At 47.4% G+C, this 288,358-nt stretch overlaps 1 protein-coding gene across 2 annotated transcripts; it reads left to right on the plus strand.

Moving 5' to 3' along the window:
• The first annotated feature begins 65,210 nt into the window (after nt 1-65,210).
• Nucleotides 65,211-217,905, plus strand: LOC140133891 (protein Wnt-9a-like). Of its 2 annotated transcripts, XM_072154572.1 has the most exons (5): nt 65,211-65,433; nt 131,634-131,759; nt 198,234-198,493; nt 211,968-212,230; nt 217,098-217,905. In XM_072154572.1, exons 1-5 carry the CDS (start codon nt 65,360-65,362, stop codon nt 217,569-217,571), a joined length of 1,197 nt encoding a protein of 398 aa, XP_072010673.1. In that variant the 5' UTR covers nt 65,211-65,359; the 3' UTR covers nt 217,572-217,905. The 2 variants fall into 2 exon arrangements, with proteins under 2 accessions (XP_072010673.1, XP_072010674.1); XM_072154573.1 differs by lacking the exon at nt 131,634-131,759 and having other exon boundaries at nt 217,098-217,897.
• The last annotated feature ends 70,453 nt before the right edge of the window (nt 217,906-288,358 follow it).

A 288,358-nucleotide genomic window follows, 5' to 3' on the forward strand; every position in this document is an offset into this window, starting at 1 on the left:
ATAGATAGATCGAAGATAGATAGGAGATAGATAGATAGATAGATAGATATGAGATAGATAGATAGATAGATAGATAGATAGATAGGAGATAGATAGATAGATAGGAGATAGATAGATAGATAGGAGATAGATAGATAGATAGATAGATAGATAGGAGATAGATAGATAGATAGATAGATAGATAGATAGATAGATATGAGATAGATAGATAGATAGATAGATAGATAGATAGATAGGAGATAGATAGATAGATAGGAGAGAGATAGATAGTTAGATAGATAGGAGATAGATAGAGATAGATAGATAGGAGATAGATAGATAGGACATAGATACACCCAACCTAGTGGGCGGAGCCTTTAATTTAAATGCCCGGCATTTCACAGCCTGGCTGATAGCTGCAACAATGCTGTGGGGGGGAAACGCTATCGGTGTGTAGCTAAATAGGGACACACCGACAAGAATTAACCTTAGCACCTCTGAGGACGCATCTAATCTAACAAATGATGCAGAAACGCATTAGGTGTTAGGAAGGGCATACTGCTCTAACCCTTTATGGTGCACTAAAAGAGTTGGCACTCATAAAAAAGGATCGTAGGGCACCTTGCTCGTTCCCTGAGGGCTGACAAAATACATCAGTACCTCGAATTCAGTCAAGCGGGACTAGATCATACTGGTTCCGCCTAGACTTGATCCCCAATTCAATAGCCCGTTAGCCGGGGAGTACCTCTATACTGACCACCCCGTCTATGGACCCTTTACACAAGTCCTTATTACTGGCCAATGCCTAAATGATCTGGATCCCACATCCGGAAGGGACTAGACTGTGAATACATATTTTTAAACTGATAACTTAATAAAACTTTGCTATTTTAAACGTTTCTAATTAGGCAGGCTTTTAGTTATTAGATAGGACATAGATAGGAGATAGATAGATAGCTAGATAGTAGATAGATAGATAGATAGATAGATAGATAGTAGATAGATAGATAGATAGATAGGAGATAGATAGATAGATAGGAGATAGATAGATAGGAGATAGATAGATAGATAGGAGATAGATAGATAGATAGATAGGAGATAGATAGGAGATAGATAGGAGATAGGAGATAGATAGATAGATAGATAGATAGATAGATAGGAGATAGATAGTAGATAGATAGATAGATAGATAGGAGATAGATAGATAGATAGGAGATAGATAGATAGGAGATAGATAGATAGATAGGAGATAGATAGATAGATAGGAGATAGATAGATAGATAGATAGATAGATAGATAGGAGATAGATAGATAGATAGATAGATAGATAGATAGATAGATAGGAGATAGATAGGAGATAGATAGATAGGAGATAGATAGATAGATAGATAGATAGATAGATAGATAGATAGGAGATAGATAGATAGATAGATAGATAGATAGATAGATAGGAGATAGATAGATAGATAGATAGATAGATAGATAGATAGGAGATAGATAGGAGATAGATAGGAGATAGATAGGAGATAGATAGGAGATAGAAAGATAGGAGATAGATAGATAGATAGATAGATAGGAGATAGATAGATAGATAGATAGGAGATAGATAGATAGGAGATAGATAGATAGATAGATAGATAGGAGATAGATAGATAGGAGATAGATAGATAGGAGATAGATAGGAGATAGATAGATAGATAGATAGATAGATAGATAGATAGATAGATAGATAGATAGATAGATAGGAGATAGATAGATAGGAGATAGATAGATAGGAGATAGATAGATAGATAGATAGGAGATAGATAGATAGATAGATAGATAGATAGGAGATAGATAGATAGATAGATAGATAGATAGAAGATAGATAGATAGATAGATAGATAGGAGATAGATAGATAGATAGATAGATAGATAGGAGATAGATAGATAGATAGATAGATAGGAGATAGATAGATAGATAGATAGATAGATAGGAGATAGATAGATAGATAGGAGATAGATAGATAGATAGATAGATAGATAGATAGATAGATAGATAGGACATAGATAGGAGATAGATAGATAGATAGATAGGAGATAGATAGATAGATAGATAGATAGGAGATAGATAGATAGATAGATAGATAGATAGGAGATAGATAGGAGATAGATAGATAGGAGATAGATAGATAGATAGATAGATAGATAGGAGATAGATAGATAGATAGATAGATAGATAGATAGATAGATAGATAGATAGGAGATAGATAGATAGAAGATAGATAGATAGATAGGAGATAGATAGATAGATAGATAGATAGATAGATAGATAGGAGATAGATAGATAGATAGATAGGAGATAGATAGATAGATAGATAGATAGATAGATAGATAGATAGATAGGAGATAGATAGGAGATAGATAGATAGGAGATAGATAGATAGATAGATAGATAGATAGATAGATAGGAGATAGATAGATAGATAGATAGATAGATAGATAGGAGATAGATAGATAGATAGATAGATAGATAGATAGATAGATAGATAGGAGATAGATAGGAGATAGATAGGAGATAGATAGGAGATAGATAGGAGATAGATAGGAGATAGAAAGATAGGAGATAGATAGATAGATAGATAGATAGATAGGAGATAGATAGATAGATAGATAGATATGAGATAGATAGATAGATGATAGATAGGAGATAGATAGATAGGAGATAGATAGATAGATAGATAGATAGATAGATAGATAGGAGATAGATAGATAGATAGATAGGAGATAGATAGGAGATAGATAGATAGATAGATAGATAGGAGATAGATAGATAGGAGATAGATAGATAGATAGATAGGAGATAGATAGATAGATAGATAGATAGCTAGATAGATAGATAGGAGATAGATAGATAGATAGATAGATAGATAGATAGATAGATAGGAGATAGATAGATAGATAGATAGATAGATAGATAGATAGATAGGAGATAGATAGATAGATAGATAGATAGAAGATAGATAGATAGATAGATAGATAGATAGATAGATAGATAGGAGATAGATAGATAGATAGATAGATAGGAGATAGATAGATAGATAGGAGATAGATAGATAGATAGATAGATAGGAGATAGATAGATAGATAGGAGATAGATAGATAGATAGATAGATAGATAGATAGGACATAGATAGGAGATAGATAGATAGATAGATAGATAGGAGATAGATAGATAGATAGATAGATAGATAGGAGATAGATAGATAGATAGATAGATAGATAGGAGATAGATAGGAGATAGATAGATAGATAGATAGATAGATAGATAGATAGGAGATAGATAGATAGATAGATAGATAGATAGATAGATAGGAGATAGATAGATAGATAGATAGATAGATAGGAGATAGATAGGAGATAGATAGGAGATAGATAGGAGATAGATAGGAGATAGATAGGAGATAGATAGGAGATAGAAAGATAGGAGATAGATAGATAGATAGATAGATAGATAGGAGATAGATAGATAGATAGATAGATAGATAGATATGAGATAGATAGATAGATGATAGATAGGAGATAGATAGATAGGAGATAGATAGATAGATAGATAGATAGATAGATAGATAGATAGGAGATAGATAGATAGGAGATAGATAGATAGGAGATAGATAGGAGATAGATAGATAGATAGATAGATAGATAGATAGATAGATAGATAGATAGATAGATAGGAGATAGATAGATAGGAGATAGATAGATAGGAGATAGATAGATAGATAGATAGATAGATAGATAGATAGGAGATAGATAGATAGATAGATAGATAGATAGGAGATAGATAGATAGATAGATAGATAGATAGGAGATAGATAGATAGATAGGAGATAGATAGATAGATAGATAGGAGATAGATAGATAGATAGGAGATAGATAGATAGATAGATAGATAGATAGATAGATAGATAGATAGATGATAGATAGGAGATAGATAGAGAGATAGATAGATAGATAGATAGATAGATAGATAGATAGATAGATAGGAGATAGATAGATAGGAGATAGATAGGAGATAGATAGATAGATAGATAGATAGAAAGGAGATAGATAGATAGGAGATAGATAGATAGATAGGAGATAGATAGGAGATAGATAGATAGATAGATAGGAGATAGATAGATAGATAGATAGATAGATAGATAGATAGGAGATAGATAGATAGATAGATAGATAGGAGATAGATAGGAGATAGATAGATAGGAGATAGATAGGAGATAGATAGATAGATAGATAGATAGATAGATAGATAGATAGATAGATAGATAGGAGATAGGAGATAGATAGATAGGAGATAGATAGATAGATAGATAGATAGATAGATAGATAGATAGATAGATAGGAGATAGATAGGAGATAGATAGGAGATAGATAGGAGATAGATAGGAGATAGATAGGAGATAGAAAGATAGGAGATAGATAGATAGATAGATAGATAGATAGGAGATAGATAGATAGATAGATAGATATGAGATAGATAGATAGATGATAGATAGGAGATAGATAGATAGGAGATAGATAGATAGATAGATAGATAGATAGATAGATAGGAGATAGATAGATAGATAGATAGGAGATAGATAGGAGATAGATAGATAGATAGATAGATAGGAGATAGATAGATAGGAGATAGATAGATAGATAGATAGGAGATAGATAGATAGATAGATAGATAGCTAGATAGATAGATAGGAGATAGATAGATAGATAGATAGATAGATAGATAGGAGATAGATAGATAGATAGATAGATAGATAGATAGATAGGAGATAGATAGATAGATAGATAGATAGAAGATAGATAGATAGATAGATAGATAGATAGATAGATAGATAGATAGATAGGAGATAGATAGATAGATAGATAGATAGGAGATAGATAGATAGATAGGAGATAGATAGATAGATAGATAGATAGGAGATAGATAGATAGATAGGAGATAGATAGATAGATAGATAGATAGATAGATAGATAGGACATAGATAGGAGATAGATAGATAGATAGATAGATAGGAGATAGATAGATAGATAGATAGATAGATAGATAGGAGATAGATAGATAGATAGATAGATAGGAGATAGATAGGAGATAGATAGATAGATAGATAGATAGATAGATAGATAGGAGATAGATAGATAGATAGATAGATAGATAGATAGATAGGAGATAGATAGATAGATAGATAGATAGGAGATAGATAGGAGATAGATAGGAGATAGATAGGAGATAGATAGGAGATAGATAGGAGATAGATAGGAGATAGAAAGATAGGAGATAGATAGATAGATAGATAGATAGATAGGAGATAGATAGATAGATAGATAGATAGATAGATATGAGATAGATAGATAGATGATAGATAGGAGATAGATAGATAGGAGATAGATAGATAGATAGATAGATAGATAGATAGATAGATAGATAGATAGGAGATAGATAGATAGGAGATAGATAGATAGGAGATAGATAGGAGATAGATAGATAGATAGATAGATAGATAGATAGATAGATAGATAGATAGATAGGAGATAGATAGATAGGAGATAGATAGATAGGAGATAGATAGATAGATAGATAGATAGATAGATAGATAGATAGATAGGAGATAGATAGATAGATAGATAGATAGATAGGAGATAGATAGATAGATAGATAGATAGATAGGAGATAGATAGATAGATAGGAGATAGATAGATAGATAGATAGGAGATAGATAGATAGATAGGAGATAGATAGATAGATAGATAGATAGATAGATAGATAGATAGATAGATAGATGATAGATAGGAGATAGATAGAGAGATAGATAGATAGATAGATAGATAGATAGATAGATAGATAGATAGGAGATAGATAGATAGGAGATAGATAGGAGATAGATAGATAGATAGATAGATAGAAAGGAGATAGATAGATAGGAGATAGATAGATAGATAGGAGATAGATAGGAGATAGATAGATAGATAGATAGGAGATAGATAGATAGATAGATAGATAGATAGATAGATAGATAGGAGATAGATAGATAGATAGATAGATAGGAGATAGATAGGAGATAGATAGATAGGAGATAGATAGGAGATAGATAGATAGATAGATAGATAGATAGATAGATAGATAGATAGATAGATAGATAGGAGATAGGAGATAGATAGATAGGAGATAGATAGATAGATAGATAGATAGATAGATAGATAGATAGATAGATAGATAGGAGATAGATAGATAGGAGATAGGAGATAGATAGATAGGAGATAGATAGATAGGAGATAGATAGGAGATAGATAGATAGATAGATAGATAGATAGGAGATAGATAGATAGATAGATAGATAGATAGATAGATAGATAGATAGATAGGAGATAGATAGGAGATAGATAGATAGATAGATAGATAGGAGATAGATAGGAGATAGGAGATAGATAGATAGGAGATAGATAGATAGGAGATAGATAGATAGATGGGGGGGGCATGAGTTGCCGGATAAATCTCCCTGTAGGGGACGCTGTTGTGAGACGGAAGATGTTCCGCAGTTTCCATTGCGTGTCCGTCTTGGTGATTTCTTTGGGAGTCCTGTTTTATTTAGGAATGTGGAGCGATGTCCTGCAGTGACGTGAGGGCCTCCGGTGTAAATCTGGGTGATGAATATTCGGCAGACGCGGCGCTCGCTGTCGCCTGGATGCTATTTACCAAGCGGTGATAATAAACAGCCCCTGCCCCCCCCCCCCCCCCGTCCATTATACAGGAATCAGCTGCCGCCTCTCACGTTCCTTCATGGAATCTTTCCTGAGGAGAGAGCGGAGGATGAGGGGGAGAGAAGAGCGAATCATCTCATGTAACCGATAACCCCCCATCTGTGCCCTCGTGTATAGATAGTGCTGCCTCCCTGTCTCTCCCTATATGATGTAGGTACAGATAGTGCTGCCTCCCTGTCTCTCCCTATATGATGTAGGTACAGATAGTGCTGCCTCCCTGTCTCTCCCTATATGATGTAGGTACAGATAGTGCTGCCTCCCTGTCTCTCCCTATATGATGTAGGTACAGATAGTGCTGCCTCCCTGTCTCTCCCTATATGATGTAGGTACAGATAGTGCTGCCTCCCTGTCTCTCCCTATATGATGTAGCTACAGATAGTGCTGCCTCCCTGTCTCTCCCTATATGATGTAGGTACAGAGAGTGCTGCCTCCCTGTCTCTCCCTATATGATGTAGGTATAGATAGTGCTGCCTCCCTGTCTCTCCCTATATGATGTAGGTACAGATAGTGCTGCCTCACTGTCTCTCCCTATATGATGTAGCTACAGATAGTGCTGCCTCCATGACTCTCCCTATATGATGTAGGTACAGATAGTGCTGCCTCCCTGTCTCTCCCTATATGATATAGGTACAGATAGTGCTGCCTCCATGACTCTCCCTATATGATGTAGGTACAGATAATGCTGCCTCCCTGACTCTCCCTATATGATGTAGGTACAGATAGTGCTGCCTCCCTGTCTCTCCCTATATGATGTAGCTACATATAGTGCTGCCTCCCTGACTCTCCCTATATGATGTAGGTACAGATAGTGCTGCCTCCCTGTCTCTCCCTATATGATGTAGGTACAGATAGTGCTGCCTCCCTGTCTCTCCCTATATGATGTAGGTACAGACAGTGCTGCCTCCCTGACTCTCCCTATATGATGTAGGTACAGATAGTGCTGCCTCCCTGTCTCTCCCTATATGATGTAGCTACATATAGTGCTGCCTCCCTGTCTCTCCCTATATGATGTAGGTACAGATAGTGCTGCCTCCATGACTCTCCCTATATGATGTAGCTACAGATAGTGCTGCCTCCCTGACTCTTCCTATATGATGTAGGTAGAGATAGTGCTGCCTCCCTGTCTCTCCCTATATGATGTAGGTACAGATAGTGCTGCCTCCCTGACTCTTCCTATATGATGTAGGTACAGATAGTGCTGCGTCCCTGTCTCTCCCTATATGATGTAGGTATAGATAGTGCTGCCTCCCTGTCTCTCCCTATATGATGTAGGTACAGATAGTGCTGCCTCCCTGTCTCTCCCTATATGATGTAGGTACAGATAGTGCTGCCTCCCTGTCTCTCCCTATATGATGTAGGTACAGATAGTGCTGCCTCCCTGTCTCTCCCTATATGATGTAGGTACAGATAGTGCTGCCTCCCTGTCTCTCCCTATATGATGTAGCTACAGATAGTGCTGCCTCCCTGTCTCTCCCTATATGATGTAGGTACAGAGAGTGCTGCCTCCCTGTCTCTCCCTATATGATGTAGGTATAGATAGTGCTGCCTCCCTGTCTCTCCCTATATGATGTAGGTACAGATAGTGCTGCCTCACTGTCTCTCCCTATATGATGTAGCTACAGATAGTGCTGCCTCCATGACTCTCCCTATATGATGTAGGTACAGATAGTGCTGCCTCCCTGTCTCTCCCTATATGATATAGGTACAGATAGTGCTGCCTCCATGACTCTCCCTATATGATGTAGGTACAGATAATGCTGCCTCCCTGACTCTCCCTATATGATGTAGGTACAGATAGTGCTGCCTCCCTGTCTCTCCCTATATGATGTAGCTACATATAGTGCTGCCTCCCTGACTCTCCCTATATGATGTAGGTACAGATAGTGCTGCCTCCCTGTCTCTCCCTATATGATGTAGGTACAGATAGTGCTGCCTCCCTGTCTCTCCCTATATGATGTAGGTACAGACAGTGCTGCCTCCCTGACTCTCCCTATATGATGTAGGTACAGATAGTGCTGCCTCCCTGTCTCTCCCTATATGATGTAGCTACATATAGTGCTGCCTCCCTGTCTCTCCCTATATGATGTAGGTACAGATAGTGCTGCCTCCATGACTCTCCCTATATGATGTAGCTACAGATAGTGCTGCCTCCCTGACTCTTCCTATATGATGTAGGTAGAGATAGTGCTGCCTCCCTGTCTCTCCCTATATGATGTAGGTACAGATAGTGCTGCCTCCCTGACTCTTCCTATATGATGTAGGTACAGATAGTGCTGCGTCCCTGTCTCTCCCTATATGATGTAGGTATAGATAGTGCTGCCTCCCTGTCTCTCCCTATATGATGTAGGTACAGATAGTGCTGCCTCCCTGTCTCTCCCTATATGATGTAGGTACAGATAGTGCTGCCTCCCTGTCTCTCCCTATATGATGTAGCTACAGATAGTGCTGGCTCCCTGTCTCTCCCTATATGATGTAGGTATAGATAGTGCTGCCTCCCTGTCTCTCCCTATATGATGTAGCTACAGATAGTGCTGCCTCCATGACTCTCCCTATATGATGTAGGTACAGATAGTGCTGCCTCCCTGTCTCTCCCTATATGATGTAGGTACAGACAGTGCTGCCTCCCTGACTCTCCCTATATGATGTAGGTACAGATAGTGCTGCCTCCCTGTCTCTCCCTATATGATGTAGCTACATATAGTGCTGCCTCCCTGTCTCTCCCTATATGATGTAGGTATAGATAGTGCTGCCTCCCTGTCTCTCCCTATATGATGTAGGTATAGATAGTGCTGCCTCCCTGTCTCTCCCTATATGATGTAGGTACAGATAGTGCTGACTCCCTGACTCTCCCTATATGATGTAGGTACAGATAGTGCTGCCTCCCTGTCTCTTCCTATATGATGTAGGTACAGATAGTGCTGCCTCCCTGTCTCTCCCTATATGATGTAGGTATAGATAGTGCTGCCTCCCTGTCTCTCCCTATATGATGTAGGTACAGATAGTGCTGACTCCCTGTCTCTCCCTATATGATGTAGGTACAGATAGTGCTGCCTCCCTGTCTCTCCCCATATGATGTAGGTACATATAGTGCTGCCTCCCTGTCTCTCCCTATATGATGTAGCTACATATAGTGCTGCCTCCCTGACTCTCCCTATATGATGTAGGTACAGATAGTGCTGCCTCCCTGTCTCTCCCTATATGATGTAGCTACATATAGTGCTGCCTCCCTGTCTCTCCCTATATGATGTAGGTATAGATAGTGCTGCCTCCCTGTCTCTCCCTATATGATGTAGGTACAGATAGTGCTGACTCCCTGTCTCTCCCTATATGATGTAGGTACAGATAGTGCTGCCTCCCTGTCTCTCCCTATATGATGTAGGTACAGATAGTGCTGCCTCCCTGTCTCTCCCTATATGATGTAGCTACAGATAGTGCTGGCTCCCTGTCTCTCCCTATATGATGTAGGTATAGATAGTGCTGCCTCCCTGTCTCTCCCTATATGATGTAGCTACAGATAGTGCTGCCTCCATGACTCTCCCTTTATGATGTAGGTACAGATAGTGCTGCCTCCCTGTCTCTCCCTATATGATGTAGGTACATATAGTGCTGCCTCCCTGTCTCTCCCTATATGATGTAGCTACATATAGTGCTGCCTCCCTGACTCTCCCTATATGATGTAGGTACAGATAGTGCTGCCTCCCTGTCTCTTCCTATATGATGTAGGTACAGATAGTGCTGCCTCCCTGTCTCTCCCTATATGATGTAGGTATAGATAGTGCTGCCTCCCTGTCTCTCCCTATATGATGTAGGTACAGATAGTGCTGACTCCCTGTCTCTCCCTATATGATGTAGGTACAGATAGTGCTGCCTCCCTGTCTCTCCCTATATGATGTAGGTACAGATAGTGCTGCCTCCCTGTCTCTCCCTATATGATGTACCTACAGATAGTGCTGGCTCCCTGTCTCTCCCTATATGATGTAGGTATAGATAGTGCTGCCTCCCTGTCTCTCCCTATATGATGTAGCTACAGATAGTGCTGCCTCCATGACTCTCCCTATATGATGTAGGTACAGATAGTGCTGGCTCCCTGTCTCTCCCTATATGATGTAGGTACATATAGTGCTGCCTCCCTGTCTCTACCTATATGATGTAGCTACATATAGTGCTGCCTCCCTGACTCTCCCTATATGATGTAGGTACAGATAGTGCTGCCTCCCTGTCTCTCCCTATATGATGTAGGTACAGATAGTGCTGCCTCCCTGTCTCTCCCTATATGATGTAGGTACAGATAGTGCTGCCTCCCTGTCTCTCCCTATATGATGTAGGTACAGATAGTGCTGCCTCCCTGTCTCTCCCTATATGATGTAGGTACAGATAGTGCTGCCTCCCTGACTCTCCCTATATGATGTAGGTACAGATAGTGCTGCCTCCCTGTCTCTCCCTATATGATGTAGGTACAGATAGTGCTGCCTCCATGACTCTCCCTATATGATGTAGGTACAGATAGGGCTGCCTCCCTGACTCTTCCTATATGATGTAGGTACAGATAGTGCTGCCTCCCTGTCTCTCCCTATATGATGTAGGTACAGATAGTGCTGCCTCCCTGACTCTTCCTATATGATGTAGGTACAGATAGTGCTGCGTCCCTGTCTCTCTCTATATGATGTAGGTATAGATAGTGCTGCCTCCCTGTCTCTCCCTATATGATGTAGGTACAGATAGTGCTGCCTCCCTGTCTCTCCCTATATGATGTAGGTACAGATAGTGCTGCCTCCCTGTCTCTCCCTATATGAGGTAGCTACAGATAGTGCTGCCTCCCTGTCTCTCCCTATATGATGTAGGTATAAATAGTGCTGCCTCCCTGTCTCTCCCTATATGATGTAGGTATAGATAGTGCTGCCTCCCTGTCTCTCCCTATATGATGTAGGTACAGATAGTGCTGCCTCCCTGTCTCTTCCTATATGATGTAGGTACAGATAGTGCTGCCTCCCTGTCTCTCCCTATATGATGTAGGTACAGATAGTGCTGCCTCCCTGTCTCTCCCTATATGATGTAGGTACAGATAGTGCTGCCTCCCTGTCTCTCCCTATATGATGCAGCTACAGATAGTGCTGCCTCCCTGTCTCTCCCTATATGATGTAGCTACAGATAGTGCTGCCTCCCTGTCTCTCCCTATATGATGTAGGTACAGATAGTGCTGCCTCCCTGTCTCTTCCTATATGATGTAGGTACAGATAGTGCTGCCTCCCTGTCTCTCCCTATATGATGTAGATACAGATAGTGCTGCCTCCCTGTCTCTCCCTATATGATGTAGGTACAGATAGTGCTGCCTCCCTGTCTCTCCCTATATGATGTAGGTACAGATAGTGCTGCCTCCATGACTCTCCCTATATGATGTAGGTACAGATAGTGCTGCCTCCTTGTCTCTCCCAATATGATGCAGGTACAGATAGTGCTGCCTCCCTGTCTCTCCCTATATGATGTAGCTACAGATAGTGCTGCCTCCCTGTCTCTCCCGATATAATGAAGCTACAGATAGTGCTGCCTCCATGACTCTCCCTATATGATGTAGGTACAGATAGTGCTGCCTCCCTGTCTCTCCCTATATGATGTAGGTACAGATAGTGCTGCCTCCCTGTCTCTCCCTATATGATGTAGCTACAGATAGTGCTGCCTCCCTGTCTCTCCCTATATGATATAGGTACAGATAGTGCTGCCTCCATGACTCTCCCTATATGATGTAGGTACAGATAGTGCTGCCTCCCTGTCTCTCCCTATATGATGTAGGTAAAGATAGTGCTGCCTCCCTGTCTCTCCCTATATGATGTAGCTACAGATAGTGCTGCCTCCCTGTCTCTCCCTATATGATGTAGGTACAGATAGTGCTGCCTCCATGACTCTCCCTATATGATGTAGGTACAGATAGTGCTGCCTCCCTGTCTCTCCCTATATGATGTAGGTACAGAGAGTGCTGCCTCCCTGTCTCTCCCTATATGATGTAAGTACAGATAGTGCTGCCTCCATGACTCTCCCTATATGATGTAGGTACAGATAGTGCTGCCTCCCTGACTCTCCCTATATGATGTAGCTACAGATAGTGCTGGCTCCCTGTCTCTCCCTATATGATGTAGCTACAGATAGTGCTGCCTCCATGACTCTCCCTATATGATGTAGGTACAGATAGTGCTGCCTCCTTGTCTCTCCCTATATGATGCAGGTACAGATAGTGCTACCTCCCTGTCTCTCCCTATATGATATAGGTACAGATAGTGCTGCCTCCCTGTCTCTCCCTATATGATGTAGCTACAGATAGTGCTGCCTCCCAGTCTCTCCCTATATGATGTAGGTATAGATAGTGCTGCCTCCCTGTCTCTCCCTATATGATGTAGGTACAGATAGTGCTGCCTCCCTGTCTCTTCCTATATGATGTAGGTACAGATAGTGCTGCCTCCCTGTCTCTCCCTATATGATGTAGGTACAGATAGTGCTGCCTCTCTGTCTCTCCCTATATGATATAGGTACAGATAATGCTGCCTCCCTGTCTCTCCCTATATGATGTAGGTACAGATAGTGCTGCCTCCATGACTCTCCCTATATGATGTAGGTACAGATAGTGCTGCCTCCTTGTCTCTCCCAATATGATGCAGGTACAGATAGTGCTCCCTCCCTGTCTCTCCCTATATGATGTAGCTACAGATAGTGCTGCCTCCCTGTCTCTCCCTATATGATATAGGTACAGATAGTGCTGCCTCCATGACTCTCCCTATATGATGTAGGTACAGATAGTGCTGCCTCCCTGTCTCTCCCTATATGATGTAGGTAAAGATAGTGCTGCCTCCCTGTCTCTCCCTATATGATGTAGCTACAGATAGTGCTGCCTCCCTGTCTCTCCCTATATGATGTAGGTACAGATAGTGCTGCCTCCATGACTCTCCCTATATGATGTAGGTACAGATAGTGCTGGCTCCCTGTCTCTCCCTATATGATGTAGGTACAGATAGTGCTGCCTCCCTGTCTCTCCCTATATGATGTAGGTACAGATAGTGCTGCCTCCCTGTCTCTCCCTATATGATGTAGGTACAGATAGTGCTGCCTCCCTGTCTCTTCCTATATGATGTAGGTACAGAAAGTGCTGCCTCCCTGTCTCTCCCTATATGATGTAGGTAAAGATAGTGCTGCCTCCCTGTCTCTCCCTATATGATTTAGCTACAGATAGTGCTGCCTCCCTGTCTCTCCGTATATGATGTAGGTACAGATAGTGCTGCCTCCATGACTCTCCCTATATGATGTAGGTACAGATATTGCTGCCTCCCTGTCTCTCCCTATATGATGTAGGTACAGAGAGTGCTGCCTCCCTGTCTCTCCCTATATGATGTAGGTACAGATAGTGCTGCCTCCCTGTCTCTCCCTATATGATGTAGGTACAGATAGTGCTGCCTCCCTGCCTCTCCCTATATGATGTAGCTACAAATAGTGCTGGCTCCCTGTCTCTCCCTATATGATGTAGGTACAGATAGTGCTGCCTCCCTGTCTCTCCCTATATGATGTAGGTACAGAGAGTGCTGCCTCCCTGTCTCTCCCTATATGATGTAGGTACAGATAGTGCTGCCTCCCTGTCTCTCCCTATATGATGTAGGTACAGATAGTGCTGCCTCCCTGACTCTCCCTATATGATGTAGCTACAAATAGTGCTGGCTCCCTGTCTCTCCCTATATGATGTAGGTACAGATAGTGCTGCCTCCCTGTCTCTCCCTATATGATGTAGGTAGAGATAGTGCTGCCTCCCTGTCTCTTCCTATATGATGTAGGTACAGATAGTGCTGCCTCCCTGTCTCTCCCTGTATGATGTAGGTACATATAGTGCTGCCTCCCCGTCTCTCCCTATATGATGTAGGTACGGATAGTGCTGCCTCCCTGTCTCTCCCTATATGATGTAGGTACAGATTGTGCTGCCTCCATGACTCTCCGTATATGATGTAGGTACAGATAGTGCTGCCTCCTTGTTTCTCCCAATATGATGTAGGTACAGATAGTGCTGCCTCCCTGTCTCTCCCTATATGATGTAGCTACATATAGTGCTGCCTCCCTGTCTCTCCCTATATGATGTAGGTATAGATAGTGCTGCCTCCCTGTCTCTCCCTATATGATGTAGGTACAGATAGTGCTGACTCCCTGTCTCTCCCTATATGATGTAGGTACAGATAGTGCTGCCTCCCTGTCTCTCCCTATATGATGTAGGTACAGATAGTGCTGCCTCCCTGTCTCTCCCTATATGATGTAGCTACAGATAGTGCTGGCTCCCTGTCTCTCCCTATATGATGTAGGTATAGATAGTGCTGCCTCCCTGTCTCTCCCTATATGATGTAGGTATAGATAGTGCTGCCTCCCTGTCTCTCCCTATATGATGTAGGTACAGATAGTGCTGACTCCCTGTCTCTCCCTATATGATGTAGGTACAGATAGTGCTGCCTCCCTGTCTCTCCCTATATGATGTAGGTACAGATAGTGCTGCCTCCCTGTCTCTCCCTATATGATGTAGCTACAGATAGTGCTGGCTCCCTGTCTCTCCCTATATGATGTAGGTATAGATAGTGCTGCCTCCCTGTCTCTCCCTATATGATGTAGCTACAGATAGTGCTGCCTCCATGACTCTCCCTATATGATGTAGGTACAGATAGTGCTGGCTCCCTGTCTCTCCCTATATGATGTAGGTACATATAGTGCTGCCTCCCTGTCTCTCCCTATATGATGTAGCTACATATAGTGCTGCCTCCCTGACTCTCCCTATATGATGTAGGTACAGATAGTGCTGCCTCCCTGTCTCTCCCTATATGATGTAGGTACAGATAGTGCTGCCTCCCTGTCTCTCCCTATATGATGTAGGTACAGATAGTGCTGCCTCCCTGTCTCTCCCTATATGATGTAGGTACAGATAGTGCTGCCTCCCTGTCTCTCCCTATATGATGTAGGTACAGATAGTGCTGCCTCCCTGACTCTCCCTATATGATGTAGGTACAGATAGTGCTGCCTCCCTGTCTCTCCCTTTATGATGTAGGTACAGATAGTGCTGCCTCCATGACTCTCCCTATATGATGTAGGTACAGATAGGGCTGCCTCCCTGACTCTTCCTATATGATGTAGGTACAGATAGTGCTGCCTCCCTGTCTCTCCCTATATGATGTAGGTACAGATAGTGCTGCCTCCCTGACTCTTCCTATATGATGTAGGTACAGATAGTGCTGCGTCCCTGTCTCTCCCTATATGATGTAGGTATAGATAGTGCTGCCTCCCTGTCTCTCCCTATATGATGTAGGTACAGATAGTGCTGCCTCCCTGTCTCTCCCTATATGATGTAGGTACAGATAGTGCTGCCTCCCTGTCTCTCCCTATATGAGGTAGCTACAGATAGTGCTGCCTTCCTGTCTCTCCCTATATGATGTAGGTTTAGATAGTGCTGCCTCCCTGTCTCTCCCTATATGATGTAGGTATAGATAGTGCTGCCTCCCTGTCTCTCCCTATATGATGTAGGTACAGATAGTGCTGCCTCCCTGTCTCTTCCTATATGATGTAGGTACAGATAGTGCTGCCTCCCTGTCTCTTCCTATATGATGTAGGTACAGATAGTGCTGCATCCCTGTCTCTCCCTATATGATGTAGGTACAGATAGTGCTGCCTCCCTGTCTCTCCCTATATGATGCAGCTACAGATAGTGCTGCCTCCCTGTCTCTCCCTATATGATGTAGCTACAGATAGTGCTGCCTCCCTGTCTCTCCCTATATGATGTAGGTACAGATAGTGCTGCCTCCCTGTCTCTTCCTATATGATGTAGGTACAGATAGTGCTGCCTCCCTGTCTCTCCCTATATGATGTAGATACAGATAGTGCTGCCTCCCTGTCTCTCCCTATATGACGTAGGTACAGATAGTGCTGCCTCCCTGTCTCTCCCTATATGATGTAGGTACAGATAGTGCTGCCTCCATGACTCTCCCTATATGATGTAGGTACAGATAGTGCTGCCTCCTTGTCTCTCCCAATATGATGCAGGTACAGATAGTGCTGCCTCCCTGTCTCTCCCTATATGATGTAGCTACAGATAGTGCTGCCTCCCTGTCTCTCCCGATATAATGAAGCTACAGATAGTGCTGCCTCCATGACTCTCCCTATATGATGTAGGTACAGATAGTGCTGCCTCCCTGTCTCTCCCTATATGATGTAGGTACAGATAGTGCTGCCTCCATGTCTCTCCCAATATGATGTAGGTACAGATAGTGCTGCCTCCCTGTCTCTCCCTATATGATATAGGTACAGATAGTGCTGCCTCCATGACTCTCCCTATATGATGTAGGTACAGATAGTGCTGCCTCCCTGTCTCTCCCTATATGATGTAGGTAAAGATAGTGCTGCCTCCCTGTCTCTCCCTATATGATGTAGCTACAGATAGTGCTGCCTCCCTGTCTCTCCCTATATGATGTAGGTACAGATAGTGCTGCCTCCATGACTCTCCCTATATGATGTAGGTACAGATAGTGCTGCCTCCCTGTCTCTCCCTATATGATGTAGGTACAGAGAGTGCTGCCTCCCTGTCTCTCCCTATATGATGTAGGTACAGATAGTGCTGCCTCCATGACTCTCCCTATATGATGAAGGTACAGATAGTGCTGCCTCCTTGTCTCTCCCAATATGATGCAGGTACAGATAGTGCTGCCTCCCTGTCTCTCCCTATATGATGTAGCTACAGATAGTGCTGCCTCCCTGTCTCTCCCGATATAATGAAGCTACAGATAGTGCTTCCTCCATGACTCTCCCTATATGATGTAGGTACAGATAATGCTGCCTCCCTGTCTCTCCCTATATGATGTAGGTACAGATAGTGCTGCCTCCCTGTCTCTCCCTATATGATGTAGGTACAGATAGTGCTGCCTCCCTGTCTCTCCCTATATGATATAGGTACAGATAGTGCTGCCTCCATGACTCTCCCTATATGATGTAGGTACAGATAGTGCTGCCTCCCTGTCTCTCCCTATATGATGTAGGTAAAGATAGTGCTGCCTCCCTGTCTCTCCCTATATGATGTAGCTACAGATAGTGCTGCCTCCCTGTCTCTCCCTATATGATGTAGGTACAGATAGTGCTGCCTCCATGACTCTCCCTATATGATGTAGGTACAGATAGTGCTGCCTCCCTGTCTCTCCCTATATGATGTAGGTACAGAGAGTGCTGCCTCCCTGTCTCTCCCTATATGATGTAAGTACAGATAGTGCTGCCTCCATGACTCTCCCTATATGATGCAGGTACAGATAGTGCTACCTCCCTGTCTCTCCCTATATGATATAGGTACAGATAGTGCTGCCTCCCTGTCTCTCCCTATATGATGTAGCTACAGATAGTGCTGCCTCCCTGTCTCTCCCTATATGATGTAGGTATAGATAGTGCTGCCTCCCTGTCTCTCCCTATATGATGTAGGTACAGATAGTGCTGCCTCCCTGTCCCTTCCTATATGATGTAGGTACAGATAGTGCTGCCTCCCTGTCTCTCCCTATATGATGTAGGTACAGATAGTGCTGCCTCTCTGTCTCTCCCTATATGATATAGGTACAGATAATGCTGCCTCCCTGTCTCTCCCTATATGATGTAGGTACAGATAGTGCTGCCTCCATGACTCTCCCTATATGATGTAGGTACAGATAGTGCTGCCTCCTTGTCTCTCCCAATATGATGCAGGTACAGATAGTGCTCCCTCCCTGTCTCTCCCTATATGATGTAGCTACAGATAGTGCTGCCTCCCTGTCTCTCCCTATATGATATAGGTACAGATAGTGCTGCCTCCATGACTCTCCCTATATGATGTAGGTACAGATAGTGCTGCCTCCCTGTCTCTCCCTATATGATGTAGGTAAAGATAGTGCTGCCTCCCTGTCTCTCCCTATATGATGTAGCTACAGATAGTGCTGCCTCCCTGTCTCTCCCTATATGATGTAGGTACAGATAGTGCTGCCTCCATGACTCTCCCTATATGATGTAGGTACAGATAGTGCTGGCTCCCTGTCTCTCCCTATATGATGTAGGTACAGATAGTGCTGCCTCCCTGTCTCTCCCTATATGATGTAGGTACAGATAGTGCTGCCTCCCTGTCTCTCCCTATATGATGTAGGTACAGATAGTGCTGCCTCCCTGTCTCTTCCTATATGATGTAGGTACAGAAAGTGCTGCCTCCCTGTCTCTCCCTATATGATGTAGGTAAAGATAGTGCTGCCTCCCTGTCTCTCCCTATATGATTTAGCTACAGATAGTGCTGCCTCCCTGTCTCTCCCTATATGATGTAGGTACAGATAGTGCTGCCTCCCTGTCTCTTCCTATATGATGTAGGTACAGATAGTGCTGCCTCCATGACTCTCCCTATATGATGTAGGTACAGATAGTGCTGCCTCCCTGTCTCTCCCTATATGATGTAGGTACAGAGAGTGCTGCCTCCCTGTCTCTCCCTATATGATGTAGGTACAGATAGTGCTGCCTCCCTGTCTCTCCCTATATGATGTAGGTACAGATAGTGCTGCCTCCCTGACTCTCCCTATATGATGTAGCTACAAATAGTGCTGGCTCCCTGTCTCTCCCTATATGATGTAGGTACAGATAGTGCTGCCTCCCTGTCTCTCCCTATATGATGTAGGTACAGATAGTGCTGCCTCCCTGTCTCTTCCTATATGATGTAGGTACAGATAGTTCTGCCTCCCTGTCTCTCCCTGTATGATGTAGGTACATATAGTGCTGCCTCCCCGTCTCTCCCTATATGATGTAGGTACAGATAGTGCTGCCTCCCTGTCTCTCCCTATATGATGTAGGTACAGATTGTGCTGCCTCCATGACTCTCCGTATATGATGTAGGTACAGATAGTGCTGCCTCCTTGTTTCTCCCAATATGATGCAGGTACAGATAGTGCTGCCTCCCTGTCTCTCCCTATATGATGTAGCTACATATAGTGCTGCCTCCCTGTCTCTCCCTATATGATGTAGGTACAGATAGTGCTGCCTCCATGACTCTCCCTATATGATGTAGGTACAGATAGTGCTGCCTCCCTGTCTCTCCCTATATGATGTAGGTACAGATAGTGCTGCCTCCCTGTCTCTCCCTATATGATGTAGGTACAGATAGTGCTGCCTCCCTGTCTCTCCCTATATGATGTAGCTACATATAGTGCTGCCTCCCTGTCTCTCCCTATATGATGTAGGTACAGATAGTGCTGCCTCCCTGTCTCTCCCTATATGATGTAGGTACAGATAGTGCTGCCTCCCTGTCTCTCCCTATATGATGTAGGTACAGATAGTGCTGCCTCCCTGTCTCTCCCTATATGATGTAGGTACAGATAGTGCTGCCTCCCTGTCTCTCCCTATATGATGTAGCTACAGATAGTGCTGGCTCCCTGTCTCTCCCTATATGATGTAGGTATAGATAGTGCTGCCTCCCTGTCTCTCCCTATATGATGTAGGTATAGATAGTGCTGCCTCCCTGTCTCTCCCTATATGATGTAGGTACAGATAGTGCTGACTCCCTGTCTCTCCCTATATGATGTAGGTACAGATAGTGCTGCCTCCCTGTCTCTCCCTATATGATGTAGGTACAGATAGTGCTGCCTCCCTGTCTCTCCCTATATGATGTAGCTACAGATAGTGCTGGCTCCCTGTCTCTCCCTATATGATGTAGGTATAGATAGTGCTGCCTCCCTGTCTCTCCCTATATGATGTAGCTACAGATAGTGCTGCCTCCATGACTCTCCCTATATGATGTAGGTACAGATAGTGCTGGCTCCCTGTCTCTCCCTATATGATGTAGGTACATATAGTGCTGCCTCCCTGTCTCTCCCTATATGATGTAGCTACAGATAGTGCTGCCTCCCTGACTCTCCCTATATGATGTAGGTACAGATAGTGCTGCCTCCCTGTCTCTCCCTATATGATGTAGGTACAGATAGTGCTGCCTCCCTGTCTCTCCCTATATGATGTAGGTACAGATAGTGCTGCCTCCCTGTCTCTCCCTATATGATGTAGGTACAGATAGTGCTGCCTCCCTGTCTCTCCCTATATGATGTAGGTACAGATAGTGCTGCCTCCCTGACTCTCCCTATATGATGTAGGTACAGATAGTGCTGCCTCCCTGTCTCTCCCTTTATGATGTAGGTACAGATAGTGCTGCCTCCATGACTCTCCCTATATGATGTAGGTACAGATAGGGCTGCCTCCCTGACTCTTCCTATATGATGTAGGTACAGATAGTGCTGCCTCCCTGTCTCTCCCTATATGATGTAGGTACAGATAGTGCTGCCTCCCTGACTCTTCCTATATGATGTAGGTACAGATAGTGCTGCGTCCCTGTCTCTCCCTATATGATGTAGGTATAGATAGTGCTGCCTCCCTGTCTCTCCCTATATGATGTAGGTACAGATAGTGCTGCCTCCCTGTCTCTCCCTATATGATGTAGGTACAGATAGTGCTGCCTCCCTGTCTCTCCCTATATGAGGTAGCTACAGATAGTGCTGCCTCCCTGTCTCTCCCTATATGATGTAGGTATAGATAGTGCTGCCTCCCTGTCTCTCCCTATATGATGTAGGTATAGATAGTGCTGCCTCCCTGTCTCTCCCTATATGATGTAGGTACAGATAGTGCTGCCTCCCTGTCTCTTCCTATATGATGTAGGTACAGATAGTGCTGCCTCCCTGTCTCTTCGTATATGATGTAGGTACAGATAGTGCTGCCTCCCTGTCTCTCCCTATATGATGTAGGTACAGATAGTGCTGCCTCCCTGTCTCTCCCTATATGATGCAGCTACAGATAGTGCTGCCTCCCTGTCTCTCCCTATATGATGTAGCTACAGATAGTGCTGCCTCCCTGTCTCTCCCTATATGATGTAGGTACAGATAGTGCTGCCTCCCTGTCTCTTCCTATATGATGTAGGTACAGATAGTGCTGCCTCCCTGTCTCTCCCTATATGATGTAGATACAGATAGTGCTGCCTCCCTGTCTCTCCCTATATGATGTAGGTACAGATAGTGCTGCCTCCCTGTCTCTCCCTATATGATGTAGGTACAGATAGTGCTGCCTCCATGACTCTCCCTATATGATGTAGGTACAGATAGTGCTGCCTCCTTGTCTCTCCCAATATGATGCAGGTACAGATAGTGCTGCCTCCCTGTCTCTCCCTATATGATGTAGCTACAGATAGTGCTGCCTCCCTGTCTCTCCCGATATAATGAAGCTACAGATAGTGCTGCCTCCATGACTCTCCCTATATGATGTAGGTACAGATAGTGCTGCCTCCCTGTCTCTCCCTATATGATGTAGGTACAGATAGTGCTGCCTCCATGTCTCTCCCTATATGATGTAGGTACAGATAGTGCTGCCTCCCTGTCTCTCCCTATATGATATAGGTACAGATAGTGCTGCCTCCATGACTCTCCCTATATGATGTAGGTACAGATAGTGCTGCCTCCCTGTCTCTCCCTATATGATGTAGGTACAGATAGTGCTGCCTCCCTGTCTCTCCCTATATGATGTAGCTACAGATAGTGCTGCCTCCCTGTCTCTCCCTATATGATGTAGGTACAGATAGTGCTGCCTCCATGACTCTCCTTATATGATGTAGGTACAGATAGTGCTGCCTCCCTGTCTCTCCCTATATGATGTAGGTACAGAGAGTGCTGCCTCCCTGTCTCTCCCTATATGATGTAAGTACAGATAGTGCTGCCTCCATGACTCTCCCTATATGATGCAGGTACAGATAGTGCTACCTCCCTGTCTCTCCCTATATGATATAGGTACAGATAGTGCTGCCTCCCTGTCTCTCCCTATATGATGTAGCTACAGATAGTGCTGCCTCCCTGTCTCTCCCTATATGATGTAGGTATAGATAGTGCTGCCTCCCTGTCTCTCCCTATATGATGTAGGTACAGATAGTGCTGCCTCCCTGTCCCTTCCTATATGATGTAGGTACCGATAGTGCTGCCTCCCTGTCTCTCCCTATATGATGTAGGTACAGATAGTGCTGCCTCTCTGTCTCTCCCTATATGATATAGGTACAGATAATGCTGCCTCCCTGTCTCTCCCTATATGATGTAGGTACAGATAGTGCTGCCTCCATGACTCTCCCTATATGATGTAGGTACAGATAGTGCTGCCTCCTTGTCTCTCCCAATATGATGCAGGTACAGATAGTGCTCCCTCCCTGTCTCTCCCTATATGATGTAGCTACAGATAGTGCTGCCTCCCTGTCTCTCCCTATATGATATAGGTACAGATAGTGCTGCCTCCATGACTCTCCCTATATGATGTAGGTACAGATAGTGCTGGCTCCCTGTCTCTCCCTATATGATGTAGGTACAGATAGTGCTGCCTCCCTGTCTCTCCCTATATGATGTAGGTACAGATAGTGCTGCCTCCCTGTCTCTCCCTATATGATGTAGGTACAGATAGTGCTGCCTCCCTGTCTCTTCCTATATGATGTAGGTACAGAAAGTGCTGCCTCCCTGTCTCTCCCTATATGATGTAGGTAAAGATAGTGCTGCCTCCCTGTCTCTCCCTATATGATTTAGCTACAGATAGTGCTGCCTCCCTGTCTCTCCGTATATGATGTAGGTACAGATAGTGCTGCCTCCATGACTCTCCCTATATGATGTAGGTACAGATAGTGCTGCCTCCCTGTCTCTCCCTATATGATGTAGGTACAGAGAGTGCTGCCTCCCTGTCTCTCCCTATATGATGTAGGTACAGATAGTGCTGCCTCCCTGTCTCTCCCTATATGATGTAGGTACAGATAGTGCTGCCTCCCTGACTCTCCCTATATGATGTAGCTACAAATAGTGCTGGCTCCCTGTCTCTCCCTATATGATGTAGGTACAGATAGTGCTGCCTCCCTGTCTCTCCCTATATGATGTAGGTACAGATAGTGCTGCCTCCCTGTCTCTTCCTATATGATGTAGGTACAGATAGTTCTGCCTCCCTGTCTCTCCCTGTATGATGTAGGTACATATAGTGCTGCCTCCCCGTCTCTCCCTATATGATGTAGGTACAGATAGTGCTGCCTCCCTGTCTCTCCCTATATGATGTAGGTACAGATTGTGCTGCCTCCATGACTCTCCGTATATGATGTAGGTACAGATAGTGCTGCCTCCTTGTTTCTCCCAATATGATGCAGGTACAGATAGTGCTGCCTCCCTGTCTCTCCCTATATGATGTAGCTACATATAGTGCTGCCTCCCTGTCTCTCCCTATATGATGTAGGTACAGATAGTGCTGCCTCCATGACTCTCCCTATATGATGTAGGTACAGATAGTGCTGCCTCCCTGTCTCTCCCTATATGATGTAGGTACAGATAGTGCTGCCTCCCTGTCTCTCCCTATATGATGTAGGTACAGATAGTGCTGCCTCCCTGTCTCTCCCTATATGATGTAGCTACATATAGTGCTGCCTCCCTGTCTCTCCCTATATGATGTAGGTACAGATAGTGCTGCCTCCCTGTCTCTCCCTATATGATGTAGGTACAGATAGTGCTGCCTCCCTGTCTCTCCCTATATGATGTAGGTACAGATAGTGCTGCCTCCCTGTCTCTCCCTATATGATGTAGGTACAGATAGTGCTGCCTCCCTGTCTCTCCCTATATGATGTAGCTACAGATAGTGCTGGCTCCCTGTCTCTCCCTATATGATGTAGGTATAGATAGTGCTGCCTCCCTGTCTCTCCCTATATGATGTAGGTATAGATAGTGCTGCCTCCCTGTCTCTCCCTATATGATGTAGGTACAGATAGTGCTGACTCCCTGTCTCTCCCTATATGATGTAGGTACAGATAGTGCTGCCTCCCTGTCTCTCCCTATATGATGTAGGTACAGATAGTGCTGCCTCCCTGTCTCTCCCTATATGATGTAGCTACAGATAGTGCTGGCTCCCTGTCTCTCCCTATATGATGTAGGTATAGATAGTGCTGCCTCCCTGTCTCTCCCTATATGATGTAGCTACAGATAGTGCTGCCTCCATGACTCTCCCTATATGATGTAGGTACAGATAGTGCTGGCTCCCTGTCTCTCCCTATATGATGTAGGTACATATAGTGCTGCCTCCCTGTCTCTCCCTATATGATGTAGCTACATATAGTGCTGCCTCCCTGACTCTCCCTATATGATGTAGGTACAGATAGTGCTGCCTCCCTGTCTCTCCCTATATGATGTAGGTACAGATAGTGCTGCCTCCCTGTCTCTCCCTATATGATGTAGGTACAGATAGTGCTGCCTCCCTGTCTCTCCCTATATGATGTAGGTACAGATAGTGCTGCCTCCCTGTCTCTCCCTATATGATGTAGGTACAGATAGTGCTGCCTCCCTGACTCTCCCTATATGATGTAGGTACAGATAGTGCTGCCTCCCTGTCTCTCCCTTTATGATGTAGGTACAGATAGTGCTGCCTCCATGACTCTCCCTATATGATGTAGGTACAGATAGGGCTGCCTCCCTGACTCTTCCTATATGATGTAGGTACAGATAGTGCTGCCTCCCTGTCTCTCCCTATATGATGTAGGTACAGATAGTGCTGCCTCCCTGACTCTTCCTATATGATGTAGGTACAGATAGTGCTGCGTCCCTGTCTCTCCCTATATGATGTAGGTATAGATAGTGCTGCCTCCCTGTCTCTCCCTATATGATGTAGGTACAGATAGTGCTGCCTCCCTGTCTCTCCCTATATGATGTAGGTACAGATAGTGCTGCCTCCCTGTCTCTCCCTATATGAGGTAGCTACAGATAGTGCTGCCTCCCTGTCTCTCCCTATATGATGTAGGTATAGATAGTGCTGCCTCCCTGTCTCTCCCTATATGATGTAGGTATAGATAGTGCTGCCTCCCTGTCTCTCCCTATATGATGTAGGTACAGATAGTGCTGCCTCCCTGTCTCTTCCTATATGATGTAGGTACAGATAGTGCTGCCTCCCTGTCTCTTCGTATATGATGTAGGTACAGATAGTGCTGCCTCCCTGTCTCTCCCTATATGATGTAGGTACAGATAGTGCTGCCTCCCTGTCTCTCCCTATATGATGCAGCTACAGATAGTGCTGCCTCCCTGTCTCTCCCTATATGATGTAGCTACAGATAGTGCTGCCTCCCTGTCTCTCCCTATATGATGTAGGTACAGATAGTGCTGCCTCCCTGTCTCTTCCTATATGATGTAGGTACAGATAGTGCTGCCTCCCTGTCTCTCCCTATATGATGTAGATACAGATAGTGCTGCCTCCCTGTCTCTCCCTATATGATGTAGGTACAGATAGTGCTGCCTCCCTGTCTCTCCCTATATGATGTAGGTACAGATAGTGCTGCCTCCATGACTCTCCCTATATGATGTAGGTACAGATAGTGCTGCCTCCTTGTCTCTCCCAATATGATGCAGGTACAGATAGTGCTGCCTCCCTGTCTCTCCCTATATGATGTAGCTACAGATAGTGCTGCCTCCCTGTCTCTCCCGATATAATGAAGCTACAGATAGTGCTGCCTCCATGACTCTCCCTATATGATGTAGGTACAGATAGTGCTGCCTCCCTGTCTCTCCCTATATGATGTAGGTACAGATAGTGCTGCCTCCCTGTCTCTCCCTATATGATGTAGGTAAAGATAGTGCTGCCTCCCTGTCTCTCCCTATATGATGTAGGTACAGATAGTGCTGCCTCCATGACTCTCCCTATATGATGTAGGTACAGATAGTGCTGCCTCCCTGTCTCTCCCTATATGATGTAGGTACAGAGAGTGCTGCCTCCCTGTCTCTCCCTATATGATGTAAGTACAGATAGTGCTGCCTCCATGACTCTCCCTATATGATGTAGGTACAGATAGTGCTGCCTCCCTGACTCTCCCTATATGATGTAGGTACAGATAGTGCTGCCTCCCTGTCTCTCCCTATATGATGTAGGTACAGATAGTGCTGCCTCCCTGTCTCTTCCTATATGATGTAGGTACAGAAAGTGCTGCCTCCCTGTCTCTCCCTATATGATGTAGGTAAAGATAGTGCTGCCTCCCTGTCTCTCCCTATATGATTTAGCTACAGATAGTGCTGCCTCCCTGTCTCTCCGTATATGATGTAGGTACAGATAGTGCTGCCTCCATGACTCTCCCTATATGATGTAGGTACAGATAGTGCTGCCTCCCTGTCTCTCCCTATATGATGTAGGTACAGAGAGTGCTGCCTCCCTGTCTCTCCCTATATGATGTAGGTACAGATAGTGCTGCCTCCCTGTCTCTCCCTATATGATGTAGGTACAGATAGTGCTGCCTCCCTGACTCTCCCTATATGATGTAGCTACAAATAGTGCTGGCTCCCTGTCTCTCCCTATATGATGTAGGTACAGATAGTGCTGCCTCCCTGTCTCTCCCTATATGATGTAGGTACAGATAGTGCTGCCTCCCTGTCTCTTCCTATATGATGTAGGTACAGATAGTTCTGCCTCCCTGTCTCTCCCTGTATGATGTAGGTACATATAGTGCTGCCTCCCCGTCTCTCCCTATATGATGTAGGTACAGATAGTGCTGCCTCCCTGTCTCTCCCTATATGATGTAGGTACAGATTGTGCTGCCTCCATGACTCTCCGTATATGATGTAGGTACAGATAGTGCTGCCTCCTTGTTTCTCCCAATATGATGCAGGTACAGATAGTGCTGCCTCCCTGTCTCTCCCTATATGATGTAGCTACATATAGTGCTGCCTCCCTGTCTCTCCCTATATGATGTAGGTACAGATAGTGCTGCCTCCATGACTCTCCCTATATGATGTAGGTACAGATAGTGCTGCCTCCCTGTCTCTCCCTATATGATGTAGGTACAGATAGTGCTGCCTCCCTGTCTCTCCCTATATGATGTAGGTACAGATAGTGCTGCCTCCCTGTCTCTCCCTATATGATGTAGCTACATATAGTGCTGCCTCCCTGTCTCTCCCTATATGATGTAGGTACAGATAGTGCTGCCTCCCTGTCTCTCCCTATATGATGTAGGTACAGATAGTGCTGCCTCCCTGTCTCTCCCTATATGATGTAGGTACAGATAGTGCTGCCTCCCTGTCTCTCCCTATATGATGTAGGTACAGATAGTGCTGCCTCCCTGTCTCTCCCTATATGATGTAGCTACAGATAGTGCTGGCTCCCTGTCTCTCCCTATATGATGTAGGTATAGATAGTGCTGCCTCCCTGTCTCTCCCTATATGATGTAGGTATAGATAGTGCTGCCTCCCTGTCTCTCCCTATATGATGTAGGTACAGATAGTGCTGACTCCCTGTCTCTCCCTATATGATGTAGGTACAGATAGTGCTGCCTCCCTGTCTCTCCCTATATGATGTAGGTACAGATAGTGCTGCCTCCCTGTCTCTCCCTATATGATGTAGCTACAGATAGTGCTGGCTCCCTGTCTCTCCCTATATGATGTAGGTATAGATAGTGCTGCCTCCCTGTCTCTCCCTATATGATGTAGCTACAGATAGTGCTGCCTCCATGACTCTCCCTATATGATGTAGGTACAGATAGTGCTGGCTCCCTGTCTCTCCCTATATGATGTAGGTACATATAGTGCTGCCTCCCTGTCTCTCCCTATATGATGTAGCTACATATAGTGCTGCCTCCCTGACTCTCCCTATATGATGTAGGTACAGATAGTGCTGCCTCCCTGTCTCTCCCTATATGATGTAGGTACAGATAGTGCTGCCTCCCTGTCTCTCCCTATATGATGTAGGTACAGATAGTGCTGCCTCCCTGTCTCTCCCTATATGATGTAGGTACAGATAGTGCTGCCTCCCTGTCTCTCCCTATATGATGTAGGTACAGATAGTGCTGCCTCCCTGACTCTCCCTATATGATGTAGGTACAGATAGTGCTGCCTCCCTGTCTCTCCCTTTATGATGTAGGTACAGATAGTGCTGCCTCCATGACTCTCCCTATATGATGTAGGTACAGATAGGGCTGCCTCCCTGACTCTTCCTATATGATGTAGGTACAGATAGTGCTGCCTCCCTGTCTCTCCCTATATGATGTAGGTACAGAAAGTGCTGCCTCCCTGACTCTTCCTATATGATGTAGGTACAGATAGTGCTGCGTCCCTGTCTCTCCCTATATGATGTAGGTATAGATAGTGCTGCCTCCCTGTCTCTCCCTATATGATGTAGGTACAGATAGTGCTGCCTCCCTGTCTCTCCCTATATGATGTAGGTACAGATAGTGCTGCCTCCCTGTCTCTCCCTATATGAGGTAGCTACAGATAGTGCTGCCTCCCTGTCTCTCCCTATATGATGTAGGTATAGATAGTGCTGCCTCCCTGTCTCTCCCTATATGATGTAGGTATAGATAGTGCTGCCTCCCTGTCTCTCCCTATATGATGTAGGTACAGATAGTGCTGCCTCCCTGTCTCTTCCTATATGATGTAGGTACAGATAGTGCTGCCTCCCTGTCTCTTCGTATATGATGTAGGTACAGATAGTGCTGCCTCCCTGTCTCTCCCTATATGATGTAGGTACAGATAGTGCTGCCTCCCTGTCTCTCCCTATATGATGCAGCTACAGATAGTGCTGCCTCCCTGTCTCTCCCTATATGATGTAGCTACAGATAGTGCTGCCTCCCTGTCTCTCCCTATATGATGTAGGTACAGATAGTGCTGCCTCCCTGTCTCTTCCTATATGATGTAGGTACAGATAGTGCTGCCTCCCTGTCTCTCCCTATATGATGTAGATACAGATAGTGCTGCCTCCCTGTCTCTCCCTATATGATGTAGGTACAGATAGTGCTGCCTCCCTGTCTCTCCCTATATGATGTAGGTACAGATAGTGCTGCCTCCATGACTCTCCCTATATGATGTAGGTACAGATAGTGCTGCCTCCTTGTCTCTCCCAATATGATGCAGGTACAGATAGTGCTGCCTCCCTGTCTCTCCCTATATGATGTAGCTACAGATAGTGCTGCCTCCCTGTCTCTCCCGATATAATAAAGCTACAGATAGTGCTGCCTCCATGACTCTCCCTATATGATGTAGGTACAGATAGTGCTGCCTCCCTGTCTCTCCCTATATGATGTAGGTACAGATAGTGCTGCCTCCATGTCTCTCCCTATATGATGTAGGTACAGATAGTGCTGCCTCCCTGTCTCTCCCTATATGATATAGGTACAGATAGTGCTGCCTCCATGACTCTCCCTATATGATGTAGGTACAGATAGTGCTGCCTCCCTGTCTCTCCCTATATGATGTAGGTAAAGATAGTGCTGCCTCCCTGTCTCTCCCTATATGATGTAGCTACAGATAGTGCTGCCTCCCTGTCTCTCCCTATATGATGTAGGTACAGATAGTGCTGCCTCCATGACTCTCCCTATATGATGTAGGTACAGATAGTGCTGCCTCCCTGTCTCTCCCTATATGATGTAGGTACAGAGAGTGCTGCCTCCCTGTCTCTCCCTATATGATGTAAGTACAGATAGTGCTGCCTCCATGACTCTCCCTATATGATGTAGGTACAGATAGTGCTGCCTCCCTGACTCTCCCTATATGATGTAGCTACAGATAGTGCTGGCTCCCTGTCTCTCCCTATATGATGTAGCTACAGATAGTGCTGCCTCCATGACTCTCCCTATATGATGTAGTTACAGATAGTGCTGCCTCCTTGTCTCTCCCTATATGATGCAGGTACAGATAGTGCTACCTCCCTGTCTCTCCCTATATGATATAGGTACAGATAGTGCTGCCTCCCTGTCTCTCCCTATATGATGTAGCTACAGATAGTGCTGCCTCCCTGTCTCTCCCTATATGATGTAGGTATAGATAGTGCTGCCTCCCTGTCTCTCCCTATATGATGTAGGTACAGATAGTGCTGCCTCCCTGTCTCTTCCTATATGATGTAGGTACAGATAGTGCTGCCTCCCTGTCTCTCCCTATATGATGTAGGTACAGATAGTGCTGCCTCTCTGTCTCTCCCTATATGATATAGGTACAGATAATGCTGCCTCCCTGTCTCTCCCTATATGATGTAGGTACAGATAGTGCTGCCTCCATGACTCTCCCTATATGATGTAGGTACAGATAGTGCTGCCTCCCTGTCTCTCCCTATATGATGTAGGTACAGATAGTGCTGCCTCCCTGTCTCTCCCTATATGATGTAGGTACAGATAGTGCTGCCTCCCTGTCTCTTCCTATATGATGTAGGTACAGAAAGTGCTGCCTCCCTGTCTCTCCCTATATGATGTAGGTAAAGATAGTGCTGCCTCCCTGTCTCTCCCTATATGATTTAGCTACAGATAGTGCTGCCTCCCTGTCTCTCCGTATATGATGTAGGTACAGATAGTGCTGCCTCCATGACTCTCCCTATATGATGGAGGTACAGATAGTGCTGCCTCCCTGTCTCTCCCTATATGATGTAGGTACAGAGAGTGCTGCCTCCCTGTCTCTCCCTATATGATGTAGGTACAGATAGTGCTGCCTCCCTGTCTCTCCCTATATGATGTAGGTACAGATAGTGCTGCCTCCCTGACTCTCCCTATATGATGTAGCTACAAATAGTGCTGGCTCCCTGTCTCTCCCTATATGATGTAGGTACAGATAGTGCTGCCTCCCTGTCTCTCCCTATATGATGTAGGTACAGATAGTGCTGCCTCCCTGTCTCTTCCTATATGATGTAGGTACAGATAGTTCTGCCTCCCTGTCTCTCCCTGTATGATGTAGGTACATATAGTGCTGCCTCCCCGTCTCTCCCTATATGATGTAGGTACAGATAGTGCTGCCTCCCTGTCTCTCCCTATATGATGTAGGTACAGATTGTGCTGCCTCCATGACTCTCCGTATATGATGTAGGTACAGATAGTGCTGCCTCCTTGTTTCTCCCAATATGATGCAGGTACAGATAGTGCTGCCTCCCTGTCTCTCCCTATATGATGTAGCTACATATAGTGCTGCCTCCCTGTCTCTCCCTATATGATGTAGGTACAGATAGTGCTGCCTCCATGACTCTCCCTATATGATGTAGGTACAGATAGTGCTGCCTCCCTGTCTCTCCCTATATGATGTAGGTACAGATAGTGCTGCCTCCCTGTCTCTCCCTATATGATGTAGGTACAGATAGTGCTGCCTCCCTGTCTCTCCCTATATGATGTAGCTACATATAGTGCTGCCTCCCTGTCTCTCCCTATATGATGTAGGTACAGATAGTGCTGCCTCCCTGTCTCTCCCTATATGATGTAGGTACAGATAGTGCTGCCTCCCTGTCTCTCCCTATATGATGTAGGTACAGATAGTGCTGCCTCCCTGTCTCTCCCTATATGATGTAGGTACAGATAGTGCTGCCTCCCTGTCTCTCCCTATATGATGTAGCTACAGATAGTGCTGGCTCCCTGTCTCTCCCTATATGATGTAGGTATAGATAGTGCTGCCTCCCTGTCTCTCCCTATATGATGTAGGTATAGATAGTGCTGCCTCCCTGTCTCTCCCTATATGATGAAGGTACAGATAGTGCTGACTCCCTGTCTCTCCCTATATGATGTAGGTACAGATAGTGCTGCCTCCCTGTCTCTCCCTATATGATGTAGGTACAGATAGTGCTGCCTCCCTGTCTCTCCCTATATGATGTAGCTACAGATAGTGCTGGCTCCCTGTCTCTCCCTATATGATGTAGGTATAGATAGTGCTGCCTCCCTGTCTCTCCCTATATGATGTAGCTACAGATAGTGCTGCCTCCATGACTCTCCCTATATGATGTAGGTACAGATAGTGCTGGCTCCCTGTCTCTCCCTATATGATGTAGGTACATATAGTGCTGCCTCCCTGTCTCTCCCTATATGATGTAGCTACAGATAGTGCTGCCTCCATGACTCTCCCTATATGATGTAGGTACAGATAGTGCTGCCTCCCTGTCTCTCCCTATATGATGTAGGTACAGATAGTGCTGCCTCCCTGTCTCTCCCTATATGATGTAGGTACAGATAGTGCTGCCTCCCTGTCTCTCCCTATATGATGTAGGTACAGATAGTGCTGCCTCCCTGTCTCTCCCTATATGATGTAGGTACAGATAGTGCTGCCTCCCTGACTCTCCCTATATGATGTAGGTACAGATAGTGCTGCCTCCCTGTCTCTCCCTTTATGATGTAGGTACAGATAGTGCTGCCTCCATGACTCTCCCTATATGATGTAGGTACAGATAGGGCTGCCTCCCTGACTCTTCCTATATGATGTAGGTACAGATAGTGCTGCCTCCCTGTCTCTCCCTATATGATGTAGGTACAGATAGTGCTGCCTCCCTGACTCTTCCTATATGATGTAGGTACAGATAGTGCTGCGTCCCTGTCTCTCCCTATATGATGTAGGTATAGATAGTGCTGCCTCCCTGTCTCTCCCTATATGATGTAGGTACAGATAGTGCTGCCTCCCTGTCTCTCCCTATATGATGTAGGTACAGATAGTGCTGCCTCCCTGTCTCTCCCTATATGAGGTAGCTACAGATAGTGCTGCCTCCCTGTCTCTCCCTATATGATGTAGGTATAGATAGTGCTGCCTCCCTGTCTCTCCCTATATGATGTAGGTATAGATAGTGCTGCCTCCCTGTCTCTCCCTATATGATGTAGGTACAGATAGTGCTGCCTCCCTGTCTCTCCCTATATGATGTAGGTACAGATAGTGCTGCCTCCCTGTCTCTCCCTATATGATGTAGCTACAGATAGTGCTGGCTCCCTGTCTCTCCCTATATGATGTAGGTATAGATAGTGCTGCCTCCCTGTCTCTCCCTATATGATGTAGCTACAGATAGTGCTGCCTCCATGACTCTCCCTATATGATGTAGGTACAGATAGTGCTGGCTCCCTGTCTCTCCCTATATGATGTAGGTACATATAGTGCTGCCTCCCTGTCTCTCCCTATATGATGTAGCTACATATAGTGCTGCCTCCCTGACTCTCCCTATATGATGTAGGTACAGATAGTGCTGCCTCCCTGTCTCTCCCTATATGATGTAGGTACAGATAGTGCTGCCTCCCTGTCTCTCCCTATATGATGTAGGTACAGATAGTGCTGCCTCCCTGTCTCTCCCTATATGATGTAGGTACAGATAGTGCTGCCTCCCTGTCTCTCCCTATATGATGTAGGTACAGATAGTGCTGCCTCCCTGACTCTCCCTATATGATGTAGGTACAGATAGTGCTGCCTCCCTGTCTCTCCCTTTATGATGTAGGTACAGATAGTGCTGCCTCCATGACTCTCCCTATATGATGTAGGTACAGATAGGGCTGCCTCCCTGACTCTTCCTATATGATGTAGGTACAGATAGTGCTGCCTCCCTGTCTCTCCCTATATGATGTAGGTACAGAAAGTGCTGCCTCCCTGACTCTTCCTATATGATGTAGGTACAGATAGTGCTGCGTCCCTGTCTCTCCCTATATGATGTAGGTATAGATAGTGCTGCCTCCCTGTCTCTCCCTATATGATGTAGGTACAGATAGTGCTGCCTCCCTGTCTCTCCCTATATGATGTAGGTACAGATAGTGCTGCCTCCCTGTCTCTCCCTATATGAGGTAGCTACAGATAGTGCTGCCTCCCTGTCTCTCCCTATATGATGTAGGTATAGATAGTGCTGCCTCCCTGTCTCTCCCTATATGATGTAGGTATAGATAGTGCTGCCTCCCTGTCTCTCCCTATATGATGTAGGTACAGATAGTGCTGCCTCCCTGTCTCTTCCTATATGATGTAGGTACAGATAGTGCTGCCTCCCTGTCTCTTCGTATATGATGTAGGTACAGATAGTGCTGCCTCCCTGTCTCTCCCTATATGATGTAGGTACAGATAGTGCTGCCTCCCTGTCTCTCCCTATATGATGCAGCTACAGATAGTGCTGCCTCCCTGTCTCTCCCTATATGATGTAGCTACAGATAGTGCTGCCTCCCTGTCTCTCCCTATATGATGTAGGTACAGATAGTGCTGCCTCCCTGTCTCTTCCTATATGATGTAGGTACAGATAGTGCTGCCTCCCTGTCTCTCCCTATATGATGTAGATACAGATAGTGCTGCCTCCCTGTCTCTCCCTATATGATGTAGGTACAGATAGTGCTGCCTCCCTGTCTCTCCCTATATGATGTAGGTACAGATAGTGCTGCCTCCATGACTCTCCCTATATGATGTAGGTACAGATAGTGCTGCCTCCTTGTCTCTCCCAATATGATGCAGGTACAGATAGTGCTGCCTCCCTGTCTCTCCCTATATGATGTAGCTACAGATAGTGCTGCCTCCCTGTCTCTCCCGATATAATAAAGCTACAGATAGTGCTGCCTCCATGACTCTCCCTATATGATGTAGGTACAGATAGTGCTGCCTCCCTGTCTCTCCCTATATGATGTAGGTACAGATAGTGCTGCCTCCATGTCTCTCCCTATATGATGTAGGTACAGATAGTGCTGCCTCCCTGTCTCTCCCTATATGATATAGGTACAGATAGTGCTGCCTCCATGACTCTCCCTATATGATGTAGGTACAGATAGTGCTGCCTCCCTGTCTCTCCCTATATGATGTAGGTAAAGATAGTGCTGCCTCCCTGTCTCTCCCTATATGATGTAGCTACAGATAGTGCTGCCTCCCTGTCTCTCCCTATATGATGTAGGTACAGATAGTGCTGCCTCCATGACTCTCCCTATATGATGTAGGTACAGATAGTGCTGCCTCCCTGTCTCTCCCTATATGATGTAGGTACAGAGAGTGCTGCCTCCCTGTCTCTCCCTATATGATGTAAGTACAGATAGTGCTGCCTCCATGACTCTCCCTATATGATGTAGGTACAGATAGTGCTGCCTCCCTGACTCTCCCTATATGATGTAGCTACAGATAGTGCTGGCTCCCTGTCTCTCCCTATATGATGTAGCTACAGATAGTGCTGCCTCCATGACTCTCCCTATATGATGTAGTTACAGATAGTGCTGCCTCCTTGTCTCTCCCTATATGATGCAGGTACAGATAGTGCTACCTCCCTGTCTCTCCCTATATGATATAGGTACAGATAGTGCTGCCTCCCTGTCTCTCCCTATATGATGTAGCTACAGATAGTGCTGCCTCCCTGTCTCTCCCTATATGATGTAGGTATAGATAGTGCTGCCTCCCTGTCTCTCCCTATATGATGTAGGTACAGATAGTGCTGCCTCCCTGTCTCTTCCTATATGATGTAGGTACAGATAGTGCTGCCTCCCTGTCTCTCCCTATATGATGTAGGTACAGATAGTGCTGCCTCTCTGTCTCTCCCTATATGATATAGGTACAGATAATGCTGCCTCCCTGTCTCTCCCTATATGATGTAGGTACAGATAGTGCTGCCTCCATGACTCTCCCTATATGATGTAGGTACAGATAGTGCTGCCTCCCTGTCTCTCCCTATATGATGTAGGTACAGATAGTGCTGCCTCCCTGTCTCTCCCTATATGATGTAGGTACAGATAGTGCTGCCTCCCTGTCTCTTCCTATATGATGTAGGTACAGAAAGTGCTGCCTCCCTGTCTCTCCCTATATGATGTAGGTAAAGATAGTGCTGCCTCCCTGTCTCTCCCTATATGATTTAGCTACAGATAGTGCTGCCTCCCTGTCTCTCCGTATATGATGTAGGTACAGATAGTGCTGCCTCCATGACTCTCCCTATATGATGTAGGTACAGATAGTGCTGCCTCCCTGTCTCTCCCTATATGATGTAGGTACAGAGAGTGCTGCCTCCCTGTCTCTCCCTATATGATGTAGGTACAGATAGTGCTGCCTCCCTGTCTCTCCCTATATGATGTAGGTACAGATAGTGCTGCCTCCCTGACTCTCCCTATATGATGTAGCTACAAATAGTGCTGGCTCCCTGTCTCTCCCTATATGATGTAGGTACAGATAGTGCTGCCTCCCTGTCTCTCCCTATATGATGTAGGTACAGATAGTGCTGCCTCCCTGTCTCTTCCTATATGATGTAGGTACAGATAGTTCTGCCTCCCTGTCTCTCCCTGTATGATGTAGGTACATATAGTGCTGCCTCCCCGTCTCTCCCTATATGATGTAGGTACAGATAGTGCTGCCTCCCTGTCTCTCCCTATATGATGTAGGTACAGATTGTGCTGCCTCCATGACTCTCCGTATATGATGTAGGTACAGATAGTGCTGCCTCCTTGTTTCTCCCAATATGATGCAGGTACAGATAGTGCTGCCTCCCTGTCTCTCCCTATATGATGTAGCTACATATAGTGCTGCCTCCCTGTCTCTCCCTATATGATGTAGGTACAGATAGTGCTGCCTCCATGACTCTCCCTATATGATGTAGGTACAGATAGTGCTGCCTCCCTGTCTCTCCCTATATGATGTAGGTACAGATAGTGCTGCCTCCCTGTCTCTCCCTATATGATGTAGGTACAGATAGTGCTGCCTCCCTGTCTCTCCCTATATGATGTAGCTACATATAGTGCTGCCTCCCTGTCTCTCCCTATATGATGTAGGTACAGATAGTGCTGCCTCCCTGTCTCTCCCTATATGATGTAGGTACAGATAGTGCTGCCTCCCTGTCTCTCCCTATATGATGTAGGTACAGATAGTGCTGCCTCCCTGTCTCTCCCTATATGATGTAGGTACAGATAGTGCTGCCTCCCTGTCTCTCCCTATATGATGTAGCTACAGATAGTGCTGGCTCCCTGTCTCTCCCTATATGATGTAGGTATAGATAGTGCTGCCTCCCTGTCTCTCCCTATATGATGTAGGTATAGATAGTGCTGCCTCCCTGTCTCTCCCTATATGATGTAGGTACAGATAGTGCTGACTCCCTGTCTCTCCCTATATGATGTAGGTACAGATAGTGCTGCCTCCCTGTCTCTCCCTATATGATGTAGGTACAGATAGTGCTGCCTCCCTGTCTCTCCCTATATGATGTAGCTACAGATAGTGCTGGCTCCCTGTCTCTCCCTATATGATGTAGGTATAGATAGTGCTGCCTCCCTGTCTCTCCCTATATGATGTAGCTACAGATAGTGCTGCCTCCATGACTCTCCCTATATGATGTAGGTACAGATAGTGCTGGCTCCCTGTCTCTCCCTATATGATGTAGGTACATATAGTGCTGCCTCCCTGTCTCTCCCTATATGATGTAGCTACAGATAGTGCTGCCTCCATGACTCTCCCTATATGATGTAGGTACAGATAGTGCTGCCTCCCTGTCTCTCCCTATATGATGTAGGTACAGATAGTGCTGCCTCCCTGTCTCTCCCTATATGATGTAGGTACAGATAGTGCTGCCTCCCTGTCTCTCCCTATATGATGTAGGTACAGATAGTGCTGCCTCCCTGTCTCTCCCTATATGATGTAGGTACAGATAGTGCTGCCTCCCTGACTCTCCCTATATGATGTAGGTACAGATAGTGCTGCCTCCCTGTCTCTCCCTTTATGATGTAGGTACAGATAGTGCTGCCTCCATGACTCTCCCTATATGATGTAGGTACAGATAGGGCTGCCTCCCTGACTCTTCCTATATGATGTAGGTACAGATAGTGCTGCCTCCCTGTCTCTCCCTATATGATGTAGGTACAGATAGTGCTGCCTCCCTGACTCTTCCTATATGATGTAGGTACAGATAGTGCTGCGTCCCTGTCTCTCCCTATATGATGTAGGTATAGATAGTGCTGCCTCCCTGTCTCTCCCTATATGATGTAGGTACAGATAGTGCTGCCTCCCTGTCTCTCCCTATATGATGTAGGTACAGATAGTGCTGCCTCCCTGTCTCTCCCTATATGAGGTAGCTACAGATAGTGCTGCCTCCCTGTCTCTCCCTATATGATGTAGGTATAGATAGTGCTGCCTCCCTGTCTCTCCCTATATGATGTAGGTATAGATAGTGCTGCCTCCCTGTCTCTCCCTATATGATGTAGGTACAGATAGTGCTGCCTCCCTGTCTCTTCCTATATGATGTAGGTACAGATAGTGCTGCCTCCCTGTCTCTTCGTATATGATGTAGGTACAGATAGTGCTGCCTCCCTGTCTCTCCCTATATGATGTAGGTACAGATAGTGCTGCCTCCCTGTCTCTCCCTATATGATGCAGCTACAGATAGTGCTGCCTCCCTGTCTCTCCCTATATGATGTAGCTACAGATAGTGCTGCCTCCCTGTCTCTCCCTATATGATGTAGGTACAGATAGTGCTGCCTCCCTGTCTCTTCCTATATGATGTAGGTACAGATAGTGCTGCCTCCCTGTCTCTCCCTATATGATGTAGATACAGATAGTGCTGCCTCCCTGTCTCTCCCTATATGATGTAGGTACAGATAGTGCTGCCTCCCTGTCTCTCCCTATATGATGTAGGTACAGATAGTGCTGCCTCCATGACTCTCCCTATATGATGTAGGTACAGATAGTGCTGCCTCCTTGTCTCTCCCAATATGATGCAGGTACAGATAGTGCTGCCTCCCTGTCTCTCCCTATATGATGTAGCTACAGATAGTGCTGCCTCCCTGTCTCTCCCGATATAATGAAGCTACAGATAGTGCTGCCTCCATGACTCTCCCTATATGATGTAGGTACAGATAGTGCTGCCTCCCTGTCTCTCCCTATATGATGTAGGTACAGATAGTGCTGCCTCCATGTCTCTCCCTATATGATGTAGGTACAGATAGTGCTGCCTCCCTGTCTCTCCCTATATGATATAGGTACAGATAGTGCTGCCTCCATGACTCTCCCTATATGATGTAGGTACAGATAGTGCTGCCTCCCTGTCTCTCCCTATATGATGTAGGTAAAGATAGTGCTGCCTCCCTGTCTCTCCCTATATGATGTAGCTACAGATAGTGCTGCCTCCCTGTCTCTCCCTATATGATGTAGGTACAGATAGTGCTGCCTCCATGACTCTCCCTATATGATGTAGGTACAGATAGTGCTGCCTCCCTGTCTCTCCCTATATGATGTAGGTACAGAGAGTGCTGCCTCCCTGTCTCTCCCTATATGATGTAAGTACAGATAGTGCTGCCTCCATGACTCTCCCTATATGATGTAGGTACAGATAGTGCTGCCTCCCTGACTCTCCCTATATGATGTAGCTACAGATAGTGCTGGCTCCCTGTCTCTCCCTATATGATGTAGCTACAGATAGTGCTGCCTCCATGACTCTCCCTATATGATGTAGTTACAGATAGTGCTGCCTCCTTGTCTCTCCCTATATGATGCAGGTACAGATAGTGCTACCTCCCTGTCTCTCCCTATATGATATAGGTACAGATAGTGCTGCCTCCCTGTCTCTCCCTATATGATGTAGCTACAGATAGTGCTGCCTCCCTGTCTCTCCCTATATGATGTAGGTATAGATAGTGCTGCCTCCCTGTCTCTCCCTATATGATGTAGGTACAGATAGTGCTGCCTCCCTGTCTCTTCCTATATGATGTAGGTACAGATAGTGCTGCCTCCCTGTCTCTCCCTATATGATGTAGGTACAGATAGTGCTGCCTCTCTGTCTCTCCCTATATGATATAGGTACAGATAATGCTGCCTCCCTGTCTCTCCCTATATGATGTAGGTACAGATAGTGCTGCCTCCATGACTCTCCCTATATGATGTAGGTACAGATAGTGCTGCCTCCTTGTCTCTCCCAATATGATGCAGGTACAGATAGTGCTCCCTCCCTGTCTCTCCCTATATGATGTAGCTACAGATAGTGCTGCCTCCCTGTCTCTCCCTATATGATATAGGTACAGATAGTGCTGCCTCCATGACTCTCCCTATATGATGTAGGTACAGATAGTGCTGCCTCCCTGTCTCTCCCTATATGATGTAGGTAAAGATAGTGCTGCCTCCCTGTCTCTCCCTATATGATGTAGCTACAGATAGTGCTGCCTCCCTGTCTCTCCCTATATGATGTAGGCACAGATAGTGCTGCCTCCATGACTCTCCCTATATGATGTAGGTACAGATAGTGCTGGCTCCCTGTCTCTCCCTATATGATGTAGGTACAGATAGTGCTGCCTCCCTGTCTCTCCCTATATGATGTAGGTACAGATAGTGCTGCCTCCCTGTCTCTCCCTATATGATGTAGGTACAGATAGTGCTGCCTCCCTGTCTCTTCCTATATGATGTAGGTACAGAAAGTGCTGCCTCCCTGTCTCTCCCTATATGATGTAGGTAAAGATAGTGCTGCCTCCCTGTCTCTCCCTATATGATTTAGCTACAGATAGTGCTGCCTCCCTGTCTCTCCGTATATGATGTAGGTACAGATAGTGCTGCCTCCATGACTCTCCCTATATGATGTAGGTACAGATAGTGCTGCCTCCCTGTCTCTCCCTATATGATGTAGGTACAGAGAGTGCTGCCTCCCTGTCTCTCCCTATATGATGTAGGTACAGATAGTGCTGCCTCCCTGTCTCTCCCTATATGATGTAGGTACAGATAGTGCTGCCTCCCTGACTCTCCCTATATGATGTAGGTACAGATAGTGCTGCCTCCCTGTCTCTCCCTGTATGATGTAGGTACATATAGTGCTGCCTCCCCGTCTCTCCCTATATGATGTAGGTACAGATAGTGCTGCCTCCCTGTCTCTCCCTATATGATGTAGGTACAGATTGTGCTGCCTCCATGACTCTCCGTATATGATGTAGGTACAGATAGTGCTGCCTCCTTGTTTCTCCCAATATGATGCAGGTACAGATAGTGCTGCCTCCCTGTCTCTCCCTATATGATGTAGCTACATATAGTGCTGCCTCCCTGTCTCTCCCTATATGATGTAGGTACAGATAGTGCTGCCTCCCTGTCTCTCCCTATATGATGTAGGTAGAGATAGTGTTGCCTCCCTGTCTCTTCCTATATGATGTAGGTACAGATAGTGCTGCCTCCCTGTCTCTCCCTGTATGATGTAGGTACATATAGTGCTGCCTCCCCGTCTCTCCCTATATGATGTAGGTACAGATAGTGCTGCCTCCCTGTCTCTCCCTATATGATGTAGGTACAGATTGTGCTGCCTCCATGACTCTCCGTATATGATGTAGGTACAGATAGTGCTGCCTGCTTGTTTCTCCCAATATGATGCAGGTACAGATAGTGCTGCCTCCCTGTCTCTCCCTATATGATGTAGCTACATATAGTGCTGCCTCCCTGTCTCTCCCTATATGATGTAGGTACAGATAGTGCTGCCTCCATGACTCTCCCTATATGATGTAGGTACAGATAGTGCTGCCTCCCTGTCTCTCCCTATATGATGTAGGTACAGATAGTGCTGCCTCCCTGTCTCTCCCTATATGATGTAGGTACAGAGAGTGCTGCCTCCCTGTCTCTCCCTATATGATGTAGCTACATATAGTGCTGCCTCCCTGTCTCTCCCTATATGATGTAGGTATAGATAGTGCTGCCTCCCTGTCTCTCCCTATATGATGTAGGTACAGATAGTGCTGACTCCCTGTCTCTCCCTATATGATGTAGGTACAGATAGTGCTGCCTCCCTGTCTCTCCCTATATGATGTAGGTACAGATAGTGCTGCCTCCCTGTCTCTCCCTATATGATGTAGCTACAGATAGTGCTGCCTCCATGACTCTCCCTATATGATGTAGGTACAGATAGTGCTGCCTCCCTGTCTCTCCCTATATGATGTAGGTACATATAGTGCTGCCTCCCTGTCTCTCCCTATATGATGTAGCTACATATAGTGCTGCCTCCCTGACTCTCCCTATATGATGTAGGTACAGATAGTGCTGCCTCCCTGACTCTTCCTATATGATGTAGATACAGATAGTGCTGCCTCCCTGTCTCTCCCTATATGATGTAGGTACAGATAGTGCTGCCTCCCTGTCTCTCCCTATATGATGTAGGTACAGATAGTGCTGCCTCCATGACTCTCCCTATATGATGTAGGTACAGATAGTGCTGCCTCCTTGTCTCTCCCAATATGATGCAGGTACAGATAGTGCTGCCTCCCTGTCTCTCCCTATATGATGTAGCTACAGATAGTGCTGCCTCCCTGTCTCTCCCGATATAATGAAGCTACAGATAGTGCTGCCTCCATGACTCTCCCTATATGATGTAGGTACAGATAGTGCTGCCTCCCTGTCTCTCTCTATATGATGTAGGTACAGATAGTGCTGCCTCCATGTCTCTCCCTATATGATGTAGGTACAGAAAGTGCTGCCTCCCTGTCTCTCCCTATATGATATAGGTACAGATAGTGCTGCCTCCATGACTCTCCCTATATGATGTAGGTACAGATAGTGCTGCCTCCCTGTCTCTCCCTATATGATGTAGGTAAAGATAGTGCTGCCTCCCTGTCTCTCCCTATATGATGTAGCTACAGATAGTGCTGCCTCCCTGTCTCTCCCTTTATGATGTAGGTACAGATAGTGCTGCCTCCATGACTCTCCCTATATGATGTAGGTACAGATAGTGCTGCCTCCCTGTCTCTCCCTATATGATGTAGGTACAGAGAGTGCTGCCTCCCTGTCTCTCCCTATATGATGTAAGTACAGATAGTGCTGCCTCCATGACTCTCCCTATATGATGTAGGTACAGATAGTGCTGCCTCCCTGACTCTCCCTATATGATGTAGCTACAGATAGTGCTGGCTCCCTGTCTCTCCCTATATGATGTAGCTACAAATAGTGCTGCCTCCATGACTCTCCCTATATGATGTAGGTACAGATAGTGCTGCCTCCTTGTCTCTCCCTATATGATGCAGGTACAGGTAGTGCTGCCTCCCTGTCTCTCCCTATATGATATAGGTACAGATAGTGCTGCCTCCCTGTCTCTCCCTATATGATGTAGCTACAGATAGTGCTGCCTCCCTGTCTCTCCCTATATGATGTAGGTATAGATAGTGCTGCCTCCCTGTCTCTTCCTATATGATGTAGGTACAGATAGTGCTGCCTCCCTGTCTCTCCCTATATGATGTAGGTACAGATAGTGCTGCCTCTCTGTCTCTCCCTATATGATATAGGTACAGATAATGCTGCCTCCCTGTCTCTCCCTATATGATGTAGGTACAGATAGTGCTGCCTCCATGACTCTCCCTATATGATGTAGGTACAGATAGTGCTGCCTCCTTGTCTCTCCCAATATGATGCAGGTACAGATAGTGCTCCATCCCTGTCTCTCCCTATATGATGTAGCTACAGATAGTGCTGCCTCCCTGTCTCTCCCTATATGATATAGGTACAGATAGTGCTGCCTCCATGACTCTCCCTATATGATGTAGGTACAGATAGTGCTGCCTCCCTGTCTCTCCCTATATGATGTAGGTACAGATAGTGCTGCCTCCCTGACTCTCCCTATATGATGTAGCTACAAATAGTGCTGGCTCCCTGTCTCTCCCTATATGATGTAGGTACAGATAGTGCTGCCTCCCTGTCTCTCCCTATATGATGTAGGTACAGATAGTGCTGCCTCCCTGTCTCTTCCTATATGATGTAGGTACAGATAGTGCTGCCTCCCTGTCTCTCCCTGTATGATGTAGGTACATATAGTGCTGCCTCCCCGTCTCTCCCTATATAATGTAGGTACAGATAGTGCTGCCTCCCTGTCTCTCCCTATATGATGTAGGTACAGATTGTGCTGCCTCCATGACTCTCCGTATATGATGTAGGTACAGATAGTGCTGCCTCCTTGTTTCTCCCAATATGATGCAGGTACAGATAGTGCTGCCTCCCTGTCTCTCCCTATATGATGTAGCTACATATAGTGCTGCCTCCCTGTCTCTCCCTATATGATGTAGCTACAGATAGTGCTGCCTCCATGTCTCTCCCTATATGATGTAGGTACAGATAGTGCTGCCTCCATGACTCTCCCTATATGATGTAGGTACAGATAGTGCTGCCTCCCTGTCTCTCCCTATATGATGTAGGTACAGATAGTGCTGCCTCCCTGTCTCTCCCTATATGATGTAGGTACAGATAGTGCTGCCTCCCTGTCTCTCCCTATATGATTTAGGTACAGATAGTGCTGCCTCCCTGTCTCTCCCTATATGATGTAGCTACAGATAGTGCTGCCTCCCTGTCTCCCCCTATATGATGTAGGTACAGATAGTGCTGCCTCCCTGTCTCTCCCTATATGATGTAGGTACAGATAGTGCTGCCTCCATGATTCTCCCTATATGATGTAGGTACAGATAGTGCTGCCTCATTGTCTCTCCCTATATGATGTAGGTACAGATAGTGCTGCCTCCCTGTCTCTCCCTATATGATGTAGCTACAGATAGTGCTGCCTCCATGACTCTCCCTATATGATGTAGGTACAGATAAAGCTGCCTCCTTGTCTCTCCCAATATGATGCAGGTACAGATAGTGCTCCCTCCCTGTCTCTCCCTATATGATGTAGATACAGATAGTGCTGCCTCCCTGTCTCTCCCTATATGATATAGGTACAGATAGTGCTGCCTCCATGACTCTCCCTATATGATGTAGGTACAGATAGTGCTGCCTCCCTGTCTCTCCCTATATGATGTAGGTAAAGATAGTGCTGCCTCCCTGTCTCTCCCTATATGATGTAGCTACAGATAGTGCTGCCTCCCTGTCTCTCCCTATATGATGTAGGTACAGATAGTGCTGCCTCCATGACTCTCCCTATATGATGTAGGTACAGATAGTGCTGCCTCCCTGTCTCTCCCTATATGATGTAGGTACAGAGAGTGCTGCCTCCCTGTCTCTCCCTATATGATGTAAGTACAGATAGTGCTGCCTCCATGACTCTCCCTATATGATGTAGGTACAGATAGTGCTGCCTCCCTGACTCTCCCTATATGATGTAGCTACAGATAGTGCTGGCTCCCTGTCTCTCCCTATATGATGTAGCTACAAATAGTGCTGCCTCCATGACTCTCCCTATATGATGTAGGTACAGATAGTGCTGCCTCCTTGTCTCTCCCTATATGATGCAGGTACAGGTAGTGCTGCCTCCCTGTCTCTCCCTATATGATATAGGTACAGATAGTGCTGCCTCCCTGTCTCTCCCTATATGATGTAGCTACAGATAGTGCTGCCTCCCTGTCTCTCCCTATATGATGTAGGTATAGATAGTGCTGCCTCCCTGTCTCTTCCTATATGATGTAGGTACAGATAGTGCTGCCTCCCTGTCTCTCCCTATATGATGTAGGTACAGATAGTGCTGCCTCTCTGTCTCTCCCTATATGATATAGGTACAGATAATGCTGCCTCCCTGTCTCTCCCTATATGATGTAGGTACAGATAGTGCTGCCTCCATGACTCTCCCTATATGATGTAGGTACAGATAGTGCTGCCTCCTTGTCTCTCCCAATATGATGCAGGTACAGATAGTGCTCCATCCCTGTCTCTCCCTATATGATGTAGCTACAGATAGTGCTGCCTCCCTGTCTCTCCCTATATGATATAGGTACAGATAGTGCTGCCTCCATGACTCTCCCTATATGATGTAGGTACAGATAGTGCTGCCTCCCTGTCTCTCCCTATATGATGTAGGTACAGATAGTGCTGCCTCCCTGACTCTCCCTATATGATGTAGCTACAAATAGTGCTGGCTCCCTGTCTCTCCCTATATGATGTAGGTACAGATAGTGCTGCCTCCCTGTCTCTCCCTATATGATGTAGGTACAGATAGTGCTGCCTCCCTGTCTCTTCCTATATGATGTAGGTACAGATAGTGCTGCCTCCCTGTCTCTCCCTGTATGATGTAGGTACATATAGTGCTGCCTCCCCGTCTCTCCCTATATAATGTAGGTACAGATAGTGCTGCCTCCCTGTCTCTCCCTATATGATGTAGGTACAGATTGTGCTGCCTCCATGACTCTCCGTATATGATGTAGGTACAGATAGTGCTGCCTCCTTGTTTCTCCCAATATGATGCAGGTACAGATAGTGCTGCCTCCCTGTCTCTCCCTATATGATGTAGCTACATATAGTGCTGCCTCCCTGTCTCTCCCTATATGATGTAGCTACAGATAGTGCTGCCTCCATGACTCTCCCTATATGATGTAGGTACAGATAGTGCTGCCTCCATGACTCTCCCTATATGATGTAGGTACAGATAGTGCTGCCTCCCTGTCTCTCCCTATATGATGTAGGTACAGATAGTGCTGCCTCCCTGTCTCTCCCTATATGATGTAGGTACAGATAGTGCTGCCTCCCTGTCTCTCCCTATATGATTTAGGTACAGATAGTGCTGCCTCCCTGTCTCTCCCTATATGATGTAGCTACAGATAGTGCTGCCTCCCTGTCTCCCCCTATATGATGTAGGTACAGATAGTGCTGCCTCCCTGTCTCTCCCTATATGATGTAGGTACAGATAGTGCTGCCTCCATGATTCTCCCTATATGATGTAGGTACAGATAGTGCTGCCTCATTGTCTCTCCCTATATGATGTAGGTACAGATAGTGCTGCCTCCCTGTCTCTCCCTATATGATGTAGCTACAGATAGTGCTGCCTCCATGACTCTCCCTATATGATGTAGGTACAGATAAAGCTGCCTCCTTGTCTCTCCCAATATGATGCAGGTACAGATAGTGCTCCCTCCCTGTCTCTCCCTATATGATGTAGATACAGATAGTGCTGCCTCCCTGTCTCTCCCTATATGATATAGGTACAGATAGTGCTGCCTCCATGACTCTCCCTATATGATGTAGGTACAGATAGTGCTGCCTCCCTGTCTCTCCCTATATGATGTAGGTAAAGATAGTGCTGCCTCCCTGTCTCTCCCTATATGATGTAGCTACAGATAGTGCTGCCTCCCTGTCTCTCCCTATTTGATGTAGGTACAGATAGTGCTGCCTCCATGACTCTCCCTATATGATGTAGGTACAGATAGTGCTGGCTCCCTGTCTCTCCCTATATGATGTAGGTACAGATAGTGCTGCCTCCCTGTCTTTCCCTATATGATGTAGGTACAGATAGTGCTGCCTCCCTGTCTCTCCCTATATGATGTAGGTACAGATAGTGCTGCCTCCCTGTCTCTTCCTATATGATGTAGGTACAGAAAGTGCTGCCTCCCTGTCTCTCCCTATATGATGTAGGTAAAGATAGTGCTGCCTCCCTGTCTCTCCCTATATGATGTAGCTACAGATAGTGCTGCCTCCCTGTCTCTCCGTATATGATGTAGGTACAGATAGTGCTGCCTCCATGACTCTCCCTACATGATGTAGGTACAGATAGTGCTGCCTCCCTGTCTCTCCCTATATGATGTAGGTACAGAGAGTGCTGCCTCCCTGTCTCTCCCTATATGATGTAGGTACAGATAGTGCTGCCTCCCTGTCTCTCCCTATATGATGTAGGTACAGATAGTGCTGCCTCCCTGACTCTCCCTATATGATGTAGCTACAAATAGTGCTGGCTCCCTGTCTCTCCCTATATGATGTAGGTACAGATAGTGCTGCCTCCCTGTCTCTCCCTATATGATGTAGGTACAGATAGTGCTGCCTCCCTGTCTCTTCCTATATGATGTAGGTACAGATAGTGCTGCCTCCCTGTCTCTCCCTGTATGATGTAGGTACATATAGTGCTGCCTCCCCGTCTCTCCCTATATGATGTAGGTACAGATAGTGCTGCCTCCCTGTCTCTCCCTATATGATGTAGGTACAGATTGTGCTGCCTCCATGACTCTCCGTATATGATGTAGGTACAGATAGTGCTGCCTCCTTGTTTCTCCCAATATGATGCAGGTACAGATAGTGCTGCCTCCCTGTCTCTCCCTATATGATGTAGCTACATATAGTGCTGCCTCCCTGTCTCTCCCTATATGATGTAGGTACAGATAGTGCTGCCTCCATGACTCTCCCTATATGATGTAGGTACAGATAGTGCTGCCTCCCTGACTCTCCCTATATGATGTAGGTACAGATAGTGCTGCCTCCCTGTCTCTCCCTATATGATGTAGGTACAGATAGTGCTGCCTCCCTGTCTCTCCCTATATGATGTAGGTACAGATAGTGCTGCCTCCCTGTCTCTCCCTATATGATTTAGGTACAGATAGAGCTGCCTCCCTGTCTCTCCATATATGATGTAGCTACAGATAGTGCTGCCTCCCTGTCTCTCCCTATATGATGTAGGTACAGATAGTGCTGCCTCCCTGTCTCTCCCTATATGATGTAGGTACAGATAGTGCTGCCACCATGACTCTCCCTATATGATGTAGGTACAGATAGTGCTGCCTCATTGTCTCTCCCTATATGATGTAGGTACAGATAGTGCTGCCTCCCTGTCTCTCCCTATATGATGTAGCTACAGATAGTGCTGCCTCCATGACTCTCCCTATATGATGTAGGTACAGATAGTGCTGCCTCCTTGTCTCTCCCAATATTATGCAGGTACAGATAGTGCTCCCTCCCTGTCTCTCCCTATATGATGTAGCTACAGATAGTGCTGCCTCCCTGTCTCTCCCTATATGATATAGGTACAGATAGTGCTGCCTCCATGACTCTCCCTATATGATGTAGGTACAGATAGTGCTGCCTCCCTGTCTCTCCCTATATGATGTAGGTAAAGATAGTGCTGCCTCCCTGTCTCTCCCTATATGATGTAGCTACAGATAGTGCTGCCTCCCTGTCTCTCCCTATATGATGTAGGTACAGATAGTGCTGCCTCCATGACTCTCCCTATATGATGTAGGTACAGATAGTGCTGGCTCCCTGTCTCTCCCTATATGATGTAGGTACAGATAGTGCTGCCTCCCTGTCTCTCCCTATATGATGTAGGTACAGATAGTGCTGCCTCCCTGTCTCTCCCTATATGATGTAGGTACAGTTAGTGCTGCCTCCCTGTCTCTTCCTATTTGATGTAGGTACAGAAAGTGCTGCCTCCCTGTCTCTCCCTATATGATGTAGGTAAAGATAGTGCTGCCTCCCTGTCTCTCCCTATATGATGTAGCTACAGATAGTGCTGCCTCCCTGTCTCTCCGTATATGATGTAGGTACATATAGTGCTGCCTCCATGACTCTCCCTATATGATGTAGGTACAGATAGTGCTGCCTCCCTGTCTCTCCCTATATTATGTAGGTACAGAGAGTGCTGCCTCCCTGTCTCTCCCTATATGATGTAGGTACAGATAGTGCTGCCTCCCTGTCTCTCCCTATATGATGTAGGTACAGATAGTGCTGCCTCCCTGACTCTGCCTATATGATGTAGCTACAAATAGTGCTGGCTCCCTGTCTCTCCCTATATGATGTAGGTACAGATAGTGCTGCCTCCCTGTCTCTCCCTATATGATGTAGGTACAGATAGTGCTGCCTCCCTGTCTCTTCCTATATGATGTAGGTACATATAGTGCTGCCTCCCCGTCTCTCCCTATATGATGTAGGTACAGATAGTGCTGCCTCCCTGTCTCTCCCTATATGATGTAGGTACAGATTGTGCTGCCTCCATGACTCTCCGTATATGATGTAGGTACAGATAGTGCTGCCTCCTTGTTTCTCCCAATATGATGCAGGTACAGATAGTGCTGCCTCCCTGTCTCTCCCTATATGATGTAGGTACAGATAGTGCTGCCTCCCTGTCTCTCCCTATATGATTTAGGTACAGATAGTGCTGCCTCCCTGTCTCTCCCTATATGATGTAGCTACAGATAGTGCTGCCTCCCTGTCTCTCCCTATATGATGTAGGTACAGATAGTGCTGCCTCCCTGTCTCTCCCTATATGATGTAGGTACAGATAAAGCTGCCTCCATGACTCTCCCTATATGATGTAGGTACAGATAGTGCTGCCTCATTGTCTCTCCCTATATGATGTAGGTACAGATAGTGCTGCCTCCCTGTCTCTCCCTATATGATGTAGCTACAGATAGTGCTGCCTCCCTTTCTTTCCCTATTTGATGTAGGTACAGATAGTGCTGCCTCCCTGTCTCTCCCTATATGATGTAGGTACAGTTAGTGCTGCCTCCCTTTCTTTCCCTATTTGATGTAGGTACAGATAGTGCTGCCTCCCTGTCTCTCCCTATATGATGTAGGTACAGATAGTGCTGTTCCTTTCTCTCCCTATAAATGATGTAGATACAGATAGTGCTACCTCCCTGTCTCTCCCTAAATGATGTCGCTACAGCTCATGCTGCCTCCCTGTCTCTCCCTATATGATGTAGGTACAGATAGTACTGTCTCCCTGTCTCTCCCTATTTGATACAGGTATAGATAATGCTGCCTCTCTGTCTCTTCCTAAATTATGTAGGTACAGATAGTGCTGCCTCCCTGTCTCTCCCTATATAATGTAGGTACATATAGTGCTGCCTCTCTTTCTCCTTCTATATGATGCAGGTACAGATAGTGCTGCCTCCCTGACTCTCCCTATATAATGCAGGTACAGATAGTGCTGCCTCCCTTTCTCTCCCTATATCATGCAGCTACAGATAGTGCTGCCTCCCTGTCTCTCCCTATATGATGTAGGTACAGATAGTGCTGCTTCCCTGTCTCTCCCTATGTGATGCAGGTGTAGATACTGCTGCCTTCCTGTCTCTCCCTATATGATGTAGATACAGATAGTGCTGCCTCTCTTTCTCCTTCTATATGATGCAGGTACAGATAGTGCTGCCTCTCTTTCTCCTTCTATATGATGCAGGTACAGATAGTGCTGCCTCCCTGTCTTTTCCTATATGATGTAGCTACATATAGTGCTGCCTCTCTTTCTCTCCCTATATGATGCAGGTACAGATAGTGCTGCCTCCCTTTCTCTCCCTATATGATGTAGCTACAGAGAGTGCTGCCTCCCTGTCTCTCCCTATATGATGTAGGTAAAGATAGTGCTGCTTCCCTGTCTCTCCCTATGTGATGCAGGTGTAGATAGTGCTGCCTTCCTGTCTCTCCCTATATGATGTAGTTACAGATAGTGCTGCCTGTCTTTCTCCTTCTATATGATATAGGTACAGATAGTGCTGCCTCTCTTTCTCCTTCTATATGATGTAGTTACAGATAGTGCTGCCTCCCTTTCTCCTTCTATATGATGCAGGTACAGATAGTGCTGCCTCCCTTTCTCTCTCTACTTAGGGTGTAGTTAAAGAGGGGCACATGTATCATAAGTCCGGCTTTGTCCGTCTATTTTGGGACTTCTACATGTGGTGTTTGGTCTGCAGTGAATTTGCAAAAAGTTACAAAAGTTGGTATCAGTTCTGAGCTATTGCCTTGTCAGGGGCAAAACAGTCAGAAATGACCACAAGTTAAGACCAAGGAAAAGTCTCAATAAGGATATATTAATGAAAGGTACTAAATATAAAAGAAGTAGGTACAGATAGTGCTGCCTCCTGGTCTCTCTCTATAAATGATTTAGGTGCAAATATTGCTTACTCCCCCCCCCCCTCTCTATGAATGAATTAGGTAGAGAAAGTGTTGCCTCACAGTCTCTGCTATCATTATAATGGTATTATTCAGTATCAGAATGGTGATAGTATCAATATGGTGTCATTATTCATAGCAGTACAGGACAATTAATAAGTATCAATAAGTTGGTATTATTCTGTTTCATTATAGGGGTTTTATTTAGTGTCAGAATGTGGGTATTATTCAGTATCAGTAGGAGAGTATTATTCTGTATCAGTATGGAGGTATTATTCAGTATCAGTATGGGGGTATTATTCTGTATCAGTATGGAGGTATTATTCAGTATCCGTATGGGGGTATTATTCAGTATCAGTATGGGGGTATTATTCAGTATCAGAATGGGGATATTATTTAGTATCAGTATGGGGGTATTATTCTGTATCAGTATGGGGGTATTATTCTGTATCAGTATGGAGGTATTATTCTGTATCAGTATGTGGGTATTATTCTGTATCAGTATTGGGGTATTATTTAGAATCAGTATGTGGGTATTATTCTGTATCGGTATGGAGGTATTATTCAGTATCAGTATGGAGGTATTATTCTGTATCAGTATGGGGGTATTATTTAGTATCAGAATGGGGGTATTATTCTGTGTCAGTATGGGGGTATTATTCTGTATCAGTATGGGGGTATTATTCTGTATCAGTATGGGGGTATTATTTAGTATCAGTATGGGGGTAAAATTCTGTATCAGTATGGAGTTATTATTCAGTATCAGTATGGGGGTATTATTCAGTATCAGTATGGGGGTATTATTCACTATCAGTATGGGGGTATTATTTAGTATCAGTATGGGGGTATTATTCAGTATCAGAATAGGGATATTATTTACTATCAGTATGGGGGTATTATTCTGTATCAGTAAGGGGGTATTATTCTGTATCAGTATGGGGGTATTATGCAGTGTAAGTATGGAGGTATTATTCTGTATCAGAATGGGGGTATTATTCTGTATCAGTATGGGGGTATTATTTAGTATTAGTATGGGGGTATTATTTAGTATCAGTATGGGGGTATTATTCTGTATCAGTATGGAGTTATTATTCAGTATCAGTATGGGGGTATTATACAGTATCAGTATGGGGGTATTATACAGTATCAGTATGGGGGTATTATTCTGTATCAGAATGGAGTTATTATTCTGTATCAGTATGGAGTTATTATTTAGTATCAGTATGGGGGTATTATTCAGTATCAGAATGGGGGTATTATTCAGTATCAGAATGGGGGTATTATTCAGTATCAGAATGGGGGTATTATTTAGTATCAGAATGGGGGTATTATTCAGTATAAGTATGGGGGTATTATTTAGTATCAGTATGGGGGTATTATTCAGTATCAGAATGGGGGTATTATTCAGTATCAGAATGGGGGTATTATTCAGTATAAGTATGGGGGTATTATTTAGTATCAGTATGGGGGTATTATTCAGTATCAGTATGGAGGTATTATTCTGTATCAGTATGGGGGTATTATTCAGTATCAGTATGGAGGGATTATTCTGTATCAGTATGAGGGTATTATTCTGTATCAGTATGGAGGTATTATTCAGTAGCAGAATGGGGGAATTTTTTAGTATCAGTATGGAGGTATTATTCTGTATCAGTAAGGGGGTATTATTAAGTAGCAGTATGACGGTATTATTCTGTATCAGTATAGGGGTATTATTCTGCATCAGTATGGGGGTATTATTCTGTATCAGAATGGGGGTATTATTCTATATCAGAATGGGGGTATTATTTATTATCAGTATGGGGGTATTATTCTGTATCAGTATGGGGGTATTATTCAGTGTCAGCATGGGGGTATTATTCTGTATCAGTATGAGGGTATTATTATGTATCAGTATGGGGGTATTATTTAGAATCAGTATGTGGGTATTATTCTGTATCGGTATGGGGGTAATATTCAGTATCAGAATGGGGGTATTATTTAGTATCAGTATGGGGGTATTATTCAGTATCAGAATGGGTGTATTATTTAGTATCAGTATAGGGGTATTATTCGGTATCAGTATGGGGGTATTATGCAGTGTCAGTATGGAGGTATTATTCTGTATCAGAATGGGGGTATTATTCTGTATCAGTATTGGGGTATTATTCTGCATAAGAATGGGGCTATTATTTAGTATCAGTATGGGGGTATTACTCTTTATCAGTATGGAGTTATTATTCAGTATCAGTATGGGGGTATTATACAGTATCAGTATGGGGCTATTATTCTGTATCAGTATGGAGGTATTATTCAGTATCAGTATGGAGGTATTATTCTGTATCAGTATGGGGGTATTATTTAGTATCAGGATGGGGGTATTATTCAGTATTAGAATGGGGGTATTATTCTGTATCAGTATCGGGGTATTATTCTGTATCAGTATGAGGGTATTATTCTGTATCAGTATGGAGGTATTATTCAGTATCAGAATGGGGGAATTTTTTAGTATCAGTATGGAGGTATTATTCTGTATCAGTAAGGGGGTATTATTAAGTAGCAGTATGAGGGTATTATTCTGTATCAGTATGGGGGTATTATACATTCTCAGTATGGGGGTATTATTCTGTATCAGTATGGGGGTATTATTCTGCATCAGTATGGGGGTATTATTTAGTATCAGTATGGGGGTATTATTTAGTATCAGAATGGGGGTATTATTTAGTATCAGTATGGGGGTATTTTTCTGCATCAGAATGGGGGTATTATTCTGTATCAGTATGGGGGTATTATTAATTATCAGAATGGGGGTATTATTAAGTATCAGAATGGGGGTATTATTTAGTATCAGAATGGGGGTATTATTCTGTATCAGTATGGGGGTATTTTTCTGTATCAGTATGGGGGTATTATTCAGTATCAGTATGGAGGTATTATTATTTATCAGAATGGGGGTATTATTAAGTATCAGTATGGGGGTATTATTCAGTATGAGTATGGGGGTATTATTCTGCATCAGAATGTGGGTATTATTCTGTATCAGTATGGGGGTATTATTCTGCATCAGAATGGGGGCATTATTTAGTATCAGTATGGGGGTATTATACATTCTTAGTATGGGGGTATTATTCTGTATCAATATGGGGGTATTATTTAGAATCAGTATGTGGGTATTATTCTGTATCGGTATGGGGGTATTATTCAGTATCAGAATGGGGGTATTATTTAGTATCAGTATGGGGGTATTATTCAGTATCAGAATGGGGGTATGATTAAGTATCGGTATAGGGGTATTATTCTGTATCAGTATGGAGGTATTATACAGTGTCAGTATGGAGGTATTATTCTGTATCAGTATGGGGGTATTATTCTGTATCAGTATGGGGGTATTATTCTGTATCAGTATGGGGGTATTATTCAGTATTAGAATGGGGGTATTATTTAGTATCAGTATGGGGGTATTATTCTTTATCAGTATGGAGTTATTATTCAGTATCCGTATAGGGGTATTATACAGTATCAGTATGGGGGTATTATTCTGTATCAGTATGGAGGTATTATTCTGTATCAGTAAGGGGGTATTATTAAGTAACAGTATGAAGGTATTATTCTGTATCAGTATGGGGGTATTATTTTGTATCAGTATGGGGGGTATTATTCAGTATCAGAATGGGGGTATTATTCTGTATCAGTATGGGGGTATTATTCAGTATCAGAATGGGGGTATTATTTAGTATCAGTATGGGGGTATTATTCAGTATCAGAACTGGGGTATGATTTAGTATCAGTATAGGGGTATTATTCTGTATCAGTATGGGGGTATTATTCTGCATAAGAATGGGGGTATTATTTAGTATCAGTATGGGGGTATTATTTTTTATCAGTATGGAGTTATTATTCAGTATCAGTATGGGGGTATTATACAGTATCAGTATGGGGGTATTATTCTGTATCAGTATGGAGGTATTATTCTGTATCAGTAAGGGGGTATTATTAAGTAGCAGTATGAGGGTATTATTCTGAATCAGTATAGGGGTATTATTCTTTATCAGTATGGGGGCATTATTCTGCATCAGTATAGGGGTATTATATTGTATCATTATGGGGTATTATTTTGTATCAGTATGAGGGTATTATTTAGTATCAGTATGGGGGTATTATTAAGTATCAGAATGGGGGTATTATTTAGTATCAGTATGGGGGTATTTATCTGCATCAGAATGGGGGTATTATTCTGTATCAGTATGGGGGTATTATTCTGTATCAGTAAGGGGGTATTATTCTATATCAATATGGGTGTATTATTTAGTATCAGTATGGGGGTATTATTCTGTATCAGAATAGAGGTATCATTCTATATCAGTATGGGGTATTATTTAGTATCAGTATGGGGGTATTATTCTGTATCAGAATGGGGGTATTATTCTATATCAGTATGGGGGTATTATTTAGTATCAGTATGGGGGTATTTTCTGTATCAGTATGGGGGTATTATTCAGTGTCAGTATGGGGGTATTATTCTGTATCAGTATGAGGGTATTATTATATATCAGTATGGGGGTATTATTAAGTATCAGTATGGGGGTATTATTAAGTATCAGTATGGGGGTATTATTATGTATCAGAATGGGGGTATTATTTAGTATCAGTATGGAGGTATTATTCAGTCTCAGTATGGGGGTATTATTCTGTATCAGTATGGGGGTATGATTCAGTATCAGTATGGAGGTATTATTATGTATCAGAATGGGGGTATTATTAAGTATCAGTATGGGGGTATTATTCTGTATCAGAATAGAGGTATCATTCTATATCAGTATAGGGTATTATTTAGTATCAGTATGGGGGTATTATTCTGTATCAGAATGGGGGTATTATTCTATATCAGTATGGGGGTATTATTTAGTATCAGTATGGGGGTATTTTCTGTATCAGTATGGGGGTATTATTATGTATCAGTATGGGGGTATTATTAAGTATCAGTACGGGGGTATTATTATGTATCAGAATGGGGGTATTATTTAGTATCAGTATGGAGGTATTATTCAGTCTCAGTATGGGGGTATTATTCTGTATCAGTATGGGGGTATTATTCAGTATCAGTATGGAGGTATTATTATGTATCAGAATGGGGGTATTATTAAGTATCAGTATGGGGGTATTATTCAGTATGAGTATGTGGGTATTATTCTGTATAAGTATGGGGGTATTATTCTGTACCAGTATGGGGGTATTATTCTGTATCAGTATGGGGGTATTATTCTGTACCAGTATGGGGGTATTATTCTGTATCAGTATGGGGGTATTATTCTGCATCAGAATGGGGGCATTATTTAGTATCAGTATGGGGGTATTATTCTGTATCAGTATGGGGGTATTATTCAGTATCAGTATGGAGGTATTATTCTGTATCAGTATGGGGGGATTATTTAATATCAGAATGGTGGTATTCAATATTATCAATATAGTGGTATTTTTCAGTATTTTTAGGTATCATTCTGTAAGAAACAGAATGCAGATTATTCAGATTCAGAATGGTAGTATTAAATAGCATCAATATAGTGTACATATAGTATTAGTATTTATACACTGACCCCCACATCCCCCATAACACTGACCTCCACAGCCCCCCATAACACTGACCCCCACATCCCCCATAACACTGACCCCCACATCCCCCATAACACTGACCTCCACATCCCCCCCATAACACTGACCTCCACATCCCCCATAACACTGACCTCCACATCCCCCATAACACTGACCCCCACATCCCCCATAACACTGACCTCCACATCCCCCATAACACTGACCTCCACATCCCCCATAACACTGACCTCCACATCCCCCTATAACACTGACCTCCACATCCCCCCATAACACTGACCCCCACATCCCCCCATAACACTGACCCCCACATTCCCCCATAACACTGACCCCCACATCCCCCCATAACACTGACCCCCACATCCCCCCATAACACTGACCTCCACATCCCCCATAACACTAACCCCCACATCCCCCCATAACACTGACCCCCACATCCCCCCATAACACTGACCCCCACATCCCCCCATAACACTGACCCCCACATCCCCCCATAACACTGACCTCCACATCCCCCCATAACACTGACCTCCACATCCCCCATAACACTGACCCCCACATTCCCCCATAACACTGACCTCCACATCCCCCCATAACACTGACCTCCACATCCCCCATAACACTGACCTCCACATCCCCCATAACACTGACCCCCACATCCCCCCCATAACACTGACCCCCACATCCCCCCATAACACTGACCTCCACATCCCCCATAACACTGACCTCCACATCCCCCCATAACACTGACCCCCACATCCCCCATAACACTGACCCCCACATCCCCCCATAACACTGACCCCCACATCCCCCCATAACACTGACCCCCACATCCCCCCATAACACTGACCCCCACATCCCCCATAACACTGACCTCCACATCCCCCCATAACACTGACCCCCACATCCCCCCATAACACTGACCCCCACATCCCCCATAACACTGACCTCCACATCCCCCCATAACACTGACCTCCACATCCCCCCATAACACTGACCCCCACATCCCCCATAACACTGACCCCCACATCCCCCCATAACACTGACCCCCACATCCCCCCATAACACTGACCCCCACATCCCCCCATAACACTGACCCCCACATCCCCCCATAACACTGACCCCCACATCCCCCCATAACACTGACCCCCACATCCCCCATAACACTGACCCCCACATCCCCCATAACCATTCCTGGTGGTCAGTCTGCTCTGCAGTGTGTTCTGTACAAACACTAGATGGCAGCACTTGTAAATATGATCTCTATGTAAATAAGATATTTCAGGCAGTATAGAGGACTAATCCCACCGCTCTGCACATCCCACCGCTCTGCACATCCCACCGCTCTGCACATCCCACCGCTCTGCACATCCCACCGCTCCGCTGCCCCGCACATCCCACCGCTCTGCTGCCCTGCACATCCCACCGCTCTGCACATCCCACCGCTCTGCTGCCCCGCACATCCCACCGCTCTGCACATCCCACCGCTCTGCACATCCCACCGCTCTGCACATCCCACCGCTCTGCACATCCCACCGCTCTGCACATCCCACCGCTCTGCTGCCCCGCACATCCCACCGCTCTGCTGCCCTGCACATCCCACCGCTCTGCTGCCCCGCACATCCCACCGCTCTGCTGCCCTGCACATCCCACCGCTCTGCTGCCCTGCACATCCCACCGCTCTGCAGCCCCGCACATCCCACCGCTCTGCACATCCCACCGCTCTGCTGCCCTGCACATCCCACCGCTCTGCAGCCCCGCACATCCCACCGCTCTGCACATCCCACCGCTCTGCAGCCCCGCACATCCCACCGCTCTGCACATCCCACCGCTCTGCAGCCCCGCACATCCCACCGCTCTGCTGCCCTGCACATCCCACCGCTCTGCACATCCCACCGCTCTGCTGCCCCGCACATCCCACCGCTCTGCACATCCCACCGCTCTGCAGCCCCGCACATCCCACCGCTCTGCACATCCCACCGCTCTGCAGCCCCGCACATCCCACCGCTCTGCTGCCCTGCACATCCCACCGCTCTGCTGCCCTGCACATCCCACCGCTCTGCACATCCCACCGCTCTGCTGCCCTGCACATCCCACCGCTCTGCACATCCCACCGCTCTGCTGCCCTGCACATCCCACCGCTCTGCACATCCCACCGCTCTGCACATCCCACCGCTCTGCACATCCCACCGCTCTGCTGCCCTGCACATCCCACCGCTCTGCACATCCCACCGCTCTGCTGCTAGAGATCATTGCTTCTATGTGAGAGAACATAAGACTGAAACCAACCTGAGAATTGCATTCAGCACCCGGAGCTGTCCCCAGGGTGCGCCATAGACTGGAGAGGGACAGACGACGGATGGATACAGACAGACAGATTCTTACTTGCATTTTATTTACATTGAAGTCTATGGAAAAATCCTCAGCAATGTGATTCCCTCAGCCGAAAGGGATGGAAAAGAAGAAGAGAAAAAAACTAACGCAAAAAAATCTGCATGAAAAACGCACATATTGGATGCAGATTTTGCACATGAAAATACACAATGGGGCAGATTTACTTACCCGTCACGCGATCCCCGCTGTGCGTTGTCCGATGAGGATTCGGATTTTCCGCGATTCACATAGCTCGTGCGCCCGATATCCTGCATGTGTCGCTTCCCCGCTCAGGTCCCTGGAGTTCACCTTCTTCTTCCTGGTGCATGTAAGTGTATTGTCCGTGTATAATGTGCTGTGCGGGGAGTCACTGAGATCCTGCGCCTGATATCCTGCATGTGTCACATCCCCGCTCAGGTCCCTGGAGTTCACCTTCTTCTTCCTGGTGCATGTAAGTGCATTGTCCGTGTATAATGCACTGTGCAGGGAGTCACTAAGATCCTGCACCCGATATCCTGCATGTGTCACTTCCCCTCTCAGGTCCCCGGAGTTCACCTTCTTCTTCCTGGTGCATGTAAGTGCATTGTCTGTGTATAATGCGCTGTGCGGGGAGTCACTAAGATCCTGCACCCGATATCCTGCATGTGTCGCTTCCCCGCTCAGGTCCCCGGAGTTCAACTTTTTCTTCCTGGTGCATGTAAGTGCATTGTCCGTGTATAATGCGCTGTGCGGGGAGTCACTAAGATCCTGCGCCCGATATCCTGCATGTGTCACTTCCCCGCTCAGGTCCCCGGAGTTCACCTTCTTCTTCCTGGTGCATGTAAGTGCATTGTCTGTGTATAATGCGCTGTGCGGGGAGCCACTAAGATCCTGCGCCCGATATCCTGCATGTGTCACTTCCCCGCTCAGGTCCCTGGAGTTCACCTTTTTCTTCCTGGTGCATGTAAGTGCATTGTCCGTGTATAATGCGCTGTGCGGGGAGTCACTAAGATCCTGCGCCCGATATCCTGCATGTGTCACTTCCCCGCTCAGGTCCCCGGAGTTCACCTTCTTCTTCCTGGTGCATGTAAGTGCATTGTCTGTGTATAATGCGCTGTGCGGGGAGCCACTAAGATCCTGCGCCCGATATCCTGCATGTGTCGCTTCCCCGCTCAGGTCCCCGGAGTTCACCTTCTTCTTCCTGGTGCATGTAAGTGCATTGTCCGTGTATAATGCGCTGTGCGGGGAGTCACTAAGATCCTGCCCCGATATCCTGCATGTGTCGCTTCCCCGCTCAGGTCCCCGGAGTTCACCTTCTTCTTCCTGGTGCATGTAAGTGCATTGTCCGTGTATAATGCGCTGTGCGGGGAGTCACTAAGATCCTGCCCCGATATCCTGCATGTGTCGCTTCCCCGCTCAGGTCCCCGGAGTTCACCTTCTTCTTCCCGGTGCATGTGAGCGCTGATCTTGCGACACAATTTGGATTTTAAATTCTGAGGTTTGTTTGAATCAGTCGGGTTGTCCAACGGCCGCGGCCCCCGCTTTGTGTCGCATGAAAGCCGATCGCGTGCGCCAAAATCAGGGCAAAATGGTAAAAAGACCCTTAGTAAATGACCCCCAATGTGTGCAGCGCCGAACACACAGGGAGATTTAAAAAATATATAATTTTTACATATTTTGAATCCAAAAAAAGAAGAAGGTCGATTTATCACTTGGTTTTTTTTGGTTATCTGAAAAGGAGATATTTTATAACTTTTTAAAAAATGTCCCATATTATAAATTAAAACACACAACTAATAAATCGAATGTGCCTAAAATTCATGCGCCCCTGAGAAGTCACCTAGCAAAGAGTACTACAGACCGGCCCCGTACCTGGAGACACTACAGACCGGCCCCGTACCCGGAGACACTACAGACCGGCCCCGTACCCAGAGACACTACAGACCGGCCCCGTACCTGGAGACACTACAGACCGGCCCTGTACCTGGAGACACTACAGACCGGCCCCGTACCTGGAGACACTACAGACCGGCCCCGTACCCGGAGACACTACAGACCGGCCCCGTACCTGGAGACACTACAGACCGGCCCCGTACCCGGAGACACTACAGACCGGCCCCGTACCCAGAGACACTACAGACCGGCCCCGTACCCAGAGACACTACAGACCGGCCCCGTACCTGGAGACACTACAGACCGGCCCCGTACCCGGAGACACTACAGACCGGCCCCGTACCCGGAGACACTACAGACCGGCCCCGTACCCGGAGACACTACAGACCGGCCCCGTACCCGGAGACACTACAGACCGGCCCCGTACCCGGAGACACTACAGACCGGCCCCGTACCCGGAGACACTACAGACCGGCCCCGTACCTGGAGACACTACAGACCGGCCCCGTACCCGGAGACACTACAGACCGGCCCCGTACCCGGAGACACTACAGACCGGCCCCGTACCCGGAGACACTACAGACCGGCCCCGTACCCGGAGACACTACAGACCGGCCCCGTACCCGGAGACACTACAGACCGGCCCCGTACCCGGAGACACTACAGACCGGCCCCGTACCCGGAGACACTACAGACCGGCCCCGTACCTGGAGACACTACAGACCGGCCCCGTACCCGGAGACACTACAGACCGGCCCTGTACCTGGAGACACTACAGACCGGCCCCGTACCTGGAGACACTACAGACCGGCCCCGTACCTGGAGACACTACAGACCGGCCCCGTACCTGGAGACACTACAGACCGGCCCCGTACCTGGAGACACTACAGACCGGCCCCGGAGACACTACAGACCGGCCCCGTACCTGGAGACACTACAGACCGGCCCCGTACCTGGAGACACTACAGACCGGCCCCGGAGACACTACAGACCGGCCCCGTACCTGGAGACACTACAGACCGGCCCCGTACCCAGAGAGACTACAGACCGGCCCCGTACCCAGAGACACTACAGACCGGCCCCGTACCCGGAGAGACTACAGACCGGCCCCGTACCTGGAGACACTACAGACCGGCCCCGTACCTGGAGACACTACAGACCGGCCCCGTACCCGGAGAGACTACAGACCGGCCCCGTACCCGGAGACACTACAGACCGGCCCCGTACCCGGAGAGACTACAGACCGGCCCCGTACCCGGAGACACTACAGACCGGCCCCGTACCCGGAGACACTACAGACCGGCCCCGTACCTGGAGACACTACAGACCGGCCCCGTACCTGGAGACACTACAGACCGGCCCCGTACCTGGAGACACTACAGACCGGCCCCGTACCCGGAGAGACTACAGACCGGCCCCGTACCTGGAGACACTACAGACCGGCCCCGTACCCGGAGACACTACAGACCGGCCCCGTACCCGGAGACACTACAGACCGGCCCCGTACCCGGAGACACTACAGACCGGCCCCGTACCCGGAGACACTACAGACCGGCCCTGTACCTGGAGACACTACAGACCGGCCCCGTACCTGGAGACACTACAGACCAGCCCTGTACCTGGAGACACTACAGACCGGCCCCGTACCTGGAGAGACTACAGACCGGCCCCGTACCTGGAGACACTACAGACTGGCCCCTGTACCTGGAGACACCTCAGACCGGATCCGTACCTGGAGACACTATAAACCGGCCCCGTACCTGGAGACACTACAGACCGGCCCCGTACCTGGAGACACTACAGACCGGCCCCGTACCTGGAGACACTACAGACCGGCCCCGTACCTGGAGACACTACAGACCGGCCCCGTACCTGGAGACACTACAGACCGGCCCCGTACCTGGAGACACTACAGACCGGCCCCGTACCTGGAGACACTACAGACCGGCCCCGTACCTGGAGACACTACAGACCGGCCCCGTACCCGGAGAGACTACAGACCGGCCCCGTACCTGGAGACCCTACAGACCGGCCCCGTACCCGGAGAGACTACAGACCGGCCCCGTACCTGGAGAGACTGCGTCCACAATCTGCAATGGAGTCCGGGTGGCTCAGGCAGACGTGTCCAGGGAGAGCAGGCGGTGCCAGGAGCAGAAGGCCACCGAGGAAAGCAGGGGTTAATACTGACTAAAAGTCGCAAGTGTGGAGGATAACAGAGAAGCCTCCAGCGCAGGAGCTAATGGCCACATTTATACAGCCCCTGCGCCAGTTTTGCACTAGAAAGAACATGTAAACTGCTTGTACGTGGATTTATAAAGTGTCTGCACCAGTTTTGTGTTGCCGCTGCTCTGTTTCTGAAAAATGTGCACCTAAGGCTGCTTTCACACTAACCTGCTGTGCCGGGACCCGGGGGTGTAGCACAGGTAAGGCTGGAGAGGCGTTCACCCCTCCCTTCTCCATAGGCAGCAGTGCCGCACATGTCGAGGTGCAGGCAGCACAGGGGTTAATGTGTGGAGGTGCAGGCAGCACAGGGGTTAATGCATAAAGGTGCAAGCAATGCAGGGATTAATGCCTGGAGATGGAGGTGGTGAAGGGGTTAATGCTTGTAGGTACAGGTAGAGTATGGTTTAATGTGTGGAGGAGGGACAACGCAAGGGTTAATGTGTGGAATTGCAGGGGTTAACGTGTGGATTTGTAGGCAACACTTGGATGTGCTTGCAGGCAGGGTTTAATGTGTAGGCAGCGCAGGGGTTAATGCTTGGAGGTGCAGGCAGCACAGAAGTTAATGTGTAGGCAGCGCAGGGGTTAATGCTTGGAGGTGCAGGCAGCACAGAAGTTAATGTGTAGGCAGCGCAGGGGTTAATGTGTAAAGGTGCAGGCAGCACAGGGGTTAATATGTGGAGGTGCAGCAGTGCATAGGTTAATGTGCAGGCAGCACAGGGGTTAATGGGTGGATTTGCAGGCATCGCACCAGTTAATGTGCAGGCAGCGCAGCCAGGGTTAGTGTGAGGAGGTGCAGGCAGCGCAGGGGTTAATGTGAGGAGGTGCAGGCAGCGCAGGGGTTAATGTGAGGAGGTGCAGGCAGCGCAGGGGTTAATATGAGGAGGTGCAGGCAGCGCAGGGGTTAATGTGTAGAGGTGCAGGCAGGGGTTAATGTGAGGAGGTGCAGACAGCGCAGGGTTGACGCATGGAGGTTTAGGCAGCAAGGGGTTAATGTGTAGGTAGCTCAGGGGTTAATGTTTGGAGGTGCAGGCAGCGCAGGGGTTAATGTGCAGGCACGTGTGTGTGGAGGAGGCCGAGCTCTGGGTCGGGGCCGGGCTGACTGTGGGTCGGGTCGGGTCGGGGCTGGGCTGACTGTGGGTCGGGGCCGGCTGTGGGACGGGTCGGGGCTGGGCTGACTGTGGGTCGGGTCGGGCTCAGCTGTGCCGCTCTGCTGTGCGGGGCTTAGTGTCGGCTCCTCCTCGCTCCGAGTCTATAAAAGCCGCAGATTCTCTCGCGGAGCAGAAACTCCACCACAATCCACACAGCGCGATGGTCAGCGCCAGAGCCGCAGCAAGATGCTGGATGGACAGGTCTTCCTGGGATGGCTGTCACTTGTAGTGCTCCTCGGCCCAGCTGCCGCTTACTTCGGGTAGGTGACCCCGGAGCCCCGGACCATGGATTTATATACCTGCTGCCGAGGATACAGGGATACAGTGTATCTAAGACCTGCACCGGGATCTGCACCTGGTATCTAAGCTGATGGCATTGGGATCTGTATGGAGAGGTACAGTGTATCTAAGCTGATGGCATCGGAATCTATACAGAGAGGTACCGTGTATCTAAGCTGATTGCATTGGAATCTATACAGAGAGGTACCGTGTATCTAAGCTGATTGCATTGGAATCTATACAGAGAGGTACCGTGTATCTAAGCTGATTGCATTGGAATCTATACAGAGAGGTACCGTGTATCTGAGCTGATTGCATTGGAATCTATACAGAGAGGTACCGTGTATCTAAGCTGATTGCATTGGAATCTATACAGAGAGGTACCGTGTATCTAAGCTGCTAACATTGGAATCTATACAGAGAGGTACCGTGTATCTGAGCTGATTGCATTGGAATCTATACAGAGAGGTACAGTGTATCTAAGCTGCTAACATTGGAATCTATACAGAGAGGTACCGTGTATCTGAGCTGATGGCATTGGAATCTATACAGAGAGGTACAGTGTATCTAAGCTGCTAACATTGGAATCTATACAGAGAGGTACCGTGTATCTGAGCTGATTGCATTGGAATCTATACAGAGAGGTACCGTGTATCTGAGCTGATTGCATTGGAATCTATACAGAGAGGTACCGTGTATCTAAGCTGATTGCATTGGAATCTATACAGAGAGGTACCGTGTATCTAAGCTGCTAACATTGGAATCTGTACAGAGGTACTATGTATCCAAGCTGATGGCCTCAAAATCTCTACAAAGGTAGAGTGTATCTAAGCTGCTTACATCCAAATCATTATAGAGAGGTAGTGTATCTAAGCTTATGGCATTGGGATCTGTATAGAGATGTACAGTGTATCTAAGCTGATGGCATTGGGTTTTCTATGGAGAGGTACAGTGTATCTAAACTGATGGCATTGGGATCTGTACAGAGAGTACAGTGTATCTAAGCTGATGGCATAAGGATCTCTATGGAGAGGTACAGTGTATCTAAGTTGATGGCATTACGATCTGTACAGAGAGCTACAGTGTATCTAAACTGATGGCATTGGGATCTGTACAGAGAGTACAGTGTATCTAAGCTGATGGCATAAGGATCTCTATGGAGAGGTACAGTGTATCTAAGTTGATGGCATTACGATCTGTACAGAGAGTACAGTGTATCTAAGCTGATGGCATTACGATCTGTACAGAGAGTACAGTGTATCTAAGCTGATGGCATTAGGATCTGTACAGCGAGGTACAGTGTATCCAAGCTGATGGCATTGGGATCTCTATGGAGAGGTACAGTGTATCCAAGCTGATGGCATTGGGATCTGTACAGAGAGGTACAGTGTATCTAAGCTGATGGCATTGGGATCTGTATAGAGAGGTACAGTGTATCCAAGCTGATGGCATTGGGATCTCTATGGAGAGGTACAGTGTATCTAAGCTGATGGCATTGGGATCTGTACAGAGAGGTACAGTGTATCTAAGCTGATGGTATTGGGATCTGTACAGAGATGTACAGTGTATCTAAGCTGATGGCATTGGGATCTCTATGGAGAGGTACGTGTATCTAAGCTGAGGGCATTGGGATCTGTACAGAGAGGTACAGTGTATCTAAGCTGATGACATTGGGATCTGTACATAGAGGTACAGTGTATCTAAGCTGATGGTATTGGGATCTGTACATAGAGGTACAGTGTATCTAAGCTGATGGTATTGGGATCTGTACATAGAGGTACAGTGTATCTAAGCTGATGGCATTGGGATCTGTACAGAGAGGTACAGTGTATCTAAGCTGATGGCATTGGGATCTGTACAGAGAGGTACAGTGTATCTAAGCTGATGGCATTGGGATCTGTACAGAGAGGTACAGTGTATCTAAGCTGATGGCATTGGGATCTGTACAGAGAGGTACAGTGTATCTAAGCTGATGGCATTGGGATCTGTACAGAGAGGTACAGTGTATCTAAGCTGATTGCAGGCGGAATGACACATCCTACACATCGGCTCCTGTCACATTATTCTGGCAAAGCTCCGGTACTTTGTTCTTGGCAAAGGAGAGGGGGGGCTCTGTACATTATACTGGGGAGGGGGGGGGGGGGCTCTGTACATTATACTGGGGAGGAGGGGGGCTCTGTACATTATACTGGGGAGGGGGGGCTCTGTACATTATACTGGGGAGGAGGGGGGGGCTCTGTACATTATACTGGGGAGGGGGGGGGGCTCTGTACATTATACTGGGGAGGAGGGGGGCTCTGTACATTATACTGGGGAGGAGGGGCTCTGTACATTATACTGGGGAGGGGGGGGGCTCTGTACATTATACTGGGGAGGAGGGGGGCTCTGTACATTATACTGGGGAGGAGGGGGGCTCTGTACATTATACTGGGGGGGGAGGGGGGGGGGCTCTGTACATTATACTGGGGGGGAGGGGGGGGCTCTGTACATTATACTGGGGAGGGGGGGGGGGCTCTGTACATTATACTGGGGAGGAGGGGGGGGGCTCTGTACATTATACTGGGGAGGGGGGGCTCTGTACATTATACTGGGGAGGAGGTGGGGGGCTCTGTACATTATACTGGGGAGGAGGCTCTGTACATTATACTGGGGAGGGGGAGGAGGCTCTGTACATTATACTGGGGAGGGGGGGGAGCTCTGTACATTATAGTGGGGAGGGGGGGGAGCTCTGTACATTATACTGGGGAGGGGGGGGGCTCTGTACATTATACTGGGGAGGGGGGGGGGGCTCTGTACATTATACTGGGGAGGGGGGGGGCTCTGTACATTATACTGGGGAGGGGGGGGGCTCTGTACATTATACTGGGGAGGGGGGGGCTCTGTACATTATACTGGGGAGGAGGGGGGGCTCTGTACATTATACTGGGGAGGAGGGGGGGGCTCTGTACATTATACTGGGGAGGAGGGGGGGGGCTCTGTACATTATACTGGGGAGGAGGGGGGGCTCTGTACATTATACTGGGGAGGGGGGGCTCTGTACATTATACTGGGGAGGGGGGGGCTCTGTACACTATACTGGGGAGGAGGGGGGCTCTGTACATTATACTGGGGAGGGGGGGGGGATCTGTACATTATACTGGGGAGGGGGGGATCTGTACATTATACTGGGGAGGGGGGGGGCTCTGTACATTATACTGGGGGGGGGATCTGTACATTATACTGGGGAGGGGGGATCTGTACATTATACTGGGGAGGAGGGGCTCTGTACATTATACTGGGGAGGGGGGGCTCTGTACATTATACTGGGGAGGGGGGCTCTGTACATTATACTGGGGAGGGGGAGCTCTGTACATTATACTGGGGAGGAGGGGCTCTGTACATTATACTGGGGAGGGGGGGCTCTGTACATTATACTAGGGAGGGGGGGCTCTGTACATTATACTGGGGAGGAGGGGCTCTGTACATTATACTGGGGAGGGGGGGGCTCTGTACATTATACTGGGGAGGGGGGGCTCTGTACATTATACTGGGGAGGGGGGGGGGCTCTGTACATTGTACTGGGGAGGGGGGGGGGCTCTGTACATTGTACTGGGGAGGGGGGGGGGCTCTGTACATTGTACTGGGGAGGGGGGGGGGGCTCTGTATTAGGTTGTTTTCCCCATCCAGTGTATCCTACCCATGCTGACATCAAATTGTGAAGAGACCTTATTTTCTAAATGTCAGTGTTTGGGTCCCTGATGCTTCCCCCCTATTTGCTGCAAATGGTGCTGCCTGAGGCGAGAGGCTCAACTCCCCTCATGGCTGATGCACTGCTGTGTGGAACATTGTTTCAATGATGGGATATTATTAGCTGCACTGGTGATGCTGAGCTGTTGCAGAAAAAAATGGATCTGTCTTAGTCCATATGGTTGTATTTTCAGGTCTCTCTGGTGACATATTAGTTACATTGTATCTGTAGTGTCTCCTCTGGATACATTGTATCTGTAGTGTCTCCTCTGGTTACATTGTATCTGTAGTGTCACCTCTGGTTACATTGTATCTGTAGTGTCTCCTCTGGTTACATTGTATCTGTAGTGTCTCCTCTGGATACATTGTATCTGTAGTGTCTCCTCTGGTTACATTGTATCTGTAGTGTCTCCTCTGGTTACATTGTATCTGTAGTGTCTCCTCTGGTTACATTGTATCTGTAGTGTCTCCTCTGGATACATTGTATCTGTAGTGTCTCCTCTGGTTACATTGTATCTGTAGTGTCTCCTCTGGTTACATTGTATCTGTAGTGTCACCTCTGGTTACATTGTATCTGTAGTGTCACCTCTGGATACATCGTATCTGTAGTGTCTCCTCTGGTTACATTGTATCTGTAGTGTCTCCTCTGGTTACATTGTATCTGTAGTGTCTCCTCTGGTTACATTGTATCTGTAGTGTCACCTCTGGTTACATTGTATCTGTAGTGTCTCCTCTGGTTACATTGTATCTGTAGTGTCTCCTCTGGTTACATTGTATCTGTAGTGTCTCCTCTGGATACATTGTATCTGTAGTGTCTCCTCTGGTTACATTGTATCTGTAGTGTCACCTCTGGTTACATTGTATCTGTAGTGTCACCTCTGGATACATTGTATCTGTAGTGTCTCCTCTGGTTACATCGTATCTGTAGTGTCTCCTCTGGTTACATCGTATCTGTAGTGTCTCCTCTGGTTACATTGTATCTGTAGTGTCACCTCTGGATACATTGTATCTGTAGTGTCTCCTCTGGTTACATTGTATCTGTAGTGTCTCCTCTGGATACATTGTATCTGTAGTGTCTCCTCTGGATACATTGTATCTGTAGTGTCTCCTCTGGTTACATTGTATCTGTAGTGTCACCTCTGGATACATTGTATCTGTAGTGTCTCCTCTGGTTACATTGTATCTGTAGTGTCTCCTCTGGATACATTGTATCTGTAGTGTCTCCTCTGGTTACATTGTATCTGTAGTGTCACCTCTGGATACATCGTATCTGTAGTGTCACCTCTGGATACATCGTATCTGTAGTGTCACCTCTGGATACATCGTATCTGTAGTGTCACCTCTGGATACATCGTATCTGTAGTGTCACCTCTGGTTACATTGTATCTGTAGTGTCTCCTCTGGATACATTGTATCTGTAGTGTCTCCTCTGGATACATTGTATCTGTAGTGTCTCCTCTGGATACATTGTATCTGTAGTGTCTCCTCTGGATACATTGTATCTGTAGTGTTACCTCTGGTTACATTGTATCTGTAGTGTCTCCTCTGGTTACATCGTATCTGTAGTGTCTCCTCTGGTTACATCGTATCTGTAGTGTCTCCTCTGGTTACATCGTATCTGTAGTGTCTCCTCTGGTTACATCGTATCTGTAGTGTCTCCTCTGGTTACATTGTATCTGTAGTGTCTCCTCTGGTTACATCGTATCTGTAGTGTCTCCTCTGGTTACATTGTATCTGTAGTGTCTCCTCTGGTTACATTGTATCTGTAGTGTCTCCTCTGGTTACATCGCATCTGTAGTGTCTCCTCTGGTTACAATAGGGCAGATTTACTTACCCGGTCCATTCGCGATCCAGCGGCGCGCTTTCTGCGGTGGATTCGGGACCGGCCAAGATTCACTAATGTAGTTCCTCCGACGTCCACCAGGTGGCGATGCTGCGCTGAAGTCAGCTGAAATGCACTCAAGTACACCGGCCTATTACTGGTGAAGGTAAGTGCAAGCTCCGCGACACTTTTTGTTTTTTTATATGCAGTGGTTTTTCTGAATCCGTCAGGTTTTTGTTCGGCCACGCCCCCCGATCTCCGTCAGCCAGCGCCGATGCGGCAAAATCCGATTGCGTGCGCCAAAATCCCTGGGCAATTCAGGGGAAATCTGCGCAAATCGTAAATATTCGGGTAACACATCGGAAAACTGCGAATTGGGCCCTTAGTAAATGACCCCCATTGTATCTATAGTGTCTCCTCTGGATACATTGAGGCACATTTACTTACCCATCACTGGAGTTCACCAAAAGTGCATTGTCCGTGTATAATGTGCTGTGCGGGGAGTCACTAAGATCATGCGCCCGATATCCTGCATGTGTCACTTCCCCGCTCAGGTCCCCGGAGTTCACCTTCTTCTTCCTGGTGCATGTAAGTGCATTGTCCGTGTATAATGCGCTGTGCGGGGAGTCACTAAGATTGTGAGCCTGATATCCTGCATGTGTCGCTTCCCCGCTCAGGTCCCAGGAGTTCACCTTCTTCTTCCTGGTGCATGTAAGTGCATTGTCCGTGTATAATGCGCTGTGCGGGGAGTCACCAAGATCCTGCGCCCGATATCCTGCATGTGTTGCTTCCCCGCTCAGGTCCCTGGAGTTCACCTTCTTCTTCCTGGTGCATGTAAGTGCATTGTCCGTGTATAATGCGCTGTGCGGGGAGTCACTAAGATCCTGCACCCGATATCCTGCATGTGTCGCTTCCCCGCTCAGGTCCCCGGAGTTCACCTTCTTCTTCCTGGTGCATGTAAGTGCATTGTCCGTGTATAATGCGCTGTGCGGGGAGTCACTAAGATCCTGCACCCGATATCCTGCATGTGTCACTTTCCCCGCTCAGGTCCCCGGAGTTCACCTTCTTCTTCCTGGTGCATGTAAGTGCATTGTCCGTGTATAATGCGCTGTGCGGGGAGTCACTAAGATCCTGCGCCCCGATATCCTGCATGTGTCACTTCCCCGCTCAGGTCCCTGGAGTTCACCTTCTTCTTCCTGGTACATGTAAGTGCATTGTCCGTGTATAATGCTCTGTGCGGGGAGTCACTAAGATCCTGCACCTAATATCCTGCATGTGTCTCTTCCCCGCTCAGGTCCCTGGAGTTCACCTTCTTCTTCCTGGTGCATGTAAGTGCATTGTCCGTGTATAATGCGCTGTGCGGGGAGTCACTAAGATCCTGCGCCCGATATCCTGCATGTGTCGCTTCCCCACTCAGGTCCATGGAGTTCACCTTCTTCTTCCTGGTGCATGTAAGTGCATTGTCCGTGTGAAATGCGCTGTGCGGGGAGTCACTAGATCCTGCACCCGATATCCTGCATGTGTCACTTCCCCGCTCAGGTCCCCGGAGTTCAACTTCTTCTTCCTGGTGCATGTAAGTGCATTGTCCGTGTATAATGTGCTGTGCGGGGAGTCACTAAGATCCTGCACCCGATATCCTGCATGTGTCACTTCCCCGCTCAGGTCCCCGGAGTTCAACTTCTTCTTCCTGGTGCATGTAAGTGCATTGTCCGTGTATAATGTGCTGTGCGGGGAGTCACTAAGATCGTGCACCCGATATCCTGCATGTGTCGCTTCCCCGCTCAGGTCCCTGGAGTTCACCTTCTTGTTCCTGGTGCATGTAAGTGCTTTGTCCGTGTATAATGCGCTGTGCGGGGAGTCACTAAGATCCTGCCCCCGATATCCTGCATGTGTCACTTCCCCGCTCAGGTCCCCGGAGTTCAACTTCTTCTTCCTGGTGCATGTAAGTGCATTGTCCGTGTATAATGCGCTGTGCGGGGAGTCACTAAGATGCTGCGTCCGATATCCTGCATGTGTCACTTCCCCGCTCAGGTCCCTGGAGTTCACCTTCTTCTTCCTGGTGCATGTAAGTGGTTGGCTTGTGACACAATTTTGAATGTTAAATCCCGCGCTTAGTCTAAATCCGTAGGTTCGTCCAATGCCCCCCCCCACACACATTTCTGTCGCATGAAAGCCAGCACCCATGTGCCAAAATCCAATTGTGTGTGACACAATCCCTTTCTAAATGCTGCGCAGATGGGAAATCCAACAATAGTGCAGTCTGCGGACCCTTAGTAAATGAGCCCCATTGTGTCTGCAGTACGGCCTCTGGTTACATTGTATCTTACACAGTTCCATTGTTTATACGGTTGAAAAAATACACATGTCCATCAAGTTCAGCCAAGAAAGGGAAGGGATTTATGGGAAACAATTCTATATGACATCGATGTTACTTACCTGTAGTGACTGCTCCGGATACGTTGGCTTTATAGTGGGGAGTGGTCGTGCTGATGGGTTGTGTGTATCCAGCGAGGAGGGAGAGGAGGATGATGGAGAGTTGCACTGACCTGCGGGATTGTTGTGCTGCTTGGAATCTGTTGATGATGAAAATGGCAACCGGCTACAACGATGGGACTGATACAGTGGGGCACATTTAGTAAGAACGTAGAAACTGCAGTAAAAGTGCCCCGCCTCTGTGTAATGCCCCGCCCCTGTGTAATGCCCCGCCTCTGTGTAATGCCCCTCCCCTGTGTAATGCCCCTCCCCTGTGTAATGCCCCGCCCCCTGTGTAATGCCCCGCCCCCTGTGTAATGCCCCGCCCCCTGTGTAATGCCCCGCCCCCTGTGTAATGCCCGCCCCCTGTGTAATGCCCCACCCCTTGTGTAATGCCCCGCCCCGTGATTCATTAAGATCGTGCTCCAGAAATCATGAATCTGCCTCTTCCCCGCACCGGCTTTTATGTGGTGCACCTTTAACATAGGCCGTGATACAGACTTCATAATAAATTTGGCGCTTGGTCCGACTGAGCGCCGGAACGCCACCTAATTTGTGTCACATATTGCCTGGTGCAGCTGCGTCACAAAAGGGTCACATGCAACACAATATCGGAGTGGACACTTATTAAGTATCTGTACAATCCATTTACACCTAAAAGACTGTGCATAGAATAGCAGAAAACTGGCGCATGAGCCCCTATGTCCCAGATACATGAGACCTGGAGCCCCTCCTCACTAATGTGCGGGTGCGGCAGATAACCCCCTCGGGCTCTAAGATAATAGCCCCTATGTCCCAGATACACGAGAACTGTAGTCAGGGATGATGGGAGTGATGCATTATGAGCTCCTGGGGTCAGGGATGATGGGAGTGATACATTATGAGCTCCTGGGGTCAGGGATGATGGGAGTGATGCATTGTGAGCTCCTGGGGTCAGGGATGATGGGAGTGATGCATTGTGAGCTCCTGGGGTCAGGGATGATGGGAGTGATACATTGTGAGCTCCTGGGGTCAGGGATGATAGGAGTGATGCATTGTGAGCTCCTGGGGTCAGGGATGATGGAGTGATACATTGTGAGCTCCTGGGGTCAGGGATGATGGGAGTGATGCATTATGAGCTCCTGGGGTCAGGGATGATGGGAGTGATACATTATGAGCTCCTGGGGTCAGGGATGATGGGAGTGATGCATTGTGAGCTCCTGGGGTCAGGGATGATGGGAGTGATGCATTGTGAGCTCCTGGGGTCAGGGATGATGGGAGTGATACATTGTGAGCTCCTGGGGTCAGGGATGATAGGAGTGATGCATTGTGAGCTCCTGGGGTCAGGGATGATGGGAGTGATACATTGTGAGCTCCTGGGGTCAGGGATGATGGGAGTGATACATTGTGAGCTCCTGGGGTCAGGGATGATAGGAGTGATGCATTGTGAGCTCCTGGGGTCAGGGATGATGGGAGTGATACATTGTCCTCCGCTCTTGCGCTGTGGCGGTGCCTTGGCATTGTTCCGGCAGTTCTGCCGCTCTGCCAGCAGGGGGTTCCATTAACCCATGAAAGGTTGTGGTGCAGGGAGCAGGTGTATCCTGTGCTGTCCCAGGGAGCGCGGCCCGGAGCACTTACCTGCCCCTAATCTAATGCTGAGACACACACCTGAGGACCTGCAGAATACTGCTCTGCTGCTTCATAGTATCTATCTATCTATCTCCTATCTATCTCCTATCTATCTCCTATCTATCTCCTATCTATCTATCTCCTATCTATCTCCTATCTATCTCCTATCTATCTCTATCTATCTATCTCCTATCTATCTATCTTCCTATCTATCTATCTCCTATCTATCTATCTCCTATCTATCTATCTCCTATCTATCTATCTCCTATCTATCTATCTATCTATCTATCTATCTATCTCCTATCTATCTATCTCCTATCTATCTATCTCCTATCTATCTATCTCCTATCTATCTATCTCCTATCTATCTCCTATCTATCTCCTATCTATCTTCTATCTATCTTCTATCTATCTCCTATCTATCTTCTCTCTATCTATCTATCTATCTATCTATCTATCTATCTATCTATCTCCTATCTATCTCCTATCTATCTCCTATCTATCTCCTATCTATCTATCTATCTATCTCCTATCTATCTATCTCCTATCTATCTATCTCCTATCTATCTCCTATCTATCTCCTATCTATCTCCTATCTATCTCCTATCTATCTCCTATCTATCTCCTATCTATCTCCTATCTATCTATCTATCTATCTATCTCCTATCTATCTATCTATCTATCTCCTATCTATCTCCTATCTATCTCCTATCTATCTCCTATCTATCTCCTATCTATCTATCTATCTCCTATCTATCTATCTCCTATCTATCTATCTCCTATCTATCTCCTATCTATCTCCTATCTATCTATCTATCTATCTATCTATCTATCTATCTATCTATCTCCTATCTATCTATCTCCTATCTATCTCCTATCTATCTCCTATCTATCTCCTATCTATCTATCTCCTATCTATCTATCTCCTATCTATCTATCTCCTATCTATCTATCTCCTATCTATCTATCTCCTATCTATCTATCTATCTATCTATCTATCTATCTCCTATCTATCTATCTCCTATCTATCTATCTCCTATCTATCTATCTCCTATCTATCTATCTCCTATCTATCTCCTATCTATCTCCTATCTATCTTCTATCTATCTTCTATCTATCTCCTATCTATCTCCTATCTATCTATCTCCTATCTATCTATCTCCTATCTATCTATCTCCTATCTATCTATCTCCTATCTATCTATCTCCTATCTATCTATCTCCTATCTATCTCCTATCTATCTCCTATCTATCTTCTATCTATCTATCTATCTATCTATCTATCTATCTATCTATCTATCTCCTATCTATCTCCTATCTATCTCCTATCTATCTCCTATCTATCTCCTATCTATCTCCTATCTATCTATCTCCTATCTATCTATCTCCTATCTATCTCCTATCTATCTCCTATCTATCTCCTATCTATCTCCTATCTATCTCCTATCTATCTCCTATCTATCTCCTATCTATCTCCTATCTATCTATCTATCTATCTATCTATCTATCTATCTCCTATCTATCTATCTATCTATCTCCTATCTATCTCTATCTATCTCCTATCTATCTCTATCTATCTCCTATCTATCTCCTATCTATCTCCTATCTATCTCCTATCTATCTCCTATCTATCTATCTATCTCCTATCTATCTATCTCCTATCTATCTATCTCCTATCTATCTCCTATCTATCTCCTATCTATCTATCTATCTATCTATCTATCTATCTATCTATCTATCTATCTCCTATCTATCTATCTATCTATCTATCTATCTCCTATCTATCTATCTATCTATCTCCTATCTATCTCCTATCTATCTCCTATCTATCTCCTATCTATCTATCTATCTATCTCTATCTATCTCCTATCTATCTCCTATCTATCTCCTATCTATCTCCTATCTATCTCCTATCTATCTCCTATCTATCTCCTATCTATCCTATCTATCTCCTATCTATCTATCTATCTATCTCCTATCTATCTATCTATCTATCTCCTATCTATCTATCTATCTCCTATCTATCTATCTATCTATCTATCTATCTATCTATTTCCTATCTATCTATCTATCTCCTATCTATCTCCTATCTATCTCCTATCTATCTCCTATCTATCTATCTATCTATCTATCTCCTATCTATCTATCTATCTATCTCCTATCTATCTATCTATCTATCTCCTATCTATCTATCTCCTATCTATCTATCTATCTCCTATCTATCTCCTATCTATCTCCTATCTATCTCCTATCTATCTCCTATCTATCTCCTATCTATCTCCTATCTATCTCCTATCTATCTCCTATCTATCTATCTATCTATCTATCTCCTATCTATCTATCTATCTCCTATCTATCTATCTATCTATCTATCTATCTATCTATCTCCTATCTATCTATCTCCTATCTATCTATCTCCTATCTATCTATCTCCTATCTATCTATCTCCTATCTATCTCCTATCTATCTCCTATCTATCTCCTATCTATCTCCTATCTATCTCCTATCTATCTCCTATCTATCTCCTATCTATCTCCTATCTATCTATCTATCTATCTATCTTCTATCTATCTATCTATCTATCTATCTATCTATCTATCTATCTATCTATCTATCTCCTATCTATCTATCTATCTATCTCCTATATATCTATCTATCTATCTATCTATCTATCTATCTATCTATCTATCTATCTCCTATCTATCTATCTATCTCCTATCTATCTATCTATCTATCTCCTATCTATCTATCTCTATCTATCTATCTCTATCTATCTATCTATCATCTATCTCCTATCTATCTATCTCCTACTATCTATCTCCTATCTATCTCCTATCTATCTCCTATCTATCTCCTATCTATCTCCTATCTATCTCCTATCTATCTCCTATCTATCTCCTATCTATCTCCTTCTATCTCCTATCTATCTATCTATCTATCTATCTCCTATCTATCTATCTATCTATCTCCTATCTATCTCCTATCTATCTCCTATCTATCTCCTATCTATCTCCTATCTATCTCCTATCTATCTCCTATCTATCTCCTATCTATCTCCTATCTATCTCCTATCTATCTATCTATCTATCTATCTATCTATCTATCTCCTATCTATCTATCTATCTATCTATCTATCTCCTATCTATCTATCTATCTATCTATCTATCTATCTATCTATCTCCTATCTATCTATCTATCTCCTATCTATCTATCTCCTATCTATCTATCTCCTATCTATCTATCTATCTATCTATCTATCTCCTATCTATCTCCTATCTATCTCCTATCTATCTCCTATCTATCTCCTATCTATCTCCTATCTATCTCCTATCTATCTCCTATCTATCTCCTATCTATCTCCTATCTATCTCCTATCTATCTCCTATCTATCTCCTATCTATCTCCTATCTATCTCCTATCTATCTCCTATCTATCTCCTATCTATCTCCTATCTATCTCCTATCTATCTCCTATCTATCTCCTATCTATCTCCTATCTATCTATCTATCTCCTATCTATCTCCTATCTATCTCCTATCTATCTCCTATCTATCTCCTATCTATCTCCTATCTATCTCCTATCTATCTATCTATCTATCTATCTATCTATCTCCTATCTATCTCCTATCTATCTATCTATCTCCTATCTATCTATCTATCTCCTATCTATCTATCTATCTCCTATCTATCTATCTATCTATCTCATATGTAACTAACATAAGAAAATCCAGAGCAGTACAGTAGATTATGGCCGGTGCACAGCTGTGGGTCCAATAATATGTTCAAGAATAGACATTTAGAGTCGCCGCACCTTTTTAACACAATCTGGACTGCTGCCTATTCTTGAACATATCTATGTCGGTTTCTCTCTCTATGTCGGTGTCTCTCTCTATGTCGGTGTCTCTCTCTATGTCGGTGTCTCCCTCTCTGTCTCGGTGTCTCTCTCTCTGTCTCGGTGTCTCTCTCTCTGTCTCGGTGTCTCTCTCTCTGTCTCGGTGTCTCCCTCTCTGTCTCGGTGTCTCCCTCTCTGTCTCGGTGTCTCCCTCTCTGTCTCGGTGTCTCCCTCTCTGTCTCGGTGTCTCCCTCTCTGTCTCGGTGTCTCTCTCTCTGTCTCGGTGTCTCCCTCTCTGTCTCGGTGTCTCCCTCTCTGTCTCGGTGTCTCCCTCTCTGTCTCGGTGTCTCCCTCTCTGTCTCGGTGTCTCCCTCTCTGTCTCGGTGTCTCCCTCTCTGTCTCGGTGTCTCCCTCTCTGTCTCGGTGTCTCCCTCTCTGTCTCGGTGTCTCTCTCTCTGTCTCGGTGTCTCTCTCTCTGTCTCGGTGTCTCTCTCTCTGTCTCGGTGTCTCTCTCTCTGTCTCGGTGTCTCTCTCTCTGTCTCGGTGTCTCCCTCTCTGTCTCGGTGTCTCCCTCTCTGTCTCGGTGTCTCCCTCTCTGTCTCGGTGTCTCCCTCTCTGTCTCGGTGTCTCCCTCTCTGTCTCGGTGTCTCCCTCTCTGTCTCGGTGTCTCTCTCTCTGTCTCGGTGTCTCCCTCTCTGTCTCGGTGTCTCCCTCTCTGTCTCGGTGTCTCCCTCTCTGTCTCGGTGTCTCCCTCTCTGTCTCGGTGTCTCTCGCAGTCTGTCTTGTTCTGGGTGGGGTTCCCCTGGTCGGGGGGGGGGGGGGGGATTTGTTCCCCTTTGCGTGCTTTCTGTGGTCATGTGCTTTGAGTTTGGGAGGTTTCTGGGGATTCCCTGGAGGTCTCTGGTTTCTGTGACGCTTGGAAGAGCGCTGGTGTTCTGCGTTGTCCGCGCGCTCCGGCTGTGACCCCGTGAATGTGCAGAGCGGCTCCGCCGCCTCCCGGAGTCGCATCTGGTTTTGCTTTATAGGACATGGAAGTTATTTCAATTTGTCATCATTCCCTTTTGTGAACATTAAAGATGCGACCTCATAAAGGGGGCGGAGCCTGGAAAGACGCATGCTATGTCCCAGAATCCTCAGCGGCTGCAGAGAGGAGACTGCACATAGTACAGACTGCACAGGAGGAGGACACTGCACATAGTACAGACTGCACAGGAGGGAGGACACTGCACATAGTACAGACTGCACAGGAGGGAGGACACTGCACATAGTACAGACTGCACAGGAGGAGGACACTGCACATAGTACAGACTGCACAGGAGGGAGGACACTGCACATAGTACAGACTGCACAGGAGGGAGGACACTGCACATAGTACAGACTGCACAGGAGGGAGGACACTGCACATAGTACAGACTGCACAGGAGAGAGGACACTGCACATAGTACAGACTGCACAGGAGGGAGGAGACTGTACATAGTACAGACTGCACAGGAGGGAGGAGACTGCACATAGTACAGACTGCACAGGAGGGAGGACACTGCACATAGTACAGACTGCACAGGAGGAGGACACTGCACATAGTACAGACTGCACAGGAGGGAGGAGACTGCACATAGTACAGACTGCACAGGAGGGAGGACACTGCACATAGTACAGACTGCACAGGAGGGAGGAGACTGCACATAGTACAGACTGCACAGGAGGGAGGACACTGCACATAGTACAGACTGCACAGGAGGGAGGACACTGCACATAGTAAAGACTGCACAGGAGGGAGGACACTGCACATAGTACAGACTGCACAGGAGGGAGGAGACTGCACATAGTACAGACTGCACAGGAGGGAGGACACTGCACATAGTACAGACTGCACAGGAGGGAGGAGACTGCACATAGTACAGACTGCACAGGAGGGAGGACACTGCACATAGTAAAGACTGCACAGGAGGGAGGACACTGCACATAGTACAGACTGCACAGGAGGGAGGACACTGCACATAGTAAAGACTGCACAGGAGGGAGGACACTGCACATAGTACAGACTGCACAGGAGGAGGGAGGACACTGCACATAGTACAGACTGCACAGGAGGAGGGAGGACACTGCACATAGTACAGACTGCACAGGAGGGAAGACACTGCACATAGTACAGACTGCACAGGAGAGAGGACACTGCACATAGTACAGACTGCACAGGAGGAGGGTGGAGACTGCACATAGTACAGACTGCACAGGAGGAGGGTGGAGACTGCACATAGTACAGACTGCACAGGAGGGAGGACACTGCACATAGTACAGACTGCACAGGAGGGAGGACACTGCACATAGTACAGACTGCACAGGAGGGAGGACACTGCACAGACTACACAGGAGGAGGAGACTGCACATAGTACAGACTGCACAGGAGGGAGGACACTGCACATAGTACAGACTGCACAGGAGGGAGGACACTGCACATAGTACAGACTGCACAGGAGGGAGGACACTGCACATAGTACAGACTGCACAGGAGGAGGACACTGCACATAGTACAGACTGCACAGGAGGGAGGACACTGCACTTAGTACAGACTGCACAGGAGGGAGGACACTGCACATAGTACAGACTGCACCGGAGGGAGGACACTGCACACAGTACAGACTGTACAGGAGGAGAACACTGCACATAGTACAGACTGTACAGGAGGAGGACACTGCACATAGTACAGACTGCACAGGAGGAGAGAGGACACTGCACATAGTACACACTGCACAGGAGGGAGGAGACTGCACATAGTACAGACTGCACAGGAGGAGGACACTGCACATAGTACAGACTGCACAGGAGGGAGGACACTGCACATAGTACAGACTGCACAGGAGGGAGGACACTGCACAGACTACACAGGAGGAGGAGACTGCACATAGTACAGACTGCACAGGAGGGAGGAGACTGCACATAGAACAGACTGCACAGGAGGGAGGAGACTGCACATAGAACAGACTGCACAGGAGGGAGGAGACTGCACATAGTACAGACTGCACAGGAGGGAGGACACTGCACATAGTACAGACTGCACAGGAGGGAGGACACTGCACATAGTACAGACTGCACAGGAGGGAGGACACTGCACATAGTACAGACTGCACAGGAGGGAGGACACTGCACATAGTACAGACTGCACAGGAGGGAGGACACTGCACAGACTACACAGGAGGAGGAGACTGCACATAGTACAGACTGCACAGGAGGGAGGACACTGCACATAGTACAGACTGCACAGGAGGGAGGACACTGCACATAGTACAGACTGCACAGGAGGGAGGACACTGCACATAGTACAGACTGCACAGGAGAGAGGACACTGCACATAGTACAGACTGCACAGGAGAGAGGACACTACACATAGTACAGACTGCACAGGAGGGAGGACACTGCACATAGTACAGACTGCACAGGAGGGAGGACACTGCACTTAGTACAGACTGCACAGGAGGGAGGGCGCTGCGCATAGTACAGACTGCACAGGAGGGAGGAGACTGCACATAGTACAGACTGCACAGGAGGGAGGAGACTACACATAGTACAGACTGCACAGGAGGGAGGAGACTGCACATAGTACAGACTGCACAGGAGGAGGACACTGCACATAGTACAGACTGCACAGGAGGGAGGAGACTGCACATAGTACAGACTGCACAGGAGGGAGGAGACTGCACATAGTACAGACTGCACAGGAGGAGGACACTGCACATAGTACAGACTGCACAGGAGAGAGGGCACTGCAAATAGTACAGACTGCACAGGAGGGAGGACACTGCACAGACTACACAGGAGGAGGAGACTGCACATAGTACAGACTGCACAGTAGGAGGAGACTGCACATAGTACAGACTGCACAGGAGGGAGGGCGCTGTGCATAGTACAGACTACACAGGAGGGAGGAGACTGCACATAGTACAGACTGCACAGGAGGGAGGAGACTGCACATAGTACAGACTGCACAGCAGGGAGGAGACTACACATAGTACAGACTGCACAGGAGGGAGGAGACTGCACATAGTACAGACTGCACAGGAGGGAGGACACTGCACATAGTACAGACTGCACAGGAGGGAGGACACTGCACATAGGACAGACTGCACAAGATGGAGGATACTGCACATAGTACAGACTGCACAGGAGGGAGGACACTGCACATAGTACAGACTGCACAGGAGGGAGGACACTGCACATAGTACAGACTTCACAGGAGGGAGGACACTGCACAGACTACACAGGAGGAGGAGACTGCACATAGTACAGACTGCACAGGAGGGAGGACACTGCACATAGTACAGACTGCACAGGAGGGAGGACACTGCACATAGTACAGACTGCACAGGAGGGAGGAGAGTGCACATAGTACAGACTGCACAGGAGAGAGGACACTGCACATAGTACAGACTGCACAGGAGGGAGGAGACTGTACATAGTACAGACTGCACAGGAGGGAGGAGACTGCACATAGTACAGACTGCACAGGAGGGAGGACACTGCACATAGTACAGACTGCACAGGAGGGAGGACACTGCACATAGTACAGACTGCACAGGAGGAGGACACTGCACATAGTACAGACTGCACAGGAGGGAGGAGACTGCACATAGTACAGACTGCACAGGAGGGAGGACACTGCACATAGTACAGACTGCACAGGAGGGAGGAGACTGCACATAGTACAGACTGCACAGGAGGGAGGACACTGCACATAGTAAAGACTGCACAGGAGGGAGGACACTGCACATAGTACAGACTGCACAGGAGGAGGACACTGCACATAGTACAGACTGCACAGGAGGGAGGAGACTGCACATAGTACAGACTGCACAGGAGGGAGGACACTGCACATAGTGGAGACTGCACATAGTACAGACTGCACAGGAGGGAGGACACTGCACATAGTAAAGACTGCACAGGAGGGAGGACACTGCACATAGTACAGACTGCACAGGAGGGAGGAGACTGCACATAGTACAGACTGCACAGGAGGGAGGACACTGCACATAGTACAGACTGCACAGGAGGGAGGAGACTGCACATAGTACAGACTGCACAGGAGGGAGGACACTGCACATAGTACAGACTGCACAGGAGGGAGGACACTGCACATAGGACAGACTGCACAAGATGGAGGATACTGCACATAGTACAGACTGCACAGGAGGGAGGACACTGCACATAGTACAGACTGCACAGGAGGGAGGACACTGCACATAGTACAGACTTCACAGGAGGGAGGACACTGCACAGACTACACAGGAGGAGGAGACTGCACATAGTACAGACTGCACAGGAGGGAGGACACTGCACATAGTACAGACTGCACAGGAGGGAGGACACTGCACATAGTACAGACTGCACAGGAGGGAGGACACTGCACTTAGTACAGACTGCACAGGAGAGAGGACACTGCACAGGAGAGAGGACACTGCACATAGTACAGACTGCACGGGAGAGAGGACACTACACATAGTACAGACTGCACAGGAGAGAGGACACTGCACATAGTACAGACTGCACAGGAGGAGGAGACTGCACAGGAGGGAGGACACTGCACAAAGTACAGACTGCACAGGAGGGAGGACACTGCACATAGTACAGACTGCACAGGAGGGAGGACACTGCACATAGTACAGACTGCACAGGAGGGAGGACACTGCACATAGTACAGACTGCACAGGAGGGAGGACACTGCACATAGTACAGACTGCACAGGAGGGAGGACACTGCACATAGTACAGACTGCACAGGAGGGAGGACACTGCACATAGTACAGACTGCACAGGATGGAGGACACTGCACATAGTACAGACTGCACAGGAGAGAGGAGACTGCACATAGTACAGACTGCACAGGAGCTAGGACACTGCACATACTACAGACTGCACAGGAGGGAGGACACTGCACAGGAGGGAGGACACTGCACAGGAGGGAGGACACTGCACAGGAGGGAGGACACTGCACAGGAGGGAGGACACTGCACAGGAGGGAGGACACTGCACATAGTACAGACTGCACAGGAGGGAGGACACTGCACATAGTACAGACTGCACAGGAGGGAGGACACTGCACAAAGTACAGACTGCACAGGAGGGAGGACACTGCACATAGTACAGACTGCACAGGAGGGAGGACACTGCACATAGTACAGACTGCACAGGAGGGAGGACACTGCACATAGTACAGACTGCACAGGATGGAGGACACTGCACATAGTACAGACTGCACAGGAGAGAGGACACTGCACATAGTACAGACTGCACAGGAGGTAGGACACTGCACATAGTACAGACTGCACAGGAGGTAGGACACTGCACATAGTACAGACTGCACAGGAGGGAGGACACTGCACAGGAGGGAGGACACTGCACAGGAGGGAGGACACTGCACAGGAAGGAGGACACTGCACAGGAGGGAGGACACTGCACAGGAGGGAGGACACTGCACATAGTACAGACTGCACAGGAGGGAGGACACTGCACATAGTACAGACTGCACAGGAGGGAGGACACTGCACATAGTACAGACTGCACAGGAGGGAGGACACTGCACATAGTACAGACTGCACAGGATGGAGGACACTGCACATAGTACAGACTGCACAGGAGAGAGGACACTGCACATAGTACAGACTGCACAGGAGGTAGGACACTGCACATAGTACAGACTGCACAGGAGGTAGGACACTGCACATAGTACAGACTGCACAGGAGGGAGGACACTGCACAGGAGGGAGGACACTGCACAGGAAGGAGGACACTGCACAGGAGGGAGGACACTGCACAGGAGGGAGGACACTGCACAGGAGGGAGGACACTGCACAGGAGGGAGGACACTGCACAGGAGGGAGGACACTGCACAGGAGGGAGGACACTGCACATAGTACAGACTGCACAGGAGGGAGGACACTGCACATAGTACAGACTGCACAGGAGGGAGGACACTGCACATAGTACAGACTGCACAGGAGGGAGGACACTGCACATAGTACAGACTGCACAGGAGGGAGGACACTGCACATAGTACAGACTGCACAGGAGGGAGGAGACTGCACATAGTACAGACTGCACAGGAGGGAGGAGACTGCACATAGTACAGACTGCACAGGAGGGAGGACACTGCACATAGTACAGACTGCACAGGTGGGAGGACACTGCACATAGTACAGACTGCACAGGAGAGAGGACACTGCACATAGTACAGACTGCACAGGAGAGAGGACACTGCACATAGTACAGACTGCACAGGAGGGATGACACTGCACATAGTACAGACTGCACAGGAGGGAGGACACTGCACATAGTACAGACTGCACAGGTGGGAGGACACTGCACATAGTACAGACTGCACAGGAGAGAGGACACTGCACATAGTACAGACTGCACAGGAGAGAGGACACTGCACATAGTACAGACTGCACAGGAAGGATGACACTGCACATAGTACAGACTGCACAGGAGGGATGACACTGCACATAGTACAGACTGCACAGGAGGGAGGACACTGCACATAGTACAGACTGCACAGGAGGGAGGACACTGCACATAGTACAGACTGCACAGGAGGGAGGACACTGCACATAGTACAGACTGCACAGGAGGGAGGACACTGCACATAGTACAGACTGCACAGGAGGGAGGAGACTGCACATAGTACAGACTGCACAGGAGGGAGGAGACTGCACATAGTACAGACTGCACAGGAGGGAGGACACTGCACATAGTACAGACTGCACAGGTGGGAGGACACTGCACATAGTACAGACTGCACAGGAGAGAGGACACTGCACATAGTACAGACTGCACAGGAGAGAGGACACTGCACATAGTACAGACTGCACAGGAGGGATGACACTGCACATAGTACAGACTGCACAGGAGGGAGGACACTGCACATAGTACAGACTGCACAGGTGGGAGGACACTGCACATAGTACAGACTGCACAGGAGAGAGGACACTGCACATAGTACAGACTGCACAGGAGAGAGGACACTGCACATAGTACAGACTGCACAGGAGGGATGACACTGCACATAGTACAGACTGCACAGGAGGGAGGACACTGCACATAGTACAGACTGCACAGGAGAGAGGACACTGCACATAGTACAGACTGCACAAGAGGGAGGGCGCTGCACATAGTACAGACTGCACAGGAGGGAGGACGCTGCACATAGTACAGACTGCACAGGAGGGAGGAGACTGCACATAGTACAGACTGCACAGGAGGGAGGAGACTGCACATAGTACAGACTGCACAGGAGGGAGGACACTGCACATAGTACAGACTGCACAGGTGGGAGGACACTGCACATAGTACAGACTGCACAGGAGAGAGGACACTGCACATAGTACAGACTGCACAGGAGAGAGGACACTGCACATAGTACAGACTGCACAGGAGGGATGACACTGCACATAGTACAGACTGCACAGGAGGGAGGACACTGCACATAGTACAGACTGCACAGGTGGGAGGACACTGCACATAGTACAGACTGCACAGGAGAGAGGACACTGCACATAGTACAGACTGCACAGGAGAGAGGACACTGCACATAGTACAGACTGCACAGGAGGGATGACACTGCACATAGTACAGACTGCACAGGAGGGAGGACACTGCACATAGTACAGACTGCACAGGAGAGAGGACACTGCACATAGTACAGACTGCACAAGAGGGAGGGCGCTGCACATAGTACAGACTGCACAGGAGGGAGGACGCTGCACATAGTACAGACTGCACAGGAGGGAGGAGACTGCACATAGTACAGACTGCACAGGAGGGAGGAAACTGCACATAGTACAGACTGCACAGGAGGGAGGACACTGCACTTAGTACAGACTGCACAGGAGGGAGGACACTGCACTTAGTACAGACTGCACAGGTGGGAGGACACTGCACAGGAGAGAGGACACTGCACATCGTACAGACTGCACAGGAGAGAGGGCACTGCACGTAGTACAGACTGCACAGGAGGGAGGACACTGCACATAGTACAGACTGCACAGGAGGGAGGACACTGCACATAGTACAGACTGCACAGGAGGGAGGACACTGCACATAGTACAGACTGCACAGGAGGGAGGACACTGCACATAGTACAGACTGCACAGGAGGGAGGACACTGCACAGGAGAGAGGACGCTGCACATAGTACAGACTGCACAGGAGGGAGGGCGCTGCACATAGTACAGACTGCACAGGAGGGAGGGCGCTGCACATAGTACAGACTGCACAGGAGGCAGGGCGCTGCACATAGTACAGACTGCACAGGAGGGAGGGCGCTGCACATAGTACAGACTGCACAGGAGGGAGGGCGCTGCACATAGTACAGACTGAACAGGAGGGAGGACACTGCACAGGAGAGAGGACACTGCACATAGTACAGACTGCACAGGAGGGAGGACGCTGCACATAGTACAGACTGCACAGGAAGGAGGACGCTGCACATAGTACAGACTGCACAGGAGGGAGGAGACTGCACATAGTACAGACTGCACAGGAGGGAGGACACTGCACATAGTACAGACTGCACAGGAGGGAGGACACTGCACATAGTACAGACTGCACAGGAGAGCGGACACTGCACATTGTACAGACTGCACAGGAGGGAGGAGTCTGCACAGGAGAGAGGACACTGCACACAATACAGACTGCACAGGAGAGAGGACACTGCACACAGTACAGACTGCACAGGAGGGAGGAGACTGCACATAGTACAGACTGCACAGGAGGGAGGACACTGCACATAGTACAGACTGCACAGGAGGGAGGACACTGCACATAGTACAGACTGCACAGGAGGGAGGACACTGCACATAGTACAGACTGCACAGGAGGGAGGACACTGCACATAGTACAGACTGCACAGGAGGGAGGAGACTGCACATAGTACAGACTGCACAGGAGGGAGGACACTGCACATAGTACAGACTGCACAGGAGGGAGAACACTGTACAGGGGGGATACAATCTATTACTCTCTGTTATCAGCCATTACATCCCGGGGAGAGGAGACTGTACAGGGGGGATACAATCTATTACTCTCTGTTATCAGCCATTACATCCCGGAGAGAGGAGACTGTACAGGGGGGATACAATCTATTACTCTCTGTTATCAGCCATTACATCCCGGAGAGAGGAGACTGTACAGGGGGGATACAATCTATTACTCTCTGTTATCAGCCATTACATCCCGGGGAGAGGAGACTGTACAGGGGGATACAATCTATTACTCTCTGTTATCAGCCATTACATCCCGGAGAGAGGAGACTGTACAGGGGGGATACAATCTATTACTCTCTGTTATCAGCCATTACATCCCGGGGAGAGGAGACTGTACAGGGGGATACAATCTATTACTCTCTGTTATCAGCCATTACATCCCGGGGAGAGGAGACTGTACACGGGAGGGGATGCAATCTATTACTCTCTGTTATCAGCCATTACATCCCGGGGAGAGGAGACTGTACAGGGGGGGATACAATCTATTACTCTCTGTTATCAGCCATTACATCCCGGAGAGAGGAGACTGTACAGGGGGGATACAATCTATTACTCTCTGTTATCAGCCATTACATCCCGGGGAGAGGAGACTGTACAGGGGGATACAATCTATTACTCTCTGTTATCAGCCATTACATCCCGGGGAGAGGAGACTGTACAGGGGGGGATACAATCTATTACTCTCTGTTATCAGCCATTACATCCCGGGGAGAGGAGACTGTACAGGGGGGGGATACAATCTATTACTCTCTGTTATCAGCCATTACATCCCGGGGAGAGGAGACTGTACAGGGGGGATACAATCTATTACTCTCTGTTATCAGCCCTCTCTGTAGCTGTGGAGGTCCTGGTGGTCACTAGGTTGTTAATGATTGCTTGGGCTGTGAGAGCCTGGAGGGGATGAATGGAGGTGGCAGCGCCTCCTGGTGTTAATCATTAATCGGCGCATGCTTTATCAGCGAATAATCCCTGGCGCGCTGTGGCTCATTCAGTGTCAGATAATTAAAGGGGTCACCAGGTGAAGATAAGAACGGGGTCAGACATCCAAATGCAAACGACTATCCTGTTCCCACAAGAGAGTCACATGACACTGGTGCATTGTACCATATGCCCAAAAGTATGTGCCCCCTGTAAATCACATGACACTGGCGCTACTATCACTCCCATCAGATCGGCCCTAATTAGAACCTAAATATTTGATCAGGACAAACATTTTACTGGCTCCGCGTCTATCGCCTTCTGTACACAGCAAGGAGGAGCGGCCGCAGCTCGATGGCGTTACAATGTGCCAGTCTGGGACCAACATCCGGGAGCATCCTCTATGTAGTGGCACAGCCGCTACAATGAGCAAAACTGTCTGAGAGCAAAACCGTTGTAGTTATTGTGTCCCATCCGTAGTGGAGCCCCCCACCAGTGTCCCATCCGTAGTGGAGCCCCCCACCAGTGTCCCATCCGTAGTGGAGCCCCCCACCAGTGTCCCATCCGTAGTGGAGCCCCCCACCAGTGTCCCATCCGTAGTGGAGCCCCCCCCTGTGTCCCATCCGTAGTGGAGCCCCCCCCTGTGTCCCATCCGTAGTGGAGCCCCCCCCTGTGTCCCATCCGTAGTGGAGCCCCCCACCAGTGTCCCATCCGTAGTGGAGCCCCCCACCAGTGTCCCATCCGTAGTGGAGCCCACCACCAGTGTCCCATCCGTAGTGGAGCCCCCCCCTGTGTCCCATCCGTAGTGGAGCCCCCCCCTGTGTCCCATCCGTAGTGGAGCCCCCCCCTGTGTCCCATCCGTAGAGGAGCCCCCCCTCTGTCCCATCAGTAGTGGAGCCCCCCCTGTGTCCCATCCGTAGTGGAGCCCCCCCCCTGTGTCCCATCCGTAGTGGAGCCCCCCCCCCCCTTGTGTCCCATCAGTAGTGGAGCCCCCCCCTGTGTCCCATCCGTAGTGGAGCCCCCCCCCTGTGTCCCATCCGTAGTGGAGCCCCCCCTGTGTCCCATCCGTAGAGGAGCCCCCCCTCTGTCCCATCCGTAGTGGAGCCCCCCCCCTGTGTCCCATCCGTAGTGGAGCCCCCCCCTGTGTCCCATCCGTAGTGGAGCCCCCCCCCTGTGTCCCATCCGTAGTGGAGCCCCCCCCCCCTGTGTCCCATCCGTAGTGGAGCCCCCCCCCCCTGTGTCCCATCCGTAGTGGAGCCCCCCCCCCCCTTGTGTCCCATCAGTAGTGGAGCCCCCCCCCCCTTGTGTCCCATCCGTAGTGGAGCCCCCCCCCCCCTGTGTCCCATCCGTAGTGGAGCCCCCCCTGTGTCCCATCCGTAGAGGAGCCCCCCTCTGTCCCATCAGTAGTGGAGCCCCCCCTCTGTCCCATCAGTAGTGGAGCCCCCCCCTGTGTCCCATCCGTAGTGGAGCCCCCCCCCTGTGTCCCATCCATAGAGGAGCCCCCCCCCCTGTGTCCCATCAGTAGAGGAGCCCCCCCCCCCTGTGTCCCATCAGTAGAGGAGCCCCCCCCCTGTGTCCCATCAGTAGAGGAGCCCCCCCCCCTGTGTCCCATCAGTAGAGGAGCCCCCCCCCCTGTGTCCCATCAGTAGAGGAGCCCCCCCCCCTGTGTCCCATCAGTAGAGGAGCCCCCCCCCTGTGTCCCATCAGTAGAGGAGCCCCCCCCCTGTGTCCCATCAGTAGAGGAGCCCCCCCCCCTGTGTCCCATCAGTAGAGGAGCCCCCCCCCCTGTGTCCCATCAGTAGAGGAGCCCCCCCCCTGTGTCCCATCAGTAGAGGAGCCCCCCCCCTGTGTCCCATCCGTAGTGGAGCCCCCCCCCCTTGTGTCCCATCCGTAGAGGAGCCCCCCCCCCTGTGTCCCATCAGTAGAGGAGCCCCCCCCCCCCTGTGTCCCATCAGTAGAGGAGCCCCCCCCCCCTGTGTGCCATCAGTAGAGGAGCCCCCCCCCCCTGTGTCCCATCAGTAGAGGAGCCCCCCCCCTGTGTCCCATCAGTAGAGGAGCCCCCCCCCTGTGTCCCATCAGTAGAGGAGCCCCCCCCCCCTGTGTCCCATCAGTAGAGGAGCCCCCCCCCCCCCTGTGTCCATTCAGTAGAGGAGCCCCCCCCTGTGTCCATTCAGTAGAGGAGCCCCTCCCCCCCCTGTGTCCCATCAGTAGTGGAGCCCCCCCCCCCTGTGTCCCATCAGTAGTGGAGCCCCCCCCCCTGTGTCCCATCAGTAGTGGAGCCCCCCCCCGTGTCCCATCAGTAGAGGAGCCCCCCCCCCCCCGTGTCCCATCAGTAGAGGAGCCCCCCCCCTGTGTCCCATCAGTAGAGGAGCCCCCCCCCCCTGTGTCCATTCAGTAGAGGAGCCCCCCCCCTGTGTCCCATCAGTAGAGGAGCCCCCCCCCTGTGTCCCATCAGTAGAGGAGCCCCCCCCCCCCTGTGTCCCATCAGTAGAGGAGCCCCCCCACCCTGTGTCCCATCAGTAGAGGAGCCCCCCCAGTGTCCCATCAGTAGAGGAGCCCCCCCCCTGTGTCCCATCAGTAGAGGAGCCCCCCCCCCTGTGTCCCATCAGTAGAGGAGCCCCCCCAGTGCCCCATCAGTAGAGGAGCCCCCCCCCCGTGTCCCATCAGTAGAGGAGCCCCCCCTGTGTCCCATCAGTAGAGGAGCCCCCCCCCCCTGTGTCCCATCAGTAGAGGAGCCCCCCCCCCCCTGTGTCCCATCAGTAGAGGAGCCCCCCCCCTGTGTCCCATCAGTAGAGGAGCCCCCCCCCTGTGTCCCATCAGTAGAGGAGCCCCCCCCCCTGTGTCCCATCAGTAGAGGAGCCCCCCCTGTGTCCCATCAGTAGAGGAGCCCCCCCCCTGTGTCCCATCAGTAGAGGAGGCCCCCCCCCCCTGTGTCCCATCAGTAGAGGAGCCCCCCCTGTGTCCCATCAGTAGAGGAGCCCCCCCCCTGTGTCCCATCAGTAGAGGAGCCCCCCCCCCTGTGTCCCATCAGTAGAGGAGCCCCCCCCCCTGTGTCCCATCAGTAGAGGAGCCCCCCCCCCTGTGTCCCATCAGTAGAGGAGCCCCCCCCCCTGTGTCCCATCAGTAGAGGAGCCCCCCCCTGTGTCCCATCAGTAGAGGAGCCCCCCCCCCCTGTGTCCCATCAGTAGAGGAGCCCCCCCCCTGTGTCCCATCAGTAGAGGAGCCCCCCCCCCTGTGTCCCATCAGTAGAGGAGCCCCCCCCCCTGTGTCCCATCAGTAGAGGAGCCCCCCCCCCTGTGTCCCATCAGTAGAGGAGCCCCCCCCCCTGTGTCCCATCAGTAGAGGAGCCCCCCCCCTGTGTCCCATCAGTAGAGGAGCCCCCCCCCCCTGTGTCCCATCAGTAGAGGAGCCCCCCCTGTGTCCCATCAGTAGAGGAGCCCCCCCCCTGTGTCCCATCAGTAGAGGAGCCCCCCCCCCTGTGTCCCATCAGTAGAGGAGCCCCCCCTGTGTCCCATCAGTAGAGGAGCCCCCCCCCTGTGTCCCATCAGTAGAGGAGCCCCCCCCCCTGTGTCCCATCAGTAGAGGAGCCCCCCCCCCTGTGTCCCATCAGTAGAGGAGCCCCCCCCCCTGTGTCCCATCAGTAGAGGAGCCCCCCCCCCTGTGTCCCATCAGTAGAGGAGCCCCCCCCCTGTGTCCCATCAGTAGAGGAGCCCCCCCCCCCTGTGTCCCATCAGTAGAGGAGCCCCCCCTGTGTCCCATCAGTAGAGGAGCCCCCCCCCCTGTGTCCCATCAGTAGAGGAGCCCCCCCCCCTGTGTCCCATCAGTAGAGGAGCCCCCCCCCCTGTGTCCCATCAGTAGAGGAGCCCCCCCCCCCTGTGTCCCATCAGTAGAGGAGCCCCCCCCCCCTGTGTCCCATCAGTAGAGGAGCCCCCCCCCCCTGTGTCCCATCAGTAGAGGAGCCCCCCCCCCCCTGTGTCCCATCAGTAGAGGAGCCCCCCCCAGTGTCCCATGGTCCCTGATGTTTGTGTAACCTCTGGGCGCAGTCCCAGGACACGGCCGCCTCTGACGGCTTCTGCTGTAGGGGAAGTCTGATGATGTCAGTGGTGGCGGCTGCCAGCGCAGATGGCCGGAGGCCTGACCCCACCGCCGCAGGAGGAGCCCCCCCGTGTCACTCCGCAGGAAACGCAGCTGCAACTCTGAACATTGAAAAAATAAAAGAATAGTTTATGTTCCCGGCAATAATATAGTAACCGGACCCTGACAGATTCTTGTGACCTCCCTCCTGCCCCCCATAGAGGTAAAGCAGGAATGTACATGAGGAGGGGCCCCGGGCTCCTCTGTGTCCCCGGACCTGGATGTGCGGTTACATGTGCGGCTGGAGGTCGTCGTTCTCAGTCCTGGCCATAAGATATGAGAATGATACAAATGTTAATTGTTACAAAGTCTCCGGCATCAGGTTTTATAATGGTAATGTGCATATTCTCCAGAATGTTATAAAGAGGGATCAGCTTATCAGCAATTCATTACAGAGTCAGTATGTGCCTAGAAAATGAACTTTTTCCCCCAAAACACATTTCCCCTCATTGCAGGCGCCTTAGGCGGAGCAGCGGCCATGGTGTCAGTGATGTCCCCAGTAACACAGGTGCGGGGGCTGATGGGGACAGGGCTGGGGACAATGTGTCATGTGTAAGTAACAATCACCACTGGGCAGTATAATAGGAGCAGGTAACATGGTGTCAGTGATGTCCCCAGTAACACAGGTGCGGGGGCTGATGGGGACAGGGCTGGGGACAATGTGTCATGTGTAAGTAACAATCACCACTGGGCAGTATAATAGGAGCAGGTAACATGGTGTCAGTGGTGTCCCCAGTAACACAGGTGCAGGGGCTGATGGGGACAGGGCTGGGGACAATGTGTCATGTGTAAGTAACAATCACCACTGGGCAGTATAATAGGAGCAGGTAACATGGTGTCAGTGATGTCTCCAGTAACACAGGTGCGGGGGCTGATGGGGACAGGGCTGGGGACAATGTGTCATGTGTAAGTAACAATCACCACTGGGCAGTATAATAGGAGCAGGTAACATGGTGTCAGTGATGTCTCCAGTAACACAGGTGCGGGGGCTGATGGGGACAGGGCTGGGGACAATGTGTCATGTGTAAGTAACAATCACCACTGGGCAGTATAATAGGAGCAGGTAACATGGTGTCAGTGATGTCTCCAGTAACACAGGTGCGGGGGCTGATGGGGACAGGGCTGGGGACAATGTGTCATGTGTAAGTAACAATCACCACTGGGCAGTATAATAGGAGCAGGTAACATGGTGTCAGTGATGTCTCCAGTAACACAGGTGCGGGGGCTGATGGGGACAGGGCTGGGGACAATGTGTCATGTGTAAGTAACAATCACCACTGGGCGGTATAATAGGAGCAGGTAACATGGTGTCAGTGATGTCCCCAGTAACACAGGTGCGGGGGCTGATGGGGACAGGGCTGGGGACAATGTGTCATGTGTAAGTAACAATCACCACTGGGCAGTATAATAGGAGCAGGTAACATGGTGTCAGTGATGTCTCCAGTAACACAGGTGCGGGGGCTGATGGGGACAGGACTGGGGACAATGTGTCATGTGTAAGTAACAATCACCACTGGGCAGTATAATAGGAGCAGGTAACATGGTGTCAGTGATGTCTCCAGTAACACAGGTGCGGGGGCTGATGGGGACAGGGCTGGGGACAATGTGTCATGTGTAAGTAACAATCACCACTGGGCAGTATAATAGGAGCAGGTAACATGGTGTCAGTGATGTCCCCAGTAACACAGGTGCGGGGGCTGATGGGGACAGGGCTGGGGACAATGTGTCATGTGTAACTAACAATCACCACTGGGCAGTATAATAGGAGCAGGTAACATGGTGTCAGTGATGTCCCCAGTAACACAGGTGCGGGGGCTGATGGGGACAGGGCTGGGGACAATGTGTCATGTGTAAGTAACAATCACCACTGGGCAGTATAATAGGAGCAGGTAACATGGTGTCAGTGATGTCTCCAGTAACACAGGTGCGGGGGCTGATGGGGACAGGGCTGGGGACAATGTGTCATGTGTAAGTAACAATCACCACTGGGCAGTATAATAGGAGCAGGTAACATGGTGTCAGTGATGTCTCCAGTAACACAGGTGCGGGGGCTGATGAGGACAGGGCTGGGGACAATGTGTCATGTGTAAGTAACAATCACCACTGGGCAGTATAATAGGAGCAGGTAACATGGTGTCAGTGATGTCTCCAGTAACACAGGTGCGGGGGCTGATGGGGACAGGGCTGGGGACAATGTGTCATGTGTAAGTAACAATCACCACTGGGCAGTATAATAGGAGCAGGTAACATGGTGTCAGTGATGTCCCCAGTAACACAGGTGCGGGGGCTGATGGGGACAGGGCTGGGGACAATGTGTCATGTGTAAGTAACAATCACCACTGGGCAGTATAATAGGAGCAGGTAACATGGTGTCAGTGATGTCCCCAGTAACACAGGTGCAGGGGCTGATGGGGACAGGGCTGGGGGACAATCTGTCAGGATTAAGTAACAATCACACCCCTGGACACTTTACAAGGAGGCTGGTGCTTGGCATCATTGTTTCTCTTCTGTTACCCATGGTTATCTCTAAAGAAACACGTGCAGTCATCATTGCTCTGCACAAAACTGTCCACAGGGAAGAGTATCGCAGCCAGAAAGATTGCACCTCAGTCACCAATCTATCGCATCATCAAGGAATCCAAGGAGAGAGGCTCCATTGTTACCAAAAAGGCTCCAGGAGCCAAAGAAGGAGCAGCAAGCGCCAGGAGCGTCTCTTACAAGTGTCTCAGCTTGGGGATGGGGCTCCCAGCATCGCAGAGCTCAGGAGTGGCAGCAGCAGGTGTGAGGCATCTGCACGCACTGTGACACTGCGGAGACTCCTGGAGCAAGGCCTGGTGTCCAGGAGGGCAGCACAGAAGCCGCTTCTCTCCAGAAACCATCAGGGACAGACGGATATTCTGCAGGAGGTGCAGGGAGTGGACGCTGAGGACTGTGGGGGGTCATTGTCTCTGATGAATCCCCTTTCCGATTGTTGGGAGAAGACAAGGTGAGCGATGCCCCCAGTCCTGTCTCCTGCACCTGTAAAGCTCCTGCAGCCATTCATGTGTGTGTGTGGGGGGCTTCTCAGCCAAGGGAATCGCCTAAAAACACCTCCATGAATAAAGAATGGAGCAGAATGTCCTCCAGGAGCCGCTTCTCCCAACCCTCCAGGAGCAGATGGTGATGAGCAGAGCCTCCTCCAGCATGATGGAGCACCGGCCATAAAGGGGAGAACTAAATGGTGCAGGGGACAGAACATAGAGATTCTGGGTCCATGGCCCGGGAACAGAACACAGAGATTCTGGTCCATGGCTCCGGGAACAGAACACAGAGATTCTGGGTCCATGGCTCCGGGAACAGAACACAGAGATTCTGGGTCCATGGCTCCGGGAACAGAACACAGAGATTCTGGGTCCATGGCCCGGGAACAGAACACAGAGATTCTGGGTCCATGGCCCGGGAACAGAACACAGAGATTCTGGGTCCATGGCCCGGGAACAGAACACAGAGATTCTGGGTCCATGGCCCGGGAACAGAACACAGAGATTCTGGGTCCATGGCCCGGGAACAGAACACAGAGATTCTGGGTCCATGGCCCGGAAACAGAACACAGAGATTCTGGGTCCATGGCTCCGGGAACAGAACACAGAGATTCTGGGTCCATGGCTCCGGGAACAGAACACAGAGATTCTGGGTCCATGGCTCGGGAACAGAACACAGAGATTCTGGGTCCATGGCCCGGGAACAGAACACAGAGATTCTGGGTCCATGTGCAACATCCCCCACCGGGGCCTAGCCTTTGAGGTGAGGCCTGGAGACAGCCGGGGCCCGCGGTACCGGAGTGGCTGGCGGTTGCGGCCTAAGCAGGCTATTGTCACGGTGCTTGGTACGGGGGAACCGGAGGGCTGTCCTACAGCCTGGCAGGTCTCCAGCAGGGTGGTGTTGGCAAGAAATGATGAGGGAGAGACTGCTATAGCGGATCTCCCTGGGGCAACCCCTTAATGTCCCGAGTGTGAGTCTCTGTGTGATGGACAGGGTGCCGGTGATGAAGGCAGCCGTATTAGCAGGGACCAGACGGAGACAGAAGTTGAAGAAAACAACTTACAGTTCTTTATTTGAACCGGCAGGAACCGCAGCAACGTGCCTTTAACAGGTAGATGGAGTGCTGAGATGCTTTTGGAGGGAGCCTCAGGAGATAGTTCACCAGCCTGGATGCAGAGGGCAGGCTGGGAGGCAGCTGTGTCCTGGTAGGAAGCTTCAGCTTGTCCTGTAGGGCTTCAGGTATCACCTTTAAAGGTAAGATGATACCTCTTTCCTCACTATACTAACTCTAGTCTTATACTCCACTCTTCAGAGGCAGGGGCTAGGCTCTTCCTGCTCTGGTATGGGCTAGACAGAGATTGCTCACTCACTCACTGATCTCTAGGATTCTCCTACACTAGAATCTCTTGAGAGACTTCTCTCAGATCTGAGACCTCCTAGAATTCCTCCAGAACATTCCTGGCCAGGGTTTTTATTACTTCCCCTTGGTCAGGTGGTGGCTGCTCCTCCAATCACATCTCAGCTTACAGAGCACAGGATGTAACACAGATCATTGGATAATAGCATCTTGCATCATACAAAATACTTAACTTCTGCCTTGCCAGGCAGGATTCACCACTGCAATATCCCCTATGTCCTATAAGGACCATGTAGTGTGATGTGATTACATGCAGGTGGGACGTATTCGCAAACACTCCCTCGCCATTGCATCGGCGAGGGTGTTGCATACCCCGGGGGCAATTGAAAGAGCCGCCCTCGGCTTGACTATAGATGTTTTGAGGGGGCAGAGGTGGCTAAGGGTACTTCTGGGAAGTGCAGGCTATGTGAGGTGTAGGGACAAACCGCCCATGGTCCTGGAGACAGGCACCTGGGTTGGTGTCGGACTAAGACAAAACATGTAGCTGTATGACAGTTGGTCGCTGACGCCATTAAACCGAACTGTACAGTAGGAAAGGTGTGGTGTCATGTCCTGTAATCCACTCCTTGCACCAAGGCCTGTATATTTGTTATATCAACGCTTCTTCCCTGGCGGCAATTATATAGTGTGTATATCTGCATTGCGTTAGCATATGCGACACAAGTACCTCCTGACTGGCATCCTTACCCATGTATGGGTGGCATCCAGGTGCTAACTCTGTAACACCCCCGGTTCCCTAAGGACCCGCAGTTTACGGACTACCCCCATGTGCAAACCTCGGTTTGAGGGATCAGGTAGCGGTCAGTGTTTTACAAAAAAGACGGTCCGACACAGCCACACTACAACCTGAAAAGCCTATGAAAGGGTTAATGCAAACTACTGGCATATATGACAGTGTGCAAACATTTGGTAAAATCACATTGGCTTAGGAGCCCAATGGGTACACATCTTGAAACGTTACAAACGTTACAGAGGCAGATAGGCTACTCAGGGTAGCAAGATAGTAAATGTCTCTTTTCCTGCAAAGGAAAGGCATGGAAGTGCAAGCAGAATGTCCGTACCTAAAAAGGAAGGCATTAAGTGCAAAATGACAATAAATTACATGGCAACTTTTCCTTGGAGTTGGCAAAAGTCTCACAGAAGGTCTTTCATGACAAAGTCCATCTTCTGGGAACAGCCCTTGATGTGGGGAAAAGTGCAATAAAAAAGCAAAGGGTCTCCTCTATGTGTAGAGGGACAGAGTCCTTTGGAAAGAATCTCTGCTGTGGCAGAGGAAGGGGTGCTATCATAGCACAGGACAATAATCAGTTCAAGGTATGTCTCTTGACTGAGATAAATAGGGATGAGAGTCTCAGGAAAGTCTCTGGCTCTTTAGGGAAAATGGAGATAAATACACATATATACACATGGTACAGTACCTGAAGTGGGCTACAGCCCTTCAGGGGTTACTCTGCATCGCTGGGTTCAGCAGAGACAGGATCCAGCTCCAGCAGGGAATCCTGTGCATCCTCAGCGGGAGCAGGCTGGGGACACCCGGTGGCAGTTGTAGGTACTGCAGGCTCAACAGCATCCTCCGGACATGCAGGGGGAGGAGCGCTGTCGCCCGGGATGTCGGCTGTTCCAGCCGGGGGCTCAACTGAGCCAGGGACCACGGAGGGGTCCAGAAGAAAATAAACAGGGACCTGCGGCAGCGCCGCAGCTCCTTCCAGCTCCGGTTCTTCTGGGGCCGGGTCATCACCCCATTGGTAACCGGCAAGCAGAGAAGTGGGCCTCGTTGGAACCTCCGGACAAGGTTCACTAGCCGGGATGTCATCTCCCACAGAAGAGCCGCGGGACCTGGCAATGCTCCCGGCAGGGGAGACGGTGGGGGTGGCGCCCTGGATCATGCCTGGCCCATGGATGGCAATGGGACCCGTACTCACGATTACCGTGGATGGGGCATTCACGTGGGTCACCGCCCGGGGACTCGCAGCCGAGGAAGAAGAAGTGTTCGGGGACTCCGGCCACTCGTCGTCCTCATACAGCTCGTCGTACGATGGGTAGCGGTCCTCATCGGAGTCCTGGATCCGGATCACACCAGCCGCCCATGGTCCTCGGGGCCCCTCCTGCAGGGAGAACTCGATGCACTCTCCTGGCTTCAGATTGTGCAGCCTCTCTGGCAAGTCAGGCCTCTTGACAGACCGGCGGGGAATAAATACCTCCCGTCCGGTGTAGTCCTGGGTGGTGAAGCCATAGCCACGTTGCTTATCGAAGAACCGGACCATGCCGGTGGTGCGGTTCTTTTCCACCCAAGCTCCAGCTGTAGACTGGCCGGCCATATACCGTTGGGCCTCCTTCTCTCGGCGTTGCTGTTCCGAGACAGCGTCTCGGAGTCGCCGGTGGACGGCCTCACCTCGGCCTTGAGGCTGCGGAGGTGCCGGTGCTGGGGCTCGTGGCTCCGGTGCAGGCTCGGATCTCCTTGGGCGACAGGTAGGTGCCGGAGGATCAGGAACCGTCACAGCGGGGCTGGCAGGCCGCACAGCGGGAACGGTAGGCCTCGGAGCAGGTGGAGCGGCCGCAATAGGCCCAGGCGTTGGCTCAACAGGAGTCGGGGCCTCCCCACGTGGCGCCTCCACGTGGGTCCGCGGTACCAGCATGGTAGCCGGTAGAGGCACGAGGAACCGCCCGGGTGGTACCTGGTGCTGCGTCACCGTTTGAAAATACGTCCTGGTGACGAAGGCCCGAGTCAGTCCTCGGTGCAGCCGGTGTCCAGCGGAGGGTCTCCGGACCGGCTGGGCAGAGACCACGACCATAGTCTCCAGTATTTCGAAGAACTCCGGCTGCTCCACAGGGGGGAATGGCGGAGGACCCCACATGGTGCTGACCTCACTCTCCAAGATCAGCACGAGTTCTGGCGCTTCTCTGAGGCGGGGCAGGAAGTCCGCCTCGAGCCAGTGGGAGGAGTCCAAGTCCTTCCCGCCAAGAGCTGTGGCGGGCTCTAATTTTTCCTGCGCCACAGGAGGCGGGGTTCGCGCCATTCGCGCGTGGGCGGAGTTTAGGGAGTCATCTGGGTTTCCCGCCAGTGAAGGTTTTGGCGGGCTTGAATTATTTGCTGCGCCACAGTTTCTGAGGTAAAAATCTTCAGGCGCGGCAGCGCCGGATGTAGCAGAGCTGGTACAGTTCTTGCAGGGATTAACCTCTTGAGTGCTGGAGCGGTGCTCGACAGCACGTGGCAGCATTAACACAGTTCAATCCAGAAACACACAATTACTTGGGCCTAAACCCGGATGGCAGCAGGGTTAGGCAGCACAGTCTTTTCAATAAAGGAAAGTCTTTAATGCCGGAATAAGGCACAGAAGTATCAATCCTGTTCGTGACGCCACTTGCAACATCCCCCACCGGGGCCTAGCCTTTTCTCGGGGCCTGGAGTCAGCCGGGGCCCGCAGTACCGGAGTGGCTGGCGGTTGCGGTCTAGGCACGCTAGTGTCACGGTGCTTGGTATGGGGGGAACCGGAGGGCTGTCCTACAGCCTGGCAGGTCTCCAGCAGGGTGGTGTTGGCAAGAAATGATGAGGGAGAGGCTGCTATAGCGGATCTCCCTGGGGGCAACCCCTTAATGTCCCGAGTGTGAGTCTCTGTGTGATGGACAGGGTGCCGGTGATGAAGGCAGCCGTATTAGCAGGGACCAGACGGAGACAGAAGTTGAAGAAAACAACTTACAGTTCTTTATTTGAACCGGCAGGAACCGCAGCAACGTGCCTTTAACAGGTAGATGGAGTGCTGAGATGCTTTTGGAGGGAGCCTCAGGAGATAGTTCACCAGCCTGGATGCAGAGGGCAGGCTGGGAGGCAGCTGTGTCCTGGTAGGAAGCTTCAGCTTGTCCTGTAGGGCTTCAGGTATCACCTTTAAAGGTAAGATGATACCCCTTTTCCTCACTACACTAACTCTAGTCTGATGCTGCACTCTTCAGAGGCAGGGGCTAGGCTCTTCCTGCTCTGGTATGGGCTAGACAGAGATTGCTCACTCACTCACTGATCTCTAGGATTCTCCTACACTGGAATCTCTTGAGAGACTTCTCTCAGATCTGAGACCTCCTAGAATTCCTCCAGAACATTCCTGGCCAGGGGGTTTTATTACTTCCCCTTGGTCAGGTGGTGGCTGCTCCTCCAATCACATCTCAGCTTACAGAGCACAGGATGTAACACAGATCATTGGATAACAGCATCTTGCATCATACAAAATACTTAAACTCTGCCTTGCCAGGCAGGATTCACCACTGCAATACCCCTATGTCCTATAAGGACCATGTTGTGTAATGTGGATACATGCAGGTGGGACGTATTCGCAAACACTCCCTCGCCATTGCATGGCTCCGGGAACAGAACACAGAGATTCTGGGTCCATGGCCCGGAGACTCCCCGGATCTTATCCCATTGAGAACTTGTGGTCAATCATCAGGAGACGGGGGACAAACAAACACCAACACATTGTGACAGAATGCAGCAGTGATTGTGCAGGAATGGAGGGCGATCAGTCAGGATCTGGTGCAGGAGGTGAGTGAGAGCTGCCAGGGAGAATTGCAGAGGTCCTGGAGAAGAAGAAGAGGTCCTGCAGATACTGACTGGCTGCAGTAACTCCTCCCACCTGACAATAAAAGCTTCTGCTCCCCATAATATGATTGCACTTGTATCTCTGTATGTGATAAACATCTGACAGACCAGAGGGACACATCATGTGACAGGAGGAGATTTGTGTCATTCTCAGGACTTATGGCCAGGACTGTATATGTGCAGGTCCCGGGATCTCTGCTGTTGAACTTGGGTATCAGGTAATCGGGTAACTCTGCAATGCCATCTATTTATGGTACCATACTATCTGTGTGCTGTGTGCAGAGTCTCCAGTGTATCCTATGAGATGTGACATCACACTGCCTGTCTATACTATCTGTGTGCTGTGTGCAGGGTCTCCAGTGTATCCTATGAGATGTGACATCACACTGCCTGTCTATACTATCTGTGTGCTGTGTGCAGGGTCTCCAGTGTATCCTATGAGATGTAACATCACACTGCCTGTCTATACTATCTGTGTGTGCTATGTGCAGAGTCTCCAGTGTATCCTATGAGATGTGACATCACACTGCCTGTCTATACTATCTGTGTGCTGTGTGCAGGGTCTCCAGTGTATCCTATGAGATGTGACATCACACTGCCTGTCTATACTATCTGTGTGCTGTGTGCAGAGTCTCCAGTGTATCCTATGAGATGTAACATCACACTGCCTGTCTATACTATGTGTGTGCTGTGTGCAGGGTCTCCAGTGTATCCTATGAGATGTAACATCACACTGCCTGTCTATACTATCTGTGTGCTGTGTGCAGAGTCTCCAGTGTATCCTATGAGATGTAACATCACACTGCCTGTCTATACTATCTGTGTGCTGTGTGCAGGGCCTCCAGTGTATCCTATGAGATGTGACATCACACTGCCTGTATATACTATCTGTGTGCTGTGTGCAGGGTCTCCAGTGTATCCTATGAGATGTGACATCACACTGCATGTATATACTATCTGTGTGCTGTGTGCAGAGTCTCCAGTGTATCCTATGAGATGTAACATCACACTGCCTGTCTATACTATCTGTGTGCTGTGTGCAGGGTCTCCAGTGTATCCTATGAGATGTGACATCACACTGCATGTATATACTATCTGTGTGTGCTGTGTGTAGAGCCTCCAGTGTATCCTATGAGATGTGACATCACTCTGCCTGTCTATACTATCTGTGTGCTGTGTGCAGGGTCTCCAGTGTATCCTATGAGATGTGACATCACACTGCCTGTCTATACTATCTGTGTGTGCTGTGTGCAGAGTCTCCAGTGTATCCTATGAGATGTGACATCACACTGCCTGTCTATAATATCTGTGTGCTGTGTGCAGGGTCTCCAGTGTATCCTATGAGATGTGACATCACACTGCCTGTCTATACTATCTGTGTGCTGTGTACAGAGTCTCCAGTGTATCCTATGAGATGTGACATCACACTGCCTGTCTATACTATCTGTGTGTGCTGTGTGCAGGGTCTCCAGTGTATCCTATGAGATGTGACATCACACTGCCTGTCTATACTATCTGTGTGCTGTGTGCAGAGTCTCCAGTGTATCCTATGAGATGTGACATCACACTGCCTGTCTATACTATCTGTGTGTGCTGTGTGCAGAGTCTCCAGTGTATCCTATGAGATGTGACATCACACTGCCTGTCTATACTATCTGTGTGTGCTGTGTGCAGGGTCTCCAGTGTATCCTATGAGATGTGACATCACACTGCCTGTCTATACTATCTGTGTGTGCAGAGTCTCCAGTGTATCCTATGAGATGTGACATCACACTGCCTGTCTATACTATCTGTGTGCAGGGTCTCCAGTGTATCCTATGAGATGTGACATCACACTGCCTGTCTATACTATCTGTGTGCTGTGTGCAGAGTCTCCAGTGTATCCTATGAGATGTGACATCACACTGCCTGTCTATACTATCTGTGTGCAGGGTCTCCAGTGTATCCTATGAGATGTGACATCACACTGCCTGTCTATACTATCTGTGTGCTGTGTGCAGAGTCTCCAGTGTATCCTATGAGATGTGACATCACACTGCCTGTCTATACTATCTGTGTGTGCAGAGTCTCCAGTGTATCCTATGAGATGTGACATCACACTGCCTGTCTATACTATCTGTGTGCAGGGTCTCCAGTGTATCCTATGAGATGTGACATCACACTGCCTGTCTATACTATCTGTGTGCTGTGTGCAGAGTCTCCAGTGTATCCTATGAGATGTGACATCACACTGCCTGTCTATACTATCTGTGTGCAGGGTCTCCAGTGTATCCTATGAGATGTGACATCACACTGCCTGTCTATACTATCTGTGTGCTGTGTGCAGGGTCTCCAGTGTATCCTATGAGATGTGACATCACACTGCCTGTCTATACTATCTGTGTGCTGTGTGCAGGGTCTCCAGTGTATCCTATGAGATGTGACATCACACTGCCTGTATATACTATCTGTGTGCTGTGTGCAGAGTCTCCAGTGTATCCTATGAGATGTGACATCACACTGCCTGTCTATACTATCTGTGTGCTGTGTGCAGGGTCTCCAGTGTATCCTATGAGATGTGACATCACACTGCCTGTCTATACTATCTGTGTGCTGTGTGCAGAGTCTCCAGTGTATCCTATGAGATGTAACATCACACTGCCTGTCTATACTATCTGTGTGCAGGGTCTCCAGTGTATCCTATGAGATGTGACATCACACTGCCTGTCTATACTATCTGTGTGCTGTGTGCAGAGCCTCCAGTGTATCCTATGAGATGTAACATCACACTGCCTGTCTATACTATCTGTGTGTGCTGTGTGCAGGGTCTCCAGTGTATCCTATGAGATGTGACATCACACTGCCTGTCTATACTATCTGTGTGTGCTGTGTGCAGAGTCTCCAGTGTATCCTATGAGATGTGACATCACACTGCCTGTCTATACTATCTGTGTGCTGTGTGCAGAGTCTCCAGTGTATCCTATGAGATGTGACATCACACTGCCTGTATATACTATCTGTGTGTGCTGTGTGCAGGGTCTCCAGTGTATCCTATGAGATGTGACATCACACTGCCTGTATATACTATCTGTGTGTGCTGTGTGCAGAGTCTCCAGTGTATCCTATGAGATGTGACATCACACTGCCTGTATATACTATCTGTGTGCTGTGTGCAGGGTCTCCAGTGTATCCTATGAGATGTAACATCACACTGCCTGTCTATACTATCTGTGTGCTGTGTGCAGGGTCTCCAGTGTATCCTATGAGATGTAACATCACACTGCCTGTCTATACTATCTGTGTGCTGTGTGCAGAGTCTCCAGTGTATCCTATGAGATGTGACATCACACTGCCTGTATATACTATCTGTGTGTGCTGTGTGCAGAGTCTCCAGTGTATCCTATGAGATGTGACATCACACTGCCTGTCTATACTATCTGTGTGCTGTGTGCAGGGTCTCCAGTGTATCCTATGAGATGTGACATCACACTGCCTGTATATACTATCTGTGTGTGCTGTGTGCAGGGTCTCCAGTGTATCCTATGAGATGTGACATCACACTGCCTGTCTATACTATCTGTGTGCTGTGTGCAGAGTCTCCAGTGTATCCTATGAGATGTAACATCACACTGCCTGTATATACTATCTGTGTGATGTGTGCATTCTCCAGTGTATCCTATGAGATGTGACATCACACTGCCTGTCTATACTATCTGTGTGTGCTGTGTGCAGAGTCTCCAGTGTATCCTATGAGATGTGACATCACACTGCCTGTCTATACTATCTGTGTGCTGTGTGCAGGGTCTCCAGTGTATCCTATGAGATGTAACATCACACTGCCTGTCTATACTATCTGTGTGTGCTGTGTGCAGGGTCTCCAGTGTATCCTATGAGATGTGACATCACACTGCCTGTCTATACTATCTGTGTGCTGTGTGCAGAGTCTCCAGTGTATCCTATGAGATGTGACATCACACTGCCTGTATATACTATCTGTGTGCTGTGTGCAGAGTCTTCAGTGTATCCTATGAGATGTGACATCACACTGCCTGTCTATACTATCTGTGTGCTGTGTGCAGAGTCTCCAGTGTATCCTATGAGATGTAACATCACACTGCCTGTCTATACTATCTGTGTGCTGTGTGCAGAGTCTCCAGTGTATACTATGAGATGTGACATCACACTGCCTGTCTATACTATCTGTGTGCTGTGTGCAGGGTCTCCAGTGTATCCTATGAGATGTAACATCACACTGCCTGTCTATACTATCTGTGTGCTGTGTGCAGAGTCTCCAGTGTATCCTATGAGATGTGACATCACACTGCCTGTCTATACTATCTGTGTGCTGTGTGCAGAGTCTCCAGTGTATCCTATGAGATGTGACATCACACTGCCTGTCTATACTATCTGTGTGCTGTGTGCAGGGTCTCCAGTGTATCCTATGAGATGTGACATCACAATGCCTGTATATACTATCTGTGTGTGCTGTGTGCAGAGCCTCCAGTGTATACTATGAGATGTGACATCACACTGCCTGTCTATACTATCTGTGTGCTGTGTGCAGGGTCTCCAGTGTATCCTATGAGATGTAACATCACACTGCCTGTCTATACTATCTGTGTGCTGTGTGCAGGGTCTCCAGTGTATCCTATGAGATGTGACATCACAATGCCTGTATATACTATCTGTGTGTGCTGTGTGCAGAGCCTCCAGTGTATCCTATGAGATGTAACATCACACTGCCTGTCTATACTATCTGTGTGCTGTGTGCAGAGTCTCCAGTGTATCCTATGAGATGTGACATCACACTGCCTGTCTATACTATCTGTGTGTGCTGTGTGCAGGGTCTCCAGTGTATCCTATGAGATGTGACATCACACTGCCTGTATATACTATCTGTGTGCTGTGTGCAGAGCCTCCAGTGTATCCTATGAGATAAGACATCACAAGGCACAATCCCTGGGGAAAAGAATCATTTTCCTTCTCCTCTTCTCCGGGAAAGGTAGAAAATACTTAAAGCAATAACATGTAGGTGGGTAGATGGTGGAAAGCGGGCAACACAGGGGCTGTATTCTCCCATGCAGCAAGGTTTTGGCGTATCCTTAGAGCCTTTATCAAGCCTTGCTTTCTACTATCTTACATAAGATTTCAGGCATCGTAGAGGCGGCTCCTGAGCTTCACCCTTGTTCATACCTTGCATCAGCAGCGCCAGGCACAAGCAGCTCCGCCCACATGCCCCGGCCTCTTCCTGCGTGGAGTTCCTTCCGCTGTCTGGTCACAAGTGCAGGGGAGGGGCTACACACTGTGCATGGAGGAGTAAAGGAAAGTGTAGGGGCAGCTGTACAATCACCCATCCAGTATAATCTCTAGCCTTTGTATGTGATGTAAACCGCATATAGTGCTTGCAGAGATATAATTATGTATGCAGTATATAGTGACTGCAGGGATATATTTGTGTGCAGTATATAGTGACTGCAGGGATATAGTTATGTGTACAGTGTATAGTGACTGCAGGGATATATATATGTGTGTACTGTATATAGTGACTGCTGGGATATAGTTATGTGTACAGTATATAGTGACTGCAGGAATATAATTATGTATGCAGTATATAGTGACTGCAGGGATATATTTATGTATGCAGTATATAGTGACTGCAGGGATATATTTATGTGTACAGTATATAGTGACTGCAGGGATATATTTATGTGTACAGTATATAGTGACTGCAGGGATATATTTATGTGTGCAGTATATAGTGACTGCAGGGATATAGTTATGTGTACAGTATATAGTGACTGCAGGGATATATTTATGTGTACAGTATATAGTGACTGCAGGGATATATTTATGTGTACAGTATATAGTGACTGCAGGGATATATTTATGTATACAGTATTTAATGACTACAAGGATATATTTCTGTGTACAGTATATAGTGCTTGCAGGGATAGATTTCTGTGTACAGTATATAGTGACTGCAGGGATATAATTATGTATGCAGTATATAGTGACTGCAGGGATATAGTTATGTGTACAGTGTATAGTGACTGCAGGAATATATGTGTACAGTATAAAGTGACTGCAGGGATATATTTATGTGTACAGTATATAGTGACTGCAGGGATATATTTATGTGTACAGTGTATAGTGACTGCAGAGATATAGTTATGTGTACAGTATATAGTGACTGCAGGGATATATATATGTGTACAGTATATAGTGACTGCAGGGATATATTTATGTATACAGTATTTAATGACTGCAGGGATATATTTCTGTGTACAGTATATAGTGCTTGCAGGGATAGATTTCTGTGTACAGTATATAGTGCTTGCAGGGATAGATTTCTGTGTACAGTATATAGTGACTGCAGGGATATAATTATGTATGCAGTATATAGTGACTGCAGGGATATAGTTATGTGTACAGTGTATAGTGACTGCAGGAATATATTTATGTATACAGTATTTAATGACTGCAGGGATATATTTATGTGTACAGTATAAAGTGACTGCAGGGATATATTTATGTATACAGTATTTAATGACTGCAGGGATATAATTATGTATGCAGTATATAGTGACTGCAGGGATATAGTTATGTGTACAGTGTATAGTGACTGCAGGAATATATTTATGTGTACAATATAAAGTAACTGCAGGGATATATTTGTGTACAGTATATAGTGACTGCAGGGATATATTTATGTGTACAGTGTATAGTGACTGCAGGGATATAGTTATGTGTAAAGTATATAGTGACTGCAGGGATATAGTTATGTGTACAGTATATAGTGACTGTAGGGATATAGTTATGTGTACAGTATATAGTGACTGCAGGGATATATATATATATGTGTGTACAGTATATAGTGACTGCAGGGATATAGTTATGTATACACCATATAGTGACTGCAGGGATATATTTCTGTGTGCTGTATATAGTGACTGCAGGGATATAGTTGTGTACACAGTATATAGTGACTGCAGGGATATAGTTATGTGTACAGTGTAAAGTGACTGCAGGGATATATATATGTACAGTATATAGTGACTGCAGGGATATATTTACACGTATAGTATATAGTGAATGCAGGGATATATATGTGTGTACAGTATATTGTGACTGCAGGGATATAGTTATGTGTACAGTATATAGTGACTGCAGAGATATATTTCTGTGTGCAGTATATAGTGACTGTAGGGATAATTTCTGTGTGCAGTATATAGTGACTGCAGAGATATATTTCTGTGTGCAGTATATAGTGACTGTAGGGATAATTTCTGTGTGCAGTATATAGTGACTGCAGGGATATAATAATGTGTGCTGTATATAGTGACTGCAGGGATATATTTCTGTGTACAGTATATAGTGACTGCAGGGATATATTTCTGTGTGCAGTATATAGTGACTGCAGGGATATATTTATGTATACAGTATTTAATGACTGCAGGGATATATTTCTGTGTACAGTATATAGTGCTTGCAGGGATAGATTTCTGTGTACAGTATATAGTGCTTGCAGGGATAGATTTCTGTGTACAGTATATAGTGACTGCAGGGATATAATTATGTATGCAGTATATAGTGACTGCAGGGATATAGTTATGTGTACAGTGTATAGTGACTGCAGGAATATATTTATGTATACAGTATTTAATGACTGCAGGGATATATTTATGTGTACAGTATATAGTGACTGCAGGGATATATTTATGTATACAGTATTTAATGACTGCAGGGATATATTTATGTGTACAGTGTATAGTGACTGCAGGGATATAGTTATGTGTAAAGTATATAGTGACTGCAGAGATATAGTTATGTGTACAGTATATAGTGACTGTAGGGATATAGTTATGTGTACAGTATATAGTGACTGCAGGGATATATATATATGTGTGTACAGTATATAGTGACTGCAGGGATATAGTTATGTATACACCATATAGTGACTGCAGGGATATATTTCTGTGTGCTGTATATAGTGACTGCAGGGATATAGTTGTGTACTTAGTATATAGTGACTGCAGGGATATAGTTATGTGTACAGTGTAAAGTGACTGCAGGGATATATATATGTACAGTATATAGTGACTGCAGGGATATATTTACACGTATAGTATATAGTGAATGCAGGGATATATATGTGTGTACAGTATATAGTGACTGCATGGATATAGTTATGTATACATCATATAGTGACTGCAGGGATATATTTCTGTTTGCTGTATATTGTGACTGCAGGGATATAGTTATGTATACATCATATAGTGACTGCAGGGATATATTTCTGTTTGCTGTATATTGTGACTGCAGGGATATAGTTATGTGTGCAGTATATAGTGACTGCAGAGATATATTTCTGTGTGCAGTATATAGTGACTGTAGGGATAATTTCTGTGTGCAGTATATAGTGACTGCAGGGATATAATAATGTGTGCTGTATATAGTGACTGCAGGGATATATTTCTGTGTACAGTATATAGTGACTGCAGGGATATATTTCTGTGTGCAGTATATAGTGACTGCAGGGATATATTTATGTATACAGTATTTAATGACTGCAGGGATATATTTATGTGTACAGTATATAGTGACTGCAGGGATATATTTATGTATACAGTATTTAATGACTGCAGGGATATAATTATGTATGCAGTATATAGTGACTGCAGGGATATATTTATGTGTACAGTGTATAGTGACTGCAGGAATATATTTATGTGTACAGTATAAAGTAACTGCAGGGATATATTTATGTGTACAGTATATAGTGACTGCAGGGATATATTTATGTGTACAGTGTATAGTGACTGCAGGGATATAGTTATGTGTAAAGTATATAGTGACTGCAGAGATATAGTTATGTGTACAGTATATAGTGACTGTAGGGATATAGTTATGTGTACAGTATATAGTGACTGCAGGGATATATATATATGTGTGTACAGTATATAGTGACTGCAGGGATATAGTTATGTATACACCATATAGTGACTGCAGGGATATATTTCTGTGTGCTGTATATAGTGACTGCAGGGATATAGTTGTGTACACAGTATATAGTGACTGCAGGGATATAGTTATGTGTACAGTGTAAAGTGACTGCAGGGATATATATATGTACAGTATATAGTGACTGCAGGGATATATTTACACGTATAGTATATAGTGAATGCAGGGATATATATGTGTGTACAGTATATAGTGACTGCATGGATATAGTTATGTATACATCATATAGTGACTGCAGGGATATATTTCTGTTTGCTGTATATTGTGACTGCAGGGATATAGTTATGTGTACAGTATATAGTGACTGCAGAGATATATTTCTGTGTGCAGTATATAGTGACTGTAGGGATAATTTCTGTGTGCAGTATATAGTGACTGCAGGGATATAATAATGTGTGCTGAATATAGTGACTGCAGGGATATATTTCTGTGTACAGTATATAGTGACTGCAGGGATATATTTCTGTGTGCAGTATATAGTGACTGCAGGGATATATTTCTGTGTACAGTTTATAGTGACTGCAGGGATATATTTCTGTGTGCAGTATATAGTGACTGCAGGAATATAGTTATGTGTACAGTATATAGTGACTGCAGGGAAATAGTTATGTGTACAGTGTATAGTGACTGCAGGGATATATATATGTGTGTACAGTATATAGTGACTGCAGGGATATATATATGTGTGTACAGTATATAGTAACTGCAGGGATATAGTTATGTATACATCATATTGTGTACAGTATATAGTGCTTGCAGGGATATATTTCTGTGTACAGTATATAGTGCTTGCAGGGATATATTTCTGTGTACAGTATATAGTGCTTGCAGGGATATATTTCTGTGTATAGTATATAGTGACTGCAGGGAAATAATTATGTATGCAGTATATAGTGACTGCAGGGATATAGTTATGTGTACAGTGTATAGTGACTGCAGGGACATATTTATGTGTACAGTATAAAGTGACTGCAGGGATATATTTATGTGTACAGTATATAGTGACTGCAGGGATATATTTATGTGTACAGTGTATAGTGACTGCAGGGATATAGTTATGTGTACAGTATATAGTGACTGCAGGGATATATTTATGTGTACAGTATATAGTGACTGCAGGGATATATTTATGTGTACAGTATATAGTGACTGCAGGGATATATTTATGTATACAGTATTTAATGACTGCAAGGATATATTTCTGTGTACAGTATATAGTGCTTGCAGGGATATATTTCTGTGTACAGTATATAGTCCTTGCAGGGATATATTTCTGTGTACAGTATATAGTGACTGCAGGGATATAATTATGTATGCAGTATATAGTGACTGCAGGGATATAGTTATGTGTACAGTGTATAGTGACTGCAGGGATATATTTATGTGTACAGTATAAAGTGACTGCAGGGATTTATTTATGTGTATAGTATATAGTGACTGCAGGGATATAGTTATGTGTACAGTGTATAGTGACTGCAGGGATATATATATATATATGTGTGTACAGTATATAGTGACTGCAGGGAAATAGTTATGTATACGTCATATAGTGACTGCAGGGATATAGTTATGTATACGTCATATAGTGACTGCAGGGATATAGTTATGTATACATCATATAGTGACTGCAGGGATATATTTCTGTGTGCTGTATATAGTGACTGCAGGGATACAGTTATGTGTACAGTATATAGTGACTGCAGAGATATATTTCAGTGTGCAGTATATAGTGACTGCAGGGATATATATATATGTGTGTACAGTATATAGTGACTGCAGGGATATATTTACATGTATAGTATATAGTGACTGCATGGATATATATGTGTGTACAGTATATAGTGACTGCATGGATATAGTTATGTATACATCATATAGTGACTGCAGGGATATATTTCTGTTTGCTGTATATTGTGACTGCAGGGATATAGTTATGTGTACAGTATATAGTGACTGCAGAGATATATTTCAGTGTGCAGTATATAGTGACTGTAGGGATATATTTCTGTGTGCAGTATATAGTGACTGTAGGGATATATTTCTGTGTGCTTTATATAGTGACTGCAGGGATATATTTCTGTGTGCAGTATATAGTGACTGCAGGGATATATTTCTGTGTGCAGTATATAGTGACTGCAGGGATATATTTGTGTACAGTATATAGTGAATGCAGGGATATATTTATGTATGCAGTATTTAATGACTGCAAGGATATATTTCTGTGTACAGTATATAGTGCTTGCAGGGATATATTTCTGTGTACAGTATATAGTGACTGCAGGGATATAGTTGTGTACACAGTATATAGTGACTGCAGGGATATTGTTATGTGTACAGTGTATAGTGACTGCAGGGATATAGTTATGTGTACAGTGTATAGTGACTGCAGGGATATATATATATATATATATGTGTGTACAGTATATAGTGACTGCAGGGATATATTTACACGTATAGTATATAGTGACTGCAGGGATATATATGTGTGTACAGTATATAGTGACTGTAGGGATATAGTTATGTATACATCATATAGTGACTGCAGGGATATATTTCTGTTTGCTGTATATTGTGACTGCAGGGATATAGTTATGTGTACAGTATATAGTGACTGCAGAGATATATTTCAGTGTGCAGTATATAGTGACTGTAGGGATATATTTCTGTGTGCAGTATATAGTGACTGTAGGGATATATTTCTGTGTGCTTTATATAGTGACTGCAGGGATATATTTCTGTGTGCAGTATATAGTGACTGCAGGGATATATTTCTGTGTGCAGTATATAGTGACTGCAGGGATATATTTATGTGTACAGTATATAGTGAATGCAGGGATATATTTATGTATGCAGTATTTAATGACTGCAAGGATATATTTCTGTGTACAGTATATAGTGCTTGCAGGGATATATTTCTGTGTACAGTATATAGTGACTGCAGGGATATAGTTGTGTACACAGTATATAGTGACTGCAGGGATATTGTTATGTGTACAGTGTATAGTGACTGCAGGGATATAGTTATGTGTACAGTGTATAGTGACTGCAGGGATATAGTTATGTGTACAGTGTATAGTGACTGCAGGAATATATATATACGTATAGTATATAGTGACTGCAGGGATATATATGTGTGTACAGTATATAGTGACTGTAGGGATATAGTTATGTATACATCATAGAGTGACTGTAGGGATATATTTCTGTGTGCAGTATATAGTGACTGCAGGGATATATTTCTGTGTGCAGTTTATAGTGACTGTAGGGATAATTTCTGTGTGCAGTATATAGTGATTTAAGGGATATATTTCTGTGTGCTTTATATAGTGACTGCAGGGATATATTTCTGTGTGCAGTATATAGTGACTGCAGGGATATATTTCTGTGTGCAGTATATAGTGACTGCAGGGATATATTTCTGTGTACAGTATATAGTGACTGCAGGGATATAATTATGTATGCAGTATATAGTGACTGCAAGGATATAGTTATGTGTACAGTGTATAGTGACTGCAGGGATATATTTATGTGTACAGTATAAAGTGACTGCAGGGATATATTTATATGTACAGTATATAGTGACTGCAGGGATATATTTATGTGTACAGTGTATAGTTACTGCAGGGATATAGTTATGTGTACAGTATATAGTGACTGCAGGGATATAGGTCCCTGTAGTCACTATATACTGTACACATAACTATATCCCTGCAGTCACTATATACTGTACATATAAATATATCCCTGCAGTCACTATATACTGTACACAGAAATATATCCCTGCAGTCACTATACACTGTACACATAACTATATCCCTGTAGTCACTATATACTGTACACATAACTATTTCTGTGTGCAGTATATAGTGACTGCATGGATATATATGTGTGTAAATTATATAGTGACTGCAGGGATATATATGTGTGTACAGTATATAGTGACTGCGGGGATATAGTTATATCCTTGCTGTCACTATATGATGTATACATAATTATATCCCCGCAGTCACTATATACTGTACACACATATACATCCCTGCAGTCACTATATACTATACATGTAAATATATCCCTGCAGTCACTATATGATGTATACATATTTCTGTGTGCTGTATATAGTGTCTGCAGGAATATAGTTATGTGTACAGTATATAGTGACTTTAGGGAAATATTTCTGTGTGCTGTATATAGTAACTGCAGGGATATATTTCTGTGTACTGTATATTGTGACTGCAGGGATATAGTTGTGTACACAGTATATAGTGACTGCAGGGATATAGTTATGTGTACAGTATATAGTGACTGCAGGGATATAGTTATGTGTACAGTATATAGTGACTGCAGGGATATAGTTATGTGTGCAGTGTATAGTGACTGAAGGGATATATATATGTGTGTACAGTATATAGTGACTGCAGGGATATATATATATGTGTGTATAGTATATAGTAACTGCAGGGATATAGGTATGTATACATCATATAGTGACAGCAGGGATATATTTCTGTGTGCTGTATATAGTGACTGCAGGGATATAGTTGTGTACACAGTATATAGTGACTGCAGGGATATAGTTATGTGTACAGTATATAGTGACTGCAGGGATATAGTTATGTGTACAGTATATAGTGACTGCAGAGATATATTTCTGTGTGCAGTATATAGTGAGTATAGGGATAATTTCTGTGTGCAGTATATAGTGACTGCAGGGATATATTTATGTGTACATTATATAGTGACTGCAGGGATATATTTATGTATACAGTATTTAATGACTGCAAGGATATATTTCTGTGTACAGTATATAGTGACTGCAGGGATATAGTTATGTGTACAGTATATAGTGACTGCAGGGATATAGTTATGTGTACAGTATATAGTGACTGTAGGGATATATTTCTGTGTGCAGTATATAGTGACTGCAGGGATATAATAATGTGTGCTGTATATAGTAACTGCAGGGATATATTTATGTGTGCTGTATATAGTAACTGCAGGGATATATTTCTGTGTGCAGTGTATAGTGACTGCAGGGATATATATATATATGTGTACAGTATATAGTGACTGCAGGGATATAGTTAGGTGTACAGTGTATAGTGACTGCAGGGATATATATATGTGTGTACAGTATATAGTGACTGCAGGGATATAGGTATGTATACATCATATAGTGACTGCAGGGTTATATTTCTGTGTGCTGTATATAGTGACTGCAAGGATATAGTTGTGTACGCAGTATATAGTGACTGCAGGGATATAGTTATGTGTACAGTGTATAGTGACTGCAGGGATATATATATGTGTGTACAGTATATAGTGACTGCAGGGATATAGGTATGTATACGTCATATAGTGACTGCAGGGATATATTTCTGTGTAGTGTATATAGTGACTGCAGGGATATAGTTGTGTACACAGTATATAGTGACTGCAGGGATATAGTTGTGTACGCAGTATATAGTGACTGCAGGGATATAGTTATGTGTACAGTGTATAGTGACTGCAGGGATATATATATGTGTGTACAGTATATAGTGACTGCAGGGATATAGGTATGTATACATCATATAGTGACTGCAGGGATATATTTCTGTGTACTGTATATTGTGACTGCAGGGATATAGTTGTGTACACAGTATATAGTGACTGCAGGGATATAGTTATGTGTACAGTATATAGTGACTGCAGGGATATAGTTATGTGTACAGTATATAGTGACTGTAGGGATAATTTCTGTGTGCAGTATATAGTGAATGTAGGGATATATTTCTGTGTGCTTTATGTAGTGACTGCAGGGATATATTTCTGTGTGCAGTATATAGTGACTGCAGGGATATATTTATGTGTACAGTATATAGTGACTGCAGTGATATATTTATGTGTACAGTATATAGTGACTGCAGGGATATATTTATGTATACAGTATTTAATGACTGCAAGGATATATTTCTGTGTACAGTATATAGTGACTGCAGGGATATATTTCTGTGTACAGTATATTGTGCTTGCAGGTATATATTTCTGTGTACAGTATATAGTGACTGCAAGGACATATTTATGTGTACAGTATATAGTGACTGCAGGGATATAATTATATATGCAGTATATAGTGACTGCAGGGATATAGTTATGTGTACAGTGTATAGTGACTGCAGGGATATAGTTATGTGTACAGTATATAGTGCTTGCAGAGATATAAATATGTGTACAGTATATAGTGCTTGCAGGGATATAGTTATGTGTACAGTATATAGTGACTGCAGGGATATATTTCTGTGTGCAGTGTATATAGTGACTGCAGGGATATATTTATGTGTACAGTATATAGTGACTGCAGGGATATATTTCTGTGTACAGTATTTAATGACTGCAGGGATATAGTTATGTGTACAGTATATAGTGACTGCAGGGATATATCGCCTTGTACAGTATATAGTGACTGCAGGGATATAGTTATGTGTACAGTATATAGTAACTGCATGGATATATCTATGTGCACAGTATATAGTGACGGCAGGGATATAATTATGTATGCAGTATATAGTGACTGCAGGGATATATATGTGTGTACATTATATAGTGTCTGCAGGGATATATTTACATGTATAGTATATACTGACTGCAGGGATATATATGTGTGTACACTATATAGTGACTGCGGGGATATAGTTATGTATACATCATATAGTGACTGCAGGGATATATTTATGTGTGCTGTATATAGTGACTGCAGGGATATATTTATGTCTACAGTATATAGTGACTGTAGGGATATATTTCTGTGTGCAGTATATAGTGACTGCAGGGACATAATTATGTGTGCTGTATATAGTGACTGCAGGGATATATTTCTATGTACAGTATATAGTGATTGCAGGGATATATTTCTGTGTGCAGTATATAGTGACTGCAGGGATATAGTTATGTGTAAAGTATATAGTGACTGCAGGGATATAGTTATGTGTACAGTATATAGTGACTGCAGGGATATAGTTATGTGTACAGTATATAGTGACTGCAGGGATATAGTTATGTGTATAGTATATAGTGGCTGCAGGGATATAGTTATGTGTATAGCATATAGTGACTGCAGGGATATATTTCTGTGTGCAGTATATAGTGACTGCATGGATATAGTTATGTGTACAGTGTATAGTGACTGCAGGGATATTTATATGTGTGTACAGTATATAATGACTGCAGGGATATATATGTGTGTACAGTATATAGTGACTGCAGGGATATATATGTGTGTACAGTATATAGTGACTGCAGGGATATATATATGTGTGTACAGTATATAGTGACTGCAGGGATATAGTTATATATACATCATATAGTGACTGCAGGGATATATTTCTGTGTGCTGTATATTGTGACTGCAGGGATATAGTTATGTGTATAGTATATAGTGACTTCAGGGATATATTTCTGTGTGCAGTATATAGTGATTGCAGGGATATATTTCTGTGTGCAGTATATAGTGACTGCAGGGATATAGTTATGTGTAAAGTATATAGTGACTGCAGGGATATAGTTATGTGTACAGTATATAGTGACTGCAGGGATATAGTTATGTGTACAGTATATAGTGACTGCAGGGATATATTTCTGTGTGCAGTATATTGTGACTGCAGGGATATAGTTATGTGTATAGCATATAGTGACTGCTGGGATATATTTCTGTGTGCAGTATATAGTGACTGCATGGATATAGTTATGTGTACAGTGTATAGTGACTGCAGGGATATTTATATGTGTGTACAGTATATAATGACTGCAGGGATATATATGTGTGTACAGTATATAGTGACTGCAGGGATATATATGTGTGTACAGTATATAGTGACTGCAGGGATATATATATGTGTGTACAGTATATAGTGACTGCAGGGATATATATATATGTGTGTACAGTATATAGTGACTGCAGGGATATATTTCTGTGTGCTGTATATAGTGACTGCAGGGATATATTTCTGTGTGCTGTATATAGTGACTGCAGGGATATAGTAATGTGTACAGTATATAGTGACTGCAGGGATATAGTTATGTATACATCATATAGTGACTACAGGGATATATTTACACGTATAGTATATAGTGACTGCAGGGATATATATGTGTGTACAGTATATAGTGACTGCAGGGATATAGTTATGTATACATCATATATTGACTGCAGGGATATATTTCTGTGTGCAGTATATTGTGACTGCAGGGATATAGTTATGTGTATAGCAAATAGTGACTGCTGGGATATATTTCTGTGTGCAGTATATAGTGACTGCAGGGATATTTTTCTGTGTGCAGTATATAGTGACTGTAGGGATATAGTTATGTGTACAGTATATAGTGACTGTAGGGATATATTTCTGTGTGCTTTATATAGTGACTGCAGGGATATATTTCTGTGTGCAGTGTATATAGTGACTGCAGGGATATATTTATGTGTACAGTATATAGTGACTGCAGGGATATATTTCTGTGTACAGTATTTAATGACTTCAGGGATATATTTCTGTGTACAGTATATAGTGACTGCAGGGATATATTTCTGTGTACAGTATATAGTGACTGCAGGGATATATTTCTGTGTACAGTATATAGTGACTGCAGGGATATATTTCTGTGTACAGTATATAGTGACTGCAGGGATATAGTTATGTGTACAGTATATAGTGACTGCAGGGATATAAGTATGTGTACAGTGTATAGTGACTGCAGGGATATATTTATGTGTACAGTGTATAGTGACTGCAGGGATATATTTATGTGTGTACAGTATATAGTGACTGCAGGGATATATTTATGTGTGTACAGTATATAGTGACTGCAGGGATATAGTTATGTATACATCATATAGTGACTGCAGGGATATATTTCTGTGTGCTGTATATTGTGACTGCAGGGATATAGTTATGTGTATAGTATATAGTGACTGCAGGGATATATTTCTGTGTGCATTATATAGTGACTGCAGGGATATATTTCTGTGTGCAGTGTATATAGTGACTGCAGGGATATATTTATGTGTACAGTATATAGTGACTGCAGGGATATATTTCTGTGTACAGTATTTAATGACTTCAGGGATATATTTCTGTGTACAGTATATAGTGACTGCAGGGATATATTTCTGTGTACAGTATATAGTGACTGCAGGGATATATTTCTGTGTACAGTATATAGTGACTGCAGGGATATAGTTATGTGTACAGTATATAGTGACTGCAGGGATATAAGTATGTTTTCAGTGTATAGTGACTGCAGGGATATATTTATGTGTACAGTGACTGCAGGGATATATTTATGTGTGTACAGTATATAGTGACTGCAGGGATATATTTATGTGTGTACAGTATATAGTGACTGCAGGGATATAGTTATGTATACATCATATAGTGACTGCAGGGATATATTTCTGTGTGCTGTATATTGTGACTGCAGGGATATAGTTATGTGTATAGTATATAGTGACTGCAGGGATATATTTCTGTGTGCATTATATAGTGACTGCAGGGATATATTTCTGTGTGCAGTATATAGTGACTGTAGGGATATAGTTATGTACAGTATGTAGTGACTGCAGGGATATATTTATGTGTACAGTATATAGTGACTGTAGGGATATATTTCTGTGTGCTTTATATAGTGACTGCAGGGATATATTTCTGTGTGCAGTGTATATAGTGACTGCAGGGTTATATTTCTGTGTGCAGTGTATATAGTGACTGCAGGGATATATTTCTGTGTACAGTATATAGTGACTGCAGGGATATATTTCTGTGTACAGTATATAGTGACTGCAGGGATATAATTATGTGTACAGTATATAGTGACTGCAGGGATATAAGTATGTGTACAGTGTATAGTGACTGCAGGGATATAGTTATGTGTGTACAGTATATAGTGACTGCAGGGATATATTTATGTATACAGTGTATAGTGACTGCAGGGATATATTTATGTGTACAGTATATAGTGACTGTAGGGATATATTTATGTGTGTACAGTATATAGTGACTGCAGGGATATATTTATGTGTACAGTGTATAGTGACTGCAGGGATATATTTATGTGTGTACAGTATATAGTGACTGCAGGGATATATAAATGTATACAGTGTATAGTGACTGCAGGGATATATTTATGTATACAGTATATAGTGACTGTAGGGATATGTGTACAGTATAGTGACTGCAGGGATATATATATGTGTGTACAGTATATAGTGACTGCAGGGATATATTTCTGTGTTGTTGCTGTATGTTTACTGTAGATGTATATTTGCTTCTTTATTTCATTTTTACAAATTTTGGTGCTATTTCATTTTTTCATTTTTTCATTTCTTTATTGTCTGCTTAGCACCGCAGGACGCCTGGCCCTGGATAGAGATAGATAGAGGAGAGATGAGAGGGATGTGTAGTGTGCGGCCTGACCCTGGATAGAGATAGATAGAGGAGAGATGAGAGGGATGTGTAGTGTGCGGCCTGGCCCTGGATAGAGATAGATAGAGGAGAGATGAGAGGGATGTGTAGTGTGCGGCCTGGCCCTGGATAGAGATAGATAGAGGAGAGATGAGAGGGATGTGTAGTGTGCGGCCTGACCCTGGATAGAGATAGATAGAGGAGAGATGAGAGGGATGTGTAGTGTGCGGCCTGGCCCTGGATAGAGATAGATAGAGGAGAGATGAGAGGGATGTGTAGTGTGCGGCCTGGCCCTGGATAGAGATAGATAGAGGAGAGATGAGAGGGATGTGTAGTGTGCGGCCTGGCCCTGGATAGAGATAGATAGAGGAGAGATGAGAGGGATGTGTAGCGTGCGGCCTGGCCCTGGATAGAGATAGATAGAGGAGAGATGAGAAGGATGTGTAGCGTGCGGCCTGGCCCTGGATAGAGATAGATAGAGGAGAGATGAGAGGGATGTGTAGTGTGCGGCCTGACCCTGGATAGAGATAGATAGAGGAGAGATGAGAGGGATGTGTAGTGTGCGGCCTGGCCCTGGATAGAGATAGAGGAGAGATGAGAGGGATGTGTAGTGTGCGGCCTGGCCCTGGATAGAGATAGATAGAGGGAGAGATGAGAGGGATGTGTAGCGTGCGGCCTGGCCCTGGATAGAGATAGATAGAGGAGAGATGAGAGGGATGTGTAGCGTGCGGCCTGGCCCTGGATAGAGATAGATAGAGGAGAGATGAGAGGGATGTGTAGCGTGCGGCCTGGCCCTGGATAGAGATAGATAGAGGAGAGATGAGAGGGATGTGTAGCGTGCAGCCTGGCCCTGGATAGAGATAGATAGAGGAGAGATGAGAGGGATGTGTAGTGTGCGGCCTGGCCCTGGTTAGAGATAGATAGAGGGAGAGATGAGAAGGATGTGTAGCGTGGGGCCTGGCCCTGGATAGAGATAGATAGAGGGAGAGATGAGAGGGATGTGTAGTGTGCGGCCTGGCCCTGGATAGAGATAGATAGAGGAGAGATGAGAGGGATGTGTAGTCTGCGGCCTGGCCCTGGATAGAGATAGATAGAGGGAGAGATGAGAGGGATATGTAGCGTGCGGCCTGGCGCTGGATAGAGATAGATAGAGGAGAGATGAGAGGGATGTGTAGCGTGCGGCCTGGCGCTGGATAGAGATAGATAGAGGAGAGATGAGAGGGATGTGTAGCGTGCGGCCTGGCCCTGGATAGAGATAGATAGAGGAGAGATGAGAGGGATGTGTAGTGTGCGGCCTGGCCCTGGATAGAGATAGATAGAGGAGAGATGAGAGGGATGTGTAGCGTGCGGCCTGGCCCTGGATAGAGATAGATAGAGGGAGAGATGAGAGGGATGTGTAGTGTGTGGCCTGGCCCTGGATAGAGATAGATAGAGGAGAGATGAGAGGGATATGTAGCGTGGGGCCTGGCCCTGGATAGAGATAGATAGAGGAGAGATGAGAGGGATGTGTAGCGTGCGGCCTGGCCCTGGCTAGAGATAGATAGAGGAGGGATGAGAGGGATGTGTAGCGTGCGGCCTGACCCTGGATAGAGATAGATAGAGGAGAGATGAGAGGGATGTGTAGCGTGCGGCCTGGCCCTGGCTAGAGATAGATAGAGGAGAGATGAGAGGGATGTGTAGCGTGCGGCCTGGCCCTGGATAGAGATAGAGGAGAGATGAGAGGGATATGTAGTGTGCGGCCTGACCCTGGATAGAGATAGATAGAGGAGAGATGAGAGGGATGTGTAGTGTGCGGCCTGGCCCTGGATAGAGATAGATAGAGGAGAGATGAGAGGGATGTGTAGTGTGCGGCCTGGCCCTGGATAGAGATAGATAGAGGAGAGATGAGAGGGATGTGTAGCGTGCGGCCTGGCCCTGGATAGAGATAGATAGAGGAGAGATGAGAGGGATATGTAGCGTGGGGCCTGACCCTGGATAGAGATAGAGGAGAGATGAGAGGGATGTGTAGTGTGCGGCCTGGCCCTGGATAGAGATAGATAGAGGAGAGATGAGAGGGATGTGTAGTGTGCGGCCTGGCCCTGGATAGAGATAGATAGAGGAGAGATGAGAGGGATGTGTAATCTGCGGCCTGGCCCTGGATAGAGATAGATAGAGGGAGAGATGAGAGGGATGTGTAGCGTGCGGCCTGGCACTGGATAGAGATAGATAGAGGAGAGATGAGAGGGATGTGTAGTGTGCGGCCTGGCACTGGATAGAGATAGAGGAGAGATGAGAGGGATGTGTAGCGTGCGGCCTGGCCCTGGATAGAGATAGATAGAGGAGAGATGAGAGGGATGTGTAGCGTGTGGCCTGGCCCTGGATAGAGATAGATAGAGGAGAGATGAGAGGGATGTGTAGCGTGCGGCCTGGCCCTGGATAGAGATAGATAGAGGAGAGATGAGAGGGATGTGTAGCGTGCGGCCTGGCGCTGGATAGAGATAGATAGAGGAGAGATGAGAGGGATGTGTAGCGTGCGGCCTGGCCCTGGATAGAGATAGATAGAGGAGAGATGAGAGGGATGTGTAGTGTGCGGCCTGGCCCTGGATAGAGATAGAGGAGAGATGAGAGGGATGTGTAGTGTGCGGCCTGGCCCTGGATAGAGATAGAGGAGAGATGAGAGGGATGTGTAGTGTGCGGCCTGGCCCTGGATAGAGATAGATAGAGGAGAGATGAGAGGGATGTGTAGTCTGCGGCCTGGCCCTGGATAGAGATAGATAGAGGGAGAGATGAGAGGGATATGTAGCGTGCGGCCTGGCCCTGGATAGAGATAGATAGAGGAGAGATGAGAGGGATGTGTAGTGTGCGGCCTGGCACTGGATAGAGATAGATAGAGGGAGAGATGAGAGGGATGTGTAGCGTGCGGCCTGACCCTGGATAGAGATAGAGGAGAGATGAGAGGGATGTGTAGCGTGCGGCCTGGCACTGGATAGAGATAGATAGAGGAGAGATGAGAGGGATGTGTAGCGTGCGGCCTGGCGCTGGATAGAGATAGATAGAGGAGAGATGAGAGGGATGTGTAGCGTGCGGCCTGGCCCTGGATAGAGATAGATAGAGGAGAGATGAGAGGGATGTGTAGTGTGCGGCCTGGCCCTGGATAGAGATAGATAGAGGAGAGATGAGAGGGATGTGTAGCGTGCGGCCTGACCCTGGATAGAGATAGATAGAGGAGAGATGAGAGGGATGTGTAGCGTGCGGCCTGGCACTGGATAGAGATAGATAGAGGAGAGATGAGAGGGATGTGTAGCGTGCGGCCTGGCGCTGGATAGAGATAGAGGAGAGATGAGAGGGATGTGTAGCGTGCGGCCTGGCCCTGGATAGAGATAGATAGAGGAGGGATGAGAGGGATGTGTAGTGTGCGGCCTGTCCCTGGATAGAGATAGATAGAGGAGAGATGAGAGGGATGTGTAGTGTGCGGCCTGGCCCTGGATAGAGATAGATAGAGGAGAGATGAGAGGGATGTGTAGTCTGCGGCCTGGCCCTGGATAGAGATAGAGGAGAGATGAGAGGGATGTGTAGCGTGCGGCCTGGCACTGGATAGAGATAGATAGAGGAGAGATGAGAGGGATGTGTAGCGTGCGGCCTGGTGCTGGATAGAGATAGATAGAGGAGAGATGAGAGGGATGTGTAGCGTGCGGCCTGGCCCTGGATAGAGATAGATAGAGGAGAGATGAGAGGGATGTGTAGTGTGCGGCCTGGCCCTGGATAGAGATAGATAGAGGAGAGATGAGAGGGATGTGTAGCATGCGGCCTGGCCCTGGATAGAGATAGAGGGAGAGATGAGAGGGATGTGTAGCGTGCGGCCTGGCCCTGGATAGAGATAGATAGAGGAGAGATGAGAGGGATGTGTAGTGTGCGGCCTGGCACTGGATAGAGATAGATAGAGGGAGAGATGAGAGGGATGTGTAGTGTGCGGCCTGGCCCTGGATAGAGATAGAGGGAGAGATGAGAGGGATGTGTAGTGTGCGGCCTGGCCCTGGATAGAGATAGATAGAGGGAGAGATGAGAGGGATGTGTAGTGTGCGGCCTGGCCCTGGATAGAGATAGATAGAGGAGAGATGAGAGGGATGTGTAGCGTGCGGCCTGGCGCTGGATAGAGATAGAGGAGAGATGAGAGGGATGTGTAGCGTGCGGCCTGGCCCTGGATAGAGATAGATAGAGGAGGGATGAGAGGGATGTGTAGTGTGCGGCCTGGCCCTGGATAGAGATAGATAGAGGAGAGATGAGAGGGATGTGTAGTGTGCGGCCTGGCCCTGGATAGAGATAGATAGAGGAGAGATGAGAGGGATGTGTAGTGTGCGGCCTGGCCCTGGATAGAGATAGATAGAGGGAGAGATGAGAGGGATGTGTAGCGTGCAGCGTCTGTTCTCTGTATTCTTGGAGATTTCTGGATTCTCTGATCTTCTTCTTTGATGTTCTTTCCGCACTTGCCCCCATTCTGAGTAAATTGCACGTCAGTTCTGACCGCACCTAAAACCGGACAGGACTGAGCGATACAAAGCGAGATCTGAGGCTGGAGATGTCACCGTCTAGACACACAAATTGTAGATGTGCACATTCTGTCTTCAGTGTTTGGGATCCGGCCAATGGGTGCGGGGAGTACAAGGGAACTGGGGAACTGAAGCCATGGCCCCTAGAGGAGCAGCCGGGGCCCCATGTCACATATAGGCCTGCCTGTACACAGTATGGTGACCACACACGTATAAAGTCAGGGGGTGGGGCTGTGACTACCTCTCAAACAAACAAAATCTATGATGAAGAGGGGATCTGGAATGGCGGATATAAGGTCAGAGTGCAGCTGATCCAGGACCGGGGAGTCACCAGACATCTGCCGCACGTCTTCTTCTTGGGCTCTGACAGGGGGATATGTTACTATCCCGGGCAGCCAAGACTGTGCCACAGATGTGGCGGCCGGCACATGGCGTATTCCTGCCCTTATGCCAAATGTTCCCTGTGTGGAGAGCTGGGACATCGGAGAGACGCCTGTACAGGACACGTGAGGTGCAATCTCTGCTCGCTTTATGGACATACTTTTCTGGATTGTCCAGACGCTCAGCATAATAAGACCTGTGAGCCGCCAGGTGAGGAGACGGCAAAGGAAGGAGGAGGAGGAGATATACCTGCAGAAGAGGACCTCAACCACGAGCACCATAGCTCAGGGGACCTCACTGTGGGCTCTGGTGCTGGAGTCCAGAGTTCAGGTGACCCTGGATGTCAGGGCTTGAGTGATCCAGTTACAGATCCAGTAGAGCAGCAAGTAGAGATGGTGGATGTCCAGCCTGAGGTGTCATCAGTTACTGGAGTGACCTCTGAGGTACCTGAAGATGCCTCCAGCAGTTGTCCTAGTGCCGGTACCACCACAGAAGCGATGCAGCCTATGGATGATGATGGTTTCAAGGTGGTAAAACGTAAACATGTGGCATCTGGACTGGAGTCTGGGAAACATCTATCTGCAGGAGCATCGCCGGATGTGGAGATCTCTCCTGGGAAATTCCATGTCTTAGGAGAAGAAGTGGGAGATGCGTGTGATCCTGACATCCCGGAGCGCGGTGTGGAGGAGCCGGCTGAGGAGAACATTGCCGTGTCCATGTCCACCAAGAGGTGGGGAACAAAAGGACACAGTAGTGGTAGAAGGAAGAAGACCAGGAAATCTAAGTGACCTGCAGGAGTCTGAAGATCGGTGTTTATGTTGTGTGGGGACTTTAGTTGTGTCTAGTGATGGTGACGGCTCTGGTGATTGGTGACGGCTCTGGTGATGGTGACGGCTCTGGTGACGGCTCTGGTGACGGCTCTGGTGATGGTGACGGCTCTGGTGATTGGTGACGGCTCTGGTGATGGTGACGGCTCTGGTGACGGCTCTGGTGACGGCTCTGGTGACGGCTCTGGTGATGGTGACGGCTCTGGTGATGGTGACGGCTCTGGTGATTGGTGACGGCTCTGGTGATGGTGACGGCTCTGGTGACGGCTCTGGTGACGGCTCTGGTGACGGCTCTGGTGATGGTGACGGCTCTGGTGATGGTGACGGCTCTGGTGATGGTGACGGCTCTGGTGATGGTGACGGCTCTGGTGATTGGTGACGGCTGAGATATGAGACTTGATGAGACTTATCTGAGTAATATTGTCCAGCAGGCCGGCCTTGTGGATTGTTGTAGGGTCTTATAATTGTCTTGTGTATCATGTGTGAATATTTTGTATTTGTGTATTATAAATAAAAAGATTGACTACCTCTCACACAGGATATACAGGCAGGGGGTGGGGCTGTGACTACCTCTCACACAGGATATACAGGCAGGGGGCGGGGCTGTGACTACCTCTCACACAGGATATACAGGCAGGGAGCGGGGCTGTGACTACCTCTCACACAGGATATACAGGCAGGAGGCGGGGCTGTGACTACCTCTCACACAGGACATACAAGCAGGGAGCGGGGCTGTGACTACCACTCACACAGGATATACAGGCAGGGGGCGGGGCATCACACAGGATATACAGGCAGGGGGCGGGGCTGTGACTACCTCTCACACAGGATATACAGGCAGGGGGTGGGGCTGTGACTACCTCTCACACAGGATATACAGGCAGGGGGCGGGGCTGTGACTACCTCTCACACAGGATATACAGGCAGGGGGCGGGGCTGTGACTACCTCTCACACAGGATATACAGGCAGGGGGCGGGGCTGTGACTACCTCTCACACAGGACATACAGGCAGGGGGCGGGGCTGTGACTACCTCTCACACAGGATATACAGGCAGGGGGCGGGGCTGTGACTACCTCTCACACAGGATATACAGGCAGGGGGCGGGGCTGTGACTACCTCTCACACAGGATATACAGACAGGGGGCGGGGCTGTGACTACCCCTCACACAGGATATACAGGCAGGGGGCGGGGCTGTGACTACCTCTCACACAGGATATACAGGCAGGGGGCGGGGCTGTGACTACCCCTCACACAGGATATACAGGCAGGGGGCGGGGCTGTGACTACCTCTCACACAGGATATACAGGCAGGGGGCGGGGCTGTGACTACCTCTCACACAGGATATACAGGCAGGGGGCGGGGCTGTGACTACTTCTCACACAGGATATACAGGCAGGGGGCGGGGCTGTGACTACCTCTCACACAGAATATACAGGCAGGGGGCGGGGCTGTGACTACCCCTCACACAGGATATACAGGCAGGGGGCGGGGCTGTGACAAATGAGGCAAATGTTTGTGGGGGTTCAGGTTTGCACCCCACGCTCTGCTCCTCTCTGCTGGCCCCCTGCCCCTCTGTACAGTATTTCGTTAGACCTCTGTTCATCTCCTATTATCAGAAATCCTGGACCCCCCGGACCCCCATCTCTGTATCAGATGCAGTAACATAATCCAGATACTAATCTTAGACGGCGCTGGTGTTTCTGGGGGGCCGGGGACGTAACATTCGTCTATGATAAATCCCTCCCCCGCTGTGCGGAGCCTCCGCTCTGGGGGTCTCGGTTACATTGTATCCTTGTGTGACATCATGTATCACTGATAGTAATCTATCGTTGTGTCCAGTTTAGGGGTGCAGTTCTCCCCGTTGTGTCCAGTTTAGGGGTGCAGTTCTCCCCGTTGTGTCCAGTTTAGGGGGTGCAGTTCTCCTCGTTGTGTCCAGTTTAGGGGTGCAGTTCTCCTCGTTGTGTCCAGTTTAGGGGTGCAGTTCTCCTCGTTGTGTCCAGTTTAGGGGTGCAGTTCTCCCCGTTGTGTCCAGTTTAGGGGTGCAGTTCTCCTCGTTGTGTCCAGTTTAGGGGTGCAGTTCTCCTCGTTGTGTCCAGTTTAGGGGTGCAGTTCTCCTCGTTGTGTCCAGTTTAGGGGGTGCAGTTCTCCTCGTTGTGTACAGTTTAGGGGTGCAGTTCTCCTCGTTGTGTCCAGTTTAGGGGTGCAGTTCTCCTCGTTGTGTCCAGTTTAGGGGTGCAGTTCTCCTCGTTGTGTCCAGTTTAGGGTGCAGTTCTCCCCATTGTGTCCAGTTTAGGGGTACAGCATTCCCCGTTGTGTCCAGTTTAGGGGGTGCAGTTCTCCTCGTTGTGTCCAGTTTAGGGGTGCAGTTCTCCTCGTTGTGTCCAGTTTAGGGGGTGCAGTTCTCCTCGTTGTGTCCAGTTTAGGGGTGTAGTTCTCCCCGTTGTGTCCAGTTTAGGGGTGCAGTTCTCCTCGTTGTGTCCAGTTTAGGGGTGCAGTTCTCCTCGTTGTGTCCAGTTTAGGGGTGCAGTTCTCCCCGTTGTGTCCAGTTTAGGGGTGCAGTTCTCCTCGTTGTGTCCAGTTTAGGGGTGCAGTTCTCCTCGTTGTGTCCAGTTTAGGGGTGCAGTTCTCCTCGTTGTGTCCAGTTTAGGGGGTGCAGTTCTCCTCGTTGTGTCCAGTTTAGGGGTGCAGTTCTCCTCGTTGTGTCCAGTTTAGGGGTGCAGTTCTCCTCGTTGTGTCCAGTTTAGGGGTGCAGTTCTCCTCGTTGTGTCCAGTTTAGGGGTGCAGTTCTCCTCGTTGTGTCCAGTTTAGGGGGTGCAGTTCTCCTCGTTGTGTCCAGTTTAGGGGTGCAGTTCTCCTCGTTGTGTCCAGTTTAGGGGTGCAGTTCTCCTCGTTGTGTCCAGTTTAGGGTGCAGTTCTCCCCATTGTGTCCAGTTTAGGGGTACAGCATTCCCCGTTGTGTCCAGTTTAGGGGTGCAGTTCTCCCCGTTGTGTCCAGTTTAGGGGTACAGCATTCCCCGTTGTGTCCAGTTTAGGGGTGCAGTTCTCCCCGTTGTGTCCAGTTTAGGGGTGCAGTTCTCGTTGTGTCCAGTTTAGGGGTGCAGTTCTCCCCGTTGTGTCCAGTTTAGGGGTGCAGTTCTCCCCGTTGTGTCCAGTTTAGGGGTGCAGTTCTCCTCGTTGTGCCCAGTTTAGGGGTGCAGTTCTCCTCGTTGTGTCCAGTTTAGGGGTGTAGTTCTCCCCGTTGTGTCCAGTTTAGGGGTGCAGTTCTCCTCGTTGTGTCCAGTTTAGGGGTGCAGTTCTCCTCGTTGTGTCCAGTTTAGGGGTGCAGTTCTCCCCGTTGTGTCCAGTTTAGGGGTGTAGTCCCCCAATAGGTTGCTCTGTACCCACCACTTATATGGTCACATTTAAAGGGCATTCCCCTGACCATATTTTACATGCCCCCCAGAAATCCAGCCCCTAAGCCCCTACGTGTCCAATCAAGATTGTCTGCAGAGGGGCGGAAAATTGGGCAGAGTCTTCAAGCACCCCGACCCGCGGAGGGACCCCCGCGCCATGGACGATACAGCCCACCGTGAGTAATCTGATGATATTCTGGACCTTTACTACGACAGGCGGAGACGCACGTAGATCGTGATGGGTGAGAAAATGATCAAATATGACGACATTTTATAAAATTACCAAATTTCCAGGTATAGAAGGCGCCAGGCATCACCTATGGCATTCAAAGGAACACGACTGCATTTCCAGGGACGGCCAAGAGGGGGTGCAGCATCTATGTGTAAATAGTATAATGGTGGCCCCTATATATAATATACAGCCAGTTATATACACATCATGTATAGATGTCCCTGTATATAATATACACATCATTTATAGATGCCCCTATATATAATATACACATCATGTATAGATGTCCCTATATATAATATACACATCATGTATACATGTCCCTGTATATAATATACACATCATTTATAGATGCCCCTGTATATAATACACACATCATGTATACATGTCCCTATATATAATATACACATCATTTATAGATGCCCCTGTATATAATACACACATCATGTATAGATGTCCCTGTATATAATATACACATCATGTATAGATGCCCCTGTATATAATATACACATCATGTATACATGTCCCTGTATATAATATACACATCATGTATAGATGCCCCTATATATAATATACACATCATGTATAGATGTCCCTATATATAATATACACATCATGTATACATGTCCCTATATATAATATACACATCATGTATAGATGCCCCTATATATAATATACACATCATGTATAGATGTCCCTGTATATAATATACACATCATGTATACATGCCCCTGTATATAATATACACATCATGTATAGATGCCCCTATATATAATATACACATCATGTATAGATGCCCCTGTATATAATATACACATCATGTATAGATGCCCCTATATATAATATACACATCATGTATAGATGCCCCTGTATATAATATACACATCATGTATAGATGTCCCTGTATATAATATACACATCATGTATAGATGCCCCTGTATATAATATACACATCATGTATAGATGCCCCTGTATATAATATACACATCATGTATAGATGCCCCTATATATAATATACACATCATGTATAGATGCCCCTATATATAATATACACATCATGTATAGATGCCCCTATATATAATATACACATAATGTATACATGTCCCTATATATAATATACACATCATGTATAGATGCCCCTATATATAATATACACATAATGTATACATGTCCCTATATATAATATACACATCATGTATAGATGCCCCTATATATAATATACACATCATGTATACATGTCCCTGTATATAATATACACATCATGTATACATGTCCCTATATATAATATACACATCATGTATACATGTCCCTATATATAATATACACATCATGTATAGATGCCCCTATATATAATATACACATAATGTATACATGTCCCTATATATAATATACACATCATGTATAGATGCCCCTATATATAATATACACATCATGTATACATGTCCCTATATATAATATACACATCATGTATAGATGCCCCTATATATAATATACACATAATGTATACATGTCCCTATATATAATATACACATCATGTATAGATGCCCCTATATATAATATACACATCATGTATACATGTCCCTGTATATAATATACACATCATGTATACATGTCCCTATATATAATATACACATCATGTATACATGTCCCTATATATAATATACACATCATGTATAGATGTCCCTGTATATAATATACACATCATGTATACATGTCCCTATATATAATATACACATCATGTATACATGTCCCTATATATAATATACACATCATGTATAGATGTCCCTGTATATAATATACACATCATGTATAGATGTCCCTGTATATAATATACACATCATGTATACATGTCCCTGTATATAATATACACATCATGTATAGATGCCCCTATATATAATATACACATCATGTATAGATGCCCCTATATATAATATACACATCATGTATAGATGTCCCTGTATATAATATACACACCATGTATAGATGTCCCTGTATATAATATACACACCATGTATAGATGTCCCTGTATATAATATACACACCATGTATAGATGTCCCTGTATATAATATACACACCATGTATAGATGTCCCTGTATATAATATACACATCATGTATAGATGCCCCTATATATAATATACACATCATGTATAGATGCCCCTATATATAATATACACATCATGTATAGATGCCCCTATATATAATATACACATCATGTATAGATGCCCCTATATATAATATACACATCATGTATACATGTCCCTATATATAATATACACATCATGTATACATGTCCCTATATATAATATACACATCATGTATACATGTCCCTATATATAATATACACATCATGTATAGATGTCCCTATATATAATATACACATCATGTATACATGTCCCTATATATAATATACACATCATGTATAGATGTCCCTATATATAATATACACATCATGTATAGATGCCCCTGTATATAATATACACATCATGTATACATGTCCCTATATATAATATACACATCATGTATACATGTCCCTATATATAATATACACATCATGTATAGATGTCCCTATATATAATATACACATCATGTATACATGTCCCTATATATAATATACACATCATGTATACATGTCCCTATATATAATATACACATCATGTATACATGTCCCTATATATAATATACACATCATGTATACATGCCCCTGTATATAATATACACATCATGTATAGATGCCCCTGTATATAATATACACATCATGTATACATGTCCCTGTATATAATATACACATCATGTATACATGTCCCTATATATAATATACACATCATGTATACATGTCCCTATATATAATATACACATCATGTATACATGCCCCTGTATATAATATACACATCATGTATACATGCCCCTGTATATAATATACACATCATGTATACATGTCCCTATATATAATATACACATCATGTATACATGTCCCTATATATAATATACACATCATGTATACATGTCCCTATATATAATATACACATCATGTATACATGTCCCTATATATAATATACACATCATGTATACATGTCCCTGTATATAATATACACATCATGTATAGATGCCCCTGTATATAATACACACATCATGTATAGATGCCCCTGTATATAATATACACATCATGTATACATGTCCCTATATATAACATACACATCATGTATACATGTCCCTATATATAACATACACATCATGTATACATGCCCCTGTATATAATATACACATCATGTATACATGTCCCTATATATAATATACACATCATGTATACATGTCCCTATATATAATATACACATCATGTATACATGTCCCTATATATAATATACACATCATGTATACATGTCCCTATATATAATATACACATCATGTATAGATGCCCCTGTATATAATATACACATCATGTAGAGATGCCCCTGTATATAATATACACATCATGTATAGATGTCCCTGTATATAATATACACATCATGTAGAGATGCCCCTGTATATAATATACACATCATGTATACATGTCCCTATATATAATATACACATCATGTATACATGTCCCTATATATAATATACACATCATGTATAGATGCCCCTGTATATAATATACACATCATGTATAGATGCCCCTGTATATAATATACACATCATGTATAGATGCCCCTGTATATAATATACACATCATGTATACATGTCCCTATATATAATATACACATCATGTATACATGTCCCTATATATAATATACACATCATGTATACATGTCCCAATATATAATATACACATCATGTATACATGTCCTTATATATAACATACACATCATGTATACATGCCCCTATATATAATACACATCATGTATACATGCCCCTGTATATAATATACACATCATGTATACATGTCCCTATATATAATATACACATCATGTAGAGATGCCCCTGTATATAATATACACATCATGTATAGATGTCCCTGTATATAATATACACATCATGTAGAGATGCCCCTGTATATAATATACACATCATGTATACATGTCCCTATATATAATATACACATCATGTATACATGTCCCTATATATAATATACACATCATGTAGAGATGCCCCTGTATATAATATACACATCATGTATACATGTCCCTGTATATAATATACACATCATGTAGAGATGCCCCTGTATATAATATACACATCATGTATAGATGTCCCTGTATATAATATACACATCATGTATACATGTCCCTATATATAATATACACATCATGTATACATGTCCCTATATATAATATACACATCATGTAGAGATGCCCCTGTATATAATATACACATCATGTATACATGTCCCTGTATATAATATACACACCATGTATAGATGTCCCTGTATATAATATACACATCATGTATAGATGTCCCTGTATATAATACACACATCATGTATACATGTCCCTATATATAATATACACATCATGTATAGATGTCCCTATATATAATATACACATCATGTATACATGTCCCTGTATATAATATACACATCATGTATACATGCCCCTGTATATAGTCTAATAGTTAAATACACTAAGGGTTTTTATATCTTTATTTTGATGTTTTTTCCTCCTCTCTTTGGGTTTTGGGTGCACTCTTGTGGCCGCTGGTTGTGTCTGTCGCTGTTTTCCTATTCGCTTCTTTACTGTTCTTTGTTTTGCTACCTTTTCCTTGTAAATTAGAGACTTTTGGGGGAGATGTCGCAGAAGGGTCTGAGGTAGAACTGTTGTAGCTGCCCAGGACAACCAATCACAGCTCAGCTTTCAGTTTCCCACATCTGTTTCTAGAATTAAAGCACACGATGTACACGATGGGGGTATTTATTTATCACTGGTTTTCCGTGTGGTGGGGGGGGGGGGCGGTTTATGGCATAAAAAGGCGCATTGAGGGTTTTTGGGACTTTTCTCTGCTAAAAAGTCTCTCGGGACCATTTCCACCTCTTGTAAACACAGAGCCAAATATAGGGGACCCCTGGGTGCAAAATCTTATTGGGGACCCCCATAGAATGTAATGCAGACTGGGAACAGCAATCACTATATACAGCCCCTCCGCCCCCAGCAATCACTGTATACAGCCCCTCCGCCCCCAGCAATCACTATATACAGCCCCTCCGGCACCAGCAATCACTATATACAGCCCCTCCGGCACCAGCAATCACTATATACAGCCCCCCCAGCAATCACTATATACAGCTCTTCCAGCAATCACTATATACAGCTCCCCAGCAATCACTATATACAGCTCCCCCAGCAATCACTGTATACAACTCCCCCAGCAATCACTATATACAGCTCCCCAGCAATCACTATATACAGCTCCCCCAGCAATCACTGTATACAACTCCCCCAGCAATTACTATATACAGCTCCACCAGCAATCACTATATACAGCTCCCCCAGCAATCACTGTATACATCTCCCCCAGCAATCACTATATACAGCCCCCCCAGCAATCACTATATACAGCTCTTCCAGCAATCACTATATACAGCTCCCCAGCAATCACTGTATACAGCTCCCCCAGCAATCACTATATACAGCTCCCCCAGCAATCAATATATACAGCCCCCCAGCAATCACTATATACAGCTCCCCCAGCATTCACTATATACAGCTCCCCCCAGCAATCACCGTATACAGCTCCCCCAGCAATCACTGTGTACATCTCCCCCAGCAATCACTATATACAGCTCCCCCAGCAATCACTATATACAGCTCCAACAGTAATCACTATATACAGCTCCCCCAGCAATCACTGTATACAGCCCCTCCGCCCCCAGCAATCACTATATACAGCTCCAACATTAATCACTATATACAGCTCCCCCAGCAATCACTGTATACAGCCCCTCCGCCCCCAGCAATCACTATATACAGCTCCCCCATCAATCACTGTATACAGCCCCTCCGCCCCCAGCAATCACTATATACAGCTCCCCCAGCAATCACTATATACAGCTCCCCCAGCAATCACTATATACAGCTCCCCCAGTAATCACTATATACATCTCCCCCAGCAATCACTATATACAGCTCCCCCCAGCAATCACTATATACAGCTCCCCCAGTAATCACTATATACAGCTCCCCCAGCAATCACTATATACAGCTCCCCCAGCAATCACTATATACAGCCCCCCCAGCAATCACTATATACAGCTCCCCAGTAATCACTGTATACAGCTCCCCCAGCAATCACTATATACAGCTCCCCCAGCCACCACTATATACAGCTCCCCCAGCAATCACTATATACAGCTCCACCAGTAATCACTATATACAGCTCCACCAGCAATCACTATATACAGCTCCCCCTGCAATCACTATATACAGCTCCCCCTGCAATCACTATATACAGCTCCCCCAGCAATCACTATATACAGCTCCCAGCAATCACTATATACAGCTCCCCCAGCAATCACTGTGTACATCTCCCCCAGCAATCACTATATACAGCTCCCCCAGCAATCACTGTATACAGCCCCTCCGCCCCCAGCAATCACTATATACAGCTCCAACATTAATCACTATATACAGCTCCCCCAGCAATCACTGTATACAGCCCCTCCGCCCCCAGCAATCACTATATACAGCTCCCCCAGCAATCACTGTATACAGCCCCTCCGCCCCCAGCAATCACTATATACAGCTCCCCCAGCAATCACTATATACAGCTCCCCCCGCAATCACTATATACAGCTCCCCCAGTAATCACTATATACATCTCCCCCAGCAATCACTATATACAGCTCCCCCCAGCAATCACTATATACAGCTCCCCCAGTAATCACTATATACAGCTCCCCCAGCAATCACTATATACAGCTCCCCCAGCAATCACTATATACAGCCCCCCCAGCAATCACTATATACAGCTCCCCAGTAATCACTGTATACAGCTCCCCCAGCAATCACTATATACAGCTCCCCCAGCCACCACTATATACAGCTCCCCCAGCAACCACTATATACAGCTCCCCCAGCAATCACTATATACAGCTCCCCCTGCAATCACTATATACAGCTCCCCCAGCAATCACTATATACAGCTCCCAGCAACCACTATATACAGCTCCCCCAGCAATCACTATATACAGCTCCCCCAGCAATCACTATATACAGCTCCCCCAGCAATCACTGTATACAGCTCCCCCAGCAATTACTATATACAGCTCCCCCAGCTATCACTATATACAGCTCCCCAGCAATCACTGTATACATCTCCCCCAGCAATCACTATATACATCTCAACAAGCAATCACTGTATACAGCTCCCCCAGCAATCATTATATACAGCTCCCCCAGCAATCACTGTATACAGCTCCCCCAGCAATCATTATATACAGCTCCCCCAGCAATCACTGTATACAGCTCCCCCAGCAATCACTATATACAGCTCCCCCAGCAATCACTGTATACAGATCCCAGCAATCACTATATACTGCTCCCCAGCAATCACTATATACAGCTCCCCTAGTAATCACTGTATACAGCTCCCCCAGCAATCACTATATACAGCTCCCCCAGCAATCACTATATACAGCTCCCCCAGCAATCACTATATACAGCCCCCCAGCAATCACTATATACAGCCCCCCAGCAATCACTATATACAGCTCCCCCAGCAATCACTGTATACAGCTCCCCCAGCAACGCTATATATACAGCTCCCCCAGCAATCACTATATACAGCTCCCCCAGCAATCACTATATACAGCTCCCCCAGCAATCACTATATACAGCTCCTCCAGCAATCACTATATACAGCTCCCCCAACAATCACTATATACATCTCCCCCAGCAATCACTATATACAGCTCCACCAGCAATCACTATATACAGCTCCCAGCAATCACTATATACAGCTCCCCCAGCAATCACTATATACATCTCCCCCAGCAATCACTATATACATCTCCCCCAGCAATCACTATATACATCTCCCCCAGCAATCACTATATACAGCTCCCCCAGCAATCACTATATACAGCTCCCCCAGCAATCACTATATACAGCCCCCCCAGCAATCACTATATACAGCTCCCCCAGCAATCACTATATACAGCTCCCCCAGCAATCACTATATACAGCTCCCCCAGCAATCACTATATACAGTTTCCCCAGTAATCACTATATACAGCTCCCCCAGCAATCACTGTATACAGCTCCCCCAGCAATCACTATATACAGCTCCCCCAGCAATCACTATATACAACTCCCCAGCAATCACTATATACAGCTCCCCCAGCAATCACTGTATACAGCTCCCCCAGCAACGCTATATATACAGCTCCCCCAGCAATCACTATATACAGCTCCTCCAGCAATCACTGTATACAGCTCCCCCAGCAACGCTATATATACAGCTCCCCCAGCAATCACTGTATACAGCTCCCCCAGCAATCACTATATACAGCTCCCCCAACAATCACTATATACATCTCCCCCAGCAATCACTATATACATCTCCCCCAGCAATCACTATATACAGCTCCCCCAGCAATCACTATATACAGCCCCCCCAGCAATCACTATATACAGCTCCCCCAGCAATCACTATATACAGCTCCCCCAGCAATCACTATATACAGCCCCCCAGCAATCACTATATACAGCTCCCCCAGCAATCACTATATACAGCTCCCCCAGCAATCACTGTATACAGCTCCCCCAGCAATCACTATATACAACTCCCCAGCAATCACTATATACAGCTCCCCCAGCAATCACTATATACAGCTCCCCCAGCAATCACTATATACAGCTCCCCCAGCAATCACTATATACAGCCCCCCAGCAATCACTATATACAGCTCCCCCAGCAATCACTATATACAGCTCCCCCAGCAATCACTGTATACAGCTCCCCCAGCAATCACTATATACAACTCCCCAGCAATCACTATATACAGCTCCCCCAGCAATCACTATATACAGCTCCCCCAGCAATCACTATATACAGCTCCTCCAGCAATCACTATATACAGCTCCCCAGCAATCTCTATATACAGCTCCCCCAGCAATCACTATATACAGCCCCCCCCAGCAACCACTATATACAGCTCCCCCAGCAATCACTATATACAGCTCCCCCAGCAATCACTATATACAGCTCCCCCAGCAATCACTATGTACAGCTCCCCCAGCAATCACTATATACAGCTCCCCCAGCAATCAATATATACAGCCCCCCAGCAATCACTGTATACAGCTCCCCCAGCAATCACTATATACAGCCCCCCCCAGCAATCACTATATACAGCTCCCCCAGTAATCACTATATACAGCCCCCCAGCAATCACTATATACAGCTCCCCCAGCAATCACTATATACAGCCCCCCAGCAACCACTATATACAGCTCCCCCAGCCATCACTATATACAGCCCCTCCACCCCCCAGCAATCACTATATAGAGCCCCTCCACCCCCCAGCAATCACTATATACAGCCCCTCCACCCCCCAACAATCACTATATACAGCTCCCCCAGCAATCACTATATACAGCTCCCCCAGCAATCACTATATACATCTCCCCCAGCAATCACTATATACAGCTCCCCCAGCCATCACTATATACAGCCCCTCCACCCCCAGCAATCACTATATACAGCCCCTCCACCCCCCAGCAATCACTATATACAGCTCCCCCAGCAATCACTGTATACAGCTCCCCCAGCAATCACTATATACAGCCCCCCAGCAATCACTATATACAGCCCCCCAGCAACCACTATATACAGCTCCCCCAGCCATCACTATATACAGCCCCTCCACCCCCCAGTAATCACTGTATACAGCCCCTGCACCCCCAGCAATCACTATATACAGCTCCCCTAGCAATCACTATATACAGCTCCCCTAGCAATCACTATATACAGCTCCCCCAGCAATCACTGTATACAGCTCCCCCAGCAATCACTATTCTCAGCTCCCCCAGCAATCACTATATACAGCTCCTCCAGCAATCACTATATACAGCCCCCCAGCAATCACTGTATACAGCTCCCCCAGCAATCACTATATACAGCCCCCCAGCAATCACTGTATACAGCTCCCCCAGCAATCGCTATACTCAGCTCACCCAGCAATCACTATATACAGCTCCCCCAGCAATCACTATATACAGCTCCTCCAGCAATCACTATATACAGCTCCCCCAGCAATCACTGTATACAGCTGCCCCAGCAATCACTATACTCAGCTCCCCCAGCAATCACTATATACAGCTCCCCCAGCAATCACTATATACAGCTCCCCCAGCAATCACTATATACAGCCCCTCCACCCCCCAGCAATCACTATATACAGCTCCCCCAGCAATCACTATATACAGCTCCCCCAGCAATCACTATATACAGCTCCCCCAGCAATCACTATATACAGCTCCCCCAGCAATCACTATATACAGCTCCCCCAGCAATCACTATATACAGCTCCCCCAGCTATCACTATATACAGCTCCTCCAGCAATCACTATATACAGCCCCCAGCAATCACTGTATACAGCTCCCCCAGCAATCACTATATACAGCCCCCCAGCAATCACTGTATACAGCTCCCCCAGCAATCACTGTATACAGCTCCCCCAACAATCACTATATACAGCCCACAGCAATCACTATATACAGCTCCCCCAGCAATCATTATATACAGCTCCTCCAGCAATCACTATATACAGGTCCCCCAGCAATCACTATATACAGCTCCCCCAGCAATCACTGTATACAGCTCCCCCAGCAATCACTATACTCAGCTCCCCCAGCAATCACTATATACAGCTCCCCCAGCAATCACTATATACAGCTCCCCCAGCAATCACTATATACAGCTCCCCCAGCAATCACTATATACAGCTCCCCCAGCAATCACTATATACAGCTCCCCCAGCAATCACTATATACAGCTCCCCCAGCAATCGCTATATACAGCTCCTCCAGCAATCACTGTATACAGCTCCCCCAACAATCACTATATACAGCCCACAGCAATCACTATATACAGCTCCCCCAGCTATCACTATATACAGCTCCCCCAGCAATCACTATATACAGCTCCCCCAGCTATCACTATATACAGCTCCCCCAGCAATCACTATATACAGCTCCCCCAGCTATCACTATATACAGCCCCTCCACCCCCAGCAATCACTATATACAGCTCCCCCAGCAATCACTATATACAGCTCCCCCAGCAATCGCTATATACAGCCCCCCCAGCAATCACTATATACAGCTCCCCCAGAAATCACTATATACAGCTCCCCCCGCAATCACTATATACAGCTCCCCCAGCAATCAATATATACAGTCCCCCCAGCAATCACTATATACAGCTTCCCCAGCAATCACTATATACAGCTCCCCCAGCAATCGCTATATACAGCTCCCCCCGCAATCACTATATACAGCTCCCCCAGCAATCACTATATACAGTTCCCCCAGCAATCACTATATACAGCTTCCCCAGCAATCACTATATACAGCTTCCCCAGCAATCACTATATACAGCTCCCCCAGCAATCACTATATACAGCTCCCCCAGCAATCACTATATACAGCTCCCCCAGCAATCACTATATACAGCTCCCCCAGCAATCACTATATACAGCCCCCCAGCAATCACTATATACAGCCCCCCAGCAATCACTATATACAGCTCCCCCAGCAATCACTATATACAGCCCCCCAGCAATCACTATATACAGCTCCCCCAGCAATCACTATATACAGCCCCCCAGCAATCACTATATACAGCTCCCCCAGTAATCACTATATACAGCTCTCCCAGCAATCACTATATACATCTCCCCCCGCAATCACTATATACATCTCAACAAGCAATCACTGTATACAGCTCCCCCAGCAATCACTATATACAGCTCCCCCAGCAATCACTATATACAGCTCCCCCAGCAATCACTATATACAGCTCCCCCAGCAATCGCTATATACAGCTCCCCCAGCAATCACTATATACAGCTCCCCCAGCAATCACTATATACAGCTCCCCCAGCAATCACTATATACAGCTCCCCCAGCAATCACTATATACAGCTCCCCCAGCAATCACTATATACAGCTCCACCAGCAATCTCTGTATACAGCTGCTCCAGCAATCACTATATACAGCTCCCCCAGCAATCACTATATACAGCTCCCCCAGCAATCGCTATATACAGCTCCCCCAGCAATCACTATATACAGCTCCCCCAGCAATCGCTATATACAGCTCCCCCAGCAATCACTATATACAGCTCCCCCAGCAATCACTATATACAGCTCCCACAACAATCACTATATACAGCTCCCCCAGCTATCACTATATACAGCCCCTCCACCCCCCAGCAATCACTATATACAGCTCCCCCAGCAATCACTATATACAGCTCCCCCAGCAATCGCTATATACAGCCCCCCCAGCAATCACTATATACAGCTCCCCCAGCAATCACTATATACAGCTCCCCCCGCAATCACTATATACAGCTCCCCCAGCAATCAATATATACAGTTCCCCCAGCAATCACTATATACAGCTTCCCCAGCAATCACTATATACAGCTCCCCCAGCAATCGCTATATACAGCTCCCCCCGCAATCACTATATACAGCTCCCCCAGCAATCAATATATACAGTTCCCCCAGCAATCACTATATACAGCTTCCCCAGCAATCACTATATACAGCTCCCCCAGCAATCACTATATACAGCCCCCCAGCAATCACTATATACAGCCCCCCCAGCAATCACTATATACAGCTCCCCCAGCAATCACTATATACAGCCCCCCAGCAATCACTATATACAGCTCCCCCAGCAATCACTATATACAGCCCCCCAGCAATCACTATATACAGCTCCCCCAGTAATCACTATATACAGCTCCCCCAGTAATCACTATATACAGCTCCCCCAGTAATCACTATATACATCTCCCCCCGCAATCACTATATACATCTCCCCCCGCAATCACTATATACATCTCAACAAGCAATCACTATATACAGCTCCCCCAGCAATCACTATATACAGCTCCCCCAGCAATCACTATATACAGCTCCTCCAGCAATCACTATATACAGCTCCCCCAGCAATCACTATATACAGCTCCCCCAGCAATCACTATATACAGCTCCCCCAGCAATCACTATATACAGCTCCCCCCGCAATCACTATATACAGCTCCCCCAGCAATCAATATATACAGTTCCCCCAGCAATCACTATATACAGCTTCCCCAGCAATCACTATATACAGCTCCCCCAGCAATCGCTATATACAGCTCCCCCCGCAATCACTATATACAGCTCCCCCAGCAATCAATATATACAGTTCCCCCAGCAATCACTATATACAGCTTCCCCAGCAATCACTATATACAGCTCCCCCCGCAATCACTATATACAGCTCCCCCAGCAATCACTATATACAGCTCCCCCAGCAATCACTATATACAGTTCCCCCAGCAATCACTATATACAGCTCCCCCAGCAATCACTATATACAGCTCCCCCAGCAATCACTATATACAGCTCCCCCAGCTATCACTATATACAGCTCCCACAACAATCACTATATACAGCTCCCCCAGCTATCACTATATACAGCCCCTCCACCCCCCAGCAATCACTATATACAGCTCCCCCAGCAATCACTATATACAGCTCCCCCAGCAATCGCTATATACAGCCCCCCCAGCAATCACTATATACAGCTCCCCCAGCAATCACTATATACAGCTCCCCCCGCAATCACTATATACAGCTCCCCCAGCAATCAATATATACAGTTCCCCCAGCAATCACTATATACAGCTTCCCCAGCAATCACTATATACAGCTCCCCCAGCAATCGCTATATACAGCTCCCCCCGCAATCACTATATACAGCTCCCCCAGCAATCAATATATACAGTTCCCCCAGCAATCACTATATACAGCTTCCCCAGCAATCACTATATACAGCTCCCCCCGCAATCACTATATACAGCTCCCCCAGCAATCACTATATACAGCTCCCCCAGCAATCACTATATACAGTTCCCCCAGCAATCACTATATACAGCTCCCCCAGCAATCACTATATACAGTTCCCCCAGCAATCACTATATACAGCTTCCCCAGCAATCACTATATACAGCTTCCCCAGCAATCACTATATACAGCTCCCCCAGCAATCACTATATACAGCTCCCCCAGCAATCACTATATACAGCCCCCCAGCAATCACTATATACAGCTCCCCCAGCAATCACTATATACAGTTCCCCCAGCAATCACTATATACAGCTCCCCCAGCAATCACTATATACAGTTCCCCCAGCAATCACTATATACAGCTTCCCCAGCAATCACTATATACAGCTTCCCCAGCAATCACTATATACAGCTCCCCCAGCAATCACTATATACAGCTCCCCCAGCAATCACTATATACAGCTCCCCCAGCAATCACTATATACAGCCCCCCAGCAATCACTATATACAGCCCCCCCAGCAATCACTATATACAGCTCCCCCAGCAATCACTATATACAGCCCCCCAGCAATCACTATATACAGCTCCCCCAGCAATCACTATATACAGCCCCCCAGCAATCACTATATACAGCTCCCCCAGTAATCACTATATACAGCTCCCCCAGTAATCACTATATACAGCTCCCCCAGTAATCACTATATACATCTCCCCCCGCAATCACTATATACATCTCAACAAGCAATCACTGTATACAGCTCCCCCAGCAATCACTATATACAGCTCCCCCAGCAATCACTATATACAGCTCCCCCAGCAATCACTATATACAGCTCCTCCAGCAATCACTATATACAGCTCCCCCAGCAATCACTATATACAGCTCCCCCAGCAATCACTATATACAGCTCCCCCAGCAATCACTAAATACAGCTCCCCCCGCAATCACTATATACAGCTCCCCCAGCAATCACTATATACAGCTCCCCCAGCAATCACTATATACAGCTCCCCCAGCAATCACTATATACAGCTCCCCCAGCAATCACTATATACAGCTCCCCCAGCAATCACTATATACAGCTCCCCCAGCAATCACTATATACAGCTCCCCCCGCAATCACTATATACAGCTCCCCCAGCAATCACTATATACAGCTCCCCCAGCAATCACTATATACAGCTCCCCCAGCAATCACTATATACAGCTCCCCCAGCAATCACTATATACAGCTCCCCCAGCAATCACTATATACAGCTCCACCAGCAATCTCTGTATACAGCTGCTCCAGCAATCACTATACTCAGCTCCCCCAGCAATCACTGTATACAGCTCCCCCAGCAATCACTGTATACAGCTCCCCCAGCAATCACTATATACAGCTCCCCCAGCAATCACTATATACAGCTCCCCAGCAATCACTGTATACAGCTCCCCCAGCAATCACTGTATACAGCTCCCCCAGCAATCACTGTATACAGCTCCCCCAGCAATCACTGTATACAGCTCCCCCAGCAATCACTGTATACAGCTCCCCCAGCAATCACTATATACAGCCCCCCAGCAATCACTATATACAGCTCCCCCAGCAATCACTATATACATCTCCCCCAGCAATCACTATATACAGCCCCCCAGCAACCACTATATACAGCCCCCCCAGTAATCACTGTATACAGCTCCCCCAGCAATCACTGTATACAGCTCCCCCAGCAATCACTATATACAGCTCCCCAGCAATCACTGTATACAGCTCCCCCAGCAATCACTGTATACAGCTCCCCCAGCAATCACTGTATACAGCTCCCCCAGCAATCACTGTATACAGCTCCCCCAGCAATCACTGTATACAGCTCCCCCAGAAATCGCTGTTTACAGCCCCTCCACCCCCCAGCAATCACTGTATACAGCCTCCCCCAGCAATCACTGTATACAGACCCTCAACATTTACTATATACACCCCTTATAACTATATCCAACCCCCTATAATAACTATATCCAGTCCCCTTATAATAACTATATCCAGCCCCCCTATACCTATATACCTATATACCTCCCCTATAATACATATATACCACCTCTTATAACTATATACTGCCCCCTATAGCTATATACAGCCTCCCTATAATAACTAGACACCGCCCTCTATAATAACTATATACAGCCCCCCTATAATAACTATATACAGCCCCCTATAATAACTATATACAGCCCCCCTATAATAACTAGACACCGTATACAAGTATATATGGCCCTATATATAATATACAGTCAGTAATCTACATATCATCTATAGGTGGATCCCAAACAATGAATAAGTAGCTGGACTTTAATGTATGCAATGGCTTGTGTCTGAGCGTGCATTATACATATAGGGGATTCCTTTGTACACTATGGTGGTAATTGTTATGTAATATATGGAGGTGGCTCCTATATATAATATATTGTCTATTCTTTTAAAATGTATAGGTGATGCCTGGATACAATGTTTTGTTAGTTCCTGAATAGATTATATAAATTTGCAATATGTAGGTAGATGATCCATATGTATAGCTGGAGGATATATGTGATGAAATATATACATATACAGTGATGTTATATGCTGACAATCTATAGATGGTTTCTGTATATAGTCAGTAGATGAGGGCCTCTATACATTGTGTAGTGGGATTGTATCCATTATGTAGATGTCCTGCTATCTGAGGGGACAGACGAGACCCCGGGACCACCACAGGGTCCTGCTATTTGGGGGGGTGGGGACACAAGACCCCCAGACCACCACAGGGTCCTGCTATCTGGGGGGGGGGGCACGAGACCCCGGGACCACCACAGGGTCCTGCTATCTGGGGGGCACACGAGTCCCCGGGACCACCACAGGGTCCTGCTATATCTGGGGGGGACACGAGTCCCCGGGACCACCACAGGGTCCTGCTATCTGGGGGGGACATGAGTCCCCGGGACCACTACAGGTTCCTGCTATCTGGGGGGGACACGAGTCCCTTTTATCTTGTGGTGAAGTAGATAAATCCCCGGCATGGATTGGATGATAATTATTGTGGATTGTCGCCTTTGGTAGGTGACGTTCAGGGCGACTCTTAGAGGCCAGGGATAATAATCGCTGCTCCACCTTCATACAACTTTATCAGAAAGCAGATGCTGTGGAGCTGTGCGCCCACGTGCTGAGCATTACTGTACAGGATAATCCTCATCGTCCTCGCGCCAACAGATGCCAAATAATCGGAAGCGTCGAAGAAGATTAGAGATTTATGGAAACTGAACCCCCTGAATAGTGGGTGCCGCACTCTTCACCCTAAGGGGATGGCATCCGGTCCTGGGTGCTCATTACCCCAATGATGACCGGCGCCCGGCTGCACACGTTATAACCCCGCTCCTGCCTCTATGCTCTATTTACACAGCTGAGGGTATGTTACAATGTATAAGTTTATACGTTTGATTTGTTGCCGATATGTTTCTCTCCTTTTTTGGAGCTCAGACTGATACACTGTTCCAAGTCTTCAGTGCTGTGAGTAGTTCATGATCTGGTAATGGTGTCCATCCACTGACAACAAGCAGAGATGTGCGCTCAAGCCTTGTGCCGGCCCTTTAAGTGCTGGTGTCCGTATCCGCTACATCCTGCGTCTCCGCCCGTGTCTCCATGTCTCGCTCATCACTCGGAGTACGGGACATTTAATCCGATGCTTAACACTTCATTAATAAGGAACGTGAGAGCGATGGAAGACGAGGGGCGAATACTACAGGACCGCGCTGCGTGACACCCGAGCCCCCCCCCCCCCCACCCTAATATGTCCCCGGCCTCCCGCCGGCTGTTGTGGGACTATCCCAGGAACCCGAACCTTTCTAAGGGATTCAAGGTTCTCAAGATGGCGGCGGGATGAAGAGTGAACATCCCGACATCCCTACATGCAGACTACAGGCAGTTATGTGTATGTTGTTAGTAGCTGCAGGACTGTGATTTGTAATCCAAGATTATAGCTTCTCCAAGTGCACTGGGGGTGTTTTGTCACACTGCTGTGCTCTGTGCTCTCTGCAGCCAGTGTTATGTATTGTCCCTGGAGAGATGTGTAATCAGACCTTACACTGCTGTGCTCTGTGCTCTCTGCAGCCAGTGTTATGTATTGTCCCTGGAGAGATGTGTAATCAGACCTCACACTGCTGTGCTCTGTGCTCTCTGCAGCCAGTGTTATGTATTGTCACTGGAGAGATGTGTAATCAGACCTTACACTGCTGTGCTCTGTGCTCTCTGCAGCCAGTGTTATGTATTGTCCCTGGAGAGATGTGTAATCAGACCTTACACTGCTGTGCTCTGTGCTCTCTGCAGCCAGTGTTATGTATTGTCCCTGGAGAGATGTGTAATCAGACCTCACACTGCTGTGCTCTGTGCTCTCTGCAGCCAGTGTTATGTATTGTCACTGGAGAGATGTGTAATCAGACCTTACACTGCTGTGCTCTGTGCTCTCTGCAGCCAGTGTTATGTATTGTCCCTGGAGAGATGTGTAATCAGACCTTACACTGCTGTGCTCTGTGCTCTCTGCAGCCAGTGTTATGTATTGTCCCTGGAGAGATGTGTAATCAGACCTCACACTGCTGTGCTCTGTGCTCTCTGCAGCCAGTGTTATGTATTGTCCCTGGAGAGATGTGTAATCAGACCTCACACTGCTGTGCTCTGTGCTCTCTGCAGCTAGTGTTATGTATTGTCCTGGAGAGATGTGTAATCAGACCTCACACTGCTGTGCTCTGTGCTCTCTGCAGCCAGTGTTATGTATTGTCCCTGGAGGAATGTGTAATCAGATCTCACACTGCTGTGCTCTGTGCTCTCTGCAGCCAGTGTTATGTACTGTCCCTGGAGAGATGTGTAATCAGACCTCACACTGCTGTGCTCTGTGCTCTCCGCAGCCAGTGTTATGTATTGTCCTGGAGAGATGTGTAATCAGACCTCACACTGCTGTGCTCTGTGCTCTCTGCAGCCAGTGTTATGTATTGTCCCTGGAGGAATGTGTAATCAGATCTCACACTGCTGTGCTCTGTGCTCTCTGCAGCCAGTGTAATGTATTTTCCCTGGAGAGATATGTAATCAGACCTCACACTGCTGTGCTCTCTGCAGCCAGTGTTCTGTATTGTCCCTGGAGAGATGTGTAATCAGACCTCACACTGCTGTGCTCCGTTCTCTCTGCAGCCAGTGTTATGTACTGTCCCTGGAGAGATGTGTAATCAGACCTCACACTGCTGTGCTCTGTGCTCTCTGCAGCCAGTGTTATGTATTGTCCTGGAGAGATGTGTAATCAGACCTCACACTGCTGTGCTCTGTGCTCTCTGCAGCCTGTGTTATGTATTGTCCCTGGAGGAATGTGTAATCAGATCTCACACTGCTGTGCTCTGTGCTCTCTGCAGCCAGTGTTATGTATTGTCCTGGAGAGATGTGTAATCAGACCTCACACTGCTGTGCTCTGTGCTCTCTGCAGCCATTGTTATGTATTGCCCCTGGAGAGATGTGTAATCAGACCTCACACTGCTGTGCTCTGTGCTCTCTGCAGCCAGTGTGATGTATTGTCCCTGGAGAGATGTGTAATCAGACCTCACACTGCTGTGCTCTGTGGTCTCTGCAGCCAGTGTTATGTACTGTCCCTGTAGAGATGTGTGATCAGACCTCACACTGCTGTGCTCTGTGCTCTCTGCAGCCAGTGTTATGTATTGTCCCTGGAGAGATGTGTAATTAGACCTCACACTGCTGTGCTCTGTGCTCTCTGCAGCCAGTGTTATGTATTGTCCCTGGAGAGATGTGTAATCAGACCTCACACTGCTGTGCTCTGTGCTCTCTGCAGCCAGTGTTATGTATTGTCCCTGGAGATGTGTAATCAGATCTCACACTGCTGTGCTCTGTGCTCTCTGCAGCCAGTGTAATGTATTTTCCCTGGAGAGATATGTAATCAGACCTCACACTGCTGTGCTCTCTGCAGCCAGTGTTCTGTATTGTCCCTGGAGAGATGTGTAATCAGACCTCACACTGCTGTGCTCCGTTCTCTCTGCAGCCAGTGTTATGTACTGTCCCTGGAGAGATGTGTAATCAGACCTCACACTGCTGTGCTCTGTGCTCTCTGCAGCCAGTGTTATGTATTGTCCTGGAGAGATGTGTAATCAGACCTCACACTGCTGTGCTCTGTGCTCTCTGCAGCCAGTGTTATGTATTGTCCCTGGAGGAATGTGTAATCAGATCTCACACTGCTGTGCTCTGTGCTCTCTGCAGCCAGTGTTATGTATTGTCCTGGAGAGATGTGTAATCAGACCTCACACTGCTGTGCTCTGTGCTCTCTGCAGCCATTGTTATGTATTGCCCCTGGAGAGATGTGTAATCAGACCTCACACTGCTGTGCTCTGTGCTCTCTGCAGCCAGTGTGATGTATTGTCCCTGGAGAGATGTGTAATCAGACCTCACACTGCTGTGCTCTGTGGTCTCTGCAGCCAGTGTTATGTACTGTCCCTGTAGAGATGTGTGATCAGACCTCACACTGCTGTGCTCTGTGCTCTCTGCAGCCAGTGTTATGTATTGTCCCTGGAGAGATGTGTAATTAGACCTCACACTGCTGTGCTCTGTGCTCTCTGCAGCCAGTGTTATGTATTGTCCCTGGAGAGATGTGTAATCAGACCTCACACTGCTGTGCTCTGTGCTCTCTGCAGCCAGTGTTATGTATTGTCCCTGGAGAGATGTGTAATCAGACCTCACACTGCTGTGCTCTGTGCTCTCTGCAGTCAGTGTTATGTACTGTCCCTGGAGAGATGTGTAATCAGACATCACACTGCTGTGCTCTGTGCTCTCTGCAGCCAGTGTTATGTATTGTCCCTGGAGAGATGTGTAATCAGACCTCACACTGCTGTGCTCTGTGCTCCCTGCAGCCAGTGTGATGTATTGTCCCTGGAGAGATGTGTAATCAGACCTCACACTGCTGTGCTCTGTGCTCTGTGCTCTCTGCAGCCAGTGTGATGTATTGTCCCTGGAGAGATGTGTAATCAGACCTCACACTGCTGTGCTCTGTGCTCTCTGCGGCCAGTGTTATGCATTGCCCCTGGAGAGATGTGTAATGAGACCTCACACTGCTGTGCTCTGTGCTCTCTGCAGCCAGTGTTATGTATTATCCCTGGAGAGATGTGTAATCAGACCTCACACTGCTGTGCTCTGTGCTCTCTGCAGCCAGTGTTATGTATTGTCCCTGGAGAGATGTGTAATCAGACCTCACACTGCTGTGCTCTGTGCTCTCTGCAGCCAGTGTTATGTATTGTCCCTGGAGAGATGTGTAATCAGACCTCACACTGCTGTGCTCTGTGCTCTCTGCAGCCAGTGTTATGTATAGTCCCTGGAGAGATGTATAATCAGTCCTAAGTCTATAATGTTAGTAGCAGCAGGACTGTGATATATGTGGAGGATTGCAGTTTCCCCGGTGCACTGGATGCATGTCCTCACACTGCTGTGCTCTGTGTGTTCTGCAGTTACTGCCCCTGGAGAGATGTGTAATCAAACCTTTTTTCTGTTATTAGCAGCAGGACTGTGATATATGGATTTGTATTCCAGGATTGTACAGGGAGGGGGTGTGTGTCCTCACACTGCTGTGCTCTGAGATCTGTGCATTGCGCTTCCCCTCTGCTGCATGGTGCGTGGCTGTGCACCTCTCCTCGGCCTCTCCCCGGGTGCAGATGTGTTGTGTTCTCCGGTCTCCTTGGCCACCCCAGATCCACCATCCTGCGCCTGTCAGCAGAACTGAGGCTGAGGTGTAGATATTGGGTGGTCTGCCGGACCCCCCCACATGTGCAGAAGGACTTGTGGGGGTCCGCAGGCGAGGCTTCCCTCCTCTCTCAGGTTTGGAGGAGGATGGGGGTCCGCAGCTGCAGCCAGCGCTGGATGTGTAGCCCCCACGTTCTGGTAGACTCCCTTCACCACATCCTCCGCGAGCAGATCCTGTGTATTATACAGAGCGCTGCCAAGAATACCGGCCGCAGCCCGAGGCACGAACCTGCAGCTCTACAACAGCAACAAAGCCCCCCCCCCCCACCTGCAGATGGGACAGACCCCTACATGTTCCTACACCTGACCCCCGGAGTTACATCCTGTACATCTCTTATTAAAATATATAATATAAAACATAACAAAAACACAAAACACAAAACAAAACAATAAATACAAAATATTTACAACAACTCACCTGCTGCTCCGGCACCACTCACACCTAACAAAAGACATCATTAACATATATGACCATAGACACCCCCCCCCACACCCTCTAATGACAGACCACCCCACACATAACACCCCCCACCCTCTAATGACAGACCACCCCTCACATAACACCCCCCCACCCTCTAATGACAGACCACCCCTCACATAACACCCCCCCACCCTCTAATGACAGACCACCCCTCACATAACACCCCCCCACCCTCTAATGACAGACCACCCCTCACATAACACCCCCCCCACCCTCTAATGACAGACCACCCCTCACATAACACCCCCCCACCCTCTAATGACAGACCACCCCTCACATAACACCCCCCCCACCCTCTAATGACAGACCACCCCTCACATAACACCCCCCCCCCACCCTCTAATGACAGACCACCCCACACATAACACCCCCCCACCCTCTAATGACAGACCACCCCTCACATAACACCCCCCCCACCCTCTAATGACAGACCACCCCTCACATAACACCCCCCCACCCTCTAATGACAGACCACCCCTCACATAACACCCCCCCGCCCTCTAATGACAGACCACCCCTCACATAACACCCCCCACCCTCTAATGACAGACCACCCCACACATAACACCCCCCCCACCCACACCCTCTAATGACAGACCACCCCTCACATAACACCCCCCCCACCCACACCCTCTAATGACAGACCACCCCTCACATAACACCCCCCCCCCACCCACACCCTCTAATGACAGACCACCCCTCACATAACACCCCCCCCCACCCACACCCTCTAATGACAGACCACCCCTCACATAACACCCCCCACCCTCTAATGACAGACCACCCCACACATAACACCCCCCCCCACCCACACCCTCTAATGACAGACCACCCCTCACATAACACCCCCCACCCTCTAATGACAGACCACCCCACACATAACACCCCCCCCCACCCACACCCTCTAATGACAGACCACCCCACACATAACACCCCCCCCACCCACACCCTCTAATGACAGACCACCCCACACATAACACCCCCCCCCCACCCACACCCTCTAATGACAGACCACCCCTCACATAACACCCCCCACCCTCTAATGACAGACCACCCCTCACATAACACCCCCCCGCCCTCTAATGACAGACCACCCCTCACATAACACCCCCCCACCCTCTAATGACAGACCACCCCACACATAACACCCCCCCACCCACACCCTCTAATGACAGACCACCCCTCACATAACACCCCCCCCACCCACACCCTCTAATGACAGACCACCCCTCACATAACACCCCCCACCCTCTAATGACAGACCACCCCTCACATAACACCCCCCCCCACCCTCTAATGACAGACCACCCCTCACATAACACCCCCCCACCCTCTAATGACAGACCACCCCACACATAACACCCCCCACCCTCTAATGACAGACCACCCCTCACATAACACCCCCCCCACCCTCTAATGACAGACCACCCCTCACATAACACCCCCCCCACCCTCTAATGACAGACCACCCCTCACATAACACCCCCCCCACCCTCTAATGACAGACCACCCCACACATAACACCCCCCCCACCCACACCCTCTAATGACAGACCACCCCTCACATAACACCCCCCACCCTCTAATGACAGACCACCCCACACATAACACCCCCCCACCCTCTAATGACAGACCACCCCACACATAACACCCCCCCACCCTCTAATGACAGACCACCCCTCACATAACACCCCCCCACCCACACCCTCTAATGACAGACCACCCCACACATAACACCCCCCACCCTCTAATGACAGACCACCCCACACATAACACCCCCCCACCCTCTAATGACAGACCACCCCACACATAACACCCCCCACCCTCTAATGACAGACCACCCCTCACATAACACCCCCCGCCCTCTAATGACAGACCACCCCTCACATAACACCCCCCCCCACCCTCTAACAACAGAGCACCCCACACATAACACCCCCCCACCCTCTAATGACATACCACCCCTCACATAACACCCCCCCACCCTCTAACAACAGACCACCCCACACATAACACCCCCCCCACCCTCTAATGACAGACCACCCCACACATAACACCCCCCACCCTCTAATGACAGACCACCCCTCACATAACACCCCCCACCCTCTAATGACAGACCACCCCTCACATAACACCCCCCCCCCACCCTCTAACAACAGACCACCCCACACATAACACCCCCCCACCCTCTAATGACATACCACCCCTCACATAACACCCCCCCACCCTCTAACAACAGACCACCCCACACATAACACCCCCCCCACCCTCTAATGACAGACCACCCCTCACATAACACCCCCCCCACCCTCTAATGACAGACCACCCCACACATAACACCCCCCCACCCTCTAATGACAGACCACCCCTCACATAACACCCCCCCACCCTCTAATGACAGACCACCCCTCACATAACACCCCCCCACCCTCTAATGACAGACCACCCCACACATAACACCCCCCCCCACCCTCTAATGACAGACCACCCCTCACATAACACCCCCCCACCCTCTAATGACAGACCACCCCACACATAACACCCCCCCACCCTCTAATGACAGACCACCCCACACATAACACCCCCCCACCCTCTAATGACAGACCACCCCTCACATAACACCCCCCCCACCCTCTAATGACAGACCACCCCTCACATAACACCCCCCCCACCCTCTAATGACAGACCACCCCACACATAACACCCCCCCACCCTCTAATGACAGACCACCCCACACATAACACCCCCCCACCCTCTAATGACAGACCACCCCTCACATAACACCCCCCACCCTCTAATGACAGACCACCCCTCACATAACACCCCCCCCACCCTCTGACAGACCACCCCACACATAACACCCCCCACCCTCTGACAGACCACCCCTCACATAACACCCCCCACCCTCTAATGACAGACCACCCCTCACATAACACCCCCCCCCCACCCTCTAACAACAGACCACCCCACACATAACACCCCCCCCCACCCACACCCTCTAATGACAGACCACCCCACACATAACACCCCCCCACCCTCTAATGACAGGCCACCCCTCACATAACACCCCCCCACCCTCTAATGACAGACCACCCCTCACATAACACCCCCCCACCCTCTAATGACAGACCACCCCACACATAACACCCCCCACCCTCTAATGACAGACCACCCCTCACATAACACCCCCCCACCCTCTAATGACAGACCACCCCTCACATAACACCCCCCCACCCTCTAATGACAGACCACCCCTCACATAACACCCCCCCACCCTCTAATGACAGACCACCCCACACCCTCTAATGACAGACCACCCCACACATAACACCCCCCCACCCTCTAAAGACAGACCACCCCTCACATAACACCCCCCCACCCTCTAATGACAGACCACCCCACACATAACACCCCCCACCCTCTAATGACAGACCACCCCTCACATAACACCCCCCCACCCTCTAATGACAGACCACCCCACACATAACACCCCCCCACCCTCTAATGACAGACCACCCCACACATAACACCCCCCCCCACCCTCTAATGACAGACCACCCCTCACATAACACCCCCCACCCTCTAATGACAGACCACCCCACACATAACACCCCCCCCCACACCCTCTAATGACAGACCACCCCTCACATAACACCCCCCCACCCTCTAATGACAGACCACCCCTCACATAACACCCCCCCACCCTCTAATGACAGACCACCCCACACATAACACCCCCCCCCCACCCTCTAATGACAGACCACCCCACACATAACACCCCCCCACCCTCTAATGACAGACCACCCCTCACATAACACCCCCCACCCTCTAATGACAGACCACCCCACACATAACACCCCCCACCCTCTAATGACAGACCACCCCTCACATAACACCCCCCCACCCTCTAATGACAGACCACCCCACACAAATAACACCCCCCCCACCCTCTAATGACAGACCACCCCTCACATAACACCCCCCCCACCCTCTAATGACAGACCACCCCTCACATAACACCCCCCCACCCTCTAATGACAGACCACCCCTCACATAACACCCCCCCCACCCTCTAATGACAGACCACCCCTCACATAACACCCCCCACCCTCTAATGACAGACCACCCCACACATAACACCCCCCCACCCTCTAATGACAGACCACCCCACACATAACACCCCACCACCCTCTAATGACAGACCACCCCACACAAATAACACATCCTACACCCAAAAACATATCTTTTAATACATATATATATTATTATTATTTTTATTATTTATTTAATTATATCTTAATTTTTTTTTTAAACAAAATGCGCCCTACACTAAACCGAATCCCTGAGACACTAAGAAGTCCCGACCAGTGTCCAATATCAGTTCCAAAATCCCACCACCATCACCCCCCTTCCAACCTAACACTAGATCCAAAACCACACTATATATAATATATACACTATATACAATATATACATACAATATAAACACTATTTACAACATGATGAAAATATAACACAATCATATAAACCAAACACATAAAGTCCAGGTCCGGCGCCTGCAGCCCCTACATCACTGCATGCCCAGATACAAGACAAAAATCTACAGTGCAGCATCAGCCCAACACCAGGAGAGGAGATGACAGACTAAGGGACACTAAAGGAGAACCCCCTCCAAAGGAGAGAGGCCCTCCCCGTGCCCAGCCTCTCATACTCCAGAGAGCGCACCTTCACCAGGGGGGAGAGGACAGACTAAGGGACACTAAGGAGAGAGGCCCTCCCCGTGCCCAGCCTCTCATACTCCAGAGAGCGCACCTTCACCAGGAGGGAGAGGACTGACTAAGGGGCACTAAGGAGAGAGGCCCTCCCCGTGCCCAGCCTCTCATACTCCAGAGAGCACACCTTCACCAGGAGGGAGAGGACAGACTAAGGGACACTAAGGAGAGAGGTCCTCCCGGTGCCCAACCTCTCATACTCCAGAGAGCGCACCTTCACCAGGAGGGAGAGGACAGACTAAGGGACACTAAGGAGAGAGGTCCTCCCCGTGCCCAGCCTCTCATACTCCAGAGAGCGCACCTTCACCAGGGGGGAAAGGACAGACTAAGGGACACTAAGGAGAGAGGCCCTCCCCGTGCCCAGCCTCTCATACTCCAGAGAGCGCACCTTCACCAGGGGGGAAAGGACAGACTAAGGGACACTAAGGAGAGAGGTCCTCCCCGTGCCCAGCCTCTCATACTCCAGAGAGCGCACCTTCACCAGGGGGGAAAGGACAGACTAAGGGACACTAAGGAGAGAGGCCCTCCCCGTGCCCAGCCTCTCATACTCCAGAGAGCGCACCTTGACCAGGAGGGGAGAGGACAGACTAAGGGACACTAAGGAGAGAGGTCCTCCCCGTGCCCAGCCTCTCATACTCCAGAGAGCGCACCTTCACCAGGAGGGAGAGGACAGACTAAGGGACACTAAGGAGAGAGGCCCTCCCCGTGCCCAGCCTCTCATACTCCAGAGAGCACACCTTCACCAGGAGGGAGAGGACAGACTAAGGGACACTAAGGAGAGAGGCCCTCCCCGTGCCCAGCCTCTCATACTCCAGAGAGCGCACCTTCACCAGGAGGGAGAGGACAGACTAAGGGACACTAAGGAGAGAGGTCCTCCCCGTGCCCAGCCTCTCATACTCCAGAGAGCGCACCTTCACCAGGAGGGGAGAGGACATACTAAGGGACACTAAGGAGAGAGGTCCTCCCCGTGCCCAGCCTCTCATACTCCAGAGAGCGCACCTTCACCAGGAGGGAGAGGACAGACTAAGGGACACTAAGGAGAGAGGTCCTCCACGTACCCAGCCTCTCATACTCCAGAGAGCGCACCTTCACCAGGAGGGAGAGGACAGACTAAGGGGCACTAAGGAGAGTGCCCCCCCCCCCCGTGCCCAGCCTCTCATACTCCAGAGAGTGCACCTTCACCAGGAGGGAGAGGACAGACTAAGGGACACTAAGGAGAAAGGCCCTCCCCGTGCCCAGCCTCTCATACTCCAGAGAGCGCACCTTCACCAGGGGGGAGAGGACAGACTAAGGGACACTAAAGAAGAACCCCCTCCAAAGGAGAGAGGCCCTCCCCGTGCCCAGCCTCTCATACTCCAGAGAGTGCACCTTCACCAGGAGGAGAGGACAGACTAAGGGACACTAAGGAGAGAGGCCCTCCCCGTGCCCAGCCTCTAATACTCCAGAGAGCGCACCTTCACCAGGAGGGAGAGGACTGACTAAGGGGCACTAAGGAGAGAGGCCCTCCCCGTGCCCAGCCTCTCATACTCCAGAGAGTGCACCTTCACCAGGGGGGAGAGGACAGACTAAGAGGCACTAAGGAGAGAGGCCCTCCCCGTGCCCAGACTCTCATACTCCAGAGAGCACACCTTCACCAGGAGGGAGAGGACAGACTAAGGGACACTAAGGAGAGAGGTCCTCCATGTGCCCAGCCTCTCATACTCCAGAGAGCGCACCTTCACCAGGAGGGAGAGGACAGACTAAGGGACACTAAGGAGAGAGGCCCTCCCCGTGCCCAGCCTCTCATACTCCAGAGAGCGCACCTTCACCAGGAGGGAGAGGACAGACTAAGGGGCACTAAGGAGAGTGCCCCCCCCCCCCCCCCCCGTGCCCAGCCTCTCATACTCCAGAGAGTGCACCTTCACCAGGAGGGAGAGGACAGACTAAGGGACACTAAGGAGAGAGGCCCTCCCCGTGCCCAGCCTCTCATACTCCAGAGAGCGCACCTTCACCAGGAGGGAGAGGACAGACTAAGGGACACTAAGGAGAGTGGCCCTCCCCGTGCCCAGCCTCTCATACTCCAGAGAGCGCACCTTCACCAGGAGGAGAGGACAGACTAAGGGACACTAAGGAGAGAGGTCCTCCCCGTGCCCAGCCTCTCATACTCCAGAGAGCGCACCTTCACCAGGAGGGGAGAGGACAGACTAAGGGACACTAAGGAGAGAGGTCCTCCCCGTACCCAGCCTCTCATACTTCAGAGAGCGCACCTTCACCAGGAGGGGAGAGGACAGACTAAGGGACACTAAGGAGAGAGGTCCTCCCCGTGCCCAGCCTCTCATACTCCAGAGAGCGCACCTTCACCAGGAGGAGAGGACAGACTAAGGGACACTAAGGAGAGAGGTCCTCCCCGTGCCCAGCCTCTCATACTCCAGAGAGCGCACCTTCACCAGGAGGGGAGAGGACAGACTAAGGGACACTAAGGAGAGAGGTCCTCCCCGTACCCAGCCTCTCATACTTCAGAGAGCGCACCTTCACCAGGAGGGGAGAGGACAGACTAAGGGACACTAAGGAGAGTGCCCCCCCCCCCCCCGTGCCCAGCCTCTCATACTCCAGAGAGTGCACCTTCACCAGGAGGGAGAGGACAGACTAAGGGACACTAAGGAGAGAGGCCCTCCCCGTGCCCAGCCTCTCATACTCCAGAGAGCGCACCTTCACCAGGAGGGAGAGGACAGACTAAGGGACACTAAGGAGAGTGGCCCTCCCCGTGCCCTGCCTCTCATACTCCACAGAGCGCACCTTCACCAGGAGGGAGAGGACAGACTAAGGGACACTAAGGAGAGAGGTCCTCCCCGTGCCCAGCCTCTCATACTCCAGAGAGCGCACCTTCACCAGGAGGGAGAGGACAGACTAAGGGGCACTAAGGAGAGAGCCCCCCCCCCCGTGCCCAGCCTCTCATACTCCAGAGAGCGCACCTTCACCAGGAGGGAGAGGACAGACTAAGGGACACTAAGGAGAGAGGTCCTCCCCGTGCCCAGCCTCTCATACTCCAGAGAGTGCACCTTCACCAGGAGGGAGAGGACAGACTAAGGGACACTAAGGAGAGAGGCCCTCCCCGTGCCCAGCCTCTCATACTCCAGAGAGCGCACCTTCACCAGGAGGGAGAGGACAGACTAAGGGACACTAAGGAGAGAGGCCCTCCCCGTGCCCAGCCTCTCATACTCCAGAGAGCGCACCTTCACCAGGAGGGGAGAGGACAGACTAAGGGACACTAAGGAGAGAGTTCCTCCCCATGCCCAGCCTCTAATACTCCAGAGAGCGCACCTTCACCAGGAGGGGAGAGGACAGACTAAGGGACACTAAGGAGAGAGGTCCTCCTTGTGCCCAGCCTCTCATACTCCAGAGAGCGCACCTTGACCAGGGGGGAGAGGACAGACTAAGGGACACTAAGGAGAGAGGTCCTCCCCGTGTCCAGCCTCTCATACTCCAGAGAGCGCACCTTCACCAGGAGGAGAGGACAGACTAAGGGACACTAAGGAGAGAGGTCCTCCCCGTGCCCAGCCTCTCATACTTCAGAGAGCGCACCTTCACCAGGAGGGGAGAGGACAGACTAAGGGACACTAAGGAGAGAGGTCCTCCCCGTGCCCAGCCTCTCATACTCCAGAGAGCGCACCTTCACCAGGAGGGAGAGGACAGACTAAGGGGCACTAAGGAGAGAGCCCCCCCCCCCCCGTGCCCAGCCTCTCATACTCCAGAGAGCGCACCTTCACCAGGAGGGAGAGGACAGACTAAGGGACACTAAGGAGAGAGGTCCTCCCCGTGCCCAGCCTCTCATACTCCAGAGAGTGCACCTTCACCAGGAGGGAGAGGACAGACTAAGGGACACTAAGGAGAGAGGCCCTCCCCGTGCCCAGCCTCTCATACTCCAGAGAGCGCACCTTCACCAGGAGGGAGAGGACAGACTAAGGGACACTAAGGAGAGAGGCCCTCCCCGTGCCCAGCCTCTCATACTCCAGAGAGTGCACCTTCACCAGGAGGGAGAGGACAGACTAAGGGGCACTAAGGAGAGTGCCCCCCCCCCCCGTGCCCAGCCTCTCATACTCCAGAGAGTGCACCTTCACCAGGAGGGAGAGGACAGACTAAGGGACACTAAGGAGAGAGGCCCTCCCCGTGCCCAGCCTCTCATACTCCAGAGAGCGCACCTTCACCAGGAGGGAGAGGACAGACTAAGGGACACTAAGGAGAGTGGCCCTCCCCGTGCCCTGCCTCTCATACTCCACAGAGCGCACCTTCACCAGGAGGGAGAGGACAGACTAAGGGACACTAAGGAGAGAGGTCCTCCCCGTGCCCAGCCTCTCATACTCCAGAGAGCGCACCTTCACCAGGAGGAGAGGACAGACTAAGGGACACTAAGGAGAGAGGTCCTCCCCGTGCCCAGCCTCTCATACTCCAGAGAGCGCACCTTCACCAGGAGGGGAGAGGACAGACTAAGGGACACTAAGGAGAGAGGTCCTCCCCGTACCCAGCCTCTCATACTTCAGAGAGCGCACCTTCACCAGGAGGGGAGAGGACAGACTAAGGGACACTAAGGAGAGAGGTCCTCCCCGTGCCCAGCCTCTCATACTCCAGAGAGCGCACCTTCACCAGGAGGAGAGGACAGACTAAGGGACACTAAGGAGAGAGGTCCTCCCCGTGCCCAGCCTCTCATACTCCAGAGAGCGCACCTTCACCAGGAGGGAGAGGACAGACTAAGGGACACTAAGGAGAGAGGTCCTCCCCGTGCCCAGCCTCTCATACTCCAGAGAGTGCACCTTCACCAGGAGGGAGAGGACAGACTAAGGGACACTAAGGAGAGAGGCCCTCCCCGTGCCCAGCCTCTCATACTCCAGAGAGCGCACCTTCACCAGGAGGGAGAGGACAGACTAAGGGACACTAAGGAGAGAGGCCCTCCCCGTGCCCAGCCTCTCATACTCCAGAGAGCGCACCTTCACCAGGAGGGGAGAGGACAGACTAAGGGACACTAAGGAGAGAGTTCCTCCCCATGCCCAGCCTCTAATACTCCAGAGAGCGCACCTTCACCAGGAGGGGAGAGGACAGACTAAGGGACACTAAGGAGAGAGGTCCTCCTTGTGCCCAGCCTCTCATACTCCAGAGAGCGCACCTTGACCAGGGGGGAGAGGACAGACTAAGGGACACTAAGGAGAGAGGTCCTCCCCGTGCCCAGCCTCTCATACTCCAGAGAGCGCACCTTCACCAGGAGGAGAGGACAGACTAAGGGACACTAAGGAGAGAGGTCCTCCCCGTGCCCAGCCTCTCATACTTCAGAGAGCGCACCTTCACCAGGAGGGGAGAGGACAGACTAAGGGACACTAAGGAGAGAGGTCCTCCCCGTGCCCAGCCTCTCATACTCCAGAGAGCGCACCTTCACCAGGAGGGAGAGGACAGACTAAGGGGCACTAAGGAGAGAGCCCCCCCCCCCCCCGTGCCCAGCCTCTCATACTCCAGAGAGCGCACCTTCACCAGGAGGGAGAGGACAGACTAAGGGACACTAAGGAGAGAGGTCCTCCCCGTGCCCAGCCTCTCATACTCCAGAGAGTGCACCTTCACCAGGAGGGAGAGGACAGACTAAGGGACACTAAGGAGAGAGGCCCTCCCCGTGCCCAGCCTCTCATACTCCAGAGAGCGCACCTTCACCAGGAGGGAGAGGACAGACTAAGGGACACTAAGGAGAGAGGCCCTCCCCGTGCCCAGCCTCTCATACTCCAGAGAGCGCACCTTCACCAGGAGGGGAGAGGACAGACTAAGGGACACTAAGGAGAGAGTTCCTCCCCATGCCCAGCCTCTAATACTCCAGAGAGCGCACCTTCACCAGGAGGGGAGAGGACAGACTAAGGGACACTAAGGAGAGAGGTCCTCCTTGTGCCCAGCCTCTCATACTCCAGAGAGCGCACCTTGACCAGGGGGGAGAGGACAGACTAAGGGACACTAAGGAGAGAGGTCCTCCACATGCCCAGCCTCTCATACTCCAGAGAGCGCACCTTCACCAGGGGGAGAGGACAGACTAAGGGACACTAAGGAGAGAGGCCATCCCCGTGCCCAGCCTCTCATACTCCAGAGAGCGCACCTTCACCAGGAGGAGAGAGGACAGACTAAGGGGCACTAAGGAGAGAGGCCCTCCCCGTGCCCAGCCTCTCATACTCCAGAGAGCGCAACTTCACCAGGAGGGGAGAGGACAGACTAAGGGACACTAAGGAGAGAGGTCCTCCACGTGCCTAGCCTCTCATACTCCAGAGAGCGCACCTTCACCAGGAGGGGAGAGGACAGACTAAGGGGCACTAAGGAGAGAGGTCCTCCCCGTGCCCAGCCTCTCATACTCCAGAGAGCGCACCTTCAGCAGGAGGGAGAGGACAGACTAAGGGAAACTAAGGAGAGAGGTCCTCCCCGTGCCCAGCCTCTCATACTCCAGAGAGCGCACCTTCACCAGGAGGGAGAGGACAAACTAAGGGACACTAAGGAGAGAGGCCCTCCCCGTGCCCAGCCTCTCATACTCCAGAGAGCGCACCTTCACCAGGAGGGGAGAGGACAGACTAAGGGACACTAAGGAGAGAGTTCCTCCCCGTGCCCAGCCTCTAATACTCCAGAGAGCGCACCTTCACCAGGAGGAGAGGACAGACTAAGGGACACTAAGGAGAGAGGTCCTCCCCGTGCCCAGCCTCTCATACTCCAGAGAGCGCACCTTCACCAGGAGGGGAGAGGACAGACTAAGGGACACTAAGGAGAGAGTTCCTCCCCGTGCCCAGCCTCTAATACTCCAGAGAGCGCACCTTCACCAGGAGGAGAGGACAGACTAAGGGACACTAAGGAGAGAGGCCCTCCCCGTGACCAGCCTCTAATACTCCAGAGAGCACACCTTCACCAGGAGGGAGAGGACAGACTAAGGGACACTAAGGAGAGAGGTCCTCCTCGTGCCCAGCCTCTCATACTCCAGAGAGCGCACCTTGACCAGGGGGGAGAGGACAGACTAAGGGACACTAAGGAGAGAGGCCATCCCCGTGCCCAGCCTCTCATACTCCAGAGAGCGCACCTTCACCAGGAGGGAGAGGACAGACTAAGGGGCACTAAGGAGAGAGGCCCTCCCCGTGCCCAGCCTCTCATACTCCAGAGAGCGCACCTTCACCAGGAGGGAGAGGACAGACTAAGGGGCACTAAGGAGAGTGGCCCCCCCCCCGTGCCCAGCCTCTCATACTCCAGAGAGCGCACCTTCACCAGGGGGGAGAGGACAGACTAAGGGACACTAAGGAGAGAGGTCCTCCCCGTGCCCCGCCTCTCATACTCCAGAGAGCGCACCTTCACCAGGAGAGGAGACGACAGACTAAGGGACACTAAGGAGAGAGGTCCTCCCCGTGCCCAGCCTCTCATACTCCAGAGAGCGCACCTTCACCAGGGGGGAGAGGACAGACTAAGGGACACTAAGGAGAGAGGTCCTCCCCGTGCCCAGCCTCTCATACTCCAGAGAGCGCACCTTCACCAGGAGTAGAGAGGACAGACTAAGGGACACTAAGGAGAGAGGTCCTCCCCATGCCCAGCCTCTCATACTCCAGAGAGCGCACCTTCACCAGGGGGAGAGGACAGACTAAGGGACACTAAGGAGAGAGGCCCTCCTCGTGCCAAGCCTCTCATACTCCAGAGAGCGCACCTTCACCAGGAGGGGAGAGGACAGACTAAGGGACACTAAGGAGAGAGGCCCTCCCCGTGCCCAGCCTCTCATACTCCAGAGAGCGCACCTTCACCAGGGGGGAGAGGACAGACTAAGGGACACTAAGCAGAGAGGTCCTTCCCGTGCCCAGCCTCTCATACTCCAGAGAGCGCACCTTCACCAGGGGGGAGAGGACAGACTAAGGGACACTAAGCAGAGAGGTCCTTCCCGTGCCCAGCCTCTCATACTCCAGAGAGCGCACCTTCACCAGGGGGGAGAGGACAGACTAAGGGACACTAAGGAGAGAGGTCCTCCCCGTGCCCAGCCTCTCATACTCCAGAGAGCGCACCTTCACCAGGAGGGGAGAGGACAGACTAAGGGACACTAAGGAGAGAGGTCCTCCCCGTGCCCAGCCTCTCATACTCCAGAGAGCGCACCTTCACCAGGGGGGAGAGGACAGACTAAGGGACACTAAGCAGAGAGGTCCTCCCTGTGCCCAGCCCCTCATACATCCTGTATTATACGGCAGAGCTGCACTCACTATTCTGCTGTTGAGGTCAGTGTGTATGTAGTGAGTCTAGCGCCCCTGAGGCGTGATATCTTCTTTGGTTTTGTCACTTCTTGTGTTTCTATAAGCAGAATATTTGTTGTGACGCACGGGGCTGCGCGTTAGTATGTGGCTGTAGATGAGTCGCGTCGGGGACACATCAGTTATGACAAGAACCCGGCGGAGTCCGGGGAGCCAGAAATATTTCTGCAGAGTGACGTCTGGGGCGAATACGGAATCCTCAGATCCTCGGGGCGACTGTTCTGGTCGCGGTTGGGTAACGAGTCAGAAATGACAAAAGTGTGGATGAGGTCGTCACAGTGACGTCTGCTTATCAGTATCCGTGTGGGGGCAGGAGCTCTGCTTGCTGCATGGCGTCACCTCATTCTTCTCGCAGCTCAAGGATATACAGGATATACAGGTAGGGGGCGGGGCTGTGACTACCACTCACACAGGATATACAGGCAGGGGGCGGGGCTGTGACCACCTCTCACACAGGATATACAGGCGGGGGGCGGGCTGTGACTACCTCTCACACAGGATATACAGGCAGGGGGCGGGGCTGTGACCACCTCTCACACATGATATACAGGCAGGGGGCGGGGCTGTGACCACCTCTCACACATGATATACAGGCAGGGGGCGGGGCTGTGACTACCTCTCACACAGGATATACAGGCAGGGGGCGAGTTGTACTTTGCTCCTCCTGTTTGTTGGTCTAGTTTGCTGCACTAAAAATAAAAATTTTTCTGGCGCAGACACACCCCCTATTTCCGAGGACACGCCCTTTTTCATAGGAGTCAGCAAACCACCTAAAATTCATCTAAAACCTTTATTAAATGTGATGCCTAGAATGTCAGTAGTAAATGACTCCAGTTTTCTGGCGCAGACACATTTCTCCGCCGTTTTATAACGATTATCGCGCTTTGTGTGTAAACAGTTGTCAGATGCGTCTGTAATTGTGATGTTTTATATAAATAAAGGGAGCGCGTCCTGGAAGGCGAAGGGCGCAGCCGCCAGCGATGGGGTTTTATGATGTGCTCTGTGTATTAGTCTTAATCTCTTAAGTGCTGGGAAATCTTGGGGCTGGATATGTTGTTATTACTGTACAGCTGATATACGAGCGGCAAAGCAGCCACGTACCAGCCCTGAGATATATCACTAAGAATGTACGACCCCATCATGAATAATACCGCTATAAACCATCCTGACCGTCACATTGTTATACCAGAGACAGCCATTATCTCTGCTACTATGTGTACTACCTTATAGAAGAATATAACTACTATAATACTGCCCCCTATGTACAGGAATATAACTACTATAATACTGCCCCCTATGTACAGGAATATAACTACTATAATACTGCCCCCTATGTACAGGAATATAACTACTATAATACTGCCCCCTATGTACAAGAATATAACTACTATAATACTGCCCCCTATGTACAGGAATATAACTACTATAATACTGCCCCCTATGTACAAGAATATAACTACTATAATACTGCCCCCTATGTACAGGAATATAACTACTATAATACTGCCCCCTATGTACAAGAATATAACTACTATAATACTGCCCCCTATGTACAGGAATATAACTACTATAATACTGCCCCCTTTGTACAGGAATATAACTACTATAATACTGCCCCCTATGTACAAGAATATAACTACTATAATACTGCCCCCTATGTACAAGAATATAACTACTATAATACTGCCCCCTATGTACAGGAATATAACTACTATAATACTGCCCCCTATGTACAAGAATATAACTACTATAATACTGCCCCCTATGTACAGGAATATAACTACTATAATACTGCCCCTATGTACAGGAATATAACTACTATAATACTGCCCCCTATGTACAGGAGTATAGCTACTATAATACTGCCCCCTATGTACAGGAATATAACTCCTATAATACTGCCCCCTATGTACAGAAATATAACTACTATAATACTGCCCCCTATGTACAAGAATATAACTACTATAATACTGCCCCCAATGTACAGAAATATAACTACTATAATACTGCCCCCTATGTACAAGAATATAACTACTATAATACTGCCCCCTATGTACAAGAATATAACTACTATAATACTGCCCCCTATGTACAGGAATATAACTACTATAATACTGCCCCCTATGTACAGGAATATAACTACTATAATACTGCCCCCTATGTACAGGAATATAACTACTATAATACTGCCTCCTATGTACAGGAATATAACTACTATAATACTGCCCCTATGTACAGGAATATAACTACTATAATACTGCCCCCTATGTACAGGAATATAACTACTATAATACTGCCCCCTATGTACAGGTATATAACTACTATAATACTGCCCCCTATGTACAAGAATATAACTACTATAATACTGCCCCTATGTACAGGAATATAACTACTATAATACTCCCCCCTATGTACAGGAATATAACTACTATAATACTCCCCCCTATGTACAGGAATATAACTACTATAATACTCCCCCCAATGTACAAGAATATAACTACTATCATACTGCCCCCAATGTACAAGAATATAACTACTATAATACCACCCCCTATGTACAGGAATTTAACTACTATAATACCGCCCCCTATGTACAGGAATATAACTACTATAATACCGCCCCCTATGTACAAGTATATAACTACTATAATACTGCCCCCTATGTACAAGTATATAACTACTATAATACTGCCCCCTATGTACAGGAATATAACTATTATAATACTGTCCCCTATGTACAGGAATATAACTACTATAATACTGCCCCCTATGTACAGGAATATAACTACTATAATACTGCCCCCTATGTACAGGAATATAACTACTATAATACTGCCCCCTATGTACAAGAATATAACTACTATAATACTGCCCCCTATGTACAAGAATATAACTACTATAATACTGCCCCCTATGTACAGGAATATAACTACTATAATACTGCCCCCTATGTACAGGAATATAACTACTATAATACTGCCCCCTATGTACAAGAATATAACTACTATAATACTGCCCCCTATGTACAGGAATATAACTACTATAATACTGCCCCCTATGTACAGGAATATAACTACTATAATACCGCCCCCCTATGTACAGGAATATAACTACTATAATACTGCCCCCTATGTACAGGAATATAACTGCTATAATACTGCCCCCTATGTACAGGAATATAACTACTATAATACTGCCCCCTATGTACAGGAATATAACTACTATAATACTGCCCCCTATGTACAGGAATATAACTACTATAATACCGCCCCCTATGTACAGGAATATAACTACTATAATACTGCCCCCTATGTACAAGAATATAACTACTATAATACTGCCCCCTATGTACAAGAATATAACTACTATACTACTGCCCCCTATGTACAGGAATATAACTACTATAATACTGCCCCCTATGTACAAGAATATAACTACTATAATACTGCCCTCTATGTATAGGAATATAACTACTATAATACTGCCCCCTATGTACAAGTATATAACTACTATAATACTGCCCCCTATGTACAAGTATATAACTACTATAATACTGCCCCCTATGTACAAGAATATAACTACTATTATACTGCCCCCTATGTACAGGAATATAACTACTATAATACTGCCCCCTATGTACAAGTATATAACTACTATAATACTGCCCCCTATGTACAAGTATATAACTACTATAATACTGCCCCCTATGTACAGGAATATAACTACTATAATACCGCCCCCTATGTACAGGAATATAACTACTATAATACTGCCCCCTATGTACAAGTATATAACTACTATAATACTGCCCCCTATGTACAAGAATATAACTACTATAATACTGCCCCCTATGTACAAGAATATAACTACTATAATACTGCTCCCTATGTACAAGTATATAACTACTATAATACTGCCCCCTATGTACAAGAATATAACTACTATAATACTGCCCCCTATGTACAGGAATATAACTACTATAATACTGCCCCCTATGTACAAGTATATAACTACTATAATACTGCCCCCTATGTACAAGAATATAACTACTATAATACTGCCCCCTATGTACAGGAATATAACTACTATAATACTGCCCCCTATGTACAGGAATATAACTGCTATAATACTGCCCCCTATGTACAAGAATATAACTACTATAATACTGCCCCCTATGTACAAGAATATAACTACTATAATACTGCCTCCTATGTACAGGGATATAACTACTATAATACTGCCCCCTATGTACAGGAATATAACTACTATAATACTGCCCCCTATGTACAAGTATATAACTACTATAATACTGCCCCCTATGTACAGGAATATAACTACTATAATACTGCCCCCTATGTACAGGAATATAACTACTATAATACTGCCCCCTATGTACAGGAATATAACTACTATAATACTGCCCCCTATGTACAGGAATATAACTACTATAATACTGCCTCTATGTACAGGAATATAACTACTATAATACTGCCTCCTATGTACAGGAATATAACTACTATAATACTGCCCCCTATGTACAGGAATATAACTACTATAATACTGCCCCCTATGTACAAGTATATAACTACTATAATACTGCCCCCTATGTACAGGAATATAACTACTATAATACTGCCCCCTATGTACAGGAATATAACTACTATAATACTGCCCCCTATGTACAGGAATATAACTACTATAATACTGCCCCCTATGTACAGGAATATAACTACTATAATACTGCCCCCTATGTACAGGAATATAACTACTATAATACTGCCCCCTATGTACAAGTATATAACTACTATAATACTGCCCCCTATGTACAGGAATATAACTACTATAATACTGCCCCCTATGTACAGGAATATAACTACTATAATACTGCCCCCTATGTACAAGAATATAACTACTATAATACTGCCCCCTATGTACAGGAATATAACTACTATAATACTGCCCCCTATGTACAAGTATATAACTACTATAATACTGCCCCCTATGTACAAGAATATAACTACTATAATACTGCCCCCTATGTACAGGAATATAACTACTATAATACTGCCCCCTATGTACAGGAATATAACTACTATAATACTGCCCCCTATGTACAGGAATATAACTACTATAATACTGCCCCCTATGTACAGGAATATAACTACTATAATACTGCCCCCTATGTACAGGAATATAACTACTATAATACTGCCCCCTATGTACAGGAATATAACTACTATAATACTGCCCCCTATGTACAAGTATATAACTACTATAATACTGCCCCCTATGTACAGGAATATAACTACTATAATACTGCCCCCTATGTACAGGAATATAACTACTATAATACTGCCCCCTATGTACAGGAATATAACTACTATAATACTGCCCCCTATGTACAGGAATATAACTACTATAATACTGCCCCCTATGTACAGGAATATAACTACTATAATACTGCCCCCTATGTACAAGTATATAACTACTATAATACTGCCCCCTATGTACAGGAATATAACTACTATAATACTGCCCCCTATGTACAGGAATATAACTACTATAATACTGCCCCCTATGTACAAGAATATAACTACTATAATACTGCCCCCTATGTACAGGAATATAACTACTATAATACTGCCCCCTATGTACAAGAATATAACTACTACTGCCCCCTATGTACAAGAATATAACTACTATAATACTGCCCCCTATGTACAGGAATATAACTACTATAATACTGCCCCCTATGTACAAGAATATAACTACTATAATACTGCCCCCTATGTACAGGGATATAACTACTATAATACTGCCCCCTATGTACAGGAATGCATCTGCTCCAACTTTTCTATAGTTGGAGCAGGTGTTGTTCCTTTCTTGCAGGTATATAGTGTTGGTATATAATACCGCTCTGCAGTGATATAGTTTTATATCTCTACAAAAAAGATTCTCCAGCGCTTGGAGGGAATGAGGTTTATAAAAATATTTTTATTGAATTCCAAATAAAAGCATATTTCTCGGCAAGGTGCATAATCCTACAACTCCTGGTGTAGCAGGAAACATCCGAGCTTCATCATGGTCCACTTTCACTTTGAATTAAAGATCTATTTGGAGGCCGCGCTCTTTCCCGGCCTGTGACATCACGTGACCAGAGTAACTCCGCCTACGGAACGGTCGCGGCTTCATACAAAATATTAAAACCTTCTGAAAGGATAAAAGATCATCAGTAAAGGTTCATAGTGTACATGTCGCTGTCTAGACACAATGTATCATTAATCGTGTATAATAAACATGGATACAAGATAACAAAAGCTGCAGCAGCGGGAGAGAAGTGGATACATTGTTACTTGTATTCTGCATGAGTCTCCTGAGTGATGTGCACAGATGGGGTCAGGATGTTTCCTGTATGCTCCCTGCATCCTCCTCTTCCTAATGATCCTCCTAAGGCAGTGATGGCGAACCTTTTAGAGATCGAGTGCCCAGACTACAACTAAAACCCACTCATTTACCACTGTAGCTCCTCTCCAGGGTCCCACAGTTTAGGAAGACTTGTGGGGCCAGCAGGAGGACCTTCAAAGATAATCCGGTCTTCTCCAAACCTCCTTGCTTTTCTTTCAGTCCCAAGCTGCCAAGAGAGTCTAGGTGCCAGGGATCCAAAGTTATGGATCCTATAATCCAGGATGCATCTCATACATGCTTGGCTACTGAGGTGCCTACCTCTAAGGACATATGAGATACTTCCTTGGAGATTAAAGGGTTAAAATAGCATGGCGATTAGTAAATCTTGACTCTGTGCTGAGTTTGAGTGCCCATAGAAAGCACTCTGAGTGCCACCTCTGGCACCCGTGCCATAGGTTCGCCACCACTGTCCTAAGGTTTGGGTAGTTCTAGGTAACTTTTGTTGTTTTCCTTGTACATCCTCCCTTAATTTTGGACACAAATCTTCACATGTATTTTTAGGACTTGAACCTGTGAATAGGACCCTTAGTGCTCTGTCATCTCCTGGAGCTTGTCATTTGTAATAGTCTGCACAAATTTTGTCATGAATGTGTGAGGAAGCTGAAATGTACTGATTCATCTGACTACGACAACGCAGAGAAATCTAACAAAGTAACAGCAGGGACCAATCATTATATGAAACAACATGAGCTGCGGAGGCTGTAATATATGTGTATCTCATGTCTAATAACAGTGATGTCATCAGCAGGGGGCGGGGCTATAACAGACTAATGTCAATTACCCTGTACTGATCCTGAGTTACATCCTGTATTATACCCCAGAGCTGCACTCACTATTCTGCTGCTGGTGCAGTCACTGTGTACATACATGACATTACTTATCCTGTACTGATCCTGAGTTACATCCTGTATTATACCCCAGAGCTGCACTCACTATTCTGCTGCTGGTGCAGTCACTGTGTACATACATGACATTACTTATCCTGTACTGATCCTGAGTTACATCCTGTATTATACCCCAGAGATGCACTCACTATTCTGCTGCTGGTGCAGTCACTGTACATACATGACATTACTTATCCTGTACTGATCCTGAGTTACATCCTGTAAATCTTTTATTTTATATAAAAGTGAAAAACATAACAATAATAAACATAAATAAAGCCATAACTTCTGGCAAAAGAAATACAAAAGAACAAATATAAACGAAAATAAACTTACAAAACCTCCTGGCCCAGCCACACACACACCACACACTCAGCATGAAAACAGACAAAACCTTCACCCAATCCCACCACCTAATTTTTTTTTTATATCAAAATACACAGCAAAATACACATAAATAAATAAACAATAAATAAACACAGAAATAACAATGAATATAACGGAAATAACATTAATAACAATAAATAACATAAAATATAACTAACTAAATCCCACGCCCATCACCCTCCCCCCCCCCAGACACTGGTCTAACGTCCAAAGTCCGCGCTATATAGTCCAGACCAGTGCCCAGGATCGTACAGTCCAAGTCCCGTCCACCCCCCTCCCAACCTAACACCCTAACACCAACACCCCAAAACCAACCTATATACACACAAGAACTATAACTACATATAACTATATACACACTGTACACAAGATACAAACACATTAAACATATCAACATATATCAAAACCACATAAAGCCCAGGTTCGGCACCTGCAAGCCCTACATCACTATAACCTCAGATACAAAACAAAAATCTACAGTGTCAGCATCAGCCCAACACCAGGAGCGGAGATGACAGACTAAGGGACACTAAAGGAGAACCCCCTCCAAAGGAGAGAGGCCCTCCCCGTGCCCAGCCCCTCATACTCCAGGGAGCGCACCTTCACCAGGTCACCCAGAATGTTCCTAACCACCTCATCCACTGGGAGGATTTTACGCTGCGTCGACACTAAGCACCGTGCGTTCCACGCGTGGTACCTGACCACTAGGCTAACTAGAAATAACGTGCATCGGTCCCGGCCACCCAGGCCTCTGAATGCTCCATAGGCCCACTCCGCATAGGAGAGACCGGCCAACCCGGGCCAATGGATGGAAGCGCCCACCCGGTTGTACACCTCTGTGTTAAAGGGGCACTGAAGCAGGAAGTGGTCCATGCTCTCCAGCAGGCCACCGCACTCCTCCCGGGGACAACCCCTTTCCTCAGAGCTCCTACACTTCAGATTGTCCCTCACACACAGCTTTCCATGGAAGCAGCGCCAAGTCACGTCCCAAAACTTCAAGGGGATCCGGATAGAATTCAATAAACTCAAACCCACCCCCAGATCCCGACTTGGGCAATCCCTGAGGGCCAGAGGCTTCTGGAAATGGGTCAACAGAACCCTCTTGTCAAGGACTTTCCTCGACATGGTCCTGATCTCCCACATTCCCAGACCCCACCGGCGAATCACCTTCAGAACCGGGGCAGCGTAAGCCGGAAGATGCCCATGCGGTGTACGGAGATCCTTCACTTGCCCTCCTGTCTCCCATTCCTGGAAGAAAGGCCTAAACCATCCCCTGCAGGAGTATACCCACGGAGGAGCCCTCTCTTTCCAGAGGTTTGCTACATTGATCTTAAGAAAGGTATTCACTAGGAACACCACAGGGTTGACCATACACAACCCTCCTTGTCTCCTCGTGCGGTAAGTAACCTCCCTCTTGATTAGGTTCAGCCTATTCCCCCATAACAGCTGGAAGAACAGACTGTAGACCCGAGTCCAGAGGTGTTCTGGCAACATGCACACACTGCCCAGATAAATCAGCAATGGGAGCAGGTAAGTTTTGATCAGGTTAACCCTTTCTCTGAGGGTCAAAGACCAACCCTTCCACTGGTCCACCCTCTGAGCGGCGATCTTAAGCCTGCCGTCCCAGTTTTGCATGGGGTAATCCCCCTGGCCAAATTCGATGCCGAGAACTTTGGCAGAGTCCTGGGGCCCTGGAAGAGTGTCCGGGAGATCAAAGCCTGGACCTCCCTCTCCCAGCCAGAGACTCTCACACTTATCCCGGTTCATCTTGGACCCAGAAGCCTCTAAGTAGCGGTCAACCTCTGACATCACCCATTGCGCCTCCCCTCTCGAGGACACAAAAACGGTGACATCATCGGCATACGCTACCACCCTTAGAGTGGCTTCTGGTGCCGCCTGGTCCATCCCGACTCCCACCAACGGCCCACGATCAACCCTCCTAAGGAATGGGTCAATCGCGAACACGTATAAAAGTGGGCTCAGAGGACAACCCTGGCGAACACCAGACCCAACCTCAAAAGAGCGGCCAATCCAACCGTTCACAAGCGGGAAACTCTCTGCCCCTGCATACAAAACCTTTAGCCAATTGACAAACTCCCCCGGCAGGCCATACCTCAGAAGGACAGACCAGAGGTACTCGTGGTTAACCCGATCAAACGCTTTTGCCTGATCCAAGGACAGCAAGTACCCCTTCCAGTTACCAGCCCTGCCCTGCTCCACTGCCTCCCGGACACAAAGCACAGCACTAAATGTACTGCGGCCTGGAACAGAGCAGTGCTGGGTCCCCGAAAGGAGCCGGGGCGCAAACTGCACCAGCCGATTAAACAGCACCTTTGCCAAAACCTTTCTGTCCGTATTGAGAAGCGCTATGGGACGCCAGTTCTCAATACGAGATCGGTCCTTACCCTTTGACAGGATGATCAGGGCAGACCTCCTCATTGACTTCGGCAGAGCGCCCGAGGAAAGACACTCATTGAATACCTCAGTCAAGAGGGGAACCAAGGCGTCCTTAAAGGTCTTATAAAACTCAGATGTTAAGCCATCCGGACCCGGTGATTTCTTGAGGGCGAGCCCTTCAATCGCCAGGCTGACTTCCTCTTCCCTGATCATCTCTGTCAAAACATCAAGAGAGGGGTCTACTCCTGGCTCAGGGACAGCTTCAGCCAGGAAATCCGACATCACATCCCGATCTAGATCCTTCCTGCCCAAGAGGTGTGAGTAGAAGGATCTGACGACCTCCAGAATCCCTGATCTGGACCTTTTCAGGGATCCCGTACTGTCAACCAGTCCTGTGACAACTTTACCATTCACTGACATCTTGCAGTTTCTGTAAGGGTCGGGCGAGCGGTATTTCCCGTAATCCCTCTCAAAAACCAAAGATGCGTGTCTATCGTACTGACACCTCTTCAGCAAGGATTTCACTCTGGAGATGTCCTCACGACTACCTCCAGTCGAGACGAGATGCTCGAGTTTCCTCCTCAGGCCCTGATACAGGCGGTACCTGTCCAGGCTCCTGAGGCTCGAGAGCTGGCGGAAGAATCTCGCCACCCTTTTCTTGAGCATCTCCCACCACTCTGACTTACTGCTACAAAGGCCCAGCAATGGTACCTGGCTCTGAAGAAAGTCCTCAAAGGATTGTCTTATCTCCGCTTCCTCCAGGAGGGACGAATTGAGCTTCCAGTAGCCTCTTCCCATCCGGGGGGTCTCTGTAACATTCAGAGAAAACAAAATTAGACAGTGATCGGAGAATTCCACCTCAACAACGGACACTGCTGAAGAGATGGCTTCCTCCTTTAAATAAAACCTGTCTATTCTAGACCTACAGCTACCCCTATAATAGGTGAACCCCGTGTGACCTGGGGTGTGCCGGATGTGGACATCCACCAGGCGAGCCTCACTGGCTATGCTATTAAGAGCGACGCTATCATAAGTCAGCTTGTCTCTGGAACCTCCCCTATCCTGGGACCTCGTGACAGCATTGAAGTCCCCTCCAAAGACCACCTGCCGACTTGTAAAAAGGTAGGGCTTGATCCTCATAAAGAGACACTTCCTGTCCCACTTGGACTGGGGACCATAGATGTTAATTAGGCGAAGTTCTTGTCCCTTCATGAGGACATCCAGGATCAGGCACCTCCCCATTTCTAACTCAATAACTCGTCGGCATTCTACCGGTGCGGTAAAAAGGACCGCCACTCCGCTATACGGCTCGGCCGCAAGAGACCAATAGGAAGGCCCGTGTCTCCATTCCCTCTTAGCTTTAAACACGGCCGCCAAATCTGGCAGCCTGGTCTCCTGCAAAAATAAAATGTCGGCTTCAACACGGCCGAGAAAATCAAAGGCCGCAAATCTAGCCGCATCAGACTTAATGCTGGCGACATTAATGGACGCCAGCGTCAACGGAGTGGGCGCCGCCATCATGAGTGATTGAGTTAGACGGCTTTTTTCTTACTACCTCCCTTCCCTCTACTGTCCTCTGAAGATGATGCCTTTTCCCTTTTACCATCAGAATTGGGGCAACTTCTTTTTAACGAAATTGAGGTGTCCATGTTATTACTGGCCCCCAAGGACCCACCCGGACCACCCTCTCCTTCGTCCTTGTCTCCTGACTCTGAGTCAGTCTCCCACTCTGAGGACCCAGCATCCCCAGAGGATAGAGACTCGGCGCCCCCTGCAGGCTGCTCCGCCGCCACCTCCAGAACCCCACCCTCAGCCTCTCCTTCCGAGGAGGCGATCTCATCGAGGGTGAGGAACCGGTTGGAAAGCTCAACCAGAGGGGAGGAAGTTTTCCCTTCCTTAGGTACCTTAGATAGGCCGCGTTTTTTCTTTTTCTGCTTGCGCTTATTTTCTAGCCAAATCCTGTTATCCTCATCCATACTCTCATAATGGGAGGACGTGGAGGACATGGCACCTTTCTCGCGCTCCATCCTCCTGACCTCCTCATCCAACTCATCATCCCTCAGGGCCTCAGTAGCATGACCAGCCTCTGAGGAAGGACCAAGGGTCACCCCAGCAACCTGAGGCTTCCCCAGTTCTCTCCCTTTTTGTCTGGCTTCAAGCCGCCTCAACTGAGAAGGTGACTTATTCTTACTTTTCTTCACAGGCCCCTCAGCTCCTCCACCTCTGCTGGTACCTTCCCCAGCAGAAGCAACCTCATGGCTCTCCTCCACTGGGGTCACAACCGCATTGGCAAAGGAGCGAGGACAACGGCTGAAAGGGTGACCGAGCTCACCACACAGGTTACACCTAATGTCCTTACAGGATGCAGCGAGATGACCTAGCCCACCACACAAAGCGCACTTCTGCACTTGGCAGCTGGCGCTAAAGTGGGTGGGGTCACCGCACCTGTGACAGACCTTCGGCTGCCCCTGGTAGAAAATCAGGATTCTGTCCCGCCCAAGAAAGGCTGAAGAAGGAATGTGGGCGACTGTGCCGCCTGAACACTTCAACTTCATCATGAAGGTCCAGGCCCCAGACCAAATGCCAAATTCATCGCGGTTTTTCTGAGGTACCTGAACTACTTCGCCATAACGACTTAGCCACGTCATGATGTCCATGCAAGAAAGTGACTCGTTACGGGTCAAAACGGTCACTTTCTTGACTGCGTTTTGGCGAGACACTGCTTGCACAGCAAAGTCTCGCCATGCGGGCTCGTTCTTTGCCAGCTCATAATTCGACCAGAAGAGCTCTAAGCCCTCCGGCCGAACAAAGCTGACATCGAACTCCGGAGTACCATAAGGATGTATCAGGGCAAAGATGTCACTAGCCCTGAAGTTCATCTTCAGGAGGAGCTCCACCACCCTTGACCTGGGTGGGCATGCGTCACTGCCCCTCCAGCGAAGACGAACCACATTCCTACGGGCAGCTCCGGGCCCGGTTGTGGGTAAAGACCATACAGTCTCTCCCCCCCTTTTCTCTTGGAAGGCTGCCAGGCCATGCCTGTCTGTCCAGAAGGACAGATCAACATCTCTCCCCTCTACATTGATTGACTTTTCCCCTCTCCTGAGAGCCTCCAGAAGACGCCTTTGCAAAACGCTGTTCCCAGAGCCAGGAGACAAGGAGTTAACCCCACTTGCCCCAGCGGTGACACTCGCATAGCTCCTTATGGGAGCGGCCACCACTGGGGGTGCAGATGGTCCAGCACGCACACCAGGATCACCCCCCTCAGCACCATTCACCACCCCAACATTCACCACACTATGTACAATACTGCCTCGCTTCCTTGCATCACTCACACCAGCTGGGCCAGGAGGACCTGGGGTTGCCTCGGCGTCACTGGACACTGGGGGTAGAGCCACCTCCATAGCTGATACAGCCTGAGAAGAGGCAGCTCCAACCCCGATCTTACTTGTGCCCTCTGCCTCATTGGCATTAACCCCTTGTTGACCAGCTGTTTTAATGTTTGAGCACCGCTGCTCGCTAGATGCATGAGGTCTCTTTTCTTTATGAAGTCCGGACAGTCTCTTGTTACCATCTCCTGGGTCAGATGATCCAATGCAAAATAAAACTTTTCCTGCGCCCTTTCCTGCAGGCTGCACAGGACGCTTGGGAGGCGCCGCACTACAAGCCCCAGCAGCCCCATCACACTGCCGCTGCTTACCGGAGCAAGCAACAGCCCCAGCGCTAGGGGCCACAGGAGCCACCGCCACTGCCCCTGGCACAGGGCCACCCCCCCCACCCACTGGGGGGCAGCGCACAGTACCAGGACCTGCTGGATCGCCCTCACTGTCCGGCCTTTCGGCCGATGCCTTCCCTGCACCATCCTTGCTACTACAAACAAGGCTGGTGCTCTGCACCATGATGGAACGTGGCTTTGCACTCTCCCCGCACCCTGGCACCGAGTCCACTGCAGGATTCGTGCTGGGCTGGGTAACGGGGCCTACACGACAGGCTGGCACTGCTGCCCGCCCGGAGGGAACAGGGAGGGGACGAAACACCAGATTCACCTCCTGAGACGCCTTGGTCTTCTTGGCTCTCTTCTTTCTCTTTAGGTCGTCATCCGGGATCTCATCGCCGAAGGAGAAGTTTTGGAGGTGAACTGGGGACTCAAGCTGACGGATCTGAGCCATTAGCGCCCCCCCCTGGCCGCTGTCATCACTTTCCTCCTCCAGGTTGGCAGAGCCGCAGCCTGATGGTAATGGCGCTTGCTCTGCAGGCAGCCTGTCGTGCGAGGCCTGCTGGTGTTGGTGCAGGCCACCAGACGGACACGGCAGGTCTTCCTCATCCTCCTCATCATCGCCATCGCCTTCATCCGCCTGGATCTGAAGCCCCTTCAGCTTTCTCAGCTTCTCCTGGCGCATGTCATTAAATCTGGCGTCATTCTCCAGCTTTTCCCTGAACGGACCGCTGTGCTCCCGGATCAACCGTCGTTTTTCCTGCAGAGCGGTGACCTCGGCTTTTAGTCTGTCAATGGTGTTAAGATGATCAGACTTTTTCTTCTGTGTAGCCACCCCCGCTAGGGCCAAGGTCTCCCTTATCTCCTCCTGGAGCCTATTCATCGCCTTGCCAGCTTCCTCGTACTCACGGAGGTGCTCAGCAATCCGGGAGCCATAGATGGTAGCAGACTCCCGGGCCTTTAGGTGTCCCCATGCTTTTTGCACACCTCCGTGAGCACCCAGCTTTCCAGCTGAACCACCCAACTTTCCCGCACAGTCACTCAGCTTTCCAGGAGGAGCACTCAGGCTGATGTTACTTGCCTTGATCTTCTGTGTTCCGGAGACCTTGCGGCTTCCCTGGGTCTTGGGGGTGGCAGCCGAGGTCACATCGCTGCGTCCTTGGGTTCGGGCAGATCTTCTCACCCCCTCCATGTTGGCCGGTATCTGGCTTTTCCTGCCCCCCGCCGGCCTGGTCCGGGAGGCAGAAGCCTGGGATTTTCCTGGCTCACTCATCCCAGTAACCCACTCCCTCCCTGGGGAGGAGAGAGCAGGCCTGGGTGGATTGGTCTTCCACCAGGTGGTGCAGGAGCTCAGTCACAAACAACCACACCCGTCAGCAGTTCACAGCAGAATGAGATTGCACGAGCTATTCTGCTGCTGGTGCAGTCACTGTGTACATACATGACATTACTTATCCTGTACTGATCCTGAGTTACATCGTGTATTATACTCCAGAGCTGCACTCACTATTCTGCTGCTGGTGCAGTCACTGTGTACATACATGACATTACTTATCCTGTACTGATCCTGAGTTACATCGTGTATTATACTCCAGAGCTGCACTCACTATTCTGCTGCTGGTGCAGTCACTGTGTACATACATGACATTACTTATCCTGTACTGATCCTGAGTTACATCCTGTATTATACCCCAGAGCTGCACTCACTATTCTGCTGCTGGTGCAGTCACTGTGTACATACATGACATTACTTATCCTGTACTGATCCTGAGTTACATCCTGTATTATACTCCAGAGCTGCACTCACTATTCTGCTGCTGGTGCAGTCACTGTGTACATACATGACATTACTTATCCTGTACTGATCCTGAGTTACATCCTGTATTATACTCCAGAGCTGCACTCACTATTCTGCTGCTGGTGCAGTCACTGTGTACATACATGACATTACTTATCCTGTACTGATCTTGAGTTACATCCTGTATTATACCCCAGAGCTGCACTCACTATTCTGCTGTTGAGGTCAGTGTTGCATGCCCCATGTTGCAGGTGCATCAAAAAAAGTGGTGCCCTCTGTTGAGGCAGTGCAAATCCTAAATCTGGTGCCCCCTGCACACTGCACATAGTACACACCGCCTGCACATAGTACACACCGCCTGCACATAGTACACACCGCCTGCACATAGTACACACCGCCTGCACATAGTACACACCCCCTGCACATAGTACACACCGCCTGCACATAGTACACACCCCCTGCACATAGTACACCCACCCCTGCACATAGTACACCCACCCCTGCACATAATACACACACCCCCTGCACATAGTACACCCCCCCCTGCACATAGTACACCCCCCCCCTGCACATAGTACACCCCCCCCCTGCACATAGTACACCCCCCCCCTGCACATAGTACACACCCCCTGCACATAGTACACCCACCCCCTGCACATAGTACACCCACCCCCTGCACATAGTACACACCCCCCTGCACATAGTACACCCCCCCCCCCTGCACATAGTACACACCGCATGTTTTTTAATAAATAATGGCCATGGTGATTTATGACTGCGGACCTGCAGCTGTTGTCCTGAGTAATAGAGCGGCACTGGGTGACAGACGCTGCTCAGGTGCCGCTGCGGGGATGATGCGCTCTCACCGGTGACCTGGGCGCATTATTGACATTCCAGCATTGGGACAATAGAAGGAATGCGCCATGTTTGTAGAGCGACTTCTCTTGCCGTCGGAGTTGTCTCTCCTTTGCAGTCTCAGAAGGTGGTGGCCGCAGGCGATGGGGATCATCCAGACTCCAGCTACATGGAGAGTGTTTTTACAATACGGTTTAACGTTTTAGCCTAATATACAAGGGATATGCACTGCCTCAGCTCTCCTGCTATAATATACAGGGGATATGCACTGCCTCAGCTCTCCTGCTATAATATACAGGGGATATGCACTGCCTCAGCTCTCCTGCTATAATATACAGGGGATATACACTGCCTCAGCTCTCCTGCTATAATATACAGGGGATATACACTGCCTCAGCTCTCCTGCTCTAATATACAGGGATATACACTGCCTCAGCTCTCCTGCTATAATATACAGGGGATATACACTGCCTCAGCTCTCCTGCTGTAATATACAAGGGATATGCACTGCCTCAGCTCTCCTGCTATAATATACAGGGGATATACACTGCCTCAGCTCTCCTGCTCTAATATACAGGGATATACACTGCCTCAGCTCTCCTGCTATAATATACAGGGGATATACACTGCCTCAGCTATCCTGCTATAATATACAGGGGATATACACTGCCTCAGCTCTCCTGCTATAATATACAGGGGATAAACACTGCCTCTGCTCTCCTGCTATAATATACAGGGGATATTCACTGCCTCAGCTCTCCTGCTATAATATACAGGGGATATACACTGCCTCAGCTCTCCTGCTCTAATATACAGGGATATACACTGCCTCAGCTCTCCTGCTATAATATACAGGGATATACACTGCCTCATCTCTCCTGCTATAATATACAGGGGATATACACTGCCTCAGCTCTCCTGATATAATATACAGGGGATATACGCTGCCTCAGCTCTCCTGCTATAATATACAGGGGATATACACTACCTCAGCTCTCCTGCTATAATATATAGGGGATATACACTGCCTCAGCTCTCCTGCTATAATATACAGGGATATGCACTGCCTCAGCTCTCCTGCTATAATATACTGGGGATATACACTGCCTCAGCTCTCCTGCTATAATATACAGGGGATATACACTGCCTCAGCTCTCCTGCTATAATATACAGGGCTATACACTGCCTCAGCTCTCCTGCTATAATATACAGGAGATATACACTGCCTCAGCTCTCCTGCTATAATATACAGGGGATATACACTACCTCAGCTCTCCTGCTATAATATACAGGGATATACACTGCCTCAGCTCTCCTGCTATAATATACAGGGGATATACACTACCTCAGCTCTCCTGCTATAATATACAGGGATATACACTGCCTCAGCTCTCCTGCTATAATATACAGGGGATATACACTGCCTCAGCTCTCCTGCTATAATATACAGGAGATATACACTGCCTCAGCTCTCCTGCTATAATATACAGGGGATATACACTGCCTCAGCTCTCCTGCTATAATATACAGGGGATATACACTACCTCAGCAATCCTGCTATAAAATACAGGAGATATACACTGCCTCAGCTCTCCTACTATAATATACAGGGGATATACACTGCCTCAGCTTTCCAGCTATAATATACAGGGATATACACTGCCTCATCTCTCCTGCTATAATATACAGGGGATATACACTGCCTCAGCTCTCCTGATATAATATACAGGGGATATACGCTGCCTCAGCTCTCCTGCTATAATATACAGGGATATACACTACCTCAGCTCTCCTGCTATAATATACAGGAGATAAATATTGCCTCAGCTCTCCTGCTATAATATACAGAGTATATACACTGCCTCAGCTCTCCTGCTATAATATACAGGGGATATACACTGCCTCAGCTCTCCTGCTATAATATACAGGGGATATACACTGCCTCAGCTCTCCTGCTATAATATACAGGGGATATACACTACCTCAGCTCTCCTGCTATAATATACGGGGGATATACACTACCTCAGCTCTCCTGCTATAATATACAGGGGATATACACTACCTCGGCTCTCCTGCTATAATATACAGGGATATACACTACCTCAGCTCTCCTGCTATAATATACAGGGATATACACTGCCTCAGCTCTCCTGCTATAATATACAGGGATATACACTACCTCAGCAATCCTGCTATAAAATACAGGGGATATACACTGCCTCAGCTCTCCTGCTATAATATACAGGGATATATTCTACTTCAGCTCTCCTGCTATAATATACAGGAGATATAAACTGCCTCAGCTATCCTGCTATAATATACAGGGGATATACACTGCCTCTGCTCTCCTGCTATAATATACAGGGGATATACACTGCCTCAGCTCTCCTGCTATAATATACAGGGGATATACACTGCCTCAGCTCTCCTGCTATAATATACAGAGATATACACTGCCACAGCTCTCCTGCTATAATATACAGGGATATACACTGCCACAGCTCTCTTGCTATAATGTACAGGGGATATACACTACCTCAGCAATCCTGCTATAAAATACAGGAGATATACACTGCCTCAGCTCTCCTGCTATAATATACAGGGGATATACACTGCCTCAGCTCTCCTGCTATAATATACAGGGATATACACTGCCACGGCTCTCCTGCTATAAATAATATACAGGGGATATACACTGCCTCAGCTATCCTGCTATAATATACAGGGGATATACACTGCCTCAGCTCTCCTGCTATAATATACAGGGATATACACTGCCTCAGCTCTCCTGCTATAATATACAGGGATATACACTGCCTCAGCTCTCCTGCTATAATATACAGGGGATATACACTGCCTCAGCTCTCCTGCTATAATATACAGGGGTATACACTGCCTCAGCTCTCCTGCTATAATATACAGGGGATATACACTGCCTCAGCTCTTCTGCTATAATATATAGGGGATATACACTGCCTCAGCTCTCCTGCTATAATATACAGGGGATATACACTGCCTCAGCTCTCCTGCTATAATATACAGGGGATATACACTGCCTCAGCTCTCCTGCTATAATATACAGGGGATATACACTGCCTCAGCTCTCCTGCTATAATGTACAGGGGATATACACTGCCTCAGCTCTCCTGCTATAATATACAGGGGATATACACTGCCTCAGCTCTCCTGCTATAATATACAGGAGATATACACTGCCTCAGCTCTCCTGCTATAATATACAGGGGATATACACTGCCTCAGCTCTCCTGCTATAATATACAGAGATATACACTGCCTCAGCTCTCCTGCTATAATATACAGGGGATATACACTGCCTCAGCTCTCCTGCTATAATATACAGGGATATACACTGCCTCAGCTCTCCTGCTATAATATACAGGGGATATACACTGCCTCAGCTCTCCTGCTATAATATACAGGGGATATACACTGCCTCAGCTCTCCTGCTATAATATACAGGGGATATACACTGCCTCAGCTCTCCTGCTATAATATACAGGGATATGCACTGCCTCAGCTCTCCTGCTATAATATACAGGGGATATACACTACCTCAGCTCTCCTGCTATAATATACAGGGGATATACACTGCCTCAGCTCTCCTGCTATAATATACAGGGGATATACACTACCTCAGCTCTCCTGCTATAATATACAGGAGATATACACTGCCTCAGCTCTCCTGCTATAATATACAGGAGATATACACTACCTCAGCTCTCCTGCTATAATATACAGGAGATATACACTGCCTCAGCTCTCCTGCTATAATATACAGGGGATATACACTGCCTCAGCTCTCCTGCTATAATATACAGGGATATACACTACCTCAGCTCTCCTGCTATAATATACAGGAGATATACACTACCTCAGCTCTCCGGCCTATGGGAAGTGGGCACCCGCTTTATTGCACCTTTACTATACGGCATGTGTCACAATTCTGCCGAGTTGCTGTAAATGTGGCGCAGGGACTTTGTTGGACAAAGAGCAGCTGTGACACAAAACTGGTGCAGCCTCTTTATAATTACATGTTCCAGCAGTTTCCAAGTTCTTTTTAGTGCAAAGTCAGACAGAAAACTGGCGCAGACGCTGTAATATATGTGGCGCAATCTGCTCCTTGCACTGACATCACTTCCGGGTGCTGGTCCCAGGAGCTGACACTCTAGAGGCGGAGGGCCCTGCCCTGGTACATTGTGCGCTTCTCCTCCCATGTCTCATCCCTTCTTTCTGATACTTGGTGACCGCACGTGTCCTGGGTGCGGCCCCTCTTACACATCTGTCATGTATTTCCTCATCAGCCGGGACCCCCAGAGCTCACAGCCCAACATGTAACCCCTCCACTGCCGGGACCCCCAGAGCACACAGCCCAACACATAACCCCTCCACTGCCGAGACCCCCAAAGCTCACAGCCCAACACATAACCCCTCCACTACCGGGACCCCCAGAGCTCACAGCCCAACACATAACCCCTCCACTACCGGGACCCCCAGAGCTCACAGCCCAACACATAACCCCTCCACTGCCGGGACCCCCAGAGCTCACAGCCTAACACATAACCCCTCCACTGCCGGGACCCCCAGAGCACACAGCCCAACACATAACCCCTCCACTGCCGGGACCCCCAGAGCACACAGCCCAACACATAACCCCTCCACTGCCGGGACCCCCAGAGCACACAGCCCAACACATAACCCCTCCACTGCCGGGACCCCCAGAGCTCACAGCCTAACACATAACCCCTCCACTGCCGAGACCCCCAGAGCACACAGCCCAACACATAACCCCTCCACTGCCGGACCCCCAGAGCTCACAGCCCAACACATAACCCCTCCACTGCCGGACCCCCAGAGCTCACAGCCCAACACATAACCCCTCCACTGCCGGGACCCCCAGAGCACACAGCCCAACACGTAACCCCTCCACTGCCGGGACCCCCAGAGCTCACAGCCCAACACATAACCCCTCCACTACCGGGACCCCCAGAGCTCACAGCCCAACACATAACCCCTCCACTGCCGGGACCCCCAGAGCTCACAGCCCAACACATAACCCCTCCACTGCCGAGACCCCCAGAGCAGACAGCCTGACACGTAACTCCTCCACTGCCGGACCCCCAGAGCTCACAGCCCGACACGTAACTCCTCCACTGCCGGACCCCCAGAGCACACAGCCCAACACATAACCCCTTCACTGCCGGGACCCCCAGAGCTCACAGCCTAACACATAACCCCTCCACTGCCGAGACCCCCAGAGCTCACAGCCCAACACGTAACCCCTCCACTGCCGGGACCCCCAGAGCTCACAGCCCAACACGTTATAAAGGCTGCTTTTATCTGCTCAATGAGCTGGATCTGAATCTTTTTAAAATCTCACACTGCTGTGCTCTGTGCTCTCTGCAGCCAGTGTTATGTATTGTCCCTGGAGAGATGTGTAATCAGACCTCACACTGCTGTGCTCTGTGCTCTCTGCAGCCAGTGTAATGTATTGTCCCTGGAGAGATGTGTAATCAGACCTCACACTGCTGTGCTCTGTGCTCTCTGCAGCCAGTGTTATGTATTGTCCCTGGAGAGATGTGTAATCAGACCTCACACTGCTGTGCTCTGTGCTCTCTGCAGCCAGTGTTATGTATTGTCCCTGGAGAGATGTGTAATCACACCTCACACTGCTGTGCTCTGTGCTCTCTGCAGCCAGTGTTATGCTGTGTCCCTGGAGAGATGTGTAATCAGACCTCACACTGCTGTGCTCTGTGCTCTCTGCAGCCAGTGTAATGTATTGTCCCTGGAGAGATGTGTAATCAGACCGCACACTGCTGTGCTCTGTGCTCTCTGCAGCCAGTGTTATGTACTGTCCCTGGAGAGATGTGTAATCAGACCTCACACTGCTGTGCTCTGTGCTCTCTGCAGCCAGTGTTATGTATTGACCCTGGAAAGATGTGTAATCAGACCTCACACTGCTGTGCTCTGTGCTCTCTGCAGCCAGTGTTATGTATTATCCCTGGAGAGATGTGTAATCAGACCTCACACTGCTGTGCTCTGTGCTCTCTGCAGCCAGTGTTATGTATTATCCCTGGAGAGATGTGTAATCAGACCTCACACTGCTGTGGTCTGTGCTCTCTGCAGCCAGTGTTATGTATTGTCCCTGGAGAGATGTTTAATCAGACCTCACACTGCTGTGCTCTGTGCTCTCTGCAGCCAGTGTTATGTATTGTCCCTGGAGAGATGTGTAATCACACCTCACACTGCTGTGCTCTGTGCTCTCTGCAGCCAGTGTTATGCTGTGTCCCTGGAGAGATGTGTAATCAGACCTCACACTGCTGTGCTCTGTGCTCTCTGCAGCCAGTGTAATGTATTGTCCCTGGAGAGATGTGTAATCAGACCGCACACTGCTGTGCTCTGTGCTCTCTGCAGCCAGTGTTATGTACTGTCCCTGGAGAGATGTGTAATCAGACCTCACACTGCTGTGCTCTGTGCTCTCTGCAGCCAGTGTTATGTATTGACCCTGGAAAGATGTGTAATCAGACCTCACACTGCTGTGCTCTGTGCTCTCTGCAGCCAGTGTTATGTATTATCCCTGGAGAGATGTGTAATCAGACCTCACACTGCTGTGCTCTGTGCTCTCTGCAGCCAGTGTTATGTATTATCCCTGGAGAGATGTGTAATCAGACCTCACACTGCTGTGGTCTGTGCTCTCTGCAGCCAGTGTTATGTATTGTCCCTGGAGAGATGTTTAATCAGACCTCACACTGCTGTGCTCTGTGCTCTCTGCAGCCAGTGTTATGTAATGTACCTGGAGAGATGTGTAATCAGACCTCACACTGCTGTGCTCTGTGCTCTCTGCAGCTAGTGTTATGTATTATCCCTGGAGAGATGTGTAATCAGACCTCACACTGCTGTGCTCTGTGCTCTCTGCAGCCAGTGTTATGTATTGTCCCTGGAGAGATGTGTAATCATTCCTCACACTGCTGTGCCCTGTGCTCTCTGCAGCCAGTGTTATGTACTGTCCCTGGAGATATGTGTAATCAGACCTCACACTGCTGTGCTCTGTGCTCTCTGCAGCCAGTGTTATGTACTGTTCCATGTGTAATCAGACCTCACACTGCTGTGCTCTGTGCTCTCTGCAGCCAGTGTTATGTATTATCCCTGGAGAGATGTGTAATCAGAACTCACACTGCTGTGCTCTGTGCTCTCTGCAGCCAGTGTTATGTATTATCCCTGGAGAGATGTGTAATCAGACCTCACACTGCTGTGCTCTGTGCTTTCTGCAGCCAGTGTTATGTATTGTCCCTGGAGAGATGTGTAATCAGACCTCGCACTGCTGTGCTCTGTGCTCTCTGCAGCCAGTGTTATGTAGTGTCCCTGGAGAGATGTGTAATCAGACCTCACACTGCTGTGCTCTGTGCTCTCTGCAGCCAGTGTAATGTATTATCCCTGGAGAGATGTGTAATCAGACCTCACACTGCTGTGCTTTGTGCTCTCTGCAGCCAGTGTTATGTATTATCCTGGAGAGATGTGTAATCAGACCTCACACTGCTGTGCTCTGTGCTCTCTGCAGCCAGTGTTATGTATTGTCCCTGGAGAGATGTGTAATCAGACCTCACACTGCTGTGCTCTGTGCTCTCTGCGGCCAGTGTTATGTATTGTCCCTGGAGAGATGTGTAATCAGACCTCACACTGCTGTGCTCTGTGCTCTCTGCAGCCTGTGTTATGTATTGTCCCTGGAGAGATGTGTAATCAGACCTCACACTGCTGTGCTCTGTGCTCTCTGCAGCCAGTGCTATGTACTGTCCCTGGAGAGATTTGTAATCAGATCTTTGTGTATGTTGTTAGTAGCAGCAGGACTGTCATATACGGATTTATAATCCCGGAGTGGAATGGAGATGTGTCCTCACACTGCTGTGCTCTGCGCATTCAACTGCTTCACAGCCCCATTACCGGTCTAGAGCTTTGTGCAGAGAACCAAGAGCTCAGCAGTGTGAGGGGGGGAGTAGATGGCTATAAGCCACCAAAGAATGGCCTGTGGAGGAAAGGAATGTGAGGAACATCTTCTTGTAATCCTGGGAGCTGGGGTCCTGCTGCTTCCTGCCGTGTAGGAGGAGATGAGTCCTCCTCACCCCTGACCACCAGGGAGGGTGCGGAGTTGTCCTTGGCAGATGTGATGGTAGATGAGGGACATCCCGGAGCTGAGGATGGTGATGGGTTTTTGGAAAATCTTCACCTAATCCCCGGCTGACGGCTGATAAGACGGAGCCGCCTGATGAAGGATCAGAATGTGACATTGTATCAGCGGCCCCAGAGCCGCCGCCAAGGGGCCCGACAGATGCCAGAAGTGTCCTATTGTTAGCGAGCCAAGCGCCCCTGGCTCCATTACCCAGAGGAGCAATATTACACTGCAAACTAATAGAGGGGCAACGAGACGGGCGCAGAGCACCCACCCGCGACTGTACCCCCCCATCCACCATCACAGGGAGCACCGGACACTGCACCCCATCTCCAGGAAGAGTCCTAATAATAATATCATAAATAATCCGGAAATCTGCAACCTACCGCAATCCAGTTATATATCCCTGCACATAGGGAGCAGTATTATAGCAGTTATATTCCTGTACATAGGGGGCAGTATTATAGTAGTTATATTCTTGTACATAGGGGACAGTATTATAGTAGTTATATCGCTGTACATAGGGGGCAGTATTATAGTAGTTATATTCCTGTACATAGGGGGCAGTATTATAGTAGTTATATTCTTGTACATAGGGGGCAGTATTATAGTAGTTATATCCCTGTACATAGGGGGCAGTATTATAGTAGTTATATTCCTGTACATAGAGGCAGTATTATAGTAGTTATATTCCTGTACATAGGGGGCAGTATTATAGTAGTTATATTCCTGTACATAGGGGGCAGTATTATAGTAGTTATATCCCTGTACATAGGGGGCAGTATTATAGTAGTTATATTCCTGTACATAGGGGGCAGTATTATAGTAGTTATATTCCTGTACATAGGGGGCAGTATTATAGTAGTTATATTCTTGTACATAGGGGGCAGTATTATAGTAGTTATATTCCTGTACATAGGGAGCAGTATTATAGTAGTTATATTCCTGTACATAGGGGGCAGTATTATAGTAGTTATATTCTTGTACATAGGGGGCAGTATTATAGTAGTTATATTCCTGTACATAGGGGGCAGTATTATAGTAGTTATATTCCTGTACATAGGGGGCAGTATTATAGTAGTTATATTCCTGTACATAGGAGGCAGTATTATAGTAGTTATATTCCTGTACATAGGGGGCAGTATTATAGTAGTTATATTCCTGTACATAGGGGGCAGTATTATAGTAGTTATATTCCTGTACATAGGGGCAGTATTATAGTAGTTATATTTTTGTACATAGGGGGCAGTATTATAGTAGTTATATTCCTGTACATAGGGGGCAGTATTATAGTAGTTATATTCCTGTACATAGGGGGCGGTATTATAGTAGTTATATTCCTGTACATAGGGGGCAGTATTATAGTAGTTATATTCTTGTACATAGGGGGAAGTATTATAGTAGTTATATTCTTGTACATAGAGGGCAGTATTATAGTAGTTATATTCCTGTACATAGGGGGCAGTATTATAGTAGTTATATTCCTGTACATAGGGGGCAGTATTATAGTAGTTATATTCCTGTACATAGGGGGCAGTATTATAGTAGTTATATTCCTGTACATAGGGGGCAGTATTATAGTAGTTATATTCCTGTACATAGGGGGCAGTATTATAGTAGTTATATTCTTGTACACAGGGGGCAGTATTATAGTAGTTATATTCCTGTACATAGGAGGCAGTATTATAGTAGTGATATTCCTGTACATAGGGGGCAGTATTATAGTAGTTATATTCCTGTACATAGAGGGCAGTATTATAGTAGAATTATTCCTGTACATAGGGGGCAGTATTATAGTAGTTATATTCTTGTACATGGGGGGCAGTATTATAGCAGTTATATTCCTGTACATAGGGGGCAGTATTATAGTAGTTATATTCCTGTACATAGAGGGCAGTATTATAGTAGTTATATTCTTGTACATAGGGTGCAGTATTATAGCAGTTATATTCCTGTACATAGGGGGCAGTATTATAGTAGTTATATTCCTGTACATAGGGGGGCAGTATTATAGTAGTTATATTCCTGTACATAGAGGGCAGTATTATAGTAGTTATATTCCTGTACATCGGGGGCAGTATTATAGTAGTTATATTCCTGTACATAGGGGGCAGTATTATAGTAGTTATATTCTTGTACATGGGGGGCAGTATTATAGCAGTTATATTCCTGTACATAGGGGGCAGTATTATAGTAGTTATATTCCTATACATAGAGGGCAGTATTATAGTAGAATTATTCCTGTACATAGGGGGCAGTATTATAGTAGTTATATTCTTGTACATGGGGGGCAGTATTATAGCAGTTATATTCCTGTACATAGGGGGCAGTATTATAGTAGTTATATTCCTGTACATAGGGGGCAGTATTATAGTAGTTATATTCTTGTACATAGGGTGCAGTATTATAGCAGTTATATTCCTGTACATAGGGGGCAGTATTATAGCAGTTATATTCCTGTACATAGGGGGGAGTATTATAGTAGTTATATTCCTGTACATAGGGGGCAGTATTATAGTAGTTATATTCTTGTACATATGGGGCAGTATTATAGTAGTTATATTCCTGTACATAGGGGGCAGTATTATAGTAGTTATATTCCTGTACATAGGGTGCAGTATTATAGTAGTTATATTCTTGTATATAGGAGGCAGTATTATAGTAGTTATATTCCTGTACATAGGGGGCAGTATTATAGTAGTTATATTCTTGTACATAGGGTGCAGTATTATAGCAGTTATATTCCTGTACATAGGGGGCAGTATTATAGCAGTTATATTCCTGTACATAGGGGGCAGCATTATAGTAGTTATATTCTTGTACATATGGGGCAGTATTATAGTAGTTATATTCCTGTACATAGGGGGCAGTATTATAGTAGTTATATTCCTGTACATAGGGGGCAGTATTATAGTAGTTATATTCCTGTACATAGGGGGCAGTATTATAGTAGTTATATTCTTGTACATAGGGGGCAGTATTATAGTAGTTATATTCCTGTACATAGGGGGCAGTATTATAGTAGTTATATTCTTGTACATAGGGGGCAGTATTATAGTAGTTATATTCCTGTACATAGGGGGCAGTATTATAGTAGTTATATCCCTGTACATAGGGGGCAGTATTATAGTAGTTATATTCCTGTACATAGGGGGCAGTATTATAGTAGTTATATTCCTGTACATAGGGGGCAGTATTATAGTAGTTATATTCTTGTACATAGGGGGCAGTATTATAGTAGTTATTTCCCTGTACATAGAGGGCAGTATTATAGTAGTTATATTCCTGTACATAGGGGGTAGTATTATAGTAGTTATATCCCTGTACATAGGGGGCAGTATTATAGTAGTTATATTCTTGTACATAGGGGGCAGTATTATAGTAGTTATATTCCTGTACATAGGGACAGTATTATAGTAGTTATATTCCTGTACATAGGGGGCAGTATTATAGTAGTTATTTCCCTGTACATAGAGGGCAGTATTATAGTAGTTATATTCCTGTACATAGGGTGCAGTATTATAGTAGTTATATTCCTGTACATAGGGACAGTATTATAGTAGTTATATTCTTGTACATAGGGGCAGTATTATAGTAGTTATATTCCTGTACATAGGGGGCAGTATTATAGTAGTTATATTCCTGTACATAGGGGGCAGTATTATAGTAGTTATATTCTTGTACATAGGGGTCAGTATTATAGTAGTTATATTCCTGTACATAGGGGGCAGTATTATAGTAGTTATATTCCTGTACAGAGGGACAGTATTATAGTAGTTATATTCTTGTACATAGGGGGCAGTATTATAGTAGTTATATTCCTGTACATAGGGGGCAGTATTATAGTAGTTATATTCTTGTACATAGGGGGCAGTATTATAGTAGTTATATTCCTGTACAAATGAGGCAGTATTATAGTAGTTATATTCTTGTACATAGGGGACAGTATTATAGCAGTTATATTCTTGTACATGGGGGGCAGTATTATAGCAGTTATATTCCTGTACATAGGGGGCAGTATTATAGCAGTTATATTCCTGTACATAGGGGGCGGTATTATAGTAGTTATATCCCTGTACATAGGGGGTAGTATTATAGTAGTTATATTCTTGTACATTGGGGGCAGTATTATAGTAGTTATATTCTTGTACATAGGGGGCAGTATTATAGTAGTTATATCCCTGTACATAGGGGGCAGTATTATAGTAGTCATATTCTTGTACATAGGGGGCAGTATTATAGTAGTTATATCCCTGTACATAGGGGGCAGTATTATAGTAGTTATAATCTTGTACATAGGGGGCAGTATTATAGTAGTTATATTCCTGTACATAGGGGGCAGTATTATAGTAGTTATATTCCTGTACATAGGGGGCAGTATTATAGTAGTTATATTCTTGTACATAGGGGTCAGTATTATAGTAGTTATATCCCTGTACATAGGGGGCAGTATTATAGTAGTTATATTCCTGTACATAGGGGGCAGTATTATAGTAGTTATATTCCTGTACATAGGGGGCAGTATTATAGTAGTTATATTCTTGTACATAGGGGGCAGTATTATAGTAGTTATATTCTTGTACATAGGGGGCAGTATTATAGTAGTTATATTCTTGTACATAGGGGGCAGTATTATAGTAGTTATATCCCTGTACATAGGGGGCAGTATTATAGTAGTTATATTCCTGTACATAGGGGGCAGTATTATAGTAGTTATATTCTTGTACATAGGGGGTAGTATTATAGTAGTTATATTCCTGTACATAGGGGGCAGTATTATAGTAGTTATATTCCTGTACATAGGGGGCAGTATTATAGTAGTTATATACTTGTACATAGGGGGCAGTATTATAGTAGTTATATCCCTGTACATAGGGGGAAGTATTATAGTAGTTATATCCCTGTACATAGGGGGCAGTATTATAGTAGTTATATTCTTGTACATAGGGGCAGTATTATAGTAGTTATATTCTTGTACATAGGGGGCAGTATTATAGTAGTTATATTCCTGTACATAGGGGGCAGTATTATAGTAGTTATATTCTTGTACATAGGGGCAGTATTATAGTAGTTATATCCCTGTACATAGGGGGCAGTATTATAGTAGTTATATTCTTGTACATAGGGGGCAGTATTATAGTAGTTATATTCTTGTACATAGGGGGCAGTATTATAGTAGTTATATTCTTGTACATAGGGGGCAGTATTATAGCAGTTATATTCCTGTACATAGGGGGCAGTATTATAGTAGTTATATTCTTGTACATAGGGGACAGTATTATAGTAGTTATATTCCTGTACATAGGGGGCAGTATTATAGTAGTTATATCCTTGTACATAGGGGGCAGTATTATAGTAGTTATATTCCTGTACATAGGGGACAGTATTATAGTAGTTATATTCTTGTACATAGGGGGCAGTATTATAGTAGTTATATTCCTGTACATAGGGGGCAGTATTATAGTAGTTATATTCTTGTACATAGGGGGCAGTATTATAGTAGTTATATTCCTGTACATAGGGGGCAGTATTATAGTAGTTATATTCTTGTATATAGGAGGCAGTATTATAGTAGTTATATTCTTGTACATAGGGGGCAGTATTATAGTAGTTATATTCCTGTACATAGGGGGCAGTATTATAGTAGTTATATTCTTGTACATAGGGGGCAGTATTATAGTAGTTATATTCCTGTACATAGGGGGCAGTATTATAGTAGTTATATTCTTGTATATAGGAGGCAGTATTATAGTAGTTATATTCCTGTACATAGGGGGCAGTATTATAGTAGTTATATTCCTGTACATAGGGGGCAGTATTATAGTAGTTATATTCCTGTACATAGGGGGCAGTATTATAGTAGTTATATTCCTGTACATAGGGGGCAGTATTATAGTAGTTATATTCCTGTACATAGGGGGCAGTATTATAGCAGTTATATTCCTGTACATAGGGGGCAGTATTATAGTAGTTATATTCCTGTACATAGGGGGCAGTATTATAGTAGGTATATTCCTGTACATAGGGGGCAGTATTATAGTAGTTATATTCCTGTACATAGGGGGCAGTATTATAGTAGTTATATTCCTGTACATAGGGGGCAGTATTATAGCAGTTATATTCCTGTACATAGGGGGCAGTATTATAGTAGTTATATTCCTGTACATAGGGGGCAGTATTATAGTAGGTATATTCCTGTACATAGGGGGCAGTATTATAGTAGTTATATTCCTGTACATAGGGGGCAGTATTATAGTAGTTATATTCCTGTACATAGGGGGCAGTATTATAGTATATGTACATATGTGGAGTATGTAATTGCTTTTATGTTCTCTTACAGTATTTCTCATTACATGTTTCTTATCCGGATCTTCCTTTTCTTTCAGGCTGACAGGGAACGAGCCATTGACAATTCTTCCTCTGACCTCTGAATCGGAGGGGGCAGCAGAGAAAGCTCACTACAAAATCTGTGACAGGCTGAAGCTGGAGAAGAAGCAGCGCAGAATGTGCCGGCGAGACCCCGGGGTGGCGGAGACCCTGATGGAAGCCATTAGTATGAGCGCCCAGGAATGCGAATATCAATTTCACTTTGAACGCTGGAACTGCACACTGGAGGGACGGTATCGCATCAGTCTGCTGAAACAAGGTGCGGTATTATCACTGATGGCTTCTGCTATGGATGTTGTTGATTCCCCAGATAGTGGGAAACCATGGACTTCACTATCCACGTCTCTGCTACTTTGTTACAAAGGGGCTCATTAACTAAAAGTTCCCAGTATCCTGCATGTGTCACTTCCCCGCTCAGGTCCACGGACTTCTTCTTCCTGGTTCTTTACTGTAAGAGCTGTGACTCTGTAGAATAGTCTCCTCAGGAGCCGGTTCTTTACTGTAAGAGCTGTGACTCTGTAGAATAGTCTCCTCAGGAGCTGGTTCTGTACTGTAAGAGCTGTGACTCTGTAGAATGGTCTCCTCAGGAGCCGGTTCCTTACTGTAAGAGCTGTGACTCTGTAGAATGGTCTCCTCAGGAGCCGGTTCTGTACTGTAAGAGCTGTGACTCTGTAGATTAGTCTCCTCAGGAGCCGGTTCTTTACTGTAAGAGCTGTGACTCTGTAGAATAGTCTCCTCAGGAGCCGGTTCTTTACTGTAAGAGCTGTGACTCTGTAGAATAGTCTCCTCAGGAGCTGGTTCTGTACTGTAAGAGCTGTGACTCTGTAGAATAGTCTCCTCAGGAGCCGGTTCTTTACTGTAAGAGCTGTGACTCTGTAGAATAGTCTCCTCAGGAGCCGGTTCTGTACTGTAAGAGCTGTGACTCTGTAGAATAGTCTCCTCAGGAGCCGGTTCTGTACTGTAAGAGCTGTGACTCTGTAGAATAGTCTCCTCAGGAGCCGGTTCCTTACTGTAAGAGCTGTGATTCTGTAGAATAGTCTCCTCAGGAGCCGGTTCTGTACTGTAAGAGCTGTGACTCTGTAGAATAGTCTCCTCAGGAGCTGGTTCCTTACTGTAAGAGCTGTGACTCTGTAGAATAGTCTCCTCAGGAGCCGGTTCTTTACTGTAAGAGCTGTGACTCTGTAGAATAGTCTCCTCAGGAGCCGGTTCTTTACTGTAAGAGCTGTGACTCTGTAGAATAGTCTCCTCAGGAGCCGGTTCCTTACTGTAAGAGCTGTGACTCTGTAGAATAGTCTCCTCAGGAGCTGGTTCTTTACTGTAAGAGCTGTGACTCTGTAGAATAGTCTCCTCAGGAGCCGGTTCCTTACTGTAAGAGCTGTGACTCTGTTGAATAGTCTCCTCAGGAGCCGGTTCTGTACTGTAAGAGCTGTGACTCTGTAGAATAGTCTCCTCAGGAGCCGGTTCCTTACTGTAAGAGCTGTGACTCTGTAGAATAGTCTCCTCAGGAGCCGGTTCTATACTGTAAGAGCTGTGACTCTGTAGAATAGTCTTCTCAGGAGCCGGTTCCTTACTGTAAGAGCTGTGACTCTGTAGAATAGTCTCCTCAGGAGCCGGTTCCTTACTGTAAGAGCTGTGGCTCTGTAGAATAGTCTCCCACGGAGCTGGTTCTATACTGTAAGAGCTGTGATTCTGTAGAATAGTCTCCTCAGGAGCCGGTTCTGTACTGTAAGAGCTGTAACTCTGTAGAATAGTCTCCTCAGGAGCCGGTTCTATACTGTAAGAGCTGTGACTCTGTAGAATAGTCTCCCCAGGAGCCGGTTCCTTACTGTAAGAGCTGTGACTCTGTAGAATAGTCTCCTCAGGAGCCGGTTCTGTACTGTAAGAGCTGTGACTCTGTAGAATAGTCTCCTCAGGAGCTGGTTCTATACTGTAAGAGCTGTGATTCTGTAGAATAGTCTCCTCAGGAGCCGGTTCCTTACTGTAAGAGCTGTGACTCTGTAGAATAGTCTCCTCAGGAGCCGGTTCTGTACTGTAAGAGCTGTGACTCTGTAGAATAGTCTCCTCAGGAGCCGGTTCTATACTGTAAGAGCTGTGACTCTGTAGAATAGTCTCCTCAGGAGCTGGTTCTGTACTGTAAGAGCTGTGACTCTGTAGAATAGTCTCCTCAGGAGCCGGTTCCTTACTGTAAGAGCTGTGATTCTGTAGAATAGTCTCCTCAGGAGCCGGTTCCTTACTGTAAGAGCTGTGACTCTGTAGAATACTCTCCTCGGGAGCCGGTTCCTTACTGTAAGAGCTGTGACTCTGTAGAATACTCTCCTCGGGAGCCGGTTCCTTACTGTAAGAGCTGTGACTCTGTAGAATAGTCTCCTTAGGAGCCGGTTCTATACTGTAAGAGCTGTGACTCTGTAGAATAGTCTCCTCAGGAGCTGGTTCTATACTGTAAGAGCTGTGACTCTGTAGAATAGTCTCCTCAGGAGCCGGTTATGTACTGTTAGAGCTGTGACTCTGTAGAATAGTTTCCTCAGGAGCCGGTTCCTTACTGTAAGAGCTGTGACTCTGTAGAATAGTCTCCTCAGGAGCCGGTTCCTTACTGTAAGAGCTGTGACTCTGTAGAATAGTCTCCTCAGGAGCCGGTTCTATACTGTAAGAGCTGTGACTCTGTAGAATAGTCTCCTCAGGAGCCGGTTCCTTACTGTAAGAGCTGTGACTCTGTAGAATATTCTCCTCAGGAGCCGGTTCTGTACTGTAAGAGCTGTGACTCTGTAGCATAGTCTCCTCAGGAGCCGGTTCCTTACTGTAAGAGCTGTGACTCTGTAGAATAGTCTCCTCAGGAGCCGGTTCTGTACTGTAAGAGCTGTGACTCTGTAGAATAGTCTCCTTAGGAGCCGGTTCCTTCCTGTAAGAGCTGTGACTCTGTAGAATAGTCTCCTCAGGAGCCGGTTCCTTACTGTAAGAGCTGTGACTCTGTAGAATAGTCTCCTCAGGAGCCGGTTCCTTACTGTAAGAGCTGTGACTCTGTAGAATAGTCTCCTCATGAGCCGGTTCCTTACTGTAAGAGCTGTAACTCTGTAGAATAGTCTCCTCAGGAGCCGGTTCCTTTAAGTAAAAACTGTGACTCTGTAGAATAGTTTCCTCAGGAGCCGGTTCTGTACTGTAAGAGCTGTGACTCTGTAGCATAGTCTCCTCAGGAGCCGGTTCCTTACTGTAAGAGCTGTGACTCTGTAGAATAGTCTCCTCAGGAGCCGGTTCCTTTAAGTAAAAACTGTGACTCTGTAGAATAGTTTCCTCAGGAGCTGGTTCTGTACTGTAAGAGCTGTGACTCTGTAGCATAGTCTCCTCAGGAGCCGGTTCCTTACTGTAAGAGCTGTGACTCTGTAGAATAGTCTCCTCAGGAGCCGGTTCTGTACTGTAAGAGCTGTGACTCTGTAGCATAGTCTCCTCAGGAGCCGGTTCCTTACTGTAAGAGCTGTGACTCTGTAGAATAGTCTCCTCATGAGCCGGTTCCTTACTGTAAGAGCTGTAACTCTGTAGAATAGTCTCCTCAGGAGCCGGTTCCTTTAAGTAAAAACTGTGACTCTGTAGAATAGTTTCCTCAGGAGCCGGTTCCTTACTGTAAGAGCTGTGACTCTGTAGAATAGTCTCCTCAGGAGCCGGTTCCTTTAAGTAAAAACTGTGACTCTGTAGAATATTCTCCCCAGGAGCCGGTTCCTTACTGTAAGAGCTGTGACTCTGTAGAATAGTCTCCCCAGGAGCTGGTTTTATACTGTAAGAGCTGTGACTCTGTAGAATAGTCTCCTTAGGAGCCGGTTCCTTCCTGTAAGAGCTGTGACTCTGTAGAATAGTCTCCTCAGGAGCCGGTTCCTTACTGTAAGAGCTGTGACTCTGTAGAATAGTCTCCTCAGGAGCCGGTTCTTTACTGTAAGAGCTGTGACTCTCTGTAGAATAGTCTCCTCAGGAGCCGGTTCTTTACTGTAAGAGCTGTGACTCTGTAGAATAGTCTCCTCAGGAGCCGGTTCTGTACTGTAAGAGCTGTGACTCTGTAGAATAGTCTCCTCAGGAGCCGGTTCTGTACTGTAAGAGCTGTGACTCTGTAGAATAGTCTCCTCAGGAGCCGGTTCTGTACTGTAAGAGCTGTGACTCTGTAGAATAGTCTCCTCAGGAGCCGGTTCTTTACTGTAAGAGCTGTGACTCTGTAGAATGGTCTCCTCAGGAGCCGGTTCTGTACTGTAAGAGCTGTGACTCTGTAGAATAGTCTCCTCAGGAGCCGGTTCTGTACTGTAAGAGCTGTGACTCTGTAGAATAGTCTCCTCAGGAGCCGGTTCCTTACTGTAAGAGCTGTGACTCTGTAGAATAGTCTCCTCAGGAGCCGGTTCATTACTGTAAGAGCTGTGATTCTGTAGAATAGTCTCCTCAGGAGCCGGTTCCTTACTGTAAGAGCTGCAAATCTGTAGAATAGTCTCCTCAGGAGCCGGTTCTTTACTTTAAGAGCTGTGACTCTGTAGAATAGTCTCCTCAGGAGCCGGTTCCTTACTGTAAGAGCTGTGACTCTGTAGAATAGTCTCCTCAGGAGCCGGTTCCTTACTGTAAGAGCTGTGACTCTGTAGAATAATCTCCTCATGAGCCGGTTACTTACTGTAAGAGCAGTGACTCTGTAGAATAGTCTCCTCAGGAGCCGGTTCTGTACTGTAAGAGCTGTGACTCTGTAGAATAGTCTCCTCAGGAGCCGGTTCTGTACTGTAAGAGCTGTGACTCTGTAAAATAGTCTCCTCAGGAGCCGGTTCCTTACTGTAAGAGCTGTAACTCTGTAGAATAGTCTCCTCAGGAGCCGGTTCCTTTAAGTAAAAACTGTGACTCTGTAGCATAGTCTCCTCAGGAGCCGGTTCCTTACTGTAAGAGCTGTGACTCTGTAGAATAGTCTCCTCAGGAGCCGGTTCCTTTAAGTAAAAACTGTGACTCTGTAGAATAGTTTCCTCAGGAGCTGGTTCTGTACTGTAAGAGCTGTGACTCTGTAGCATAGTCTCCTCAGGAGCCGGTTCCTTACTGTAAGAGCTGTGACTCTGTAGAATAGTCTCCTCAGGAGCCGGTTCCTTCCTGTAAGAGCTGTGACTCTGTAGAATAGTCTCCTCAGGAGCCGGTTCCTTACTGTAAGAGCTGTGACTCTGTAGAATAGTCTCCTCAGGAGCCGGTTCCTTACTGTAAGAGCTGTGACTCTGTAGAATAATCTCCTCATGAGCCGGTTACTTACTGTAAGAGCTGTGACTCTGTAGAATAGTCTCCTCAGGAGCCGGTTCTGTACTGTAAGAGCTGTGACTCTGTAGAATAGTCTCCTCAGGAGCCGGTTCTGTACTGTAAGAGCTGTGACTCTGTAGAATAGTCTCCTCAGGAGCCGGTTCCTTACTGTAAGAGCTGTGACTCTGTAGAATAGTCTCCTCGGGAGCCGGTTCTGTACTGTAAGAGCTGTGACTCTGTAGAATAGTCTCCTCAGGTGCCGGTTCCTTACTGTAAGAGCTGTGACTTAGTAGAATAGTCTCCCCAGGAGCCGGTTCCTTACTGTAAGAGCTGTGATTCTGTAGAATAGTCTCCTCAGGAGCCGGTTCTGTACTGTAAGAGCTGTGACTCTGTAGAATAGTCTCCTCAGGAGCCGGTTCCTTACTGTAAGAGCTGTGACTATGTAGAATAGTCTCCTCAGGAGCCGGTTCTTTACTGTAAGAGCTGTGACTCTGTAGAATAGTCTCCTCAGGAGCCGGTTCTGTACTGTAAGAGCTGTGACTCTGTAGAATAGTCTCCTTAGGAGCTGGTTCCTTACTGTAAGAGCTGTGATTCTGTAGAATAGTCTCCTCAGGAGCCGGTTCTGTACTGTAAGAGCTGTGACTCTGTAGAATAGTCTCCTCAGGAGCCGGTTCCTTCCTGTAAGAGCTGTGACTATGTAGAATAGTCTCCTCAGGAGCCGGTTCTGTACTCTAAGAGCTGTGACTCTGTAGAATATTATCCTCAGGAGCCGGTTCTTTACTGTAAGAGCTGTGACTCTGTAGAATAGTCTCCTCAGGTGCCGGTTCCTTACTGTAAGAGCTGTGACTTAGTAGAATAGTCTCCCCAGGAGCCGGTTCCTTACTGTAAGAGCTGTGATTCTGTAGAATAGTCTCCTAAGGAGCTAGTTCTTTACTGTAAGAGCTGTGACTCTGTAGAATAGTCTCCTCAGGAGCCGGTTCTGTACTGTAAGAGCTGTGATTCTGTAGAATAGTCTCCTCAGGAGCCGGTTCCTTACTGTAAGAGCTGTGACTCTGTAGAATAGTCTCCTCAGGAGCCGGTTCCTTACTGTAAGAGCTGTGACTCTGTAGAATAGTCTCCTCAGGAGCCAGTTCCTTACTGTAAGAGCTGTGACTCTGTAGAATAGTCTCCTCAGGTGCCGGTTCTTTACTGTAAGAGCTGTGACTCTGTAGAATAGTCTCCTCAGGAGTCGGTTCTTTACTGTAAGAGCTGTGACTCTGTAGAATAGTCTCCTCAGGAGCCGGTTCCTTACTGTAAGAGCTGTGACTCTGTAGAATAGTCTCCTAAGGAGCTGGTTCTTTACTGTAAGAGCTGTGACTCTGTAGAATAGTCTCCTCAGGAGCCGGTTCTGTACTGTAAGAGCTGTGACTCTGTAGAATAGTCTCCTCGGGAGCTGGTTCCTTACTGTAAGAGCTGTGACTCTGTAGAATAGTCTCCTCAGGAGCCGGTTCCTTACTGTAAGAGCTGTGACTATGTAGAATAGTCTCCTCAGGAGCCGGTTCTTTACTGTAAGAGCTGTGACTCTGTAGAATAGTCTCCTCAGGAGCCGGTTCTGTACTGTAAGAGCTGTGACTCTGTAGAATAGTCTCCTTAGGAGCTGGTTCCTTACTGTAAGAGCTGTGATTCTGTAGAATAGTCTCCTCAGGAGCCGGTTCTGTACTGTAAGAGCTGTGACTCTGTAGAATAGTCTCCTCAGGAGCCGGTTCCTTCCTGTAAGAGCTGTGACTATGTAGAATAGTCTCCTCAGGAGCCGGTTCTGTACTCTAAGAGCTGTGACTCTGTAGAATATTATCCTCAGGAGCCGGTTCTTTACTGTAAGAGCTGTGACTCTGTAGAATAGTCTCCTCAGGTGCCGGTTCCTTACTGTAAGAGCTGTGACTTAGTAGAATAGTCTCCCCAGGAGCCGGTTCCTTACTGTAAGAGCTGTGATTCTGTAGAATAGTCTCCTAAGGAGCTGGTTCTTTACTGTAAGAGCTGTGACTCTGTAGAATAGTCTCCTCAGGAGCCGGTTCTGTACTGTAAGAGCTGTGATTCTGTAGAATAGTCTCCTCAGGAGCCGGTTCCTTACTGTAAGAGCTGTGACTCTGTAGAATAGTCTCCTCAGGAGCCGGTTCCTTACTGTAAGAGCTGTGACTCTGTAGAATAGTCTCCTCAGGAGCCAGTTCCTTACTGTAAGAGCTGTGACTCTGTAGAATAGTCTCCTCAGGAGCCGGTTCTTTACTGTAAGAGCTGTGACTCTGTAGAATAGTCTCCTCAGGTGCCGGTTCTTTACTGTAAGAGCTGTGACTCTGTAGAATAGTCTCCTCAGGAGTCGGTTCTTTACTGTAAGAGCTGTGACTCTGTAGAATAGTCTCCTCAGGAGTCGGTTCTTTACTGTAAGAGCTGTGACTCTGTAGAATAGTCTCCTCAGGTGCCGGTTCTTTACTGTAAGAGCTGTGACTCTGTAGAATAGTCTCCTCAGGAGTCGGTTCTTTACTGTAAGAGCTGTGACTCTGTAGAATAGTCTCCTCAGGTGCCGGTTCTTTACTGTAAGAGCTGTGACTCTGTAGAATAGTCTCCTTAGGAGCCGGTTCTGTACTGTAAGAGCTGTGACTCTGTAGAATAGTCTCCCCAGGAGCCGGTTCCTTACTGTAAGAGCTGTGATTCTGTAGAATAGTCTCCTCAGGAGCCGGTTCTGTACTGTAAGAGCTGTGACTCTGTAGAATAGTCTCCTCAGGAGCCGGTTCTGTACTGTAAGAGCTGTGACTCTGTAGAATAGTCTCCTCGGGAGCCGGTTCCTTACTGTAAGAGCTGTGATTCTGTAGAATAGTCTCCTCAGGAGCCGGTTCCTTACTGTAAGAGCTGTGATTCTGTAGAATAGTCTCCTCAGGAGCTGGTTCTTTACTGTAAGAGCTGTGACTCTGTAGAATAGTCTCCTCAGGAGCCGGTTCTGTACTGTAAGAGCTGTGACTCTGTAGAATAGTCTCCTCATGAGCCGGTTCCTTACTGTAAGAGCTGTGACTCTGTAGAATAGTCTCCCCAGGAGCCGGTTCCTTACTGTAAGAGCTGTGACTCTGTAGAATAGTCTCCTCAGGAGCTGGTTCTTCACTGTAAGAGCTGTGACTCTGTAGAATAGTCTCCTCATGAGCCGGTTCCTTACTGTAAGAGCTGTGACTCTGTATAATAGTCTCCTCGGGAGCCGGTTCTGTACTGTAAGAGCTGTGACTCTGTAGAATAGTCTCCTCAGGTGCCGGTTCTTTACTGTAAGAGCTGTGACTCTGTAGAATAGTCTCCTCAGGAGTCGGTTCTTTACTGTAAGAGCTGTGACTCTGTAGAATAGTCTCCTCAGGTGCCGGTTCTTTACTGAAAGAGCTGTGACTCTGTAGAATAGTCTCCTCAGGAGTCGGTTCTTTACTGTAAGACCTGTGACTCTGTAGAATAGTCTCCTCAGGAGCCGGTTCTGTACTGTAAGAGCTGTGACTCTGTAGAATAGTCTCCTCAGGAGCCGGTTCTGTACTGTAAGAGCTGTGACTCTGTAGAATAGTCTCCTCGGGAGCCGGTTCTGTACTGTAAGAGCTGTGACTCTGTAGAATAGTCTCCTCAGGAGCCGGTTCTGTACTGTAAGAGCTGTGACTCTGTAGAATAGTCTCCTTAGGAGCCGGTTCTGTACTGTAAGAGCTGTGACTCTGTAGAATAGTCTCCCCAGGAGCCGGTTCCTTACTGTAAGAGCTGTGATTCTGTAGAATAGTCTCCTCAGGAGCCGGTTCTGTACTGTAAGAGCTGTGACTCTGTTGAATAGTCTCCTCAGGAGCTGGTTCTTTACTGTAAGAGCTGTGGCTCTGTAGAATAGTCTCCTCAGGAGCCGGTTCTGTACTGTAAGAGCTGTGACTCTGTAGAATAGTCTCCTCATGAGCCGGTTCCTTACTGTAAGAGCTGTGACTCTGTAGAATAGTCTCCCCAGGAGCCGGTTCCTTACTGTAAGAGCTGTGACTCTGTAGAATAGTCTCCTCAGGAGCTGGTTCTTCACTGTAAGAGCTGTGACTCTGTAGAATAGTCTCCTCAGGAGCCGGTTCCTTACTGTAAGAGCTGTGACTCTGTATAATAGTCTCCTCGGGAGCCGGTTCTGTACTGTAAGAGCTGTGACTCTGTAGAATAGTCTCCTTAGGAGCCGATTCCTTACTGTAAGGGCTGTGATTCTGTAGAATAGTCTCCTAAGGAGCTGGTTCTTTACTGTAAGAGCTGTGACTCTGTAGAATAGTCTCCTCAGGAGCCGGTTCCTTACTGTAAGAGCTGTGACTCTGTAGAATAGTCTCCTCAGGAGCCGGTTCCTTACTGTAAGAGCTGTGGATGTGTAGAATAGTCTCCTCAGGAGCTGGTTCTGTACTGTAAGAGCTGTGACTCTGTAGAATAGTCTCCTCAGGAGCCGGTTCCTTACTGTAAGAGCTGTGACTCTGTAGAATAGTCTCCTCAGGAGCCGGTTCTGTACTGTAAGAGCTGTGACTCTGTTGAATAGTCTCCTCAGGAGCCGGTTCTGTACTGTAAGAGCTGTGACTCTATAGAATAGTCTCCTCAGGTGCCGGTTCTTTACTGTAAGAGCTGTGACTCTGTAGAATAGTCTCCTCAGGTGCCGGTTCTTTACTGTAAGACCTGTGACTCTGTAGAATAGTCTCCTCAGGTGCCGGTTCTTTACTGTAAGAGCTGTGACTCTGTAGAATAGTCTCCTCAGGAGCCGGTTCTGTACTGTAAGAGCTGTGATTCTGTAGAATAGTCTCCTCAGGAGCCGGTTCCTTACTGTAAGAGCTGTGACTCTGTAGAATAGTCTCCTCGGGAGCCGGTTCCTTCCTGTAAGAGCTGTGACTCTGTAGAATAGTCTCCTCAGGAGCTGGTTCTTCACTGTAAGAGCTGTGACTCTGTAGAATAGTCTCCTCAGGAGCCGGTTCCTTATTGTAAGAGCTGTGACTCTGTATAATAGTCTCCTCGGGAGCCGGTTCTGTACTGTAAGAGCTGTGGCTCTGTAGAATAGTCTCCTTAGGAGCCGGTTCCTTACTGTAAGAGCTGTGATTCTGTAGAATAGTCTCCTAAGGAGCCGGTTCCTTACTGTAAGAGCTGTGACTCTGTAGAATAGTCTCCTCAGGAGCCGGTTCCTTACTGTAAGAGCTGTGACTCTGTAGAATAGTCTCCTCAAGAGCCGGTTCTGTACTGTAAGAGCTGTGACTCTGTAGAATAGTCTCCTCAGGAGCCGGTTCTTTACTGTAAGAGCTGCGACTCTGTAGAATAGTCTCCTTGGGAACCGGTTCTGTACTGTAAGAGCTGTGACTCTGTAGAATATTCTCCTCAGGAGCCGGTTCCTTACTGTAAGAGCTGTAACTCTGTAGAATAGTCTCCCCAGGAGCCGGTTCCTTACTGTAAGAGCTGTGATTCTGTAGAATAGTCTCCTCAGGAGCCGGTTCTGTACTGTAAGAGCTGTGACTCTGTAGAATAGTCTCCTCAGGAGCCGGTTCTGTACTGTAAGAGCTTTGAATGTGTAGAATAGTCTCCTCAGGAGCTGGTTCCTTACTGTAAGAGCTGTGACTCTGTAGAATAGTCTCCTCAGGAGCCGGTTCTTTACTGTAAGAGCTGTGAATGTGTAGAATAGTCTCCTCAGGAGCCGGTTCCTTACTGTAAGAGCTGTGACTCTGTAGAATAGTCTCCTCAGGAGCTGGTTCCTTACTGTAAGAGCTGTGATTCTGTAGAATAGTCTCCTAAGGAGCTGGTTCTTTACTGTAAGAGCTGTGACTCTGTAGAATAGTCTCCTCAGGAGCCGGTTCTGTACTGTAAGAGCTGTGATTCTGTAGAATAGTCTCCTCAGGAGCCGGTTCCTTACTGTAAGAGCTGTGACTCTGTAGAATAGTCTCCTCAGGAGCCGGTTCCTTACTGTAAGAGCTGTGACTCTGTAGAATAGTCTCCTCAGGAGCCGGTGCTGTACTGTAAGAGCTGTAACTCTGTAGAATAGTCTCCTCAGGAGCTGGTTCTTTACAGTAAGAGCTGTGACTCTGTAAAATAGTCTCCTCAGGAGCCGGTTCCTTACTGTAAGAGCTGTGACTCTGTAGAATAGTCTCCTCAGGAGCCGGTTCTGTACTGTAAGAGCTGTGACTCTGTAAAATAGTCTCCTCAGGAGTCGGTTCTTTACTGTAAGAGCTGTGACTCTGTAGAATAGTCTCCTCAGGAGCCGGTTCCTTACTGTAAGAGCTGTGATTCTGTAGAATAGTCTCCTCAGGAGCCGGTTCTGTACTGTAAGAGCTGTGACTCTGTTGAATAGTCTCCTCAGGAGCCGGTTCTTTACTGTAAGAGCTGTGACTCTGTAGAATAGTCTCCTCAGGAGCCGGTTCTGTACTGTAAGAGCTGTGACTCTGTAGAATAGTCTCCTCAGGAGCTGGTTCTTCACTGTAAGAGCTGTGACTCTGTAGCATAGTCTCCTCAGGAGCCGGTTCCTTACTGTAAGAGCTGTGACTCTGTAGAATAGTCTCCTCAGGAGCCGGTTCCTTACTGTAAGAGCTGTGACTCTGTAGAATAGTCTCCTCAGGAGCCGGTTCTGTACTGTAAGAGATGTGACTCTGTAGAATAGTCTCCTCAGGAGCCGGTTCTGTACTGTAAGAGCTGTGACTCTGTAGATTAGTCTCCTCAGGAGCCGGTTCTGTACTGTAAGAGCTGTGACTTTGTAGAATAGTCTCCTCAGGAGCCGGTTCTGTACTGTAAGAGCTGTGGCTCTGTAGAATAGTCTCCTTAGGAGCTGGTTCCTTACTGTAAGAGCTGTGACTCTATAGAATAGTCTCCTCAGGAGCCGGTTCCTTACTGGAAGAGCTGTGACACTGTAGAATAGTCTCCTCAGGAGCCGGTTCCTTACTGTAAGAGCTGTGACTCTATAGAATAGTCTCCTCAGGAGCCGGTTCCTTACTGGAAGAGCTGTGACACTGTAGAATAGTCTCCTCAGGAGCCGGTTCCTTACTGTAAGAGCTGTGACTCTGTAGAATAGTCTCCTCAGGAGCCGGTTCCTTACTGGAAGAGCTGTGACACTGTAGAATAGTCTCCTCAGGAGCCGGTTCCTTACTGTAAGAGCTGTGACTCTGTAGAATAGTCTCCTTGGCTCGGGTGGGACCTGAGTGCCCGATGTTGTTACTCTTGTTGCTGGTTGGACGGTTGTTATCGGTGCAGGAGATACAATGTAACAACTTTCGATGCCTGTGAATGTTTCCCGTGAGTTGCAGACAGCGTTGTATATCCGAGACCCGCGTCCTGAATGCTCTGGGCTCTGGGTAGGTGGAGGTCGGGTGCTCTTCTCAGTGCGGACCTCCCATTGATGTTGTGTAGCAGGATCTGTGGAGCACATGACCTCCTGTCATCCTCCCAGTCCCCTGCACACATGATCTGCGTCGTTACAATTGGCAGAATTCACTATTTTTATTTTGACAAAAAATGACAGATTTGCACCAAAAACGGTCTAATGTCTTCAGAAATATTTTTAGGCTTTGGATTATCTTTTTGCCTTTTTACCATTTGTTAAAGGGGGTGTTTCCTCGTGAAAGGGGTGTGGTATGTGAGAGAGGGGCGTGGCCAAATTGAAATTAGTCCATGCATCAAAAAATGAAGCAGCGTGCACAGACCACGCCCCCTTTCACACTGCACGTACATCCCCATAGACGCCATAGGTGCCCGGCGGTGGTACCGTGTACGGGGAAAGGATAGAGCCGCGCAGCGCCGTTACCTATGGAGAAGAGAAGGAATTTAGTGTGAATTCCCCCCATTGTGTCCAAATGATCCTCTGAGTTTAACACAACCGAAATCTCTCTCCTCTGCTGGTAGTTTGTTGCAATGTATCAGTACAGGGCGGATCAGCATTTTTTATGGGGCCCTTAATCCTGTAGCCCCCATGCAAGTTGTCGCCCTCACCGGTCCAGTAATCAGAGGATAGGACCCCTCAGCCACTGGAGACGTGGGTAGGGCACGCCTTTTAACTCCTTGAATCCCGGTTACACCTAAAGCGAGGTTCACCCCCTAGCTGGAGCACAAGGGGTTATTGCTGTGGTCAGTGATGCGAGAAGCGCTGAAACCGGAGCCATGTGGGTGGCGGACCCCAGAGACCCCCGAGGGTAGAATGGACGTATTCACTTAGGGTTTAGGAGTTGTTAATTAATATCTTGTGCAGCCAAGTGTCTCGCTGTGCAGGAGGCGGCCATAAGCTTCATGTGCGACCAGCCCGATCCCGGAGTAGGGCTTATTACACAGGGAGACCTCGAGGCCCCTGTATGGTCAGTGGGGTCCATTGGTCACTAAAGGTGCCCATGATTTCTGGTAGTTTCATTCTTCTAAATTATCATACAAACTCTGTGCCATTTTAAAGATCTCTGCTTGCTGTCAGTGAAAGGAGATATTTCCATTCACTGACCGCAGCAGAGATCCTGATAGATTTTCCTATGTCGCTATTAATCTTTTCCTCTCGTGTTCCCCAGGTTTCAAGGAGACGGCCTTCCTTTACGCCATTTCCTCAGCTGGACTAACCCATGCCATGGCGAAGGCGTGTAGCGCAGGACGGATGGAGCGCTGCACGTGTGACGAGGCTCCGGACCTGGAGAACAGGGAGGCCTGGCAGTGGGGCGGCTGCGGGGACAACCTGAAATACAGCAACAAGTTTGTCAAGGAATTTCTGGGCAAAAAATCTGACAGAGATCTGCGAGCGCGAATGGACTTACATAACACGAACGTCGGGATCAAGGTGAGTGACAGCGGCCGGGGGAGGGAAGACCTACCTTGTAGAGAGGTGGGGGGTGTTGTGGAAAGGGGTCACAAAGCCGACATCCGGGGACGGTGACGTTTCTATTTAGCTGTAGGATGACTTCTACTGGCCTCATAGTGCTCCCCTCACACCGGCCTCATAGTGCTCCCCTCACACCGGCCTCATAGTGCTCCCCTCACACCGGCCTCATAGTGCTCCCCTCACACCGGCCTCATAGTGCTCCCCTCACACCGGCCTCATAGTGCTCCCCTCACACCGGCCTCATAGTGCTCCCCTCACACCGGCCTCATAGCTTCTCCTCTCCTCCCTGCACCATACACTGCAGCTTCTCCTCTCCTCCCTGCACCACACACTGCAGCTTCTCCTCTCCTCCCTGCACCGCACACTGCAGCTTCTCCTCTCCTCCCTGCACCACACACTGCAGCTTCTCCTCTCCTCCCTGCACCGCACACTGCAGCTTCTCCTCTCCTCCCTGCACCGCACACTGCAGCTTCTCCTCTCCTCCCTGCACCGCACACTGCAGCTTCTCCTCTCCTCCCTGCACCACACACTGCAGCTTCTCCTCTTCTCCCTGCACCGCACACTGCAGCTTCTTCTCTCCTCCCTGCACCGCACACTGCAGCTTCTCCTCCCCCCTGCACCGCACACTGCAACTTCTCCTCTCCTCCCTGCACCGCACACTGCAGCTTCTCCTCTCCTCCCTGCACCGCACACTGCAGCTTCTCCTCTCCTCCCTGCACCACACACTGCAGCTTCTCCTCTTCTCCCTGCACCGCACACTGCAGCTTCTTCTCTCCTCCCTGCACCGCATACTGCAGCTTCTCCTCTCCTCCCTGCACCGCACACTGCAGCTTCTCCTCTCCTCCCTGCACCGCACACTGCAGCTTCTCCTCTCCTCCCTGCAGCGCACACTGCAGCTTCTCCTCTCCTCCCTGCACCGCACACTGCAGCTTCTCCTCTCCTCCCTGCACCACACACTGCAGCTTCACCTCTCCTCCCTGCACCGCACACTGCAGCTTCTCCTCTCCTCCTCCCTGCACCGCACACTGCAGCTTCTCCTCTCCTCCTCCCTGCACCGCACACTGCAGCTTCTCCTCTCCTCTCCTCCCTGCACCGCACACTGCAGCTTCTCCTCTCCTCCCTGCACGGCAAACTGCAGCTTCTCCTCTCCTCCCTGCACCACACACTGCAGCTTCTCCTCTCCTCCCTGCACCGCATACTGCAGCTTCTCCTCTCCTCCCTGCACCACACACTGCAGCTTCTCCTCTCCTCCCTGCACCGCACACTGCAGCTTCTCCTCTCCTCCCTGCACCGCACACTGCAGCTTCTCCTCTCCTCCCTGCACCGCACACTGCAGCTTCTCCTCTCCTCCCTGCACCGCACACTGCAGCTTCTCCTCTTCTCCCTGCACCGCACACTGCAGCTTCTCCTCTCCTCCCTGCACCGCACACTGCAGCTTCTCCTCTCCGCCCTGCACCGCACACTGCAGCTTCTCCTCTCCTCCCTGCACCGCACACTGCAGCTTCTCCTCTCCTCCCTGCACCACACACTGCAGCTTCTCCTCTCCTCCCTGCACCACACACTGCAGCTTCTCCTCTCCTCCTCCCTGCACCGCACACTGCAGCTTCTCCTCTCCTCCCTGCACCGCACACTGCAGCTTCTCCTCTCCTCCTCCCTGCACCGCACACTGCAGCTTCTCCTCTCCTCCCTGCACCGCACACTGCAGCTTCTCCTCTCCTCCCTGCACCGCACACTGCAGCTTCTCCTCTCCTCCCTGCACCGCACGCTGCAGCTTCTCCTCTCCTCCTCCCTGCACCGCACACTGCAGCTTTTCCTCTCCTCCCTGCACCGCACACTGCAGCTTCTCCTCTCCTCCCTGCACCGCACGCTGCAGCTCCAGCCACGGCTGATGAAGTTCTTCTGGGGGTCCTGGTTGGTCTCCTCCAGCTGCCCCCCCCCCCTTCCTGCTTCTTCTGGAGGACTTGGGATGTTTTAAATTTAATTTAATGGAGTTTCTCAGTGGAGAATCATTAGGTAAGATTTTGGTTGCTGCGTTTCTTAATCCCCCGGGGTCGGACCTTCTCCGAGGTGTGTGTGATGAAGCATGTCCCAGCGTGGTGAGGGGCACTAGCAGGGGTATGCGGTTACCCGCTCGCCCGGGCACTCACCCATCTGTGTCATGTATTATTTCACTGCTCTCAATGCGGTGCGCTGCGCAGAGCGTGTTCTCAGGAATGTCAGGTCTGTTCTCACTGCCGGACAAATCACAGGCGGGGGCTCCACACTCCTCGGATTTGTGGGGTGAAACCTGAAACATGTGAAGGTGCAGCAGGACTGTGCACAGGAATGCACGCTCTGCCTGATCTGCCCCCTCACCCCCCATGTAATGAATACCCAGTGCGGGTCTGGGGCCTGGGGTGACATTGACCTTGGGGTGGACGCGGTTGGGTTACATCTGGTGGACTGAGGCTTTTAGCCGTGTTTTTATCTGCCCCCTCATTGGGTTACATGCGGCTCCGCGCTGCTCCAGGTTTTTGGAGATGATTCCTCGGATATTCTGGAGCTTGCAGGTCTCCATGAGATGATAAACCCCGAGGAGAACATCCCATCCACGATCCATCCCTGACCTCCGGGAGGTGTCACCTGATGTGCAATGACCTTCATTAATGTTCTGATGTCTCCTCCTTGGAGCATCCTGAGGGACAAGAACCTACATAGGATTTTGGATCCAAGCCAAAGGAACCTTGTCCAGGGCCTATTGTCCACTCGTATTCTTCTTGTACATCCTTCATGGCGGAGCTATCTAATCACTGTATGGCGGTGTTATATCTAATCACTGTATGGCGGTGTTATATCTAATCACTGTATGGCGGTGTTATATCTAATCACTGTATGGCGGTGTTATATCTAGTCACTGTATGGCGGTGTTATATCTAATGACTGTATGGCGGTGTTATATCTAATGACTGTATGGCGGTGTTATATCTAATGACTGTATGGCGGTGTTATATCTAATCACTGTATGGCGGTGTTATATCTAATCACTGTATGGCGGTGTTATATCTAATCACTGTATGGCGGTGTTATATCTAATCACTGTATGGCGGTGTTATATCTAGTCACTGTATGGCGGTGTTATATCTAATCACTGTATGGCGGTGTTATATCTAATGACTGTATGGCGGTGTTATATCTAATGACTGTATGGCGGTGTTATATCTAATCACTGTATGGCGGTGTTATATCTAATGACTGTATGGCGGTGTTATATCTAATCACTGTATGGCGGTGTTATATCTAATCACTGTATGGCGGTGTTATATCTAATCACTGTATGGCGGTGTTATATCTAATCACTGTATGGCGGTGTTATATCTAATCACTGTATGGCGGTGTTATATCTAATGACTGTATGGCGGTGTTATATCTAATGACTGTATGGCGGAGCTATCTAATCACTGTATGGCGGTGTTATATCTAATGACTGTATGGCGGTGTTATATCTAATGACTGTATGGCGGTGTTATATCTAATGACTGTATGGCGGAGCTATCTAATCACTGTATGGCGGTGTTATATCTAATCACTGTATGGCGGTGTTATATCTAATGACTGTATGGCGGTGTTATATCTAATGACTGTATGGCGGTGTTATATCTAATCACTGTATGGCGGTGTTATATCTAATGACTGTATGGCGGTGTTATATCTAATCACTGTATGGCGGTGTTATATCTAATCACTGTATGGCGGTGTTATATCTAATCACTGTATGGCGGTGTTATATCTAATCACTGTATGGCGGTGTTATATCTAATCACTGTATGGCGGTGTTATATCTAATGACTGTATGGCGGTGTTATATCTAATGACTGTATGGCGGTGTTATATCTAATGACTGTATGGCGGTGTTATATCTAATCACTGTATGGCGGTGTTATATCTAATCACTGTATGGCGGTGTTATATCTAATCACTGTATGGCGGTGTTATATCTAATCACTGTATGGCGGTGTGATATCTAATCACTGTATGGCGGTGTTATATCTAATCACTGTATGGCGGTGTTATATCTAATCACTGTATGGCGGTGTTATATCTAATGACTGTATGGCGGTGTTATATCTAATCACTGTATGGTGGTGTTATATCTAATGACTGTATGGCGGTGTTATATCTAATCACTGTATGGCGGTGTTATATCTAATCACTGTATGGTGGTGTTATATCTAATCACTGTATGGCGGTGTTATATCTAATCACTGTATGGCGGTGTTATATCTAATGACTGTATGGCGGTGTTATATTTAATCACTGTATGGCGGTGTTATATCTAATCACTGTATGGCGGTGTTATATCTAATGACTGTATGGCGGTGTTATATCTAATGACTGTATGGCGGTGTTATATCTAATGACTGTATGGCGGTGTTATATCTAATCACTGTATGGCGGTGTTATATCTAATCACTGTATGGCGGTGTTATATCTAATCACTGTATGGCGGTGTTATATCTAATCACTGTATGGCGGTGTTATATCTAATCACTGTATGGCGGTGTTATATCTAATCACTGTATGGCGGTGTTATATCTAATGACTGTATGGCGGTGTTATATCTAATCACTGTATGGCGGTGTTATATTTAATCACTGTATGGCGGTGTTATATCTAATCACTGTATGGCGGTGTTATATCTAGTCACTGTATGGCGGTGTTATATCTAGTCACTGTATGGCGGTGTTATATCTAATCACTGTATGGCGGTGTCAGCTCTTCTGTGTTTAGGGCGGGCACCATGGAGAACACATAGGAGATTTATTAACTGCTTTCTGTATTTTTGTAGGTCATAAAGTCTGGCGTGAAGACCACTTGTAAATGTCACGGGGTGTCTGGATCCTGCACAGTCCGCACCTGTTGGAGGCAGCTTTCTCCCTTTCACGAAATTGGCAAACAGTTGAAACAAAAATATGAGACTTCACTCAAAGTAGGAAGCTCCACCAACGAAGCCACGGGGGAAGGGGACATCTCTCCAGTTAAGAAACCCACCACTGGCCACACCGACCACATCCCAAGGACTACAGACCTCATTTACATTGACGATTCCCCAAATTTTTGTCTGATGAGCAAGTATTCCCCAGGAACCTTTGGGAGGAGATGTTACAAAGACAAAAACTGTGAAAGCATATGCTGCGGTCGAGGACATAATACCCAGAGCAAGGTGGTGACCAAGCCTTGCCAATGTCAGGTCCGCTGGTGCTGCTATGTAGAGTGCAAACAGTGCACTCAACGAGAGGAAGTCTACACCTGCAAAGACTAGCCAATGGGAACAGACGGACCGCCGCCGGCGTGAGGTGGAGACTTCTACATGACATGAGCACTTTGTAGGGTTCAGGAGGACCCAAATATTGTGTTGTCGTCGTTGTTTTTGATGTTCTGGATTTGTGAAGAGTCATGGATACCGACCGAGCACCTTGGGTAGCTCCAATGCCACCTGTTCACATGGTCATTATCCCGGGACCTCCCAAGTTTCTTGAACACGTTGGCTTTGTAACGTACATGGCTGGTGACCCAGGTCCTTGACCATAAATTCAGACGAATGAGAAGGGAACAATTCTGATGTCAGGATAACTTGGGGTGTTTTTCGTTGTTGTTCTTGATCCCAAAGTCTCCTTCACTCCACCGTCATGGGGTTTGGCTCTAGGACCCTCGTGTCTTAGGCGATGCTGAACCTACAAGGTTGCAATGACATCCGTTCCATCACTGAGAGTGATGGTCTTCGTAGCTTGAGTGGTAGGTTGTCGATGACCCCCACATGCCTTATTTTTAGCACTATCACTGTCTTAAAAACCACTAGCAGAATTTTATTTTTCTTTGTATAAATATATAAATATATAGACATATATTTAGCTTTTTTCCCTGTGGAGGTTACCTGAGTCGGGGTGATACCCACTCCCCCATCCCCCTCCCGTAATATTAGTCTAATCCAGAGAGTGACTTGGTCTCGCTCTTTGTATGACTTCATTCCACTTACTGTAAGACTAGGAGCAATAAAACCTTCATAGATACTGTATAAAGCTTGAAAACCACTATATCCAGGACTATGGCGCATTCATCACATGCGCCAGCTACACAAATCTTGAAGGATCGTTTGCCAAAACCACATAAGACAGGAACACTTCCCGTGCCTCTGCTAAGCTGTGAAGTAGACAGATATGTTGTATTCTCCGGCCAGCTCCATGAATGTTGCTTGGGGATCTCGCTCTTAAGCAGGACGACGCTACTAGATCCTACATGTAGACCAGCCCTCGGGGTCACTGAGGGCTTTAGCTTTTCCATTAGGGGCACAATAGTCTCTACCCTGCCAAAAACATGTTCTAGTAGCAAATAAGACTTGAGAACGTCATCCCCAACCATTCATGGCCACTTGTTCTCACTTTGGACAAACTTCAAGTTGTTTTAGTTTTTAACACTAGAACTTTTTGAATTTCTTTTTACATTTCTCCACCTTCATCAGGTCTGAACACAATTATTATTCAGATAAATTGGTGAATGTAACTTCCTGTTTTCACTCATATGTCACCACCTGTTCACCAAACCAGATGTGAGAAAGAAGGATCATCCATGGTGGATATCAATGTGTCCAAGGGAGGACACGGGAGATTAGTCATGTCTGGAGATGACATAAGGATCTGGACCAGGGGAGCCTTGAGGGGGACCCTAGATTTAGGAACTGATAGAGAATTTTGAAGAATTGACTAGGTCCTGAAGTGAATCTGGAGAGTCTGGAGGGGAACAGATCAATCAGGAGGTCAATAGTTGGTCTCTGGTGAGCGGAAGGCTCTGATCCTCATGTGGGAGGATTGGCTGTTGCTGTTTGATTGGCTTCATATTAGATGACTATAACAAGAGGTAAACCTCCCACCAGGTAGAGGAGTTCAGAATATTCTTCTCTTTTCTGACGCTTGAAGTTTATTTTACACAGCTCATTCCTAGACAAAATCCCGCTGGACAACAGGCTCGGCCAAGCACATGTTCTCAGTGAGGACAGCAAAGCAAAGTAGCTGACGTCTTTTGTGGCCTCCTTGGGGAAGCAACATACCCGATCCTTATCTCCCACATCTGCTGTCAGGGAACAATCAGAACGTCACCTTTCACTCCATCTAATTATTAACACATTGCCAATGGGATGGTCTCCATGGACTATACCAATGAGATGGACTATACCAAAAAGATGGTCTACGTGGACTATACCAATGAGATGGTCTATGTGGACTATACCAATGAGATGGTCTATGTGGACTATACCAATGAGATGGTCTATGTGGACTATACCAATGAGATGGTCTATGTGGACTATACCAATAAGATGGTCTATGTGGACTATACCATTGAGATGGTCTACGTGGACTACACCAATAAGATGGTCTACGTGGACTATACCAATGAGATGTTCTACGTGGACTATACCAATGAGATGGTCTATGTGGACTATACCAATGAGATGGTCTATGTGGACTATACCAATGAGATGGTCTATGTGGACTATACCATTGAGATGGTCTATGTGGACTATACCAATGAGATGGTCTATGTGGACTATACCAATGAGATGGTCTATGTGGACTATACCAATGAGATGGTCTATGTGGACTATACCAATGAGATGGTCTATGTGGACTATACCAATGAGATGGTCTATGTGGACCATACCAATGAGATGGTCTATGTGGACCATACCAATGAGATGGTCTATGTGGACTATACCAATGAGATGGTCTATGTGGACTATACCAATGAGATGGTCTATGTGGACTATACCAATGAGATGGTCTATGTGGACTATACCATTGAGATGGTCTATGTGGACTATACCAATGAGATGGTCTATGTGGACTATACCAATGAGATGGTCTATGTGGACTATACCAATGAGATGGTCTATGTGGACTATACCAATGAGATGGTCTATGTGGACTATACCAATGAGATGGTCTATGTGGACTATACCAATGAGATGGTCTATGTGGACTATACCAATGAGATGGTCTATGTGGACTATACCAATGAGATGGTCTATGTGGACTATACCAATGAGATGGTCTACGTGGACTACACCAATGAGATGGTCTACGTGGACTATACCAATGAGATGGTCTACGTGGACCTTACCAATGAGATGGCCGTCTTGGACTTTACCAGTGATACATGGTAGCCATCACCCGATGGTGTCCACAATGAATCAAATCCAGACTATATTTATATTAAAAAAGGTTTCTCAAACCCTAATATTCCTGAAGACTAATGTCATCCATAACTGACCCCACGTGATGCTCCCCTCCACCCCAAAACCCCAAATAAATGGACTTCACAGCCTTGACCAAATACATAGCCACAAAAAGACTAAAAAATAACAAAATAAATAAATGTATAGTAATGATCTGCTTGTTCCAGAGCGGAGCTGTATCCAGTGTGAATGTGCGTATATTCTATATAGAAGCTTTATTTATTGTTTGGTTATATTGTGGTATCACCTCCATATATTACACACATTTTGTGCCTTCAGTAAGGAAGAGACGCGTGGAGGTGGCGGAATCAGATACACGAAGCTTGCACATAGTTTTTATCAACCTGTTTTCAATATTCCAAGAAAATGCAACAAAAAAATGATATAAAATGTAAAAAAAAAAAAAAAAATTCCCAGTGTGTAAGTGCAGGAGAGGATGAATGAACTACTGAGCAGACCAAGCTCCAGTGAGTGTAGGGTCACACGCGCTGAAGCCCAGACGCTTTCTATTTATGACAATGTGGACATAGGACTTTTCTCGTGTATATTGTATATAGTTGGGGTTGTTTTCCTGTGGTTTTACAATATTTGAAGAAAAACACAAAAAACAAGTAATAAATGGACAAGAATTTGACCCGTTGCATGTCTGACCGATGGTACGCAGTCTTTGGTATTTGGATGGATCACATGACCTACAACTAGTGACATCACTGATTCCGGGAGACGACTCTTCTGGTCTTCGTGATGTCACAAGCTCCCATGATCCTCCCCTACAAGCAGCACTTTCCAATATGTGAACCAGGGATGGGATGGAAGATACAATAATCCCGTAGCTTCATGTTCTTGTTGCTAAAATATTTAGGGTAAAGAATTAAAATTAAGCAAGTTCTAAGAATTCTTTTTTTATTATTTAATACATTGAGACAATATCTACACGTAAGCTACACGTACAAGACGATGAAGTAATGGAACGTCCCTTCTAGGATTTTGACGTGCTTAGAAATCATGTTTTTCTTTCTTTAAGTTAAAAACCTTTTTTTTTTTTCAATTAAAGTGAGGTAAAAATTTCTCTTTTTTTCATATCTTGGTCATTTGGGAAAAAGACAAAAAACTAAATGTATCCTGTGCCTTAGAGGTTGACATCTTGCTCCGCCCTAGAGTTGGCCCTGGTCATCGTCTTCTGTATGAATTCACCGTTGTGCCTTAGTCAGGAAGTGAAAGTGTTACACCCGGGGGGAGGGGCTTATTCTGTTACTCAACCAATGAAGCCACGGTTTCACATATGTCTGATATACATTTTGTAGGTATTATTATTTTTTTAATTAATTTAATAAATCACCCACGAACGACCGGCCACTTTCCGCCATATTCATTTGGCGCATGTTTTGGTTTGTTTTAAGATTTTCTTTAAATAATGTTTATGTAAAACTCTACTTCTACTTAATATTTTATAAAAGTGCGTTAAATATTATTGTGTAACAGAAATTTTTTGTACAAAACAATTGCAAGCCGGTGCCTTGTTTTATAAATGTAAGTCGACAGAAAGTCTCTCCTCTACAGTTCCATGTGTCTGATCCCCGGACCTTACGAGGACCTGCGCCATATTGTTTATCTAGGTCCTGCTGTCTTCTCGGCCATTTGACAAACCCCCAGTAAGCCTTGGAGAAGCTGAAGGTCAAAAATCCAGTGTTCCATAAATCGGAGCTTTTCCCAAATCCCCATTTCCTGCTCAAGTAAAATGACACATTTATGCAAAATGTTATTGTGTCAGAAAGACCAATTCCCCGGAGCTCGTGTAAATTCTGGAATCTTTTGATCGGGGCGAGCGACGGCCGCGTCTGCACAGCTGCGCCCAGAGTTTATCCTGTGGATTATTTGTAACACAAAGATTTTTCTCTTTTTTTTTTTTTGTTTCCCATCGAGGGAGAATAATTCGGGGAAATATTAAACCCGGTGAAACTTTACCGAAACACAAAGAGAAATGTTTTTTGAAATTCGTCTTTTTGATCTTGAGAATCTCTCTAATGCAGTCAACTAATTTTTTTAAGTTTTTGTAAATAAATTTATTTTCTTTATGTTGACTAAAAATAGGAAGTCTGAGCCCGGTTCCTCCCGGAGTCATGAAAAATGTAAAAAATCCTAATCCCCATTGAGAAGATGAAATTATTTATTTTTTTGTAAGTTTCATTTTTTATTGTATTTAATATTTCCTCGTTTGATTCCTAAAGTCTTCTAGATTATTTTCTGAAATATCAAAAAAAAAAATTAAATCTGATTAAAAAATGTACAGAAAACGATTGCAAGGCCCGTTAAAAAAATCTATCGTGTGAAAGAAACTTTTAAAGCTGCACTTAAACTCTTTGTACTGAGACATTTTAACTTAAAAAAAGAAAGTAATACTTCTCAAAGACTGTGTTACTGTATATATCAATACTGAGAAAAAATGTACAATGTTTTTTCATGTTTAAATAAAAATCTGTGGATTTTTCATATGATCATTATCTATTTTCTTTCCCATCCTTCTAGACTTGCAGATCTGTTCAGTGGGGAATTGGCACAACCTCTGTAGCCACTCCCCATATAGATCTGTTGATAATGGAATAGTAAGCTGAAGCTTTAGATTTGTAGAATTTTCACCATGTAATTATCATGTGACATCACAAAACCCAATGTTTATTACTTTGGGTGACACAGATCTACGAGTATCTCCATCATCGCCCGGTTGTGGTTTATAATTATCTCACAATGTTAGGTACCGCAATGGGTCCAACAATTACCCCAATATTTTCAATTCTCTCATTCATATGAAACTGGACTCTGAATCTTGTTGTGTGCACTTAGGAGAAGATCTACGATGAGAGGACCTGCAGACAGGACAGGACTGGAGAATCGGAGGAAGGAATTAGGTTCCTTTTTGTACATTTTATTTCTAATGTCTACTGGGAGACTAAATTATTTATCTCTACCTCATGTGTGCAGCTTGTAGGGTTCAATCTGATTCTGAGTGGCTGTTGAGAATGTATTTAAGTTATTTAACATCTTTGTATAACAAAAGAAAAAAAAATAATAAAACAATGAATGTATTTTAAATTGTAAATGACTTTGTTGTATTTTTTTTTTCTTTTTCGCAAATATTCCTGGGCCCCAAAAAACCCTTTTATTTACATCATGTTGGCCCAACAACACAACTACATCAGGAGGTAGGTACTAGAGACAGCAATGGCTAACTATATGTTTTCCCAGGAGCGCCCTCTGCTGCACCAATGTAGTATTACCAGGGGCTGTGTGATACCTGGTCCATCAGAACAAGACATTCTTATTATCATAGTCTCTGCCACAGTCTCCCAAGCCACGGCACCCATATATGTCGTGTATGTAAGATGGGGGATGCAAGAAGAATTTCTTTATAAACCTCCACATGTATTTATAAAGTGTCTGCATTGGTTTTGTGTCGCGGCTGCTCTGTGTCCAACAAGACAGAAAAGATGTCACCTAAAGGGGCAGTTACTGTATAGCTGGACCCTGAGGCACATCAGGAACAAAGTGCCCAAAAAAAAGATGGTGCCACTTCCCGAGCAGCGCAGGGTGCTGGCGCCAGTATTTAATAATCTGGTGGCCCCTTCCCACTACAGAGAACACTGCACGTAGTACAGAGAGCACGAAAAAGTTCTTTTCCCCTCATTAATGTGCCCTCTGCCCCCCAGTAATGTGCCCTCTGCCCCCAGTAATGTGCACTCTGTCCCCCATTCATGTGCTCTATGCCCCCCTAGTAATGGGCACTCTGAACCCCCAGCAATAAAAATGGCCCCTGGTGATGAGTATTCGTCTCCTGGTTATAAGTATTCAGCCCCCGGTGATAAGTATTCGGCCCCCAGAGATGAGTATTCGGCCCCCGGTGGTGAGTATTTAGCCCCTGGGGATAAGTATTCGGCCCCCAGAGATGAGTATTCAGCCCCCGGTGATAAGTATTCGGCCCCCAGAGATGAGTATTCCGCCCCCGGTGGTGAGTATTTAGCCCCTGGGGATAAGTATTTAGCCCCCGGTGATAATTATTCAGCCCCCGGTGATGAGTATTCAGCCCCTGGTGATGAGTATTCAGCCCCCGGTGATAAGTATTTAGCCCCTGGGGATAAGTATTTAGCCCCTAGGGATAAGTATTCAGCCCCCGGTGATGAGTATTCAGATTCAGCCCCCGGTGGTGAGTATTCAGCCCCCGGCGATGAGTATTCAGCCCCCGGTGATGAGTATTCAGCCCCCGGTGATGAGTATTCAGCCCCCGGTGATGAGTATTCAGCCCCCGGTGATGAGTATTCAGCCCCCGGTGATAAGTATTTAGCCCCTGGGGATAAGTATTCAGCCCCCGGTGATGAGTATTCAGCCCCCGGTGATAAGCATTCAGATTCAGCCCCCGGTGGTGAGTATTCGCCCCCCGGTGATAAGTATTAAGCCCCCGGTGATGAATATTCGTCCCCTTTGCTCAGTGATGAGTAGAAGCTTTGGGGCTGGTGCTGCCCGGAGTCTTCTTGGGAAGATACTACAAGTTTCTCCCACCTGGACTTGGGGATCCTCTCCAGGTCCCTCAGGTCGGAAGGTGAACGTTGGTGGAGGCCATTTTCCAGTCTCTCCGGAGATGCTCCATTGGGTTTAGGTCCGGGCTCTGGGTCAGGAATGGTGACAGAGATGTTCTGTGGTGTTTGAGCTGGGGGCTTGGGGTCATTGGGGGATATTCATCAGGGCCTTGTTAGTGGCGTAAAAGCCCTGAAATAATCGCAAATGCTTATAGCTTATTGCTATCACTTGTGATTATTTACCCTAATCTTCCACCTTCATGCCAATAAGGGGGCGTGGCCAGCCGATAGTGGGCGTTACTGTCCCCACCTGACTCCCCCCAGGGCCTGGCATAGTAATAAAGGTTATCATACATGATAAATATGATAAATATTCCCCGGTGTCTTGTTCACGTTTATCTGTCCTCCCATTACCCCCAGTGGTCCTGACCCCCCCCCCTTCCCATAGCCTGATGCTGCACCCTACCCCCCAGTTTGGGCACAGCCCCCCCTGTAGCATGATGCTGCCCCCCCTCTCCATAGCAAGATGCTACCCCCCCTCCAGTATTGGCCACTTCCCCCCCCATAGCATGATGCTGCACCCCCCATTGCCTGATGCTGCCCCCAATGTGTCACTGCTGGGGGTGTATTTGGCAGGTTTTCTCCACCACTTAGAGTTATCACCAGAAAGTCCAATCTCCATCTCATCAGAGCAGAGAATCTTATTCCTCGTAGTCCGGATCCTCCATCATGTGTCTTACCCTGAGGAGAAGCTTCCAGACTCTGCCATAAAGACCCGACTGCTGGAGGCGGCAGTAATAGGTGACCCCCACCTACCTACCACAGTGATAGGTGACCCCCATCTCCCTCCTGCAGTGATAGGTGACCTCCATCTCCCCTCCTGCAGTGATAGGTGACCCCCATCTCCCTCCTGCAGTGATAGGTGACCCCCATCTCCCTCCTGCAGTGATAGGTGACCCCCACCTACCTACCACAGTGATAGGTGACCCCCATCTCCCTCCTGCAGTGATAGGTGACCCCCATCTCCCTCCTGCAGTGATAGGTGACCCCCATCTCCCTCCTGCAGTGATAGGTGACCCCCATCTCCCCTTCTGCAGTGATAGGTGACTCCCATCTCCCTCCTGCAGTGATAGGTGACCCCCATCTCCCCTCCTGCAGTGATAGGTGACTCCCATCTCCCCTCCTGCAGTGATAGGTGACTCCCATCTCCCTCCTGCAGTGATAGGTGACCCCCATCTCCCTCCTGCAGTGATAGGTGACCCCCATCTCCCTCCTGCAGTGATAGGTGACCCCCATCTCCCTCCTGCAGTGATAGGTGACCCCCATCTCCCCTTCTGCAGTGATAGGTGACTCCCATCTCCCCTCCTGCAGTGATAGGTGACTCCCATCTCCCTCCTGCAGTGATAGGTGACTCCCATCTCCCTCCTGCAGTGATAGGTGACCCCCATCTCCCTCCTGCAGTGATAGGTGACTCCCATCTCCCCTCCTGCAGTGATAGGTGACCCCCATCTCCCCTTCTGCAGTGATAGGTGACCCCCATCTCCCTCCTGCAGTGATAGGTGACTCCCATCTCCCTCCTGCAGTGATAGGTGACCCCCATCTCCCTCCTGCAGTGATAGGTGACTCCCATCTCCCTCCTGCAGTGATAGGTGACTCCCATCTCCCTCCTGCAGTGATAGGTGACTCCCCATCTCCCTCCTGCAGTGATAGGTGACTCCCATCTCCCTCCTGCAGTGATAGGTGACTCCCCATCTCCCTCCTGCAGTGAGAGGTGTCTCCCATCTCCCTCCTGCAGTGATAGGTTACCCCCATCTCCCTCCTGCAGTGATAGGTGACCCCCATCCCCCTCCTGCAGTGATATGTGACCCCCATCTCCCTCCTGCAGTGATAGGTGACCCCCATCTCCCTCCTGCAGTGATAGGTGACTCCCATCTCCCTCCTGCAGTGATAGGTGACTCCCATCTCCCTCCTGCAGTGATAGGTGACTCCCATCTCCCTCCTGCAGTGATAGGTGACCCCCATCTCCCCTCCTGCAGTGATAGGTGACCCCCATCTCCCCTCCTGCAGTGATAGGTGACCCCCATCTCCCCTCCTGCAGTGATAGGTGACCCCCATCTCCCCTCCTGCAGTGATAGGTGACCCCCATCTCCCCTCCTGCAGTGATAGGTGACTCCGATCTCCCCTCCTGCAGTGATAGGTGACCCCCATCTCCCTCCTGCAGTGATAGGTGACCCCCATCTTCCTCCTGCAGTGATAGGTGACTTCCATCTCCCCTCCTGCAGTGATAGGTGACCCCCATCTCCCTCCTGCAGTGATAGGTGACCCCCATCTCCCTCCTGCAGTGATAGGTGACCCCCATCTCCCCCTCCTGAAGTGATAGGTGACCCCCATCTCCCTCCTGCAGTGATAGGTGACCCCCATCTCCCTCCTGCAGTGATAGGTGACCCCCACATCCCTCCTGCAGTGATAGGTGACCCCCATCTCCCTCCTGCAGTGATAGGTGACCCCCATCTCCCCTCCTGCAGTGATAGGTGACTCCCATCTCCCCCTCCTGCAGTGATATGTGACCCCCATCTCCCCTCCTGCAGTGATAGGTGACCCCCATCTCCCTCCTGCAGTGATAGGTGACCCCCATCTCCCTCCTGCAGTGATAGGTGACTCCCATCCCCCTCCTGCAGTGATAGGTGACCCTCATCTCCCTCCTGCAGTGATAGGTGACCCCCATCTCCCCTCCTGCAGTGATAAGTGACCCCCATCTCCCTCCTGCAGTGATAGGTGACTCCCATCTCCCTCCTGCAGTGATAGGTGACCCCCACCCCCCTCCTGCAGTGATAGGTGACCCCCATCCCCCTCCTGCAGTGATAAATGACCCCCATCTCCCTCCTGCAGTGATAGGTGACTCCCATCTCCCCCTCCTGCAGTAACAGGTGACCCCCATCTCCCCCTCCTGCAGTGATACGTGACCCCCATCTCCCTCCTGCAGTGATAGGTGACCCCCATCTCCCTCCTGCAGTGATAGGTGACTCCCATCTCCCCCTCCTGCAGTAACAGGTGACCCCCATCTCCCCCTCCTGCAGTGATACGTGACCCCCATCTCCCTCCTGCAGTGATAGGTGACCCCCATATACCTCCTGCAGTGATAGGTGACCCCCATCTCCCTCCTGCAGTGATAGGTGACCCCCATCTCCCTCCTGCATTGATAGGTGACCCCCATCTCCCTCCTGCAGTGATTGGTGACCCCCATCTCCCTCCTGCAGTGATAGGTGACTCCCCATCTCCCTCCTGCAGTGAGAGGTGTCTCCCATCTCCCTCCTGCAGTGATAGGTGACCCCCCACCTCCCTCCTGGGGCTCAGACACAGGGATCTTGTGGTTCTTCTTTACCTCTCACCAAGGCTCTTCTACCATGATTGCTTAGTTTCGCTGGACAGCCAGGTCCAGGAGGAGTTGTGGTCATCCCAAACTTCTTCCATGTAAGGATGATGGAGGCCACTGTGCTCTTAGGAACCTTGAGAGCTGCAGAAATTATTTTGTATTTTTGGCCAGATCTGTGTCGAGCCACAATTCTGTCACAGTTCCTTGGGCAGTTGCTTAGCCCTCATGATTCTCATGTGCTCGGACCTGCACTGTGAGCTGTGAAGTCTGGTGTGCGCCTTTCCTAATCAAGTCCAGTCAGTTAAATTAAACACAACTGGACTCCGATGAAGGAGTAGAACCATCTCAAGGTGCATCAGAAGGAAATGGACAGCATGCGAGTGACATATAAGAGTTGCAGCAAAGGGGCTGAGGGGATGTACAAGAATATAACTACTATAATACTGCCCCCTATGTACAAGAATATAGCTACTATAAAACTGCCCCTATGTACAGGAATATAACTGCTATAATACTGCCCCCTATGTACAGGAATATAACTACTATAATACTGCCCCCTATGTACAAGAATATAACTACTATAATACTGCCCCCTATGTACAGGAATATAACTACTATAATACTGCCCCCTATGTACAGGAATATAACTACTATAATACTGCCCCCTATGTACAAGAATATAACTACTATAATACTGCCCCCTATGTACAGGAATATAACTACTATAATACTGCCTCCTATGTACAGGAATATAACTACTATAATACTGCTCCCTATGTACAAGAATATAACTACTATAATACTGCTCCCTATGTACAGGAATATAACTACTATAATACTGCCCCCTATGTACAAGAATATAACTACTATAATACTGCCCCCTATGTACAGGAATATAACTACTATAATACTGCCCCCTATGTACAGGAATATAACTACTATAATACTGCCCCCTATGTACAAGAATATAACTACTATAATACTGCCCCCTATGTACAGGAATATAACTACTATAATACTGCCCTCTATGTACAAGAATATAACTACTATAATACTGCCCCCTATGTACAGGAATATAACTACTATAATACTGCCCCCTATGTACAAGAATATATCTACTATAATACTGCCCCCTATGTACAAGAATATAACTACTATAATACTGCCCCCTATGTACAGGAATATAACTACTATAATACTGCCTCCTATGTACAAGAATATAACTACTATAATACTGCCCCCTATGTACAGGAATATAACTACTATAATACTGCCCCCTATGTACAAGAATATAACTACTATAATACTGCCTCCTATGTACAGGAATATAACTACTATAATACTGCCCCCTATGTACAAGAATATAACTACTATAATACTGCCCCCTATGTACAAGAATATAACTACTATAATACTGCCCCCTATGTACAAGAATATAACTACTATAATACTGCCCCCTATGTACAGGAATATAACTACTATAATACTGCCCCCTATGTACAAGAATATAACTACTATAATATTGCCCACTATGTACAAGAATATAACTACTATAATACTGCCCCCTATGTACAGGAATATAACTAATATAATACTGCCCCCTATGTACAAGAATATATCTACTATAATACTGCCCCCTATGTTCAGGAATATAACTACTATAATACTGCCCCCTATGTACAAGAATATAACTACTATAATACGGCCTCCTATGTACAAGAATATAACTACTATAATACTGCCCCCTATGTACAAGAATATAACTACTATAATACTGCCCCTATGTACAGGAATATAACTACTATAATACTGCCCCCTATGTACAGGAATATAACTACTATAATACTGCCCCCTATGTACAGGAATATAACTACTATAATACTGCCCCCCATGTACAGGAATATAACTACTATAATACTGCCCCCTATGTACAGGAATATAACTACTATAATACTGCTCCCTATGTACAGGAATATAACTACTATAATACTGCCCCCTATGTACAAGAATATAACTACTATAATACTGCCCCCTTGCTGAGAGGTTGTGTGCAGTGTGAGCTCCTGAGGTCTCCTCATGTCTGGAGCTAGCCCAGGGCGGGGCCACCCTGGGTGGGGAACTTCCCCATGCAAGGCCCAGGCTCCAAGGCCTTCTCTGGGAAATAACTCCCAGACACCAAAACTAATGGATGAGAATCCTAAAATCTCCGGTTCAGTAAGTCATGTCAGCGGCTCCAGTTCTGCCAGAAGCAGTGAAGTAAAGAATGAAGATGTTGTGAAGAAAGAAGCAGCAGTAAGTTCCAGTTTGGTGAAGTCACCTACCAGTGTGAATGTGCAGCAGAAGCCAGTGAGTGGGAACACAATGTCGGGTCATCCAGGACAGAGGAGCGAGCAGGTTGTGCAGGAGCAGAGGAAGCCTCCAGCCCCGGCCTCAGCTGTGCCGTGTACACCTCCATCATCCAGGCAGAGGAAGCCTCCAGCCCCGGCCTCACCTGTGCCGTGTACACCTCCATCATCCAGGCAGAGGAGGACATCTCTGGAGAAACAGACCTTGCTGGAGAACCTGCAGCAGCCTGTACTGATCCGCTCTGAGCGCACACGGTATGGGAGTGGAGGCAGCAAGGCCGAGACCAAACTAGCAGGGAGGCCTCAGGCTGCCACAAGTGCTGCTACTGGACAGTGTCATCCCCCAGCAGTAAGAGCCGCAGCGCGTCAGAACCCAACAGTGGTGCAGAGACCCGGACCCAACAGAGTGCCATCACCTACCACCTGTAAGCAACCTGCAGCAACTCCATGTGCAGCGGCTGAGCGTGCACCTGCAGCAACTCCCTATGCAGCGGCTGAGCGTGCACCTGCAGCAACTCCCTATGCAGCGGCTGAGCGTGCACCTGAGCTCCTCCTGGCTGATCAGATCCCAACACTGGTAAAGAGACTGGGAAACCTGAAGGAACAAAAACTGCTGCTACAAAAAAACATTGACTGTGCCTACAAGCTGAAGGCAGCAAACCCGGAGAGACATGAGCTGTTAGACAAGAAGCTGACCACCCTGGCCAAGCAGCTCGCTGACAATGTCGCCCAGACTGAGGCTGTCCTGGAGCAGATGGGTCCCCTGGCAGAGACCTACAGGAACCAGGAGCGCTTCCAGGCCCAGAGACATCATGGAGGGGCATCTAATCCGGCAACTGAGACCAAGGGGAAACCTATACTCCAGCGACTTTCCCATACCAGCAAGGGGATCTCTACAAGAAAGATAAAGCCATGAAACAGCAACCACCCACAGCAGAGGCACCACAAGTCCCAGCAGCCTGCAATCAGCAGAAGGATCACAGCCGTCCCTCTGATGTTACCAGAGCAGAGCAAACACCACATGTCCCAGCATTCAGCGTGCAACGTGGACATCTGCCTGATGGTAGCGGAGAACAAGCACCACAAGTCCCAGATGACGGCTCACTGCAGCAGGACTGTGCACCTGATCCTGAAGGTAACACTGTGGCATCTGAGCAGGATCATCAGGACTCTGCTGGGACTGATTGTACTGACATTGATGGGATTTCAGTGGGTGATACTGCTCATACATCAGTGCCTAATGCTGTTTCTAATATCTGTGACACTGCTGCCCCCAATGTTGGTGATAATGCTGATGCATCTGTATCTCCTCCTGATAATACCATTGTGTGTGATAATGTTCCAGCAGGGGAAGCGCAGTCTGTGTGGGATGTTGCCATAGAGCAGGTAGAGCAGTGTATGGAGGCTGATGGTGGGGAGGGGGTAGTACAGTCTGATGCTCAGGACTTCCCCCCTCTAGTTGCTGAGGTATCAGACCCTCAGAGTGCAGGAGCCCAGCAGCCCCCGCAGCGCCCCCAGACACAGCAGGGTACGGGCCCTCACCAGTCTTCTTCTGGCAACGCCTGGAGCCAGGGTGCACCATCTTTTTCATCCGGCTCTCATTACACCGGTCAGGCATTTAAGAGGAGGAATGTGGTGAGATTTAGGCACAAAGGGGCCAAGGAGGACCTACCTGACAGGCGGTTTGTGGTCAGGTCGCTATTGTGTGAACAAATGGGTTTCTCGCCAAGTGACATTTTGGCAGTAATTAACCTCCCCGATCGCCAGGGATATGACGTGAGCTTTAAGCTGATGGGCAACCTGGACCGCTTTTGGGCCATCTTCCCCAGGTTTAGAGATGCAGAGGGGTGGAATAAATTCAGCTTCATCCCCATCTCTAAACTTGGTACAGTCACTGTCACAGTCATCTTCTGGAATGAGTCTGTTCCCCAGCAGGATATTGTCATCTGGCTCAAGAGGCACTGTGACCTCATGTCAGAGCTCACCAAGACCCGGGATGAGGACGGGATCTGGACAGGAGGGTGGAAGGTCCTGGTGAAATTAAGACAGTACAACATAACCCAGCATCTGCCCAACTCCTTCTTCATTGGCCAGGAGAAGGGGGTATGTTTCTATCCGGGTCAGCCCCGTAGATGCTTCAAATGTGGTAGAGTCGGTCACATCGCCAGTAATTGCTCTGTGGTCAAGTGCAGCCTGTGTGGGGATATCGGCCATGTGAGTGCGGACTGCCAGAACATCAGGTGTAACCTGTGCGGTGAGATCGGGCATGCCCACAGGGATTGTCCCAATGCCTGGCACAACATATGTAAGAGCTTCCCTGATGAAGACCTATTGGCAGGGGCAGATGACCTGGGGGAGGAGGAGGCATTGTTATTAGGGTCAGATCAGGCTACGCCAGAACCTCAGCAGGTCCTAGAATCAAGTGATGCTGTACCAACACCAGACCAGCCTCAGACCCAAACCACAGAGGGAGATATGGAAGTTGTCCAGCAGGTTGCACCACCCTCAGTGCTCATTCCCTCTCCAGCCACAACATCTGCTAATAAGAGGAGGAAAAAAGATAGGTCCACCCGGAAGCCTGAGGGTGAGTGGACCACAGTTCACAAGTCATCTAAGATCAGAGTGGACAGTGGAACAGACATGACCATGACAGTCAATAGATTCAGTGTCCTCTCAGAGTCAGACGCAGAGGAGGAGCTAGAGAAGGAACTGCAGAGGATGGTGGCAGAGTATGATGAGGATCCCGATGGTGACCCCCCCTCAAAACGGAGACCCCATAGGGTGGGGCCAGAGTCTGAATCAGACATGGAGACGGGTGGTGAAGAGGAGGGATCTGATCCAGATTTATGATGATGGGGACACTCTCTCTGCTTCTTGTTATGGCTCTAATGGCGAACTTTAATCTGAAAATAATATCTAGCAATGTCAACAGCATTAGGGCAAGAAGGACAAGACATGCGGTGTATGAACATCTACATTATCTCGATGCCGATGTCTTTTTCCTACAGGAGACTCATCTTAATAGTCTTAGTTTGTTAAAAGAAGCAGAGAGAGAATGGCGCTCCGGGCCGTCCATCTGGTCACTGTCTGTGGAGCCGTGTGCCGGGGTCTCCATACTGTTTAACACCCACGATGTCACCATTCACAGACTTACCGAGGTGTCGATGGGAAGATGTTTGGTGCTGGAGGTTACTATCCGAGGTAGAAGGCTCCGGCTTATCAATATCTATGGTCCACAGACAGTGACTGACAGAGTCAATCTATTTAATGATGTGAAGCCCTATTTATTTACATCTCTCCCAGTCATCATGGCGGGTGATTTCAACGCCACTAGGACAGTGAGTGACAGACCCACTGGTAGGCCTCTTGCTAGGGACTCTAAGGTCTTAAATGATATTATAACACAGTCAGGTTTGTCTGATGTCTTTGTGCAGGGTGGTAGGAAACCCAAATTTACCTACTCCTGTGCTGGGAGGCATAGCAGAATAGACCTAGCGCTGGTGACTCCCTCGGAGGTCATTGGGGATAGAAGTGAGAAGTCTGTCCCATACTCGGATCACCTGGCCCTATACTTCTACTTAGGTAATACAGAACGGCCAGATATAGGAAGAGGCTTGTGGAGACTAAATTCTACCCTATTAGAAGATGTGTTTGTCCAGGAGCAAGTCCACTCTCTTATACAGGGTGAATCGGAGAGAGTGTATTTCTATAACCACATATCCGACTGGTGGGAGGACGTCAAGGAGGAGATCCGGTCCCTCTTGAAGAGACTGTCAGTGAAGAAGGGTAAGAATAAGTACGGCCAGTATCTCAAGCTGCGGAAAGAATTGGAGTCACTCTATTCGGCGGGTGGGGATGACAAACAAAAGATTGACCGACTGAAATCTGAAATAAAGCAGTATCAGTACAGCCGCTACACGTCCCTGGTTGTGGAGCGAGACTATGGAAACTTAGTCACGCCAGATCCATATGAGAGTTGCCGGGAACGTGTGGCTAAGAAATCGATCACAGGTCTCACTGACTCCCAGGGAGTTTTGCAGGAATCTCGGGAGGGTATCCTGGGGGTGGTGAGATCCTACTATGCTGAATTATTTCAGAAGAAGGTTTTGGATAAAGACAAAATGGCTCAATTCTTGGAGGCAACTCCAGGCCCTGACACTAGAGATTTGGACTTTTCTCCTTTGACAGCAGAAATAACAGAGGAGGAGGTTAAAGAGGCCATTGATAAGTTACATCTGAAGAAGGCACCAGGTCCTGATGGTACTACAGCAGAATTCTATAAGAAGTTCAGGGACCTCTTAGCCCCGATCCTTGTGGATGTGTTTACCAATTGTCTAAAAAATCACCTGATGCCTCCATCCATGAGAGTGTCCTCCCTTATTCTGCTGTCTAAAGGTAAGGAGCCTAGTGACATCAAGAACTGGAGGCCGATCGCCCTCTTGAATGTTGATAGGAAAATTCTGGCAAAAATCCTCTTCTCTAGATTAGTCTGTTTGTCCCCGGCACTCTTGGCAGGCTCTCAGTACGGCACGGTAAGAGGGCGGAACATCTCTGGAGCAGTCATCTCGATAAGGGAGATGTTTGAGAGATGTAAAGCTCTGAGGTGTGGGAGATATGTTGTAGGTCTGGACCAGGCTAAAGCCTTTGACAGGGTTGATCACAATTATCTATGGGCCACTTTATCAAAGTACGGTATTCCGGGAGAATTTGTGGATTGGCTCAGGACTTTGTATAGAGAGGCGAAGAGCTTTCCTCTGATCAATGGTTGGCAGGGGGACACTTTCGGGGTAGAGGCCGGGGTGCGACAGGGCTGCCCCCTGAGTCCACTGCTGTATGTGTTTGCTATCGATCCGTTCCTGAGATCACTGCAGCGGTGTGATTTTCAGGGGGTGCCGGTCCCCCATTGCTTGCCCTTGAAGGTAGTCGCCTACGCGGATGATGTGACTGTGGTGATATCTGAACCTCGTGAGGTGGAGATGCTGTCCACAGCCATCAGAAGTTACTCAGAGGCCTCCGGGTCTATGGTCAACCTAGAGAAGAGTCAAGCTTTCTGGACATTGGATGCTGCTCCTGGCTTTGATCTGCCACAATTCGCCAAGGCCTCCACCCATATTAAGATCCTTGGGGTTAAATTTGGGAGGGAAGATAATGCCAAACTAAATTGGGAAGAGAAGTTGGATACCGGAAATGTAAAGGTTCAGCGATGGAAGAACTGGAGGCTGACCTATAGAGAAAGGGTTACTCTGATGAAGACTTACCTGGTCCCTGTCTTCCTCTACGTCTCTGTCGTCTTTCCTTTGCCAGAATCTTTCTCCGCTAGGCTCTTTAGCCTGTTCTTCCAGCTTTTATGGGGGAACAGGTTGAACCCAGTAAAAAGAGGGATCACCTACCTGCAGAGGAGAGAGGGTGGACTGGATATGTTAAATCCAAGGGTGTTCTTTGACTCCATGTTTCTGAAAGTCAATTTTGGTTGCCTGGACTCAAACAATGGTCTCCTGTGGGTAAGTAGTGTCAGGGACTGGATATTGCCTTTTGCAGAGTCTTGGGTGCGAGGCGGCAGTCTCAAGAGGGGCCGATGGACTCCTGGCTTCCTCCCCCAGTATCTGGTATATGGTCTGAAGTGTGTCAGGATGTGGAAGCTGGAGAAGTCCTACATTGTCAGTAACACCAGGAGAGATCTCTATACTAGGATATGTCGGGCTTTCTACCACTCCCCACTCGCTCTCAGAGACTGTGTGACCACCACCTTACAGAAGAGTCTCAGGTTCCTCAATGGGAAGCGACTTCCCCCCAAGTTGTTTGATATCTCTTGGTTGTCACTACATGGGAAGTTATTTGTGAGAGGGAACCTAAAGTTTGTGAGTGTGGCAGATAGGAAGTGTCCTATGGGGTGTCAGCAGGAGGAGACGATGGAGCATTTCATCTCTGAGTGCTGGGGAGGGAGGAAGATCTGGAAGGAAGTATCTGACCTGCTGAACATCCCGAGGCTGCAATTCCTCCAGTACCCGGACATCATCTATGGCGTCCCATCTCCAGATGGTGATATAGATCCGGGAACCATGTATCTCATAATAACAGTGATAAAGTATTACCAATGGCATGCCAGAACCCGGGTGTCCCTGCATAGTGAGGACTATAACTACACGGCTGTGGTATCCCAAATATTGTCTGAGCTCCGGTGGATAAAATCACTGGAAATCAGAAAAGACCAAAGAAATAGGAAATTATGGAGGAATATATCTGGTGTTTAATTTCTATATTTATTGATTTAGTTTTCTTCTTTTTTCCTTTCCAGCAGCAGCTATGGACTCTAAGTTACATTTACTCTGAGTTTATATTTGTTTGATTCCTAATTGTGTATACAGAAGAATGTATTTATGATTTTGTTTAATTGTATTTTGTTGGTTTTTACAATAAAAATTGCCCCCTATGTACAGGAATATAACTACTATAATACTGCCCCCTATGTACAAGAATATAACTACTATAATACTGCCCCCCTATTTAGAATATAACTACTATAATACTCCCCCTATGTACAAGAATATAACTACTATAATACTGCCCCCTATGTACAGGAATATAACTAATATAATACTGCCCCCTATGTACAAGAATATATCTACTATAATACTGCCCCCTATGTTCAGGAATATAACTACTATAATACTGCCCCCTATGTACAAGAATATAACTACTATAATACGGCCTCCTATGTACAAGAATATAACTACTATAATACTGCCCCCTATGTACAGGGATATAACTACTATAATACTGCCCCCTATGTACAAGAATATAACTACTATAATACTGCCCCCTATGTACAGGAATATAACTAATATAATACTGCCCCCTATGTACAAGAATATATCTACTATAATACTGCCCCCTATGTTCAGGAATATAACTACTATAATACTGCCCCCTATGTACAAGAATATAACTACTATAATACGGCCTCCTATGTACAAGAATATAACTACTATAATACTGCCCCCTATGTACAGGGATATAACTACTATAATACTGCCCCCTATGTACAAGAATATAACTACTATAATACTGCCCCCTATGTACAAGAATATAACTACTATAATACTGCCCCTATGTACAGGAATATAACTACTATAATACTGCCCCCTATGTACAGGAATATAACTACTATAATACTGCCCCCTATGTACAGGAATATAACTACTATAATACTGCCCCCCATGTACAGGAATATAACTACTATAATACTGCCCCCTATGTACAGGAATATAACTACTATAATACTGCTCCCTATGTACAGGAATATAACTACTATAATACTGCCCCCTATGTACAAGAATATAACTACTATAATACTGCCCCCTTGCTGAGAGGTTGTGTGCAGTGTGAGCTCCTGAGGTCTCCTCATGTCTGGAGCTAGCCGAGGGCGGGGCCACCCTGGGTGGGGAACTTCCCCATGCAAGGCCCAGGCTCCAAGGCCTTCTCTGGGAAATAACTCCCAGACACCAAAACTAATGGATGAGAATCCTAAAATCTCCGGTTCAGTAAGTCATGTCAGCGGCTCCAGTTCTGCCAGAAGCAGTGAAGTAAAGAATGAAGATGTTGTGAAGAAAGAAGCAGCAGTAAGTTCCAGTTTGGTGAAGTCACCTACCAGTGTGAATGTGCAGCAGAAGCCAGTGAGTGGGAACACAATGTCGGGTCATCCAGGACAGAGGAGCGAGCAGGTTGTGCAGGAGCAGAGGAAGCCTCCAGCCCCGGCCTCAGCTGTGCCGTGTACACCTCCATCATCCAGGCAGAGGAAGCCTCCAGCCCCGGCCTCACCTGTGCCGTGTACACCTCCATCATCCAGGCAGAGGAGGACATCTCTGGAGAAACAGACCTTGCTGGAGAACCTGCAGCAGCCTGTACTGATCCGCTCTGAGCGCACACGGTATGGGAGTGGAGGCAGCAAGGCCGAGGCCAAACTAGCAGGGAGGCCTCAGGCTGCCACAAGTGCTGCTACTGGACAGTGTCATCCCCCAGCAGTAAGAGCCGCAGCGCGCCAGAACCCAACAGTGGCGCAGAGACCCGGACCCAACAGAGTGCCATCACCTACCACCTGTAAGCAACCTGCAGCAACTCCATGTGCAGCGGCTGAGCGTGCACCTGCAGCAACTCCATGTGCAGCGGCTGAGCGTGCACCTGCAGCAACTCCCTATGCAGCGGCTGAGCGTGCACCTGAGCTCCTCCTGGCTGATCAGATTCCAGCACTGGTAAAGAGACTGGGAAACCTGAAGGAACAAAAACTGCTGCTACAAAAAAACATTGACTGTGCCTACAAGCTGAAGGCAGCAAACCCGGAGAGACATGAGCTGTTAGACAAGAAGCTGACCACCCTGGCCAAGCAGCTCGCTGACAATGTCGCCCAGACTGAGGCTGTCCTGGAGCAGATGGGTCCCCTGGCAGAGACCTACAGGAACCAGGAGCGCTTCCAGGCCCAGAGACATCATGGAGGGGCATCTAATCCGGCAACTGAGACCAAGGGGAAACCTATACTCCAGCGACTTTCCCATACCAGCAAGGGGATCTCTACAAGAAAGATAAAGCCATGAAACAGCAACCACCCACAGCAGAGGCACCACAAGTCCCAGCAGCCTGCAATCAGCAGAAGGATCACAGCCGTCCCTCTGATGTTACCAGAGCAGAGCAAACACCACATGTCCCAGCATTCAGCGTGCAACGTGGACATCTGCCTGATGGTAGCGGAGAACAAGCACCACAAGTCCCAGATGACGGCTCACTGCAGCAGGACTGTGCACCTGATCCTGAAGGTAACGCTGTGGCATCTGAGCAGGATCATCAGGACTCTGCTGGGACTGATTGTACTGACATTGATGGGACTTCAGTGCCTGATACTGCTCATACATCAGTGCCTAATGCTGTTTCTAATATCTGTGACACTGCTGCCCCCAATGTTGGTGATAATGCTGATGCATCTGTATCTCCTCCTGATAATACCATTGTGTGTGATAATGTTCCAGCAGGGGAAGCGCAGTCTGTGTGGGATGTTGCCATAGAGCAGGCAGAGCAGTGTATGGAGGCTGATGGTGGGGAGGGGGTAGTACAGTCTGATGCTCAGGACTTCCCCCCTCTAGTTGCTGAGGTATCAGACCCTCAGAGTGCAGGAGCCCAGCAGCCCCCGCAGCGCCCCCAGACACAGCAGGGTACGGGCCCTCACCAGTCTTCTTCTGGCAACGCCTGGAGCCAGGGTGCACCATCTTTTTCATCCGGCTCTCATTACACCGGTCAGGCATTTAAGAGGAGGAATGTGGTGAGATTTAGGCACAAAGGGGCCAAGGAGGACCTACCTGACAGGCGGTTTGTGGTCAGGTCGCTATTGTGTGAACAAATGGGTTTCTCGCCAAGTGACATTTTGGCAGTAATTAACCTCCCCGATCGCCAGGGATATGACGTGAGCTTTAAGCTGATGGGCAACCTGGACCGCTTTTGGGCCATCTTCCCCAGGTTTAGAGATGCAGAGGGGTGGAATAATTTCAGCTTCATCCCCATCTCTAAGCTTGGTCCAGTCACTGTCACAGTCATCTTCTGGAATGAGTCTGTTCCCCAGCAGGATATTGTCATCTGGCTCAAGAGGCACTGTGACCTCATGTCAGAGCTCACCAAGACCCGGGATGAGGACGGGATCTGGACAGGAGGGTGGAAGGTCCTGGTGAAATTAAGACAGTACAACATAACCCAGCATCTGCCCAACTCCTTCTTCATTGGCCAGGAGAAGGGGGTATGTTTCTATCCGGGTCAGCCCCGTAGATGCTTCAAATGTGGTAGAGTCGGTCACATCGCCAGTAATTGCTCTGTGGTCAAGTGCAGCCTGTGTGGGGATATCGGCCATGTGAGTGCGGACTGCCAGAACATCAGGTGTAACCTGTGCGGTGAGATCGGGCATGCCCACAGGGATTGTCCCAATGCCTGGCACAACATATGTAAGAGCTTCCCTGATGAAGACCTATTGGCAGGGGCAGATGACCTGGGGGAGGAGGAGGCATTGTTATTAGGGTCAGATCAGGCTACGCCAGAACCTCAGCAGGTCCTAGAATCAAGTGATGCTGTACCAACACCAGACCAGCCTCAGACCCAAACCACAGAGGGAGATATGGAAGTTGTCCAGCAGGTTGCACCACCCTCAGTGCTCATTCCCTCTCCAGCCACAACATCTGCTAATAAGAGGAGGAAAAAAGATAGGTCCACCCGGAAGCCTGAGGGTGAGTGGACCACAGTTCACAAGTCATCTAAGATCAGAGTGGACAGTGGAACAGACATGACCATGACAGTCAATAGATTCAGTGTCCTCTCAGAGTCAGACGCAGAGGAGGAGCTAGAGAAGGAACTGCAGAGGATGGTGGCAGAGTATGATGAGGATCCCGATGGTGACCCCCCCTCAAAACGGAGACCCCATAGGGTGGGGCCAGAGTCTGAATCAGACATGGAGACGGGTGGTGAAGAGGAGGGATCTGATCCAGATTTATGATGATGGGGACACTCTCTCTGCTTCTTGTTATGGCTCTAATGGCGAACTTTAATCTGAAAATAATATCTAGCAATGTCAACAGCATTAGGGCAAGAAGGACAAGACATGCGGTGTATGAACATCTACATTATCTCGATGCCGATGTCTTTTTCCTACAGGAGACTCATCTTAATAGTCTTAGTTTGTTAAAAGAAGCAGAGAGAGAATGGCGCTCCGGGCCGTCCATCTGGTCACTGTCTGTGGAGCCGTGTGCCGGGGTCTCCATACTGTTTAACACCCACGATGTCACCATTCACAGACTTACCGAGGTGTCGATGGGAAGATGTTTGGTGCTGGAGGTTACTATCCGAGGTAGAAGGCTCCGGCTTATCAATATCTATGGTCCACAGACAGTGACTGACAGAGTCAATCTATTTAATGATGTGAAGCCCTATTTATTTACATCTCTCCCAGTCATCATGGCGGGTGATTTCAACGCCACTAGGACAGTGAGTGACAGACCCACTGGTAGGCCTCTTGCTAGGGACTCTAAGGTCTTAAATGATATTATAACACAGTCAGGTTTGTCTGATGTCTTTGTGCAGGGTGGTAGGAAACCCAAATTTACCTACTCCTGTGCTGGGAGGCATAGCAGAATAGACCTAGCGCTGGTGACTCCCTCGGAGGTCATTGGGGATAGAAGTGAGAAGTCTGTCCCATACTCGGATCACCTGGCCCTATACTTCTACTTAGGTAATACAGAACGGCCAGATATAGGAAGAGGCTTGTGGAGACTAAATTCTACCCTATTAGAAGATGTGTTTGTCCAGGAGCAAGTCCACTCTCTTATACAGGGTGAATCGGAGAGAGTGTATTTCTATAACCACATATCCGACTGGTGGGAGGACGTCAAGGAGGAGATCCGGTCCCTCTTGAAGAGACTGTCAGTGAAGAAGGGTAAGAATAAGTACGGCCAGTATCTCAAGCTGCGGAAAGAATTGGAGTCACTCTATTCGGCGGGTGGGGATGACAAACAAAAGATTGACCGACTGAAATCTGAAATAAAGCAGTATCAGTACAGCCGCTACACGTCCCTGGTTGTGGAGCGAGACTATGGAAACTTAGTCACGCCAGATCCATATGAGAGTTGCCGGGAACGTGTGGCTAAGAAATCGATCACAGGTCTCACTGACTCCCAGGGAGTTTTGCAGGAATCTCGGGAGGGTATCCTGGGGGTGGTGAGATCCTACTATGCTGAATTATTTCAGAAGAAGGTTTTGGATAAAGACAAAATGGCTCAATTCTTGGAGGCAACTCCAGGCCCTGACACTAGAGATTTGGACTTTTCTCCTTTGACAGCAGAAATAACAGAGGAGGAGGTTAAAGAGGCCATTGATAAGTTACATCTGAAGAAGGCACCAGGTCCTGATGGTACTACAGCAGAATTCTATAAGAAGTTCAGGGACCTCTTAGCCCCGATCCTTGTGGATGTGTTTACCAATTGTCTAAAAAATCACCTGATGCCTCCATCCATGAGAGTGTCCTCCCTTATTCTGCTGTCTAAAGGTAAGGAGCCTAGTGACATCAAGAACTGGAGGCCGATCGCCCTCTTGAATGTTGATAGGAAAATTCTGGCAAAAATCCTCTTCTCTAGATTAGTCTGTTTGTCCCCGGCACTCTTGGCAGGCTCTCAGTACGGCACGGTAAGAGGGCGGAACATCTCTGGAGCAGTCATCTCGATAAGGGAGATGTTTGAGAGATGTAAAGCTCTGAGGTGTGGGAGATATGTTGTAGGTCTGGACCAGGCTAAAGCCTTTGACAGGGTTGATCACAATTATCTATGGGCCACTTTATCAAAGTACGGTATTCCGGGAGAATTTGTGGATTGGCTCAGGACTTTGTATAGAGAGGCGAAGAGCTTTCCTCTGATCAATGGTTGGCAGGGGGACACTTTCGGGGTAGAGGCCGGGGTGCGACAGGGCTGCCCCCTGAGTCCACTGCTGTATGTGTTTGCTATCGATCCGTTCCTGAGATCACTGCAGCGGTGTGATTTTCAGGGGGTGCCGGTCCCCCATTGCTTGCCCTTGAAGGTAGTCGCCTACGCGGATGATGTGACTGTGGTGATATCTGAACCTCGTGAGGTGGAGATGCTGTCCACAGCCATCAGAAGTTACTCAGAGGCCTCCGGGTCTATGGTCAACCTAGAGAAGAGTCAAGCTTTCTGGACATTGGATGCTGCTCCTGGCTTTGATCTGCCACAATTCGCCAAGGCCTCCACCCATATTAAGATCCTTGGGGTTAAATTTGGGAGGGAAGATAATGCCAAACTAAATTGGGAAGAGAAGTTGGATACCGGAAATGTAAAGGTTCAGCGATGGAAGAACTGGAGGCTGACCTATAGAGAAAGGGTTACTCTGATGAAGACTTACCTGGTCCCTGTCTTCCTCTACGTCTCTGTCGTCTTTCCTTTGCCAGAATCTTTCTCCGCTAGGCTCTTTAGCCTGTTCTTCCAGCTTTTATGGGGGAACAGGTTGAACCCAGTAAAAAGAGGGATCACCTACCTGCAGAGGAGAGAGGGTGGACTGGATATGTTAAATCCAAGGGTGTTCTTTGACTCCATGTTTCTGAAAGTCAATTTTGGTTGCCTGGACTCAAACAATGGTCTCCTGTGGGTAAGTAGTGTCAGGGACTGGATATTGCCTTTTGCAGAGTCTTGGGTGCGAGGCGGCAGTCTCAAGAGGGGCCGATGGACTCCTGGCTTCCTCCCCCAGTATCTGGTATATGGTCTGAAGTGTGTCAGGATGTGGAAGCTGGAGAAGTCCTACATTGTCAGTAACACCAGGAGAGACCTCTATACTAGGATATGTCGGGCTTTCTACCACTCCCCACTCGCTCTCAGAGACTGTGTGACCACCACCTTACAGAAGAGTCTCAGGTTCCTCAATGGGAAGCGACTTCCCCCCAAGTTGTTTGATATCTCTTGGTTGTCACTACATGGGAAGTTATTTGTGAGAGGGAACCTAAAGTTTGTGAGTGTGGCAGATAGGAAGTGTCCTATGGGGTGTCAGCAGGAGGAGACGATGGAGCATTTCATCTCTGAGTGCTGGGGAGGGAGGAAGATCTGGAAGGAAGTATCTGACCTGCTGAACATCCCGAGGCTGCAATTCCTCCAGTACCCGGACATCATCTATGGCGTCCCATCTCCAGATGGTGATATAGATCCGGGAACCATGTATCTCATAATAACAGTGATAAAGTATTACCAATGGCATGCCAGAACCCGGGTGTCCCTGCATAGTGAGGACTATAACTACACGGCTGTGGTATCCCAAATATTGTCTGAGCTCCGGTGGATAAAATCACTGGAAATCAGAAAAGACCAAAGAAATAGGAAATTATGGAGGAATATATCTGGTGTTTAATTTCTATATTTATTGATTTAGTTTTCTTCTTTTTTCCTTTCCAGCAGCAGCAGCTATGGACTCTAAGTTACATTTACTCTGCGTTTATATTTGTTTGATTCCTAATTGTGTATACAGAAGAATGTATTTATGATTTTGTTTAATTGTATTTTGTTGGTTTTTACAATAAAAATTGCCCCCTATGTACAAGAATATAACTACTATAATACTGCCCCCTATGTACAAGAATATAACTACTATAATACTGCCCTCTATGTACAGGAATATAACTACTAGAATACTGCCCCCTATGTACAAGAATATAACTACTATAATACTGCCCCCTATGTACAAGAATATAACTACTATAATACTGCCCCCTATGTACAAGAATATAACTACTATAATACTGCCCCCTATGTACAGGAATATAACTGCTATAATACTGCCCCCTATGTACAGGAATATAACTACTATAATACTGCCCCCTATGTACAAGAATATAACTACTATAATACTGCCCCCTATGTACAAGAATATAACTACTATAATACTGCCCCCTATGTACAGGAATATAACTACTATAATACTGCCCCCTATGTACAAGAATATAACTACTATAATACTGCCCCCCATGTACAGGAATATAACTACTATAATACTGCCCCCTATGTACAGGAATATAACTACTATAATACTGCCCCCTATGTACAGGAATATAACTACTATAATACTGCCCCCTATGTACAAGAATATATCTACTATAATACTGCCCCCTATGTACAGGAATATAACTACTATAATACTGCCTCCTATGTACAAGAATATAACTACTATAATACTGCCCCCTATGTACAAGAATATAACTACTATAATACTGCCCCCTATGTACAAGAATATAACTACTATAATACTGCCCCCTATGTACAAGAATATAACTACTATAATACTGCCCCCTATGTACAGGGATATAACTACTATAATACTGCCCCCTATGTACAGGAATATAACTACTATAATACTGCCCCCTATGTACAAGAATATGACTACTATAATACTGCCCCCTATGTACAGGAATATAACTACTATAATACTGCCCCCTATGTACAAGAATATGACTACTATAATACTGCCTCCTATGTACAAGAATATAACTACTATAATTCTGCCCCCTATGTACAGGAATATAACTACTATAATACTGCCCCCTATGTACAAGAATATAACTACTATAATACTGCCCCTATGTACAAGAATATAACTACTACAATACTGCCTCCTATATACAAGAATATAACTACTATAATACTGCCCCCTATGTACAGGAATATAACTACTATAATACTGCCCACTATGTACAAGAATATAACTTCTATAATACTGCCCCCTATGTACAAGAATATAACTACTATAATACTGCCCCTATGTACAAGAATATAACTACTATAATACTGCCCCCTATGTACAGGAATATAACTACTATAATACTGCCCCCTATGTACAGGAATATAACTACTATAATACTGCCTCCTATGTTCAGGAATATAACTACTATAATACTGCCCCCTATGTACAAGAATATAACTTCTATAATACTGCCTCCTATGTACAGGAATATAACTACTATAATACCGCCCCCTATGTACAGGAATATAACTACTATAATACTGCCCCCTATGTACAAGAATATAACTACTATAATACTGCCCCCTATGTACAGGAATATAACTACTATAATACTGCCCCCTATGTACAGGAATATAACTACTATAATACTGCCCCCTATGTACAGGAATATAACTACTATAATACTGCCCCCTATGTACAGAAATATAACTACTATAATACTGCCCCCTATGTACAAGAATATAACTACTATAATACTGCCCCCTATGTACTAGTATATAACTACTATAATACTGCCCCCTATGTACAGGGATATAACTACTATAATACTGCCCCCTATGTACAGGAATATAACTACTATAATACTGCCCCCTATGTACAAGAATATAACTACTATAATACTGCCCCCTATGTACAAGAATATAACTACTATAATACTGCCCCCTATGTACAGGAATATAACTACTATAATACTGCCCCCTATGTACAGGAATATAACTACTATAATACTGCCCCCTATGTACAGGAATATAACTACTATAATACTGCCCCCTATGTACAAGAATATAACTACTATAATACTGCCCCTATGTACAAGAATATAACTACTATAATACTGCCCCCTATGTACAGGAATACAACTACTATAATACTGCCCCCTATGTACAGGAATACAACTACTATAATACTGCCCCCTATGTACAGGAATATAACTACTATAATACTGCCCCCTATGTACAAGAATATAACTACTATAATACTGCCCCCTATGTACAAGAATATAACTACTATAATACTGCCCCTATGTACAAGAATATAACTACTATAATACTGCCCCCTATGTACAAGAATATAACTACAATAATACTGCCTCCTATGTACAAGAATATAACTACTATAATACTGCCCCCCTATGTACAAGAATATAACTACTATAATACTGCCCCCTATGTACAAGAATATAACTACAATAATACTGCCTCCTATGTACAAGAATATAACTACTATAATACTGCCCCCCTATGTACAAGAATATAACTACTATAATACTGCCTCCTCTGCCTCCTCTTCCTCCTCTGCCTCCTCTTTCTCCTCTGCCTCTACTTCCTCCTCTGCTTTCTCTTCCTCCTCATCCTCGTCTGCCTCCTCTTCCTCCTCTGCCTCCTCTGCCTCCTTTTCCTCCTCTTCCTCCTCTGCCTCCTTTTCCTCCTCTTCCTCCTCTGCCTCCTATGCCTCCTTTTCCTCCTCTTCCTCCTTTTCCTCCTCTGCCTCCTCTGCCTCCTCTTCCTCCTCTTCCTCCTCTTCCTCCTCTTCCTCCTCTGCCTCCTCTTCCTCCTCTGCCTCCTCTGCCTCCGTTTCCTCCTCTTCCTCCTCTGCCTCCTTTTCCTCCTCTGCCTCCTCTCCCTCCTCTGCCTCCTCTGCCTTCTCTGCCTCCTCTTCCTCCTCTGCCTCCTCTTCCTCCTCTTCCTCCTCTTCCTCCTCTTCCTCCTCTGCCTCCTCTGCCTCCTCTTCCTCCTCTGCCTCCTCTGCCTCCTCTGCCTCCTCTTCCTCCTCTCCCTCCTCTGCCTCCTCTGCCTCCTCTTCCTCCTCTACCTCCTCTTCCTCCTCTTCCTCCTTTTTCTCCTCTTCCTCCTCTTCCTCCTCTACCTCCTCTTCCTCCTCTTCCTCCTCTGCCTCCTCTTCCTCCCCTGCCTCCTCTTCCTCCTCTGCCTCCTCTGCCTCTTCTGCCTCCTCTTCCTCCTCTGCCTCCTCTGCCTCTTCTGCCTCCTCTTCCTCCTCTGCCTCCTCTGCCTCTTCTGCCTCCTCTTCCTCCTCTGCCTCCTCTGCCTCTTCTGCCTCCTCTTCCTCCTCTGCCTCCTCTGCCTCCTCTGCCTCGTCCTGATGGAGAGGACATTGAGTCTCCGCTGCTCTGACGCTTCATGGACCATTAGTAACAGCTACTAAAAACACAACGTGCAGTGAAAACCTCCCATAAACCTTCAGCAGGGGCTCCACACATCACACAGCGAAGGAGGTTATAAACCCGCCACATCCCGACATAAAGACATGAAATCATCCACAGCAAAAGCTGGAATCCTGCAGCCAGAATCTTTACATCCCATATACTGCATATACGTTATATATACTCACAACAATACCTGGTGACACTGCACATTACAAAACCCAAGGAGAATACACAGAACCTATAGAATAAACACAACCTATAGAATACACACAACCCATAGAATATATACAACCTATAGAATACACACAACCTATAGAATACATACAACCTATAGAATACACACAACCCATAGAATATATACAACCTATAGAATATATACAACCCATAGAATACACACAACCTATAGAATACATACAACATATAGAATACACAAAACCCATAGAATACATACAACCTATAGAATATATACAACCTATAGAATACATACAACCTATAGAATATATACAACCCATAGAATACACACAACCTATAGAATACATACAACCTTTAGAATACACACAACCTATAGAATACATACAACCTATAGAATATATACAACCCATAGAATACACACAACCTATAGAATATATACAACCCATACAATACACACAACCTATAGAATACACACAACCTATAGAATATATACAACCCATACAATACATACAACCTATAGAATACACACAACCTAAAAAATAAATACAACCCATAGAATATATACAACCTATAGAATACACACAACCTATAGAATATATACAACCTATAGAATACACACAACCTATAGAATACATACAACCCATAGAATACACACAACCCATAGAATACACACAACCTATAGAATACACACAACCTATAGAATATATACAACCAATAGAATACAAACAACCTATAGAATACATACAAACTTTAGAATACACACAACCTATAGAATACATACAACCTATAGAGTACATACAACCTATAGAATATATACAACCCATAGAATACACACAACCTATAGAATACACACAACCTATAGAATATATACAACCTATAGAATACACACAACCTATAGAATATATACAACCTATAGAATATATACAACCCATAGAATACACATAACCTATAGAATACATACAACCTATAGAATACACACAACCTATAGAATGCATACAACCTATAGAATACACACAACCTATAGAATACACACAACCTATAGAATACACACAACCTATAGAATACACACAACCTATAGAATACACACAACCTATAGAATATATACAACCCATAGAATACACACAACCTATAGAATACATACAAACTTTAGAATACACACAACCTATAGAATACATACAACCTATAGAGTACATACAACCTATACAATATATACAACCCATAGAATACACACAACCTATAGAATACACACAATCTATAGAATATATACAACCTATTGAATACACACAACCTATAGAATATATACAACCTATAGAATATATACAACCCATAGAATACACATAACCTATAGAATACATACAACCTATAGAATACACACAACCTATAGAATACATACAACCTATAGAATACACACAACCTATAGAATACACACAACCCATAGAATACATACAACCTATAGAATACACACAACCTATAGAATACATACAACCTATAGAATACATACAACCCATAGAATACACACAACCTATAGAATACACACAACCTATAGAATATATACAACCCATAGAATACACACAAACTATAGAATACATACAACCTAAAAAATATATACAACCTATAGAATACACACAACCTATAGAATATATACAACCTATAGAATATATACAACCCATAGAATATATACAACCCATAGAATACACACAACCTATAGAATATATACAACCTATAGAACACATACAACCTATAGAATATATACAACCCATAGAATACATACAACCTATAGAATACACACAACTTAAAAAATATATACAACCCATAGAATATATACAACCTATAGAATACAAACAACCCATAGAATACATACAACCTATAGAATACACACAACCTATAGAATACATACAACCCATAGAATACACACAACCCATAGAATACACACAACCTATAGAATATATACAACCTACAGAATACATACAACCTATAGAATATATACAACCCATAGAATACACACAACCTATAGAATACATACAACCTATAGAATATATACAACCCATAGAATACATACAACCTATAGAATACACACAACTTAAAAAATATATACAACCCTTAGAATACATACAACCTATAGAATACACACAACCTATAGAATACATACAACCCATAGAATACATACAACCTATAGAATACACACAACCTATAGAATACACACAACCTATAGAATACACACAACCTATAGAATATATACAACCCATAGAATACACACAACCTATAGAATACATACAACCCATATAATACACACAACCTGTAGAATATATACAACCCATAGAATACACACAACCTATAGAATACACACAACCCATAGAATACACACAACCTATAGAATACATACAACCCATAGAATACACACAACCCATAGAATACACACAACTTATATAATACACACAACCTATAGAATATATACAACCTACAGAATACATACAACCTATAGAATATATACAACCCATAGAATACACACAACCTATAGAATACACACAACCCATAGAATACACACAACCTATAGAATATATACATCCCATAGAATACATACAACCTATAGAATATATACAACTTATAGAATACACACAACCTATAGAATACATACAACCTATAGAATATATACAACCCATAGATTACATACAACCTATAGAATATATACTACCCATAGAATACATACAACTTATAGAATACATACAACCCATAGAATATATACAACCTATAGAATACATACAACCTATAGAATATATACAACCCATAGATTACATACAACCTATAGAATACATACAACCCATAGAATACATACAACCTATATAATACATACAACCTAAAAATATATACAACCTATAGAATATATACAACCTATAGAATACACACAACCTATAGAATACATACAACCCATAGAATACATACAACCTATAGAATACACACAACCTATAGAATACATTCAACCCATAGAATACACACAACCTATAGAATACATACAACCCATATAATACACACAACCTGTAGAATATATACAACCCATAGAATACACACAACCTATAGAATACACACAACCTATAGAATATATACAACCCATAGAATACATACAACCTATAGAATATATACAACCTATAGAATATATACAACCCATAGAATACATACAACCTATAGAATATATACAACCCATAGAATACACACAACCTATAGAATACATACAACCCATAGAATACATACAACCTATAGAATACACACAACCTATAGAATACATACAACCCATAGAATATATACAACCTACAGAATATATACAACCCATAGAATACATACAACCCATAGAATACACAGAACCTATAGAATACATACAACCCATAGAATACATACAACCTATAGAATATATACAACCCATAGAATATATACAACCCATAGAATACATACAACCCATAGAATACATACAACCTATAGAATATATACAACCCATAGATTACATACAACCTATAGAATATATACAACCTATCGAATACATACAACCTATAGAATATATACAACCCATAGAACACACAAGTTTAGTGGACCCCCTGGACTATTGCAGGAGATGTTTCTAGCCGACACCTGGGACCAGAATCTAAGTGGCACCGTGTCTTCACCAGAGCCCGGCACAAAGCGGGATGGACTTGCTGCGGCAGGTGCCACCAGGTCGTTCCACTGATGCGACTAGCCCGCGCTGGCAGCCAAGGTTGGGATACCAATTCAGGAGAGTCTCGTAGTCAGGGTCAGGCTGGTAGTCAGGTCTGGCGGCAGAGATACAGAGTCTGGGTGCAAGTCCAGGGTCAGCAACAGGAGATCAAGGCAGGAACGAGGACGAGGAACAAGGAACAAACTCTGGGAACCGGAAGCTTTCTCTTCTCACCATGGAGCTCAAAGATCCGGCGGGGAGGGATGGGAGCCACCGATCTTTATGGAAACCCGGAAGTTCCTGCGCCAATCAGTGGTGCGCTCACCCTTTAAATCTTCGAGTGCCCAGGCGGGACAGGAGCAGGAGCGTGGAGAGGTGAGTGCCATGGAGACAGGCATGTACCCGCGATGTGTGACATAGGGGCAGCCGTGACCCAACCCATTTTACACAACCTATAGAACGGGCTGGATCCAGTCTTCTGCACATGTTATTTCTAATCCTTTGCCTTCTCGTCGTTTTATGTTGTTTTAAAAGACAAATAAAGCTGGAAGATTAGTATTTTTAGGGTTCAGTTTCCAGCTGCAGTTCATTCTCATTTGACCCTGTAGATTATGGCACAAGCCCCTCATTGATTACTCGATAAGACCCTCACTTGGTGGTTTCTGAGTGTCCTCATGGTTGGCAGGTGGAGACATCTTGAGGGTTATAGTCTACTCATACTTTGGTAGTTTGGTATTAGCCTGATCATGTGAGGCGGTATATTCCAGAGAATGGGTCCTGGAGACATGAGTGGGGGTCCGACCTATTGGTTGTAGATGCAAACGAGTTCCCAATAAGACTTTCCTTGTTTAAGTAATGCGGTGTACGCCCGAAAGGATTATGGAGGGTGCACCTGGACTGGTGGGGGATGTTAGAGCCGGAAGGGGTCAATGCCAGTTTTGCACTTTAAGGGGAGTTGGTTTGCTGCAGAGCACTTTCCTCCTCCCCTTATTTCTGTATATAAAGGGGAGGTATTCTCCACCTCCACTCACAGGAAGCAGTCCCTCCCTCCCTCCCTCCCTAATTTATTGTTTTTTTTTACTGTTTTTGGATATTCTGTGTTTTTATAGTTCTGAAGTCACAGCTGGCAGAAAAATGGAGATGTGAGATGTGTGCTGTACTCGTCTGGCCGACTTGCCATCTGGGAGTCCATGTGGGCATAGTGCAGTCCCAATCCGTTTTACCTTCAGATGGAGAGGTCACTTAAAAGTGGGTCGGTATTTAGATACAGGACTAGAACAGGACCCATGTGAGGATCTTCTATGAGTCTATATGCAGAACATGACATTGGGCCCCACACCAACATGACCAACTTCCCAATGAGATTACTCTCTGTATCTTGGTCTTTGCCGCTGAGGGCAGGTAGGTGGGGACACAGTTGGAGGGTTGTAGTCTATTACAGTTACAATCTAAACAGGTTCCCCCTATCCCAGTATTCTGCACAGTCCCTCACAATATAGAGGCAATCCTCCTGGGACCCCTCCAGGCATAGCACCCCCCCAGCAAGGTTCAGACCAATGTCAGACCATATGGGGTGGCACTGCACCACCAGGAGGATCTCAGGACTTGGCTTTACCATGCCAAGTCCAGCGCAGCCTGACACTTGCTGCACTCATCCACTTCTCCATTCACTCACAAGGAGGAATGAAAATCAGCCCAAATGTGGTGTGACTGTGTGCATAGCCCGGGTAACATGCTCCGCCTCTCCACCTGGTAACATCTGCGTAACATCTGATAATTCCATAGAGCCTGGCGAAAAGACTATGCAAAATCAGGCTCTGTGCAGGCACTGAACAAGCAGGACATGCTGGAAGATTTCCTAATACAGGTTCTTATAATGGTCCAGTTCTGATTTCTCACGGCATTCCGCTAAATGTCAAGCTGGGGCACCCTGAGGCTGTATGTGACAACACCGACTGCCCGATATCGTATGTGACAACACCGACTGCCCGATGTCGTATGTGACTGCCCGGCTGCCCGATGTCGTATGTGACAGCCCCGGCTGCCCGATGTCGTATGTGACAGCCCCGGCTGCCCGATGTCGTATGTGACTGCCCCGGCTGCCCGATGTCGTATGTGACAGCCCCGGCTGCCCGATGTTGTATGTGACAGCCCCGGCTTCCCGATGTCATATGTGACAACACCGACTGCCGATGTCGTATGTGACAGCCCCGGCTGCCCGATGTCGTATGTGACAGCCCCGGCTGCCCGATGTCGTATGTGACAGCTCCGACTGCCCGATGTCGTATGTGACAGCCCTTGGCTGACCGATGTCGGATGTGACAGCCCCGGCTGCCTGATGTCGTATGTGACAGCCCCGGCTGCCCGATGTCGTATGTGACTGCCCCGGCTGCCCGATGTCGTATGTGACAGCCCCGGCTGCCCGATGTCGTATGTGACTGCCCCGGCTGCCCGATGTCGTATGTGACAGCCCCGGCTGCCCGATGTCGTATGTGACTGCCCCGGCTGCCCGATGTTGTATGTGACAGCTCCGGCTGCCCGATGTTATATGTGACAGCCTCGGCTGCCCGATGTCGTATGTGACAGCCCTGGCTGCCCGATGTTATGTGTGACAGCCCCGGCTGCCCGATGTTATATGTGACAGCTTTGGCTGCCCGATGTCGTATGTGACTGCCCCGGCTGCCCGATGTCGTATGTGACAACACCGGCTGCCCGATGTCGTATGTGACAGCCCCGGCTGTTTACTCTCGAGCACAGTGACCTCATCACCTTCCAGTTCCCACAATCCTCATATATTCCTGTGAATCCCCCACCTCAGCCGTCGCCTCATTCCGTTTTGAGGTTGTTTATTTTTTTAGGTGACGCAAAGTGTAAAAAGTTGTTGAATATGAAGAAAACTTGTCACTCAGGAAGTTCTGCTTAACGTGCAATCTGCCAGCTGACACCCCCCACCCCTCACATTCATCAGGTAACAACTTACAGAGGTGATTGTGGAGGCAGCGGAGAAGGGCACAAGGGTCCATTATGTGACCCGTTCCGAGAGGTAGGTCACTGCGAGGTTCCGCTTTATCTACAATTAAAATGTGACATCATTTTTGGAAAATTTCGTGTAAAAAATATAATATAAATGGTGGAAGGCAAGAGAAATAGAAAGAATAAATTGGGGCAAGAATGGAAAGGACTGATGTGGGGTCAGGATGAGGGTGGGAGGAATAGGAGTACTTATCCAGAGTTGGACTGACCCAACAGGATACCAAAGGATCCTCCAATGGACCCGCACTGTAAGATAATACTGTCCACCCGAGGTCAAGCAATAGACAACGCGATGTGACGTCCACTTGGGACTATTTCCTATGGGTTGAGGATGCTCCCGAGAAACCCTTGTCTGACCCATGGGTGTAACTAGTAAACATGATGAAGAGATGTCGTTAGAAAAGGCAAAAAAGGGGCTGTAGATGCAAAGAGTGTTACCGTAAAGCCACTCTGATTTTGCGGGGCTATTGGATACAAAGCTAGGGATGTCGATCCCATGTGAGGGTCTTCCGTTGGGCACCACTCCATCATTCATGTCCATCTTCATAAAGAGTAAGTTTTCATTTGGAGTTGGGTTTTACAGTAGGTAAGTAGCAGCAATAGATGGAGTGACCATGGTACCAGAGTATCCCCTTGTGTGCCTTGGCTTGGGGATACCACAAGTAAAGTCTAAATGGGCTGATGGAATTTGCCCTCACAATCAATCTGTTGAGCACAAGGATAACAGGGGTAAAACAGGGTTGGGGTAAAAGGACATGTGACCTGTTGGTTGTAGAAAGGTTCTCAATAAGTCACTCTGTATTTAAGTAATTCAGATGCAGGACATCAAACAGAACCTATGTGAGGGTCTTCTGAGAGTCTACATAGCATAATAGGCAATTGGGTACCAGACCAACATGAGCAACTTCCAAAATCGATTAGTCGGGAGCACACAAAGCTTCGGAGCTCTTGGTCTTCTCTGACGGGAGATGGATACTTGGCAGCTTCATTACTTAGTCTACTAGGAGTCAAACCTAAGTGTTCTTGGGATTTGTGGTGGAAGTCTACTGGAAGCTCTTCCAATCTGATAAGGTCTATACAAGTAGTCACAGGGTGCGGGAATGAGATGAAAGTAGAAGTCCTTAGTGTAACAAGTCACTGGAAATACGATGGATTATCTTTAAGAAATGGAACCAAAATGAATCTAGATAAACCGAGACAGACGAACTCTACGAAGCTCTACAGATTCTTACCGCATTATTACATCTAGACCATATGATATATATGATAGGCGCAGGAGGCTCATAGGGAGATAATTAGTGATGGAATATCTTCCCCTGGAAAGGGCCACTGACTACTCTGAGACTTATGGACCTTCTGACCTCCATGAGGGCCTCTCGGAGAGCCTCAGTTCAGATGTTTTGTTGTGGAGGACGGTTCTCCTGTGACACTTCATCATGATCCTGACTGTGGGGGTGAGGTCGTAGGTTTCGTACTAATCAGATTTTCTCTCCAATGATATACATTTACACGTCACAGACATTCCCCAATCTCTAAAAGTCAATGCTCAGGTTCAACATCTTTATGAAGACTCATTCATCATGGTCAGAGTCAATGATTGTGCAGATAGATCTGGTTTTGGCATCTCCTGTGGATTGTGTTACATAAATGCTCCTCTGCTGTGTAATAGTCCGCTTCCTTCCCACGTGTGACTGAAACTGCATCCGAGCAAATCAGGAAAGTGTGTGACCTCGGGGAAAATGTGAGGATACACTCAGACACGAGTGCTGGGGTCAGCTGTAGGAGAGGAGCGCTGATTACTGGAGACCAGTAAATTCTTATTTACTCCTGAGTTATTCTTATAGATCTGTGCACATCTGAGCCACCGGGAATCTCCACTCTATAATAATGTAAAACTGTGCTGTGATTTACTGCTGGAAGAGAGGACGAAAGAGCTGACTGAGACTGAGAACCCAGACAAGGAGCTGTTGACATGACTATGACTAAGAGTAAAAGGAAAAAGAAAATTTGTTTTTCAAAAGGTTTTTTATGAATTTCCCAAATATAGATGAAGAAAATTGTTCCTTCTGGCCAATGAAGATCTCCAGGATCCCAGTCAGGGGTCTGAAACCCGGCACCACGGTTTTAGTTGAGGATTTGGTTGGGATTGGGTGCCTGGCTTGGTCAGAGTTGGGGAGTGGAGATGAAGGTCTGAACCTGGCGTTACGGAAGCTTCAGTGGGTTCTGGACCTAGAATTCTGACCAGGGCAGAGACCTTGGCTTTTCCTAAACTGAAACGGTTCTGTGGCCCTAAACTATTGCTGACGTCTCCAATGGAAAGATTGTGAATAGGTGATCGGCAGACATGTGCCACCCAGCAACCCCATCAATCAGGTTAGTACAGCAAGCTGGTGGCTCTACCCTTGGGACAGCTCCTCTCTTATTCACTTCAATGAGAATTGTGCCTGCAGTAAGTGGAGGAGACCACTGCACTTTGGATGGAGTTGTGTCCATGCTACAAAGTGCACAGTGTAAATAAGATGGGCAGTCGGGGGCTCTGGTGTTGCACCCCCACCATTTCCCTATACATGACCCATCCTATCAATTAATCAGGAGCACATAAGCTTCTCAGCATGGTGGTCTCTACACCGATCAATTCTTTCCTCCCTAGATTTCTAGAAGTCTTACGAGCTCTTCCAATCCTATAAGGTCTATACAAGTGGTCATGGGGTAAAACAATGAGATCAGAATTGAAGCCAAAGTGTAGGAAGTCACTGGAAGTATGTTGGAGTAATGGAGTAATAGATATAGATATATCTAGAAGAACTCTACGAAACTCTTCAAATTCCTACCATGTTATTACAGCTTAACTCTTGACCAGAGTATAATATATCTGATGGGTGCAGAAGTCTCATAACCAGAGATAAAATATCTTCCCCCAAGAGGGACCACTGACTGCTTAGAGACTTATGGACCTCCTGACCTCTATGAGGATTTCTTGTATATGCCTTCACATGTTTTGTTGTGGAGGATGGTCCTCTCCTGACCTACCCCATCAACCTATTCTATTAACAGGCCTGCAATTTTACTAGAGGGCAATTATAAAATCCCTCTCGGTAGCCACCATGGCCAAAGAGGGCCCCATGGAGGAACTTCACCGATTCCATTGTTCAACGTCTTTAGCTGGTCTAGATTTATAAAGCTGCTAAATTCTCTCCAGCCATGTACAGAAGACGTGCATGTAATAGGGGTCTGATGATGTCCCCATGACTGCCATCTGCTGAGACATCGCTCCTTGACCTTTTCCATGAGTCTTCCTCTTCCTTGTGACTTTGGATAAAGGTATCACCCACACTTAATTCCTGTTCCTGCCGTTCTATCTCCAGTTCTTTACCGCATGCTTGAGACCAATTCAGATATTCTCAACAGCGATGTCATCACTCGACCAACAGCCACAGGAACTGAGTGCTCCTTATCTCCTGATAGTGGCCAGACTCTGATTACTGTGCAGCGCTCAGGCGGAGGAGTCGCGTCTACACTGTGAAACGCTACAAAGATGGGAAAACCCGTTCTGCATATTCCACATAAGACCATGATTGGTGAAAATTGGGTTGAACCAATTGGTTTCATCAATGGGTTAGAGATGAAATATCAAGCAATGACTCAAACGCTATAAGAGATTTAACTTGCGTGATGAAGTTAAGAGCATAAGCCTGGCAGAACCAATGATATACTGACCCAGAGGACCCAGGCTCTGATACAACCATATGGACACATGTTCAGTTCTTCAGTTACAGCCTTTGCCCACCTATACAGTTATGGCCATAAGATATGAGAATGATACAAATGTAAATTGTTACAAAGTCTCTGGCATCAGGTGTTATAATGGTAATTTGCATATTCTCCAGAATGTTATAAAAAGGGATCAGCTTATCAGCAATTCATTACAGAGTCAGTATTTGCCTAGAAAATGAACTTTTCCCCCCAAAACACATTTCCCCTTCATTGCAGGCGCCTTAGGCGGTGCAGCGGCCATGGTGTCAGTGATGTCTCCAGTAACACAGGTGCGGGGGCTGATGGGGGCAGGGCTGGAGGACAATCTTTCAGGATTAAGTAACAATCCCACCCCTGGACACTTTACAAAGAGGCTGGTGCTTGGCATCATTGTTTCTCTTCTGTTAGCCATGGTTATCTCTAAAGAAACACGTGTAGTCATCATTGCACTGCACAAAACTGGCCGAACAGGGAAGAGTATCGCAGCGAGAATGATGTCACCTCAGTCACCAATCTATCGCATCATCAAGGAATCCAAGGAGAGAGGCTCCATTGTTGCCAAAAAGCTCCAGGGCCCATGAAGGAGCAGCTTGGGGATGGGGCTCCCAACCCATTGCAGAGCTCAGGAATGGCAGCAGCAGGTGTGAGGCATCTGCACGCACTGTGACACTGCGGAGACTCATGGAGCAAGGCCTGGTGTCCAGGAGGGCAGCACAGAAGCCGCTTCTCTCCAGGAACCATCAGGGACAGACGGATATTCTGCAGGAGGTGCAGGGAGTGGACGCTGAGGACTGGGGGGGGGGGGGTCATGTCTCTGATGAATCCCCTTTCCGATTGTTGGGAGAAGACAAGGTGAGCGATGCCCCCAGTCCTGTCTCCTGCACCTGTAAAGCTCCTGCAGCCATTCATGTGGGGGGGGGCGGCTTCTCAGCCAAGGGAATCGCCTAAAAACATCTCCATGAATAAAGAATGGAGCAGAATGTCCTCCAGGAGCCGCTTCTCGCAACCCTCCCGGAGCAGATGGTGATGAGCAGAGCCTCCTCCAGCATGATGGAGCACCGGCCATAAAGGGGAGAACTAAATGGCTCCGGGAACAGAACACAGAGATTCTGGGTCCATGGCCCGGGAACAGAACACAGACATTCTGGGTCCATGGCCCGGGAACAGAACACAGACATTCTGGATCCATGGCCCGGGAACAGAACACAGAGATTCTGGGTCCATGGCCCGGGAACAGAACACAGAAATTCTGGGTCCATGGCCCGGGAACAGAACACAGAGATTCTGGGTCCATGGCCCGGGAACAGAACACAGAGATTCTGGGTCCATGGCTCCGGGAACAGAACACAGAGATTCTGGGTCCATGGCTCCGGGAACAGAACACAGAGATTCTGGGTCCATGGCCCGGGAACAGAACACAGAGATTCTGGGTCCATGGCCCGGGAACAGAACACAGAGATTCTGGGTCCATGGCCCGGGAACAGAACACAGAGATTCTGGGTCCATGGCTCCGGGAACAGAACACAGAGATTCTGGCTCCATGGCCCGGGAACAGAACACAGAGATTCTGGGTCCATGGCTCCGGGAACAGAACACAGAGATTCTGGCTCCATGGCCCGGGAACAGAACACAGAGATTCTGGGTCCATGGCCCGGGAACAGAACACAGAGATTCTGGGTCCATGGCCCGGGAACAGAACACAGAGATTCTGGGTCCATGGCTCCGGGAACAGAACACAGAGATTCTGGCTCCATGGCCCGGGAACAGAACACAGAGATTCTGGGTCCATGGCCCGGGAACAGAACACAGAGATTCTGGCTCCATGGCCCGGGAACAGAACACAGAGATTCTGGGTCCATGGCCCGGGAACAGAACACAGAGATTCTGGGTCCATGGCCCGGGAACAGAACACAGAGATTCTGGGTCCATGGCCCGGGAACAGAACACAGAGATTCTGGGTCCATGGCCCGGGAACAGAACACAGAGATTCTGGGTCCATGGCTCCGGGAACAGAACACAGAGATTCTGGGTCCATGGCCCGGGAACAGAACACAGAGATTCTGGGTCCATGGCCCGGGAACAGAACACAGAGATTCTGGGTCCATGGCCCGGGAACAGAACACAGAGATTCTGGGTCCATGGCTCCAGGAACAGAACACAGTGATTCTGGATCCATGGCCCGGGGACAGAACACAGAGATTCTGGATCCATGGCTCCGGGGACAGAACACAGAGATTCTGGATCCATGGCCCGGAAACTCCCCGGATCTTATCCCATTGAGAACTTGTGGTCAATCATCAGGAGACGGAGGACAAACAAAACCCAACACATTGTGACAGAATGCAGCAGTGATTGTGCAGGAATGGACGGCGATCAGTCAGGATCTGGTGCAGGAGGTTAGTGAGAGCTGCCAGGGAGAATTGCAGAGGTCCTGAAGAAGAAGGAGAGGTCCTGCAGATACATTCTCACAACTTATGGCCATGACTGTAGAATTAGACCTCACGTATAATGATGGAGTAGGAAGCCAATGGGACCCCATTTCATCATTGCAACCATCTCTAATGTTGTCTCATGGCCTGGGACAGTAGAGCGGACTAAAAATTCAGGTTCCACTACTTCTGGGACGAGGTTGAGAGGTATTCCCCAGCTCCAAGGGTGAACCAGAAGATAACTCTATCCAATCTAATCTTATCTCATTTAAATTATTACAGCAACCTCTATAGATGGAGGACTGTGGCAGACGTCACCTTCTCTGGTGGGCCCAAGGAAGCGCCGGTCAGTACAGAGCACCAGCCTCTAGACAGAAGAAGAAGAACATGGAGAAGGTCCCGTCTATTCAAGAACATACATTGAATTAGGAACCACTTTTACAGGTTTTGTCCATAGTGTAGAACATGAACAGGCTGAGTGACATGTACCACCTCACATGTAGCCCCTTATCCCCCATGCTTTACCCTACAGCTTTCGCCATCCATAAAGTTGGCCATAAGCCATAAGAAGACACAGGGAGGACCTGAGTGAGGAGGAGGTGCCTGGAGTCTTACAGATGACAGTATGAGCTTCTCGTCTTGGTGGCGCTGTGCCCGTACCCCCCCCCCCTCCTCTTGGTGTCTTCTCCATGACCCACATTGTTCTAGATGTGGCTCTTCCTGACATTGCTGTAAGAGAAGATTTCAGGCACAGTCCTGGCTCTATCCTCCATCCTTCAGGCCAGACCCTTAAAGAGCTGCTAATGAGAGTCGTAAAGCCCCAGTAGTCCGTCATCCTCGGCGTTTGGACAGCTGTTCCCGCAGAGGATGTGGGTGCAGCAGGAACACACGCTGTAAAAATTTGGAATTTATTTTATTTCTTCCACTAGACGGGTCTGCAGAATAATAGCAGAATGAGATGAATCTGTGGCTGATGCTGAGCGCAGCAGAAGTTTTATCTGTGGAAGGAAGGAAGCGATCCCACCACGAGCCAAGAACCAGACAGCGAATACTAAGCAGTCACATGGTCCGTCCATCTCCACCAAACCCACAAGATCACTCCACACCTCCCCTGCTAAACTATAAATGATAATCAGTGAGTCCCATAAACAAGTGCATTGTCCACCTGCAGAACCACCCCTGAAAAATGTTATGATGATAATCATGGTAGAGATTATAGTGGTGATGATCATAGTCATGATGATAATGGAGATTATAGTGGTGACGGTGATAAGTGTGGTAACTATGGTAGTTAAGATTCTATAGCCCCAAATCAATTAGAGAAGGGGCTGAAGACTGCGGGGGATTTAGGGTTAAAGAATTAGAATTTTAATGGCGGTGATGATTATAGTAATTGTGTTGATGATGATTCTGGTGGTTGAGGTTACAGTTGTGGTGGAGATTATATAAGTGGTGTTGGTGGAGATTACAGCGGTGCTGGAGATGATGATGGTGGAGATTATTGTAGTGGTGATGATGGTGATGATGGTGTTGGAGATTGCAGTGGTGATTGAGATGATGATGGTGGAGATTACAGCGGTGCTGGAGTTGATGATGGTGGAGATTATTGCAGCGGTGATGATGTTGGTGGAGATTACAGTGGTGTTGATGATGATTATGGTGGTTGAGATTACAGTTGTGGTGGAGATTATATTAGTGGTGATGATGGAGGTGGAGATTACAGTGGTGCTGGAGATGATGATGGTGGAAATTATAGTAGTGGTGGTGATGGAGGTGGAGATTACAGTGGTGCTGGAGATGATGATGGTGGAGATTATAGTAGTGGTGATGATGTTGGTGGAGATTACAGTGGTGCTGGAGATGATGATGGTGGAGATTATAGTAGTGGTGATGATGTTGGTGGAGATTACAGTGGTGCTGGAGATGATGATGGTGGAGATTATAGTAGTGGTGATGATGTTGGTGGAGATTACAGTGGTGCTGGAGATGATGATGGTGGAGATTATAGTAGTGCTGATGATGTTGGTGGAGATTACAGTGGTGCTGGAGATGATGATGGTGGAGATTATAGTAGTGGTGATGATGTTGGTGGAGATTACAGTGGTGCTGGAGATGATGATGGTGGAGATTATAGTAGTGGTGATGATGGTGGTGGAGATTACAGCGGTGCTGGAGATGATGATGGTGGAGATTATTGTAGTGGTGATGATGTTGGTGGAGATTACAGTGGTGCTGGAGATGATGATGGTGGAGATTATAGTAGTGGTGATGACGGTGGTGACAGCACATCTACTTCCCCGGACTTCCGGGTCCCTCAGAATAATTTCCATATTTGATATTTTGCAGACAATGAGGAGATGTGTCATCGCTTGTGTCAGACCCCTGATGACTCGGAGGAGAAGACTGATCTATCATTGTTTTATAATTTGCCTTGTTACTTCTTGTTAGATATCAGGATATTCCTCGATATTAGTCATGATGGCCCCGTGTGTCAGGCTTCATAGATAGATGTGGTATAAATCCACTGATGGCCACCACCCAATGTATGTGACATCATGGAGACCTTCACCATGTGCTCCACCACTGATCTCATCTGGGTACCACTATGGGCACTGATCTGGAGTCTGTATTTATGAGTCTGTATTAATTTAGGGGGGAAGTGTTTATTTTGTTCTGGGGTCAGCATTTATTCTAGGGTATGTAATTATTTAGGATTTCTTTAATGAGATGGATGGTCTTTATTTAGAGGGGTGGATTCTAAGTTGAAATTCATTTAGGGTTGCTAATTTGGACTCTGTATGATCCACCTACTTGGATCAGACATTTGTATTCATCTTGGGGTCTAGCCTGGGGTTTGTATTCATCTTGGGTCTTGGCCTGGGGTTTGTATTCATCTTGGGGCCTGTTTTGATCTTAGGGTCTAGTTTGGGGTCTTTAATAATTGTGGGGTCTAGTCTGGGTCTGCATTCATCAATGGGTCTGTATTGGGGGTCTGTAATCATCTTGGGTTCTGTACTGGGGTCAATAGTCATCTTGGGGTCTGGTCTTAGGGGTCTGTATTTATCTCAGGGTGTAATCTGGGTCTGTATTCACCTCGGGTCTGGTTTGGGTGGCAGTATTAATCTGAGGGTCTGTTCTGGGTGATTTTATTAATTTTGGGGCGTGGTCTGGGGACTGTATTCCTCTTGGAGTCAGTTCTGGGGTCTTTATTCATCTTGGGATCTGATGCAGGGTTTTTCAAACATCTTAGGGTCTGGCCTGGGGTCTGTATTAATCCTAGGTTCTTGTCAGGGGTCTGTATTCATCTTGGTATGTGTTCTTGTGGTCTAGTTTGGGGTCTTTATTAATTGTGGGATCTGGGGTCTATGTCCATCTTGGGGGTCTGGATTAGAAGTCGGTAATCATCTTGGTTTGGGTCAGTACTTATCTTATAATCTGGTACATTGGTCTGTATTAATGTTGGGAGTCTAGTCTTGGTTTTGTTTTCATCTTGTGGTCTGGTTTGGGGATCTATATTCAAGGTATGGTCCGGCCAGGAGTCTGTGTTTATCTCGAGATCAGGTCTGGAGTCTGTATTCATTTTGGGGGTCTATTCCTGATTTTGTATTCATCTTGGGGTCTAGTCTGGAGTCTGTATTCAACTTGCGGTCATGCCTGCAGTCTGTATTCATCTTGGGGTCTAGCCTGGGGTCTGTATTCATCTTGGGGTCTAGCCTGGGTTTTGTATTCATCTTGGGGTCTAGCCTGGGTTTTGTATTCATCTTGGGGTCTAGCCTGGGTTTTGTATTCATCTTGGGGCCTGTTTTGATCGTAGGGTCTAGTTTGAGGTCTTTGATAATTGTGGGGTCTAGTCTAGGTCTGCATTCATCTAGTCTGTATTGGGGGTCTGTAATCATCTTGGGTTGTAATCTGGGGTTTTTATTTATCTCTGGGTCTAGTCTTTGGTCTGTATTAATCTTGTGGTCTGTTTTGGGGTCTGTATTCATCTCGGAGTCTGGTTTGGGGATCTATATTCAAGGAATGGTCAGGTCAGGAGATTGTGTTTATCTCGAGATCAGGTCTGGAGTCTGTATTAATTTTGGGAGTCTAGCCGTGAGTTTGTATTCAAGTTTGTATTTGGTCTGGGTGATCTATATTCATTTTGGGGTCTAGTCTGGAGTCTGTATTCAACTTGTGTTCTGGTCTGAAGTCTGTATTCATATTGTGGTCTGGGGTATGTTTTTATCTCGGAGTCTAGTTTGGGTCTGTATTCCTCTTGGGTTCTGGTCTGTGGTTTGTCTTTATCTTTTAGTCTAGTTTGGGTTTGTATTCCTCTTGGGTTCTGCTCTGGGGCTTGTTATAATCTTGGGTTCTGGTCTGGAGTCTGTATTCATATTGTGGTCTGGGGTATGTTTTTATCTCGGAGTCTAGTTTGGGTCTCTATTCATCTTGGGTTTGGCTCTGGGGCTTGTTATCATATTGGGTTTGGCTCTGGGGCTTGTTATCATCTTGGGTTCTGATCTAGGGCTTGTTATCATCTTGGGTTCTGATCTAGGGCTTGTTATCATCTTGGGTTTGGCTCTGGGGCTTGTTATAATCTTGGGTTCTGGTCTGGAGTCTGTAAGTTTAGTCTGTGGGTCTCTACTCATCTTAGAGTTTGGTCTAGAGATTTGTATTCATCTTTCGGTCTGATCTAGGGGTCTGTATAGATCTTGGGTTCTAGTCTGTGGTCTGTATTTATCTTTGGATCTGGTCTAGGGTTGGTAGTCATCTTTGGGTCCATATTTATATTGGGGTCTAGTTAGGTTTCTGTATTCATCTTGGGGGGGTCTAGTCCGACGTTTTCTATCAATCTTGAAATCTAATCTGGGTTCTGTATTCATCTTGGGGTCCAACATTTGGTCTATACTAAACCAGGGTTCTGCTCTGGTATTTACATTCGTCTTGGCATTGATATCAATCTTTGGGTCTGTATTTTCTTGAGGTCTAGGTTGGGGTTTGAATTCAACTTGGGGGTCTGTTTTTCTCTTGGGGTGGAGTCTGGGGTGTGTATTCATATTGGGTTCTGGTCTGTGGTCTTTATTCATCTTTTGATCTAGTCTGAGCTTTGTATTAATCTTGGGGTCTATATTCATATTGGGGTCTAGTCAAGTGTCTTTGTTCATGTTGGAGTCTGTATTTAACTTGGGGGCCTAGTCTGAAGTTTCAATTAATCTTGAAAACCTGAGCTATGTAGTCATCTTGGGGACTAGTATGGGGGTCTCTTTTCATTTTGGAGTCTGGCATGTGGTCTATACTCATATTGGGTTCTTCCCTGGTTTTTGTATTTATCTTGGGTTTGATATTCATCTTGGGGTCTGGTCTAGATTTTGTAGTCATCATGGGCTCTGTAGTCGTCTTTGGGTCTCTTCAGGGCTCTGTAGTCATCTTGGGGTCTGTTCTGGTCTCTGTAGTCATCTTGGGATCTGTTCTGGGCTCTGTAGTCATCTTAGGGTCTGTTTTGGTCTCTGTAGTCATCTTGGGGTCTGTTCTGGGCTCTGTAGTCAACTAAGGGTCTGTCCTGGTCTCTGTAGTCATCTTGGGGTCTGTTCTGGTCTCTGTAGTCATCTTGGGGTCTGTTCTGGTCTCTGTAGTCATCTTGGGGTCTGTTCTGGGCTCTGTAGTCATCTAAGGGTCTGTCCTGGTCTCTGTAGTTATCTTGGGGTCTGTTCAGGTCTCTGTAGTCATCTTGGGGTCTGTTCTGGTCTCTGTAGTCATCCTGGGGTCTGTTCAGGGCTCTGTAGTCATCATGGGATCTGTTCAGGGCTCTGTAGTCATCTTGGGGTCTGTTCTGCTCTGTAGTCATCCTGGGGTCTGTTCTGGGCTCTGTAGTCATCTTGGGGTCTGTTCTGGTCTCTGTAGTCATCCTGGGGTCTATTCAGGGCTCTGTAGTCATCATGGGATCTGTTCAGGGCTCTGTAGTCATCTTGGGGTCTGTTCTGGTCTCTGTAGTCATCTTGGGGTCTGTTCTGGTCTCTGTAGTCATCTTGGGGTCTGTTCTGGTCTCGGTAGTCATCGTGGGGTCTGTTCAGGGCTCTGTAGTCAACTTGGGGTCTGTTCTGGGCTCAGTAGTCATCTTGGGGTCTGTTCTGGTCTCTGTAGTCATCTTGGGGTCTGTTCTGGTCTCTGTAGTCATCTTGGGGTCTGTTCTGGGCTCTGCAGTTATCTAAGGGTCTGTCCTGGTCTCTGTAGTTATCTTGGGGTCTGTTCAGGGCTCTGTAGTCATCTTGGGGTCTGTTCTGGTCTCTGTAGCCATCCTGGGGTCTGTTCTGGGCTCTGTAGTCATCATGGGATCTGTTCAGGGCTCTGTAGTCATCTTGGGATCTGTTCAGGGCTCTGTAGTCATCTTGGGGTCTGTTCTGCTCTGTAGTCATCCTGGGGTCTGTTCTGGGCTCTGTAGTCATCTTGGGGTCTGTTCTTGTCTCTGTAGTCATCCTGGGGTCTGTTCTGGGCTCTGTAGTCATCATGGGATCTGTTCAGGGCTCTGTAGTCATCTTGGGGTCTGTTCTGGGCTCAGTAGTCATCTTGGGGTCTGTTCAGGGCTCTGTAGTCAACTTGGGGTCTGTTCTGGGCTCAGTAGTCATCTTGGGGTCTGTTCTGGTCTCTGTAGTCATCTTGGGGTCTGTTCTGGTCTCTGTAGTCATCTTGGGGTCTGTTCTGGGCTCTGTAGTTATCTAAGGGTCTGTCCTGGTCTCTGTAGTTATCTTGGGGTCTGTTCAGGGCTCTGTAGTCATCTTGGGGTCTGTTCTGGTCTCTGTAGTCATCCTGGGGTCTGTTTTGGGCTCTGTAGTCATCTTGGGGTCTGTTCTGGTCTCTGTAGTCATCTTGGGGTCTGTTCTGGTCTCTGTAGTCATCTTCGGGTCTGTTCTGGGCTATGTAGTCATCGTGGGGTCTGTTCTGGTCTCGGTAGTCATCTCGGTGTCTGTTCTGGGCTCTGCAGTCATCTCGGGGTCTGTTCTGGTCTCTGTAGTCATCTTGGGGTCTGTTCTGGGCTCTGCAATCATCTAAGGGTCTGTCCTGGTCTCTGTAGTTATCTTGGGGTCTGTTCAGGGCTCTGTAGTCATCTTGGGGTCTGTTCTGGTCTCTGTAGTCATCTTGGGGTCTGTTCTGGGCTCTGTAGTCATCGTGGGGTCTGTTCAGGGCTCTGTAGTCAACTTGGGGTCCGTTCTGGGCTCAGTAGTCATCTTGGGGTCTGTTCTGGTCTCGGTAGTCATCTCGGGGTCTGTTCTGGTCTCTGTAGTCATCTTGGGGTCTGTTCTGGTCTCTGTAGTCATCGTGGGGTCTGTTCAGGGCTCTGTAGTCAACTTGGGGTCTGATCTGGACTCAGTAGTCATCTTGGGGTCTGTTCTGGTCTCTGTAGTCATCTTGGGGTCTGTTCTGGTCTCTGTAGTCATCTTGGGGTCTGCTCTGGGCTCTGTAGTTATCTAAGGGTCTGTCCTGGTCTCTGTAGTTATCTTGGGGTCTGTTCAGGGCTCTGTAGTCATCTTGGGGTCTGTTCTGGTCTCTGTAGTCATCCTGGGGTCTGATCAGGGCTCTGTAGTAATAATAGGATCTGTTCAGGGCTCTGTAGTCATCTTGGGGTCTGTACTGGTCTCTGTAGTCATCCTGGGGTCTGTTCTGGGCTCTGTAGTCATCTTGGGGTCTGTTCTGGTCTCTGTAGTCATCTTGGGGTCTGTTCTGGGCTCTGTAGTCATCATGGGATCTGTTCAGGGCTCTGTAGTCATCTTGGGATCTGTTCAGGGCTCTGTAGTCATCTCGGGGTCTGTTCTGCTCTGTAGTCATCCTGGGGTCTGTTCTGGGCTCTGTAGTCATCTTGGGGTCTGTTCTGGTCTCTGTAGTCATCCTGGGGTCTGTTCTGGGCTCTGTAGTCATCATGGGATCTGTTCAGGGCTCTGTAGTCATCTTGGGGTCTGTTCTGGGCTCAGTAGTCATCTTGGGGTCTGTTCAGGGCTCTGTAGTAAACTTGGGGTCTGTTCTGGGCTCAGTAGTCATCTTGGGGTCTGTTCTGGTCTCTGTAGTCATCTTGGGGTCTGTTCTGGTCTCTGTAGTCATCTTGGGGTCTGTTCTGGGCTCTGTAGTTATCTAACGGTCTGTCCTGGTCTCTGTAGTTATCTTGGGGTCTGTTCAGGGCTCTTTAGTCATCTTGGGGTCTGTTCTGGTCTCTGTAGTCATCCTGGGGTCTGTTCAGGGCTCTGTAGTCATCATGGGATCTGTTCAGGACTCTGTAGTCATCTTGGGGTCTGTTCTGGTCTCTGTAGTCATCCTGGGGTCTGTTTTGGGCTCTGTAGTCATCTTGGGGTCTGTTCTGGTCTCTGTAGTCATCTTGGGGTCTGTTCTGGTCTCTGTAGTCATCTTGGGGTCTGTTCTGGGCTCTGTAGTCATCGTGGGGTCTGTTCTGGTCTCGGTAGTCATCTCGGTGTCTGTTCTGGGCTCAGTAGTCATCTTGGGGTCTGTTCTGGGCTCTGCAGTCATCTCGGGGTCTGTTCTGGTCTCTGTAGTCATCTTGGAGTCTGTTCTGGGCTCTGCAGTCATCTAAGGGTCTGTCCTGGTCTCTGTAGTTATCTTGTGGTCTGTTCAGGGCTCTGTAATCATCTTGGGGTCTGTTCTGGTCTCTGTAGTCATCTTGGGGTCTGTTCTGGGCTCTGTAGTCATCGTGGGGTCTGTTCTGGGCTCTGTAGTCAACTTGGGGTCCGTTCTGGGCTCAGTAGTCATCTTGGGGTCTGTTCTGGTCTCGGTAGTCATCTCGGGGTCTGTTCTGGTCTCGGTAGTCATCTTGGGGTCTGTTCTGGTCTCTGTAGTCATCGTGGGGTCTGTTCAGGGCTCTGTAGTCAACTTGGGGTCTGATCTGGACTCAGTAGTCATCTTGGGGTCTGTTCTGGTCTCTGTAGTCATCTTGGGGTCTGTTCTGGTCTCTGTAGTCATCTTGGAGTCTGTCCTGGTCTCTGTAGTCATCCTGGGGTCTGTTGTGGGCTCTGTAGTCATCTTGGGGTCTGTTCTGGTCTCTGTAGTCATCCTGGGGTCTGTTCTGGTCTCTGTAGTCATCATGTAGATAGCAACCTGATGTTTCCACAATCACGCGGATTCGAGCGCTCAAGGATCTTCTGGACACCCGATATTTTACTATCAGCGTATATTTATTGTTTATAAAATAATAAAATGCACTGTTGCGACGCGTTTCGGTCCGGTACCCGGACCTTCTTCAGGATACTGCCTGAAGAAGGTCCGGGTACCTGACCGAAACGCGTCGCAACAGTGCATTTTATTATTTTATAAACAATAAATATACGCTGATAGTAAAATACCGGGTGTCCAGAAGATCCTTGAGCGCTCGAATCCGCGTGATTGTGGAAACATCAGGTTGCTATCTACATTTGGAATACCATCCCCGGTGACCCTGGAACACGGAGGACGGGCTTCAATCCAAAATAGAGCTGCCAGGACACATTGGACCACAAGGATGACATGCTGATATTAATCACGGAATAGGTGAGAGTCCATTTGGACAAACCTTCTATTCACACGTGCCCACCTTTGATAATCCACTAGGAGAGCGCTCCTGTCTTTTTTCTCCCCTGTTCTCTCTCCTATTCTCTTGGAGGGAGATTGCATAGTGTGCATTCCACTCTGCTCCCAGGTTTTACGCCTGTAGTCATCATGGGATCTGTTCTGGGCTCTGTAGTCATCATGGGATCTGTTCAGGGCTCTGTAGTCATCTTGGGGTCTTTTCTGGTCTCTGTAGTCATTCTGGGGTCTGTTCTGGGCTCTGTAGTCATCTTGGGGTCTGTTCTGGTCTCTGTAGTCATCCGGGGGTCTGTTCTGGACTCTGTAGTCATCATGTGGTCTGTTCTGGACTCTGTAGTCATCATGTGATCTGTTCTGGGCTCTGTAGGCATGCTGGGGTCTGTTCTGGGCTCTGTAGTCATCTTGGGGTCTGTTCTGTTCTCTGTAGTCATCATGTGATCTGTTCTGGGCTCTGTAGGCATGCTGGGGTCTGTTCTGGGCTCTGTAGTCATCTTGGGGTCTGTTCTGGGCTCTGTAGTCATCATGGGATCTGTTCAGGGCTCTGTAGTCATCTTGGGGTCTGTTCTGGTCTCTGTAGTCATCTTGGGGTCTGTTCTGGTCTCTTTAGTCATTTTGGGGTCTGTTCTGGGCTGTGTAGTCATCGTGGGGTCTGTTCAGGGCTCTGTAGTCAACTTCGGGTCCGTTCTGGGCTCAGTAGTCATCTTGGGGTCTGTTCTGGTCTCGGTAGTCATCTTGGGGTCTGTTCTGGTCTCTGTAGTTATCTTGGGGTCTGTTCTGGGCTCTGTAGTCATCTAAGGGTCTGTCCTGGTCTCTGTCGTTATCTTGGGGTCTGTTCAGGGCTCTGTAGTCATCTTGGGGTCTGTTCTGGTCTCTGTAGTCATCCTGGGGTCTGTTCAGGGCTCTGTAGTCATCATGGGATCTGTTCAGGTCTCTGTAGTCATCTTGGGGTCTGTTCTGGTCTCTGTAGTCATCCTGGGGTCTGTTCTGGGCTCTGTAGTCATCTTGGGGTCTGCTTAGGGCTCTGTAGTCATCCTGGGGTCTGTTCTGGGCTCTGTAGTCATCATGGGATCTGTTCAGGGTCTGTAGTCATCTTGGGGTCTGTTCTGGTCTCTGTAGTCATCCTGGGGTCTGTTCTGGGCTCTGTAGTCATCTTGGGGTCTGTTCTGGTCTCTGTAGTCATCCTGGGGTCTGTTCTGGGCTCTGTAGTCATCATGGGATCTGTTCAGGGCTCTGTAGTCATCTTGGGGTCTGTTCTGGTCTCTGTAGTCATCTTGGGATCTATTCTGGGCTTTGTAGTTGTTTTGGGGTCTGTTCTGGACTCTATAGTCGTTTTGGGATCTGTTCTGGGCTCTGTAGTCATCTTGGGGTCTGTTCTGGGCTCTGTAGTCGTCTTGGGATCTGTTCTGGACTCTGTAGTCATCGTGGGGTCTGTTCAGGGCTCTGTAGTCATCTTGGGGTCTGGTCTTGATTTTGTAGTCATCATGGGATCTGTTCTGGGCTCTGTAATCATCTTGGGGTCTGTTCTGGTCTCTGTAGTCATTCTGGGGTCTGTTCTGGGATCTGTGATCATCTTGGGGTCTGTTCTGGTCTCTGTAGTCATCTTGGGGTCTGTCCTGGTCTCTGTAGTCATCCTGGGGTCTGTTCTGGGCTTTGTAGTCATCATGGGATCTGTTCAGGGCTCTGTAGTCATCTTGGGGTCTGTTCTGGGCTTTGTAGTTGTTTTGGGGTCTGTTCTGGACTCTATAGTCGTTTTGGGGTCTGTTCTGGGCTCTGTAGTAATCTTGGGGTCTGTCCTGGGCTCTGTAGTCGTCTTGGGATCTGTTCTGGATTCTGTAGTCATCGTGGGGTCTGTTCCGGGCTCTGTAGTGATCTTGGGGTCTGTTCTTGATTTTGTAGTCATCATGGGGTCTGTTCTGGGGTCTGTAATCATCTTGGGGTCTGTTCTGGTCTCTGTAGTCATCCTGGGGTCTGTTCTGGTCTCTGTAGTCATCTTGGGGTCTGTCCTGGTCTCTGTAGTCATCCTGGGGTCTGTTGTGGGCTCTGTAGTCATCTTGGGGTCTGTTCTGGTCTCTGTAGTCATCCTGGGGTCTGTTCTGGTCTCTGTAGTCATCATGTAGATAGCAACCTGATGTTTCCACAATCACGCGGATTCGAGCGCTCAAGGATCTTCTGGACACCCGATATTTTACTATCAGCGTATATTTATTGTTTATAAAATAATAAAATGCACTGTTGCGACGCGTTTCGGTCCGGTACCCGGACCTTCTTCAGGATACTGCCTGAAGAAGGTCCGGGTACCTGACCGAAACGCGTCGCAACAGTGCATTTTATTATTTTATAAACAATAAATATACGCTGATAGTAAAATACCGGGTGTCCAGAAGATCCTTGAGCGCTCGAATCCGCGTGATTGTGGAAACATCAGGTTGCTATCTACATTTGGAATACCATCCCCGGTGACCCTGGAACACGGAGGACGGGCTTCAATCCAAAATAGAGCTGCCAGGACACATTGGACCACAAGGATGACATGCTGATATTAATCACGGAATAGGTGAGAGTCCATTTGGACAAACCTTCTATTCACACGTGCCCACCTTTGATAATCCACTAGGAGAGCGCTCCTGTCTTTTTTCTCCCCTGTTCTCTCTCCTATTCTCTTGGAGGGAGATTGCATAGTGTGCATTCCACTCTGCTCCCAGGTTTTACGCCTGTAGTCATCATGGGATCTGTTCTGGGCTCTGTAGTCATCATGGGATCTGTTCAGGGCTCTGTAGTCATCTTGGGGTCTTTTCTGGTCTCTGTAGTCATTCTGGGGTCTGTTCTGGGCTCTGTAGTCATCTTGGGGTCTGTTCTGGTCTCTGTAGTCATCCTGGGGTCTGTTCTGGACTCTGTAGTCATCATGTGGTCTGTTCTGGACTCTGTAGTCATCATGTGATCTGTTCTGGGCTCTGTAGGCATGCTGGGGTCTGTTCTGGGCTCTGTAGTCATCTTGGGGTCTGTTCTGTTCTCTGTAGTCATCATGTGATCTGTTCTGGGCTCTGTAGGCATGCTGGGGTCTGTTCTGGGCTCTGTAGTCATCATGGGATCTGTTCAGGGCTCTGTAGTCATCTTGAGGTCTGTTCTGGACTCTATAGTCGTTTTGGGGTCTGTTCTGGGCTATGTAGTCATCTTGGGGTCTGTTCTGGGCTCTGTAGTCGTCTTGGGATCTGTTCTGGACTTTGTAGTCATCGTGGGGTCTGTTCAGGGCTCTGTAGTCATCTTGGGGTCTGGTCTTGATTTTGTAGTCATCATGGGGTCTGTTCTGGGCTCTGTAATAATCTTGAGGTCTGTTCTGGGCTCTGTAGTCATCGTGGGGTCTGTTCTGGGCTCTGTAGTCATCTTGGGGTCTCGTCTGGTCTCTGTAGTCATCCTGGGGTCTATTCTGGGCTTTGTAGTCGTTTTGGGGTCTGTTCTGGACTCTATAGTCATTTTGGGGTCTGTTCTGGGCTCTGTAGTCATCTTGGGGTCTGTTCTGGACTCTGTAGTCATCCTGGGGTCTGTTCTGGGCTCTGTAGTCATCTTGGGGTCTGTTCTGGACTCTGTAGTCATCCTGGGGTCTGTTCTGGGCTCTGTAATCATCTTGGGGTCTGTTCTGGGGGGGCTGTATTAATCTTTGGGTCTGGTCTGGGTCTGTATTCATTTTGGGGTTTGGTGTCTTGGCTGTATTTGATCTTGGGTGTGTTTTCATGTAGGGATGTGATGGAAGGAGCATGTGCTTTATTATTGACTTCAATCAGGGTGTTCCCTACATTTACTTCCTGGAATCTCCTGTCACTTCTCAATAGTTGGAAAATGAAAGTTTGACCTCAAAAATAGTTTCAACAGGTTTAAAAATAAATCTCAGTGAACAATCCTCCTCCCTGAGAGACGGGACCCTCCGGAAGGAATGCTGGGAGGTGATTATCTGCTTTCCCCTGCTCCTTGATCTTCCCATCATCCTCTCCCAGGAGGTTTGGCACCAGCGCTGAGTTATTGTTCTGCTTTGATGGTGGTGACCATCCACCTGCTCATTCCCAGCACTTCACCATTGACCCCATGGTCTCTACATGTGGACTTCAGCTCTTGGGTCACCAGCCGTGTGCAGAGCTTTCCTGGCTGGGGGGAGAGTTTTCTGGACAAAGGAATGAGAATGCAAGAACTCTGCCCCCCAAGGGCCCCACCAAGACCCCACCTGGGTCATCTGATCATGTATGGTCACTGAGGTCTGCATTAGCATCAATATTGGAATGAAGCTTGTAGTTTGTTCATCCTGGGCCTACTGCTTCATGAATAGAATGTTCTGCAGTGAGGACTGACGCGCTGTAACCCCCGATCATGTGATGGTTATATTCTGCCCCTCCGGCCGCCATCTGCTTTTCTGCTTACACCATCCCATATGTGATCGGTTAGTTCAGGAGGAGTCTTCTCCTCTTCTCCAAAACTATCTATGCATTAACCCTTGACCTCCATGACAGGGAAGGACTTACCACCTGCAGCCCACGACAAGCACAGCCCCCCCACCGTCTTCTTTCATGTGCAATAGGATTTTTTGCTCACTTTCTAAAATATTTAACATTGAGAATAAAGTCTGGAGATCGGGGGTTGTGTCCACATCGGGCAGCGTAACGAATCTGCTTCTGATGTCAGCGCCCGACCAATGATGTCATCCCCCGATCTACGATGTCAGCCCCCTATCAAAAATGCGCTGTGCGGGGAGTCACTAAGATCCTGCGCCCGATATCCTGCATGTGTCACTTCCCCGCTCAGGTCCCCGGAGTTCACCTTCTTCTTCCTGGTGCATGTAAGTGCATTGTCCGTGTATAATGCGCTGTGCGGGGAGTCACTAAGATCCTGCGCCCGATATCCTGCATGTGTCGCTTCCCCGCTCAGGTCCCCGGAGTTCCCCTTCTTCTTCCTGGTGCATGTAAGTGCATTGTCCGTGTATAATGCGCTGTGCGGGGAGTCACTAAGATCCTGCGCCCGATATCCTGCATGTGTCGCTTCCCCGCTCAGGTCCCCGGAGTTCACCTTCTTCTTCCTGGTGCATGTAAGTGCATTATCCGTGTATAATGCGCTGTGCGGGGAGTCACTAAGACCCTGCGCCCGATATCCTGCATGTGTCGCTTCCCCGCTCAGGTCCCTGGAGTTCACCTTCTTCTTCCTGGTGCATGTAAGTGCATTGTCCATGTATAATGCGCTGTGCGGGGAGTCACTAAGATCGTGCGCCCGATATCCTGCATGTGTCTCTTCCCTGCTCAGGTCCCCGGAGTTCACCTTCTTCTTCCTGGTGCATGTAAGTGCATTGTCCGTGTATAATGCGCTGTGCGGGGAGTCACTAAGATCCTGCGTCCGTTATCCTGCATGTGTCGCTTCCCCGCTCAGGTCCCCGGAGTTCACCTTCTTCTTCCTGGTGCATGTAAGTGCATTGTCCGTGTATAATGCGCTGTGCAGGGAGTCACTAAGATCGTGCCCCCGATATCCTGCATGTGTCGCTTCCCCGCTCAGGTCCCCGGAGTTCACCTTCTTCTTCCTGGTGCATGTAAGTGCATTGTCCGTGTATAATGCGCTGTGCGAGGAGTCACTAAGATCCTGCGCCCGATATCCTGCATGTGTCACTTCCCCGCTCAGGTCCACGGAGTTCACCTTCTTCTTCCTGGTGCATGTAAGTGCATTGTCCGTGTATAATGCGCTGTGCGGGGAGTCACTAAGATCCTGCGCCCGATATCCTGCATGTGTCGCTTCCCCGCTCAGGTCCCCGGAGTTCACCTTCTTCTTCCTGGTGCATGTAAGTGCATTGTCCGTGTATAATGCGCTGTGCAGGGAGTCACTAAGATCCTGCGCCCGATATCCTGCATGTGTCACTTCCCCGCTCAGGTCCCCGGAGTTCACCTTCTTCTTCCTGGTGCATGTAAGTGCATTGTCCGTGTATAATGCGCTGTGCGGGGAGTCACTAAGATCCTGCGCCCGATATCCTGCATGTGTCACTTCCCCGCTCAGGTCCCCGGAGTTCACCTTCTTCTTCCTGGTGCATGTAAGTGCATTGTCCGTGTATAATGCGCTGTGCGGGGAGTCACTAAGATCCTGCGCCCGATATCCTGCATGTGTCACTTCCCCGCTCAGGTCCCCGGAGTTCACCTTCTTCTTCCTGGTGCATGTAAGTGCATTGTCTGTGTATAATGCGCTGTGCGGGGAGTCACTAAGATCCTGCATGTGTCGCTTCCCCGCTCAGGTCCCCGGAGATCACCTTCTTCTTCCTGGTGCATGTAAGTGCTTGGCCAATTTGAATGTTAAATCCCACTCTCAGTCCGGATCAGTTGGATTGTCAGACAGTCCTCTCCCAGATTTCTGTCGCATTTCAGTCCATGGCACAATCCAATTGCGTGTGACACAATCCCAGCGCAGACACCTGTTATACCTGTCAAAAACGGCAAACAGTCCTCTGAAACTGTGATGCAGGACCCTTAGCCCCGTTATCTCAGACTATTTGAATAATCCAATGTATTATATGAGTTTCACTTTGTGAATAAATTACTGAAAAAAACCCATTTTTTAATATTGTAACTGATCACTCAGCGCATTGTATATGCACCTGCCCTCGGCGCCGCAGACCATTACACCTGTCACTTGCCCTGAATGCAGCAGATGGTGCAGGGTCTTTCTGTACATTTTGGGGACCCCCATTAGGACTTGATTTGCATATGTGTAGAATCTCCCTCATTGTGATAGGATTTTGCCACATTTGGGGCCGGAGCTCCTCCCTGCATCCGGATAACACAACTACAGACAAAGCTCATTGTCCCCCGGTAGCTCCAAATATCAATATTTTATCAATAGTTTTTCCCGATTTTCCTCTTTGTTTGTATTATTTTAGGTTTTTAAGCCTAATGATTTAGAAAGGAAACAATCGCTCGCTTCATCCCTGCCGCGCCTGTCACTCCAGCAGCGCTCCCTATTTTCCATCTATGTACTTTGCGGAGTCCTTGGAAAGTCTTCAGGAGCAAACACGGTGGCAGTGAAGGTAATAAAAGAGACGTCACCGGACCCTGAGCAAACATCTGATGTCACACTGTTTAGTAGATCGGCTGCTGCTCCCTGTAGACTATGGAAAGAACCTGTCCTGTAAGTGGCGGCTGGAAAGTGTGAGTGGCCGGGACGCGGGAGCTGACTCTCCTCGTGGACGCTCGGCCGCCTGTTTACTTCTGTTTGATTGTCGTCAGGGAACTGTCTCCATCGAGTATTTACTGTTCACGTTTCTTCATGTTTCTTTATTGGGGCTGAATGAGGGAGAAGCTTTGGGTATTTCCAAGGTGCCGACACGTGACTCCGGCTGCCACCGGCATCTAGAAGGGCAAGAGGTTTCTCCAGGGAGAAGAAGAATTTACGTATAAGAATCGCGGATCATTTCATTAAAGAGGTTTTACCACCAAGAAGGTTTAACTGCCTGAGAAAATGGGGGTCTGCCGGGACTAGCCGCCACCTGTCTCTGCATCGGAGGAGAAGTAACGGAGACTCAACTCTTCTGTCCATTCACTTCTACAGTTATAAATAACAATCCAGAATCCCCCAGTGGAGCGTCAGGTCTCCATACACCTACAAGGCGCCCTTAATTGGATAAGCCTCGGTCAGGAGAACTCTTACTTCCCGACCCATAAAGCATAGAGACATCTACAACCATGTGTGACCATGGAAGCTGCACAACATAACATCAAACGGCAGGACAAAGATTCCAAGACTGTGGGGATTAGCGGGGGTCATGGGGGTCATGGGGGTCAGAAACAAAGAGCAAGGGGTCTCATGGTCAAGATGCATGAAACCACTGGAGCAGCGTACAGGAATCCAAGATCTGAAGATCACAAGATCGTGGCAGGAATGACATATGGGGCGGAAAATACCTGGGACAGGAGATATACAACATATAACAGGAGATGCCGAATGCACCAAGAGATCCTCAAAAACACAAGGTCGCAACACATGAACCAGAGATACATAACATAAGACTGATACCAAGAAAGCCCAAAAGAAACTCAGGAAGATGCCGCCATAAGGAGCCTGTGTCCGTGTTAGACCTTTCAATCCTCGTCTCTGATATCGCGCTGTGACCCCGTGAACCAAAACCTGAGCCAGACAGGAAAATCTCAAGCCGTTTAATGTGTCGACAACGTGTGAGCATATGGGAATGTGACCTGAGAATGTGACTTCCCATAGCGGGGGATCGCATGGACTGCGCGCCAGTAATGTGACTGGCATTATATCCGGAGTGACAGAGAAGGATCGCAACGCCAGCTGAGATGTCCGCCTGCTCTCCGGGGGAATGTCGGGAAAGTCTAATATTGTATCGTTTACTGGAAATCCCTGGAAGGCCACTGAACCAGACACTGATCGGCCAGAGGTATCCGGCTCACATCCTGCCCACAGAGATCCGGAGACAACTTATCCGACAGGAATAGAGAGACCCAAGAATCACCATAAAGACAATTATAGTTATAGTTCACTGCCCTCCCGGGTATCACTGCAGAGACTCCTCCTACAATGTTACATAACTCCACCCACCTCCTCCGCTCCCGGGTATCACCACAAAGACTCCTCCTACAATGTTACATAACACCTCCCACCTCCTCCGCTCCCGGGTATCACTGCAGAGACTCCTCCTACAATGTTACATAACACCACCCACCTCCTCTGCTCCCGGGTATCACTGCAGAGACTCCTCCTACAATGTTACATAACACCACCCACCTCCTCCGCATCCAGGTATCACCACAAAGACTCCTCCTACAATGTTACATAACACCACCCACCTCCTCCGCATCCAGGTATCACCACAAAGACTCCTCCTACAATGTTACATAACACCACCCACCTCCTCCGCTCCCAGGTATCACTGCAGAGACTCCTCCTACAATGTTACATAACACCACCCACCTCCTCTGCTCCCGGGTATCACTGCAGAGACTCCTCCTACAATGTTACATAACTCCACCCACCTCCTCCGCTCCCAGGTATCACTGCAGAGACTCCTCCTACAATGTTACATAACACCACCCACCTCCTCTGCTCCCGGGTATCACTGCAGAGACTCCTCCTACAATGTTACATAACACCACCCACCTCCTCCGCTCCCGGGTATCACTGCAGAGACTCCTCCTACAATGTTACATAACACCACCCACCTCCTCCGCTCCCGGGTATCACCACAAAGACTCCTCCTACAATGTTACATAACTCCACCCACCTCCTCCGCTCCCAGGTATCACTGCAGAGACTCCTCCTACAATGTTACGTAACACCACCCACCTCCTCCGCTCCCGGGTATCACTGAAGAGACTCCTCCTACAATGTTACATAACACCACCCACCTCCTCTGCTCCCGGGTATCACTGCAGAGACTCCTCCTACAATGTAACATAACACCACCCACCTCCTCCGCTCCCGGGTATCACTGCAGAGACTCCACCTACAATGTTACATAACACCACCCACCTCCTCCGCTCCCGGGTATCACCACAAAGACTCCTCCTACAATGTTACATAACACCACCCACCTCCTCCGCTCCTGGGTATCACTGCAGAGACTCCTCCTACAATGTTACATAACACCACCCACCTCCTCCGCTCCCGGGTATTACTGCAGAGACTCCTCCTACAATGTTACATAACACCACCCACCAACTCCGCTCCCAGGTATCACTGCAGAGACTCCTCCTACAATGTTACATAACACCACCCACCTCCTCCGCTCCCAGGTATCACTGCAGAGACTCCTCCTACAATGTTGCATAACACCACCCACCTCCTCCGCTCCCGGGTATCACTGCAGAGACTCCTCCTACAATGTTACATAACACCACCCACCTCCTCCGCTCCCGGGTATCACTGCAGAGACTCCTCCTACAATGTTACATAACACCACCCACCTCCTCCGCTCCCGGGTATCACTGCAGAGACTCCTACTACAATGTTACATAACACCACCCACCAACTCCGCTCCCAGGTATCACTGCAGAGACTCCTCCTACAATGTTACATAACACCACCCACCTCCTCCGCTCCCAGGTATCACTGCAGAGACTCCTCCTACAATGTTACATAACACCACCCACCTCCTCCGCTCCCGGGTATCACCACAAAGACTCCTCCTACAATGTTACATACCACCACCCACCTCCTCCGCTCCCAGGTATCACTGCAGAGACTCCTCCTACAATGTTACATAACACCACCCACCTCCTCCGCTCCCGGGTATCACTGCAGAGACTCCTCCTACAATGTTACATAACACCACCCACCTCCTCCGCTCCCGGGTATCACTGCAGAGACTCCTCCTACAATGTTACATAACACCACCCACCTCCTCCGCTCCCGGGTATCACCACAAAGACTCCTCCTACAATGTTACATAACTCCACCCACCTCCTCCGCTCCCGGGTATCACTGCAGAGACTCCTCCTACAATGTTACATAACACCACCCACCTCCTCCGCTCCCGGGTATCACCACAAAGACTCCTCCTACAATGTAACATAACTCCACCCACCTCCTCCACATCCAGGTATCACTGCAGAGACTCCTCCTACAATGTTACATAACACCACCCACCTCCTCCGCTCCCGGGTATCACTGCAGAGACTCCTCCTACAATGTTACATAACTCCACCCACCTCCTCCGCTCCCGGGTATCACTGCAGAGACTCCTCCTACAATGTTACATAACACCACCCACCTCCTCCGCTCCCGGGTATCACTGCAGAGACTCCTCCTACAATGTTACATAACTCCACCCACCTCCTCCGCTCCCGGGTATCACCACAAAGTCTCATCCTACAATAATGGAGGACACCAAGAACCTCACTCCACTCCCGGGTATCACCTAAGACTCATTTTCTTTCACTCAATCTGAACACTGGTTTAGCAGTCTTGATTGAATTGCAGCACACCCATCGGTCTCCTGCATAACCTGCTCTGGTTCTCTAGGAGTTAACCTGCTGTGACCACCTCCCCAGCTCTTCCTGAGCAGCCCCCTTCCCCTGCTTATCTCCTGGTAGCGCTCTATACTCTGTATTCTGGTATTTTGACCCTTTACTTGCTTGTATTTACTTGTATTAAGACTATTCCTTTGCCTTGTGATTTTGTACTCTGTTGTCCTCTTGGTCTACAAGTTTCTACATAAAGTAAGCAAGGCAAGTAGGCAGGGACAGCGTGGAGGGTTTAGTTTCCTGCCCACTGTCTTTGTCTCCTGTCCATTCTCAGAGCCTCCATTACATTATAGAAGATCCTGTTTTAGTATGGTCTCCATTCTAGATCTTATCTACCGGGTGGAGGGGTCGGCAGGTCTGGCGAACCAGATCCAGCTCCTTCAGCACCTCCACATAAAGGGCCATATTTGCAACTACCCCCTTGCCTATGCCTTGGCAGGGGTGTTGCACATTCTATAATTCAGTGTTATTAACAAAAATGCAGCATTTCACAGATATAAGTCCAAATGGTCTCTATCAGTCCTGCAGAACACAATTTCAGTTGCCCCTAGATTTGACCCAGTAACTTCTGACTTAGGGTTGGGGAAGTCATCTTGGATTTCTGTGTGAGATCATGCAGATGAGATTCTGTCTCTTTCTGCTCTGAGGCTGTAGCCCCGCCCCCTGCACGGAGCTCAGAGACACTCAGTGATCACTTCCTGCCAGAAGATCATGAGCAGAGAGAGGCTGCAAACTACAAGGAGATAAGTGACCGGGGGGAAGTGGGAGGCAGGCACATGAGATGTAGCAGAGCTCACAGTGTAACAGTGTAAAAGTCTAACAGCCTCTGTGTAATCTCATGCATCTCTGATCTGTCTCATCTCTCTCTATGTGTCAGTGTGTTAGTACAATGTCAGTAGCCAGATGAAAGTGTTTATAACCCTGTAATCTAACCACATTGTCACCCCACAGAGCTAGATGGGCCATAATGTGTCTGCTAGAGAGGCCCCGCCCACACCCTGGGATTTGGCACTGAGCAGCCTAGAGAGCGATAGGAGCTAAAACAGCAATAACTGAGTAACATTGCAAATTAAGGGGTTAAATTGATCTTTACTGTGTTAACATCACTAGGGGATTGAAATGTGAGAATTTTCTTTTGTGGGAAAACCCCCTTTAATGGTCGCCGTAAAAACATGATATGGTTGTCATTAAGGGGTTAAGAATTAACCTGCTATGATTGACAGAATTTCTCTCCAGTCACCTCCTGGATGATCCTTTGGATTCTCATATGAGCTTTTCCTGATCAGCACTTTTTGCTATAGACTTAGTTCTTAGCTCCTGGTATCCTGATATTTCTTTACTCTATATTCTGGTATTTTGACCCTTTTGCTGGTAATCAGACTATCCATTTGCCTTGTGATTTTGTGTTGTGGTTGCCTTCTTTGTTGTGACCTGGCTCTGGTGACTATTCTCTGTTTATATTGTCTTCGCCTCCGTGTCTTGCACTTTGGCACATGAATGGATCGTTGACTAGTATTTGCTTCCCGCTTACAGTAAACGAAGCAATTAGGCAGGGACATCTATAAGGGGGTTTAGTCTCAGGGCCCACTGTCTCTGACTAAAGGAGCCTCCTTTTGACTGTGACTCATAAGTTTTATTTTGGGGCCCCACTTTTAGTTTCCACAGGGTCCCACTTTTGCAGGACCTTTTCTAGATGTGGCCCTGTCTACAATGTATATTATATAGCAGCCACACTTGTGTTAGACATGACAGCTGAGATCTGATTGGTCGCTGTGGACATAATGGTGTCCTGACTGCCAAGTATTGGTGATAAACCGTTTTTTTTTAAAGAGAACCCGTCATGCAAAATAACCCCCCTAAACTAAATATATTTTCATAAACTGCCATTAGAGAGCATTGCCTCTATCCCTTCATTGTCCCTCTACATGCCTGTAAACCTAAGCAATGAGGTCCTAAAGCTGTATGCAAATGACCTGTGAAATGTCCAATGAAGCATTAGCATATTCAAGCTGTCCAGATTATTCATGAGTGGGAGGCACAGCCACAGCCCCAGTGCATGACTGACAGCCTGTATAATGGAGTGAGGCTGTATAATGATGTGCTTCCTGGTGCTGGTGCCCCCTGCAGCCTGTGTGTGTATGAGATACTCCTATACATATGACTGACAGCCTGTATAATGATGTGAGGCTGTATAATGATGTGCTTCCTGGTGCTGGTGGCCACACCCCCAGTGCATGACTGACAGCCTGTATAATGGTGTGAGGCTGTATAATGATGGGAGGCTGTATAATGATGGGAGGCTGTATAATGATGTGCTTCCTGGTGCTGGTGGCCACGCCCCCTGCAGCCTGTGTGTATGAGATACTCCTATACATATGACTGACAGCCTGTATAATGGTGTGAGGCTGTATAATGATGTGCTTCCTGGTTCTGGTGGCCCCTGCAGCCTGTGTGTGCATGTGTGTGTGTATAGGAGAGATACAGCAGCTCCAGGATGCAGCCATGTTACAGCAGAACATGTCAGATTCATGTGTAGCTGATGTCTGTGTCTCTCACCTGTATATTAGGAGGATGCAGCATGTCAGCAGATGCAGCACACACACTAGCAATGCTTTACTATACATTACACACAGACATGAGCAGGGGGAGGAGAGGGGAGGGGTAACAGGGGTGACATCACTGCCTCTGACCATGTGACCAGCCTCATTTACATGATAAAAAATAGATGATTTTACAATGAATAATGTATGAAATAACTAGATAAAGGCTGGGATGGGATCCTTGTGAGCTGCTCCAACAGGTAGAGGTGACAGGACAAGTGACACAGACCTGATGACAAGTGTCCTTTAAGCAATGGACAACATTCAGTGGAGATCCTGATCCGCCACAATACAGAAGGGAACATCTCGCTAGGCTCCTCCTTCCTGTTGGGACATTTCTTATTCCTGGAAAAATGAACACAATGAGCCTCCTGATACATTGTAACAACGCAGTGCGATGATGTAGCAGTGTCCATGTCACGGCAGTGACTGCTCCACTCATCGTTGCTCATGTTCTGGCTGATGTCCCTTCTAACCCTTGAGACCCTCTTCTTCTTCGCAGTCATTAGCAGGTCCTCACAATCACACGACATCCAACAATTTGTGCAATAATAACCTCCATATAATAAGCCTCTATTATGTGTGATTATGATGATTCATCCTGAAGGTCGGGAGGTCTACCCACCATCATGACGGCCGAGCGAGCCGGATAATTACTCAGGACCTCAGGCTTCATCTCATAGAGTCATATCTAAATCTGAGAAGTTTTCTTGGCATCTCGTCATCTTACTGACCGCACATTGAGATCTTCTGTGACTGACATGAGCTGGAATGGACAATAATTACTGTACTATAGGTAGAACCACATAGGGCTAGACTGGATCTTCTGTTGGGTCCAGAGCGTGATAATATAACCATAACAACAGGGTCTATGAAGTCAACTATGGACAATATATGGAGTCAAGTTGGGGACTCCATCCCAATACTGGACCCCAACGCTGCAGTACAACTCAATTAGGAGGTAACTTCGAGATTGATGGAGGTTGGGCCCAAGGAACCTCATTCTGACCCCGACCTGGAGACTACTACATGCAGATAGATGAAGGCTTCCTGCTCCACCAAAGTATTCAGCTCTTTCCACATCCATAGATGTAGTTGCCTGGAGATCCGGGGCACATGGCCAAAGATCCAAGGCTTACGATGCCACCACATAACAGCTTATGAAAACATATCCCAACATGCCTTCTGGCTCCACTTCTCGGAGAGGAGGGGGGGTCAGGATCATTATTTAAACATGACCTTCTTTGTTGGATCTAATCACACAATAAGTCAACAGGATCAAACACTTATAGCGGAGCGGAGTGCATGATCCATTACCGCAGCGCTCGCTCACATGACACACTGTGATATCACTACCAGCTCTGCCAAAGACAATCTCAGCCGAGCAACAAGCCGAGCAACGGCCCGAGAAACCCAAAGAAATTCATTAAGACTTTTTTTTTAATATTAATTTTACAGATTTTTAAAATGTATTTTGAATTTTCTTTGGAGCTAATTTCCTTCCTGGTAGACCTCATAGGGTGCAGATCCATGGGAACAGACCGCGGCCGCTCAGGAATGTCGCTGGTGGAGGATCCCTGCTCTGCGGCTGCTGCGCCGTGGTCAATACCTCACTTTCTTAATGAGTTTTTTGAGCCGCACAAATCCTCGGGAGAAGAGATCGGATTGTGTGAACATCAGTGGGAATGTGACTCGGCTGAGTAATCTGTATGCAGACGGTTAGGGAGCAAGAGGCGTCTTGTAGGAGATAATCCACTGGGCAAACGCCACACAGGGAACAGGTCCCCTCTTGTCCTCCCGCAAAGACCATTGTCTCCTGTGTTTACTCTCTAAATCCCAAAGGTTGCCCCAATGCGGAGACCGGATAATCAACTTCTCCATTCATTGGGATTTCCAAAGGTTTTCGATTGACTCATCCTCTACATTGCTGGAGGTTTATCGTCAGAACACTAGGACCAGCCTCAGGCGTCGGGGAGGACAAATCTGGTTTGGAAATTTGAATTCAGTTCTTAGTTAAAAAAAAAAAAGAAAAGGAAGAAAGAAAAACCCTTGTCCCGACGTCGACTTCTCCCAATGTTTTGGAAACCCAGCGGAGTCATCATCACGGTCACTGCCCAGAGCAGGTTCATTGGGATTTTTCATTTACTCATCTCTCATTGTTAGAGCTTTACTTATGACTTCCGCCCCCGGATGTGTCCAGATTGTCTTCTCCTCTATGCAGCTCATGGGTGGAAAGAGACACAAACCCAACGATGAGCAACCGATGAAAACATGGCACCAAGTCTTAGGTCCCATCACGGCCCAAGCCAAGCGCCAGGTGGGACTTGCTCATTGGGGGTTGTAGGTTTTTTTACTTATTTACTCATCATTTATATCAACTTTCTAGTAATTTTTAGACATTTAGAAGTAAAACCGATGTCCCAATGTCCTTCTGCTCTCACATCGTGCTCGTCAGAGACTCCTGAAGCCGGTGGTCGCCATAACTGTCCTATCCAGCGTCTGACTGCACTTTGTACATTGATAGCGGAGAGGCTTTTAGTTTTTATTTTACTCATCTGTTACATAGTCTTAGCCCTAACTTTCTAGATATTACAGAGGAATGGGGTTTTTTTCAAATTTTTTAAAAAATGTCTTACTTCCAAATAGAATTATTATTACAATGGTATTGTCCAGATGTTCTTCTGTACGGAGCTTATTTGTAGAGAGAGGTTTTTCCATTAGTACATGGACCCCGGGGGAAGCAACTTATAAAAGATCTAATAGTCGCCATCACTGCCCCGAGGCAGTTCTGGGAATATTTGTGTTTTTTACAGCTATTTTTTTCACATATTTTACATCGTTAGAAGTTTAATTTATAAAAAATTTCACAAACTTTCTATTTTTTTTGTAGAAAACATTTTCATTTTTCTTACTTCCAATAAAAAGGAGAAAAACCTTGTCCGGACGTTCTTCTGCTGGACAGATCAGCACCATGCGGGGTCATCGTCGTGGTCACCATCACTGTCCTATGAACGTGCCGCGAGCAGTGAGGTTTATGTTATAGACCCTATGACCAACCTTCTAGATGTCAAGAAGAGGAGATCAATTTGAGGAATTTAAAAAAAAAATTCTTAGTTCTATTGGATTTCAAAAAAACTCGTCGCCCGGGCCCCGGGTCTTCTGCCTTGAGGAGCTTGTTTTTGGAAATAGACATTTCCTGAAATTCATGAAGTTATTGGTGAGTAATTTAAAGGGAACCTACAGAACGTAACTATATATGATGCCGAAATGTATGTGGACCTCCTCCTCCTCCTCTATATTGGTACAAGGCGGAGCAGTGGGGGGGTGTCTATGACTTACTGTCATGTTATACCCCTGTGGCACCTTTACAATGTCTATAGACTGTGAATGGAGCAACAGGAGTAGAACGGACCCCCATTCTCGCGATCCCTGGGGGTCCGTCCCTGAGATCCCCACAATCTCTGATCTCCTCCTGTTGGATACTTTTGGACAACTCCATGAAATGTAAAGAGAGTAACGGGCGCGGGAAAGGGAGACTCTGTGCAGGGATCCCCATGTGGCACATAATCCAGGCATAGCTGTCATAGGGCCCAGGGACTCCCTCACTCTTATCCCCTCTGCTCTTGGGAGGGTTACAGCCATATTCTTTGTATTATTTAGGATTAAGCCAAGGTTATAGTGGAGACACAAAGGTCACGCGCCTGCACCACCTTTTCGGGTATAGGGGGTCTCCCCCCCCCCTGCTCTATCGAGGTTCTTCCAATCCACAGCAGATCAGGAGAAGAATTGGCTCCATCATCTTTGGAACTACGACCCCTCTATCATCCTACACAGGTAG

Source organism: Engystomops pustulosus, chromosome 5, assembly GCF_040894005.1.
Source record: "Engystomops pustulosus chromosome 5, aEngPut4.maternal, whole genome shotgun sequence".
NCBI classification, from domain to species: domain Eukaryota; kingdom Metazoa; phylum Chordata; class Amphibia; order Anura; family Leptodactylidae; genus Engystomops; species Engystomops pustulosus.

What these genes read in the sequence shown, in the direction of transcription:
- LOC140133891 (XM_072154572.1), top strand. Translation starts at nt 65,360, where the DNA reads ATGCTGGATGGACAGGTCTTCCTGGGATGGCTGTCACTTGTAGTGCTC. An exon ending in CCAGCTGCCGCTTACTTCGG is followed by an intron (nt 65,434 to 131,633) that starts GTAGGTGACCCC and finishes CATGCCCCCCAG; the next exon opens with AAATCCAGCCCCTAAGCCCC. An exon ending in ACACGAACGTCGGGATCAAG is followed by an intron (nt 212,231 to 217,097) that starts GTGAGTGACAGC and finishes GTATTTTTGTAG; the next exon opens with GTCATAAAGTCTGGCGTGAA.